The sequence below is a fragment of the Ambystoma mexicanum genome, chromosome 1q (assembly GCF_040938575.1).
Source record: "Ambystoma mexicanum isolate Mex_15411 chromosome 1q, UKY_AmexF1_1, whole genome shotgun sequence".
Classification (NCBI taxonomy): Eukaryota; Metazoa; Chordata; class Amphibia; order Caudata; family Ambystomatidae; genus Ambystoma; species Ambystoma mexicanum.
This window is the reverse complement of record NC_090922.1, coordinates 1,313,393,590-1,313,681,947: the sequence shown is the minus strand read 5'-3', so window position 1 is coordinate 1,313,681,947 and position 288,358 is coordinate 1,313,393,590. Positions and strand designations below refer to the sequence as shown.

Here is a 288,358-nt window from a genome sequence, read left to right as displayed (position 1 = left end):
GCACTGTGAAAAGAATTTATGATGATATAAATATACATGCAGCTAATATGTTAACACTAAATACGTATATATGTTACTGTGTTTTTCTCTCTCTCCTCTCCTCTCCTTCTCCCCCCACCCACTTAACCCATTTTATCTCACTCTATAGGTGCAAACATGGCAGAAATGACAACGCAGCGAATGTAGTTAGCGATAGGGAAAATAGTAGTGCTACTAGAGCTTATGCATATGAGTGCAGCCTCTACTTCACGGTCGTAGTGTTTTCAACTATATTATTATTTTTAGGTCTGTACTGGTCTGTGTCTTTTATAGCTGCTAGTATAAAAGAAGGGGGAGTGGGTAAAACTGGTGCAAAATGGGACACACCTAGTGTGGGATGGGCTAAAACTAATATGGGCCCATAATGTCCCCACAAATCTTACCACCCTGCATAAAAATAAAACGATGCAAGCCCCACAGGTTGAATATTCAATACTAAACACGGATGAAAATGGAACTAATATTTACAATGAAGATGATCTGCATTTTGATGTATTAGCGCTACCCGATGCCAGTCCACAAACGACCTTTGAACTTACCTCAAGTAGCACTCCTATGCACTTTAAGCCTCAGACCTCCGCCCCGCGCACCCATCATATAACACAGTATTGGCAAGCTAACTATGGCCAAAATTATAAAATAGCTTTAGGCATTTTTCCCATTCGTTTTCAGAAACTATTGAAGCTACATAACGACCAAAGGGGGCGGGACAGAAGACGTATGATGTATACCATGGCCTGGGGTTGGATGTAGTAGAAGACCCCCGTCACTCAGATCAGTCAAACAAATGGTACTCTTACATGAGCGCCATGGGTAAACAAGCCACTATCGAAAGTTGCTATGTGTGCTCCCAGATACCTCACGCATCGGGACGCCCAAGGTTTTAATACCCAAGAAAACCCCCATAACGGATGCCCAATGTCTCATTCATCTTGCCCTTTGTAGAATTCAAAGTACCTTCCAGGCACACACTGTAGCATTGCAAATGCTCCAGAACGAGAAAACCTGTCACAGAAAACCTCAAGGAGTATTGTGCATAAAGGAACCATTTTTTGTTGTAAAAGGGACAATGTTCGCAGAAAACAGGAGGCAAGAGGACACTGTAACGTGCAAGGCAGAAGCACTACAACGATTGTCGGAAGAAAAATGTCAATGGGTCGGGGAAACATGCACTCAGGTCTGGACACAGCACATTGCCAAGTTGACGTGGGTAACAGCTCTTGAAAAACCAATCAAGATACAACGTGTAGTGCAATACGAACTTTGTTTCCATGGAGAAGGGAAGGTGCCCATGGGGGCAAACAAACAGTGCAACAATACTCTTATCCTCCCTGACATGAAGAAAGGAATGGCAGCTTTATTCGACACATATTGGGTATGCGGCAAACAGGCGTACTTGCACCTCCCACCATCATGGAGAGGTACTTGTGCCCTGGCCACGCTGCATTCAGCCCTGATGGTGGTTCCAGAGAGCCATGTCCAGGGGGAGAGGCTGCCCGCAAGAATGTCTCCAGAACCCCAGTCCACAACCGAAGAACCCCCACATATGATGTGCTATCAGAAGATAAGCGGCAAGACAGAGTGTCACGCAAAAGACGAGCATCAAACTATATCTCCAATGACTCCTCTGAACCTTTGGCACAGATACCCGACAGGTTCAAGCTCTTCAAGACATTTTTTGCATCACTCATACCAAGTATCTAGGCACGAGCAAATGGCAATTGGTTGCATACAGTTAGGTGGGAGTTGATCCAGTTAGCAATAGACACTGAAGAAGGGTTCAAAGTCACGGTGGAACTCAGAGCGCTGCGACTGATGACCATGCAGAACAGATATGTGCTAGACCTCCTCACGGCAATGGAAGTCAGTGTTTGCCGTTGCACGTTCGTGCCTTCTGCAGACGCTGACAATGGGACACTATCACACGTCATAGCTGCTGTGCACAACCTCGGAGAGAGAATGAAGGAAGGAGGCATAAAGCAAAGTGACTGGTTCAATGGAATTTTTGACTGGATACCATCTTGGTTCAGGACTGGGATGAAGCTGCTCGTACCCATAGTAGTGTTTTTATTGCAAAATGTTTGTGTGTGCCAGGTAGGGGTTAGATGCTGTGCGAAATCAATGCCCAATAGTGCAATGATGATGGTGACAATGGGCAGCCCAGCAAAAGTTCTTAATAATATGAAAGATGCCCAATTTCAAACAGGGTATAACTCAGAGTCCAAATATCGAATGGCAGCCGTGTGTAACACAGGGGATAGGGTGGATAATTTGTACCACACAACTATCAGGGGACCCCGTGAATTCGAATGGTACAACGAGGTATGGGTCGATCTTGATGGGGGTGCATTATATGACCTGTACCCTTGATGAGTATGCCAGAAGGGGTGAAAGCCTAAGATCTGTGTGCAGGGCGTGGATGCCAATAAAGGGGACTCCTGCATGGGATGGAGTGGTAATTGAAGCCGGAGAACGTAGGTGTACTAACAACCAATGTTATTTGTTACTTTAGGAGTAACGGAAGGTGGGAATGTAAGGAAGGAAAAGGCCTTTTGCCCCCCATGCATTCCGCATGAAATAAGTCTATTTGCCCGCCCCATTGTGGAGAGACGTCCTCCTTGTCCTTCCCTCACAAGAGTAGTAGGAAGCCATGGGGCGATACACTAAGACTCCATTGTGTGCCACACCAGACTCCATCTTTGTTTGTTAGGCCCAACACTAATCTTTGTGAATCCTCTCTCCCTTTGTCCAATGCTGCGCACAGCCAGCCCTGAAACCCCCACCACGTCCTCCGTCTGCGCTGCTGCGGCCCTGTTCTCACAGAAGCCCAAGTACGAATTGTTGCAAACAGAAACAGTATTTTTCCTCTTCCTCTGAGCTCACTGCCCTGTGTGTGACAGGGGCGAATCTTGACTTTTGTGTCCATCTGTCTCCACAAACTGCTCCTGCTCCTTCGCCCCCACCTTCAGAAGTACTGAGTGCTTAAACTTTTACTCCTCCATCCTCCTTTCATTTAACAGTTGGCGGGTCCCCTCCACTCAGACCACCCTAGATTGCCCCCCATATAACTAATCCAGTGTTACCCTATATTTACTGTGAACAAACATGTATTAATCCATCCGTTTGAACCACAAGGCACGAGGAAAAACAACCCTCAGACCACAACCCCAAAATAAAGTGCCTGGGAGCAGGGACCACCCCACCTCTGTCCCCTACAAAGGTCTGGGTCAGGAATGTGTACGTTTGCCCACAATTTACAGGCGACCCCACATACTAATATAAGTTTTATGTTGTACATTATTCTCTGCATGGCAAAGATCACTGTGTAGTTTAGATTAGCTAGGACAATTGGATATTGTGGACCAAGCTTGACCTTCAGCCCGAGGAGATGAGTCCAGCTGACCCACGTGCTCACAGGCCGCCCACGTTACAGCAACCAATTGGAGCCAGGCACCATATATTGCAACATACTGAGCCATAGGGGCCCCACCAATGAATGTGGACATTTCATCACTGTATGGCATGACAGGTATTATGTTTATAACCCACTGTTCATGTATCGTTTGGCAGAGCACTCTCGGGCAGCAGAGTCCTCTGCATGCATCTCATACCTTATAAACAAACCTTTATTTGACTTGCAATCTTTCTCCTGGTCTCATTCCCTACTGGGGTTTGTCCATTTATTTTGTGTGCGGGAAATGCATGTTTGGGGGATGACTACCTTCAGTCCGCAGCCTGGCAAAAAAGGCTTTACCAGGCCAGATCGGAATGGTACAGTAGTTTTGGCACCACTACCATTTTCAGCAAGGCTATACGGCCATACACTGAGATCGGTAGTTTGTTCCAGACTTTCAGTTTGGTTTCCAACTGCGAGATGTATGGTTCATAATTGGCTGCGTATAGTGTATCGGTCAGTGGCCACAATAATCCCTAAGTAACGAGAGGAGCATGGGGACCATCGAAAAGGCGTCCGTCTGTTTGGCCCCCTGTGTCAGTGGGATAATTTCGGATTTGGCTGGTTTGACTCTGTACCCAGAATATTTGGACAATTCCTTTATATCCGACATTACCGGGGATAGGTTTCTATCTGGGTCTCTAATATATAATAGGGTGTCGTCGGCATATAGCGATATGAATTTAGGGGGTTCACCTATCCAGATGCCACGACACGTGTGTCTGTGACATATTAATGCTGCCATACCTTCTATAATGAGGGCGAAAATGAGGGGGCTAATGGGCCTCCCTGGCGTGTGCCCCTGTGTAGTGTGAAGTCGGGTGAAAGGGTGTGGTTTGTTTTGACTCTAGCACTTGGGTCCTTGTATAGGAGTTGTATAAAACCCAGGAACTGGGGTCCGAACCCCAGCCGTCCCAGCACAGCGTACATATATTTCATTGATACCGAATCGAACGCTTTCTCAGCGTCGAGGGAGATCGCAATCACTTTGGAATTGGTGTCTAGTTTGAATATTATGGCAAATAGCGTGCGTAGGTATACGGAAGTGGACCTAGTGGGGATGAATCCCGATTGGTCGGGATGGACCAGTTTAGTCATGTGCAGTAATAGCCTGTTTGCAATCGCCTTGGCGAATACGTTAGCGTTTATCAGCGATAAGGGGCGGTAGGCTGTGGCCTCGTGCAGGGATTTGTTTTGTTTGAGTAGGACTGTGATGACTGCTTCCCTCATGGTCAGGGGGTGTCTTTCAGTTGACAATGCCTCCTCCCATACCACCATTAATTTGGGGGCCAGTTCTGACATGTAACATTTGTATAGTTCTACCGGGAGACCATCAGGTCCAGGGGCCTTCCCTGCTGCCAGGTCTTTTATCGCCTGACTGCTCTCCTCCAGTGTTAGGGGGAGTTCCAGTAATTCTCTGGCCTCTTGGTCAAGTTCAGGGAGCGGAATCGATTCCATGTATTGATTTAGCTCGCATGTAGATACCTGGTCTGAGTTTGTGTATAGGGATGAGAAGATGATGTTGATCGCCCAGGCCTCCGTGCGAGTTGCCCCATCCCCTCCAACGATACTGGTAGTGGGTTTGATAGTGTTCTGCTTTAATTAGTTTGGCACGTGTCTTACTAGCCTTATCCCCCTCCCCGTATCTCCTGCCCCTTGTCGGGTGAGTAATATATAATATTTCCCGGTTTGCCAGTCTCCTGAATTACTCTAATTGCGCCTGTAAGGACGCAAGGGTCTCCTCCCCTAGATTATAGCACATGTGGGTTTTCCAGTGAATGCAGATTAAGTTCAGTATGCTGTAGATCCGTTCTGATCGCCCATAGTGTACTTGTGCCAGCGGTAGTAAATGACCCCTCAACCAGATCATGAATGATTCCCACTCTGTGGCCGTGGATCCCACTGAGCCCTTGTTACAGCCAAAGTGCTCTGTAATGTCGACCCTAAGGGGTTCTATTATAGCATTGTCTTGTAGCAGAGCTGATGGCATCCGCCAGAGACGGGGGCCCTGCTCAAGGCGGGCCAGGCCCACCTCCAACAGCACTGGTGAATGATCAGACAGCGTACCCGCGAGGATGACAGTCTTTTATGAGGGGAATATATTCGGGCAAACTCAGTCGGAAGTCTATGCGGGAGCTTCAATTATGCACAGAGGAGTGGAAGGTAAACTCCTCTTCTCAGGGGTGCAACTCCCTCCAGGCATCTGTAAGAGATAAGTAGGACATACCTTGAAGAATCGGGTTTGCAGCTTTAGTGAGTGCCCAGGAGGTCTTAGTAGTCCTGTCCCTATGTGGATTGAGAATGGTGTTGAGATTGCCTCCCCATATAACTTTGGAATCATCCAGCGGCGATATCAGATCAATAATGTGTAGATAGAAATCAGATTCGTCCACATATGGGCCATATGTATTGACAAGTATGACATCATGATTGCCCATTGACCCCCATCTATCACATATCGTCCCAATGTGTCAATCATGGATTTAATAAGTTGAAACCATGTGCTTTGGTGTATAAGGCTCATCACACCCCTTGACTGCGAGGAATAATCAGTGCCCACACGTAATGGGCCCAGTCACGCGCACATTTCCTACAACACCAGAATGTGGATCTTATGTCTTTTTGCGCAGGCCCACATTTTCAGGGCTTTAATAGGATTGGCCAGCCCTCTAATGTTCCATGTAAACAGCCTAATCATACGGTCCAGCCCAGCCATCGACACCGTAAGTCATTATTCGAAGAATAAATCAGCCATAATATAGTTTATTTCCAGCACAACCATCAGTTTTTCTGAATAACCGTTCCACAACTGCCCCTGCCCTTCCTCCCTCACCATCCCCCCAACTGGACAGTGTATACCCATTCCCAAACTTCCATGTCTGTAACAGTGGGTAGCAGCGTGCAGCCACAACTGGTGGCATTAACTCTTTAAACTAATGAGAGCCGCACGTGTCTCAAGCCGACTTGGAGAACCGGGAATATGCCTATATGGACCCAGCAACTGTGAGCGCTGCGCGACTGTAGTTCATAGAGCCAAATGTCAGTCTCTGCCAGGTTGTGCCGGAATGTTTTGCTCGATGTATGCCATGGCCTCCTCTGGGGATTCAAAGAAATGGGAGCTGCCTACGTGCTGCACTCGGAGCTTAGCTGGGAACATCATGGCATAGGGTATCTTCCTATCTCTGAGCTCCTTATTGACATGGTCATAGGCTCGCAGGGCTGCCTGCACTCCATTGGAGAAGTCGGGAAATTTGTGGTCTCTGTCAGAATCGTAGGTCATGGTGCCCTTTTCGCGCAACATCCGAATATCAGATCTCAGTCACGATAGTTCAATAGATGAGCGATGATAGTGCACAGTGGAGCCCCTTGTTTGGGTGTTGGGCCTGAGATCTATGCGCCCTCTCCACGAGAAATTGCAGTAAAAACTGTGACTCTGGGAACATTTTGCGTAGTGCCTCCTCCAGGAACACTTCCATAGGAACATTTATGGACCTCTCGGCCATGCCCACCACCCGAATGTTGTTACGCTGTGACCTAGATTCCAAATCATCACATTTGACATGCACAGCTTTTAAACTCTTCTTTATGTCCTCAATGTCCTTAACATGTGCAGCAAATGCGTCCTCCAGAGCAATCACCCTGGTTTCTGCCTCTGTGACCCTTGTGTTTACCTCTGCAGGTTGGCCCTTATGGAGACAATATTGCTGCCTATATCGTCAAGTTTGCTATTCACAGCTGAAAAATCAGCCTGCAGTGCTGACATGTATGTGTCCATATTCTTTTCTGCGTGAGCCCGACTCGCTGCCGTGGTGTCCTGGTGGCTCAGATCCACTTCCTCCGTGGTATGCGCATTTATAAAGGTGTCCATGGGGCCCTTCTTGTTGTCTTTTGTGCCACGTGTCAACTTCTCCCATGGTAGACAGGCTGCAAATGAGGCCTTATGCTGTACAAGCCAGTATATGGCATTTAACAAATTATGACAAGCAGGATGTATAGGGCTTCAACTGTATGTCACTATTTCCCTTCTCTTTCAGCTGGGACAGTGTTATAGTTACCCGCAGTAATGCTACATTGGCGTTCTATCAGTGTTACAAGTGCCCGCCTCAGTTTGATACAGGGGTCCGCGTGTGTTTGATGCAAGGTTCCGGTATTAGAGGCGTGAAGCTATCCCTCGCCACCGGCTCCTGTCCCGCTGCGTGTCCGTGTGGCTCCCAGCGCTGTGTCCCTCACAAGGTGTTCAGTGTCTGCAGGCAAGCGGGTGCAACCAATTACCTTTCACGGCTGCGACGGCAGCAGCCTTGATGATGCCAGTGGTCCGAATCACAGAGCCAAGGAGTCCACAGGGGGAGCGCAAGTCGTCTTTCCTCATTGGGACTTGGTGCGGCAGTCCGCTGTATTCCTCACGGCGCCCCATAGCCCCTAGATGGGTCCCTCGGGATTTGGTGTGCAGACCGCACCGCGGCCCCGGAGCATGCAGGCTGACCCAGTGTTCGAATCAGACATTCCACCGCAATATTTCACCCCATATACGGCCAGCTGCTGCATGAGCGCTGCGTTGCTTGCAGGGTGTATTTTTGAAAAGAAAGGTCCGGGCAATCCGCAGGATATTTGATTCAGGATTTATTATGTGCGGAGCTCTTCTCTCAAGCGGCCATTTTTGTCGGCGCACAACAGCACCCCATCAAAGTAATGCAAATTAAAATAAGATATTTAGCAAAATTGATACTAATAATAATAAACTATACAAATTAGGACTCACAGGGTGACAGACTAGACATTCAAGTGAAACAATAGGAGAGAGTAAAGTGGATTATTAGCTGAAATAAAATGTCCAGGGTTGCGACAAACATGCTATAAACACCCTCCATTTACTTTTGAATTAAGGCACATTCTTGCAAGAAAAGGCATACATTCTCTCAATTCTATGGAAATAACAAATTGAGTTCCACCAAAGATTATAGGACAACGTCTGAGCTGTTTTCCAGTTGGATGCAATAAGGTGAAAAGCAACAAAGATGAAAGAACAGAATACAGCAGGGGATTGGATAGTGGTCATATATGGGTTCACTAGGAAACCTAACATCAGATTACCAAGTGTAAGAGGTTCATGAAATGAAAGGTATGTTGTATACAATCCCAAATTGTTTCCCAAAAAGAATAGACCATTTTACACTTGAATATGGAATGGTTAAAATCAGCCAGTGAGGATTGACAGGACCATCACAGATTAGAGACACCACAAGACATGTTAAGCTCTCTGTAAAATAAGGTAGTGGGACTGCCTAAGATTAGCAGTAACTGATAAGCTAAAGGATTGATTCCAAATGCTAACCCATTTGCCTGGAGAAGGTTGTATGTTCCAATCTAATTCCCATTGTTCGCACATTTTGGAGTCAAGATGATCTTCTATATGTTGATTGAGAACTGAGTATAGTTTAGATGCTTTGGTGGATGGAGAATTAATTAATAGTTTTATACATTTTGATGGCTCTTTTTTGTTATAATGAGGAGACACATTTAGAATTAGATTTACAAGAGATATGTTTGGTAATCACAGTTATTGAGATTTAATGCATAGCTGAGCAAAATGGAATAGCAGCGTATTTATGAAATAAATGTTTAACAAGACAGACACATGAAGTCTACCATTTTTTGCAATAATGTAAGTTTGGGTTTAAAAGGGAAGGATTTATTATACCATAAGAAGGCGTTGGCGATATCCTGAACAGTATGGGAACAATTTAGCAAGCAGTGGCAGGCATTTTTCAGGGAGTGTGAAAGAGGATTTTTTTAATACCAGGCCACGATGAAGTCTGAAAGAAGCGAACAAGTGAAAGAGGCGCGATTGATCTAGCTTCTATTTTAATCCAAGTAGGGGCTTTTGTCATGTGAGGTTCATTATGTAGAAACACAATAATATGTCGCCATAAGAAGGCCGTCTGATATAAATCTGGAAACTTTACACCACCATTATCTTTATTGGCGTTAAGCTTATTAAGAGCCAATTTGGGAATTTTATTATTCCAAAGAAATTTGGAAAATAATTTGTCAATATTTTTGAAGCATGTAGAGGGTAGGATAATTTGGATCATTGTGAGAATAGGTCCAAGCATAATTTTGATGGAATCAAGGCGGCCCCATCAAGAGAGGAAAAGAGGAGACCATTGATTTATTAAAGTAGTAATTTTATCAAAGATATATTTTGATTACAAATTAAAGTGGAAGGAATATCTTTTGATATGTGGATGCCTAAGTATTTAATAAAGGAGTGCACCATTTCATGCCAAATAGAGGGAAGTCAGCAACAGCGCAAGAATTAGTTAAGGGTAACATTTCAGAATTATCAAAATTTTATTTATAGCCGGAGACTGAGGAGAATGCAATAATGACATTCATCAGTGCTGGGATGGATGTGGATGGCTCAGAAATATATAAAAGAACCTTGTCTGCATAAGCTGAGAATTTTGTAGAAACATTATTTATAGTGATACCTTTGATGTTATCATTTGAATAAATAATTTGTAATAGGGGCTTTAGGGCCAAAATAAACAATAGCGGGGAGAGTGGGCAACCCTGTGTAGTACCACGCAAAATAGGAAAAGGGTGAGAGAAAGTACCATTAATAAAAAGTCTAGTGGAGGGTGTTTTATAAAGAAGCTTAATAAACTTAGCAAAAGTAGAACTGAGTCCATGCCATTTTAAGACCTCAAACATGAACGGCCATAAAACACGATCAAAAGCTTTTTCTGCATCAAGTGAAAGAAAGATAAGAGGTTCAGAGGAATTTTCAGCATAGGAGAGAACGCTAAAGAGAAGTCTAGTGTTAGAGGAAGCAAATCAGCCTTTGATAAAGCCGGATTGGTCCACATTAATACGTTTGGGCATTATTTCTTGTAGTCTATTTGTGATTATTTTGGCAAAAATCTTTCATTCAGAGTTAATAGGAGAAATGGGCCGATAATTTTTAACAGTGGAGGGGTCTTTATCTGGCTTTGGAAATAAAATTCAAAAAGCTACGCCACAGGTACCAGAACTAGAATCTTGAGATAAAAAATGGTAAAACAATTGAATAAGTTTAGGGCAGAGTATATCCGTAAAAGTGCGATAAAAATCCATAGGAAACCCATGCTGATTTTGAGACAGATAATAGCATTTTGAATTTCTTGCAGGGTAATGGGAGAATCTAACATGGATAGGTCAATAGCATTGTCAATAGTTTTAGTTTTCATGAAAAAGATGTATATTATTATTAAGAATGGTGTCATGTTTATAAAGGTCAGACTAAAAATTGGCGAAGGAACTATTGATTTGATTAGTGTTTGTTTTTGTAATGCCTTGTTGATTAACCCTTCAACTGCCCTGGGTATTTCCCCCCCAGTGCCAAGGTGTCATGATCTCTGCTTCCAAAAGGTCAGGACTTACCCAACTCCCTTGGAAGCAGACCCATAAGCCCGGTTCCGAGTGCCAATCAGTCCCAATTGGGACCTTTTGGACCCTGTCCTGGCGCCAGTGGCGCCAGGCTCATAAATATGCCTAGTCCCAGCGCTGCAAGCGCCGGGCTCATAATGCTTGGGTGGACTTACCTGCAGCAGACCATGCTGCTTACTGACCTGCCAGTATGAGCCTCTGATCCTCTTCTGTTTGGGACTACTTTTCCTGTTGGGTGGGGCAGGAGCCACTCCCTAGGTTCAGAACACTGGAACTCTTCTGGAAAGCAGGAACTCTTTTCTTACCTAGGCGAGGCTGTGGAAGAAGACACCTAAGCACTACAGGAGGCTATTTAAACCACACCCGATGGATGAATCTTGCTTTGCGTTATTCTGCATCCTCTGCAGCAGAACGCTCATCGTGTCTTCTGCATCTGATCCTGGGCCTAAAGGAAAAAGGCTTACCATCCTGAATCCAGTCTTCAGCAACATCTATAAAGACAAGAAAGAACAGGTTAGCACTACGGTCTTCAGTGACAGCGCATCTCTTACCTGGTCCATCGGCTGTCACCAACGCCTCGCGCTGCATTCCGGCATCTGAAAGACAAAGGCTTACCTGGTCTTCGCACTGCATTCCGGCATCTGAAAGACAAAAGCTTACCAACTCTTTGCACACTCCGGAGGCCTTCGGCGCTGCATCCCGCATCTGAAAGACAAAAGAAGGTGCGTTTAAAGACATTGGGTAACTTTAATACTCACGTGCCATTACTCCATCCACGCCGAACCCAGTGGGTATTCCGGCATCCTTCAGCAGCTCCGAACTGGTACCTGCAACATAAAAGGACAGTTAGAGTGCATCGTGAAGTAAGCAACAAGCGCTTACTTACGCGCTTCCAGGCGCTTCTATTCCGCATACGGGTCCATCCTCAACTCACTTCAGCCCGTCATCGCCGGAGCCCTGCAAAATAAGAGACATCATTACAAAAGACTTTTAAAGACATTTGAAATACTCGGAACTCACCGTTCGTGCAGTAAACGACGGACAGCAGTCCTCTGAAGTCAAGAGGCCTGCGCACCCTATCCAGTGAAGAAACTGGTTACGGCACCCTGCCCCGAGGCAGATGGAGAGCTCGGCGTTCACTTACCTAAGGTGAGAGCGTTAACCTTTGGGGTTCTACAGGAGAGGAGAAAAGGAAGGAGAGAGGGACACCCAATAACCCCAGTTCATTAATCCCATATTTTCTATCTGCAGACATCTTACTCTTCGAGTCAGGCATACAGTGCACAGAGGTCCAGCCCAAAGAGCCAACCGTGTGTTACACATCACCTTTGAAGATACGGTAGTCGCCCAGTCAAGACCGGCGCCTCTGCGAGAATCAGGTGAGCGTTACAGAACGCAAAGCCTACCGCAAAACTCTCGCCCAGGCGCTATGGAAACCTCGGATACCGACCACCTAGCCCGGTTACTTGGGGAACTAAGAGCAGAAGTGCATGCAGCTCGTCAGGAAACGAATGCTCTAAGAAGGGAACTAATTATTTCCAAGGAGCGAACAGACGATCTCGCTAGACAATTGCTACAGTCACAAGCCGGACAGACCCCATTGCCCGCATCAGGGGCAAATCTTCCTTCAACATCCTCTATGAATCCAGTGCAGATCAACCTACCTGGGAATGTACCTCTGGCTCCGCCCGAACGATTTTCTGGTGACCCAAAGAGGTTTGCAGTATTTATCAATCAGTGCCGGTTGCATTTTTTATGCCGGCCAGCAGCCTTTCCATCTGATCAAGCTAAAGTAGCTTTTGTGCTTTCGTACCTTAGTGGCAATGCGGCAGACTGGTCGATCCCTCTAGTTAATCAAGATGATCCGGTTCTCCATGATTTTCAAGCCTTTCAGCTTAGTATGGAAAAACTGTTTGCAAGACATTCACAGGGGCAGGCCTTGGACAATGAGCTTCTTTCGTTGCGACAGGGTAATCAAGACCTTTTGGCTTATATTGCGTCTTTCAACAGACTAATAGTGGAAACTCAATGGCCTGAGGACAAAAGGATTACGCTGTTTTATAGAGGTCTACGTGGAGAGCTCAAAGACGTTTTAGCCCAAGTAGTGAATCCCCCGCAAGACTGTTCGGACTATATAGACTTAGTCGTTCAAATAGATCACAGACTGCAGAACAGGAAGGCCGATCGTTCCAAGTTTGATGCTCGAGTATTTTCCAAACCACCAACTCCTTCCAAAGGAGTAGACTTCGGGGAACCCATGCAAATAGGGGGGCCTGAAAGGACCACTAACACAAAAGGAGCGGGAAAGGAGAAAACAGTTGCAATTATGCCTCTATTGCGGAAACTCAGGGCACTTTCTTCGAGACTGTCCGGTGAAACCAGCCAAGAAGGCGGTAGGATCTGCAGTTACCAAGGTCACAAACTCTGAGCAGGGAAACGACCTCGCCCGACAAGAATAGAGGTCCTCTTGCCGAGCGTTAAAACCAGTTCCGTGACCTCGCATTTCGTGATACCTATGGTCCTCATTAGCCCTGATCATCCGGATCGATTACATGCGATTGAAGCTTACGTCGACAGCGGTGCCATCGGCAATTATGTGGATCATGAAATGGTTTTGAGGATGAATCTAACTCTTTGTCCCAAGGCTGTAAAGGACGTCATTACTACGGTGGATGGTACGGAGATAGCCTCCGGACCAGTAACGCATACCACTCAAGAAGTGACGCTAGTAAGTCAAGATGGACACCATGAGAAGATCGTGTTCGATGTGATCAAGGCCCCTCGGTTCCAGATTATTCTAGGGATACCTTGGTTAGAGAAACACAATCCTCGGATCGATTGGCGAGCAAGAACGGTTCAGTTCCCAGAATGTGTCTCTACTTGTCACCCTCCACCTGGTGTTGCACTGGCAGCAATTTCTTCGGAGACTCCCCAGTTACCTCCCGAATACCTAGAATTCCAAGATGTTTTCCGGAAGGATCAGGCTAACTCTCTACCTCCTCATAGGTCCTATGACTGCCAGATAGACCTGATACCTGGATCTACTCCTCCTTGTAGTAGAATTTATGCCATAACCGAGCCTGAGAACCTTCACCTCCGACAATACCTGGATCAATACCTAGCGAATGGGTTTATTCGTCCTTCCAAGTCCCCTGCTTCCTCAGCTTTATTCTTCGTTCCAAAAAAAGAAGGGGACCTTAGAACTTGTATAGATTACCGCTCCCTGAACCAGATCACCGTTAAGAATAGATATCCGTTACCTTTAATCCCTGAACTCCTGGACCAAGTCAGAAGAGCATGCATATATACAAAGCTGGATCTTAGAGGAGCCTACCACTTGGTACGAGTAAAAGAGGGCGATGAATGGAAGAGGGCCTTCCGCACCAAGTATGGGCTATTTGAATATCAGGTCATGCCCTTCGGACTTTGCAATGCCCCGGCCGCCTTTCAATATTTTATGAACGATGTCCTCAGAGAGCTCATAGATGTGTGTGTTGTCGTTTACATTGACGACATCCTCGTTTATTCTTCATCGGAATCTGAACATCGGAAACACGTGAAAATGGTCCTCGAGAGGTTGCGTCAACACAAACTTTTCGCTAAGTTGGAAAAATGTGTTTTCAACGTGACTGAAGTTGAATTCTTGGGATTCATATTATCACCTAGCGGAGTGCGTATGGATTCAAGGAAGGTCGATGCAATTCTCAAATGGCCATCACCATCCTCTGTGAAAGGTGTTCAAAGCATGTTAGGCTTCGCTAACTTTTACCGCAGGTTTATCCCCGAATTCTCTCGAATAGTCCAGCCCATCACCGCCTTGTTAAAGAAAAACAAACGTTTTGATTGGTCTACCGAGGCGGAACAAGCTTTCCAGAATTTGAAGACAAAATTTATCTCTGCACCAATTCTAAAACATCCTCTCCCCGAACTCCCCTACATCGGTGAAACTGATGCTTCGAGCCTTGCCATGGGGGCAGTTCTATCACAGAAGGACCCAGTAACCAATCAGTTACATCCCGTGGCATTCTGGTCCCGCAAATTCTCGCCTCCTGAGATCAATTACACTATTACTGATAAGGAACTTCTGGCTATCAAGTCTGCCTTTAAGGCTTGGTGGCATTATCTTCTGGGGGCCCGACACACCGTTACTGTGATTACGGATCACCGAAACCTGCAATATTTGAAAACCGCAAAAGCCCAATCCTCTAGACAACTCCGTTGGGCACTATTCTTTGCCGAGTTTGACTTCATCATTACCTATAGACCTGGTACAAAAAACGGTAAAGCTGATGCCCTTTCTCGGATAGGAGTGGAAGAACACTTGACCAACCCTAAACCTGTACCTATCATTCCCGAACAAAGAATTCTGGGTGTAATAACCACACAATCCATAGAGGAAATTAAAGATAAAGCCAGGCAACTTGTAACTCCAGCAGAAATACAGAATTGGCATCTGCAGGGAAAGGACTTTGCAGTGAAGGACAACTTATTGTATTTCCAAGAACGATTATACCTGCCCAGCACAGATTTACAGAAAAAGGTAATCTCTTGTTATCACGAGTCTTTAATGGAAGGACATCCCGGTATGGCCAAAACCTCAGAAAAGATCAAGTGCTACTTCTGGTGGCCGTCTTGGAAAAAAGATATCAGAGACTTTATAATGTCCTGTGGAGTATGCGCCCAAAACAAGAGTCAAAAGGAAAGACCAGCCGGCCTCTTACGCCCTATTGACATCCCACCTCGCCCTCGGCATACGCTTTCTATGGACTTTATCACCGATCTACCTCCATGCTCCGGATACAATACGATCCTGGTAATCGTGGACTTATTCTCCAAGATGGCGCATTTCATTCCACTCAAAGGCTTGCCAACAGCAACAACTCTGGCCCGAGAATTTCTCGAAAACATCGTCAGACTGCACGGTTTTCCTTCAGTTCTAATTTCGGATCGAGGTAGTCAATTTATTTCTCATTTTTGGCGAAGTTGTTGTCGGTCGGCTCAGATTGATGTGAGATTATCGACCAGTCACCACCCTCAAACCGACGGACAAACCAAGAGGACCAATCAAACTCTGGAACAGTATTTACGCTGCATGCGGCAACAAACTGAAAAAACTTGGAAAGATATCCTTTGGATAGCCGAATATGCCTACAACAACTCTGTCCACTCAGGAACTGGGAAAACCCCGTTTTTTCTTTTATACGGCTGTCACCCTCGAACCTCAGAGTTGGACCCACCCCAAGATCTTGGAACACCAGCAGTAGACTACCTGCATTCTACCATCACCCAAGCTTTTAAGGAAGCCGTTTCTCACCTTCAAAGGGCTAAGGAACAATACAAGAAAAGAGCAGATCAACATCGGGAGGAAGCCCCCAAATATCAAGTAGGAGATCAAGTCTGGTTATCCACCAAATATCTACCTCTAAAAGGACCACGCACATTCAACCCAAGATACCTTGGTCCCTATTCCATCACTACCATAGTAAACCCAGTAGCGGTCAAGTTGGACTTGCCCCCTCACATGAAGATACATCCGGTCTTCCACGTCTCTCTTTTGAAACCCGTGCAACCTCAAACCCGACTAACTAAATCTCCAAAACCTATCCTAGTTGATGGAGAACTCGAGTTTGAAGTCAAAAGCATCCTGGACTCCAAGATCTCCAAATCTAAGATATTTTACCTAATTGACTGGAAAGGCTAGGGCCCCCAAGAAAGATCCTGGGAACCTGCGGAATATGTCCACGCTCCTCGTCTAATCAAAAGATTTCATCGAACATTTCCTGACAAGCCCAAACCCCCGGGGAAGCCCGGTTTGGGAGGGGCCTTGAGGGGGGGTGCTGTCATGATCTCTGCTTCCAAAAGGTCAGGACTTACCCAACTCCCTTGGAAGCAGACCCATAACCCAGGTTCCGAGTGCCAATCAGTCCCAATTGGGACCTTTTGGACCCTGTCCTGGCGCCAGGCTCATAAATATGCCCAGTCCCAGCGCTGCAAGCGCCGGGCTCATAATGCTTGGGTGGACTTACCTGCAGCAGACCATGCTGCTTACTGACCTGCCAGTATGAGCCTCTGATCCTCTTCTGTTTGGGACTACTTTTCCTGTTGGGTGGGGCAGGAGCCACTCCCTAGGTTCAGAACACTGGAACTCTTCTGGAAAGCAGGAACTCTTTTCTTACCTAGGCGAGGCTGTGGAAGAAGACACCTAAGCACTACAGGAGGCTATTTAAACCACACCCGATGGATGAATCTTGCTTTGCGTTATTCTGCATCCTCTGCAGCAGAACGCTCATCGTGTCTTCTGCATCTGATCCTGGGCCTAAAGGAAAAAGGCTTACCATCCTGAATCCAGTCTTCAGCAACATCTATAAAGACAAGAAAGAACAGGTTAGCACTACGGTCTTCAGTGACAGCGCATCTCTTACCTGGTCCATCGGCTGTCACCAACGCCTCGCGCTGCATTCCGGCATCTGAAAGACAAAGGCTTACCTGGTCTTCGCACTGCATTCCGGCATCTGAAAGACAAAAGCTTACCAACTCTTCGCACGCTCCGGAGGCCTTCGGCGCTGCATCCCGCATCTGAAAGACAAAAGAAGGTGCGTTTAAAGACATTGGGTAACTTTAATACTCACGTGCCATTACTCCATCCACGCCGAACCCAGTGGGTATTCCGGCATCCTTCAGCAGCTCCGGACTGGTACCTGCAACATAAAAGGACAGTTAGAGTGCATCGTGAAGTAAGCAACAAGCGCTTACTTACGCGCTTCCAGGCGCTTCTATTCCGCATACGGGTCCATCCTCAACTCACTTCAGCCCGTCATCCGCCATCGCCGGAGCCCTGCAAAATAAGAGACATCATTACAAAAGACTTTTAAAGACATTTGAAATACTCGGAACTCACCGTTCGTGCAGTAAATGATGGACAGCAGTCCTCTGAAGTCAAGAGGCCTGCGCACCCTATCCAGTGAAGAAACTGGTTACGGCACCCTGCCCCGAGGCAGATGGAGAGCTCGGCGTTCACTTACCTAAGGTGAGAGCGTTAACCTTTGGGGTTCTACAGGAGAGGAGAAAAGGAAGGAGAGAGGGACACCCAATAACCCCAGTTCATTAATCCCATATTTTCTATCTGCAGACATCTTACTCTTCGAGTCAGGCATACAGTGCACAGAGGTCCAGCCCAAAGAGCCAACCGTGTGTTACACATCACCTTTGAAGATACGGTAGTCGCCCAGTCAAGACCGGCGCCTCTGTGAGAATCAGGTGAGCGTTACACAAGGCCTTTTTTGGTGATTTCGGTATGTGGCCATTCAATGCCTTGTAACTTTTTTGTTACATGAGATATCTGAGCCAAATTTGGCTCCTTTTTTTCCCACATGTAGGCGGTCGTGACACCAACCAGGAATCCTAGGTTGCTGTAGGGGGGTGAGAGAAAATAAGCAAAAAGGGCGAAAATGTTTTTTTTAAAGAAAATGCCAATCAAATGATATACAAAGAAGCCTGTGGTTTTTTCCTTGTAACGAATAAATGGTTTGCTGTGCTGAATTCCCCAATTTCCTAGCTTTCAAGAACAGGTTGAGTGGAAACGGGAAAAAATTATTTTGATGTGGTTATCAACTGTTTTGTGAGAGGTAGGCGATTTTGACCATTTTTGCCAATTGGACATGCATGCACGGAATGGAAGAAAAGGGTAGGAAAGCCGAATTGGAGGACAGAAAGGCATATATTTCTGAAAAGTAGACAAAATTCCAAGTTTAGGAAGGGGTGATTTGTGTAGGTCAGGCAACAACTAGGTAGGGGAAAATGCCATAGATTGGGGAAAAGTGGTGTGGAATCAGAAAAATACAATATTAAGGCTTTTACACCATCCAATAGGAAAATACACCGACACAGGCTTGTAAAGATTCCCAGAATCTGTATTGCAAAACTGAACAGTTACAAAATAAAGTACACAAATAGCTATTTGGCCGTCAATACATCACAGAGACCACCAGCAGGATTCAATGTGAGCAGGATTTGCTAGCTGGACATCTGCGTATTTATACATTTTCGTTATAACGATGTCCAGCCTCTTTCAAGTTAATCATGTACTGGGCTAGGGTCACGCCAGGTTCGTTCCTAATTTACATATCTCGTGCATGCGGTTTACTTTTTAATACATTTACTAACATTATTATTCTCTAAGTTTAGTTACACTCTTTACACATTACTTTTATACAGATCAAACAAATGTTTCGCATGTCATATTTGGATAGCGTTATTGTTCTTGTATACTTGTAGGTTAACATCGCTGATTCAAGTAATCCCCTGATCCCGAGGTCAACAAAGGACAAGGTCTACATGACCCTAACATGTAGCCTGAAGGCAGGTTGGACATTAACTCTTCTACAGAGGTTGAAGAGGTTAAGGCAAGAACAAGAGCACACGAGACAGCCATTTTAGACCACATGGTGACTTTGTACAATAATCTAAAATGGCGGCTCTAACCTAAAATGGAGGCTTGATTCACTTAAGGTCACGACCTTGTAATACGAATTTCCGCGTAAAGCGACTGGGCATAGGCCAACATATACAATAAGGACAAAACAATATTATATCAGTTCTAACAGTGGAAAATGACAGAAAAAAAGGTATGTGTTGGACATGGTTGGCTTGGTACGGCAATGGCTTCTATGAATTTTGAGAAAAGCAATGCTCCACTACATTACCCCGACTCTTACAGTTAGGAAAGCACACATTTTTTGTAGTGTTTTACAAAACAAGCAATACCACAAGCCAAACACTGAGCCATGGTACACAGGAGGTTTATGCTCACGGCCTGAACAGACGCACTTAGCATGTGTAAATCGGGAATGGCAAGAATCCATTTTTTGAAAGAGCGCAGGCAGACCTATTCAAGGGTAGGTGACTTGTGCAGGTTACAAAAATGTATGGTGCCTAAAGCAGCGACTAAATGTAGGTCACATTTGGGAAATTAAAGGGTTGTGTGACAAAGGGCAGCAGCAAATGGGTCAAAACGTTATGAAAACCACACAAACAACTAATGTTATACCTTCCTGCGTTCCCACAGGTGTCCCGATGAAAACGGTACCTCACATGTGTGGGTGCACCTACCTGGGCGCCAAGGGGAAAGCCTAAAACACAGGTAACCCCAAGTCTGTTTCGACACCTGAATTTGACACTTTCTTCAGACAAGCACAACATACAGATATGGGCCTCGGGTGTCCAAGCCACCAAGGAAAACAGGGAACCCCATGCATTTCTGAAAAGAGGACACCCGTGGGAATCCGCAGAGGTATGATTTACGCAAATCGGCCAGAATTTATTACCCAGACACCCCCGCAAAGTCCGAAATTTGCTGAAAAAACCCACATGTTTTACTTTGTCAGGGGTTCTGGGTAAAACATTCTGGTCCGCTTCACGCAAGTTGGACCTCTGTGGATTCCTACTGGTGCACTCTTTTCAGAAATGCATGGGGTTCCCAGTATTCCTTGGTGGCTTGGACACCCTATGCCCAAATCTGTAGGTTATCTCCCCAAACCCTTTTGTGGTTACCAGTGGGTTAGCGGTTTCCCTTTGCAGCTAGATTGCTGAACCCACACACGTGAGGTACCGTTTTCGTTGGGACACCGTGGGAATGCGGGAAGGTATGACATCTGTTGTTGGCGGCGTGTTTCAGTGGTTGGGCAGAGTGAAATGTCTGGAAATTGTGTTTTTTAACCACCAAATTTGGAATTTGCCAAACGTTCTGGGTAGGAGATTCTGGGCCGATTTGCGCAAGGCAGACCTCTGTGGATTCCCACGGGTGTCCTCTTTTGGGAAATGCATGGGGTTCCCCGTTTTCCTTGCTGACTTTGACACCCTAGGCCCGAATCTGTAGGTTGCCCACATGAACAAAATGGGCTGTGGCGAAAGGCTTGGGGTTACCAGCGGGATACCCTTTTCCTTTTGCGCCCCCAGTAGGTGCACCCACACATGTGAGGTACCTTTTTCGTCGGGCCACCTGTGGGGACGCAGGATGAAGGTAAAACTGAAGGTAATCCAGCTTCCTGGCAGTGAGGGGGGGACCTCCCACTCACATAGCCCAGGGGTTGGATTACAGTTTTGTGTGATCCCTGCAAAGCAGGGATCACACAAAACAAAGTGCCGAAAAGGACGAGCTATCTCGTCCTTGGCAACAGGGAGGGAATCCCAAGGACGAGATAGCTCGTCCTTGGCACTAATGAGGTTAACAATAAAGGTAATAATAGTTCTCTTTTCTTTTTCAGATATGCAGCTAATAATTTGCCAGCTCCATTGGACCCTCTATAATATTTAGCTTTGGTTCTCAATAGGGAGAATTAAGCTTTTTCTGAACTTAATTTATTGAATTCAATGCGTTTGGCTAATAGGGATTTGAAGGTAGTAATGGAAAGTGAGAGAAACCTGAAGGTTTCTGTCATTCAGGGGGCCAGGACACAGCCATCGCTATTGCATCCAGTTCCTGGTGGTGGACCAGTGACGGAGGATCACCTGGATGTGGGGGCCCTCGGGTAGTAGAAGTGGGACACCGACTGGTGAGATGCGTTATCCCCTTCTTATGACACCTTTTCCCAATTTACCATGTAGAATATGCAAACACTCTATTCCCCTTTTTCCAAAGCGAACACTTTTGCATATCACGAAGGACGACGGATTAACACCTGAGCAATTTACCTGACATGTCCCAACACAAGAGCCAGGCAAAGTTAGGCAATTGACCAAAACTTCACACACCTAAGGTCCCTTTCCCCACAGGGATAAAAGGTGTAGCACGAAAGCACAAGATGAGCACGACGAGAGAGCTAACTCATCATGGAAGTTCCAGATGAGGAAAAAGACCACGCACACTGAGGGGGTGACAAGGAGAGAAGTGACCTTGGTCTTTCCAACCAAGGCCTGTGAAAACAATGCGGAAGGAATCGTAAGACCCGAACAATAGCTAACATCTGTTGCAGCAGATGTCAACGGTACGCGAGAGCCTCTTCCGCTGATAACTAAGCCGGGGAGAGACGCTGGCCTCCGTGGTACCAACCTTGACTCCAAAGAGATGGACAGCCAAGCGGTTCATCACAGCCAGTGAGTTGAGGGTAGAGCCGATAAGAAACCGAACTGTGTTGAACGAAAAGTAGCAAACGGCTAATTGAATTGTGAAAGAATACAAAGAACTGTTGATCCTGGAAGGGGGAAAACCAGCAACAGAGGAGTAAGGCACCACATGGGTGCTCACTCCGGGCGATTACCAGATTGTTGAAACTACTGTTACCAGAAGGCATTGGGAAAGGCGAGAAGGGGGGCAAAGTGGTCATACAGGGGTCCAGTAAAATGCTCTGTACAGTCGAAAGTCTTTGACCGATAGAAGATTGTGAAGCTAAGGGAAGTGAATCCCGCATCATAAGCACTGATTGAGAAAATGTGCAATTGACAAAGTTGGCAAGAGTGAACCTGAAGGAGGGATGCCAATAAACAGGGGGCAAAGTCTAAAGTCCCGCTATACAGTGTGTTGACAAGAGTGAACCCGGCAGAGGAATGCCTACAGTGAATTGTTTAGAAAGACATTAAGATTTGGCAATGATACAGAGGACATTGTGTTGAAAGCAGTAGTAAACCCGACGGAGGGAAGATAGCATTACAAACTTTTTGTAGATCTGAGCCCGGCAGAGGGGAATCCAGGGGTGAAAGGTCATCGCCCACCGTGTATACGGAAAATAACGTTTAATTTGAAACCCATCAGGACCTCGGAGTAAAGAGACTTTTTGTGGAAAAGAGACAACCACCAAAGGCCCTGATTTCTGAGAGCGGAACTGTGTTACGCTCACCTGGCTCCCACAGAGGCGTCGATCGGAACTGGACAGCTGCGGTCTCCACCAATGTGACACGTAGGGCCGAGATGACGGACTGGACTGGCCCACCTAGCTTCGTTTGCTTGGCCCGTAGGAATATTCTTCTGCAAATGGAGAAAGGGAATTAACCACCCGTGGAGTTGAGCGTAAATCCTCCCACCCCCGCTGTTCTCCCCACAGATCACCTTTGATGTCCCCTCTTATAGTCTCACCTGATGGTTTGAAAAGATGGGCTCTCCAACCTGCATTGAGCGCAGGGGAGCGTTGATAACCAGTTGCTTCACTGGCTCGAAGGAATTGGTGAGTTCCAGAACAATATTGACTCCGAGATTCCCGGCAAGACGCCGTAAGTATAAAGTTCGTAAGAGTTCAAATGCCTGACTTTCACTCTTGTCCGATTCCTTGCAGGTTGCAGCTTGACCCTAAATGAAGAGTTCCTCGTGGCAACCGGTAGTATTCTGGTAAGGATTTGTATTTTCCAACATATTTCGATAAAATAATGTCAATATGTAACCTGTTGCTTTCTCCCTTATTCAGGCGCTGAGAGAAAGTATGAAATCTCTGGGAATAATACCTCCGGCGGTAAAATCAGGTAAGTCTATTGTGGTGAGGAGGGTTCCCCTTGTTAGTCCCTTTGTTTCACACCTTGCTGTCCTTTTGTTTCCCCTTAGGGGCCGGGGTTCGGCGAAGATGCAGTGGAAGCTGGGCCGACCCGTGAAGAAGAATAGTACCCCCGGTGGTAAAATCAGGTACGTCTATGGGGGGGGGTAACTAATATTCCTCTGTGTATTCCCTTGGCTCACCTTGCTGTTCTTGTCTTCTCCTTAGGTGCCGGAGTGCGGCGGGAACATGCAGGAGGATGCGGTGGAATGTGAAGATGCTGCGAAGGCTGGTGAGTTCAGTGCGGCACTGCAGCAGGCGAGGCGATGCGCATAAATAGCTTCTTTCTTCCAGCTCGAAGGCCCGATGGATCGGGAATTCAGGTAAGGATCAAAGGTATTGCTCTTGTTCTAATCTTTTTTCCTTCTTTCTCCCTTTTTCTAGGAGCTCAAAACTCGAGGCCGGCGTGGCAGAAGGCTGGATGCAGACGTGCAGGCACGGTGAGAGTTACGCTGCTGGATGCAAGATAACGCGAAGCGTGTGCTGCTCTTCGGGCGTGGTTTAAATAGCCAAAGTAGTCCCAGGTAAGTATTCCTACCCAGCCCCACCCGAGTAAAAAATAGTCCCTAAGTAAAGTAGTCCCTTTCAAGCCTCTTTTTGCTTGGAGCTCTTGCAGCATGGTATGCATCAAGTAAGTTTGCAGCATGGTATGCATCAGGTAAGTTTTAATCTATGAGCCTGGCACCTATGGCGCCAGGACTGACTCGCCATAGGCGCCAGGACTGGACCCAAATAGCCCCTAGCAGGGGTTGTTGGGCTTGCTTGGGATAACTTGATGCCTGCTTCTGGGGTTGCTGGACTTGGTCTGGGTCCCCGGGGGTAGGCATGACAAACTGTTGGCTCATGCTGGGAATGCTCAAGCGTGTGCTGTGCTCCAGAATCCTACTTTGTCACATGCTGCAAACATGGGGAAGGGAGACCCCCGACTACCGCATCCTGACTTATTATTTGTGAACACTTCCTTCTTTCTTATGAACATCATCCCACACTTCTTTTTGTATTTAGCTTAAGGATTGGCAATAGGTTTTTTAGTATAGGCACTTTTATTTTGACAAGACGCCCTCAGACTGCCTTATTGTTTGATGGTTGAAGTTTCATCCCATCTTAGATTTAGGTTTATATTAGGCATTTTTCCAACCTACCTATACAGTTTAATAAACACCCTTGAACTGCGATCACTTGTGTCTGTCTTTATTGCTGCCAGCATGAGTTCCTTACATATCGTGTCAGGTATGGGATGGGATGTGACTCAATTGAAACTAATTGGGGAACTCTACAGTTTCAAAAACAGTCAGCTAGACTAACCCTTCCATCACCACCAAGGAATCAATAGGATGTGATATCGCAGTAGGAGGGAAGCTATTATCCCACCTGGGAAAAGAGGAATGATTCCTACAGACTTGGTCCTGATACTCCCTACGGGGTGTTACATATGATTGGCCTCAAAATCTGGCCTATCCTGGAAGTTCGGGATAGACGTCTTAGCAGGCGTTATTGATCCCGACTTCCAGGGAGATGTGAAGGTTCTCTTACAGAATCATGGTGAGATCACTTTTGAAATAAGTTGAGGAGATCAAATTGCCCAGGGAAATTTAGAAAGAGCATTATTCCCTCAGTTTAAAGAAACTGAACCAGATAAAGCAGACAGAGGTAACTTAGGCTTTGGGGAAGCTGATAAATCTCTTAATATCAAACAGAAAAAAAAGAGATGAGCCCACCATCTATCCCAACCTAGCCTTCGCCCAGTGAAATTATCCAGCTCTCTCATAAGCTTTTCTACAAGCAATCCCAGAAGGAGAAGGCTTAGAGAAGGGAAGTCCCTTTTTCTTCTTAAAATAAGGAACGCTTTATAGAAGAGAGGCATCCATGGAAGGTCTAGTAAAAACACAACTGGTAATACCGAAGAGCCACCGAAAGGTTCAACTGGAGATTGCACACTCCTACCTTACCGGGGGGGCATTTAGGACAATCTAAAACCCAAGCGCATATTAGTGGGAAGTTTTACTGGCCAGGTATTCACGCTGATATCAAAACATCCATCTAGACGTGTGAAAATTGTCAAAAGACCAGCACACACATCCCATTACCTGCCCCTCTGAACCCATTACCAATCATAGAAATTCCCATTTCAAGAATCGCAATACATTCTCCATAGGACAGAAGGTACTAGTGCTCTTAATCGGCATGGACATAATTTGTCCTCCAGAGACATCCAGATTAGGTAATAAATATGTCCTTGCGATTGTGGATTAAGCGACTCTATATCCCGATGCGAAATAATACCACACAGCAGATCCTCAAACATCTTCTACCGTATTTCTCCAGAGTCGGTTTCCCCAAGGAACTACTAACAGACCAGGGTTCAAACTTTATGAGTAAGCTTATGGATGAAGTCAAAGCGCTACTCCACATTACCACCCTACAAACTTCTGTGTACCGTCCACAAACCGATGGCTTGGTAGAAAGATTCAATAAGACCCTGAAACTGATTTTACGAAAAATGGTAGACAAGGACGGGAAAGACCGGGATCAAATTATTCCATGGGCACTATTTGCAATGAGGAAACCCCTCCCCCAAGCTTCCACTGGGTTCTCTCCCTTTGAACTGCTCTATATTATAGAGCCCAGAGATGTCCTGGACATGCTCCGGGATACATGGGAGGAACGAGCGGAGACTCCCATTCCCATCTCGCAACCCACCACCAGAATGCAAGAACATATGAAATTAGTCAGAGACTTGGTTTGTACACACATGGAAAAGGCCCAGAGCCAACAAAAATCCACTTATGACAAAAACGTGAATTTAAGATCAATCTCCACATGACAGACAGTACTAGTCCTCTAAGCAGATAGTGATTGAGTAAGTCAACAAAATGTTAAAAGCCAATATTATTGAACCATCTTCAAGCCCATGGTCCGCTCCTATCATGTTGGTCACTAAACTTGACTGTTCCTGGAGATACTGCATAGACTTCCGTCAGGTTAATGCCATCTCAGACTTCGATGCATATCCCATGCCTCGCATCGATGACCTTATTGATAAACTCTGAGCAGCCACATTTCTATCTACCCTAGATTTAGCCAAAGGGTACTGGCAAGTCCCTGTATATGGGCCAGATAATGGAACAAGCGCATTCTCAGCGCCTCAAGGCCTATTTCAATTTAAAGTCCTGCCTTTTGGCTTACACAGTGCGCAAGCCACTTTCCAACATCTCATGGATAAAATTTGACAACCCTTCTCTGATTTCTGTGGAGCTTACTTTGACAATATCATTTATAGTAAGACCTGGGAAGACCATTTTTTCCATCTTTATACCATCATGAAAGTCCTCAGAAAAAACGGGCCTAACTGCAAACCCATCTAAGTGCCAATTGGCCCAATCTGCTAAATAATACCTAGGCTTCTTCATAGGGAGTGGGAATGTACAACTCCAACATGAGAAGGTAAAAGCTGTCTAAGATTCACCAACCCCTAAGACCAAAAGAGATCTTAGAGCTTTTTTCGGGTTAATGGGATATTACCCAACTTTTCGGGTAAAACAGCCCAGCTAACAGATGAATTTAAGAATGCCGAACCCCAGAAACTTCATTGGAATGATGAGGATGAGATATGCTACAACACCCTGAAGCAAACTCTGTGCCAGAATCGATCCTAAAGGTAGTCAACTTTTCTAAAGAGTTCATTTTACAAACAGATGCCACCCTAACAGTGTTAGGAGCAGTCCTATCCCAGGTTTGCGATGGATTGGAACACCCCATTTATTCACCAGCCGCAAACGGTTCCCACGGGAACAAAAATATTCTGTGTTAGGGCTAGAGGCCCTGGCCATCAAATGGGCCATAATCAATCTTAGATACCACCTCTTAGGACGAAAATTCACACTCGTCATAGATCACTCACTCCTAGTTTGGATTGGCCAATGCAAAGACTAACCCTCGGGTCATGCAATGGTTTCTAGACCTACAACCTTGTCTTTTCACTGTGGAACAACGAAATGGAAAAGACCAAGGAAATGTAGATTTTCTTTCCCGGTTCCGCCGTGAAACAAATGTGGCTACATCGCATGAAGAAAGGGTATGTGAGAAACCTGAAGATTCTCCCTGACTAGGCCCAGAGGATCTGTCATCCAGGTGGCCAGGACACAGCCATCGCTATAGGATCCAGTTCCTGGAGGTGGACCAGTGAGGGTGGATCACCTGGATGGGGGGCCCTCGGAAGTGGGACACCGACGAGTAAGACACGGTATCCCCCTTCTTAGGACACCTTTTCCCCAATTTACCACGTAGAATACGCAAACACTCTACCCCCCCTTTTCCGACATGAACACTTTCTCATATCACGAAAGGACGACGGACTAACACCCGAGACATTTACCTCACATGTCCAAACACAAGGGTCAGGCAAAGTCAGGCAATTGACCAAAACCACACACCTGACGGCCCTTCCCTTCCCCAAAGGGATAAAAGGTGGAGCACGAGAGCACAAGACGAGCGAGACAGTCCGCACAATGAGAGAGATAACTCAACAAAGCAGTTCAAGAGTAGAAAGACTGCGCAAACCGAGAGGGTGACAAGGGGAGGAGCGACCTTGCTCTTTCCATCCTAGGCCTGTGAAACCTCAGCGGAAGGAATCGTAATACTGAGAACAATAGCTAGGGTAAGTTGCAGCAGATGTCAATTGTACATGACCCTCCTCCACTGATAACCAAGCCGGGGAGAGACGCTTGTCTCAGTGGTATCAACCTTGACTCCAAAGAGAAGGAAAGCCAAGCGGTTCATCACAGCCGGTGAGTCGAGGGGAGAGTTGATAAGTTTGTGAAGCTAAGGGAAGTGAATCCCGCATCATAAGAACTAATTGAGAAAATGTGCGATTGACAAAGTTGTAAAGAATGAACCTGAAGGAGAGATGCCAATAAACAGGGGGCAAAGTCTAACATCCTGCTGAACAGTGTGTTGTCAAGAGTGAACCCGGCAGAGGAATGTCCACAGTGAACTGTTTAGAAAGACATTAAGATTTGTGAATGATACAGAAGACATTGGCCCTCATTATGAGTTTGGCAGCCGAAATCCGGTGTTACCGTGATGGCGGTAATACTGGTTCCGTGACTGCATGGATGCGGAAACAAGGTTGGATTATGGCTTGTCGGCCGCGCACATCAGCAAAGTGCAGAACCGGTGCCACTGGCAGTACGGTAACACTGACAGACGGATGCAGCGGGCAAATGCCTGCAGTACATGCGTATCCGCCTTGTGCAAGCCGGACATAGCGGAGGAAGAAACACTGGTGCCAGAAATATCGTTATCGCGAAAACTGGAAAGAGAGCGGCGGCCCTTACATAAATCACAATCCAATGCAATCCTCTGGTATCACAAGACCCACAGCTACTGTGACAGCCCAAAAACACAGAGGAAGATGTCATCCAGGATCCCAGTGAGCCGGCAGCGGAAACCCTGCTTCAGTGAGGCAGAACTCACCCTGCTTGTCAAGCACATAGTCGACAATGCAGGGGAGTTGTTCAGCGCAGACCAGAGGTGCTCCATGCTGCCGAGGCGAAAGGCCATATGGCTGAGGCTGCCCAGAAGTTCTCAGCTGTGGGGTGACCTCCCGTTCTGTAAAAGACTGCCCCAAGAGGTGAGATGACCTGCGGCTGAGGAACATGCTGGCAGCCCACAAACAGCAATGCAGTGCCACAAGACGCGGACCACATTCCCCACTGAAGCTGCTACCGTGGGAGAAGAGGTATAGCAGCACGCTGTACCTCGAAGGAATCGAGGGAGTTGGTGGAGCCGAGGCCGGAGCAGTGACACCTGGCAAGGCTGGTAAGTACATAAAGTGCAAAGACAAATGTGAATCAAGGTATACATGCCCCCCCGCCCCCAGCAATGCACAGAGCCACATCTCACTGTCCCCATCAACCCTAGCATACCCAGCTCCGCCATGCCCCCCACAGCAATGCACAGAGAGACACATATCACAGTCCCCATCAACCCTAGCAGACCCAGTACCCCCATGGACCCCCAACAGCAATGCACATAGAGCCACATATATCAGTCCCAATCAACCCTAGCACACACCCAGTACCCCCATGAGCCCCACATCCCGCCCAGCCAGATGGCATGCACCTAAGTAAAACCCCTGACACACACACACATGACAACAGCACACATCAATGCATGCAACCGCATCTAGATGAAGCTTGAGTGTGTTGCATGTGATTGTACCATACACACCCTGTGACACCACTAAAAGCATGCCTTACAATCCCCTACAGAAACCTCATCTGACACCGACAGGGATCATCAAGTGACGTCAAGGAGGACTGGACGTGGCCATTATCAGAGACAACAACTGTCAACCGGTGCAGGCACCTCCGACACCCGTGTATTAACTCCGGTCCTGGTGTACCACACTCAGGAGACCACCATCCCTGCAGCACCATTAAACCAGCAGGCACCCCCAGAAAATCCCCCTGCAGCACCTGCAAACCGGCAGCCACCTCAGGAAATTCCCCCTGCTACCACACCAAGTACAACTAAGTGCAGCAGCACCTCCAGACCTGCCCGAGTCTGATGGCACGGAAAGCACACAAGACCATCATGCCAATGAGACACCAGGGTCAGAAAATGAGGGGTGCACCTCCACGCCGGATCAACTGGGCAGATTCAGCCCAATGGGCATCTACAGTCCAATGCGCTCCCCTGTGCCATCGCTGCAGGGATTGACATCTCGCCTGCAGCGCATAGAACAACGTCAGGACACGCTGACCAGGCTTGTGGAGCAACACATGGAGGAATCAAGGCTCCAACGTGAGGAGTCGTGGTTGCAGCGGGAGAGCAATGGTCAGTCCGTCCGCCGGTTATCACGTGCCATTGGCCGTTGTGCAACATCAAACATGCTGATGTCCTGAAGGGTACGAGAGGGCAACAGCGTGCACTTGCACATCACAGAGACAATGTTGCTGGCCCTGCAGGCCTTTGAGCCGTCTGCCCCCACCGAACCCTGCTTTGCCCTCCACCAGCACCACTCCATGAAGCTCTATGGCCGGCAGCCCCAGGAGGAGGTCTACGTGGCTGTCTGGACGAACTCCAAGGGACATTCATGGGCCCAAGCGTGGAAAAAAATAGGGTGTACACTGAGACACTGAAGTTACACCTGGTACCTGTGGGATGTTCTGACCCACTAGGCTCTGCCCTGCAACATCACGGTGTGCTGCTTTCATCAGAAACAACAGGATGGCTGCCAAAAAGCTCTACGCGCTAAAAATCTCTGAGAAGTGCACACGGAAACCTGAAAAATAGGCAGACAATCCATTTCGCCTGTGTCAGTGGTGGAACCGTAGACCAAACTACCAAAACCTGTCATTGGGCTGCCCACAGAGTGAAATAGAATTAGCTGAAAAGGCAGGGCTGCATTGCCAGGAAAACCCAAAAGTGCTTTAAAATCCGTTTTTCCTTGGCTGTTAAAAGTGCAAAATCATGGTTCCCAAACATCAGAAAAGATCCAACATCCTTGTTGGGTGTTCATCACTTTATTTAAAGAATCCACCTAAGCACAATGTCAGGAGAAGCACATTTCATCACAAGAAAATCCACATTCAAAAAGGTGTTTGCCTGGAAAAATCTGTCAGATATGGGCGCAGTACCGCCGCTCACCTGTGTCAGAGCTGTCATTTACTTATACTGTTAAACTTGTACATTAAGATCAAATTGTGGAAAAGAAGAGACTTGCCATCAAAAGCAATATAGGTTGCAACAATTCAATCTCTATGTTTGAAAAAGACTGGAATTATGAGATCTGTGTGTATATTTGTTGAAAATATAAGTTTATTTAGAAAAGACATTTTTAAACAAGGGGTTTTAAAAGTGAACTAATGTTAGCCACAGTACTTCAAAGGCATATTCCACAGTTTGCCCCAAACAAAGGCATCTTCCCCCTGCTCCCTGCTCAGGAACTGTCATTGAGATGTTAATGGAGGTGGGAGGAGATTTTGGCCTGTTGCTCTGAGGAGAGACAAAAGACTCCCTTGATTGAAAAGATATGCAGATTCAACTGTCAACAGAAAACAACTGCCAGCAGGAAGAGAGTCCTGGTCTGCTTTTGGCCCAGCCAAACCTTGAGGGCGGGACCAGACGGATTTGTGTATCTGAAAATGTAGAAAATATCTTTTTGAAAAAGACTCATAGAAAACTGTGCTAAATTTGTAAAAATCTGTAATTTATAGGTTAAAATGAAAATGCTGCTCACAGTTTGAAACTACTCTGAACCCTGTGCGATGTTCAGAGACCGGATTACCGAAATTTTGATGTTGCATCAATTGTGATAAGGCTAGGAATACGAAATTTCACAGGATTATGCCCAGATGTCATGCGCATGTATGGAGAAAAATGTGGAGAGATCTGACACTGGGTACCCAACCAAAAGCGCGAAAAACTGTAAAATTGGAACTAAAGCTCTCACTGAGATGGAACTCGGATGGATGCGTGCTCTACTAAATCTGTGATGTGAATATATATTATTAGCAAGTTGGTGATATTGTAAATGATTTATGTGAAAAATAGATTTACTGTACAGAAACAAAGGGGAGGTACTCCCTGGATTGTAAAACACAGCATCACTATGACACTAGATTTCCTTCTCAAATCAGGAGAGGGGAAAGACCTTAACCAATAGGATTCCTAGAGGGTGTGCTTAGTATAATTTAGCCTACCCACCCCTTAGGGAAATACATAAATAGGGACAGTTTAGGACCTAGAGACATACAGATTCACCCATCAACTGACCTACTGGCGAAGCGCTCTGCAGGAGAACCCAGATGCAAGACTCCAGAACTTTGAAAGCAGAGAGGCCCAATTCCAAAGCTGAACTCTGCTCAGCTTGGCCTTTAAAATCTTGCAACCTGATTTTACCCGAGACTTCCAAGGGGCACAACAAAAAGAACAGCCTGGCCGTGCTGTTTCTGGTTTCTTGCCATGAACTCTTGCTAGAACCCAGAGATCCAAAACAGCAGAGCAGAGCTGTAACAGGTAGCTGCAACCCAGAACCAACCCATCAGATCCAGTCCAGAGGCCGTACAGAGTCCAGAGTGCCGTGCTGAGGCAGAACCGAGTGCCTGAATCCTGTCCGATGGGCTAGCAGAATTCCAGTCCAAAATCTTTGACCAGATCCCTGACGGGCCTATTCCAAAACAATAGTTGTGAGTATCTATAGCATAGAGTTGTCCATAGCCAACCTCTTATCTTTAAGTAATCCTATCCAACCCATTCTATCATATCCAGAACTGCTTTCTAGAACCCTTCTGGTTTTTCTGAATCTTTCCCTCATCCATATAGTCCTTTGTTAATTGTAGTGATATCATCTTTGCGCTAATGTATTTGCTGAAGAAAGGCAAGCGCCTCGGCAGGTAGAAACAATCTGGGGGCGTCACTGGATCGGTGACTGTGCTGTCGTGTAGCTTGTGGCTTCATAGACTCCCTAGTGTAAAGAAATCCTTGTTTGTAATTTCAAAAGCGCATCCAACTCCTTATAGTTTTCCCGCAATCGTGTTTCTCGTGCGCCAAAAATTTGCTGCGAATTCGCGTTTGGCTCAATTTCAACATGTGTAAAACAGCTATTCTTTGCATCCGACCTGCGGCTCCTACTTGTTTTGAATCCAATTTAGAGAACTAAATTTATTTTTCAGTGTTTTTCCCATTCATTCAAAAGCACATTCAAAAGCATTTGACCTGTTTTGAAATAATTCCTGTTTCTCTCTGCTTGCTGGGGGGGAATTGGGATTGAAACTGTATTGGTTGAGATTGTATATTCCTGAAACCCGTTATCTCTCCTTCCATCTCTATATTGCATATTAGGGGGAATTGAGTAGTATTAGGGGGAAAGAGTGACATCGCATTTGATTGGACCCACATCAAGTATTGTTCCATGCTGCATTATTTTTCTTATCCATACTCATTCGGATTAAAGAGATTGTTGATTGTTGTGATATCATCCAATGCTGATCATTGTATAAATATTAATAGTGTGATATCTAGATATTGTTAAAATTCATAAAAGTGTGACATATATCTTGTTCAAATCCATAAAATAAATCTTAACTTTGCAAAACAACCTTCTTCTTGGTTCAGTGAGACCGGGGAGATTCAAAGAGAGGGGCGTGATATAAGGGTACATCATTCAGAAATAAAAGAACTTATAGACATAAAAATAAATAATTAAGGGTTCCAACAGTGCATCACACGCTAGGCATTGACTTAGGTGGAGTGCCGGGTTGAAATCACTTACATACCATTGTGTCCTGGGAGGTGGGTGGGTGCATTGAGAATGTGGGGGTGGTCCATAGTTGGGATAGCTAGTTTGGGCCTGGCCGGTGGGTACGTTGGGGAGGTGGGGGTGATCCATAGTGGGGATGGCTAGTTGGTGCCTGGGCAGTGGGTGGGTACGTTGGGGAGGTCACGGTGTGGGCATTTCTTTTCTTATTGCACCTGTTCCCATTTGTTCTTTTACTAATACACGAGTTTGCAAATGTGAATTACGAGTGGACAATCTTCTTCCGTGCATTTATCAATCATTTAATTTAAGTGTTTCAAAACAATGTGCACCATGTTCATTTAATGGTGATCAGAAAAAAATATCAATAAGTGCTCCCTGTGCATGTAGTCCATCAATGGCACCCCGGCCTCGCACCCATTCCATCATCATCCTCCTCTTCATCCTCATCTACTAGCTCCATGTCCGGGCAGTGGAACGTTCTTGCTTATGCACATATTGTGCAGCATGGCACATGCCAGCACAATTTTGCCTACCTTCACAGGGCTGTATTGCAATGCCCCGCCGGATCGGCTGAGGCAGCAGGACCTGGCATTCAGCAGTCCAAAGGTCTACTCAATCACGCCCTGTGTCCGTATGTGTTCCCAGTTGTAGGCCTCCCCATGCCTGTTCCATGGCCATCGGATGGGTGTCATGAGCCATGGCGTGAGTGCATATCCGGCATCCCCTGCATGGGAGTGACAATAAGGAGACATTTTAGTGTTTGTGGTTTATTTTTGCAAATGACAGTATGTACATACTCTCTGTATGAGATCAGCACACAACTCAGTACAACCCAATGTGCTATCAGGTCTGACTTTGATGAACATTTCTATTCTGCACACTTGGTTCACACATTCCTACAAAGACTGTTTTGTCGGATGTCTCCATTCGTGATGCGGTCATGGCCACAGGCCCCAGAACACAAAAACCACACCATCTAGTGATGGGGGCAATGGGTCACTTGACTCACTTATGTCGCTTTGGGACCCATAAACACAGGGGCCCTGGCTGGACTCGGTCCTGGCGCTTTGGCGCCAGGCTCGTATAGAGAGGTGAGCAGGAACACTATTTCAGTGCAGGAGTGCTTTTATTTTACAAGAACTTTCCAGGAGCTGAAAGCCTTTATTCCAGAGAACATCCTCATGTGCTGACTCATCGGGTGTGGCAGGCAGGCTGAACCTGGTGGGCGTGGCTTCAGAAGCTCAGCTATATAAGCTGCTCCATCCTTTAGGCCGGTGCTTCTCGTTACTGTGTACTCGCGTGCAACGTGACGCTCACCGGCGCTTGGACCAGTTTACTTACCTTTGAAACCAGGCATTCTCCTGCATACTCACCTCCAGGAAACCGGTGCTTCATCTGCAGACTCATCTCCTGACACCCAGTGATCTTGATCCTGACGCTGCAGCACCGCGCTCCGCATCCACGAACTCGGACCCTGTGAAGAAGAAAGACAAGGTTAGACCACCCATCCTACGGCCACACTGCATTTGAACCCCGCATGCCCCCTAGTTAACAACTTACCAGCTACTGTACCGCTGCAGCTTCGTTCCTCGTTCCCTCCGGCTGCCGCCTCGAGCTCCACAGCTTCTGCCGGGCCAGCAACATCACCTGCAAGGGAAGAAAGCAAAAGAGTATCAAAAGCGGAACGGACAGCAATACAAGACAACAAACTTTACAATACAACAAAAACTGACGAGGAAAGACGAAGGCAAACAGGAACACTTACCTGAAGTATAGTGGCTTAGTCGCAGCAGGACTGGACTACCACGTGCAAGGGACCAGTGAAGGAACTTGGTCCAGATCATACAAGCGCCCCTGCCAGAAGCAGCAGGACGGATTGCTCGCCAAAACTACTCAACAGGTGAGCTTTCCAGGGACAGCGCATCCCACGGGTATCACGGTTTGGGAGAAGGGGATCAGGCGCACAAGCTGGCAAACTCATGCCCCCTATTCTCCACGCAGGAGCAGTTCTGAGCAGCATCACCTATTACCACCAGTCACCACATAAGTGCAGAGGGCGAAGTCAGACCCGAGCAACCTCACCACCGGGAGTGCTGCAACCGTGCCCCAACTCCTCCGCAGAGACCAAGTGAGCGTAACAGATATGCTGCTAGTGTCTCATTAATTACAATTCACAATGTTCAGATGTACTAGGTACCTCATGTATTGTAAGGTGCTAGCAAGATCAAAGTCAGGCAGACGCAGCCCACACCATTGAAGTGACTACTGTGCACAGCACGATGTGTAGCCATCGGGCACATGGGTGTAGCTACTATTTATTCACCAGTGGAGATACTTGCACCTACATGATGGCATTGCATGTTGTGCCACTCCATGGCTAGGGTATTTTTACAATTAGCCAGGGTATGTATTCCCGTGACATGGCATACTGCCATTTGTCTGTTGCAGCAGTAAGCTGGGTGGACTGTGGTGGTTGTCTATTGGCCCCCCCCACCCGCCCAATACACACAGGTCATGCATTGGTAGTTCTACTCACCCAACAGCCAGGTCTTTTCTCCCGCATAACATGCCATGTACCCTGGCAACATGGAGTTCTGCAATACCATGGAGTTGTGTGTGGACCCCAGGAACCATGCACAGCAATGCGTGATGAGTTGTTGTGCATCACAGACCATCTGCACGCTGAGTGAGTGAAATTGTTTCCGATTGCGATACACTGCCTCAATTTCATGCCTGACAGTCAAATCCACATTCGTATAATCTAATGCCCCAATGCAATTGGGCATGCTGGCAAGGGCATGGAAGGCCACTTTGGTGGCATTGACCTGTGCAGGGGTTTGGGGTAGGGCAATGTGGTCTGACACATGGTGCAGCAGGGCATCCAGTACATGGAAGAGTATCCTTGAGGAACAGGGTTGTGACAGCCCGTTCAGCTCCCAACAGTGTGCTGATAGAGTCCAGTGGCAAGAAAGTGCAGTACCGAGACTACCTTCAGCAGGGGTGGCATAGCAGTCCGGATGTTGATGCTGCTGTTGATGTCTTCATAGATGAGGGTGACAATTGACAATATTGTGGCCCTGTCAAGCCGGTATAATGTGTGGATTTGACTTGGGGTCAGGTTGCAGGGTGAGGCCCCGATGTAGGGTATTGCTGGCTACCTGCGGAGTGGTACCTGCTGTAAATTGATGGTTGGGATGGCCACCGTGATCCTCATTGCTTCCTACGTTGCCCCCTCCTCTTGCTTCTAACTCCACTGCTGCCTGCAGGTTTCCCATCACAATTGCTGCTAGGCCGACTGCCAGCATGGTTGTGTTGGAAGGTGTGTTCAGTGTGGGTATGGCCCTTTTGTAGGTTCCCAGTTGCCTATGATGTGCAGCTGGCCTAATTGTGCACACCTGGGGCTTGTTGCACTTCCCCTGGGACTGTTTAACACCTAGTCCGCAGTGCCTGTGTTACAGGCACGGTGTTCACGGTGCTACCACCATTTACTGGCATTGTTTCCGTGGGTTACCAGACATTTGGTCGAAAAAAATTGGTCGACCAGACAAATGGTCGAACCAATTTGGTCGAAAACCAAATGGTCGAATTTTTTTTATTTTTTATATTCACCCCTTTTTTTGGGGGGGGGGGGTCGTCCCCCCTCAACCCCCTTTGTTTTCTCAAAACCCATTTTTGTAAAAAACGAAAACCCGAAAAATAAACATATAATTAAAAAAAAAAAAATCGACCATTTGGTTTGACCAAATTGCGTCGACCAAATGTCATTCGACCAGTTTTAGGTCGACCAAATGTCTGGACACCGTTTCCGTGTACTTGGTACTCGTAATGTGCCCGGTATTACACTATGCCGGTAATTGAGGGAGCTCTGCAGGTGTCCCACTGTTTGTGGTCACGATGCTACCGGGTGCGGTAGTACCCTGGGGGTCGCTTTGTGGTGATGGTGTTTACGCCATCGCGGGTCATAATGTGGCGGTCTGGAGAACTGTGCTGGTATGGTTCTACCGGCACTGTTGATTCCGGACCGGCAAACTTGTAATGAGGCCCATTGTGTTGAAAGCAGTAGTAAATCTGACGGAGGGAAGATATCATTACAAACCTTTTGTAGATCTGAGCCCGGAAGAGGGGAATCCAGGAGTGCAAGGTCACCACCCACCGTGCATACGGAAAAAGAAAGGCCCAGATTGCTGAGAGTGGAACTGTTGGTTCGTGCTGGGAAAGCTTGAGCATGGGATGTGCTCCAGAATCCTACTTTGTCCTGTGCTGAAAAGGTGGGGAGGGGAGACCCGGACTACCACATCCAAACTTATTTATTTGTGAACACTTCCTTCTTTCTTATGAACATTATCCCAAACTTCTTTTTGTATTTAGCGCAAGGACTGGCAATATGTTTTTTAGTAAAGGCAATTTTATTTTGACAAGACGCCACTCTGACTGCCTTATTATTGTTTGATGGTCGAAGCTTGCTACCATCCTAGATTTAGGTTTAGATTAAGCGTTTATCCAACCTACCTATACAGTTTAATAAACACCCTTGAACTGTGATCACTTGTGTTTGTCTTTACTGTTGCCACCATGAGTTCCTTACAAAGGGTAGTTAAAATACGAGGATTGTAATAGCTTAATGGACTTAAGTAATTCATCTGATATTTTCTCATTTTGTTTCTTTTTATAAGCAACATATATTTTGAACCCACGTAGTTTTGCTTTGAACGCATTCCAATTATTCTGAATGGAAGCGTCTTTCCGTTTGTTTATAATACCAAAAATGTTTAACTTGTTGGATAAGAGTGGGGTCATTTAATAGATAAGAATTAAATCTCCATCTGATGAAAGGGTGCTTTGAAGGTCCCATTCTAGGACATTGGAGACAGGGGCATGATCAGAGATGACAATTGGACCGATTTCTGAGTGTAGTGGAAGCATTAATAGAAATGTGATCAATTATTGAAAGTAATTTGTGAGGGGGTGAGTAAAAGGTGAATTCTAATAAGTCTGGGTGACAGTAACACCATGAATCAACTAGGTTCAAGTCATCTTTGAAATTAATACATTGCTTGTGAGATCTAGAATTAATAACCTTGGTGTCCGATTTGCAATCAGAAGAAAATCACATTTGATTGCAATCCCCACAAATTATGATATGCTCATAATTCACTTGGACCACATGTAGTTTCAAGTTCTACCAGAATTGTGGGTCTGGGATATTAGGACCATAAATATTGGCCAAACGAACACTGGGTTTAACGATGGAGCAATGGCCTGCCGGATCCCGCAGTTCTTTGATTAGTTGAAAATCAACTTTTTTGCTAATAGGTATGCTCACTCCTCTTTTCCCCTACAGCTTGTGCATAAAAGGAATACTCAAGCTAAAGGTGTTTTAATGTATTATTTTCTTCACTAGAGTCTAAATGTGTTTCCTGAATATAAGCAATATCGGCCTTACTCTTACCTAAATGACGCAACATTCGTTGCTTCTTAATGGGATGATTTAGACCTTTAACATTCCAAGAAATTATTATTACTCATGTTTAGTACTATTACAATTGAAATGTTGAACCATTCATAGTCAAAACCATAAGTAACCAACATGGTTGTTTGCGAGTGTAAAATATGATGGCTTGGTCAATATTGTGAAGTAATGCAATAGATATATTTCCATATAGCGCAATGCAATGCAACTTGGTAAGGGTAAACACATAGGGGAAAGGTACATTTAAGGAAAAAAAAGGATAAAGGCAAAGGGAAGAAGGTAAAGCAGTAGAAAAGTATCAAAGAGAAGAAAGATTATGAATGAGTAGAATAGAGAGAAAAAGATAGCATAAAGGAATACAAATATCACTGAGGTAGCCAGAGGCTAGAACAAGAAGGTATAAGCGAGCTCAAAAATGCCTGAACAAGCCTTAAAGAATAAGGTTAAGGTATATAAAGGCCTTATGAGGTAGGCAAATAACTATCTTGAGAGGAATATAATAAGCAAAGATAGAGGTTAACTTTATGAGGTTGCTACATCATTGTCCATTTGGACCTGGATTTATCTCCGAGTTTATCAGAAGATTTGTGAAAGTTTGCCGATGGCTTAGAGACTAATCTATTTCTGGAATGGTGGGATTTACTATTCTTGAGTTTATAGTGGTTAGTATAGCTGGATGCATCAATAGGCTGGAGTATATTGGAGCTTGATGATGGAGGAGACGAAGCAGGTGAGGGATCCATCTGCAGAGATTCAAATGATTTGGTCAGGGCAAAATGTTTCTCAGGATCAGAGTATTCTTTGGCCATGCCATGTGTGGGGGGTATTGATCATCCTAACAGGCTCCAGGAGTCTGTAATATCCAATTTCTTCATTGCTGGTCTCAGTTCAAGAAACCTTTTTCTTTTATCCCGAGTTGATTTTGAGAAGTATGGCGAAAAGTAAATTCTATTTCCCTGAAAGTTTAGAGGCGAAAGCTGCTTAGCTGTCTGAAGAATTAAACATTGTTGCTGATGGCATAGGAGACAGGAGATGAAAGGCCTAGGAGAAGCACTGTTAGTGAATCGAAGCCTGATTCTGTGCGCACTTTGGAATTCCAGAGCTGGAGTGAAAGAATTTTAAAAATTAAGGAATCCACTGCCATAGGAACTTAATAGGGTCATTGAGTTCGGAATTTTCTGGATTTCCATAAATTCTAATGTTATCTCTTCTGTTCCTGTCTTCTAGGTTGGTGATTTCTGATTCCATTTGAAGTCATTTGTGCTGCATAGGATATCTTGTATTGCCAAGGACCTGGAGTCTAGCTTAGAAATTGAAGATTGAATAGGGGATAGTTCATTCAATATTATTTCCATTCTAAAAAAATAAATGGAGGATAGTTCTATTGAAGGGGAAGAATAGTTATGTTCACTCATTGTTGGATGAATAAATGCAGCAACAGCATTTATAAGAGCGCAGGAATGCAGATTTAAATAGACAAGGTATAAAGAATAATAGAGAACAATATCAAGCTTGTAGCGTAGGTGTCAGACTTGAGGAGGCCTCAATTTTCACTGGAACCACGCACTTGTGTGCAACTTGCAGCCATATGATTACCTCAGGGTGTGCAAGGACATTTTACTGGCTGCTCTGAAGATTGCATCATTCCATTTCAGCTCCAGAAATGAAAAAGAATGGAAACATTATGGGGCCGTGAATATGTAGTTTTATTAGCCTGTTCAGGAGTGAGACTCACACGACCATCCTGTATGGTCGTTGGCCACGCCCCCTGAACTCTTAGCTTTAACATTACGCATTGATGTTTCCAGTCAGCACGGGGTGTTAAAAGTCCAGCGGTGTTCTAGCGAGAAGCCAGTCAGCGGGTGAACTGATCGACGCACAGAGTTTCCAGCAGCGCGGGTGCCTCTGGTGGTCATCTGGTAACAGGGAAGACTTTTCTGAGCTTTGTTTGTTTGTTTGTTTATTTAATATAGCGCAAAACCAAACCCGCAGGTAGCCGGGCGCAAACATTACAAGAATACTTGAGAACTTGGTTACAGTGACAAACACAGAAGTAAGCGGTAGGAGCAGATTCAGAAACATTATAGATTGCATGTGTTGGACAGTTAATCCCAGATGTTGGAAACAGAAAGAGAATGGAAGGTGGTACAGTTCAGTGAGGTATGCAGTAAGAGAGAACTAGTGCGGTTGATTGTCAAGTGTCGGAAGCAAGAAGGAGCTGAGTGGTGGTCAGCCGCAGTTTGTAGCTGGGTACTGGCAGTGGGGGTAGGGGTACCTAGGGACAAGTTAGCAGGGCATAGTCAAGAGGGTGTGTCTCAGGGCGAATGGAAATGTTGCGGTGGGGGATCACCTTAGATGTCGTTAGATCGTAGCCATAAGAGTGCCTTGCGTCTGAGACTTGGGTAAGGTTGGTCCTTTCTGAGTTCTAGGGGGAGTTTGTTCCAAGTTTGGGCCGCTGTGACTGGAAAGCTGGCGCCGCCAGCTGTGCTTTTTTTATATCTGGGCACCAGCAGGGTGAAGGCGTTAGATATTCTTGTGGGGCGATTAGAGGTTCTTTTGTTGATTCTGTTAACTAGGTAGGGGGGAGCTATATTGTTGAGGCATTTGGATGTGAGTGAGATAGTTTTGAGGGTGATCCTGTCATTAATTTTGAGCCAGTGGATGTTCCTTCTGGCGGTGGAGACATGGGCTCTGTTGGGTAAGTTTAATGCTACTCTAAGAGCGTTATTTTGGAGAGTTTGGAGTTTGTTGAGGATATACTTGTTAGATCCAGCATATAGGGCATTACAATAGTCCAATCTAGATATGATAAGTGCATTAGCTAGGGTAATACAGCTGGCCTCCGTTAGGAATGGTCTACATGCTCGGATCAGTTTACAAGTATAGGCAGTGGAGGAGGCTAGGGAATTAGTTTGTTGCTTGAAGGTGAGTGCTGAGTCCAGATAGACCCCAAGGGTTTTGACTGCGGGCATCACTTTGAGGACTTTGTTGTCAATGTTAAATGAGGCGTAGTTGGGGTCTAGTTTTTTAATCGCTGTCTGTGCCGAGGATCAGAATCTCTGTTTTGTCGTCATTCAGACAGAGGCCGTGGGATGCCATCCATGCCTGAATGAGGAGGTATATCTTATTTACCAAAGCTGAGTCTTCCAAGAAGTTGCCCGAAAGGGGGATGAGGATCTGAGTGTCATCTGCATAGTTAGTGTAGATGACACCCAGTCTATCCAACTTGTCAAACAAGGGTTTGGTAAAGATGTTATACATAGTAGGAGACACACATGATCCCTGGGGGACACCGCAGGAGACTTGTATGGGATCAGCAGCTGCAAGGGGGGAGAAGACTCTCATAGTCCGGTTAGCAAGGAAGGATTGAACCCAGGTTATGGCATCGCTTGAGAAATGGGCAGCAGAGCCGAGGTGATTGCATAAAACTGCATGATCTACCAGGTCGAAGGCTGGCGATAGGTCAAGGAGGAGTAGCATAGCTGATTTTCCATTATCCTTCAACTCGTCAATTTGAGTCTTGAGGTCAATCAGAGCTGTTTCAGTGCCCTGAAGGGGTCGGAAGCCAGATTGTCGTGAGCCAAGTAAGTTATTGGATTCAAGGTAGTCCTGGATTTGCAGGTAGGCTGCCCTGTCGATGATTTTAAGTAGAAATGGGACGGTGGTGATGGGTCTATAGTTTGTCGGGATGGAAGGGTCGAGAGTTTGTTTTTTTAGCAGGGGTAGGACCCAGGACTGTTTAAGGTTATTGGGCACTAGGTTAGTCTTGAAGGAGGCGTTGATCAGTTTTGAGATGAAGGGAGCTAGGTCTCTCGCTGCATCTTTTATAATTTGAGGAGGGCAGTTATCGCCTTTACAATTGGATGGTTTTAGGGAGAGTATGATTTTTTCTGTCTCTAGTATGGTTATTTGTTTGAAGCTGAAGGGGTGTGGAGTGTTAGCGGCCTGGTTAGGGGCGGGCTGTGCCTTGGGGGTGGGCTCAGGTGGCACTAGCAAGGCGGCTTTTTTAATTGCAATTTTAGTTTGGAGAGAGCTGATTTTTCCTGCTAGGGCGTTTTGTATGTTAGTGCACCAGAGTTTATTTTTGGGGATATTGTCTGTTTGTGGTATGGGCGATTCCATTTCCCGCAGGATGGAGAATAATTCCTTAGTATTCGATTTGGCTTTGGTTATCCTGTCGTTGTAAGTGGTTTTTTTTGTACTAATGATTTCCTTTTTATATTGTTTTGCAAGGGTGGCTAATTTGATTTTGTTCTCCTCAGAGGGCGAATGTCGCCATATAGATTGCAGTTTTCTTTTTTGAGTTCTGAGGTCTTTCAGTTGGGGTGTGAACCAGTTATTGAAGCAGTTACAGTAAGGAGATACAAAACGGGGCGCTGCAAGCCTTGTTGGTGAAATAGTTTGCGAGAAGACAAAAGCACAAATACTTAAAGTTGTCAGATGTTGATGCAGATTTCATGGACTATAATCCTGAGAGAATAAAATAACTTAAAAGTAAGAGCAGCAGATTTCCCAGAAAGACTTTCAGCTTTACGCAAAGGTCTTCAGGTATTTATGATAGTTATGGGAATTCATAGAACTTAACATCCAGAACTGGGAAGAAGGCAAGGTGATGTAATATGTGTATTTTCATCTTCAGGTCAGCACAGTCTTCAGGCAGTTATCAAGAGCGCAGAGGCTAGTCAGCAGTGACCTGTTTTTGTATTTAATCCACTTCCCCTTTTCCCCCTGGTGTTGTCAGTCCAGCAATTTCTAAGTAAGATATTGTTGAATTGGCAAGCCTACGGGGTCTGGTGAGTTCATCGTCCACTCCTGCAGGAAAGAGCCTCTCAGTTACGTCCTTCTCACAAGGCAGGTTCTCTCTCCATTTACGATCCTCTGGCCTCTCAATTGGCTTCAGGTGCAAGTCTTTTGCCTGAAAAGTTATACCAATTAATGGGACATGCCTGACCCTTGCAATGGTTTTCCTCCATAATCCTCTTCCTCGTCTCAGTACCACAATGGTGAAATTGACTAGACATGTGCATCATTCTTAGTTGCCTCTCCCTCATCCCAGTCTTAAAGGCATCCGAGTGTGGGACGGTCAATGTATAAGTAAGGGATAAAGACTGACAATACCCTAAGAAGGCAAGGGAGGAGCTTATCCTCTAAGGGAAAGGGGGATACCATGCTTCACCTGTAGACATCCTCTCACCACTCCCCTAAATCACTACACCCAGGTGATCCTCCCTCGCATCTCCACTGCAAGTGTCAGGATCCAATAGCCTTCCCCTGGCCACGTGAGAGGAAGATCTAAGGGGAGTAGATGGGAGGATGCCCTCGGTTCCTCAAGCATTGTATGCCCCATATTTATCCTGCACCTTCACGCACTCATTGTTCTCCTTTGTGAGCGTGTGTACCTTCATTCCACCGCCTCTCGGTGGACTGGGCCTTGGACTGGGTGAGGGAGGCCACAGCACTCTGCACGCCTTAGAAAACTGTCCCATCTTATGACATCATCCACATTCTCTGCTGATCCCGAGGCACCCCTGGATGTGTGACAACACTCTGCCACAGAACTTGCATGGGTGAATGGCTTTCCTCATCCTCTGCTCCTGGCACGACTGTTGTACTGAAGGACTGCTCGCACTGTCTGCGCCTCTTCCACCTTCAGCCCTTTCATTGCATCTTCCATATGCGTGGCCCTTGCTGAAGCCAACTCTTGTGCTCTTCCTCGGTCGAGGATGCGCAGTAGCGGGCTGCCATGCTCCGTGAGGATCTGCTTTCTGAATTAGGGGGAGAAGCATTTCTGGATGATCTGTCCCCGCAGCTCACCCTCCTCCTTTGAGAAGGCACATGTCACTGCCAGATGTTGCACTCAAGTGTAAAAGCCATCTAGAGACTCATTGGGTTCCTCCGTCACCTGGTGCAGCTGAAACCTCACAGTCTATATTTACTATGGGGGTGAAGTAATTTGTGAACGCTTCCCCCATGTCGTGGTATGACCCATTACCTTGCAGAAGCGTCATGGTCAATTTGTGCACATCGCTCCCTGCTTGGAGAGCATCATTGACTTTCTGGTCATCTTCTATGTCCATAGCACTGAAAAACATCTCCAGCCGCTCCTTCCATAGTTCCCACTTGGGGCCCAATGACACAGGAGCACCTGCCATATCATTTCGGGGCTGGACTAGGGCATGTCTCACTGTCCCCCAGCTGTCCCTGGTACGAGCTCCTGAACACCTCTGCCTGCTACCCACATTGGAGGACACCTGATCCTCCATCCTCTCAGTGGCTTGTTCCCACATCGAGCACCCACAGCAAATGTGGCCGTCGCCACCAGACTAAGTGCTTTCACTCCACGGGTCTGCACAGTGACCTTTTAAAGGTGCCCCCCCCACCCTCCCAACCATCAGTGTGGGAAATATACCTCTTCAAGCTTCATCTGGTCTTTGGAATCAGTCCACCGCCCGAGCACCCAAGTGTGGCATGTGCTGCGATACCTGGATCGCTGTCATTCCGGGAATCTGCAACACTGTATTGATCTCCTTCAGCGTGGTGTCGAATCATTAATTTCTTGCATGTGTATCTTTATATAGATTTTTCTTTTAATTATCATTTATTCATTTAAAAATTCACAGCTCCAACACCTTGAGCGGCCCTTTTCAGGCGATTTAAGCCCCTCTGCACTTGCTGGAAAAAAGGCAGCCTCGCCATAATTATGGGCTCATTGTGCCACGTTCACCCTGGGCATCAGAGTGCCACCACTCAGCAGTGTCAAGGCAGGGAGTGGGGTGTGCCCACTGTTGTCAGTTGTTGGAGGGTGGCCGGGGCCCTGTAGAGGAGAGGAGCAGTGTCTCCGGGTCAGCGCACATGCACATAACTAGTGGACTCATATGCAGGCAGAGTGGTAGCATAACCTGGGTGTGACAAACGCCCCATACCTTTTCCCCCCAGGTAGTACGCAAATGTATTGGTGAGTGTTGGCAATAGAAGTCTGAGATTTTATTGCACACTTATGTCATAACAAAAGAATCATAATTACAGTAACCATAATATGCTGTACATTTGGGCATCAGGTCCCGAGGTTGCCCCCTCTGGCCTGTGCCGCCACGACCTGGATGGGTTACCGGCTGTCCAGGTGCCCCCAAAATGTGTTGCTCGTCTCTTCCCCTGGCTGAATTGTCTGTTCCTACTAGTAGGGGCTCGCCCCTTGACCGGGCCTGGTACTGGACCTAGTAAGGGTTGTGTCATTACCTGGTCTTGTCTCCAAACGGGGTGCGTTAATGCTGTAAACATCCCCCTATTTGCCTGCCCTTTGCTGGCTTGTAGTTCTAGTGTGGCCCTACTTCATGTGTTGGGCTTTTATTTCCCCTTGTATGGCTGCCTAAGCCGGTTTCTTTCTAGTAACCAATAATTCCAGTTTAAGAAAGATTAACCCTTGCCTGCCCCTTGGGTAGGGTGGCTCCTGCTCTGACTGCTCCCGGTTTTACTGGTTTGGAGCCCCCTTCGATTTCATCTACTTGCTGCAGTAGATTGCACTGGCTTAGCTTTATTAATTAGCTTCCCGCATTGTGCTAGTGTTTGCGCCTGTTCCTGGGGAGAACCCGTGCTCTCCCCATTTTCCAGTATTACTCATCTCTCAAAGCGTTTTCGTTTATCATGCTATTAGCTGCTTTTTGGCCCCGGCCCTTGCAGCGTTGACCCGTTATCCTGTGCTGCGTGGTGTTTTACCACCAGGGGTAGACTGGGAACCAAACAGGGGTCCTGGAGATAATTGTTCAAAATGGCCCATGGTACCTATTTTCAGCAGGCCCAAACCTTTTTCATGAAAAACTTGTAACCTCCCCCAAGAGACCCAGGGTGCAGAAACCTGTTGGGCAATCTCCCTGATTTCCTATGGAACCGTCCACCCCAGTTTTCTTCTGCTTATTTTTTTAGAACCCGTATTCAGGTTCAGTGCTATTTGCAGCTCTCTGGCCAGGCCCTCGGGCGTTGGCCTGTTATATTGTGCTGTGTGGTTTTTCCCCACTGCTTATTTTGTAGAACCCGTTTACAGGTTCAGTGCTACTTGTAGCTGTTGGCCTTTTGTTTGCTTTATTTCTTACTTGTATTTTCCTCTGAGTATTTTTGCTGCCTTGTGGGCTGTGTCATCCTATTCTCTAGTATCCTCTGTACCATCTGCATGACTTGTGATTTTTCTCATGCACTATGGCCTATCTTTGTGTTTAAAGCATACACCTTATTCATTTTAGTGTTCATTTACCCCTTTTGTTTTCCCCCCTTTTCTGTGCAGTTTGGGAGAGTGGTGATTATGTTTAGAGATATCTCACCCTTTATGTTACTTGGGCTGCCCATTGTGGCAAACCTTGGCTTTTATTCTGCCCCAGTCTATGCTCGTTTGTCCTGCTTTCTTGTGTTGATGCTGCTTCTTACTCAGTGTCGATTTGATATGCTTGTATCTGGGACTCTGTTTTAATCAGCTGCCAGGAAAAGATGGTTCTGTGTCTTCCTTGAGGGGCTCCAACCAGTTCTGCCCTTGCTGCGATGTGTCGCGCTCTGAAAGCTGAAGAGAATTGATCACCATTCCGTGTACTACCTGATGCGCGGAACGCCCACTGTCTGGAACGCTTCTCATTTGGTGACAACCTTGTTTCAGGGTTGTTTTAATCTTTCTGCACTCACTTTGGTATGTGTGCTGTTGGTGCGAGCACCTTGGGGAAATACTGGGTCCTGGTCCTGCTCAACTTTTAATTAACTTATGTGCAAGCGAAAACCGGCCATGCATGCTCTATAGTTGTTTGTATTTTATATATCGCTGTGAAACCTCAGATATCGGAGCGCTGTTTATTATTACCCATGGTGTGTGGCGTTGACTTATTTACCTGGGAACGATGAACGGCTGAGTTTGGCCCTGTCGGGGTTCGAACCTGCGTCAGCAGGCTCTGAGCCGATGTAAAAAATAAAACATTTTTTAAAAAAAGAGCGCTCTGCTCGTTGTGCTAAAGGACCGGCTCTGTATTTCTGTGCAGGTTTTCAACTATGCGATGGATAAATACCTTGATCTTGTAAGGCTGGTGGGCTGTGTTTGGTACTGCACGGACTGGAACCTGGATCCACAGGCTGAGCGGATGTAAAAATAAAACTCTGCTTGTAGTGCTACCTGACTGTTTGGTTGTCTGTCCTTTCCTAGAAGTTTTTTGGGGCTAGCTTTCGTTTTTTGTCTGCCTGAGTGAGTGCTTCTTTGGGCATCTGGCTGGCTGTGGGACCGTCAGTAATTTGGGAAATTGTGTCTTCTGATGTCCCGCCCGTGGGTGCTCGCTTACCTACCTTGTCTTTGGTGCTCTTCGACGCTGCCTCCCTTCTTCGCATGGCTCCTTACTGCTGGCAACCAATGTCGCAACTGGTTCTGTGCTTCTTGGCCGTTTGTGTCGCCCCCCCTTCCGTGCCTGTGGTCCAATTCTGTTGCACTCCTTGAGTAGTTTTGTTGCAACCGGAGTACGGGTTCTCCTTAGTTTTAAGATAGTGTTTCGAACCCCGTTTAAGGAGTTCTGTTTATTCTGCGTACACAGAAATGTTTGGCAAGCTCCTTTCTGATAGCTGCTTGGAGTTGGAGATCCCTTTTTGCGGGTTCTCCCTTCATTAGCCTGCTCTGGCTCCCCTTAATTACAATGTGGAAGCTTTTAAATGTGTACATTGTGGTGGTGCTCATTCGCATTGGCTTGTGCGTTGACTCTGCCGAGCGTAACAACTGCGTCAGGAGGTTCGCCGGATGCACACATGAGTGCTTATTTCAAGCTGAGATGTTTGGTGTTTTGACCGCCAGAACTTTCTCTTTCGTTCTTGGGTTCACCTTTGTTCGTCCATCTTTGTATGAAGGATTTTTAACTTTGCTCATGAGATCCAAAGTATTGCGTTGTATCTCAATCTGTAATCGACTTCTATGCCCGAGAGGAGGCTTGAAACCTGCATGTGAAATTGCAGCGGTTAGCTGGTCCATCTCTGGTTCGTGTTGTCTGTCACTCTAATTTGAGCGTGTAACTGCTCCCTTTCCTCGTTCCACCAAAACGACGTTCCTAGATTCAGCGTGTCAGTCTGATTCCTCTTCTAGTTGTGCCCTATGCAGGGTACTGATTTGTTGGTGAAGCAAATGTCTCACCTTGTGTTTTTCAGAATTGATTTGCAGTTTGTGATGTTTCTACTAGTACTTGAGCGCTGTGTGTGTTGGGTGGCATGTTTTATGTCTTGCTGTGTCCTGTAATATAAACCCATCTCATCTTGGATTTACAATTAATTTGTAGCAGTGAAATTAAACTGCTCATTGAAGAGTTGATTGCATTAAAATTCTCTTTTCTTCACGTTGCCCCCTTTCCCAAGGGGCTGTTGCCCCTGCTTCGAAAGCTGCCCTTCGGTGCGATGTTTCGCCTTTATTGGAGCCTTGCGCTGAAAATCCATGCTGCTGACTGCTTAGCAGAATCATGTGCCTCTGTCCGGAAATTAATTTTTTGGATAAGTGACCATTCTCTGGATGTGCGCGCATGTTTGGGTCTCCCAGACTGCAGCGTGATCGTGCTGTGTCGCCATTTTACCTTGCTCTTCCCGTGTCCTCTGAAAGACTTCTACTTCCACAGTGTGTGGCGTTTAAAACTTGTACTCCCTTCGATAGGCGCTTATTTGCAAAAATGTTTTTAAGCGCGCTCCGCGTCGTCCTGCTTCCAAGTGCGTTTTTTCTGTGTTTGCCAGCACATCGTCTAGCGACCATGCCCGGGGTTTTGAAAAGTTGCTACAATGTTTAAAATTGTGTTGTCTGCATTGGCGCTCGAAATTTGGCCCTGCCCTTTGCCGTGTACACCAGAACTTGCAAGGCTCCCCCTGCTGCATTGTTTTCCTCCAGGTACTTTGCTGCAGACCAGCTTGACCTCATAAGGGCTTTTCCCACCCCTTCGGTACTTGCCCTGAGCAGATTTGGGAAATGTTTCTATCGGGCATTGTTTATCCACTACGTCAGGGGAAACACCCTGTGTTGTTCGGTTTACCCACTACAGAGGGGGGTCTGGGACACACTACCAGCACGAACACAGCCCATTGACTTGTTCTTGGGTGGATGGCCCCTGGGAGAGTCTCAACCAAGTCTTTAGCTCAATGTTCTTTTCACAGAGAAGAAACTTCCCCATATATCAAGGCTGAAACACGTGTTGCTGTTGGTACTCTTGATCAGAGGAGAATTGCCTAGCATTTCGGTGCTGGACTGCCCCTGGGCAGGACAAAAACTGATATGCAGGGATATTTCTTCTCTGTGAAAGGGACAGTGAGCTAAAGACTTGGTTGGGACTCTCCCGGGGGCCATCAACCCAAGAACAGGTCATTGGACCATGTTCGTGCTGGTAGAGAGACTCCCAGTACCCCCTTTGTTTGGCATTTTTAGTAACTTTGGGTCTCACTCCTCGAGGATCGGCACGAGGGTCACGCTAGATACCTGGTTGGTGCACCACAGGATAGCGTCCAAAGTCTTGTGCACATCACCTTCCAGAAGTAACTTTGTAACAGTGCTTAATTAAGAAACAATCCGGCCCTGATAGGTTGGCATAACAAATTAGAAAATCTAGTAATCCTTACTAGGGTTCGTATTGTTTTTGTAGATAGAGTATCATCCAAAATATAATGCTGAAATATCATACCAAACTTTGCATAAAAAAACTCCCAAATTGCTGCGTTGTCCTTCACAGTAATCCGTGGTGAATGAATACACGTTATGGAGGAACTGTGCGTGTCAATATGCAAACCAGAGACACGCGCTGCTGAACGTGTTCCGAAGTTAATGATAGTCAGGGTCAAGGCACGCCGCAGCAAGAAGTAGTCCAAAGGCTGCCGCCTGTTAGAACGACTAGATGCAAGGATAATCGGGTTAAATGCACGCAGAAGCTAGTAGCAGTCCAAGGGCTGCCACCTGTTAGAAGGAATAGATGCAAGGAAGGTTCCCGATATTGGGAACAGCTGCGGGAAGGTAAGCCGGCGGCAGCTAGCAACGAACCAAAGGCTGCTGCGCAGATGCAAGAGTTCTGCTGTTGGAATCGCGGCAGGAAACAGGATCAAGAAGTGGCGGGTGGAAGCAAGCCTTGTTCAGGAATCCTGGACACTGAGCGGAATGGAGAAAGAATCTGCTCATGACGGAAAACAACGCGGGCTGATCCAACACTGGAAAGCAAACAACTTCCACAGAACTCCGGAAATGGAAAAACACGTAATCAGAAGCAATGCACGTACAAAAACACGCCGTTAATAAGTGTAGCTTCTGGCTACACGTGATACTGGTAGGTCACGCGATCCTAACGGCAAACGTAATGTAAACGCCATTTTCCAGGAAGTAAATCAAACAGTCTCCATTTCGTATAGAATGGTCTTGTTTTAATAGCAGAATGTCTCTTTTGATGAGTGTCCTAGAGTCAGGAACCCGGTTGCCCATCGTGACAGGCTTGGACCTTGGACCCCCTCATCCGGGCGCAGATCCCTTTTTTTAATTTGAATTTATTAAGAGTTTCAAAAACATAGAAAAGGGCATTACAAGACAATATAAAAGGTCCAGCAAAAAAAAAAATATATACAGTCAAAACTTTCTGCCTACAAAAATATATCCTAATTGTCCAAACTAGTTTTGCCCCAACCCCTCTCACCCTCCCTGGAACATTCCCTCTTCACAGATATACAAAGACAATTCAATCGGTGTTCATTGCAATGTCCGTATTGTTCGTGTTAAGGTTAGTTGCCTCTTTGTGGAGTCCTCAAAGCTACAGTGCAGGTCTTTTTTCAATACACTAATTCAACATGCCTCTGTCGGGGGAGGATATGTGACTATCTCCTCTGCATCCGCGCTCTGGTGATTAGTGTGCGGCATGTATTTGCTTACAAAGTCTCCCCAAAGTATGTCACATTGAACAGATTTCGCATGCAAGGCTGGTTATTTTTTCCATGACAAAAATATTCAATGCTACATTGACCCATTAACCCCCTTAATCAGAGTAAATTGAGATTTCCACTTAATTACAAGGGCGGCAGGGGCTGCCAGCAAGAGGTGAGCTGCTAGACCCTCAATTCTAGTTCGTTCATCATTGCATTGCTCAAATCTAAAAAGGGTGAGAAAAGGGTCTGCTGTCCTCTGGAATCCCTCTAGATCCTTAATCCACTCCAGGACTTCATCCCAGTACACCCCGATCCTGGGGCAGCTCCATCACATGTGCCAGTAGTCAGCGGTACCACCACAGTTGTGCCAGCACAGCGAGCTTAGCGACTGACACATTCTGGAGAGGCTGAGGGGGTCATACTGCCATCTATGTAACAGCTTTATCGCATGTAGTTTGTATTGGCTGGATATAGAAACCCGGGGGTGGGGGGTGGGGTGGCCCTGCACATCCTTCCCCACATGTCCCGAGCAACCACTTCACCCAGGTCTTTCTCCCATCTACGCCTCAGGGACAGTATGGACCCCTTCCCAGCTTGAATCAGTTCCCTTTACATGGCGGATATTAGACCTTTCATTTCTGTTCTGGAATTCAGTTTCTCAAAAGGGGCAAGGTCTCTACTCGTGTCTTTCCACACATTCCTTGTTAGGACACCCTTGATCTGCAGGAACTGGAAGACAGATAGAGGGACCAACCCCAGGTTCTCACCCAACTCTGAAATCGTAATGAAAGCCATTTTTCTACAACTGACCCACCCTTTCTAGTCCAGCCTCAAACCAGAGTTGGAATCTTTCCAGATTGGGGATGCTTTCTCTGATACCGGGTGCCCATAGGTGGCACAGGGGGGACGGCCATGAAGTCATTTTAGGCATGTCACTTTTCCCTCCCTCCATATTTCCCAAATGGTCCCCAGTATCGGATGGTCCTTCAGTCTTCGTAACAATTTGTCTCTCAGTACCCATAGCCATTCAGAGACAATTTCCGGGTCTAGATCGTGATTATCCATTGCATCCCATTGAGGTTCTTTAAGATTTTGCAGGTAGGGAATCAGAATTTGCAGTCGGGCGGCTGGATAGTATTTTTTCACATCTGGGAGCCCCATCCCACCCGCATCTTTAGGTAGTGTCAAGGTGTCGCAGGCTACCCTTGCCTTTTTTCCCCTGCCAGAGAAACCCTGTGATAGCCCTTTTAAAGAGGAGCTGTGGCATTCAAATGGGAAGCATCTGAAAGGAATACAAAAAACGTGGTAGGCATACCATTTGTATCGCATTGAGTCTGCCCAGTCATGATATTGTCAGTTCACACTTCGCGAGATCGGCATGAAACTGCAGGAGGCGGGACGTGGGGGGAAGTTGGCATCAGAGTTTGTTGATCTCCCTCGTTACCTGTATGCCCAGATATTTAAGATTAGCATTTTCCACTATGAGGCTTAGTGAAAACAGTCTAACCGCATCAGCCTGCGTAGTTTCATACAAGTGAAATAAGATCGATTTGGCCTTGTTGATTTTAAAACCAGAGAGGTTTCCACAGTCTTTAATTAACTGAATTATCCTAGGTATTGAGGTAGTGGGATTTGAGATGTGCAGAAGTAGATGCGTACAGAGCTACCTTATACTTAGTTGCTCCTAGTAAGACCCTCCACCTGATTATCGACCCGTATTATTTTGGCCAGGCGATCTAATGAGAGCGCGAAAAGTATGGCTGAGAAGGGGCATCCCTGTCATAATGTTAAGTATCAGCATGGACAAGGAGAGGCAAGGGTACCATGGCACATTTTGGCCCAAAACTATGTCGAGACTTGGAGTCTGGGGTAGGTATTATTAAACCTGTACTTCCTTCCGCTCCTTTACGGCAGTCGCTTCCACACACTGGTTGAAATGCATCATGAATTTCAAAGTTAGAAGAAGGAAAAATAGAAAAACAAAAATCAAAAAAGGATAGAAATAGATATTTTTTAAAAAAAGAATAGTTTTAGAGTCTTAGAAAATAGAGCACGGCTTTATGCACTATAGCGTGCAGAACTCTGAGCAATAAATGTTTTCAGTGACTATGTACCAGGCTAGTTGAAAAGAACTTTCGGATGTAGGCAGTAAGGGAAAAAGTGGACTTCATGTACAATAAAACGAACATTTTCAGCTTTCCACCTGTGCTTTAACAAAGTGTAGAAACAAGCCTTTGGTTTCACCAGTATTTTAATAAAGGTTTTATTTTGAGTTTGTAAAAAATAAACTTTACGAAACACACATAAAAGTCCTTGGACCAGAACACAAAACAAAATAAAATCCCATCCCCTTGACATAAAATTACAACATTTCCAGAATATTTAGATTGGTTTGATCTTGAAGTGTAAACCAATAAGACTGAAGACGAGACATTTGAGGTCCTGTACCAGGTAGTAGAACACACGCAGGCCTTCTGGATCTCTACAAAAGAAAGACAACAATTAGTTCACAGTATTAGACTGTCTAGATTTAAATTGTGTGCTAAAATATAAACATTCAAAGACTTAAATAGCCAATTTGCCACCTACTTTAAACACCCAATTAGGAATTTATGAGCGAGTCTTACTACTGCTCATAAATGTGTGTATAACAATCTGGACAGGCTTACAAGCAGCTTTAAATTATTCCCCAAAAGGGGTCACCTTATGGTAGGGTGTGCAGCTCATGTCTAATTGTTTGTAGTCCACAGAGCCTTCTACATTACGCATAAAAAAGGTATGTAGCATGCCAAGGGATTATCCAGTATTCATGCAGACATTCCAAATGAATATGTGTCCTGTAGCACTACCTAGTGGCTGATCAAACTTAGTTTATTCCGCAAAAAATACTATGCAAAAAAAATAAAATAAAAAACAGGACAGCAGTGCTTCTGTGAATTTCAATTACAGAGGTCGGACCTTTTGACTGTATTCCTACAAGGATGTGGCTTTTACTGCTCTGCGATACTAAATCTTGGCCAGAGTCATCTAGGAAGGCCAAAACTCACAAGCTCTGGGGGCGTGGATAGAGTGATTGAATAATTTCAAACTAATACTATGCAAATTCATAACACCGATGTCCACATAATACCAGTGCCACTGAATGTGGCCTCTGGAATACACCATTATTAGAGTTACTAATACAGCATATATAAATGTCACTTATTAGTTCTACACTTCGTTCCAGCTGCATCTCATGATAAATAACTGTTCAAGTAAAATGTTTGCCAACAGGTACTAACAAATTCTGGGCTGTGAGCTCCAAGATCAAGTATTTTATCTTTGTGTGTGACCACTAGATAAGAAGGGATTAGTAATGGTGCACTGTAATGAGGAAGAGCGAGGCAGGGCTGGGGGCGGGCTGTGATAAGGAAAAGTAAGGTGTGTTAGTGGGGGGGGGGGGAACTCTGCTGAGGAAGAGACGTGGTGGTAGTGGAGGGCGGTGAAGGGGGAAGAGCAAGGTGGGGCCGGTGGGGGATTGACATAAGAGGGAAGTGGGATAGTTGGGAACGGACTAGGAAGAGTGAGGTAGTGGTGGAGTACTGTGTTGAGGAAGAGTGAGGTGGACTAGTCTGGGAATAACTAGGAAGAGGGAGTTGGGGCAGTTGGGGACTGTGATGAAGAGTGAGGCGAGTTGTGGAGGACTGATCAGAGTGAGGTGGGGTAGATGGGGTCTGAATAGTGACTTGGTGGAGCACTGGGAGGAAGAAGAGTGAGAGATTGACTTTGTGCGGTACAGCCGAGGGGTGTGGGTGTATTTAAGGTAAGATAACTATTCAGAACTTGGACGAGTAAGAGGGATGTCAGAGCTCAGGTAGGATTCCTAATTAGGTACTGTGACGTAGAGGGAGGTACTGTAAAGACTGGAAGGGGGCGGGGGGGTCTGTACTTCTGCTCTCTATATGGTACAGGAGAGGCACAGAGGACCCCAGCCAAGATTCTCTATTACGGTAGCAATGGACGAGCAATCAAGGCCTACCTTCTCAGGAGGGGATGCAGGCTGGTTCTTAAGTACAGTGTAGTCCTCAAGCCCCCACAAAGGAATGTCCACACACTTAGTTAAAACAGTCTTTATATAATATTCAAGGTTATGTACACCATCATAATAACTCACTTTGTGCTCAGAAAATCAACAATGGTAAATATACACAGTTCTATAGTGGTACCACAATTATCAGATCTCATTAAAGTGCATCAACTGTACTCAGGTTAAATGTCACACAAACCAAATAATAAAAGGTAACCAACAATAGACAAAGGAGGAAGAGCAGTTGGTTAGAACAATTGGCAGAATACTGGCCCCTACCAACTAGGCACAATTCTGTGCGGAGATCCCTCCCCCCTCTGCCCCCGACCTGGGCAACCTGTAAATAAAGATATACCACAAGCCCAGTCTATATATTGTTCTAGAAGTCTTATTTCCTTCTAAAATATTTCTACAACCCCAATGTACCTGGAATAGCAGAGTTCGTTGTCAGGTCATCGACGGATCCTTCTTGAGCGGCTCCCTTTAAGGCAGGAGCCACGGAATGTCGAGATCCCACGTGGAAAAGGGTTGGACGACGGTGAGGTGGCAGCTTTGTTCCTAGCAGAACTCGACGACGGAGCATTGGCGTCCTGCAAGGAAGAGGCGTGCGGGGCACCTCAGTGACAATAGTTCAGGACCGCAAAGAGTTCGAAGACCTGTGGCCCAACAAGGGCGTCGAGTCATCGGTGTCTGTGGTCTTTAGGTGGCGGGAAACCCGCCGGCGGATGCTTGTCGGCGGCCTCGGCTTTCTCCGGTGGGACAAATCCGTCGACTGTGCAGGTGAGAGCATCCTTGGATCAAATATTACTTAGGCAAAGGGAGCACGGCTGCTCCGGGCGGCGGTCGAACACAGTGATGGACAAGAGTGTCCGGGCGCTTCTTGTGATTCCGCGGCGGTCCCCGTCTCCGGTCGGCAGCCTGTCATAAGTCTACCAGGGAGCGCTGGCAAAGATTAACAGTGCACGATGGTCCCTCGTAGCTCGGGAAGAGGGCGCCTAACCAGGTCTTCTCTAGGTCAGTCGTTGGAGACAGAGCAGTTTTCAGATTGGTGAAGTAGAGCAGCAGCAAGACTTCTCTTCCAGCAGGGCTTCAAGGTTAAGCTTCAGTTTCAACTCCAGTTTCTCTTCAGCTTCTGAACAATTTCCAGTGGCGAGAGGTCCCCAAATATACTATTCTGTCCCTCATCCACACTGCTGGGTCACACTCAGCAGCCAATCATACAGAAGGGCATTCATGCAGTCAGTCAGCCCACCAGGCATACAGTGCATTCAGGCCATACTCCTCCCTCTCAGACACTACAACAAGGAATGTGTATTGGGACAAGTACACAACCATTCAACACTGCATTCATACCAGTTTCGGGCAGGGCTGTCTCGGTCATTGTGTCAAACACCAGAAACCAGACATCCACAACAGGAAGTGCAGATTGGTCACACACTCCATTCACCCAGGTCCCACCCACAGGGTGTACCCACAACATACAGTCACTGGGAAGGCTCCAGCCAGTCTGGTCTGGTCTTCACAACACCACCATATATGGAACTTCCACCCAACAGCCAGTCAGGAGGAAGGGACAGAGTCAGGGCTTCCCAGGACTTTGGGAAAACAAGGTAACAGGCAATAGAAAGCAAGAGGCCACAGGGGCCATCTTGTTTCCTATCAGGAATCAACTGATTCCAATGGCAGGGCCTGGATATCCCAAAACAGAGGATACCCTGAGCAGCTGTCTAATTCAGCATGGAGCTGCCACCAGCCCATACCCTGCTCTGTGGGCCACACACAGGTGCCCAAAAACATACACTAGGGGCACAGTGTTGCACCCCCACCTATGGGTGCCATAAGGGTATCCCATGGGTCTGTACACCAAACCAAACACAGGAAGAGAGCTGCACTGCCAGGAGTCCCATATGGACTCCTGGGCAGAAAATACAGGAACACAAATGAAAAAGGACTAGAGGACAAGGAGGCCCTGTCACTCCAATGCATTTCCAGCATCACAGTCGCCCCCTCCCCCCAGACTGAGGTTAGAGCGCCTAATTTCTCACCAGATAGACACCCTCATCCAGACGGTCAACATACCTTCTGAAAAGGCCATCTGCATTATCGTGACTCTTCCCTGGTCTATGCTCTATGGTGAAGTCTAGCCCTTGCAGGTTAATGGACCACCCGAGCAGTTTCGGGTTCTCACCCTTCATCTGCATAAGCCACTTCAGGGGCTTATGATCTGTTTGGACCTTGAAGGTAGACCCCCCCCCCCCCGTAAGTTAGGGCCTAAAACGCCTAAGGCTCCAAACTATACTGAAACATTCCTTTTCAACACTAGCCCACCTAAGTTCTCTACCCTTGAGTTGTCTACTGATTAATATGATCGGGTGTTCACTCCCTTTGTAATCTAACTGGGACAAGACCGCTCCAATTCCGGTGTCGCAGGCATCCATCTGGACGATAAAGGGTTTGCTGTAGTCAGGCACACACACACACACACGTGCCCTACACAGACTTTCTTTCAGGCCATCAAAGGCCCTCGACAGTCTTCAGTCCAATTAGCCTTCCTAGGCTGTTTGGGTGAAGTCAGAGCTGTCAGTGGTGCAGCTATGGTTCCATAGTCTGCCATGAAATTGCGATAATACCCAGTGAGGCCCAAAAAGGCTCTCACCTGGGTTGGAGTAGTGCGAGTCTCCCAGTCGATGTACATCCTGTACTTTACTCGGGTGAGGTTGGATTTGACCCCCTCCTACCTCATGACTAAGATACACGACTTTCCACCGAGCTATCTGGCACTTGGTGGCATTGATAGTGAGGTTAGCCCTTTTCAAGGCCTGCAACACCTTATCCAGATGTGTCAAATGCTCTTCCCAGGTGAAACTGTAGATGGTAATGTCGTCCAAGTAGGCCACACAAAAGGCCTGCAGCCCACTGGGTGCATGATTGACCAATCTCTTGAAGAATGCCCCTGCCACCTTCCACCCAAAAGGCATGACCCTAAACTGGTAGAGTCCCTCTGGTGTTGAGAACGCCATCTTTTCCTTGGCATGGTCCGTCAGAGCCATTTGCCAATAGCCTGAGGTAAGGTCAAAGGGGCTCACAAATTTGGCAGCACCTGTGCCCACGTGCTCATCAGCCCTGGGCAATGGGTGCGCGTCAGTTTTGGTGACGGCATAGACTCCTCGGTAGTCCACACAGAACCTCCAATAATTGGTACCTGCCTGGGAACAAGGACCACTGGACTGGACCAGGGACTGGTTGAGGGTTCAATAACACCCAGATCCAACATCTTGGCGACCTCAGCCTGGATGTGGTTCTTAACTGTATCGGACATACAGTAGCACCTGCTTTTGACAGGCACAGTGTTAATTTTGTGCCTACACCAAGGTGTAAGGCCCGGTGTCAGTGAGAACAGAGGCATACTGCCGGAGCAAAGCCCTGCAGCCCTTCTGTTGCTGTCAGATCGGGAGAGTTTTACTCCCTCCACTGAGCCACCCTGAGGGTTGCTATGCAGCAAATCAGGAAGGGATTCACTCTCATCCTCTTCTTGCTCTGAAGCTAGCAAGAGACATGTGACTTCTGCTAGCCTGTGGAAAGGCTTCCGCCTTTTAACATGGAATACCTGAGGGGCTACCCCAGGGGCATCCATGTCAACCAGATAATTGACTTCGCCATCTTGGAGATGATCCTGAAGGGTCCAGTCCACTTGTCTGCCAAAGCTCTAGGCTCGGTAGGCTCCATCACAAGGATTTCCTGTCCTGGAGTCCAATCCACTTGCGAGGCTTTAAGGTCATGCCAGTATTTATTCAGTTCCTGGCTGGCCTTGAGATTTGCTGTCGCCGGACCCATCATCTGAGTCATCCTCCGTCTGAGGCCTAACACATAGTCCCCGACTTGCTTGGCAGGACTGGGAGGGGTGGCCTCCCAACCTTCTCTGATCAAGGCAAGGGCCACCCCCCCCACCGGATTTGTGCAAATAGTAACTCAAAGGGGCGGAAACCAACACCCTCGAGGTACCTCTCTGTAAGCAAACAGCAGGCATGGCAGGAGGAGATCCCATTGCTCTTCCAAAGGGGCTCTTGCAAAGCGCCTAGCATGCCCTTGCGAGTTGTATTAAACCTCTCAACCAGACCATTGGACCAGGGATGGTAAGAGGTGGAGAACTTGTAGGTTACCCCACTCTTTCCACATGGTTTTCATGTAACTAGATATGAAGTTGGATCCTCTGTCAGACAACCTCCTTAGGGAATCCAACACACGTGAAAATGCCCAGGAGAGCCCTGGCAATATCCTTGGCAGTAACAGTCCGAAGGGGTATAGCCTCAGGGTACCTGGTGGCATGATCAACAAAGACCAGGATGAACCGATGTCCACCTTAAGTTGGACAGGTCCTGCAGTGGGACTCCACTTCTACTCCCAAGCGAGGCCAGTAGAAATGGGCAGAGTCTCTCTGCTTAGTCTTCTTGGTACCAAGATGACCAGCCAAGAGCACCTCATGCGCCAACTGCAGCAGGAAGGGCCTGTAAACATGGGGTACCACCAACCTCTTGAGGGCACCAGCTTCAGGCATAGTGGGCTCACTAACAAGGAGCTCACCCTCCCAATAGATCCAGAATGTCCTAGGCACTTCTCCTTGTGCCTGGGACAGGGCCTGTTTCTTCAGACCCTCGAGAGAGTGGCACACTCACTCTGTCCCTTACAGAAGTCTGCCGGGAGGGTCCCCCTTCAGCCAGCAGGCATTGAAGGTCAGGGTGGTTCTCCGGGCTGAGAACCTCTGGTAGTAACACACGCAGGCCTTCTGGATCTCTACAAAAGAAAGACAATTAGTTCACAGTATTAGACGACTGTCTAGATTTAAATTGTGTGCTAAAATATAAACATTCAAAGACTTAAATAGCCAATTTGCCACCTACTTTAAACACCTAATTAGGAATGAGTGAGTCTTACTACTGCTCATAAATGTGTGTATAACAATCTGGACAGGCTTACAAGCAGCTTTAAATTATTCCCCGAAAGGGGTCACCTTATGGTAGGGTGTGCAGCTCATGTCTAATTGTTTATAGTCCACAGAGCCTTCTACATTACGCATAAAAAAGGTATGTAGCATGCCAAGGGATTATCCAGTATTCATTCAGACATTCCAAATGAATGTGTCCTGTAGCACTACCTACTGGCTGATCAAACTTGGTTTATTCCGCAAAAAATACTATGCAAAAAAAAAATAAAATAAAAAACAGGACAGCAGTGCTTCTGTGAATTTCAATTACAATTGAGGGTCCCCCTTCAGCCAGCAGGCATTGAAGGTCAGGGTGGTTCTCCGGGCTGAGAACCTCTGCCACAGGAGAGTCTTCTGTCTCTTCTCCCTCAGGAGTTGAGTTTGGGTTTTCCACTGGACCCAGCCCGTCCTGAGCATGGATCCCAATGGGTGCTGTAGGAAGAGAAGGAGCCCCCTTCTCAGAGGTGGCCTTCTTGCTCTTCCGTCTTCTTGCCTTAGGCCTCGCCTTTGGCTCGGGTACCTGACTCACAGCCAGACCCTGTGTCACCTGTGACATAGTGACTGCAGCAGCAGTCATGGGTAGACCATCCGAGATCAACCCCAAATTTACTAGATCATTACCCAACAGAATGCTAGCAGGGACATTGTCCTGAAACAGGACAGGAAGCTTTGCTGTCTTGTCTCCAAATCATGAGTGTGACTAAGGCTACAGGCGATAATTTGGGAGGCCCACCAGCTAACCTGGTGGTTCTGAGAGGAGCACATAGTCCTCTGGCTTGAGAAGGGTCCTGTCGACCACTGTCATGCTTGCCCTAGTGTCTCTCAAGCCAGTAGAAGTCTGGCCATTCAAGAGGACACTTCTCAAAAACCTACAGGTATTCTGTGGGATAGTCGCCAGTACTTCTGCGTACTGGTCCTAGGCCCCAAGGGACACTTAGGAAATCTCTACAGGAGCACCAAATGTGATTCCTGTAGAGAAGGGGAGGACAGTGGCCTCCACCTCAGACATGGGGTAAGGGTGGATCAGGCTGACAGCCTGTACTCCAAGTGCCTTACCTTTACACTTGGAGTCACCCTTCTTGTGATCCAGAGCCCCACATTCCCAACAAGTGCCAGGAATGCGGGGTATAGTACTGGAACCACTGGGAGCCTGCTTTCCAGCAGGTGGACCACTACTCTTATTCCCACCCACAGATGACTTATCCCCACTAGATTTATGGGTTTTAGGAGAGGAAGGTTTTGGTTTATCCGACTGATTGCTTCTGGGACTCCTCAGCATTCTGAAAGGTCCATTTTTCTTTGTCCTTGTCCTTCCTACTGGAGTCCTTAGGGGACACCCGGTGGGAGATCCACTTGTCAGCCAACCTAGCCAGCTTAAAGGGATCCAAAATGTTCTGGTCAGCAACATACTGACGCAGCTCTGGTGAAAAGGTTTCAGAAAAATGCTAAACAAAAAAGGTGAGAATTCAAATGTTTTCACTTTGTAACAATCAATCCACCACATCATGTTCCTATGCGCAGCACTCACCCAGTCAACTCTAGACACATTCTCTCTTCTTAAAATCCCTGAATCTTTTAAAGGTATTGGGTAGGTGTCTTGCCAAATTTGGCCATCAAAGCAGACTTCATGCACTCATACGGACCCCTTTCTTCCACACTCAGTTTCAGAATACAGTCATATCCAGTCTGAGGCACTCTGCTTAACAAACACTTAGCCCAATCTCTATTATCAACATCATGAATTGCACAAGCCATTTCAAAGGCTTCAACCCATTGGAGGATATCTGAACCCTCCACAAACACACCAACCAAATCTTTCATAAACTTGATGGCTGGGCACCTGCCACTCTACTGGTTTAGTTGAAGTCTCCTCTCTAGCTGGATTCTCTGACATTCAGTGTCCTTGTCTTTGAGTTCAAGATCCCTGTTCTTGAGTTCCACTTGCTGTGCCAGCTCCTCTTTAAGCTCAGCATCCATTTCCAACTTGCGGTATTCAAAGGCCACCTTAACTCAAGCTCCAAGGAATTGCTGGGGTTTGGAACAGAGGCAGCCGGAATGGTGGCATTCCCAATAACAGATTCAGCAACAACCCCACGGGCAGAGTCCTCATTGGTTGCATCCCCCCCCTTCAAGAGTTTCATCATCAGTCTGGTAGTCCATCAGGGCAGCTATCAGCTCAGCAGTAGACTTATCCACAAATTCCAACTCCCTGGCGTCACAAGCACTCCGGAGAGTCTCTAAGCTCATCCTAGTCAATTTACGATGTGCAATAGATTCCATTGCTTGTAATGCAGTTATCGTGTACACAACTAAACCTCAATTTAACAAAGTGCAGATATTTTGTAAGTGGCACGGTTATAGACCGATTCTTAAAACTATAAGCATCCCACCGCTGCCACCAGTGTAAAGACTGGAGGGGGGGGGTGGTATGTGCCTCTCCTCTACCATATAGAGAGCAGAAGTACAGATCCGCCCTCCAGTATTTACAGGTACTGCCTGGTTTTAGGTGCGATTCCAGAACTTTACTATGAAGTAAGTTAAAAACGTGTCCAATCCAAACAATCGATATAGTAAACTAGCATCTGCTTACTCTGCTTACTCCAGTGTTTGATTAGCGGCTTTGTTATTTAACAAATGAAGCAATCATAAGCTTTTTGAAAAGTTAACACGCCACAAAAAATGTGATTTTTGTACACTACGCTTCTTTTGGTTGTTGAGTCTGACAGACATCTTTTACATTGTGTCATACTGCACCGTTAGTGCAGTGACACAAGGAAGTTTCTTAGATTTCCCAAGGTTTAACTACCTTCTCTGGGATGGACTACGGAAAGAAAGAACATGGCTAAAAAAGAAGACCGGGGCCATTTCGATAAAAATGGCATCCTTGGCTGCTTTACTGCAGCTACGAATGCAGCCCGCGTTAAATGCACACCATGGTAGTTAAAACGAAACCACTGCCACCAGCCATTCAGGGAGGAAAGGGTAACATACAAAATGTTACACGAGAAGCTAGACAAAGGGGATACAAGGTAACCCCTCCAGCACCCTATTGTAAGGCAGTGTGTGCTGGGTCTAGAAAGTTACAAATGTAAGTAAAGTCAATTTCACTATACTGCTCTTGGAAAGAAGGTATTGAAACCTTGGGAAATGTAAGACTTCCCTGCGTCACTGCACACCTTTTCTTTCTCATCTCTAGTTTTGTTTTTATGTCATACTTTACGATGAAATATATATTTTCCATTTTCTCATTTAAGAAATGTAATATGAATTATGCATAGTTTTAAAAATGTTATACTGTGAAAGGTTTCCATTTGATGGTCTGTGGATACCAAAACAAAAAAGAAACCAATTTTTTTTCGCATTTGCTGTAGATGGGTTTTACTTTAATATACCAACTGGTCGCAAACAGTTTTCGAAGCTGCATACGTATGAGCATTAGGACACATGCAGATTGCTTTGGTTATGTATGCTTATATAGCACGTATCGCCAAAGCGTTGTACAGTAAATTATGCAATGCTACAAAATGTTGGTGAAATTAAAAAACAAGGGTCGATTAACAAGGAGGGTAGAAGATGAGCTTTTAGCTGTGAATGAAAAGAGTAGGAAGAACGAGCAAAGTGGGGCAAGATGAGAAGCATGCAGACAAATAAGGAAGAATAGTACATGTGTGAAAGAATATTGGAAACTTTAGTTGCACTGAAAGTTAATGGGTGAGCCTTACATAGGTTAAAAAGGTGGAGGCGACAGATGTGGACAGTAGCTGGAATGTAGAGAAGGACAGTGAATAACCCCAAGATTAAAGAGCAGAAGTAGATAGACATGTAGGAGGAAAAGGTATAAAGGAAGGAGAATTTGGGATGAAGGAAATGGGATTTCGGTTTGAGATTAAGAAAGTTAGAGGTCATCCAAGACTGGCCAGGGGAAAGGTAAGCCGGAAGTTTAGAATGCAGAGACTCAGTAAAACATGAAAATGGGAAGAAAACGTGTGTGTCCCCTGCATAAAGAGGATAGGAAAAAGCTTAAGAAATAGTAGCAGAAAGTGGAATTGTATATAGAGAGAAGACAATAGCAAGGCCAGCGAGGAACTGAAAATTTGCAATTAATTAGATGAGAACATAGCCAGTTAGGGGAGTTTTCCTAAAGTCTACCAGTAGGTGAGACTCTTGGTATACAGGCCCCAACAAGTCTGTACTACACCAAGGTTTGTTAGAATAGCAGAGCAGCCAGGCTGAACTTATGAGAAGGATTTAGAACTCAGTAAATATAGGCCCAAAGAAACGCTCACACTTGAAGTCTTAGTAAATATACATTTCTTTGATATGCAAAGGTAAGGAAAAAGTTCCTTACCTGTAACTGTTCTCCAGCATAGGTCTGGCATAGATTCACATGCTCATGAATATTCCCCGTTGTCAGGCTGGGAAACCTCGGTAAAGAAAAAAAAAAATCAGTTTCACTTCTGAACTGTCTTTCTCCTAACAACCAATCACTGGACTCTGGGTCATACTGCCCTCAGCCAATGACTGGCCTCTACCTAAGCCCCTCCTCTGGCAGGCATCTTCAGATTTGGTAGTAAGTAAAGTGGCAGTAGGACCAAGAGAAGAGCCGGAGAGGGGTAGGCGGGAGGGTTCGCATGTGAATCCATGCTAGACCCATGCTGGAGAACAACAGTTACAGGTAACTTGTTCCTTCTCCAGCATGGAGTCTGGCATGGATTCACATGCTCATGCATAAAGAATACATAGCAGTACACACATGCACCCACGTGAGGTGGCAAGGCTCAACATAAGCATCTCTTACCTCCTCACCAGGCTCACCTTCAAGAGAACAGGTTGTGCAGCACTGCCTGGCCGACTCTGGATTCCTCCCTGGAATCCCGGTCGATGCAGTAGAATTTCGTGAAGGGGTGTCGACCTACACATAGCAGCCCTGCAGATGTCCACCAGGGGCACACCAAACAGGAACGCCATAGTTGCAGCGATCGCTCTGGTCGAATGGGCTCTCGGACAGCCAGGCAACAGTCGGTTTACCAAAACGGAACAATGGGCGATGCAGCCAGAGAGCCACCTGGAAATGGAAGCCTTGGAGAGGGCCTTCCCTTGGTTCACAGGGCCAAAGTTCACAAACAGCTGTGATGTCTTCCGAAAACACTTTGTGCGGTCCACGTAGAACTTCAGCGCTCTAGCCACATCCAGCGAATGCAAAGTCCTCTCAGCCGGCGACAAAGGCAATGGGAAGAAAACAGTTAACACCAAGGGCTCGTTGAGATGGAAGTCAGATGGCACCTTGGGCATGAAGGAGGGGTGCTTCCGCAGCATCACCCTCGTCGCGTGGAATGTCAAGTAAGGTGGTTTACAAGAGAGGGCCTGAATCTCCCCACTCGTCATGCAGAGGGGATGGCCACAAGAAACGCTGTTTGCCATGATAAAAACTTCAGCTGTGCCAAAAGCATAGGCTCAAACGGGGGACCCATGCGCCTAGTCAGCACCACATTGAGCTCCCAAGCCAGGGCCGGAGCCTTCACCGGTGGGAACGAATGGAAAAGTCCTTTTATGAATTGCTTGATCAGGTGGTGTGACCATATTGACGACTGCCCCAGAGTTCTGGTGTAGCGGGAGATAGCCGCCAGACGATGGAAGCATGAGCCAACCCTGCCTTGGCCAGCGACAGTAAAAACGGCAGCACCTGCAGAGTCTTAATCCGTAGAGGGTCGAGTTTCTGTGCGTGGCACCAGACGGCGAACCTATTCCACTTATGTCCGTAGCATTTCAGTGTAGACCAAGCCCGGAAGCTTGACTAGAGGGGATGCTGACATGTCCAGAAGGTCCGGTTACCATATCTGCCTCGGCTACACCGGTGAGACGAGGATCATCCTGCACCAGGACCGTCAGAGTTGATTGATGAGTCGCAGAAGCAACAGCAACGGAGGAAACGCGTAGAGGAACAGGCTGTCCCAGGAGAAGGAGAATGCATCCCCATGCTCCCGGTTGGGAAACCTGCTGGCAAATGTCCAGCACTTTGTGTTCGTCGCAAATAAATCGATCTGGGGATTGCCCCATCTTCGGAATAGAAGTTCCACTTGGTCCTGCGGAAGCTCCCACTTGTGCCACAAGCGCAGTTCCCTGCGGAGAGAGTCGGCCACGGTGTTCTTCACTCCTGTCAGATGAAATGGGACAAGGAACATCTCCTGGGCGACGGCCCATCGCCATAGGTTCTGCGCCTCTTTGGAGAGCGCCGGGGATCTGGTGCCCCCCTGCTTTCGGATGTAAAACATTGTGGTGGTGTGGCCTGCCGGAGGACTGAGACCACTGGAGCTTGAGTGCCCACTGCAAAGATCTCATCCGCAGACGAGCCTCTGGCACCAGAAGAAGGCAGGATGCCATGAGGCCGAGCAGTCTCAAGAACTCGGACGCTGGGAGAGTCTGGGCAAACTGAAACTTGTGCACCATCTGCTGAATGTGAAGAGCCCTCACCCGAGGAGGAATACACTGCCCCAGGGACGTGTCGAGCACTGCACCGATGTACTGGAGCCGCTGCGTTGGTGTCAAATGGGACTTCTTTAAATTGAGGGAGAAGCCCAGCCTGTGAAGGGAGTGGCAGGTGACGGACAGATGATCCAGGACTTGCTTGGGAGAGCTCCCACTGACCCGGTTTTGCCTTTTCATATGGCTTTGCAGAGAAGGGTGGCGGCGGCTTGGACTGCTCCGAGAGTCTTCCGGCAGTGGGCAAGTCTTTGTCGCGAAAATACCGTCCAGCCAGTAGCGACCCCTGCTACTTGTCTAGGCACCCCACCCCGGAGAGTTTGGTGGTGCAGGAGGCTACGGCCCCGGCAAAGCAGGCGTATCCTACCATCCCTCTGGATAGGGACGACAAACGTTTTGACGGCTGGGCGAAGAAAGTGTTTTCTTCTGGGGGTATGGTGCTTCAGGCGGCCAACTCCATATGTGCCTTGTCTCGTTTCACGCACACTCTGTGGAACTGTGTTGCATTAGCAGCTGATCATATTCCCGAAGGGGACGAACGGGATGGTTTCCTTGCTATGGTTCAGGATGGCAAGAGCTCCCCCTGATCAACCAATCGTCCGGGTAGGGGTAGACGTGAATCCCCTCTTTCCTGAGATGCGCTGCCGCCACCACCATGAGCTTGGTGAAAACCCTCGGGCGGAGGTCAAACCGAACGGCAGGACCCGAAACTGAAAGTGCGAGTCGCCAACCGTGAACCTCAGGTACTTCTTGATCTTGGGATGGATCGGCACATGGAAGTAAGCATCCTTGAGGTTGAGAGACACCAACCAGTCCTGAAGTTGAAGGGCCTGGAGGACTTGAGAAAGTCACCATCTTCAACTTGTCCTTCCTGAGGAGTTTGTTCAATCCCCAGTCTTTCTTTGAAATAAAAAAAAGGGGAAAACCATCCCTTGTTCATCTCCGCTACAGGCATCAGTTCTATGGCGCCTTTCTCCAGCAGGGCTTGAATTTCCTGCGCAAGGAGCGGATCCGGACTCTTCAAAGAGAGGTTCCCTGGTGGATTGTCGTGAGGCCTCATGACTGAGTGGTAGCGGCTGCGCCGTTGCCTGAGGGCAAAGACGCAACTGCCCGAGCGGCCTTGGCACCTCGAGTACCTTTGTTTCCACCTCTGGCACTCTTACGATGGCCTCTTTGACTGCTAGCTCCTCTCGCTTTACTGAAGGACGAGTAATGGCGAAAGGAACCTCCCCTCCAATATTGTCCCCTAGGACGAAAAGGCGGAGGTTGGCGAACTGCAGCGCCAAACGACTTCGCTGCAGCTTTGGAGGTCTGCAACCTCTCAAGGCTCTCGTCAGCCTTGCTGCCAAAAAGGTGGTCACCGCCATAGGCATGTTGAGGAGCCGGGACTGCACATCAGGAGCGAACCCAGACTTCAACCACCACGTAAACTTGCGCATTACGGTGCTCGCCGCCATGGACCGGCTGACACAATCCGCCAAGTCCAAACCCGACTGAACGGCCTCACACATGGCATCCTTGCCATACTGAACCATAGCAAGGAAACCATCCCGTTCGTCCCCTTCGGGAATAAGATCAGCCGCTAATGCAACACAGTTCCACAGAGTGTGCGTGAAACGAGACAAGGCACATATGGAGTTGGCCGCCTGAAGCACCATACCCCCTAGAAGAAAACACTTTCTTCGCCCAGCCGTCAAAACGTTTGTCGTCCCTATGGTGGGATGGTAGGGCAATGTTGCAACACGCCGGGGCCTGGCTGTGGACATGGTGGTGCCCCCACATCCCCAACCACATGCAAGCCCGCTGCGCATAGGAGGGGAAAGGGCACGGGGTGAGGCAGCCCGTACGCAGCTGGTGGCTAATTACTTCACATAGAAAGCACACCCCTGTTTTCGCGACAAAGACTTGCCCACTGCCGGAAGACTTTCCGGAGCAGTCCAAGCCGCCGCCCTTCTCTGCAAAGCCATATGAAAAGCAGTGGGTGGACCGAGATCAAGGATGTCCGTGAGATCATCCTGAACGAACTCCCCTGGGGGAGCCGACCAACCCAAGTACTCGGCAACCCGAGACATAAGGCGCCGATATGACGAATCGGCATGAGTGCCAGGCTCCGGCCGACAAAACTCCACCTCCGGAGAGGTGTCCAATCCACTGGCATCATGCAGTGACTGCCTCAGGTCATCAAACTGACTATGGCCCGAGATAAGTTCATCCGGAACCGGAACCAGACCGCCAGAGCCTTCATCACCCTCTGAAATGTACTCCAGGCGGGGAGAGGAAGACCTCTGCGGACCAAAGCAGTGCCGGACCTTAGCCATAGCCTTTTTAGGGGCAAACCCCGTGCCATGGGGCCCTTCGACACCACCGCCTTGAAAAGCGTCGAGGGCGCCGAGCGAGTCTGCGTCGACAGAAAAGGCGTTGACATCGAGCGAATCGGCGTCGACGTCAGCTGCAACGCCTCCAGCATTGGCGGCGTCAACACAGTCCTCGAAGCCGGAGCTTTGAGCGTGTCTCTCGACAGCCTGGGCGCCGACGACCCCCTCGAAGTCGGAACCTCGAGAGTAATCGTCGATGACCTCGGCGCCATAGGCGTCGACGTCTTCTTCGAAGACGTCAAAGGATCACGCGGTCTTGAGCACGTCGAGGACGGGGACCTGGAACGGGCGAGAACGGCTACCCTTGTCCGAGCGGGACCTCTCCCGCGAGCCGTGCCGACCACCCGAGCCCGAAGGCGTACGGGCGGTGTCTTTCGACCGGTGCCGACCGACCCCACTCGGAGCCACAGACGGACCGGTGCCCTGCGATTCCAGAATCGCTAGCATCTGCTTCCCAAAGGAAGCCCATTCCTCCGGTGTCGCTTGCATGGAGTGATAAGCGACCCGCCGACCGGCCGAGACCTCGGAAGAGGACGGGGAAGGCGACCTATGCTGGAGCTTCCTGTAATGCCTAGAAGAGGCAGAGGAGTGGCGAGACCGACTCCTGGAAGGAGACCCACCGGACTTCCGATGACGACGCGGAGAGTCACCCCTCGAGTCATCGGTCGAAAGCCCCGCAGACCTTCTGGGGCTTAGACACCCGACCTACCGACAGTTTCTTCTTGCGTTCTCGCAAGGCCTTCGCAGTGAGCGACTGGCAGTCGACAGTCCGTATCGTGGGCCTCCCCGAGGCACCAGAGGCCGGCGTCGTGCGAGTCCGTGACCGACATCTTGGACCCACAGTCCCCGCAGTTCTTGAAGCCCAGATGCGGGGTCGAAGATGAGAAAGACATCGCCACAAACAAACCGAAAAGGTTCAACGAACCGAGAAAGAAACAGTAACTCCGAGTCGAGGCGTACTGAGATTCACAAAGCGAACACGTTCGCGGAAAAAAACTGAACTGAGGCTTTGGGCGTCGTGCGTCCTACTTATCACATCGGGTGACGTCGGCCGTCGGAGGAGGTCCTCGGGGACGGCGCATCGACGTAGGACGCAGACGCCAAAGATTTTCCAAAGCAGCACAGCTGTGGACATTACCTGTCATAGATATGGAATACGTCGGAGGACCCAATCCCCTTGAACCCCAGTTTCGTGAGTAGCCGTATGGTCCCCGCCGTGTGCTAGAAGACGGTCTCTCTAGACTTCGCTCGGATGAGCCAATCGTCCAGGTAGGGGTAGACGCGAACCCCTGCAGGTGCAATATCGCCGCCTCTGGGGCCAGACACTTGGTGAAAACCCTTGGTGCCCACTTCAATCTGAAGGGAAGGGCCTTGAATTAGTAATGCTGCCCTTGGACCACAAAGCGCAGAAACCTGCGGTGTCCCTTGTGAATGGGGATGTGGAAATAGGCCTCCAGCGACGATGAGCAATCCCCTTCTTCCAGTTGTCCCAGCACATGCTGAAGGGTGACCCATCGGGACCAGATGTACTTGTTGAGGCGGCAGAGGTCTAGTATGGGTCTCCAACCACCTGTCTTCTTTCTGACGAGGAAGTACACTCGGAGCCCCAGAGCCTTTTCAGGACAAGTTCTATCGCGCCTTTCTTCAGCATGGCCTGTACCTCCAGCAGAAGTTGAGGGATGTGGTTTTCCTTCCTGGCCACCGGTGGAATGCGCAAGCACTTCGGTTGAAATTCCAGGGTGTGCCCGTGGGCCAGGGCGTCCAGCACCCAACAGTCGGAGATGGACTTCCACATGCTGACGAAGTTCGCTAGCTGGCCTCCCACTGGGATGCACGGGTGGGTGCCCGACGTTGCAGCCGGTTCAATCCTGCATCGCAGTGAGGGCACCACCTTGGCGACGACGGCAACCTGGTTAGTAAAGATTTCATTTTATATGTAATTTTCCCTCCAGTTGTACACCCCCAAGCTTTTTGCTGCCAACACCTTAGTCTGACTTTGCCAGAGAAGCACAGCCTTCAGCTGCACTCCTCTGGGCTTTCGCTCACTTTTTATGGGGAAACTGACATGCCCTTAAAACAGTCAGTACTGGGAGACTTTGTTTCCCTTAGTCCTTTTCCAATGTTCCAACTTTTCTGCAACATGTAACAAGTGCACAATGTACCTTACAATTACAAAGACCCTAGATACTCTCGTAGGACTGTGCAGATGTGTAATGGACAGGCTGGTGGCAGCTTATCTTTTCATACATTTTTAACCCTTTCCTGCCGTTTAAACCACGTTAACTGCGTTTGGCACAAATAGGTGGCCTGGCTCCAAAATGGCCATGCCACAAGGTTTTATCCTATCCTTTGGCCATCTTGCCCCTTTGCCTCGCCCAGGTCGAGCCAACGCGGGTCAGTCCTTATTTGGACATGCAGTTTCTCACGAAACGCCAAGCTTTCGCAGGCTTCTGCATGCCTTGAATGTGTGCCTCCGGGATGGGGGCTGGGGTGTGTGTCCCCAATACACATCCTGGGTGCCAGAGTCTGGAGTGCTGTGAATGACTGGGACCACCGTGGTCCATGATTGGTCCACGTATGGAGTGTGTGTTTGTGAGCAGATCTCCCATTGGGTCCTCTCCATTTTGGCGCAAAGCGAACTTTGGATAAGAGGCGGCTGAAAACACCCATACTATGTCGATCTCTGGAGTTCGCACTGAACGAAGGATAGGATCAAAGTATCCTGAAACTAAGAAGCCGAGTCGAGGAACCGCTAGAAGGTTTGGCACCCTGAGCCCGCTGTGGTCCACCACTCTGCATCTGGTTGTCCTAGAAGGTCTGCGTAGACGCTTCGACCCATTAGAATAGTGGGACCAACTATTCTCGGCACCTTCAAAAAACCTGCAAGTAAGCCTTCTCGGAAGTGTCCCTGGGCCAACCAGTGGGCTCACCAGCTTACGCAAGACCTTGGCTCTGTCTCGGCCGTCGTTTCGAGGAGGCCCTCGAAACTTGGTATACTGCCATCTGTGTCCCCGGCACCGCAGCACCGAATTCCGAACAGTTGGCATTCCCAGGTCTGAAGTGAGACGAGTGCACCAGGACCGGAGTAAACGCGGTTACTGTGTTGCCCAGCCGTGGCAACGATCTTTGCAGGTGCGCTGCATTTGTGTCCCTCTTGCCCCTGAAGCCTGCTGCTGTGAAACTGGCCTGATCCACCCACCAGGAGCAGAGAAAACGCCACGGTCACGTTTTAGAATCCTCACTGTATCTTCGGAACTGAAAGCCGCAGAGCTGTCATATCGCCGCATTAAAACCTGCAACCGAACTGGACTCGACTGGCGAAGTTTGGTCTGGAGTGCACCTGGGGCCGGTGAGTAACCCTAACCCTAACTGGTGGCCCCTAGCACCTCCATCCATTATTATGCACAAGTGGCCCCTGGGGGGTCCCTTTCCTTTCCACTGCTAGTGCGAACTAGCGAACTATTTCGGAACCTTGGAATCACCTCTGCCTTCAAGTGGAGGCCCTCCTCGAATAGTGGGAATCTATTCTTCATCGCCTCACCCACCTTCCTGAGCTGCTAGAGACCCCCTGACGAGACCCCGTTTTGCCCACTGGAACAACTGCGTGCGCCTGCACTACATGTACTATTGAGCATAAGGCTCCTCTCGTCTTAGGGTTTGGACTGCCTCTTAGTTAGGTGTGTGTGTTTGATGTTGAAGGGGACTAAAGACTACATGCACTGCCCATTTTCCTTCCCCTCTAGGTTGTGAACATTCTGTACTTAACCCTTTAGATCCCAATGGTCTTGTATACATCTTGCATTGATTGGGTTGTGTTGGTTTAGTAGGATTGCTGTGATTCTTTTACTGTGTGTTGAGTAACAAAGGTCTTGTAATAAATGTGTTTATATTTTTGATATATACACCTGTCTGGCAGTAATTTGTAAGTGTCCTTGCTCTGTGTGCTCATTGAGTTCTTTCAGTCACCCTCACCCCCCCTGAGACTTAGTCTTGACCGCCTGCCATAGCTAGCTTGATTGGTCTGGCTTGTCCAGAGGTTACGCTGTTCCAAGAACCTAGGCTGGCCTTCTGAACCTCTGCCCACCAGGTCAGAGTTCAGAAATCCGTCTCAGCAGACCTCCTCCGGACTTGCTGCGGCCGCTGTAGGCTTCCTGAGCCGAAGAGCAGGACGGTTGACAATAGAATGAGCCACCATTGAAACCTTTGGAGTACCCCTGGGACTTTCCTCCGGAGGTCCGAAAGGACGGCCGTCGCTGCTGGAGCATGCCCAACGACCAGACCGTCTCAGTATCCGCCTTCACGGCCTGAAGAGACTCGTCCACAGTCTTACTGAATAACTTGTCCCCGAAGGGCATGCCCAACACCCTCGACTGTACATCCTGGCGGAAGCTAGTGGCCCTCAACCAACCCCGCCGACTAAGGCAAACGCTGTTGTCCATCTGACGGAATCCTGTGTCGGCGATGTCTGTGGCCACCGTGATGGCATGGTCAGATGCCACCTCGCCTTCTTGCAGGATCTCCAGCGCTACCGCTCTGGTCGGGAAGGACGAAAGCATTGGCCACCTTGATAGTCGTCGCAGCTGACGAAATGACCCTTCACCCCATGGCGTCCAGCTTCCTTCCCTCGCAGTCCGGAGGGTTGGGGGGGGAGGGGGGCGGGGGGAGATGTGACGGGGGTTAAGAGGACATCGAAGCCGAAGATCAGGAGGACTACTTCGCCACCACTGAGGCCACAGTCCGGGGACGGTTTGGGGTTGAGACACTTGGGTGCAGAGTCTGGCACTCTGTACTTCTCGTACCAGTCCCTCTTCGCCGGGGCCGAGGACGGGTTCTTCGTAAGAGACAACCACTCGTCCCAAATTTCGTCCAAGAGGGCTCGAAAGCACTGTCTTCCTCTTGGCTTCCCGGCGCTGGTACAGGAATCCTTCCTCCTCGGGGGCCAGTTGAAACCTGAGGCCCTAGCGATCATGGCAGGAAAGAACCAATCTTGTCGGGAGGAGAGCCTCTCCGTACCTGTGCCAGTTGTCACGGGATGGCAAGGAGGTGGAGGATGGACTCTCCTCTTGACAAGGGGGGGGGGGGGGTCTGCCTAGGGGCGCGTGATGCCCCGCGGGCGACAGGGGCATCCTAGTCCAGATCTCTGAGCACAAGGTGTGCAGTGCCTGTAGGATGTCCGCCGACACGTCTGCTGGCGGGGATGGAGGTTGCTGTGGTGGCTGCAATGGGAGCGTTGGCAGTGGCGTGATGTCCTCTGCCTCCTCACCACCCTGCTGCTCCTCTGTTTCCTCGCGGCTCTCCAGATCCACTTTGCCGGGGTACTTCCCATTGGACCTGGCCTTGACGAACTTATCCAGTACGGCCTTCAGAAACCTAGAGCTCCTCCTCCTAGATGTCTGAGCTCTGCAGGACTAACCCCCCCCCCCCCCCAACCCCCCTTCTGCTTGACCTCCGGGGATGGTCTAGGGGAGATGATTGGCATAGTCTTCACCGGTGTCTTCTCAATGGGTAGAAAAGACTATTCCCTCCGAGCTGGCAGGGGAAACTCTTCTTAGGGGCCGAATCCTGCAAGTCCACGTCCGCTGCCTTCGCTAGGGACACCACCACTCCTTCCAGGGAAGGCTTTGCCTGGTGAACCTGGGCGCGCTTGATGCCTTCACCATGGGGAAGGGGGGGCAGCACCCCGCTCCCCCTTGGCTTTCTCCGTCGGAGTCGGCTGGGACTTCTCCAGAAGTTTACCTGGATGGACCGACTTCCTCTTCTTCGCTGACCCGGAGCGTTGGCTTGTGGTCGAGTGCGCCAGATATGCTGTTCCCGACGTGGCCGGCGAGGAGTACCGTTGGGACGGGCTCCCGGTGCCAGCGGGTTCACTGTGCTTTGCCTTATGTTGGGTCCCCGTAGCGTCCTCAAAGGTCTTAGAAGACTGCTCAGATTTCCTCTTGCTGGGTGAGGCTTGCTGCCCGAGATCTTCGTCTGGAGCCACTCAGAGCCGCTTCAAAGAATCTTCCGGAATCCTGCAAGAAGGGAACTCCATGATAAATTGCCCTTGAGGGGTGTAGAAAGTTCCGAAAAAATGGGTCCCTTTTAGTCTGATGATGGAGCTTGAGGCTCGATTGACCGTAAAATAGAGTAAACTCTAAGAAAATGGGCAAAACGCAGTAAAAAGCCCAATCGCTAATCACAGGGACTCCCACCACTCTAACGTGGGGTAAACATATGAAGATGGCTGCCAGAGGAGGGTCTTAGGTAGAGGGCAGTCATTGGCTGGGGGCAGTATGACCCAGAGACCAGCAATTGGTTGTTAGGAGAAAGACGGTTCAGAAGTGAAACAAACAGATTTTTGCTTTACTGAGGATTCCCAGCCTGACGACAGGGAATATTCATGAGCATGTGAATCCATGCCATACCCCATGCTGGAGAAATACTATTTAGACTAGCCAACACAAATAGAAAGCAAAAACACTTGTTCAGGTGAATGTTTGAATAGTAGTGGCTTGCACCAGCAATGGACACAGTTCAATGATAAATCAATTAACTTTGTAAAGTCACTCAGACAGTTATTCAGCACTAGCAACAGCAGACTACTACTTTGTAATACTGTCTAATACTTTCAGTCCATTCCCCCAACTAGTAGTACTAAAAAGTCAATTGAGGAGGAGCAGCAGAAAAGGCAAAGTTGATACTTTAGTTTCAAGAAGAATGCTTTTGTGGAATATAAACATTAATTCTTTTTCTCTGACTGGGATTTTTATTTTTACTGTTTATGGAGTCTGGTAAACGCCGTAATACATGCTTTTACGTTTTGCTTTGTGACACCGAGCACTCTCCGTGCAGCATCATTGAGGAGTCCCTTGGACTTCACTATGTTTTATAACATTCTTTGAGAACTAAAGTTCCCAAGAACAGTAAGATAAAAGCTACCTTACGTTCCTTTTATGGGTCCAGCACACACCCCCTTATGTAGGGTGCTGGGGGTTACATTCCTTCTTCCACTCATGTAACATTTCGTTACACTAACTAAATGTAAAAGGATGGTGGCAGTGGTTAATTTTTACTATCTTTTGTGCAGGTTATGTTAGGTAAGAATTTGTTTAGTCCAGTTGGTGAGGACTACACAAGACATATCTGCTTGGTATTAGGTAACTCACTTTTTAATATAGGCCTGTAATACACAAGTTGTTAGTGTGACTGAGCAGCTATCTTAAGAGGGGTAATGTAAGCTGTATAATTGAAATCAGTAAGTACAAGTAACACACAAAGCTATATATATAAACAGACCTTCCAGGATTTTGCGGCATGAAATGGCAAATTTTGCGGCATGAAATGGCAAATTTTGCGGCACAAACCTTTATTTATTGCGGCATTTTTGCGGGACATTTTGTATTAACTGGAGGGTGTAAGATTGCCACATTGCAGGAAATAGGTAGAGTGCAAGGCTAGAAGAGAGCCAGGGTATCATTATTATGTGTCTTTTGTATTAATTTAATAGGAAGAGTCCCAGATGTCTCTGGCTTGGCAGAACAGTGTTTGATTTGGCTACATTTCTGGTTTAATGTTCATGCCTATTTAATAGTATTAACTAAATTGATCATTATCAATTGTAATGCTGAAAATATTCCCCTTCTATGTTCTCCAATCCCCCAAACACCCACAAACATCTCACCAACGCTCCATCATAACTTACATTCCTTAACCTCTCACTCTGTCATACAAATACTCACGTGCTATGTCACACTGTCAAGTCACAATCTGCACTGCCCAGCCCCTGCCACACTCCAAATCATACTCCCAACTCACACCTTACACTCTACAATTCCTCCCTCAATATACAGTCCTTCATTCTTTTGTGCTGCTTCTGCATCTTGCATCTTTTCTCCCATTCTATCACATTCTTCCCTCATCCTTTTTCCCAATCTGCAGCTCACTGCCTCTTTCTGGCCAACCGCTTCCTCTACTTTCTGTACCTCTGCTCGCTCTCAGATTTCTGGCCCACCGCATCACTGCTTCCTCTGCTCTCTTGTGCAGCACTTCCTCCTCTGACCCACTGCTCTTCCTCTGCTTTCTTGCCCATCACTTCACATCTCACCCATCACTCTCCCTCTCTCTCATAGTGTAACCATTTTTATTATTTTTTTTTAAATGTAGATTTTGTCCCAGTTCCTCAAATGAGGGGGCATTTAAAAAAAGAACGGAGGATATGCTATTTTTAGACAACCCATTTTTGGAAATGAGCAGGTCACCTTATTCTCAAAGGTGACCGGCGCATTTCCACAGGCTTGAGCTGTAGCGCAAATTGTGCGCTGGCAGCTGCCTTGAATGGTGTTCTGGGTTGTTTGACCGAAGTGTAATTATTTGCGGCGGAATTGACCGTAGTCAATTTTGCTGCAAATTGATTTGCACTTCAGCCAAACAACCCAAAATGTACCTTTCACCACCACCCGACCCCCTCCCCTACTTAACCGCTTGGTCGCTGCAGCTTCCCCTGCAACCCTGCGGTGCCAGATCCGTCCCTCTAACGCGGGTCGGATCCGTCCCTCTAACGCGGGTCGGATCCGACTCTGCAGGGTCCTTTTTTCGTTATTTTCCTTTTTTTTCTGTCCCCGCCTCCAATTTTGAGGAAAAAGGGGAAAACACTTCTGCAACCACCCTAGACCAAAAATACTAAACAAGGGGAGCGGGTGACACCCCCGCAACACATGTTCAGTATTTATAAAAATCGATCGAATAGTTCTGCACGTAATTGGTCAAATTGTAACATTCGATAGATTTTTGTCATCAAAATGGGGAGTACTTTGAATAGAATCGCTCTCCCGACAGTGTTCTGCAAGCTCCCAGCGCCTTTCACAGGGACAGGCACTCTAGGTGCCTGCCGCTGTAAAATGTGACCCAAAAAATGCATTTTTATCCTGTTTGAGGAACAGAAATGCAAGCGACTCAGCAGCGGTTCATACCTTAAAAGAAATGCATGACAGGGTCAGGAAAGACCCTGTCATGCAGTGGCAGCCCCACATCCCGTGCGCGTAGGGTTGCCTACAATTTCTGCACATTTAAAAGTGCATCTTGCTTGGAAATGAGGGATGTGCTTTTAAATTGACAGAAACGCCACTTTATTTGATCAAGGAGGTGAAAAAGGCCATCTGAATGGGCGCGCATATAAAATGTGCCCATTCATGTGTCCCTTGTGGATTGGGCTGCAATTTTTGGGGCGCAAGTGATTTTCATTTCTTGTGTAAATAAAAACAAAAAAAAAAAGTTGAGCACCTGGCACCCTGAGGATTCTTTTTTTCAAAACAGTAATTTTTGCAGATTACTTAAAAAAAAAAAAAAATTTTTTTTTTAAAAGATGCTGTTTTTGCACAAAACGGCCATTTTTGCGGCATTTTGCGGGATCGCAAAATCGCAATAAGCTGGAGGGTCTGTATAAATATGTATTTATATTATACACAAGGTTTAAATAAGCGCTCTTTAAAAAGCTATATCTACTAGTAACAATCAATGTTCGAATTCAGTTTTTAAAAGACGATAAACGTTGGTAATTACTTTTCTTATGCGAACACATTTTCCAGCACACAGAGTGACTTCAGTAAAGGTCAGTATTGCACTTATTTTCAGTTACCAATTCAGGTATTGAGTTGCTGAAGTTAGGAATGGTTAGAATAAGATTTAGAACATACTTTCAACAGTTTGTAAAACAATTATAACCTCCTAAAGTGAGGCAGGTAAACTTTTATTCCAGCAATAACAGTATCCACAATTATAACCTAAGGGGGGAAGAAGTGCTGCCAAAGTCAGTAGGTTCAGTGGAGTGCTTTTAGGTAACTAGGACAGTCAACATCAATAGTTCTGATGCACTTCTTCTTAATTAAAGTCTTGACAAAGTTAGTAAGTTCAGAAGAAATCACAGTAACAAGTGAGCAAGAGGTGTTAGGCCAGTGCAGGTGAGCTGAGATCAACTTCGCAAGATAGGAAGTACACTTACGGCTAAAAGGTGAACCCACACAGTACATGTGATCGGAGAAAAACGTTCCAGCTGGATTCCTCCTTGCTACTGCTTGGCAGACCCTTGTTCCTGGACCTTAGTCGTGGTGATGAAAGGCAGGACATCTGGTGGGCTCCTGCGGCAGTACAAGAGAGGGACTCTTCAGCAATGGATTTTTGTTTAGTGATTTGCTGCCAAAGAAAAGGCACCAAATGAAGAACGAAAACTCTGGTTGGAAGAAGTTTGCTCCCCCGGTCCTGGAGTCTGGTGAGGGGACTCTGGATCAGGATTTCCTGCTTTTGTAGTATCCTCTGGATACCCACGAAGGATGGACGGATTCAGGCTTCCCAAGATGATGCACTCGTCAATAGTCGCATGACTCCTGGCATTGGGCTTCTGCAGCTCAGGTGAGGCACAGCAAGTCAGGGGGATGCGCCAAATGGAAGCCGGTCTTGAGGCTAGTTGGTCCCACCAGCTTAAGGGAGGAGGAAGTCGTCCCATACTGGTCTTCCCAGTGAATACGAAAACGGGGTCAGCACAGCTGCAGGGCTTCACCGGGCACTTTGCGGTCCAGGAGGGCGCTGCTGGCATCTCATCACGTTTTCTTTGGATGTTCCTCTCCAGTAATCGACTCTGCCTCTAGTCCCAAAAACCTTGCTTTTTATGCGATTACTCAAGGGTGCTGTCCTTTTAGGACAAGCCAGCCATCCAATCAGGACAGGCTTCGCTCAGGCACATCTAGAGACAAAGAACAGGGAGGTTTTGGGACCCTCCCTTATTTTAGGTCTTTGCTGAAGCCTGCCAAAGGCAAAACACATGAAGGACTTAAACCTGCTTCAACAGAGTAAAAGCCCATAAGAAAAACAGAAAATGGCGAAAAAAGAAGACAGGGCAATTTTGGAAAAATTGACACCCATGGGTGCTGTACTGAAGCTGAGGGTACAGCCTGCTGAAAAATGCACACTGGTAGTAAATTAAACCACTGGCCCCAGCCATTTAAATGGAACATGAGAAGTGGGATAAGGAATTACGAAACAACCCCCACAGCACTCCCCATAGGGCGGTGTGCGCTGGTCCCACAAAGAGAAAAGTTAAGTAAGACAGGGATCATCTTACTATTCTTGGGAACGGTAGTGCAAGAAAATGCATTTAAACATTCAGTGACCTAAGGTGCTGTGTGTCACTATACAAAAAGCAGATGCATATGGAGTTTTCCAGACTCCATAAAACAATGAAACACAATAAAACCCGGAGTAAAAATCACAAGGCCCAAGTTCAGCAAAAGAGCTGGGGGTCTCTAAGGTTGAAGGGAATTAGCACATAAATGAAAATTCTCCCTAACAGGTTGCTAGCAGGCTGATACCTCAGCTGCATTACAGCACCCATGGGGGAACATTTTCTCAATGCGCCCAACCCCCCCCGTCTTTTTTTCACCATTTTTAGTTTGTCAGCTCCTTCTGGGCTTTTCTTCTGTCAATCTATGTAGATTTGAGCCCTTTGTGAGTTTTGCCTTTGGCGACTTCAACCCTGAAGCCTGCCCATGCTCTAGTGTGTCTGGGAAGGCAGAAAGTGAGGGAGGGCCTGAAACTTCACTGTCCTTTGTCTTTAGGTGTGCCTGACTGAAACCAATTCTAACTGGGTGGCTGGCTGTCCTGTTGGAAGCCCTGCAGCTGTGCAGACTCAGTTTTCAGCTTGACAGGGAAGGCCCGCCAAGGACTACTTCCTCGCTTAGGCTTTAGGGAGCAACTAGCCTTAAGACCTTTATTCTGGGCCATCGCTCCAAGATCCTGCGACTTTCCTGGGGTGCAACACCATTACCCGGGGTATCTGGACCATATCGAGCGAGTCCTCTTCCGAAGATCGAATCCGGCTGAAACATTGCCGGCATCTGTGTGGACCTCTTCAACAAAATTCCCCTCAGAGTACAGGACCGAGTATTCGGAGAATACAAGCAGCGATATTCGTTTCTTCTTGGCGCTAAGAAAAAAAAAGGCACTAAAACCACAAAGCCGATGGAGTGAGCTAAATCATTCGCTGTCGACCCCTGCTCCAAGGAGCAGGAATTAGGGTCTGCATCGTTGCACCTAGAAAGCGACCGTCTACATTTTCATCTTCACTCTTAAGGAACTGTGGGGTTTGGGTTGTACCTACCTTGGGCCATTTTCGATGCTCTTTCGCTTGGGGAGTGCAGTTTTCTTCAATTTGGAATGGACCTCAACTCCACTGTACATGCCTGTGAAGGCTCCTCTTGAGCTCCTGGTTTTTCTCCAAGAACCACTAAGTGGGTACTTAACTTTTCTCTGAAGATCTTCATCAGAACTGGTGCTGTTCCATTTTACTGTGACTTTGCTGGTTTTGCAAAGGTTCACCTTCTTGATCCTACTGGCTTTGGCAATGCTGGTTCCTCCATGAACTTTAATTGTTAAACACTTTTTTAGATAGGAAGCAGACTGCCCAAATCCCTCTGGGAGAGTTTAAACTGTTACTTACCGTTGCTAGCTGTGTTCTGACTAACCTTCACTTCCCTACCAACGATAATTTAGGATTGCACCAGGCAGACCAAGGTCAGCTACACCTACAGAACACTTTAATGACGGCACACAGCTATTCTAGGCAGGTAAAACCTAGTGTATTATAATATTACAGTTGCTTTTCAGGTCAGTGGGACACAGCCTAAGGAAACAACGTTCTAACTTACTTTAGTATGGCCCAAGGCAGACCAAGTGTACAATCCATATACTTTTTAAAGGGGCTACCAGCAGCTTCAAGGTAGGTATAACCCGAATACTGTTTTAGAATCTGTATAAAAAACAGACCAAGGGAAGCAAAACCCAATGTTACACTTTAAGAATGATCAATGTTATTCCAGGTAGGTAAAAGCCAAGGCAGGCTTAGTTTAGAAAGGCTATACAGCAGGTCAGGGGAAGCAAGACCCAGTTGGTGAATTTGCACACTAATATTCTGGAAGAAAATAGTTGTGAAGCCAACAGCATTACTTTTGGAAAGAGCCACAACCAATTCCCAGGCGAGTAAAATAATAATTAGGTTGGTCATGGGCAGTCCTACGGTGGACAAATAACTAAACACCAACAAGCTTTGTGTCCTGCTTCATATGCCATTCCTCCCCATCTATACTCTATACCAATGTCCCAGATTCGGCAGAACATGTCTCCCAGATCTCAATCAGGCTCCACAATCCTTGCAAACCTATGTGCGCTATACATATATTTTTGAATGATGTGGTGCATTTGTGTTTTAAACTATGTCGGGCAGGGATTTGGACCATGGTCGCTAGGTTCAGAAGTGAGACTTCGTCAAAAGACCACTTGAGGGTCTGAGTAGGAGCCCTGCGACATCCCTTGTTAATGTTGCACTGTACCGGAAATATTGATGTGCATTTTAAGGGGTGCACATTTTGTACTTTGCTGACATAAGAAATTGGTTTATTTTCTAGGTGTTCATGATAAATCTTGAGGGGTTAAGAGATAAATGTTTTATGTGGTGAGTAAAATACCTGTCCTACAAACTCCCGATCAGGGCCCTTCAACCTTTCATATTGCCAGTAAACAGTCTTGTAGCACGGCAATATATTCCTTTTTCTATTTATGTTCTGGGGCTTACAATGTGCTGTGTTTCCTGGAGCCTTTGCGGCCATCACTTCCCACGTGATTTACAGAAGTCTTAGCACCTCATTGCCTCCTAACACTGGTTCCTCCACATCAGCAACTTGCTGAAGAAGAGTTTACAGCTCTTCAGTGGGCTTTCAGTGTTTAAGATCCCTGCTGGCTTGCCATCTAATGATAATAGGCGGCTATTAACCTTATCTTTGTCGCCATGGTAATTTATGCGATATTACAGTTTATGGTCGGGGGCCCGAATTTAAAATTGGTCTCACAATGTTCAATCTGAGGCTTGTCCTTGCTGTCAGTGCCCTGTGGAGGACCTCTTGCATTTTGTGCTGTTTTGCCCAACATATATGGACCTAAGGAGGAAAACACTCTTGCCATTACTGAGGTCCGCTGGAATGTCTCAAGTCAGGCCGGCTCTCTGCCATCTACTTTCAGCTACTACATTGCCCATGGCTTGGGGCTCGGTTGACTATTTGAGAAAGGCCTGGCATCAGAGAACTAAAATCCTCTCTCAAAATTTGACTGACCACTGATAATTTAATGATTATCCAGGCATTCCCTTAAAGGATTTTAATCGGCACAGAGGCACTTTTTAAATCTTGTCATCTTATCCAATGCGTTTTTATTCTTATGGCATGCATTTTGTATTGTATTTTAGATTGCATTTTTGTTTATGGATTTTTTTTCCAAATAAACGTATTGATGGTAATGTATGCACACCATGGGTGCCTCAGACTGATTTCACTCTAGGCATCCTCCCCTCCCTGGATCGGCCCCTATCCCCTGCACTGCACCAGTAAAAAGAAAGTACATTTCCATCCCGGTCTGTACTCCAATGCAATCATTTTGGTTTATTGGTGTCACTTTCCACCTAATAGCACAAACTAAAAAGAATGACATGCCCCCACCACTACATTTAGAGGCCTGCAGTACCACATAAGTTAAAGATGGGGGCTGGCACACCTACAACACTTTTACCCAGCTATTCATCCACCAGTCACAAAACTCCTTGCATTCACGCATACAAAAACAGAATTGATACAAACTCCATCATACACCCGCGCAATAATACACACATACACATTTCATGTAAATACACAAACATTTAATTTAAAATAAAAAAAAAAAACATTCCCGTACCTCCATACACCCTTCAAAAGCGTCCGAGCAGCACTGACACATAGAAACACTGCCTGACAGGAGAGGAATCCTCTTGTCATTCAGCGGGTCTTCTGTCAGCTCAATAATGGGAGGCCGCAGAGCTCACTTCTGAGCCCTGCTGTCTCCAATTATGTTGCCGTTTGCTGCAGAACAAAACTGCTCCTCAAAAGACAGCATTGCAGGGGATGAGATTAGGCAGCACAGTCCTCCGTGTGAATAAAGAATATGGGCGGACTGTGCTGCCTTCTACTTAGGAGAGGGTGCCACAAGGCCTATGGCAGTTCGCCCCTCCTGCAGCCCCCTCGTGACGACCCTGGGGGAAGACTCTTTAGAAAGGGATTAAGATGACTGTTTTTAATATAAAAAAGGATTAACTTGACTGCATTTCATAGAAATATAAGCAGTAGACAATCTGTTCATATTTTAAAGTGCCTGGAGCCCATGGAACAATACTGTGCACCCCATAGGGAGGATGGGTGACTGAGACCCCTAGTTAAGGAGGGGTAGGAAACTTTTTAGAATATTTTTTTACTCAAGGGGGTCGGGGGGCAGGGGATGCAGTATCATGTTTATCACTTTGAGAGCCAGGCCTGGACATTTGGCAGTTGGACTGGAAAGGTGTCCCGTTGTCCTGGCACAGAGCATTACAATATGAGCCATTAGACACTGAGGGGTCCATTAGCAGGGACTTTTGTCCCTTATGAAAAGTGAATGGGGCTGATCAGAAGTCAAAGTGTCCATAATGCTGCATGCTTTATGAACGAAGGACTATGGCTTTAAACCCCAAGGGGGATTTGTTAGGCTCACATTAATCGGCATGATTGTATTGTGACTTTGCATGCTGGATGGGGAGAGTAAAACTAAAGCCGTACTATTATTGCTCAACATATTTCTATGATGGATATAGTGTATAGTTAGATTATTATTAAAGGCTAGATTATGTAATGTGGTTTGCATCAACGGCATTGCTATAAAGAAAGCATGATTCAAGACCATGAACTGCAAAGCAAAACCTTAATAAATATCTACATCAACCAAACCTGAAAAGATGTGTTCAGTTGCTTAAATTGTCCACAACCCGGTTTCACCACTTAACCAAAGTGTGTGATCCTGGGCAAATCATTTAATCGCACTGTGTCTTATCTGCAGCTCTGCAAGTGTTTCACTTTATAGCTGAGGTTAATATATCATGCTGTTATTTAAAAAAAAGCCAAATTACTATAGAGTTGGTCCATATATAATAGTGCAATTTAGGTATTTTGCACCACAAAGTTATTTACGCTTGGCTTACTTATGGCAACATAGTCCAACATCACTTCCATGGTGCCTCCAAGTATCAAAGACTAGTGATTCTCCTTGCAATGTCCTTTTCTGTGAAGTCACTTCTGTTGGTGCAATCCTAATGCAAATTAGGTTTGCATGTATTTTGCCCCTCAGAGCCTGGACAAAGCTCTAATAGATGAGTTTCCTGCATCTGTAATGGTCCTCCAGTTTTCTTTTCTTATGATGTCATAAAATGCCATCCGACAGTAATATTACCGAACAAATTGATTGGGGCGGTGGGGAGGGGGGAGAACGAATTGGACTGTATGGAATCGCGCACACTGCATTTCGTGAGGAAAGTAGCAGCACTTGAAATGCAGGACACTCACCTGCGGTTATGGTGTGCGTTTGTGAGGGGGGCGTGTAACACCACTGCCTTTGCTGCTATCTGTTCTTGGTGTAATCAGTTTGTATTGCAACTGTCTGGGCTGTACCTGCTCTGTATATGGACACCGCTTGTACAACTGCTGCATGCACCTATTCCTTGTGTGAGGCAAGCGTGCACTGATGCCATATATGCTGTATCTGATCTATGTGCGTGAGAGGGACAATTTGACGCTGCTGTCTGGGCGGCTATACCTTTGTGCGTGTGAGGAATGCTGCGCTGCTGCTATCTCAGACAATGGGATAGCAGAGAAAAAGTAGATAGTTAACCGAGGTAGTTTAGGGATTCAGGGGAGGGTGCCCCGCAAGACCCCTCCAAAGCATGAGGCCGGGGCAGTTTGCCACTCCTACACCCCCCTCGTGACGGCCCTGGGGATGGTGCAAAATGCAAGTCTGGAGTATAGTGGTTCTCACCAGGGTCAGGGTCGCTGTTTGAGTCCCCAGGTCGCTTGGAAGGAAGGGCTAAAGCAGCCTCCGGTTACACAGCAGGCCTTCTGGTTTCTGGTTGCTGGAAATCGTCTCGGCCAGATTTTCTTAATCTTCCTCTTTGGATTCAGGTCCAGTGGTCTACCGCTTCAGCTTCCAGGATCAGACTTCTGCAGGAACACAGCCAATCAAACGGACATGCAACATTCAAACTTGGGGGCGGGGGTGGGAGGTTGGCAGACCTTTCAGGATAGTCAGCTTCCCAGTTTGAACTGGATTCTCTCAGGCAGGCTGGAAGACAAAGGGCTGCACCATTTTGGACTCCTCCCGCGCTACCAGCCTTCACAGACACTCTGGAGCCTGGGCGGGTTTGTCCGAAGGTCTCACACTGAAGATAAAAATCACACAAATTAAGGGGAAGACCCAAGAAGAGATAAGAAGCGCAAAAATGGCAAGACAGGTGCCATTTTGGTAAAATGGGCACCCATGGGTGCCTGTAACATAGCTGGGACCTAAAGGTAAATGTGCACCCAATTTGTAAAAAGATTGACCGCCACCAGTCTTTAAGGTAAACTTGTCCCTGTAACAGAATTCATACAGTACTAAAGAGGGGATACATTGCATCTCCCCAGCACTCCAGATAATGTGGGGTGTGCTGGTTTCACCTTACAAAATGTAGAAGGGATAGAAACATCCCTTCTACCCTTGGGAACTGTAGTTCTCAAAAGAGTAGGCAGAAAAAGTAAAAGGGGAGCCCAAAGGGAAACCCTGTAATAATAAAAAAAGGTATATACCAAAAGTTGTCAAAAAGGATCAAATTACAAAAAGGACACTATGGAGAGTCTTAAAAATTACACCCATAAAAAAAAAAAAAAAAAAAAAAAAAAAAAGAGTAAAAGGATCTGCGAGTGTGGAAAAAGGTTGCCACTCATTGAGGTAGAGGGAAAAATAATCTACTAGTTCACCAAAAAGTTCTGAGGTTCTCTCAAGTGAGGTAGATTTAGCTCCAAAGTTAAAATCTTACCTAATTTTGACCTCAACTGAAGTCACTGTGCTGGATAAGAAAAGTATATGCAGAGTTACTCACCTGCATTACTGTTCCTTCTATAATCTTCAATGCAATATTACTGCATTTTATTTTGTATTATTTCTTTTTTTTTTATATTTATATAGCACAGCAAGCCCTTCGGCATCTGGGCGCAAATTTTAGATTTGTGTGCCTCGTGTACATAAATATATTTTAATATAACAAAGTGAGCAAGTGATTTCTTGGGTCCTTATATGAACAGATTTCTTTGTTCTGCTCTAAAGCTCACATTTTCCCTCCTAAGATAAGCCTGGCTGCTCAGTCACACTACCAACTTGCGTAATGCAGGTCTATATTAAGAGTTGGTTCCCCAATATCAAGCGAAATCTTATGAAGTTGAACTCCAGTTGACTTTAGAAAAACATATCAAACACACAGAACAACCAGTGCCTACTACATCAAAAATGCGCCCAATTCCTGAAGTGGGGAGGGAGGGGGGGGCGGCTTTCTGAGGGGGAATGCATTGTACAATAAACTGGCAGTCACCCAGCACAAACAAAAAATCCACAACGACGAACATTCCTGCACTAAGCAACAGATCAAAAAATAAATCAATTTCCTAGAATTTAGTGGACAGGTAACTTACTTTGATTGGTTTACATCTATAAGGGAACCGATTTTGGATGTGGTAAAAGAAATATGCTCATCACCAATCACAATTTCAAGTTCCTGAAAGAAAAGAATAAAAGGCTTAACACAATAGCTAAAAAACAAAAGAAATGTCCTTTGTTAATTTTCACTTTGGTCACAAAGAAATACATACAAAAACAATATGAGCACCCCAACATATCTACATAAATATATAACAGGAACCCTTTATTTGAAATCTATGTACACATTTCTTTCTTCAATATCCATGTACAACACTAAAAAAACATCTTGCATCTATCTAACCTAAGCTGGTCACTTAGGTTCATCATAGAGACCCATTAAGTAAGCTTTACATTTCAGAACGTGTAGTCTGGCAACCATTTTCACCATGACGTCCTTAAAATGATCTCCGGTTCTAGAACTGTAAGCGCAGAAGATGGCAGCATAGAATCTGTGCTCCTGTGCCCTGCTTGAAATATACCCTTTGAAAATGTCAGATCTGAATTCAACTGAGACTTCCCAACCAGCAAAGCACCAGAAGGGGAGAGGAGAAGACACAGACAAAAGATGACAAAATATTGGAATTACTTACCAAAGTGACTTAAGACATTTCAGAGATAAAGGCCAGGATGATGAGGAGAGGTATTCAGCTCTCACTTCTAAGGTTTCTGAGATTGAGGACCATTTAACAGCTTCAGATGGGAAGACAAACTACACGACAAGATCAGGGAGTTGGAAGTGCAAAACGGAAAACTGCTGGATAAACTATCAGAACAAGAACATTTCTCAAGGAGGAACATCGGGGTGGCTGTTTTTCCAGAAAATGTGGAATGTGGAAATCCTATACAGTTTTTGGAGAAGGCTCTCACCTCAATTTTGAAACTGGATTCATCTATTTCTCTGGCGATGTAAAGAGATCATAGGTCTTTGGGCAAGAAACCAGCTGTGGGACAAAGACCAAGGCATTTTGTAGTGAAGTTTCTCAGGTATCCCACTAGGGAACTGATTATGAAAAAAGCACGTGAGTTGGGTGACTTGGCATGAGGCGGGAATAGAATTATGACTTTCAGTGATCTTAGTAAGGATGTTCTAGACAAAAGAAGACTGTTTAAAGCGGCCAGGCGAAAGCTAGAAACAAAAAAGCAGTAATATATGGTCTATCCTGCAATTTTGAGGGTGGTTGTTGATGGCCAGACTCACTCTTTTACAGATCATATTAGTGCTGAAGCCTTTTTAGACAGACTTGGAACAATGGGAAATAGAAGCAGCATAAACATCTGGATCCCAGAAGAATACTTCAACAAAAAAAAGTGACTTTTACCTTAGTGTGCTTTAATTTTTTTACTTTCCATTTTTAATACGTTTTCAATTTTTGGGTTTAATTTCTAATATTTATTACTATTGAATGAAGACCGTTTTATTTGTATCCAAAAATGGATTTGCAATGTGTAGTACAGTTGAATGATACGGAGCATGCAGCAGAGCACAGTGAAGAGAGCAGAGCAAAGCACCTCATGATCCTGCTGGTGACGCATAGTCATGTGATCGTGCACGTTGAGGTCTTTCATTTAGTGATACGCTCGTCACGTACGAGTAGAAGGGAAAGCTGTTGAATACTGGCGTCGCACTGTGGATACAGTGATGTGGATGGCGACAACGGCGGATCAGGGATTACGAGCAAGTACTTATGTTTATGCAAAAGCAGCCTGGTTTTGGAAGAAGCGACGGGCCATGCGTGCCGATGCTCGAGGAAATGAGGCCAAGCAGCTTCTGGTGGAAGATGTGCTGTTCAGCATCCATGTGTTAATGGCGCAACTCCTGTTTCATTTGTTTATGTCCCTTCGAGTCCGACCTTTTCACTAAACAGATGCTTAAGTGGGGAAAAAGCACCTTAATAACAGTTTATGTGACATTTCTAAACTCAGTTTCTGGTATTTAGCCCCCTAATAAATAAGTGTGAATCAATATCGCTCTAGTCTTGGTTGCTGACTTTCGGATGGTTATTGGAATGACTCATGTAGGGGGAAACGTTCTAGTTTTGCAGCATAGGAGTGGATGAAATCCTAGTCTTGGAGGAGCAGAAATCTCCTACCTATGCTCTGATCGTGATCTAACAGCCTCGAGACACCATTCCACAGCTCTGTGCCGGTCCCTGCCTCCGGCTTGAAACGCTGCCTCCCTGTGCTCGAGTGCTACATGCTCCAGGATGTCACCCTAAGGTTCAGTGCTGCAAGCATGGCAATCACTAGCACAGCATACTTTGCCTAACCGTATGGTGAGCACCCGGCCCCCATCTGCATTATTCTCGGCTGCTGAGCGCTACATGGACTGCTGTTAATGCCTTCTACCCTCACTAGCCTATGCCGGCCCAATGCTATGCACTTCATCCGGATGTATTGTCTTCTTACCAGCAACCGCTAGCCCATGCCTAGGCCTACCCTATCAGCCTACCCTACACTGTTCTACTTATAGCACATATCGTTTATACATCTCAGCCATCTCACCATAGCCCATGGTGCTCCATGCATTTTACCCTCATGCTAGATTTGAAATTTAGTTGGTGTTCCATGCATTTTTAATATCTTGCATTTAGAAGGTGCTGCATGCTTTTTAGCCCTCTTGCCTCATTTGAACTTAGATGGTCTTAGTCCCTGTGCAGACTCTTGATTTTAGCCACTGTGCCACCAAGCTAGATCCAGGCCAAATCCATGGCCACACGACCATGCTGGAAACTATGACCACTCAACCCTGACACCATGTAACAAGCCTCATCCACACCATGGCTCTCGCCTCCATTGCCTTATGAACCCCAGAGGATAGAAATAGGAGACTGAGGGCAAGACTATCCCACCTTCACGAACCTTCATCCCATAGAACCTTGAGAGGCTACACCGACTCATCCAATAAACGTACACAATACCCCAACCTTACCCACCACCTGCCTCCCACCAGCCAAACAACCAACCAGACAGCCCTACAAAGAAGAACCCCAACTAAAAACGTCAAACACAATACTACCTCACCTACCAGCAGTTTATTACTAATGGGGTCCCTCATTAATGCTAGGTCTATGGTAGCTCATGCCACAGAGATCTCAATTAACAAGAACCTGGACATGCTGGTCGTGACAGAAACCTGGCTCCACGAGGCTGCAGGCCCTGCGATCATGCTAGCAGTACCAGAGAACTACCAAATACTAAGAGCCGACAGACCCACCTCCAGAGGAGGTGGCCTTGCCATTTTCCACAAATCCAACCTACCAATTAGGCTAACCACCTCCTTGCCATATCAGTCCTGTGAACTGACGGCCAAACTCCAACTATCAAGCAACCGAACCCTTACCATCCACGCGATCTACAGACCACCTGGACCACTAGGATCCTTCAAGGATGACCTAACCAGCATCCTGTCCAACACCACCAAAGACCACGCACAAACCCTCCTATTGCGAGACTTTAACCTCAGCTTCAATGACTGCACCGATAAACACGCCCTTGCTATAACCCCTCTATTAAAAGACCATGGCCTGACACAAAAAGTTGATGCCCCCACACACTCTAAAGGAAGGACTTTAGATTGGATTGCTGGTCTGAATTGCAACATCAGCATCACCACCATAACACCGCAATCTTGGACAGATCACCACCTAATTACATTCTCTACCACACTTGATCTTACCAATCCCAAACCTATACTCATGGCCCCGCCACTCTCCACCAGGTGCAAAAATGATATCACAGCAGAACTTCTTCTACCTCACCTTCTCCCCACCCTTAACAACCTAGACAACAACTCTGACCCCACCTTACTCGTGGAAGTCTACAATAATACGGTATCCAAAGCACTGGATACCACAGCCCCGCTCAAAACCCGAAAAAGCAGACAACTCTCATCTGAACAACTGGTTCACACCTCATCTGAAAGAATTTAGAACTCAGAAAAGAAAGCTGCAGTCAATCTGGCGCCACTCACCAACCGAGCCGAACAAAACTAAGCTTACCAATCACTCCAAACTGTATAAAAAGGAAATTAGCACCAAAAAGAACACCTATAATGACAGAATAGCTAAAGCCAAATCCGACACCAAGGAACTATTCTCTATCCTCCGCGAAATGGAATCACCCATACCTCAGACCGACAATACCCCCAAAGATAAATCATGGTGTACCAATATACAAAACGCCCTCGCAGGTAAAATCAGCTCCCTCCAAACTAAAATTGCAAATAAAAAAGCCTCTCTAACCTCACCACTAGACCCACCCCTGGTGACCGGGGCTTCACAGTCGCCTCTCAACCCACCTAAAAGTACCCCCCCAAGCCTTTCACCTTCAAACAAATCAACTATACCCGAGACTGAAAAAATCATACTCTCGCTAAAACCCTCCAACGGTAAAGGAGACAACTGTCCACCCCAAATTATCAAGGATGCAGCTAGAGATCTTGCCCCCTTTATCTCCAAGCTCATCAATGCCTCCTTCAGGTCAAACCTAGTACCCAACAACCTCAAACAATCCTGGGTACTCCCCTTGCTCAAAAAAACAAACACTTGACCCTGCCATACCGACCAACTACAGACCTATCACCACCGTCCCCTTCCTATTAAAAATCAGAGTAGCCTACTTGCAAATACAGAACTACCTGGAAACCAACCATCTATGAGGCTCACGCCAATCGGGCTGCCGCCCCCTTCATGGCACCGAAACAGCCCTGATAGACCACAAGACCAAAATTGACGAGCTGAAGGACAATGGAAAATCATCTACGATACTCCTCCTTGACCTATCGGCGGCCTTTGACTTGGTAGATCATGCTGTCTTATGCAATCACCTCAGCCGCCCATTTTTCAAGAGATGCCATAGCCTGGGTGCAAGCCTTCCTTGCCAACCATACAATGAGGGTCTTCCCCCCCCCCCCTAGCACCCGCCGATCCCATACAAGTCTCTTGCGGTGTTCCCCAAGGATCCTGTGCATCTCCTACGATGTACAACATCTTTACCAAGCCCTTATTCGACAAGTTGGACAGACTTGGCGTTATCTACACAAATTATGCTGATGACACTCAGATCCTCATCCCCCTTTCGGGCAACTATGCCAAAGATTCGGCCTTGGTAAACAAGATATATCTCCTCATTCAGGCATGGATGGCATGCCATGGCCTCTGCCTGAATGACGACAAAACAGAGCTGCTAATCCTTGGCACAGAGACAGCAATTAAAAAACGTAACCCCAACTATACCTCATTTAACATCGACAACAATGTCATTAAAGTGATGCCTGCAGTCAAAACCCTAGGGGTGTATCTTGACTCAGCACCCACTTTCAAGAAGCAAATCAATACCCTAGCATCCTCCACAGCGTATACCTGTAAATATAATCCGAGCGTGCAGACCTTTCCTATCCGAGACCAGCTGCATCATACTGGCTAATGCACTAATCATATCCAGATTGGACTACTGCAACGCTCTGTATGCAGGATCAAACAAATACATCCTCGATAAACTACAAACTCTCCAAAATAATGCTTTAAGAGCAGCCTTAAAGATCCCATCCAGAGATCATATATCCGCCGCCAGAAGAAACATCCACTGGTTAAAAATTAAGGACAGGATTACCCTAAAATCCCTCTCCCTCACATCCAAATGCCTCAACAACATAGCTCCTCCTTACCTGTCAGAAAGAATCACCAAGAGATTGTCTAACCGTCCCACTAGAAGGGCCAGCGAAGACATCTTAATGGTGCCCAGATACAAAGAAAGTACTGCCGGCGGCTCAAGCTTTCCGGTCATAGCAGCCCAAACCTGGAACAGACTCCACGCCAATCTCAGAACTGACCAACCCTACCGAAGCTTCAGACGTCAGGCCCTCACCTGGCTACGTACTAACGACACATAACCTGACTGAACAACCTGCCCTCCTGACTATGCCATCTATGTTCACCCGCTTGCCGTGTGCTTACCCCATCTTGCCCTAATGTTTTCACCTTACCTACATTTTCTAAATATATATCTCAACTGTTTTTTATTTATGTATGACCCTGTAACCAAGTTCTCAAGTATTTTTGTAATGTCTGCGCCCTTCTACCTTTGTTTATTTGATATAGCGCAAAACCAAACCCAAACAAACTCACTCATCTGAAATACCTGGCTTAACATATATGGTACGGTTAATGTTTGGGCACATGGCATGTCCTGAACCTACATGCTACAACAAGAGCGGAGCGCCTCCACAAGCCAGATGGTATAAAAAGTTCATGCCTCTTAACGTTAGTGGCACTGCAGTTATCCTTGTTTGAAGATCTCCTGACAGTTGCAGCAACCAAGCCCTGGGTAACAGTGGACAGGAAGTGCAACCGACTACATTTGTCCTTGGGAGACATTCAATGATTTTCCGCAGTGGCAATGTTGTCAGAATGTCCAGCCGCAATATACCTTCCGTTTGTGCAGCTGACTTTTGGATGGTTATTCGTCGATGGAATGACTCATGTAGAGGGAAACGTTATGGCACGCTGGGGCCTTGAATTGCCATTTCCAGCTCTGGTGCTGTCTTTGTGTTGCGCAGATTCCAAACGTGGTGGATATTATAATGCTGTTGAACTAGCAGCTCATCTCCTACTTTCGTTTGAAATATTGCATGGGTGAGCAATTGTAAGCTGAGGCACACATACTGTATTATGAATAACGATGGATCAAATATGGTAATGGAGGTTGGAGACGTTTCAGTGCATCTGAGATATGGGGCATTTGTTTGTATTGCATTACTGTTGGCAATCTCAATCGGAAACTTAACAGGGCAGTATCCTTTTTGTATATTCTCATTTTTAAACAATTTGCTCAGGAATGTTATTCGATCAAGACTTCCTTTCTGCCTGTATCTTATCTCAAAGTGGCATACCCTTACAGGAAGCTGGAAATACTTCCATTGATGGAGTTTTTTTCTTTTTTTTCTCAACAATCACCAATCATATGTTAGTGTGGCATGTGTTGGTGTCCGATTGTGACTATCGACAAAGTGATAAGCATAAGGTGTTCAGATGCTCCATTTCTGCTTAGTGTGGTACTGCTCTTTGCTATATGACTTGATTATATCAATAGGTCTCTTGATGAGGACATTATTAGGTTTAGAGTTTGATACGTTTTTTATGTTGTAATGCATTATTATATTGGGGTTATATGTTAGACGGGTTTCTGTTTAAAGTTATGGTCTGTTCTGGGGGTTGGGTGGGCTTTAGTGGCAACTATCTGATAATAACTTGTCAAGATATGCATGTTATTGTCTGACTCTTGGGGCGTGATATTTTTGGGATAAATATTTGTGTTTGAAAAATGTGATATTTTGGAGGATAGATATAATGGCTTGCTGGAAATTTTTGTATTGCGTTAAGGGGGGAATATATTGATTGTATATAGATTGGGCATAGGTTCTGACGGTTGCAGTTTAGCAGCAGTGGCTAGTTTTTATCTTTAGGTCCGGGTTTGGACAATGTTCAATTTGAATTGGTCGAGTTTGTTCTATGTTGTGTTTGTGTGTTTTTTGTGTGAGGGGTTATTTAAGATGATCTATACTAGTTTTATTTTTGCTAATAGATTTGCTTTGATTTATGCGTCTCGGCTTTGGGGGTTTGAAATGTTTATTCAAATTGATTCTTGAACTATATAGTTGATGGGGTCTTTGAACTTTGCAACGTGGAATGTTAAAGGGATGAACGGTCCTAGAAAAGGGAAAAAAATATGGCGAAGTTGAGAAGAGAAAAAGCAGATGTGATCTTTCTGTAGGAAACTCATTTAACGGAACAACCAGAGAATTTTTAATGGTACTTCAAAATATATGAAAGTGCTGTTAAATTGTTATCCCGGAAGATTGAGGGGAGTGGGTCTGTTAATTCGCAAAACTTTAGGTATGACGGTTGAGAATGTTCTTATGGATGGACAATTTATCTTGGTGGATGTTCGATATGAGGGGAAGATTTTGACGATGGGATCTACATATAGTCCATGTACTAATGGCATTACTTTTTTTAAAACACTAACGGATTCCCTCAAAAACATGAATGGTGACAGGACTGTTTTGGGGGGATTTTAATTGTGTTTTGGATACTTCTGTTGACAGGCTATCAGATTGTAGGTTTACGGGTTCTAAGTGGAGTGGTGTTTTTCATGATTTTCTGGATACTTTTGCGTTGGTTGATAGCTGGCGAACACTTCATCCCGGGGTAGTGAATTTTCATTTTATTCACCTGCTCATGATTCTTACTCGAGGTTGGATTCTTTGTTAGTTTCGGATAGATTGGTGGATGACATTATTAGCATTGATATGGGGGAGAGATGTCCGTCTGATCACGCTTTAGTGAAATTGAATATTAATAGGGGAATAGGTAAATTAAGTAGAAATAAATTGAGGCTAAAGACGTTCATTCTAAAGGATGACAAAGTTTGGGAGGCAATAAATGGCTTTATAGAGAACTTGGAGGAAAATATGGATTCTGCAGATAGTTTGGGATGCTTTTAAAGCATCCCTTCGAGGGGAACTGATTAATTGGACTTCTAGGAAAAGGAAAGCTTGTGCAGGAGTGTCGTTGGTGTTGTAGACTCTGGCTGCCGAGACCTAAACTTGCCCATCTGCAAGTTTTACAACTTGCAACTTCCTTGTGTGGAGCAAGTCGCTTTTTCATCTTTAAAAACCCTGCCCCCGTCACGGAGTGTGCAGGAGTGTTGCTTGGGGTGCGCTGGAGCGCCGTGTGGCTTCCCCTAAGCGACATGGCAAGTTGTGGAAAAACAAAAAAGGCTTGTATGACCAGCTGCACAACCGATCTGCATGGACCTGCTGGCGGCATTATGACGGGTCCTGATGAGGCTTTTGCCGACCACGCTGGAGAAGGGGGGAGGTGCCCATCCGCTTACTCCGCAACGACGTTTCGTGGCCACGGGAGCCGGAGAGGTGATGGGACTCCGTGTGCCCCCCCCCCCCCTGGTAAGTAGCTTAGGGTCCTGAAAAAGGACATGCCCTTCTGTTACTTTGCTAACTCTTGACATTCTCCTTGACTGTGCTGCTAGCAGTCCCGTGTTCCCAGCTTTAGCGAACCAACCGGAAATGCTAGATTGTAGTGAGATTCATGAAAATAATCTTTCTCCATGTACGGCCGCTACTGCAACCGAGGAGTTAATCGTGTCGCAACCAAGTTGTTTGACTGCTGGCACGACTGAGAATGCATTTATATTTGCTTCTAAAGAGACTTGTGACCAGCTAACAGTTCTTTCATTGCAGACCTTAGCGTCACGAGTCACACTGCGCTCTAATGAGGTAAACAAAAGGAGCTTGTGCGACACTGACACACCGGACCTAACAAGATACGAGTACACATGCAATAATACAGCTCCCGCCCATAGGAAAACACTAATTGCGGAATGGTCAGGGTAGAGCGATTGCCAGACCATGCGTCATTCAATGCTGATTTTCTAGCCTCATAGTAATAAGCAACTTGTTGATGTAGAACTAGCTGTACAAAACAGCACTAATTGGACCATTCCTAACATGCTACCGGATAGCTCCACTAGTAGCAAGTATAAACAGACGCAGCTCAATTGCTGCGGTAGATAAGGTCCTGAAAGACCTTCTTGCAATAAATACTAAAATTGGAAACCATCAAAGTGTCCGCTAGCGAAGCTTTAAAAGTTGGGAAACCACAAGAGGTTCTATCTTGTGTTTACAGCACTAGCCAAAAAGACGCTCTCATCTCCAATCGTCTATTGATGTGCATGTCTGCAAAACAAATTAGAAGTTGGTATCAAAACCATTGGCAAAAAGGAGTAGATTGGTGTCAACCACCGATGACTAACAGATTCACAAAAAAACACATGCAGACAAAATCCAAACTGAACCTCAGAATGATAGAGGATTCCTACTCAGCTTCTTCATCGGAAAACTCCATTACAGAAGAACTGTCTACAAAGTTCAGAAACACTAGGAGGAATAACTCAGCCATACAACAACGGCTGAAGCGCAAAAGCATTACTCCAACTAAATATTTGGCACAAAATCTCTTCGCTTTGCCTACTAAAAATCTGAATCCGCCGATAATCACTGCCCTTACCATAGCCATGTCTCTATTCACCAAACTATACGAACAATTGAATGAGAATATCAAAGACCAGACAACTTTAATAGCCATGCTCAATACCAAAAATGGTAAATGTGGAGCAGGAACTGGCTATGAGCAAACAAGCACTAACAATTGAAAATTCAAGATCTGAGGCAAATGTGAGAGTAATGTTAGAACACTTAAAAAACAGTGCCACCGATGAGCACTGCCGAAGTTGCACGAGAAGCAATTGCCCTTCTGAAAATGCAAAAAACAGGATCTTGTAATACCGGAGAAGCCCAATTTGTCTGCCGATAGTAATCCTGCCATTTGTGAGCTGGTAGTTGACAAAAACCACATTGACCAAAAAGAACAAATTCCCCTACGGAATAAAAATGGCACTACAGATAGGAGTAAAATCAACGAGAGGATTGATGTTGTACAAATCTACAGACATAATTACAGAAACGTAAGCAGAAAATGAAACATACATGCAGAGATGAAATAACTGAAAAAGACGATCATCCTATTGGTGAAGCATGGGATGACAAGTCAGCACAAGTCGCAAGAGTGGTAGACCAAATGTTATCTGGGAGAAATGAGAGGCTGGATCAACAAACATTGAATCCTGCACTCATAAAAAACTTACAGAACCTACATGCTCAGGGAGACACAACGGAAAGTATACCCTCAACCTCCGCGAATGCAGAAGGACTGGTGGGTAATCCCGAGGGCCAGGGTCCGCCCAAGATAAGTTCTGGAAATCGGGACGTGACAGTCTATCAAGGCCACCTGCATGAAGATGGCTCTCCTACTCATAAAGTATTGTTTTCAATCTTTAATCCAAAAAAAGCAGATGGATAATAAAACAAATTCAACCATGGAGAAGAAATCAAAAACATGCAAAAAGAAAAATGCCACAAAGTTCGAACGTTTGATCCTTTTTGGGGAATATGAAAGCCTTTAGAATTATAACAACTTCTAATAACATCTGTGCGAAAAAACGCAATACCGGATCCAACAGCAATAGGTCCGTAATACCAGGACAAACTAGAAGTCGATGTGTTACTGAGGAATCTAGAAACCGCGATGTCACATCAACTGAGCCTGCAGCTGAGATCCCCCACCCCTTACCCTAGATGCAAGAAGAGCCTTAATTGAAGCTGCCAACTCCTCTGAAGTGCAAAAGATGGAGCCGGAGAAACGAATCACTGACCTAAACAAACTTGAGCAAGAGTGCCATCCAACAACTAAATGTCCATCGCTAGCCTGAAAGATAACCTTTGACCTTTACAAAGCAAGGGAAGCTCAGAGGTATCCAAAAGACAGTGTATTACCCAGTATAAATGCAAGTCGACAAGTCTCAAAAACATCGGGAAATATCTGTTACGGCTGGAGCGAATAGAAAAAGATGGCCTGATCGTAAACAGAAAAAATGCCATCACGCACTTCCACCATATACCACAATTGAGAATGGTGACCTCAGAAGATATTCAAACTGTCGAATTTGAGGACGAAAAGACAAATGACTAATACTTCACATAGCGTCGAAAATTATTTGAGATTCTTTATTGAATACCTGCACCCTCTTAAACTCACTAAGGTTCGACATTACTGAAATCAGTGAAAGAAAGTTGCAGAAGTTGACCAAGAAAGCGTTCCATCGTCAGCTTATAAATCAGTACAAAGCAAAGGTGTTGTCAACACAGTAAAAGAAAGCATGTCGATGCTGAAGCCAGAATCCCTAAATGGCAGTAACAATACCAGAAGATGGGACTCTGAAAAGGATTTGATCAGAGTTACGATTGCCAAGGTGGCTGCTCAAACCCGGAATATCCATTCTGACTCTAATGAGGAGCAAAACTGGACCTGGGTGGCTAAGACTATTAATGGTATGAATGAGTTAACGCTCAGAGTCCGGCCAATTAGAAAACCTTTGTATTGCCTCATGGAATACGAGGGACACATGCACCTTTTTGGAGATAAATCTACGGAATTAAGGGACAGATATTCTATGCCTCCAAGAGACGTGACTTCTTAAGAACCCAATTGCCGATGGATTTAAGACCGCTTTTAACTCGGCAATAAAGGGTTTGAAAGGCCGGCCCATGACTGGTCTCGTAACACTTGTCAAAGTCAAAAGTGGTGCACATATTCTATTTGATAAAAATGTATCGCCTTACTTACAAGTAGTTAGGATTCTACTACCGACACAACTGAGAAATACAGGGAAAATCATCCACGACAATGAGAACAAAGTGAACATATTGATCTGTGGAGATCTCAAATATAAACTGTTTGCAAAAAAAAAAAAGACCACAAATGCCCAAGACAATCAGACGGGAAACGGAGTTTCAGCAGTAGACGCTTGGCTTCATGAAATGAAAGCGTGGAATCTAAAGATGCTGAATGGAGATACTCCTGGAGATATCCCGGCACATTTTACTTGGAACTAAGGTCAACTATTGACTACATGTTTGCAACAGAAAAAGTGAGAACCGAGGTCGATTCGCTACAAGTCATTGAAATGGAGCAAAGTGACCACTGTATGCTAAAAATCCAGTTGAAGTTGCATCAGCAGCCACTTATCACGAGCACTTAGCTGTTACTCCTGGTCGTAAATCGCTTACAGCTCAATGTGTCCAACAGAAGATCTATTTTAAAATCACTTGAGAAAAAGCAAGATGCCGAGAGAACTGAATACACAACTCTAGAAGAGTATCGTGAGACGAATGCGGTGAGGTCCAGGTCCGACTTTAAAAAACACATGCGTGGGATAATGATAGCCACTAAGAAAAAAAGAGCTGAATAAAGCCATAAGAATATGCAAAAAAACTGTGCAAGCTGACCGTGTAACAATGACAAAACAAACTTACAAAAATTGGCTGATCAGTCACATAACTAAAGATGCAACGTGATGCTGAATTTAGGATGGAAACCTTAGCTAAAAGAAATACAAGTGCTTTCTGGGATTATCTGAATGACGTATCTGTGCCACAAGGTGCGCTCATAGAATATGGTGTCTGAGAAAGCATGGGTTGACTATTATTCGGAAACATTTTTCAACAAAGATGTAAACACCACCAAGTTACCAGAGACAGAAATTGAGTGATCAATCATTATTGAAAAGGAGGATATCCTAAGAAACATCTTGAGACTCAGCACGCCAAGAGCCCCAGGGCCAGATGCAATCACAAACCATCTACTAAAACAACCTGAACTTTGGGTTGACTTCTGCTATGTCCTGTTCACATCCATCCTGCGCAAGCGAAAAATTCCAACTTCTTGGCGGAGTGCAATTGTTGTCCCAATTTTTGAAAAAAGGCAATCGAACTGAGCCAAAGAACCATCGACCAATTGTGCTCCTTGACGTGGTGGGCAAAATCTTTGCTACCCAGCTTCAATGTGAACTCTAAAGTGGATTCAAGAAACGGATATATGACCCAAGTCAGGCCAGATTTGTTAAAGGAGTTGGATGTGGTTTAAACTTGACAATCAAACTTTCTAAAGATGGAAGCGATTCGACAAAACAAGAACATCTACATAGCTTTTGGCAATCTGTCCAGTGCATTCGACACTATTGATAGATAACTGCTCTGGGAAAAAATGAGGAAGTGGAAATGACCAGTAAATCTATTACAACCTATTACCGGCACCGAAATTAAGATCAGACTGGACACTGGTGGAACCCTAAGTAAACCAATTTCGACTAACAAGGGTCTAAAATAGGGTTGCCTACTTGCGGTTACCTTGTTTTGCTTATTTCTATCAGACATTGGAGAGTCCCTTGGAGCGATCAATTCTTATCCACCTAAAATTAATGGCAAGGCGGTAAATTGGATGTTCTACGCGGATATTGCCTTGCTGAATCTTACGCCGATTGCCTTGACACGGAAGTTAGCAGCCCATGAAAGCTTCGTCTCAGAATGAATCCTGCAAAGTCAGAAGTGTTAATCCTTCAAGATCTTACCCGTGCAAAAAAATAAAAATGAAGGTCTGAATTGTGTAAAAAAAGTTAAATATAAGGATGTGGATCGACAGTAACAAATGATGCGCCATGGGCCATGGGTTGAAAACCCAAAGCAAAAATGTAAACAACTAGCTTGCCAGGCTGCTATCAAACAAAATAAATATGGAAAGTTCTCCCTGCAGCCGGTCCTTGCTCACTATAATCAGAAGGCTGTGCCAACACTAATCTATGGTGCAGAAAGTGCCTTAGGAGCACCTGCAAATCTGTGGTCACAACTAGAAAACTAGTACTGGAGGCGCGTTCTGCAGGGAATACCAACTGCCTGCTTACGATATGAATTAAATCTGATATCAACGAACGCAAGAGTTCTTTGGAACATGCTGTCTGTGTATAGAAAGACCATTTGTTCTGTTCTACTTTGTTTTGTTTTAATTTTGACGCCGCCCGTGTTCCTTTCTTCCCTGCCTCCCTTCCTGTGACCCTCCTTCCCGCCCGCCTCCCAACCCGCCCACCCCCACTGATTGGCCCCCTTCCCCTTTTCGCTCTCACCCACCCTGGGCAACCTCTGCCCGGCAGCCCCGCGGCTAAGGGCCCCAGGCAAAGGGCGGCTCCTACTTGGTGGCTCCCTGTTAGTGTCTGCAGGTGTCTGCAGAGGATGCCAGCAGCCAGCCACCTTCCTTCCCACCTGCTGGTGTTCCACTCCCGGCTGTTTTTATAGCGTGTCTGCACTGCTGAGTACTATAAAATTTGCACTGTATAAACTAGGCCTTTTGTCTCCCATTCAGGAATCTCAAACTTAGGTGTGCTTTTTCTCCTTTTATTGCTGTAACATGCACTGTACCAGTATTTAAAATGTAATATCTGTGCAGTGAAAACTAGGCCTTCTCCCCCCTTTTAGAAATCTCTAACCTAGGTGTGTCCCACCTGTTTTAGGAATAATGTGCTTTTTGTTAGCTCCTTAATCCAGAGTGTTGTCGTCTTGGCCTTGCCAAACTTGCCTGCCTCTCGCTGCCTTGCCCGCCTACTCTTCATCCTCGCCAGTGTCTCCCCCTCTCACCCCTCCCCTCTCCCACCCACCCTATGGTGCTCTCCGTCTCTATCTTTTCTTTTTTTTTTTTTTTAACTTTGTTTATTTTAAATCAAGGCAGGATGGTAAATCCACATATTACAACATATTACAAGCAATGCTTTTTCAGGCTTTTTGATCCCCAGTCCTTATTCCCCTACCAGGCTTCCTCCCTCCCACCGGCCTCTCCACCACTCAGGTTTGGAGGCGAAATTTTTCCTCCTGGGTTACCCAGTTCGCGCCTTAGCGTCTGTCTTCCTCAGGGTTCTCTTGGTGTTTCAGGATCCATCGGGCCCCGATCGGTTTATAGGTCCGGGCGGGGAAGCGCTGGTCATATTCAAGCACTGGGCCCCAAACATTCTGGAAGCGATGGAGCGTTCCCGCCTGTGCTGCCGTCAACTTCTCCGCAATCAGGATGTCCCAGAGTTTAGACCACCATTGGGCTATGTGAGGGCCTTCTGGGGATTTCCAGGCCCTGGCCAACACCGTTTTCCCCGCCAGTAGGCAGTGTGTCAATAGCTTAGAACTGGTCCCGAAGCACGGGTAGATTGCGGGGATCGGGGCCCCCAGCAAAACTGGTTCAGGTTCCAGAGGAATCCCCGTTCCCGTGATTTGTGTGATGGTCTCCAGAACTGTTGAATCTTTGGGCAAGCCCACCACATATGGAAGAAGGAACCTGGGGGGGCCACATCCTCTCCAGCAGGCATGATCCACTTGTGGGTTCATGTGGTGAAGTCGAAGGGGTGGGTAATACCACCGGAGCAGCACCTTGTATGCGCATTCCCTATTGGTAATGCAGGTGGAAGAGGTGTGTGTTCTGGTCCATATGTCCACCCAGGTTTGGTCCTCAACCGGATGACCTAGGTCCGCCTCCCACTGGGCCATATAGCGGGTCTTTGTGGACAGGAAGTCCCTTAAGAAGCGCCTATATAGGGTGGATACCCTGCCCCGGGTCGGAAGGTCCCCCAGTGTAAGTTCCAGGGCAGTGGGCGGGCGTGTTGCTGCTTGCAGAGTTTGGGGGTGTGAGCACCAGTGGCGTAGCTGGATATAAGTGAATCTGTCCCTTTCCTGGAGTTGGAACTTCTCCTTACATTGGACGAAGGTGAGGGGTGTCCCTCCCATATATAGCTGGTCTATGGTCTCCAGCCCGCCCTTTATCCAGTTCCGAAAATTGCAGGGGTCCGCTCCGGGTGAGAAGGGTGGGTTATGGAAGACCGGGGAGCGTGGGCTCAGTCCTCTTGGCACTCCCTTTTGCTTTAGTGCCCAGTCCCAGGAGCTAAGGGTGTGTTTAGTTGATAGAAGGAGGTCTCCCCAGTGTGTTCTAAGGGGGGGGGGGGCAGGATGTGTGGCAGAAATCGCAAGGGATGGGGTACTTGTGATTGTTCCAGCTCTACCCATCTGGGGCGGTTTGTTATAGTTTGCCATGCCTGAATCTGTGCTAGTTGTGCTGCCACACTATAGGCCCGCAAGTCCGGAACCCCCAGACCTCCTAGCTTGGAGCCCCCCAGCATCGTTTTGAGAGGGATTCTCGCTCTCTTACCTTTCCAGATGAATTTCAGCATTTTCCTTTGGATGTCCCTGAGGGTTGGTGTGGTAATCGCTACTGGGAGGGAGGCGCAGGCGTATAGGAACCTCGGAAGTAGGTTCATCTTGCATGCTGTGATGCGCCCCAGCAATGAGATCTCCTGGGTCTCCCATCGTTTCAAGTCGCCTTCCAGTTCTTTCAGTAGCCGGGGGAAGTTGGCTTTGTATGTGTCTCTTGGGTTAGCCGGGATGTGGACCCCTAAGTAGGGGATGGCCTTCACCCAAGTCATCGGGCACATCGCAGTCAATGGCTCCCGTTCTGCTGGGGTGAGGCCGATGCCCATGGCCGAGGATTTGTCGAAGTTTATGGTGAAGCCTGAGACCTCACCATAGGTGGTAAGTTCTCGTATCGCATGTTTCAATGATGAGTGGGCTTCTGAGATCGTGAGTAGGACATCGTCCGCATATAGGGCGATTTTGTGTTGTGTGGGGCCGTTCTGCAGCCCTTTGATCCTTTGGGCTAAAGGCTCCATGGTGAGTGCGAAGAGTAAAGGCGACAGCGGGCAGCCTTGCCGGGTTCCGCGTGACAGGGGGATCGGAGCTGAGCGGTGTCCGTTAAATCTTAGGCTCGTATTTGGGCTTTTATAGTTGGCTAGGACCATCGTCCTAAAAGTTGACCCGAAGCCAAAGGCCTCTAGGGTGAGTTTCATAAAGGACCAATCTACTCGATCAAATGCCTTGGCTGCGTCCAGAGCCACTAAGACCAGTTTTTGGGAGTTTCGGGAGGCAAGGTCCACCAGGTTCAAGGTTCTCCGTATGTTGTCACCAGCTGACCGATAAAGGATGAAGCCTGCTTGATCGGGGTGGATGATCTTCGGGAGGACGCGGTTCAGGCGGTTTGCCAGGATTTTTGAGTATATATTTGCATCGATGTTTAAGGGTGCAATCGGTCTGTAGGAGGTTAGATTCCTTGGTTCCTTTCCTGGTTTGGGCAGGAGGATGGTAGTTGATTCCTGCATCGATGGGGTGACTGATCCTGTTTCTCTGAAGGAGTTGAACAGGGTCACCAGATGGGGGGTCAGTTGTGGCCTGAACAGTTTATAGAACCTGGTCGAAAAGCCGGCTGGACCTGGGGCTCGTGTTTTAAGCGACTTAATGGCCTCCTCGACCTCCTCCCCTGTAACGGGCTCCTCCAATTCGTCTCTCGTTGTATTGGTGAGACGGGCTACCGCTGTCCTCTGCAGATATTCACCTGTTGCGGTAGGTTCCGAGGGGTTGCCTTCATGATTTGGGTCAGGTAGTCTGTCGCGAGCTGTCGTTTTTCGGGCTCCGAGTACCGTGTGACCCCCTTGGAATCACGCAGACCTGCGATCGTGTTGACGTGTCTCCGTTTGGCTAGTTTGGCCACCAGGAACCTGTTCGCCTTGTTGCCCTTCGCGTAATATGATTGTTTGGCTTTTGCCATCAGTAGGGCGGTTTGTTCCGCGTAGTGGGCTTCTAGCTTTTTCCTCGCTGTTCGCATGATCCGTTGCGTCTTAGGGGGGGACCAGCTTTTTTCCTTGTGGATTGCCTCAGCCTCTCTTAGCTCGTCCTCTAGAGCTATCCGGGTCTGGCGTCTGCACCGGTGGTAGGCCGCTCCTTGAGCAATTAGGGAGCCCCTGATTACTGCCTTCATGGCATCCCAATTATTCGCTAGTGAAGTGTCCGAGGCTGGGTTTTCGTCAAAGAAGTTTCTTATTCCCGTCGCGATCTTGTCTCTCGTACCCATGTCATTGAGAATCGGATCGTATAGGGACCATTTGCGTGGGTTGAGGTTGGGGTCCTGAACCCTGAGTTCCAGGAACACTGGAGCGTGGTCGGACATGGCTCTCGAGCCGATGGAGACCTCTTTGACTGAGGGGAAGGTGTGCGGGGAGATCAGGAACAGGTCTATCCTTGAGAAGGTGCGGTGAACGAACGAGTAGAAGGAGTAGTCTCTTTGAAACACCCGCAATGAGTCTATTATCTCCAAAGACCTGAATAGCCGGAGGAGGCTAAGTGCTTGGGTGAAATTGCTTGGAGTCGGGGGGTGTGACCGGTCTTTAGTGGGGTCGGGAACCCCATTGAAGTCCCCTCTGACAATTGTTTGACCCTCCACAAAACTAGCGAGAGTCGTGCCCAAGAAGTCGAAGTGTGATTGTCCAGTGTTAGGGGCATACACCGAGATGAGGGTGTATAGGTCTCCCAACAGGGGCATTTGACTGCTGTGTATCGGCCTTCCGGGCATATTTTCGTTTCCAGGATCTGCAGGTTCAAGTCTTTCCTAAAGAGGATCGCCGTGCCTCCCTTTCTGCTTGTGCCGGAGGCAAAGAATTGAAGCGGGAATAGTCGAGAGCGAAGCCGGATCACGTCCGCTGGCAGCAAGTGGGTCTCTTGGAGCATAGCTATCGCTGCGTCTTCGTCCTGGAGCTTTAATAGAATTGCCTTTCGTTTGTTAGGGGAATTCAGTCCATTAACATTTAGGGAGAGGATTCGCAGAACTTGGTGGTCCAGTGGTGCCCCATTCTCTGTCTCTTGGGTTGGGGGTTGGGGGGAGGGTGGGGGTTGAGTCGGTGGTTCAGCTGCCATGTTTGTCGTGAGATCTCGTGGTACCATCCTGCACTTGAGGTTTTAACGCGGAGCCCCAACGGGGGGCCGCAACTTTAACTGGTGGGTAGACCGACCTTGTAAGTACGGGCGTACCCTTGGCCAACGGGGCCGATTGTCCATCGCGTATCAAGTACTGTGGGTTTCCAAGGAACGAAAGTTGGAAAGTGTCCTTGGAGGGGGTATGGACCGTGGGTATGGTCCGCCGTCTCCGCCCTCAAGGCACATCAGTCTAAGCGTTATGTGGCGGATCCGAATTCAGATCGGGTCAGAAGAGACCAGGGAAAGATGCTGTTGGAACCTGGGGGCGCCATTGTTCATCTCTTTCTGTTGATCCGCTGGGTTGATGACCATGGCGAACGTTTAGGTTTTGGGGAGGGAAGCGGCCCAGTCCTCAGATCCTTCCGGGTTTGGTGTAGAGAGTTCCTGGGGCGAGATTGGATGCATGATCCTCTCCGCATCCTCCAAGTGACTGATCCGGCGTAGGGTGCCTTTATATGTGAATTGTAGTGCCGTTGGAAACAGCGATCTATAGTGGACTTGCTGCTCCTGGAGGAACAATGCCAGGGGGTCGGAGCGCTCTTCTTTTCTGAAGGGTGAGTGGTGAGAGGTCCTGGTAAATTTGAAGTGCCGTGCTCTGAAAAGTAATTTCCTCCCCTTGGCGGCTAATCGCCGAAATCGCCTCCTTGGTTGTAAAGAAGTGGACCCTAGTAATGACTTCGGGGGGGGGGGGAGGGGGGCCTGAGACTGCCCCCCGGCGCGGGCAGAGTCTGTGGGTCCGGTCTAGCAAGAGCTGAGATTTATCCAGGTCCGGGAGGATGGCCTTGAAGAAGCGTCCCACGTAGTCCGCTAGCTTGTTGTCGGGGACAGAGGTTGGGACCCCCCGAATGCGAAGATTGTTGCGGCGCGCCCTATTTTCAAGGTCCTCATGTTTGAACTCCAGGATCTCGCATTTCTGATGCAGGGTGTCAATGGCTCTTTGCATTTCCCCTAGAGTGGTAGTGTGATCCCGAGAGTGGTCTTCGATTTCTCCGAGCCTCTGTTCGACCTCCGTAACCCTTTGGTCTGTATGTTCGATTTTGGTGGTGAGTTCTGAGAGGCATGAGCGAAACTCCGACTTGATGTCCGCCATGAAGGCTATCAGGGCCCCTTTGGTAGCGAGGGCTCCCCCGTCCTCCTGCTGTTTCTGTGGGGTACGTTTGGGGGGGCTCTTGCTTTTATCTAATGCAGTGAGCATGGTGGAGATATCTGCGCCCTTGCCAACCTTCGTTTGCCTGGACATGATGATAGTGTTTGGCGGCCTTGGCTGGAAGAGTTGCGGCGGAACCAAAGCTGTGGGAGACGGCACTCAGCCCCCTCTAGGTCCGCAGAGTTTAATGCGTTGTAGGGGTGGGAGGTCGAGCGTTTTCGGCGCCAGCCGCCCAGGAAAGTTCAAGAGTGGGAGTGCGAGTGAGAAGCCGGTGGAGTAGCCGTGATCCCGCAGTAGTCTAGGTTGCTAGCTGGATGAGTGGGCCGGGGCGCCCCAGGAAGTACTAGTGCATGGAGGATCTCAGAGGGACCGGGCGGGCCATCGGTGCGTGGAGGGAGGGGGGTGTGTCGCTGCGGTATGGCCCGCGAGGTCAAGGCTTCTCTGGGTAGCTCTCAGGGATTATCTCGTGGCCTCCGTATTCCCCCCCGCCGACCTGACCGTATGCCGATCGTTGAGGTCCGTAATCCCTCTGTGGCCGGAATCGAGCTTCAGAGCGGGGGAGGTCAAGGCCCCACGCAGCAGCCCCCGAGGAAGCTTTCACATGTCCTCTAGGTAACCCTGATATGGTCCGTGTTGGCGGGTCCGTCCGCTACTTCTTCGGCCCCCAGAACCCCGTCACCATCGGGTTCGTAGTATGTTGTTGAGTTCCGGCGCGGCCGCCATCTTGCTTTCTTCGGATGGTGACTGGGGCGAGATTCGGCCGCTAAGTTCTAGGAGTTCTAGGAGAACGCTCCAGCGTTCGGAGGTCATCGTGGGCCAGGTTGTGCCTCATCGGTTCCGATCGCTGTAGGTGGCAATTGCGACTCAGATGCTCGATCCGAACCGCTTGAATTTGACGGCGGCCACGGACATCCCACCGACGGCCTCAAGGGAGCGACCACATCGATGGCGCTCCAAGCCACGCCCCTCTCTCCTATCTTTTCTAACTGTTTCTCTATTGACTATCCTGCTCTCCTCTCTAAATCTGGTAAGAAGAAGTTTAAAAAGGACATCCTGGTCTCCAACCCAGGCCTCCCTATCGCTAACACCTACACCAGTGCCTCCTCCAAGGAAACTCACTGACATCCTCTTTGTCGTGCCTTCGTCGGACCTATGGACCCTTCATATGGTCTCTATGCTCTCACCTTTCGCCTCTTCTCCCATTATTGGTGGCACCTGTTGGGACGCCCTCCTGGCCTCCTTCCTCTCCTCCAAAGTCATTAATGTTTACTCTAATGGTACCGTCCTGGTCCAAGGCCCTCAGGCCAACCTGCACCTTTTGATAGACGCTTCCCGCGCCTCATCAACTTCCTCTCTTCTCCTGCTGTACCCCCTCCCCTTTCCTTGGCTACCTTGCCTTCCCCCTCCCTCTCTGCACCCTCTCGGGCTCCATCTACACCTCTGCAGGGCGTACCTCTGATCTGTACCCCTCCCCGGAAGTCCTTCAAGGAGCGAAACCTTCTCCACACTGCCACTCAACTCTCGTTCCACTGTCAAGCATTCCTCCGACATCTGCCGTCTTCTCGAAGAACATGACCTGTCTTACTGAGACATGGTTCACTGCCAGCTCTAACCAGCTTCGACACGCTCCTACCCGACGGCTACAAGATCCTTTGCACGACCAGGCCCAACCGCTCCGGTGGGGGTGTAGCCCTCATCTTCCCAGATTGGATTCCTGCCTCCGTCACTCCTATGCAGGCCTACTCCTCTTTTGAATGCCTCGTCTGCAGGCTCTCTCTCCCCTAGCCATTCCCTTACTGTGGCTACCATCTATCGGCCACCTGGTCAGATTTCTCCCTTCCTCTCCGAGTGGGCGGACCTCTCCTCCTCGCGCCTTGCCTCTACCACTCAACTCCACCTCCTTGGAGACTTCAACATCTACCTGGATGCCTCCTGTCCCCCCTCTGGACACTTTTGTGACCTCTGCGAGGCTCTCACTCACCATTCTCCCCTCTGGCCCGACTCATTTTGCAGAGCACTCTCAATGCTCTGATCTCCCCCTCTCTCCACTCCTCTCTCCTGGAGTGACCACTTTCTCCCATCCTCCCACTACACCCTCCCTACCCCCAGGCCAAGCCTCCTCCATCACTGCCACCCGCCTTCTCAGTCATCCGACCCATGAAGTGCATGTCAGTTGAGGCTTTCGCCGCCACCTTCTCACCCCTTTCTCTTCCCCCTTTGGCTGACTCTTACCCCGACACAGCCCTCTCCACTCTTCTATATCTGATACTCTTGATATCCTTGCCTCTGTCATGAGAATCCACTTGAAGCCCAAAGCCTAGTGTAATTCCTAGTATGACTCAGACCTAGTCTCCCTAAAACCAAGTGTAGGGTGGCCGAGAGGAAATGGCGTGCTTCAAGTTCATCCGCTGACAAACTGGCCTGTCGCCTGCTGCAAAGACAATACCGGCTCTCCCTCCTCACCAAGAGAGCTCACATCCAAGCCTGCATCTCTGCGGTATCCAACAACCCGGCTGAACTCCAACATCTGCAAGGAACTGGTCAATCCTGCCGCAGTCTCTACCTCTCCTGTCCCTTCCCAGGCCCTCTGCGCAGCACTGGCTTCTCACTTCATTTAAAAAACCCAGGACATCCTGTCTTCACTCTCCTCCTAGGTTCACCCCTGTTCCTCCAAAACTATCAAGGACCACAGACAACCTGGCTCCTGCCCTGGCTGACTTCTGCAATCACTCCACCACTGGAGTCTTCCCACCCCCCCCCTTAAGCACTCCCTTGTGCACCCTCTTCTTAAGAAACCCTCTTCCGACCCCTCCTGCCCGGCTAACTATCGCCCAATCTCCATCACTCCCTTCCTGGGAAAGCTCCTGGAAAACTGGCCATCTCCCAGCTTAAACTCCACACTGAATCGGCAGGTTGTCTTCATGACCTTCAGTCTGGCTTCAGAGCTGCCAGAAGCACGGAAACTGCTCTCCTGAACATCCGCGAAGACCTACTCTCCGACCGTGACTAACACTGTGCGTTCTCATCTTACTTGATGTCTCTTCTGCCTTTGACACATTCAACCATGTCATCCTGCTCAACCGTCTGTGATAACCTGGGTATCACTGGTCAGGCTCTGGCGTGGCTGACTTCTTTCCTCTCCAATCGACCCTCCCAGGTCCAACTTGGGTCCTTGCTCTCTGACATCTTTTTCTGTACCTGTGGTGTCCCCCAGGGATCTAACCCCTCTCCCTGGCTGTTCAACCAATACCTGGCACTGCTTGCCCACGGCATTGCCGCTCTCTACCCCAACTTTCAGTGCTATGCGGACACCCAGCTCATTTTCAGGCTACCCTCGGCCTCCTCCTCTCCTTCCCTCATCTCAGACTGTCTGCTACCCAGGAGTGGTGTGCCGTCAATGACCTCTGCCTTGATACCAGTAAGACTGAGATTCTACTCATCGGCACTCCCTCCTTCCCTGCAGCTCTCTGGCCGGCCTCTCTTGGCCCTCTTCCTGCAAGGCAAAAAACCTCAGGGTCATCTTCGACTCCACAATCTACTTCTCTCCACACATTTCTGATGTCTCTAAGAAGTCACACTACCAGCTGCACCTCCTCAGAGGTATTCTTCCTTTCCTCTCCTTCCCCCAGAAGCTCACCGTCTCCAGAGGCCTGGTTCTCTCTAGGCTGGACTATTGTAACAGCCTCTATCTAAATCTGCCTGCCTCTACTCTCCGCCCTCTGCAACTCATCCAGAACAGGACTGCAAGACTTGGCCTTGGCCTCAAGCCCAGGGACCATATATCTCCAGGGCTGAAATCTCTTCACTGGCTCCCAGTGGCTGCGAGGATTAAGTTCAAAACTCTCTGCATTGTCCACAAGGCCTTCTGGGGCCGAAATACCTTCCACCTCTTTCTTCCTAAATATCTTCCTTCTCGAGTTCTTCGCTAATCCGCCTCCAACTTCCTCAGGGTCAGCCGCTTCTCCAAGCAACAAGTTGGGGCTAGATCTCTCTCCGCAGCAGGGGCCTCCCTCTGGAACAGCCTTCCTGCCTCCCTGAAACTTGAGAACCATCTCCGGTTCCAGCACCTCAAAACCTTCCTCTTTGCTTTTGCTTTCTGTCCCCCTCTCCCCTGCTAAATTCCTGACAAACTGCACCGGGCCACTCTCACCGATCTCAGGCCCAGCCATTTGCCCCCAGCACTGCCTCCCTGGCAACCTCTGCACCTCGGGACTTACTCTTTATCCCTACAGTCCCCCTCCCAGCACTTTGTCTGCACTTACCTTGTACTTGCCACCAGCTGGCCCTTTATCTTATTCTACTATCCCATGTACTGCACTTTCCCTTCTCCCACGCCCCTCGTACTTTGCCTCCCCCCCCCTTCCCATGCACTTGCGCAATCTAAATGCCACCTGGCCTAAGATTGTTGTCGGTCTTCCCTTTGTGCCCCCCCCCCCCCCTTGCCTCGTCGCGCATTGAAACACTTGTGTATAGGCGCATTATAAATGCCATATCAGATCATATTTCAACCTAATGGGAGAAACAGCAAAAGAGGGGAAAAACCATAAAACCCCCAGCAATATTTGGTGAAAGCCACAAATGCGAAATATCGAAAGACTTTTAGACTTGGTCTACTTGACGCAAGAGTAAGTCAGGCACTGAGGTTCAGAAAGACGCCAGTGATGTTGACCTGTCGTTTTTTGTGAGTAACACAGACTTTAAAACACCTCACGCAATATTGTGTAGGGCTGAAATCCATGAGAACTTTGCATTTGGATCTAGTGCTAAAGTTATACCCTTCCTTATGTGGAGAAGCTGTGGCTGAAATTTGCTAACCCAAGAGAAAAAGAAGTCTATGATCTGATAAACTTCTTGCAAAAACTGGAAATAATGCCAACAGCCTGAAACCAGTTGGACGGTGCCAAAGATAGGAAGTAGGATGTGCATTGGAAGCAGAAAAACTGATTAAAACAACAACAAAAACCAGGGAAGGCTATTTATGTGGAGGGATCTAATGGAACTGAATGAAACTGAGGGATCTGGGAGGGACGTGGTCATCCGTGGGGGTTTGTCATATTGTGTTGATCTGCTTGCCTTGTTGCATCCTTCTGTTGGATTTAAACTCTTTTCAAAAAGTTTGCATAAACTAAATAAAATAAAGAGGGTGAGAACAGGATTAAAGATCTTCAATCAGAACTTAAAATTCTGCAGCACAAATCTATACTGTCTAGTAGCAAGCGGGATAGGATGAAAGTGGAAGATACGAAGAGTAAATTGAAGGAAGTTTTAGATGAACAGGTTGAAAGAGGTATGTATTTTATAAAACAAAGATTTTGGGAGGAAGGTGATAAGAGTGGACGTTTATTGGCTAACAAGTAGACTCTATCCGAGAGGTCATTTGTTCATAGGATTTTAGATGAAGCAGGAGATGGGAAGGTAACAAGTAAGGATATCTGTGAATGTTTTAAATCTTTCTATGCTTCCTTGTATTCTGAGAGTTCGCAGAATTAGGAGTTAATGTTGAATGATTTTTTTGCGAAAATTGAAATGTCCCGTTTGATGAGGGGAGGGAGTGTTTGGATGCTCAGATTTTTGAAATTGATGTGAAGGAGATTGCCAACTTAATGTGGGCGAATCCCTAGGGCTAGACGGGTTACTGGTTGAGTTTTACACAACTTTTAGTACAGCTTTAGTCCCAAAATTGTGTTGCCTGTATAATCAATTTCTCGCATTGAAGGACACAACCTCCCAATTATCGGTCTCTTAAATGTAGATATGAAAATTCTCACGAAAATTATGGCTATTAGGTCGCAAAAATACATGGGGGAGTTCATAGATTACTCTCAAGTTGGTTTTATGGACAAGAGATCTAATATGATATTAGAACTTTGTTGAATATAATTGGTCTATCGGATGGTCTATCGGATGCAGAAGTGGATAAAGTTTTACTTGTTCAATGCTGAGAAGGCGTTTGTGTTAGCTGGTCCTTTTTAAATTACACTCAATATTTTTATTTTTAAATTAGTACAATACTTTTAAATTATACCCAAAATGGGTTTTGGTCCACAATTTTTGAATGCGATTGGCGCTTTACAATATGACATCTCAGCTAAAATATGGGTGAATGAGGTGATGTCTTGTTCTTTCAAGCTGTTTAGGGGAACCAGACAAGGCTGTCCACTTTCCCCCTACCTGTTCAATTTGGCTCTTGAGTCGTTGCTGGCATATATTAGGCAGGAACTGAATATTTGTGGGTGGAAATTGAAAGATGGTGAAATAAAAGTATTGGCATATGCGGATGATCTAACAGTGGTTTTGACTAATCCGGCTGAAGGTGGAAAACTACTTCGGGAGATGTTGCAGGAAGTGGGACAGTTATTGGGTTGTGAATTGGGGAAAATCAGTGGCCTTTCCGATGAAATTGAATCCGCTAAGTAGAAGGTTATTGAATTGGGATTGTCAGTGGGCGGATGTCTTGATGAAGTATTTGGGAGTCTATTTGGTGCGGGATATTAGAAAGACAGTGGACTTTAACAGACAAATTGAAATCGATCCTACTGGAGGACATACATAGATGGAATAGATTAAATCTTTGGGCTAAAATCAATGCCATCAAGATGGTGTTGCTTCCGAATGTTTTGTATTACATTCAATCCCTTCCGTTGAAGTTCACAAAGGCGGCATTGAAGCATATTGATAACAGTTTTATGATTTCCTGTGGGGAGTGGGCAAGAGGCCAAGAATTCCACGATTTATTTTGATACGTAGTGTTAGAGATGGGGGTTTTGGTTACCCATTATTGGAACATTATTATAAAGGGTTCCTTTTGAAAAAAGCTTCCTATTATTTTAGGGAGGATGAGGGTCTTGATCCCTTTTGGCTTCAGATGGAAAAAGAGAAGTTGAGTCCATTCCCTGTGGACCGCTTATATTCATATGGAAGGTTACCGAAATCCGGGGTTAAGATAGAGGCATTAGCAGCTACAAAGTCTGCTTTGGTTTCGTTGATTCAAGGGTGTGGACAAAAATGTGTTTTTTTACAATTCTGCTTCTATTTGGTCGAATCCCGGTTTGCAGATTGAGAACAAAATGTTGCACTGGAGGGGATGGGCCAATAGGGGTATTCTGAAAATTTTTGATGCGTGGAAAGATGGTAGAATGGTTACGTTTGGAGGCCTAATGGATCGATATGGATTAGGGAATAGGGAGATTGAAAGCTATAGGTCACTAGAACGCTTGATGTTGGAGATACATCAATTGTTGAGTGAACCATTCGGTGATAAGCCCCAAGTGTGCATATTGTATAATGCTGCTCCAAATGTAGTTTCTACATTTATCAAAATTATGCCTGTACAGGTGTGTTATCAGGACTCCTGGGAGAAATTGTGGAATAAATGGATGGCCGAGTTGGGAAGGGATATACCTGAAGCTGAATGGCATAATGCTTCGAGGATAACGGTGAGAGCCAAAATGGATTTGAACTTGAGATATACTCATCAGCGAATTTTAGGGCAAATTTATTGGACACCGGTGAAAATGAAAGAGCAGGGTTTGATAGACTCGGATTTGTGTTGGGGATGTTCTCATTCAAAGGGAACTTATCTGCATATGCTTTGGGAGTGTGATAGAGTACTGACTTTTTGGAAGGAGGTCATGGATCGGGTAGATCTAGTGATAGGTAGCGCGTTCCGACGAACTTTCGTCTGTGGTCTTTCTCTCCAATGAAGGCAGATCTCTGGAAATCTGTGGTGCATCTGAATGGAGTGACAGGGCGTTGTTAATGGCAATTAAACATGAAAGTGTGGAAGTCATGCAAGAAGCCACATACGGATAGTTGGATGGTGGATATGCGCACACTTTCAAGGTATGAAATGTCTCGAGCATCTCAGCTTCATAGAGAGGCTGAATACTGTGAAAATGGGAATTCCTTAAATTAATTGTTTGAGTAAGGTATAGAATTAATAGGCTTGGTGGAATGAGGATTGGGAAGTGGGGGGGGGGGTTGATGTGCTTTTTTTTGTGTGTAAGTGTTTGTGCTGTCATTGTTTAAATTGGAATGTGTGGGGGGTTTATGAAAGATTACTATTGACTAAGGGTTGTTATTTAACAAAGGAAATGTTCTGTAACTTGTTACTCAACTCATCAATATGTTTTGATGAGGTTTATGGTTTAAAATTAAATAAAGTTGAAGAAAAAAAAAAAATGATCTCCCACTTAGTTTCATCCACTTTATAAAAATTTGCAACTGAGCATCATTAGCCGTCCCATTCATCTTTGGGTCACTCTTCCTATTACATACAAAAACTAAAAATAGTTTATATTTCTCATTTCAAAGGTCTCTCCCCTCTGCCAGGCATCCCTACCAGTGGAAGCCCGAGCCACTGGTTCCTAGGAGTCATTTCTTTTTTCATATCTGGAAACATGGGATGGACATCGATTCCATACTTCTCTATCTGCCACTTGCAAGGCCAGCAGACTCCATTTGATCTCTCCATCCAGTACCAGCAGACTAAACCTACAGTGCTAGAGCAGCTGGGACACATTTCAGAAATACTACAGCGGCCAGTGAATATGATTTTAGGCAAAGACAACAGTTCCTAGATATTGTGCTCACAGGCAGTTAAAGAATATGGTATTTGAGGAGGGCACCAACCAGGCACTCGGATATGTCCGGTTATGGAGGAAGGCAGGTAACTATTTAAGGGGCTTCAACTTACTCTCCAGTTTTGAGCAATTCTTCTGATTCACCAATTGTTCAGCTCGAAATGAAAAACTAGAGTTAAAATCAGAGTTAAAGTCAAACAAGTGGTCATTCTGCTTAAGGTACGAGAACAGTTGCTTCTTACTGGTAGTGCAAAGGGTTGAAACATACAAGGGAGTCCAGATACCGGTCAATAGTTTGCAAAGTAGTCAGCCTGCATTTGTTTCACTCTATGACCAAGATGGTGAATATCATTTTTGAGGCTTAGTGGGATCCCCACTTGGCTAACAGAGGCATGAAACAGCTTGTAAAATAACATGGCAACAACATTATGGTCATGTTTAGCTATTTTGATGTTGCAGACGTCAGAAGATTTAGCAATAGGCTGAAATAATGTAATAGCATTCCCAACTTAATTTGTAACTGGGGCAAAGGTGGATCATTTTGCTAGCAGAGGGGGAGGAGGTGGTGAGGAACGAATCTGGGAGACAAGAGTGTTTATTTTTTGTTTTATTGGCAAAGGTGTCACAGATTCTGTGCGGGAGATACCCAAGCCGTAGTGTGAAGAGAAGCAAACTCTAAATGATGAGTGTTTGAGAATTGTGCTTCAGAAATCGGGTGACTAGAATCATTTTCTGGCTCTTAAGAGGGCAGTTTCGTAGCCTCTTCTGTGATTGAGGTAAGCAATATGGAGGTGCTCACCAAACATTAGGCTAGGGAGAAGAGGTTCAACAAATGTTCATGAGATGCAAGATCAAATTAACCAGGTGTAATGGGGCATTTGGGAAAAGGGGAAATCTGACACGGACACAAAGATTACAGAGTGCATATTACAAGATAATTTGAACTATTTGCATGAACTACAAGAATATCTTTGTACATGTGATTAGGCAGTATTAGAGGGAGGCGGGGGGATCGATAATTGGGTAAAGTCATACAGCCCAATGTGTAGGAGCCACTTCTACTATATAAAACAGGCAAATGCTAGCAAAAGAAATATTACAAATATAATATTCCTTTTTTTGGGAGGGTTTGGAAATCATGAAAACATGGGAGCCAGACGCTTCCTTCCACGGCTCCGTTAAGATGTTTGAATGAGTGGTAAGAGTAGAGTAGTGCCACATGAAGACCACCGCCCAACCCACCTCTCCTGCTCCGCCCCACAGGATATATGACAATGTTGGGAAGGAGAGAGCATCATAGCAATGCTAAATCTTCCTGACCTGTGTCAACCCCACAACCTTTTGCTTTACTGGTGGATATTTTTCCCCTATACCTCAGTGAGTGGGTACCTTTCTCCACACTGTCTCTCTTTTTATGGGTGTCATTTTTAAGACTCTCTATAGTTCCTTTTTAATATTATCCTCTGACAACTTTTGGCACATTCTCCCTATTGTTGCTGTGCTGCCATTGGGTCCTCCCTTTGAACTTTCTCTAGCTATCCTTGTGAACTACAGTTTCAAAGGGTAGAAAGGATCTTTGGATCGCTTTTACATTTTTTTTTTGGCAAGACCAGTATCCCCCACCTTATATGGAGTACTGGGGAGATAACTAACATTTCTGTAACAGGGACAAGCTTACCTTTAATAGCTGGTGGCAGTGAACCTTTTTACTAATTCGGGGCACCTTTAGTGCAGGCTGTTTCTACAGCTCCGGTAAAGTGCTTATTTCACCAAAATGAGCAAACCCACCCCACCAAAAGCATCTTTTTTTAACATGTTAGTTTTCCTTGCCCATTCTTGTTCCTCCAGGGCGGGAAAATCCTTTGTGTCAGTTTTGTCTTCGGCGGGATTCCTGTGGATTTCCTGCCCAGGCTCCATTGTGTCTGGCAAGGAGAATTTTCATTTCTGTGCCAATTCCCTATAACCTTCGAGACCCACAGCATTGTGGGACAACAGAGTGGGTCTCCCGCCCTCCACCCCCCACCCCCTCTTCCTGGACTAGGATTTTGTGTTTCACACGGTTTAATAGAGTCTGGTAAACTCTCCATAGGCATCTGCTTTTGCATTGTGACACACAGCACCTTTTGTGCAGTGCCACTGAGAAGTCCCTTAATGTTTAAATACATTTTCCTGTGTGAACTACTCTGTTTCCAAGAATAGTAAAGTGACTTTTCATCTTACTTACCTTTTCTTTTGTGGGTCCAGCACACACCATCCTATGTGGATACAAAACAAGGTGGACAGTCTGAAACGCAAGTGTTTGAGAAACTCACCAGTGTTTTGGGTGGGGGGGTGGGTTACAGGAGGAGGGACATTGAGGGGAAGAAATAACTGTCATGCTATGTGTTGCATTTGCTGTAAACTTGTTGCCTTGGTTTAACATTAAAAAAAAAATATATATATTTGAGGTCTTGTGTTTATTCTGTTCAACTTTTTTTTTATATACACACTCTGCCTACTGTAGATGTAACAGTTCTATATTAATGACTACAAGTTGCCTAGCTATTTATGTCACCTGAGGGTGTAGGAATGGTCTGTGGGGCATCCCCAATGGGAAGTTACTGAATCTAAGAAACCTAATAGTGTGGATTTTTGAAGTGTATTTGAGCGTCGCTTTATATTGTTCCCTCTGAAGGCGGCTTGTTTAAATGACTGGTAAATAAATGAATAATTGTTTTATCAAGAAGCCTTGAGTATCAGTTTAGTTGTTGCAGTACCCCCCCCACCCCCCCCAAGGGTACTACCCCAAATCTTTACCCAACATCATGCAAGGAGCACAGTGAGCGCACAACAAAATTAGAAACAAAACTAAACATGGTATTCAGTAGTCCGGCATGGAGCACACTGAGCGCGCAACAGGATTTGAATAGCAGGCACATAGGTATGCTAATTCAGAAGTCTGGCACGGAACGCTGTGCGAGCAGGACTCAGGTCGATATGCAGGGCTCAGGAGTATGTATTGTAAGCTTCTCTGTTGTGCTGTCAATGGAGATGTATGGGCACCTTGGGTTTTGTTGCGCAATATGTTGGGTGTGCGTCGAATTAAAAAATTGCCCTTGCCATTATGAAATATGAACTGCGAGTTAGGTAGCATGAAGGTGGGGGAGCAAGCAGCCGTTTGGTGTTGTAGGCTTCTGGATGGATGTTTCTCTGGGCTAAGAGGATTGAATCAGGTTACGTTAGGGTGCTGTGTAGGCGGAAATGCAGCGGGGTTGTGGGGGCTACTGAAGTGAGTGTTTAAGGAGCCATCCTATAAGAGTAGCTGGCAAGGAGAAATGAGTTTTAAATGATGGCCAGCTGGGTATTTGCTGTGTGATGTGGCATCCCAATGTACACAAGAACGTTGAAGGAAGAAAAGGACTGAGAATACAGATTCAGTATTTAAGGTTTAAATAGCTTTTCTTGTGTGGGTGACAATTCCCAAGAATAGTAAAGTGAAATTGACTTTACTTCTCTTTGTAGGTCCAGCACACCCCATTTTACATGGAGTGCTGGGGGGGGGGGGTACTTAGTAGCCCCTTTTCCTACTTATTTTCTATGTTACCCTCACTACTTTAAAAGGCTGGTGGCAGTGGTTTAATTTTCCTACCATTGTGCTTTTCTACCGCAGGCTGAATCCGCAGCTGCAGTATAGCACCAATGGGTGACCATTTTGTCAAAATGGCCACGGTTGTCTTTTTTTCGCCATTTTCTGTTTGTGAGGTCTTTCTTGGATTTCACTCTGCGCGCCAAACCAGGTTTGAGACCTTTGTTCGTTTTGCTTTTGGCTGCCCTGGCTCCCTACAGACTCGTATATTCCATTTGACTGATTCTTACTGTCCCTCACATGAGATACATTGATATAAACGCCATTACTGTCCTAGTAAGTGAAGTCACTCAGGGTGCAGCAAGTGTGTAAGAAGCATCGTTAGAGTTAGCTACTTACTTTGTTACTTTGTGGGAATTCTGAACAAGTAATTTGAAGTGTATTTGAGTGCTACCTATATTGCTCTTTTTAAAAGAATGCTCATTTAAAAACAATAGTTTTTAACTACACACTTTGGGTGGAAGTGTTTGGCTACTTGTATTGGTGGATTTCTTTGCTACAGCTCACATTTACTCCTCTTGAGATATGTCTGGCTGCTCAGTCACATTACCAACTTGTGTAGTACAGACCTATACCAATAGGTGGGTTGCCTAATACCAAGAGGACACGAGTTGCGTAGTCTCCCACAGGTTTACTACATCAATCTTGCCTAACAATCCGCTGAGCGCCTGAGATGGTGAATTAATATGCCAGAAGGAGGAAACAAGCATGATTGCAACTATGTAGGTAATAGGTGCTTCTAGGAGTAGCCACTGAGATTCAATGAAAGCAGGCTGTAGGTGGTTGTATTACTGATGACCTTTGACTAGGAGGGCAGCCCTTTGGAGGATTATTTAAATAGAAGGCATGGTGGACAGAAGGCCAGCAGGGTAGGTGGTTCGTGTGTTCAGGTGACATAGGACCATCATCTGGTTGGTGGATTAGAAGCTGGCGTTTAGTAGGAAGGCCTCCACTTTTCCACATGTTGGATGGTTGGTACCAAGCGGTCAGTGACATCCCAGACTTCGCAAAGTTATCAGCTGTGGAATGAAGCATACGTTATAGGGACGAGCCAGGTCTGGATGTAGAGTTGTTTGGCTTTGTTGGTGGAAAGCAGAATTCTTCTTAGTGGGGGCTGAGTTTGAGGTAGGCGTTTCAACCAGGTCAGGATCAGGGAAATACCAGGTCTACATTTAGCATCATCTGCACTCTAACCTACCCAACCGAAGGATCCTAGGCCCCAGCCTTATTAAGCTAGGTTTTGTTCAATTCTGTTTATGTGCCTTTCAAAAGAACCTACTGTAGCCATAAAACAGCAAATCGTCAAGACCTTTTAAAATCCAGGGTTGCTCCAATTATGGTGCAACAGTACAAAAACATACATTCATGTTCTAGAACTGAACACATGTCATGCTGTATACGAATCCCTCTTGACGGTAGAGGTGACTGAGCGGTAAGCTCTCCCTCAGAGTACCCTGGCTAGCTTTACTAGTACAGTATTGCCTTCCATTTGCTGCAAACCTTTACATATTCGTGGTGTTCAGAATCCTGATGTAACCAGGACAGGAGGATAGCTCAGGGGCAACGTGTGCGTCTTACGCAGAGAAACACAGGCTCGAATCCTGGTCTTGGTTTAGAGACTGGCCTCCGGTATTAAGCGTGCGATACCAAATTAAGTAACTTGCTGGGATTAAAAAAGAAACCGCTCTTCTTGGATGCTATGCTAGGAATCCGAGCACCTGGTATGACAACAAAACCAACAAGTGGCAATTTTGCCAGGTATACCACATTTGTGGTGCATGGTAATCAAGATACTCCAGCGCCAATGGCGTACACTCCCCCCACCCCCTCCAAAAACTCGGCATCATCCAAATGAAACAAATAATTGAGAACACAAAAGAGTAATGGCATGGGGGCACAATTGCAGTCTGTTGGCTAAATTCAGTTCACAGCAAAACATCAACTGAACCGAACCCAAATTGTATTTAGAAAGCTACAGATCTCCCACATTTATGACAAGATATGTGCTCATACACAAGGACAAAAACCTAGGACACTGACCTGTCGTCCTACTCTGTCAGGTGGTGGCCACAGGGCATCATCTTCTTTGGTGATTTCACTGTCATCAATTATTCGTTTTAGTTCTTCCATAACACTTTTGTGAACATATGCCTACAAAACAAGAGTCAATATTCTTGTAATATTATACTTCAGCAAAAATATAAAAAAAGTTTACAAATTAATGTTAATTCACTTCGGGATAAGGTTAGGTCATGTACTGCTCATTAAGATTTGTGGACATTGTAGCATCAGGGGTTGGTCCCAATGCCTAGTTTGAGAATGTCCTATGTTGGTAAATAATGTTGATAGAGGAAGACGTGCTCACATAGCACTGCATCTTATGTGGTTATGTGAAGCAGGTGCAGAAGTATTTATTTCGGTATAAGGTAAAAAACCATTAAGATTTTTTTTAACCGTTTACACCACTCAGAGCGGTCTTACTAAATTGAACAGTCATGCCCTTGCCGCACATGTGCGCGCAGGGGGCAACAGGCATGCATGGGAGAACAGGTATGTGTTGATGCGTGTGTGTTGTGTAAAGAAGGCATGCTATCAACAGTAAGACAGACACAAGTGACCACAGTCCTAGGGTGTCTTTTGGATATTCCCTGGACCCTCAACTAACTCTATAGTAAAGTACTTGTTTGTTCTAATAGTCTTGCTTAGGAACTCTTACTACTTAAGAACCTATCCTGACCTGCCTGTTGGGCACTAGACCCTAGTCACCCCCCTTCTGCCTCTGAGAACAGTCATGCGCCAGGAATAAGGGAAGGATTGGGTGCTCTACCTAAAAAAGAGAATACGTGTTTAAAAGTAAGTTATTTGCAAAAGAAGTGGGTTGGTAACTATAAATGAGTGAACAGTTACAAAAAGTTATTACTTATCTTAGAAATGCTCTACCATTCTGAAAAGTATATACAAGATTGGATTACTTACCTTAGAAATGTTTTGCCATTCTAAAAATTATATGCAACCTCTGTTAGGGAGAATTCTCAGAAATGTGCCAATTCCTCTCTACCTTAGAGATCCCCAGCACCGTTGCTGGATTTTTAGGACTTTAATTTTTAACCTGGAGAGTGAGACCCTTTTCCCCACTACCTCATGTAATTTTCCTGTGATTTGAACTTTGCATTTTTTTTGGTTTTGGAGTCTGACAAACTCCATGGGCATCATCTTTTTATATTGTGACACACAGCACCTTCAGTGCAGTGGCACAGGGAAGTCTTTCAGATTTCCCAAAGGTTTAAATACCTTTCACTTGGATAACTACTGTTTCCAAGGGCAGTAAAGTGAAATTGACTTTACTTACATTTGTAACTTTCTAGACCCAGCACACATCTTACAATAGGGTGCTGGAGGGGTTACTCAGTATTCCCCTTGCCTTGTTTCACATTTTTATGCTACCCTTTCCTCAATGAATGGCTGGTGGCAGGTGTTTACTTTGAACAACTGTGGTGCGTCTTCACTGCGGGCTTCGTTCGCAGCTGTAGTAAAGCACCCTTGGGTGCCATTTTTGTCAAAATAGCCCGTGTCTTTTTTTGCCATTTTTTCGTGGAAAGGTTCTTCTTGAGATTTACTCATCGCACCAAACAAGTTTTGGTCCCTTTGTTAGTTTTGTCTTTGGCGGGATTCACGAGTGAAGCCTGCCTCTTGCTCCAGAGTGTGTGGCAAGGGCAAGAAGTGAGGGAGGTGCCCAAAACTCCCTGCGCTTAATCCCCTTGGTTACAGGAATGCACCCAAAAGGTGGTTGGCCGGCTGGCTGTCCGGCAAGGACAGCCACCCTGCTGTTTGACTGGCAGCTAGGCTGCAATGAATGGTAGAAACTGCATAAAAGGCAAGGCTTTTTGGCTTCGAAGGCAGAGTCGACCACTGGACGAAGGAATCCGACGAAGAACTTGGAAGAGACGCCCAACTCCTGCTGCAACTCCTGGACTGTTGGTTTGCCCGGTGAAGCCCTGCTGCTATGCTGAAGCTCTGAATTCGCCTAGACTAGAAAAGCTCTGCAAGCACGACTTCTCCCGTATAGTTGGTGGGACCAATCAACTCCAAAGTGAACTCGTCTGGACATCCTCTCGGAGCGGTCTATTTCCTTGCTGCTGCAGAAACTGAAGTGCCAGGGAGATGAACACCAGATTGGAGTGCATGGATTTTAAGTTGACCAAGAGCTCCAGGGAGATCTCTGGACTCCCAGGGAGTAGGACTGACTGAGCCTGAGCCACCTCAGAGTGCTGGACCCCAGATGCAAGGAAAGCCCACCTCAACTGACAAGAACCACGGTGGTGCTATTTGCTATAGACAGAAGGGCCACCGATTTGAAGAATGCCGGTTGCGGTCACTGACCGTCCCATTGTAGTGCATGAGTCCACATAAGTCCTCCCTCTTGTCCCCACGATTGAGGCCCAGGAACAACAGGATCTTTAGAGCTGCACAGGAACAGAAGCCAGCTGGAACCATTCCTTCTAACTAAAGGTACTGTACAGTCTAAGAAAATGTACCTCTTGTGTAGCCTTGCTTGTTCTCAGTTGAGACTTGTCTTGTTTGCTTCTGTAGAGTTGCGAATAGCTTCTTTACCTCACAAGCCTAAACAGCTTGTGGCTCTACTTTGATGACAATGCATTACTTACCGTAAAAGCATTTCTGATGGTTGTATCTGCTTAGATTCACATGCTGTGCATAGGTCCGACATCCAGTGGTCACTGCGGAGTATTGCATTTTGTTTTTCGTAGTCGAAAAGGGGACGTCAACAAGGCGTGTCTGTAACACTATCCCTATAGTGACGTGCATTGTACCCACAATCCCTCACGCGTCGAGGTCCCTCTGTTTGTATTTTTCTGCCCTGAGGGAGCCTTCTAGACGTGAGTGAGTACAGAAAAGAGAGAATATATAAAAAAGGTGTCTATGTTCCTTCCATCCGAGCGGGGAGGAAGGGTGGGCGCATGTGAATCTAAGCAGATACAACCATCAGAAATGCTTTTACGGTTAAGTAATGCATTGTCTTCTGATGTTTGTTAATCTGCTTAGAATCACATGCTGTGCATAGACTAGCGAGCAGAACCCGGAGTTGGCGGTGGGTTATGAGAAGGAACAGTAGAGAAAAGATGTCTTAATACTGCCTGTCCCACCTGGGAGTCAGATCTAGAGTGTGTATCTAGACAGTAGTGTTTTGTAAAGGTGTGCACAGAACTCCAGGTAGCCGCTTTGCAGATGGACTCAAGGGGAACATTTGCAATGAATGCTATGGAAGCCCCAGTGCCTCGAGTGGAATGTGCTCTTGGCTTGAAGGGTAGATCTCTCTTAGCAAGAGTGTAACAGAGAGTGATGCATAGAACAATCCATCTAGATATAGTGGACTTTGAAACTGCATCTCCTTCTCTTCCTGCTGCCACAGAGACAAAGAACTGATTAGTCTTTCTCGGTGGTCTGGTTCTTTCCATGTAGAACATGACTGCTCTGCGTACATCTAGTGTATGCAGACTTTTTTCTCCCAAGCTGGAAGGGTTTTGAAAGAACGTTGGTAGTTCTATAGACTGGTTTACATGAAATTTTGAGATGAATTTTGGTGCAAACCTTGGGTGTGTGCGTAGAACCACTTATCTTTGTGAACTGTTACGAAGGGGTCTAGTACAGAAAGAGCCTGTAGTTCACTTACTCTCCTAATGGAGGTGATAGCTATTAGGAAAGCAGTCTTAAGAGTGAGGTCTTTAAGAGTTGCTTTGTCCATGGGTTCAAAAGGGGGGCCCATGAGTCTAGAAAGTACCACATTTAAGTCCCATCCGGGAGATGGGTTAGCTATTGGAGGGTGTATTCTTTTTACCCCTTCCATGAAGGCTTTGATAACTGGTATCTTCCACCACGACACTTTAAGTTGGGAAGTGGTGTATGCAGAAAGTGCCGCTAGGTGGACTTTAATAGAATTGAACACTAGACCTGAATCCAGTAAATGGGTCAAGTATAGGACAATGTCAGTAGGAGAGCAGTCAATTGGGTTGATGCTCCTATTTGTTCACCAGATGACAAATCTTTTCCATTTGCTAGCATAGCAGTGGCGAGTATTTGGTTTTCTGGCTTCCCTGAGGATGTCCATACATCTCTGAGGGAGTTGTAAATGGCCAAATTCTACGATCTCAGGAGCCAGGCTGCTAAGTTCATGGTCTGAGGGCATGGGTGCAGTGTCTTGCCCTTGTCTTGTGACAGCATGTTGTATGGGCAGGGAAGTTTCACTGGGGGAGATAGGGACATCTCCATCAAGTGAGCGAACCAAGGTTGCCGGGCCCACATTGGGGCCACTAGTATCATGGTAACCTGCTCCTGGTGCATCTTGTGCACCACTTTGTTGAGAAGGGGAGTCGGGGGAAAGGCGTAAACAAATTTCCCTGACCATAGAATCGACAGACCGTTCCCCTTGGATTGGTTCTGGGGGTACCTGGAGGCGTAACTTTGGCATTGTGAGTTTTCCATAGTTGCGAACAGGTCTATTTCCGGAAAACCCCATTGCGTGAAGACGTCTAAGACGATGTTTTCGTGCAATTGCCATTCGTACTCTTCGGGCAGTGGGAAGTCTCTGCTGAGCTTGTCTGCTAGCAGATTGAGTTCCCCTGGTACATGTTGCGATAGTAGAAACATGTTGTGTCTGAGAGCCCACTTCCATATATTCTGGGACAGTTTGGACAGTCCTGGAGAGTGAGTGCCCCCTTGTTTGTTGAGGTAGTACATGGCTGTGGTGCTGTCTGTGAGGACCATCACTGTCTTTCCTTGCAGGTGTTTCTGAAAGGCTTTCAGTGCCTTGAACACTGCCAGAAGTTCCAGCAGGTTTATATGTTTGGATGCTAAGCTTGGAGTCCACGCTCCGTGAGCAGTCTGATGGGATAGGTGAGCCCCCCCATCCTGTGAGGGATGCGTCTGTGGTTAGAGTGGCTTCTACCGCGGGTGTGGCAAAAGTCTTCCCTATTAGCAGGTTTTCTTTTGTCCACCACCTCAGCAAAAGAACTAAGGCCTGCGAGACCACCACTAGATCGTCCCATTGACCGCTGGCCTGACACCACTGGCTGTTGAGCCACTCCTGCATTGGGCGCAGACGCGCGTGAGGTACCAAATAAATACATGACGCCATCATCCCTAGCAAGCGCATAGCTTTGCGTACCGTCACCTCCCGACCGGTTACATAATGGGGGATCTGAAACAGCATGTTTTGGACCCTCTCGTTGGAGGGGAAGACGAGGCCGTCCTTTGTTTGAATTAGAGCCCCTAAAAATTGTTTGGTTTGGCTGGGTTCTAAGCTGGACTTCTTTTCGTTGATGGAGAAGCCCAGTTGGTACAAAAGGTTTACGGTCTTTTGGGTATTGGAGAAGCATGTTTCGTAAGAATCCCCGGTTATGAGCCAGTCGTCGAGGTAATGGTATATTGGGATGGATAGCCTTCGCAGGTGGGCCGCTGCTACTGCCAGTACTTTTGTGAATACTCTTGGAGCAGAAGCTATCCCGAAGGGTAGTACTCTGAATTGGTAGTGTTTGTTCTCTATCTTGAACCTGAGGTATTTTCTGTGTGCTGGCAACATTAAAATATGAAAGTATGCATCTTTCATGTCTAGCGTTGTCATGTAATCCCCCTGTGATAACAGTGGGATTACTTCCTGCAAGGTCACCATACGAAACTTCTGTGTTTTGACAAAGTTTTTCGCTGGGCGCAGATCTAATACAGGGCGCATGGTTAAGTCCTTTTTGGGTACAAGGAAGTACACTGAATAAATACCTTCTGTTACCTGAGATAGGGGGACAGGTTCTATTGCTTCTTTTTTCAGCAGTTCTTTTACTTCTTGTAAAAGAATGGTGAGGTGCTCCGGTGATCTGCGTTGGTTTCGTGGGGGTTTGTACTTCGGGTAACCGTTGAATTCTATGCAGTATCCGTGGGTTAAGGTTGATGGTACCCATCGGTCTGACGATATTCCCTCTCATGCTGATAGGAACGATGTTAGCCGGCCCCCGACCGGTGATGCATGGGAGGGGACCCGAATCTTCGGGTCATTTGCTGGTATTGGGCGTGGAACCTCTGGGGCTGGAGCCACGACCTCTTCCTCTGCCACGCCGTTGGCCTCTTTGACTGAACTGGGTGTTACCCTGGTTAGAGGGCCAGTTGGTAGCAGAGTAACATTGTTGTTGGTTTTGCTGCTGTCTTTGGCCACGAAAGGAGCGTCTATTACCATAGCCTCGCCTGTTAGGGGGTCTAGATGTTTGATCAAGAGTCTTGATGGTATCAAACTCTTTCTTAGCATGTTCTAGTGCCTCATCAACTGCCTTCCCAAACAGATGCGTCTGTTCTATGGGTTTATTTATGAGGGAGGCTTGGGTTTAGGGTTTAAAACATGATTGCGTAGCCAAACGTGTCGTTTGAGAAGTATTCCCTGAACCAGGGATCGGCCAGCAGTCTCAGCGGCATTTAGGGAGTTCTTAACGATGCCCTGGTTTACAAGTGTTCCCTCTGATATTACAGTTAGCAGACGTGACCGCAGGGGTTCAGGTGCGTCCTCTGCCTCGCTGCGCAGCTTGCTCCACTGTGCATCTGCGTAGCTAGCTAATAGGGAGTTGTTATTAGCAATTCTAGTAGAGAAGGCGGCGGAGGTCGTGATTCTCTTCCCAAGTGCGTACAGCTTCTTGCCTTCTTTGTCAGGTGGTGCTTCACTAGTGGATAGTGGTACCCCTGCTCTTTTCCTTGTGTTGGTAACTACAAGGGAGTCCGGAATAGAGCGTCCTCTGATGTATAAAGGGTCAGAGGATGAAGGGCTGAAGAGCTTTTCTATTCTAGGGTTGACCCCTCTTACTAAAGCTGGATTAGAAAGGGAAGGAGAAATTCTTCTCTTAATAGAAGCCAGGAGTGGACTAGACTGGCTAACAGGGGCTTTTTCTTTAATAACTCTTTCTACAAAGTCTATGTCTGGAAGAGTTTCCCCTGTGTCAAGCTCAAAACGCGCTGCTGCCTTGCGCAATAGTGCATCGAGGGAAGGTTGGTCATCTATGGGAGAGGAGTTCCCAATATGTGAATCCTTGAGAGGAGAAGGGTGAAAGGCATCAGGGTCTTAGTGCACTGATGGGGATTGCCACGGCTGCACTGACGGGGATTGCCAGGGCTGCGATGTAGCTGTATCCTCTTCGAAATTAGTGTAAGGATCTTCTTCGAACCCCTCTTCCTCAAGTTCTTCTTCTTGCCCACCCAAACACTCCTCATCTTCCTGAAGGTATTGCTCCTCCTCAGTGAGGTCATATACATCTGTGGAAGGGGGAACCAGCCTAGGAATCTTGACTCTAGGGTCATCCTGGGGCCATTGTGAGTGGGTGGGTCTTGGTTTCCTAGAAACCTTTCCATGTTCTCCATGCAAGAATGGAGTCTTTCAAGGGTCTCATGGGGTACCCCTGAATAGTCTAAAGGGGGGAAATCTGTGTTTTCACCTTCGAACCGCTTCGAACGCTCCCACAACGTCGACGAGAGGTTACCGTCTCCTTCTGAAAAGCCCTCCGGTAGTTCAGAAGCGTCCTTAGATGAAAGGGGCAGTTCTTGGCTACCTTTGTGCTTTTTCGTCACAGTATTCGACGTTTGTTTCGTTGTCCGCGCACGTTTGTCTTCGGAGACAATTCTCGCTAGGCTCTCGACAACGAGTTTGTCAGTCGAGGGCTCTGGTGTCGACGTTGTGTGCGTTGCGCGTTGTACCTCGACGGCCGCTCTATGGAGCATTACGTCGGATGTTTTTGGGGTAGCGCCCGTGTTAGATGAAAGCCCAATCGCTGGTCGCGGCTGCGTTTGCGGGTGGGGCTTGAGACCTTTACGGTCTGCGGTAGACGCCGGAGTGCCCTGCGCCCCCTTCGGCGCTGACGGATCCTTCGTTCTCGCCGAAGAAGAGCCGTGGGTTGTATGTTTAGCCTTATGGGGTTTATGTGCGTCCTTGTCGCCGGGGTGTTCATCCCCATAAGCAGGGCGTGAGCCGAGCCCGTCGGGGCCGGGGACGGACGTCGAGGAGCGGGAACGCTCCTTCTGGGGGTTCATGACTTCCGTAACGGACGTCGAGTTATCGCCCTCCTCGTCACTTTCAGTAACAGCGGCAGCGGGTGAGGAAACCGACTTCGACATCGTGTAGTCCGCCCACCTTTTAACCCTTCGTTCTTTAAGGGTTCTAGGTTTCAAGAGCTTGCAGGCTGCGCAGCTGTCCTCTTTGTGATCGAGGGGCAAGCAACGATTACAGAGCTTGTGCTTATCCTTCCAAGTATATTTACCCCTGCAGCGTGGGCAGAACTTAAAAGGTGTCCTCTCCATAGCTGAGGCAATAATAGCTGGCGATAACAACCCCAAGGGAAAGAAAGGGGAGAAAGAAAGACATTCTCAAAGAGAAGATAAAAGTTCGAACCCCCACTCTCCCTACTGCATGTTGGCCGTCGAGGCCAGGCCACGTGTTCGGCAGCACCGAAGGATCTCCTCCGCTCTTCCTCTCCGTCGAAAATCTGTTCGGCGGAGAAACAGCTTCACAGCTAGCGTCGAGGGGAGGGATCGTTAATAATATATTAAGTATAACAAAGGACCGAGGTCCGTGGCAAGTATTAGCAATGTCTCTCTAGGAGCTCCGCGAAAGGCGACCAGAAACTGGGCGGAAAAAAACAATCTGAGGGACCTCGACGCGTGAGGGATTGTGGGTACAATGCACGTCACTATAGGGATAGTGTTACAGACACGCCTTGTCGACGTCCCCTTTTCGACTACGAAAAACAAAATGCAATACTCCGCAGTGACCACTGGATGTCGGACCTATGCACAGCATGTGATTCTAAGCAGATTAACAAACATCAGAATCTTCTTTTCTACAAAGACTTGAAGACTTTCCTGAGTGGATTTCTGCCTCTATCGTTCCCACTCAGACCTACTCCTCTTTTGAATGCCTTGTCTGTGTGTTCTCCCGCCCTCCCTCCCTCCCATCCACCGGCCTCCTCCTGGTCAAATCACCTAATTTCTCTGAGCGGGCGGACCTCTCCTCCCTCGTGGCCTCTACCACTTAACAACTCCTCCTCAGTGACCTCAATATCCATTTAGACTCTCCTTATTCCTCCTCTGTACTCTTCCATGACCTCTGCTACTCCCTCTCCCGGTCTATCCTTCCCCCTGGCCCGACTCACTCTGCAGTGCACACACTCAATTTCTTGATCGTCTCGCACCTCCCCCTCTCCATCCCTGACCACTCCTCTCCTGAAGGAATCACTCCTCTCCTCATCTCTCCCCCCCACCCCCCCCCCCCCAAGCCAAGCCTACCCCAACACTGCCACCTACCTTCTCGGACATCTGGGCCCTAAAGCGTTTGTCAGTTGAGGCTTTCGCCCCCCCCCCATCCCCCCCACCACAACCTCTGGCTGTCTCACATCCTGTCACAGCCCTGTCCCTGCTCCATTCTTCAATTTCTGATACTCTTGATGCTCTTGCCCCTATCATGAGGCTCTGTTTGAAGTCCAAAGCCAAGTGCAATTCTTGGTATGACTCCGACCTAGCTACACTTAAACGCAAGTGTAGGGTGGCTGAGAGGAATTGGAGTACTTCTTGTTCATCCTCTGACAAACTGGCCCGTCGCCTGCTCCAAAAGTCAATACAGACTCCCTCTCCTCACCCAGAAAAGAGTCCACATTCAAGCTTGTGTCTCTGCGGCATCTAACAACTCAGCCGAACATTTTAAATTCTGCAAGGAGCTGGCCAAATCTGCTGCAGTTTACCCCTCCTGTTGCCTCCCAGGCTCCTTGAAATGCCCTTGCCTCTCACTTTATCTCAAAAACCCAGAACATCCTGTCCACCCTCTCTGCCCCTCCCCCTCCTCTGCCCTCCCCATCTGTGCTTGCTGACCCTCCTTGAGCCACCCCCCACAACCTCCTCCTCCTCCTTTCCTCCCCTGTCAAGGTCGCTAGACAAGTCCGATCTATGAAAGCCTTGTCAAGACAGGGTCATCCCTGTTCATCTAAAACCATCAAGGACCACATTGACACACTCGCTCCGGCCCTTGCTGATTTTTGCAACCACTCCTTTGCCTCAGGATCCTTTCCCCTCCCCTCTGATGCACTCCCTTGTGCATCCGCTTCAAGAAACTCACAGCTGATCCTTCTTGTCCGGCTAACTATCGCCCAATTTCCATTACTCCCTTTCTGGCCAAACGCCTGGAAAAGTTGGCCATCTTTCAGCTTAACCTTCATTCCAATTCCGTTGGCTGTCTCCATGACCACCAGTCTGGCTTCAGAGCTGCCAGAAGCAGGGAAACTGAACATGCGTGAAGATCTGCTCTCCAACCTTATTTATTCGGATTTGTGTAGCGCACATCAGCCTGGGGACATCGTGGCGCTTGTTACAGACATATCTTAGTTGCATATATACAAGTAATACATAGATTCACAGGAGCAAGTTAGACATTTGTAGTGAAGTATATTTACATAGGTTTGCGATAGTTACATATTATTGCGCAAGGAAGGAGATCTTAAGTTTCAGATGAAAAATTGGGAGTGAGTTTTCCGCTCTAATGTCTGCAGGTAGTGCGTTACAGGACTTGGCAGCAATGTACGGGAAGCTTAGGATAACCTTAAGCTTAGCTTAACCTCGACTAACATTCCCTATGTCCTCATCCTCCTTGATCTCTCATCTGCCTTTGGCATGGTCAACCATACCATGCTGCTCAACAGTCTGTGATAACCTGGGTATCACTATCAGGAGCTGGCCTTGGTGACCCCTTTCCTCTCTGATCGACCATACAGGTCCAACTTGGGTACCTCCGATCATCCCTTTCCTCTCTGATCGACCATATAGGTCCAACTTGGGTCCTTCCCATCATCCATATTCCTCTCTACCTGTGGTGTTCCCCAGGGGTCCAACCTCTCACCCTGGCTTTTCAACCAATACCTGGCAACTCTCGCCCACTGCACTGCCATTTTCTGCTCAAATTTCCAGTGCTACACTGACAACTCATTTTCAGGCTGCCCTCGACCACCTCCTCTCCCTCATTGCCAAACTGCCATTCAAGATTGGTGTGCCGCCAATGATCTTTGTCTTAATACCAGCAAGATGGAAATCCTCCTGATTTTCACACCTGCACCATCCTTTCCCCTCACCCTGGTCGGCCTCCTTTGGCACCCCACCTGTGAGGCAAAGAACCTCCCTCTAAAGGCAAACCACCTACTGCACCTCCTCACAGTTACTCTGCCTTTCCTCTCATTCCCCCAGAAGCTGTTGGTCTCCCAAGCTCTGGTTCTCTCTAGGTTGGACTATTGTAACAGCCTCTTTCTATATCTACCTGCCTCTACTCTCTGACCTCTGCAACTAATCAACAGGACTGCGAGACTTGTCCTTGGCCTCAAGCCCTGGGATTGTATCTCTCCAGCTTTCTTCTCCATTGGCTCCCAATTGATGCAAGGATTAAATTCAAAACCCTCTGCATTGTCCACAAGGCTTTCTGGGGCCTGGGTCCAAAATAAGATGTCCTCCGCAAATACCTCCCCTCTCCAGCTCTTCGCTCCTCCAACTCCCTCAGGGTCAGTAGTTTCCAAAAAACGAGCTTGGGGGTAGATCTCAGTCTTCGGCTGGAGCCTCCCCGCCACTCTAAAACTGGAGAACCATCTCCGGTTACAGAAGCACCTCAAGACCTTCCCCTTTTCTTCTGCCTTCGCTCCCCCTCTCCCCTGCTGATCTTTTCTCTTGGCACCGTGCACCTGGCCACACGCTGCCTCCGGGCCACCCCTTGCACTGGAGTCTATCTGTACGTATACAGTCCCCCACCCTCCCATTTTCTTCCTGCACTTATCAGACCTACCGTGTCTGCTGCCTTAAACCCAGCACTTGCCAATTGCTGACTGCACTACCACGGTTTGTTGCCTTTATATTTATTTATTTTTTATTTATCTGTTTCTCCTTTGCTCCTCACTTTCCACTTCTCACCCTTCCATACACTTTCCCCATCCCCCTCTCCCATGCACTTGCGTGTTCTCAATGTCACTGGGACTAGTAAGATGGTGGTTTTGTTCTCCCTGCTCCCCTCCCTTGCCTCGTCACGCTCTAAACACTTGTGTACGAGCGCGATTGAAATAGAATATCAATAAGACATTGTGCAAGACTTTTACCTACCTGAAAGAAGTGCTTCAGCTCACCTAGACTTTTGCCCAATTGACTTTGGCTGGCCTGGCTCCCTGAATGACTCTTCTTCCCTCTGTCTGTGTGTTTGTCTTCCTTCCAGGAAGGGCCCAACTTACTTTGCATTAGGGGTTTCAAAAAGTACTTACCTGCTTCAGAATATTTGTGTGATCTCTTGTTTTATTCTAATAACCCTGTTTCTTTGACTCATCTCAGTATTGCTCTAAATGTACCAGTAATCTATTAATGTCTACAGTGTCCTAAGTCACCTGAGGGTGCAGGAAGTGTCTGCGTGTCATCCCCAATGGGTATTTGCTGATTTAGAGAAACTAAGTGTGTATTTTTGGAGTATATTTGTGTGTTACTATTATATTGCCCCTTCTGAAGAAGGCTTATTCTAACTGACTGTTAAATTAATAATTGTTTAATCAAGAAACCATGAGTGTACGAGTAATTGAATAGGTCACTGTGAATCTCTGTGCAACTACCATACTGCTCACATTGACCCTTACTGAGAAGCCTGGCTGCTCAACCACACTACCAACCTGTATAGTACAGACTTATAACAAGCTTGGGCTCCTATTGCCAGGCGGTCAAGGTTGTTGTAGTTGCACCCAAAGGGTAGTGCTCGAAATCTTGCCCAACAACCTCTCTGTCCTTAGAAACTGGTTCACCATTCTAACAGAAAGTAGAACAAGTATAAATTACTCACCTGTGATTTGGTTGTGCCTCTTCCCAAAAGTAATTATGTTGGTTTCTTTTAGGTACAGATTTGGGGTAGTACCCTTAGGGTGCACTACAACAATCTGAGCCTCCTGGCAATAGGACCCAACCTTTGGTATAAGTGAACTACACAGATTGGTAGTGTGGCCGAGCCGCCAGGCTTATCTCAAGAGGGGTAAATGTGAGCTGTAGTGTGGTTACACAAAGATTCACAGTGACAAGTATTCAAACAAACACTTAAACTCAAGGTTTCTTGATAAAACAAATTATTTACCGGTTATTTGTTTAAGCCTTCTTTAGAAGGGAGCAATATAATAGCTACACAAATCCCTTCAAAATACACACTTTGTTCCTAAATCAGCAATCAACCATTTGGGATGCCACACAGACACTTCCTACACCCTCAGGTGACATCAATAGTTAGGACACGGTTGACATTGATTTGTTACCGTTAGCTTCAGGATAACACTGAGATGCGTTAAAGAAAAGGTTATTATAACAAACAAGAGATCACAATTATTCTGAAGCAGGCAAATACTTTTCAAACCTCCCCAAAGTCAGAGGCGAGAAGAGTCTTTCATTGAAACAGGCCAAGCCAAAGTCAATAGGCAAAAGTCTATGTAGCTGAAGCACTTCTTGCAGGTAAGTAAGGAAAGGTTTGCACAATGTAGAAGTCTTTAGTGAAGTATCATCAATTTATGGCCACAAGCCGTTAGGGCTTGTGAAGAGTAGAAGCAAATCTACAACAAGAGGCAAGTTCTCTTTACAGTACCTTTATTTAGAAGAAAATGCAGCAGGTGACTTCTGTTCCTGTGCAGCTCTGCAGATCCTAGTGTTCCTGGGCTTCAGTCGTGGGGACAAGAGGGAGGACTTCTGGGGACTCCTGCACTGCAATGGGACGGTTATCGACAGCAACCAGCAATCTCCAAACTAGTGGCAATTCAGTGTTTCAGCTCCTCGCGTCTACCGCAAATACCACCGCGGATCTTGGCTGTCGAAATGGACTTTCCTTGCATCTGGGGTCCAACACTCTGTTGAGATGGCTCAGGCTCAGTCTGCCCTGCTTTCTGGGAGTCCGGAGGATCTTCCTGTAGCTCTTGGCCAACTTAAAAGCAACGCTCACAAACTGGTTTTCTTCTCCCTGCCATTTCGGTTTCCAGCAGCAACTCTGTGGAACTTCAACCAGCTCCGAGAAGGATGCCCAGGTGACTTATTTTGGAATAGATTGTTCCCACTAACTCAAAAAGGGAGAAGTCGTCCTTGCAGGGGCTTCTCTGCCGATACAAATTTGGAGTTTCAGCACAGCAGCAGGGCTTCGCTGGGCAAACCAACGGTCCAGGAGTTGCAGCAGGCGTCGTCTTCCAGTTCTTCGGATTCCTTCGTCCAGAGGTCAACTCTGCCTTCCAAGCCAAAAAGCCTTGCGCCTTTGTTTCTCCCATTCATTCCAGCCTGGCTATCAATCACCCAGCAGGTGGCTGTCCTTGCCAGACAGCCAGTCGGCCAATCACCTAGGAGTGCATTCCTGTCTCCTAGGAGACTAAGCACAGGGAGTTTCGGGCACCTCCCTCACTTCCTGCCCCCACCAGACACTCGCAGCCAGAGGCGGGCTTCACTTGTGAATCCCACCAAAGACAAAATGAACGAAGGAACCAAACCTGGTTCGGCGTGCAGAGTAAATCTCAAGAAGGACCTTTCCACAAATAAATGGCGAAAATAGAAGACCAGTGCCATTTTGACAAAAATGGCACCCGAGGGTGCTTTACTGCAGCTGCGAACGCAGCCTGCGGTAAAGACACACCACAGTAGTAAAAAGTAAACCACTGCCACCATCCAATCATCGAGGAACGGGTAACAAAAATGTTACATGAGAAGCTAGACAAAGGGGATACTATGCAACCCCCCCTAGCACCCTATTGTAAGATAGTGTGTGCTGGGTCTAGAAATGTAAAAGTGCAAGTAAAGTCAATTTCACTTTACTGCTCTTGGAAACAGTAGTTATCCAAAAGAAAGGTATTTAAACCTTTGGGGAAATCTGGAAGACTTCCCAGTAGCACTACACTGAAGGTGCTGTGTGCTACAATGTAAACAGATGCCTATGGAGTTTGTCAGACCCCAAAAACCCAAAGAACCACAGAAAACATACAATTAAATGTACAACGTCCCAAAGATCATCAAAAGATCTGGAGGGTCTCTAAGGTAGAGGGGAATCAGCATATTTGTGAGAATTCCCCCTAATAGTTTCACTTCACTATTCCCGTTAGGATATACATACGAGTGTCCCCAACTGGGTTTTGCTTCCCGTGACTTGCCGTTAGCCTGTCCAGAATATGTCTGCCTTAGGTTTTACCCTACCCTACCTAGAATAACTGAGTCATTCATAAAGCGTAACATTTGGATTCATAAAGCGTAACATTTGGTATTGCTTTTCCTGGTCTGTTTTAGACAGACAAGAAGAGTCTTACGTTTACTCCTGCCTTTAAGTGGCTGATAGCTCCTGTAAAACGTGCATAGGTTTTACTTACTTTGAGCATAACCGTGTTATCCTAAAATAAGTTAGTTATTGCCTCCCTTAGTCTGAACTGAAAAGCAACTAAATTAATATTGCACCCCAAGGTCCAACTCCCTACAATAACTTATCCTGAATCAGAGTTATATGTGTTTTACTGTTCCTAGGATAAGTGTTTCACTATTCTGAAATATATTGTCCAGTTGGGTTGTTAAGTGAGCGTCACGGTACAACTGCTAGGGTCTACTACCCGTATATTACTGAAAGTCATATAAAAAGTAACTATTGGTTTGACTTTCCTAGAACTCCTGTTCGGTGTTCCAAATTAGGTTATATTCTGTGTACCTTCAAGCAGTGTTGTGTTTTTCTATAATGCGTTTATATGATCTGTGATGGTGCTATTTGACCCCAAGATTTATCTGGGCCTACTTGTATTTAAATAAACAATATTTTTTTACAATACATAGTGTTTCTTTGGACCATGTGTATTACAATTTCTACGTACTGATTCTACAGCCCTCTCACTCCTAAGATAAGCCTGGCTGCTCTGTCATTGCTACAAACTCCAGTGGTACAGTCTTATACTAAGAGTGGAGTCTTGTACTGTCTCAGTTGAATGGTTTAATAAGCCCTTCGTTGGACTTCAGAAAAGAAACTGTCCCAACACTCCCCATCGCAGAAATCCCCATTCCCAAAAACAGCCAATTGTGAGCAACTAGAAGGTAGCTCACCCGCTAGTCCCCCGGGGCTCTGTCATCCAGGTGGCCAGGAAATAGCCATCGCTTCTGGATCCAGTTCCTGGGGGTGGACCAGTGCCAGAGGATCACCTGGATGAGGGGTCTGTGGGAGTGGTACACCGGATGGTGAGACGTGGTATCCACCTTCCCTGTAACACCTTTTCCCCATCCTACCAGGTAGGGTACTTCGGCACTCATTTCCCCTCCCTGCCCCCCCGACCCTCTTTCCCGACACAAACACTTTCTCACGGACAGATCACTGGGCGAAAACGGATTAACATCAGAGCCGTATACCGACATATCCCAATACAATGGTCTGGCAAGGTCAGGCAATTACTGATCATTGCACACACCTGACTTCCATCACACGGATAAAATGTGGAGCACGAAAGCACACTGAACAAGGCAAAGCACACAAGCAAGCAGCAGTTCCAAGATGGCAGTTTAATACGAGGAGAAAGACGGCAAGACCAAAAAGGGTTGCAAGGAGGAAGTGCACTTTACCTTTTCAGACCGTTATCGTGAACCTTGAAAAATAAGAAACCCAAGACCTGGCACTAAAACTGAAGAAACCTGCATTGTGTGTCGGAGGTACCCGGGGCTCTACAGCGTTGATATTCAAGGCCGGGAGGAGCGTTTACCACCATGGTACTGTTTGTGGCTCCTACAACAAAGCAGCGCCAGTAAAGACAGCACAGCTGGTGAGCCGGAGAGACCGATACCAGACAAGCCTGTGTTAAGTGCAAGTTTACAAGCAGCAACAACGTATGAAGAAATCTAAAGAGAACAGTGTGTGAAACATAAGTAATGCAAGTAGAATTGAAAACCAGAGGAGTGACTGAACTTGGATGCCAAGAAAGATACTGTAGACAGTGGTCCGGCGCCACGTGGGTGCTCATTCGAAAGTCTGTTAGGTATGTAACTGCTTGCCAACTATGAAAAGATAATTTTGAGATCTAAGTGGTCCTGCAATGGGGTCAAGCTAAACCCTGTGCACATTCGATAGCTTAATGCTAATTTAATGCTCTAGCCAATAAAATGAAAAAAACTCTCCAAACTAAAATCTCCCTGAATAAAAGCCTCTCTAACAACGAGACACCACTCCTCCCTAGCCCTACAACAACTAACTAATTAGGCCCTGACCTATTTAAATTTGCCAAAATCTCCATTCAGGAAACTGAAAGGATCATTGCATCCCTCAAACCATCCAACTGTAAGGGAGACAGTTGTCCAGCCCAGCTAATTAAGGACGCGGCAAGGGACCTAGCCCACTTCATAACCAAACTGATTAATGCATCCTTCTCCACCAACACCATCCCAAGCAACCTAAGAGTCATGGGTTCTACCTCTCCTCAAGAAGCAAAATATAGACCCCTCTATTCCCACCTACAGGCCTATTACCACGGTACCCTTCCTTCTCAAGATAATAAAGATCTTACCTACAAATCCAGCGATATCTTGAATCTAACCAGCTCCTAGGTGCCCGCCAATCTGGGTTTAGACCGCAGCACGGTACAGAGACATCCTTAATTAATCTCAAAGTACAGATTGATGAGCTCAACGACAAGGGAAACACCGCCATGCTACTCCTTGACTTGTCGGCGGCCTTTGATCTGGTGGCTCACACAGTCCTGTGCGAGCACCTGGCATCGGACGCCCACTTCTCAAGCGAGGCCATAGCCTGGATCCAATCTTTTTTGACAAACGCACTGAGAGTTTTCACCACACTGGTATAAGCAGACCCCATCAAAAAAAAAAAAAATTGCCCGTTGTGTACCCCAAGGTTCTTGCGTCTCGCCAACTCTATACAACATCTATTTAACAAATTGGACAGAATGGGTGTCACCTACACAAATTATGCAGATGACTCAGATCCTCATTCCCCTTTCGGGCAATTTTGACTCGGATACGGCCTTGGTAAACAAAATGTATATCAACATTCAGGCATGGATGGCCACGCACAGCCTCTGCCTGAATGATGAAACTGAAATGCTGCTCCTCGGATCCACGACCAACCTTAAAAAAAAAAAAAAAAAAAAACACTTAGCCCCAACTACTCTGCATTCAACATTGATGGTAACATAATTACAGTCGCAAAGGTAGTGAAAACACTAGGCTTTTACCTTGACTCTGAACACGTGAACTCCCTAACATCCTCTACTGCCTACACTTTCAAGCTCATGAAGGCATGCAGAGCCTTCCTCACCCAAGCTAGCTTATCCTTGCCAACGCCCTAATACTTTCCAAATTCGACTATTATTTGGAGCCAACAAATACATCTTTAACAAAATTCAAACATTGCGAAATAACTCCCCCAGAACTGCTCTCAACTTACCCACCAGAGAACACATAAGAAGAGAACACAAGTAGCTAAAAATCAGCGACAGAATCTCACTTAAAACAGCCCCACTTACCTTCAAATGCCTCAACAATGCAGCCCCCCCCCCCCACCTCCCTACCTGGCAGCAAGAATAGTGAGAAGAACATCGACCCGCCCTACCAGAACTACCAACTCCTGTCTACAGATATCCAAATTTAGACTAAAGAAAAAAAAAAAAAAGAAAAAAAAAAAGAAAAAAACCCCAGGCAGTAGCAGCTTCCCGGTTAAGGCAGCCCAGTAATGGAACGCTCTCCCACTTGACTTTAGCTTTAGAACCGACCAATCCTACTATAGCTTCAGATGGAATATTCTCACATGGCTACACTCCAATGACCCCGAAAATTAACCCGCTTCAACTTACCTGTAGGTCTTTCCCAATCCGACTGTATATATGCACACTCCTCAACAGACTTGCACACTATCTGTAATGTTCCATATGTATCTTGTACAGTATCCTTGTTTTTCTGCTCTCTGTTGCGCCCAGTTACCCTTGGGTTTGGCGCGCCATACAAATCAATAAACAAGGGTGTGCTGTTGCACAGCTAGGAAATTGCCGCCGCCTGAGAGGGCTCAGACGAAGGCTACGATATCCTTCGTAATTATCCCGCTTCATTGCGACCAAGATATGCTGTGACAGATTCAGGTCCCTAAAGGTGCCGCTGTTGATCAGAGCTACTCCGGAACCAGTAGGGACCCCCCCTCTGAGAGCGTTTCGCCAGCGGGCACCTTCTGGACTCCGTGGTCAACGGCCCTTCCGTTCAGGTGTCCGGGCGCTCCCCCTAACCCCCACACCTAGCTCTCATACACTTACCGCCTGACCGACCGAGCCTGGGTCCTTCTTCCTCCCTACAGCCCCACCACACGGCACAGGATGAGGGTCCCTGTGCCGCAACGGTGACATCCGCGGCCAGAGCATACTTGGGGCTCCGCATTGCCGCCCTGCTCTCCGCCTACACCGAAGAACGCAGCCCAAGCGACCTGGACAGTGGTGCTGGGCCCTGGACAGAAGGAGACCACAACACAGGCAATCAGTGATTACAGCGAGGGGAGAGTGCAAATCCTCAGCAGCAAGCAATATCCCCTAAAGTCGCGCGCACCCTCCCCTTACCACTCCATAACATTATTATAATAGAAATCTGCTGGAATCTCACATGGGACACAGGGAGGGGACATTTATATGGTGACGCAACTACAACCACAATCACAATCACCTGAAGATAATATCTCCTGTGCCCCCCTTGTGGCTATGGGGGTATGGAGGAGGGAAGGGGAACACTACATGATACCATACGCTGCAATGAACTATCACAGTCACCTGAAGATAGCATCTCCTGTGGCCCTCCTGCGTCGAGCCCTTGCCAACGAGTAACAGCAAATAATTTGTAGAGTGGCTCTTGGAAATTTGATCGGTCTTAGGAAGCACAAGCAATGCATCTGCACGCCATCCCAATATGGTAAACCCTAAAAGGCAGGCCGAAATAGACCAGTTGGCCAAGCCGGACCAGATCTCCCTGCCCCCCCCCCCCCCCCCAACCACCACCAGCACCACCAGCACCACCAGCACCACCAGCACCAGCGATGCCAAGCCCATTGCAATTAGACGTTCTGCTTTGAACCAGACTGCTAACCCTCAAGAAGAGTACAGACGATCTCAGGGCCTACAGATGCCTTAACATGCAAGGTGGACATATCTGCAGTCCAGATCGATAAGCTCTGTGGCCGTATGACTGAGGCGGAGCAGAGGATTGGCGACAAGGACAAGGGGGCAGCCCTGCAGCAGGAGGTTGCCACTCTAAAACAAACTGTTAAGAAAGTGGTAGCTAAAAACGATCTCGAAGGAAGGTCCAGGTGGAATAACCTCTGCATCACGGGAGTGGCGGAGTCCACGCCTGTGGATAACATGGAGTAATTTGTCGAGAAGCTCCTCAAGTCTTTCATGGTAGAACGTGCACATAGATCTCTGGTGTCCAGACCCCCACGGCCCCAAAGAGTCATCATAGCACAGATTTTCAGTTATTGGGACAGACATCCTGCTCTGCGCTGCCAGAGAAAAGAACTATGATGGGGATCAGCGACCATCCACCTCTTCCCTGACTTCAGTCCACAAGTACAGGACCAGAGAAAAAAAACTTCAGACAGTGAAAAATATCCTGAGAAGAAAGGAGGTTCGCTATTCCCGGCCAAGCTCAGGGTGGTGCACAATGGCAGGGTCTCTCCTTTACCTCCCCAGAGGCTGCTTAAAGCTTCGCTAAGGATATCCCGGATCCAAGGGGTTCCCCCGCAGATCACCTAAGGTTTTCTTCTCTCAATGTAACCACCCTGTTATGATTTTGATGTGATGACACTCCACAGGAAGTTCCTATGTTCCCTCAATCGATGGGACCAAACACGTGGATCCTATTAGCTAAGGGTAATGAAGCAACAGATACAGTAATTAAGCCTTCAGTCACATGGAGTTAATCCAGCCGCCGATAGCGCCCCCCCCCTCCCGTGCCCGGTGGCAAGGTGGTGTTTGGGGTGACTTGTTGGGGATGATTAGGGTGGGAAAAGGGACTAAGGGGCCGGTATGTTTCCGTTTCGGAGTGGGCTTCAAGGGGAATGTTCAAGGTTGTGTCAAGTTGTTATTTAGTCTTGCAGCGTTGTGTCAAACAGCAGTATGGATGAACGCTCAAAGTTCTGGTAGGGGACAAAGCTCCTCTTCCTGGAAGATAGATGTCAGTGGGGTACATGGTTACTGTATGAATATCTGTTGGAAATATAAGTTAAACCACGATATGGGCCCCCCTAGAGCCGATAAAAGATCCAATGCAGATCTCTCCATTGACCTGGAACATACAGGGTTTCACCAACTCCCGAGAAAAGTGCGCCTAATCGCGAATTATGCAAAGAACCATAAGGTGAATGTCTTCAAGAAACACACTTCGCACGGGACAATCGGCTCCCCAATCTCATCCGGTAGAGGGTGCATAGATACTACTCTTTCACTACACACTCCCATGGGGTATCTACATACATCCACCGCTCTCTACAGTTCAAACTCCACAATCAAATTAGGGATGATGATGAATGTCGGTTTCTGCTGTTGGCGGGAGAGATAGCTGGGCGGCGGGTCCTTATTGTGAATATATACGCTCCAAACAACAACTCAGATTTCTTTCAACGATGTGTCAACCATTTGCGTGCTTTCCCGAAATATGAAGTCATCTGGGTGGGTGACTTTAATGTTGCTTTCTCACTGGATAGCTCCTCCTCCACCCAACTCCTACTCCCAAGAGCAGCACAGAAGTGGGCTGCCATAGCGGAATATCACACACTCCATGAATCATGGCTTCTACTACACCCTACATTAAGGGAATATTCCGATTACTCCGGAGTGCATGGTAGCTCCTCTAGAAAATTTCATGGTGTCAACTAACCTAACTCACAACCTTGAAAGAGCTCAGATACTCCCAAGAACTGTATCCGGTCACTCTCCAGTGCTGGTATGCTTTCAGAGCCCAAGTCGTCCCCCTAAGCATTTGCGCTTTAGAGCTAGCGCACTAGTAGATGTGGTATTCTGAGAGTAAATTAGACCGGACATTCAAACCTTCTTTCAGGCTAACAAGGGCTCGGTTCCAGATCAAAGAGCTGTATGGGAAACTAGGTGTACATAAAGGGATGCTGCATGTCGAAGGAGGGTGGAATTTTGAGAGCCATACGTAGGTCTATGTCCACCCTGGAACACGAGATCAAGGACCTAGAATTACAACAAGGCCTCCAGGATTCCTCAAAGGTACAGGCACAGCTTCAGAGGAAAAGGGTAGAAATAAGTCTCCTTGTGGACAGAGAACAATATCTGGGGCTCTCATAGCAGCGACAACAGAGAGCGCCCGCCCAAACAGGACACTAGCGTGGGTTATTAAACAGGACCACCAGCGAGACGCTATAGTGGAGGTCGAGGACACAGAAGGGAACCGGACTGGGGATTGTGATAAAAATCAATGGTGTCTTCCGTGACTTCTATGAACGATTGTACACCACCCAAACGACCTATGGACATGATCATATAGGGCGGTATTCGCCCTTGGGTGGCTGGACCCTGCAAAAGAGTGCTCCTTGAATGCCCCCTCCTCCCCCACACAACACCACCCTGACAAGGAGTTCCACAGGGTGATCATCTCTCTTTCCCCCCAACGGTAAGGCACCAGGTCTGGACGGCATCACAGCAGAACTATACAAAGCATATCCTGCTCTCCTAATCCCACACTTGCATGACATGTATGAGGCTGCTATGGTGCCAGACGGGCTCCCTGAATCCACCAGGACCGCACTTGTAACGGTGCAGTTGAAACCCAATAAGGACCCACATACATGTTACTCATACAGGCCATTGTCCTTAGTCAATACAGGCAAGATCCTGGCTAAGATTCTGGCCGACAGGCTCTTCTATATGCCTGCACTGGTCCTTCCCGACCAAGCTGGCTTCATAGCTGGCCGCTCCACACAGAATAATCTTCACCGGCTGTTTGCATTGATGCATAACGTGAACCCAGAGATCCCAATTGTGGTGGCGGCCTTGGATGCTGAGAAGGCCTTTTATTCGGTAGAATGGCCATTCCCGTTTGAGGTTCTTAGTCGATCTGGTATTGGAACTTCCTACCTTCAGTGGGTAAGGCTGCAGTAAACCACTCCCAGGGCAATGGCGTACACTAACCAAATGCTGTGCAACTATATACACCCAACGCGAGGGACCAGACAGGGATGTCCACTATCTCCCATCCTATTTGCCGTAGCCATTGAGCCTTTGGCCTGCGCTTTACGAAAATACCACAGAGGGGTAAGGATCCACTCCCACCTATCTATAATCTCCCTCTATGCGGGCAATGACATGCATTACTTAGCGTAGTGTTACAGGCACGCCCATGTCGAAGATGCAATACTCTGCTGTTACCACTAGATGCAGACTATATGCGCAGCATGGGATTCTAAGCAGATTCAAAAGCATCAGAAATATTATATGGGAAACATCCTAAAATAAATCTACAGCCACTCAGAGGAAATCTCTCGGTTTGTAGACTACTCTGGATTAAGGATCAACTGGGCTAAATCTGAGGTTCTATCACTGACTGCCAGCGTTGACCGCTCCGACATTGGCGAGTCCTTTGGTTGGTGCCCACATGGTATTCGATACCTGGGTATCCTTGTATCACTGTCCCCACCTGAATTATACAGGGAAAACTATGTGGTTAACGCTTGAGAAATTTGAACACAAAGTGGATGCGTGGATCCTCTTCCCATCTCCCAAGCAGCTCGGATTTCACTGGCAAAAATGGTGATCCTCCCGAAGCGTATACATTTTCAACAATGTCCCGACTGGCCCCACTGTATTTTTGTTCCCGGATTAGAAGCTTGATGATCCGGCTGGTGGGAAAACTAGGATATCGTACAATACGTTAACTCTACCATATGAGCAGGGGGGCCTAGAATACCTGGATCTATACTTCTATTTTCTAGCAGCCCAGATACAATACTCCGTTTTGTGGTGGTCCTCCTCGGCAGAGCCAAATATCCTACTTGAAAAAGTGACCACATATCCGAATCGACATAAGAGGGCTGCTCTGGGGTTCCCCAGAGCGAGAAGCGAGAAGGGAGATTCAACCACATGTTCAGAGCCTGGGGTAAGATTAAACATATGGTCGGACAGGGGGAGTGGTATTCGCCAATGTTTCCAGTATGTTGCGTTTGGGGAATCCCGCTTACCCATGAGAAACTTTTACAATGCCACTTCGAGAGGCTGGGGGTTCACACGTTAGGGGATCTCATAGTGGAGACGTTGATTACTTGTGAGGCACTAAAAGGATAGAGGCGAGTGGAGGGCAGTCACCATGCTGTTGTACTTCTGGCTCCGTGAGATGCTTCGAGCCAAGTTCCCACACGCACCTGCAACCCCCGCCCCGATACTACAGTATGTCACAGCCCCACCAACCACTGAGAAGCTGGTATCCTCCATTTATAAAATAATTTGATCACTGAGGGTCACACACCTTTAAGAATAAGCTTAAATGGGAAACCGCTTTGGGTAAGGAGAGGTCAGCTGAACAATACAAGATAAGCTATACTTGAATAATTGATTGATACACTTTACATTTTTGCACCAAGTGTACTATTCCCCAGTACGCTCTACCCGGACAGATCCTCCCCTGCGTGCGTAGGCTCTGGTGGCTCAGCTGATTTTCTTCATGTCTCCTGGAACTGCCCTCAAACACACTGCCTCTTCCATTTGTCCCAGATGTAAAGTACGCAAATGCAATTCCCTCCGGAGCTGTGGTTGTTGGCCCTGGTGGAGGAAGGGTCCTGTGCAGAGAAAAGGCTTGTGGGGGTGGCATCTGTAGTTGAAAGATCCATAACAGCCAAAGCCTGGGGGAGACAGAGGGCACTTTGCTTTCAGGAATGGCTGAACAATATGGCAATGTGCAAGAAGCTGGAAACTCAATATGCGCTGACTCTCCCAGACCGTGGGGCAGAGAGGCCAATGGCCTGAACATACGGACATATTTTGTGAACTGCTTCCAGCCTGCTCCCATCTGTAGATTTACATTAGATAAGCGTTTATTACACCCTTGTTGAATGAAGGGCACCACCATAAAGCCCAAACTAGTGCTACAGATAAGATGTGTGCTGGGCAGCAGAATTATCTGGTTAGAATGGGAACTGGCAATGCATGTGGCACGATATGGCCCAAGTACTGTTTACTACTGTTCTGTGCTATACTGCAATATCAACCAATCAGGGTTTGTTAAACATGTGGGCCAATCGGGAGTTAGCGGGTCCGGCTCCGACTTCTACAGGGTGCTTGACATTCAGGCTGTTTCACACAGTACCCCACCAAACGTAGTCAATCAGTGGGCTGGTTTATGTCAATATTCTAGATAAGCCGCAGTGAAATATCCCTTGAGGTGACCATACACCAAAGTGTCCGGTGCCAGGACCTGCAGCAGAGCAGCCCATTTCTGCACTGACTGCTGTGATGACATTGTGCCCATCAAACCAGCCTTCTTGTCTTCCGAGCAGGTCAGTGGGCAAATGCTATCACAACTCGGAACTTCCACCAGAAATCCCCTTTAGGGTGCAGCAATGTCTGAGCTCCACCGTACCAGACTGCACACAAACAGCTGCTGCATTGTCATGGAGGCAAGTGTGTACTGGAGGATGAAGTAGTGCAAGGCTAGCCACATCGGCAACTGTGCTTTTTTGCCCGTAGCGGGTAACTGTAGTAGACAGTGAGAGGTTTCTTGGTAAACAAGGACTGCCTGTCCCCGGCCCCACACGTGTTCCTCTCCAACTCCGACTCTAGCAGGAGTTCCTTACCGAGACTCCAGACTAGAGAGGAGACTTTGAGGAAAGCGCATAGAGTGGAAAGATACGCTTTTATTTAAAACATGCCCGAGTGCACGCGTGTTGCGAGTGTTAGAAATGTGTGTGTGCACGTGCACACGAGGAAGTTGAAATGAGTATGAGGGTGTGCAAGTACATGAGTTTGTCAATAAAGGGTGGGACGGACGTACAGGTGGGGGAGTGGGGTGGGAACCACACAAATCTAGTACACAGAGGATTGCAAAACACTTGGCTCTCCAAGCAATTAAGAGCAGAACTGAAAACCAGGGATAGGGGGTAGGTTAATGGGCATTAACCATGGACACCTGCTAAATAGGCAGATGTTTACCAAATGACTATTGCTTATTTAATACTGAAGCAGTCGATATAAAATAGCAAACTATCCACTATAGAGGATCAGACATTTGTCCTCATTTCATTAGGCTTATTTATTGGCATGTATGCATCTGCGCAAGCTCTTCAAACACAAGATTCAAATACACATGGGCACACAAAACGCACAACTTCTTTTTGATGGTCAGAGCGGTCGTTTCTGACATCTGGGCGTAGCCTGCCGATGCAGGTTCGAATCCCGGCCAGGCCAATTCAGCCTTTCATCCTGGAGTATCACATGGTGGGTAACGATATCAACTGTTATTGCAGCCCCATTGATGCCTTTGGGCGAGCTAGGGCTTTATCAAAACTGGCATTATTATTCTAAGAGCATTGTCCGTGCAATGTTGCTGCGGTGCACAACACAAAATTAAACAATGCCATGTTCGGTTACTTGGTCTAGCCATAGTGAAATAGTGAATCTTGGCACTGGCACAGCACCTTTGTGTCACGCAAAAAAATAAAAAAAAATAAAAACATGAATTGGAAGTGTGTGTGCGTTTTTAACAGGGATAATTGGTGGGGAATACCGTCTCCACCCCTGTGTTCAGACTAATGGAGGTCTACATCACTTTACACCTTGGCACTTCCCTGTGTGCAGCAACCATCGCCTCAACAGGCCCCTTAAGGAGGGTGTACGTCTTCCCCGCGCCATTGAGCACCCTGGTCTATCTTTTCAGTCTATCTTTCCCTTTCATTCTAATGCCCTCCATATGTCGTTCAGTTAGGTCAGAGACATCTTCGCTGTGGTCCGATTTGTGTTTTTTTGTTTAAACAAAAAAAAAAAAAACACGAACGCCCATGGCATGGAAATCTTAGTATTAGAAAATGTGGAAAACGTATGCATCCGTATTGAGAGCAAACATACTACATTTTATGCAACGAGAGCAAGCACACTGCATTGTATAGCATGGACGATTTATGCAGTATTAATGAATTCTCGCCATTTATATAGTGCCTTCCACCATAATTATGGTCCCCTACGCGCTGGAATCATCTGCATCACCCAGACAATTAGAAAACCTATACTTGGCTATAATGTCATATTGGTGTGCACGTTTCATGGCAATCAGACAGGTTTTCTTGTGGATATGTGGCATAGAGAATGCAGGTGTGAAATAGAAATGCGCAACAGAGGATACTGGTGATACACATTGAGAACACTTCTAATCAAATTGCAATTGGAGGTTGATGTACATGAATAGATGCACCAAACCAATTGAATTACTTGGTAAAAGTAAAAAGTTCACTCTTCCTATTTTATCTAAAGAAAAATAGGACTCCCCGGTTTTTCCACCACAGAAAAACTCTGAATAGGGAATTGCACTCATGGTGGATTGAGGGTTAATTAAAACAAAAGCCTTGCTGGGCATTCCACATGAGATAAGACTTGTGTGAGCGAAGTGTATGTAACAGGGTGGAATGCTGTAGGCTAGCGGCTGCAAGCAAAAAAAAATACATAGATTATTTGTGTAAGTGCCCATACATACCCTCTGCTTTTTCAATACCCGTTACCAGACACATTCCAAGTTTTACATTTCATCGGATGAATGTTGAGTCTTTGGACTAGGAGCAACTTTAATTCTTTTGGTTGATTCACAGTTTTCATCAGGTATTCACTGCTCCTGCCCCAACGGAGCCAAATCTCACTGCACAGCAACAGTAAATCAGCAGGCTTTGATCACACTTCATTGGTTTGCCAGTACTCTGGTAGTGCCCAATGCTGGACTGTGCAGTAGTGCCCAATGCTGGACTGTGCAGGTTTGCATAGGCATCCCCATGCACCTGCTGCCCTCGGTGGCATGAATGCACCCTACCACATGCCCGTCATGTGATCTTAAACAAACTACTAGATACATTGTCAAGGAGTTGAAATATAACACGTCAAACATGTTTCTGATTTAATTTCATTCACTTAGAAGAAACTAACCACCACACACACAAAAGATATTCCGTACTAAACAGCAACATATAGCTACATTGAGGCGATAAAAGCTAAAAATGTAAATGCGCCCTACCTCTTTTCTGATCATTACGTCATTTTTGTAATTGCTGTTGTTGGCGTATCTTAACTTTCCTGTTTAATAAAACAAAGAAAAACAATTAAACTGTTTAGGTCTGACAAAACGCAAATGTAAATTCTGAAAACAAACAAAAACAGTTTTGGATTTCCCATTTATTTCACTAGATATTTCACTAGATATTAGTATTGGTTAGCTAGGTTTCCAAAAAACACAAATACACTAGCACACAAATCGCAACCGTCTTAGAATGACAAGTTATAGGAAATGTTGACCGTAGCTCCTCCGATCCCAGACTTGGGTCCTTTTGGTGGTGCTGAAAGTGTCACCAATAGGAAAGCAAACATTGCTAACTCTAGAATATTGTGTGTCATATGCAGCAGGCAACATCCAGCTCTTTCAGCAGTTTCGAACACTAGAGACAAGCTTGTAGATGACCTTTGTTTCCATTTTAGGGAAACGGAAGGCAGCAAGCCTCTCCACCGTAAGGCAGTGATGCCTGCAGAGAGTTTTCTTCGGCGGCCCACAACCTAATGTGATGTGGCAACAGGCTAAAGGACCACACTGCGTATGGCAGGGAGAGCAGTGAGGGATCTGAAAAGTGGACTGCAGCAATGAGAACACTCCCACTTGGACCAACATCTTCACAGTGCATGACAATGGTTGCGACAAGGGAAGAGCACAGCTCTAAACCCACACTCGCTCTTCAATAGAATTGTCCAGGAGAACAGCTCAGCTGGACCTGCTCAGAAGTTGTCTGGGAGTGCATGTTGGGAGGGGAGGAAGCAGCGTTAGTGAGTAGTTGATGGAAATGGAGGGTTTTTCAGAACCTACTCTTGGTGAAGGGCTCCGAGAAGCCAACTTAAAAAGGTAATCAGTAAAATCACACTACTTGTAAGTAAAGTCACTATAAAACATTTACAAACCAAAATTGGTTACCTACCACTTTACAACGGTTAGACCCTCCAGATTATTATGGACCCCCACTATTGCCAATTCTTCTACCTCAGCAGCTTTATGTATTGATGTACCTGCCACTGTTACCATGCCCGTGACCCCTGAAAATGGGACCCCCACTATTACCAATTCTTCTACCTCACCAGCTTTATGTATTGATGTACCTGCCACTGTTACCATGCCTGTGACCCCTGAAAATGGGACACCCACTATTGCCAATTCTTCTACCTCACCAGGTTTATGTATTGATGTACCTGCCACTGTTACCATGCCTGTGACGCTGGACACCAGTGCCCCCCCACCAGATTCCACCCCCCCCTAATTCCCCATCTCAAATGTGCCTTTATTAACGCCCGATCCATCATCGCCCATGTCCTGGACATCCACGACCTCATCACCACGAACAACCTACACATACTCTTGGTCACCGAAACGTGGCTGCATGAAGCCTCAGGCCCTGCGTTCTCCCTTGCACTCCCACCTGGCTACACCGTCATTAGGCAAGACCGCCTCACCAAAGGTGGAGTAGCAATCATAGCCAAAGACTCAATCAACATCAGAAAAAATGATAAAACTACGAACGACACCAGTGACTACCTCCAACTTAAACTCTCCACCTCCCACCACTGCACCATTACAATCCATCTGGTCTACCGGTCACCCGGCCCCATAGGAGACTTCCAACCCACCATCACTCACCTCTTGGCAGAGAACTTAAGAAATCTACCAAAGCGATCCTCATTGGTGATGTCAACCTTGGTCTTAATGACCCCAAGGACCCTGCTTCCAAAGCACTCAACTCAGCCCTTGAAACTCTGGGCTTCTCCAACACTGTCACAACCCACTCATTGGGCAGGACACTTGACTGGATTGCTCAGCACAACTGCCCTCTAACAATCACAGACAACACCCCCACCCCATGGTCTGACCACCACATCATTACCTTTAACATCCCCACTTCCTGCCCTCCTCCCCTCCGCCGCACCCTCCCCATCCCCTGCCACCCGCCCTCACCAGAAGCGCTCGCCTCCTCACCAAAGAAAGACTCCTTCCATTCCTCCAGGGTCCTGCCTTCAGACCTCCCTTCTCCAATGACCCAGAAACCCTGGCGCAAAATTACAACAAGGCTATATCGGCAGCAATCAATTCCATTGCTCCTCTCAAACCTCGGAAGTCCAAACCCACAAGCCACATTAACATCTGGTTCACCCCAGACCTACTCAAACTCCGGACGGACAAACGCTCTGCCCTTGCGCGCTGGCAAACCGCCCAAGATGACGATGACAAACTGGACTTCAAAACCCGCTCAAAGGAATATAAAAAAGCCATCATCCAAGCCAAAGCCAAATCATTCGAAGCCAGAATCTCCGAAGCCAATTTTAATACCAAGGAAATGTTCACCATATTCAGGGAACTCGAAACACCTACCCCCCCACACCCCAAAACTTCACTAAAGACTAAGACTGGTGCGACGGCATCCAAACTGCCATGTGCAACAAACTAGACCTTCAAGCCAAAATCTTGCACTCCAGACTCTCCTTCCCCCCTGCCCCCATCTCCCCCATGTCACGCCCCCCCCCTCTGCAGATGCCTCCCCTCACCTTCAAAACCATCCAGGAGAAAGACATTAACCTAATGAAAGGCATCAAACCCTCAAACTGCAAAGGAGACCCCTGCCCCGCCACCATCATCATCATCAAGGACTGTGCCGACTCCCTCGCCCCATTTTTCACAGCCTTTGTCAATGCATCCTTCACCACAGGGATAGTACCCTCCTCCCTCAAGAAATTCTGGACAAAGCAGCCTACCTGCAAGTCCAACACTTCATCGAAGAGAACCAACTCCTAGGCTTGAGACAATCTGGGTTCCGCCCGAAACACGGAACTGAGACCGCCTTACTGGATTTAAAAAAAACAGATGGATGATGCCAGAGACCTGGGCAAACCTGTCCTGCTCCTCCTCCTCGATCTCTCTGCTGCGTTTGACCTTGTGGATCACAACGTCTTATGCCACCACCTAACCTCCACTGCAAATTTCTCAGCCCATGCTAGTGCTTGGATCACTTATTTCCTACATGGAAGGACCATGCAGGTCTTCTCTGATCTAGCTACTGCATCCCCAACCATTATGCTGTGTGGGGTCCCACAAGGCTCTTGCCTCTCTCCCACCCTCTACAATATATTCACTCGCCCCCTCTTCCTCATCCTTGACGCCATGGGGATCTCATACACTAATTACGCGGACAACACGCAGATCGTCGTGACCCTGACAAGCGACTATGAGACTGACTCCAAGACCCTCAACACCATCCATAACACAATCCAAACCTGGATGGCTGCCAACAGCCTCTGTCTCAACTCTGACAAAACCGAACTCCTACTTGTATGCTCCCCTGACACACAGTTCACCCACTTCACCATTGACTATCACAATTCCAGTATCTGAGTCAGTGAAAACCCTAGGCGTCTACCTGGACTCTAGTCTGTCCATGACCAGACAGGTGAACGCCATTGCCTCCTCAGCTGCCTACCAGGCCAAACTCCTCAATGCAGTTAGACCCTACCTCTCCAGTGACACCTGCACAAACATAGCGAGGGCTATCACTGGATCACAGCTGGACTATTGCAATGTTCTCTTCCTAGGGACCTCCACAAAAAACCTTGAGAAACTGCAAGTTACTCAAAACAATGCCCTACGCGCAGCACAAGGCATCTCCAAAAGAGAGCATATATCTACTGCCAGAAGAGCCTCCCACTGGCTACATATAAAAGAGGATCATCTTCAAAACCCTGACCCTCACTCACAAATGCATCCACTCCGCAGCACCAGCCTACCTGGCACAAAGGATCCACCCGACCATGTCCTCAAACCAACCAGGACCACCTATACCAACCTACTCACCGTACCAATGGTAAAAAGAGCAAGAGCAGGGGGTACCAGCTTCCCCTATCTTGCGGCTCTACACTGGAATGTCCTCCCCACTGCCCTGCGAGCTGAACCTTCTCTGACCACCTTCCGCAAAACCTTGAAAACCACCCAGTTTGCTTGATTCTCTACCGTTCCTCATGTACACCCGCCATATGTATATTTGACTTGTGTACGCCTCCATGCATAATATGTGTTACACCCATGTACCCAATGCTGTAACTTATGAATAATGTAACTAAGCTTGCTGCAAGTAACAGTGCCACAATGCCCTTGGGCTGCCTGCGCGCTATAAAAATGCAAAAAATAAATTAATAAAAAGTTACAGAAGCGATGAAAGGGCTACAAGGTATCCCCTCAGCACTAAAGGTGGGGTGTGCTGATATCACAAAGAAGAGTGTAGTTGGGATAACAGTAATCACCTAATCTTGGGAACAGTTCTTAAAAGTAAAAATAATAAAACCAAAAAGGAAAGCTCAAGGAGCTTCCAGAAGCACTACACTTAAGGTGCTGTGTGCTTCAATAGGAAATTACAGATTGAGAACAATTAGGTTCACTGTAGGCTTTGCTGTTTGAGCCTTAAATGCCTGGGGGTTAGAGACTTCTAGTGACAGATCAGAGGACAGAGGGAAGGAAGCTCAATTTAAGTTCTATAAGCACAGGGACCCACGTTCAGGAGCAGCAAACTGCAGTGAATGTTGGTGACACCCCAGGGCAGGGTCATCAGATACTCAGGAGCAGCACAGTCAGACTTCCAGTAGACCCTTCCTCATTTATGCATTTATAGCAGCATACCAAACCCTCTGGTATCAGGGTGCTAGTTACAGTAAGTGTGAAATGGTAATCCTAACAGTGCAGTCACATGCAGACATTCCATGTGCAGGTGGTAAGCCACCTCATGGTACGAGGGTCTACATCTCATGTTGAGAGATGGGAGTAGCAGGTTGGTGAGGTCCCAGCAGAGCTCTGAGGATGCCAGCAAAGTTTGCAGTGATGAGGCAGGAAAGTTCCAGGCACAATTTAAAAAAACAGTTCTGCAGTCAGGTGCTGGCCAAAAACAGACCAGGCAATGACTGCGACCTAACAATGATGGATGCAGAGCAAGGCTTCAGACTGGTTGGTGCCAACAGTCCAGGGGAGGATGGTACACAGTTCTGGTCTTGCCAGTCGATTTGAAGTCAGAAGTCATAGAATGTAGTGGATGGTTTGGATAATCATGGTTACAGAAGTCTGCCAGCAGTCGTCCCATTTCAGATGCTTGAAACTTGTCTGTCTCAAATGGCCACAGGTTCTCTCCTTTTAGCTAGTTCAGGCTGGGTGCCTCCCCAGTCCACTTATGGACCTGCACCGTTCATCAACAAGGGATGGCTGTATAATTAGGGATCGACTGCCACTGCACAGTCTGCCCACCAAAAGGGCCTACCCCAGCTGAATTCCAGAGCTGGATTGCCAGCCAAGTGCATACTCTTATTTGGCATTTTCTGTCGCGTGTAGGCAGAAATCTGGCCCACAAAGAATGACAGAAAGGACATGTCATGCAAGACAAATCAGCCATTTTGTGTATTTGGTACTTGAAAAGGCATTACTGAAATAGAAAAAAGGGCAAAGAACATCCGTTCACTGAGATGCGACAAGAAAGTAAAAGGGCATGTGAATGGGTATTTCATGCCAATCCGTGGCATTGGGACAAGCCTCTGGACATTTGATGTCAATTAAGGGCAGTGCACATGCATCCGACAAAACTTTGGCTCCAAGGCATCCAATGCAAATAAATGACAATGGGGAATGCACCGAGTCATTTGATGACAAATATCGTCAGTGACAGTACCTACACTGTGGCGGTTCAGAAGGACACGGACTCTTAGAGGACCCGTTTCACACTCCCTCGGTGAGGTCCCACTTGCCTCGACCCCTAGGGAGGTCGTTATGGAGCTCTCCTCCCTAGCCTCACAGGGTGGGACTCACCGTTGGGGAGAAGGAACAAATTCCCTCAATTTGTTATACTACGCAGCAGCTGACAGAAAATAATGCCATGAGTCTGCCCTTCTTAAGTCATGCTGTCCACCTCACTTGGCCAGTTGCATGGGAAGTAGTAACAGTACAACAGAAATGGATCATTTCTTTACAAGAACCACACAGAACCTCACTGGGTATGCACAACACCCACCAATACGGAGAGAACATGCAGCTCTACCTAAAGGTATCCTCCATTGAAGACCCCAACAAGCTAGAGCCCAGCCTCACATTGATCCAGTCATGTATGTCCAGTGCTCACCTGAAGCTCAATCCCTCAAAGACCAAATTCCTACTGCTGACATGCATAAACAAAAAACCACAAGTAGCATACTCGTGTACTGGGAATGCCATGTAATTTTACTATGCACATTTCATCAAGGATACCCCCCTTTCCACACCTACCAATAGATGCCATGTGATTTGTGACACTGTCAAACAATCTTGTTTTTACAGAAACCACTTTGCATACTGGGATGTATAGTACAATTTGCCTCATCATACAACCGATATAATTAACCATATGTAACGTGCAATGCTAAGTGCAGCTGTAAATTCCTCAATAACTCCCCATATCATATCTCTGGTAAGTCACCATATGCAAGACATTGCTTCCTAGGTGCTGCCATCGTATATCATTTTGTATCCATATTTTAACCCAGATGTTCTCATCCTCTCATCAGGTTTGCTACTATCTTAGTACTTCGGAATAATAAATGTCTGCATAAGAACAAAAATTAGGATAATTGAGTTGATTATCTTGATAAAAGAACAGTGATATAACGTTGTCACAGATGACCCCAATAATTCAACAAGTTGCTTAGAAAAGCTAATCATTTAGCAATTTTGGGTTGCATGCATGCGGTGGAGCTAGCGCCCAAGCTAAGTCCAATATGAAGGAATTATTTTCCATTCTTAAAGAAATAGAGACTTTCATAGAAATACCAGACACATGTACCAAAGATTTTTTAAAAAATGGTGCTCAGACATCCAACATGCTCTAGCCAATACAATATCCACCTTACAAAATAAAATATCTAATAGAAAAATCTTCTTTAAATGACCTACCCCCATATAAAATAATTGGGAATACCAACGAAGTCCAACCTACCCGATTTAACTTCTCCAAAGTATCTACTCTTGAAGTGGAAAGAATTATTCTGTCCCTCAAACCATCCAACTGTCAAGTTGATCTCTGCCCTGCGCAGTTTATCAAGGATGCTCACTGTTCAGAACTAAGCTTATTAATGCGTCCTTTTCCACTGGTATCATCTCTACCAACCTTAAACAATCTTTGGTGCTCCCACTCCTAATATAAATGACTCTAGATCCATCTACACCTACTAACTATAGGTGAATTACCACAGTGCCCTTTCTCCTAAACATTTTGGACAAGGTGGCCCTATATGCAAATACAAAAATATCTGGAATTACACCACTTATTAGGAGCCAGACAATCAGGTTTCCGTCCTCAACATGGGACGGAGACAGCCCTCATTGTTCTTAAGACTCAAGTTGATGAGCTTAGCGATAATGGTAAATCAGCTCTGCTGCTCCTCCTAGACCTTCGGCTGCGTTCGACTTGGTCGACCATACAATCCTATGCAACCACCTAGACACAGCAGCACACTTCAACAACACTATCACATGGATCAGATCCTTCCTAAGTGGCAGAACAATGAGGATCGTCTTGCCTCTAGCAGCAGCTGACCCCATACCCATCACCTGTGGTGTGCCTCAGGGATCTTGTGTCTTGCCCACACTGTACATCTTTACCAAGCCCCTTTTCGATGATCTGGATCATCTCGGTATCATCTACACCAACTATGCAGATGACACCCAGATCCACCTCCCACTTCATGACAAGGATTTGGCCTTGGTGAACAGAGTGTACATCATCATCCAGGCATGGATGGCCACGCATGGTCTATGCCTGAATGATGATAAAACAGAACTACTCATCCTGGGCACCCCCTCTAACCTAGAAAAACTAGGATCTGACTATTCACCATTCATAATTGACGGCAATAGCATTAAGGTAGAACATGAGGTAAAAACACTAGGTTTTTATCTCGCCTCAATTCTCTTTTTTGCCAAACAGGTTAATTCACTAGCATCCTCTATGGCTTATACGTGTAAGTTTATCCAAACCAGTAAGCCTTTTCTCGCCAACAGTAGTTGCACCATCCTGGCCAGAGCCCTCATCCTGTCCAGCCTGGATTGCTGCAACACCCTCTACCTAGGCTCGACTAAATCCACCATCAGAAGAATACAAACCCTACAAAATAATGCCCTTAGAGAGGCATTAGGCAACTCCAGAAGAGATCACATTTCCGAGAGCAGTCGTCAGAATAACTGGCTCCGAACTAACGACAAAATTCTTCTAAAAACCCTGTCGCTCACCCACAAATCTCTTAACAAGGCTGCCCCCATCTACCTTGCTGACAGATTCCACAAACAGACCTCCCTGAGACCATCCAGAACAGTAAACAGATCGCCTGTCCATCCCCAGTTTCAAACTTTTCACAATTGGTGGCCACAGCTTCCCTGTGAAAGCTGTCAGATTATGGAACTCACTGCCTCCTACACTGAGAATAGACCAATCTTACCAAAACTTTGGAACGAACATCATCTGGTGGCTGAAATCCAATGACCACTAAATGTACGATATTGAATCCTGTATAGCAACTAGCAATGACATTCTGCTAACGGTAAACAATCGACATTTATGCCTTGTGTGTAATGCATCCTTCCTCGCGTCTCACAACTGGCTACCCCCACGGTGGTAACCACAACTCTTTTACACATTGTCTTTAATATTTGTAAATATCTACGCCTACCCTGTATTATCTGTAAATATTTGTTTATACCTTTTCTGTAAGCTGTCTGTAACACTTGTATATACCCTTCTGTAATTAATGTATCTTATACCATACTCCTTGTAACTAAGATTTGCATATACTTGTAACTGCTGCGCCCCGATACCCCCGGGTTCGATGCGCATTATAAATAAAACAAACTATGTGGCAAAGCATTGTTAAAGAAAGATTTATGGGTGTCCAATAGCAGGATATGCTACGGTAAGTTGTCTTATATTGTGCACCGTTACCATTAACATTAGCGTAGCCTCCAGGCGCTCACCGGGCTAAAAAAAAAATAAGAAAAAAAAAAAAAAAGAAGAGGGCAGGGTGGGTTAGTGAGGAAAGCGGGATAGAAGCTATGCTCTTCTGTTGATGCTTGAGGAACCAGGAGTAACTGGCATCCTGTGCGAGTCTGTTTTCTAAGTGAGTTTTGATTGTGTGCACTGGCTTGTTGTATCCAGAGGGGCGAGGTCCAGTGTCCGGGATCGTTTGTTATTTGCGAGTGTTACTTGTGTTGGATGTGTGTTTTGCATGTAATTTGGCTGGCCCGTAGGGCGGGTGTGCTACTTGAAACGTGTGCAGGAGAGGAGCAGTAGCAGGGTTGGTTAGTACATTGGCTACTCTGAAATGTTTCTAAAGTGTAAAACCTTGGTTACCATCACAATACTACCGAGTTGTTATACCTAGGCTAACCGTCATGAGTGCAACACATTGGCTAATCTTCACAGCTCTAATTGAAATACCATGGCTATTCTTGAGAGTTCTCTTAGATGCAATACATAGGCTAATTTAACAACTTTTCTAGGTGCTACAGATTGACTACCCTCACCCGAGTGCAAAACAATTGGTTATCTTCATATTACATCTAAGTGCAGTATATATGCTTTCCTCAAATCTATTGTGTGCGACACATGGGCTGGTTTTCACCATACTTCTAGGTGCAACACATTGGCTACCCTCAATAACGTCTAAGTGCAATACATGTGATTGCATTTCCAGTTGCCATGTCAACCACATTTAATCAGATAATGTTATTAATCCTACCCCATGGCATGGGTGTTTTATAATGATTCTCTCAATCAGGAGTCTTGTTGGAAAGCATGTGCTTTCATCCTGTACTGGCGCAGTAATCCTTCATTTGCCTCCTCACCCCTCGCCTGTGTGCCTATGTAGCGCTTGAGATGGTTGCCAGTTGGAACAGAGCAACAGGACAGTCACCAGCACAAGTATGACTATCCATTTTATATCCATTTTTCTGCATATTATCCACAGCAGCTCGATTTACGTTTACCAAAGTAACGTTTGTTTGTGTGTCTTGGTAAAAAAGCAGAGGTGCTTTTTTGCCCATTTTCACTGACATTTTTGTTTTTTGTGGTGACTTTGCTTGGCCTTTAAAAATATCACCTGGTTTAAGTTTATACTTTGGAAAAAATTGTTAGCCACAATGCACACCTTATTCACATTTGTATTCAAGTATATCAGATTTAGGTTCGAGACAATTAATTTAAGGGTGATTGTAATTAGAGGTGCAGGGGAGAAGTGCTCAGCCTTGGTATCTAGGCTGGTCAAATATACAAAGGAACACTAAGAAAGAAACTAAGAACCTAATACATACATTAAAATACTCAAGTCAGAGTTTTCAAGTAAAGCGGATAATCCATAGAAATTGGGACCTCATAAGATAACACCTTAAAAGAACTCTTTCCAGACCCCCCCCCCCCATGATGGCATACAAACGGGGAAGAAACATCAGAGACCAACTTATTAGAGCAGAAAAAACAAAAACATCACCTCAAACTACTCTATGCAAACAGAAAATAGGCACATTTGCCTGCCTACACTGCAATAACATCATAAAAGGTGACCATGTGAGACATCCCAACACAAGCAAAAAAATAACATCGAGACAATTTGCTACATGTGATACAAAAAATGTCATTTATGCTATCTGCTGTCCCTGTGGGATGTACTATGTGGGAAACACCAACCGGAAAGCACAAGAAAGATTGACAGACACGTTAAATATAAGAACAAAGAACGTAAAATCATCAGTCTAGAGACACTACCAAGATCAAAAACACGACATCTCACAAAAGAGAATGGTGATCTTAGAAGTAGTCCATCCATTATCAAGAGGTGGGGACCTACCGAAACTCCTGGCACAGAGAAGTTTACTGGATTCAAAAACTTGATGCAATGTTCCCACTTGGGATGAATGAGGAGTATTACAGGTCCATTCTTGTAGACATACCTCTGAGCATAGTCCATGTAACCCCTTTTCCAAAACAAGACAACTTTTATCTAATCTATATTCCTACTGAATCACATTTTCCTTCCAATGACAATTACCCACCCAAAACATCTCTTGTATTCAAAACGTAAGAAGGTATACATAAGCTACAGCAACATTAAGATTACCTGATGATCAGAATGTACACCCCTTAGTGGGTCAGCTAAGGGTGAAAACGATATGCTTTTTATACAGTTGGTATATATAGTACCTCTTATATCCTAAATATGTACAGGTACCTTATGGCATAATGACAAACATTTTTATAACCAATTTGACTTATGGCTTCCGATGGCATTATGACATACACCTATTTAACCAATTTGACCTATGCTTCCTAAGTGAAATTTTCTTGTATTAAAAAAAACTACTTTCCTCCCAGGGAATTATGGCAATTTTGTGTACACAGTTAACACATCCTTTTTATTTTTTTATTTTTCAGCCTCTATATTTTAACCACTCCCGTCTAGTATCACTCTTATTATTTGTAGCCATGTACAACACATCCTTTATGCCTTCCCAAACAAACTATACCTATTTTCCAGATTCAGACCTTTTCATGATCAGAAGCATTACATCCATTCTTACTTTGAGTAATATTAGAATCTCGTGACATGCAGATGCATTTTCGGCATGTGCGAATGACGTAGCATATACAAAATGGCCGCGGTGTGACGTCATCACACGCATGATGTCACCCGCGACTATTTATACTCGATCCACTTCCGTTCTTTAAGCGGAAGCAGAGAGTCTCCTGCTACAGCCAGGCCCCAGACTCGCTGGAAGATCATATCTATCCTGTACGTAAGTGCACCTAGACTCCTAACTGCTACTCACGAGCGCTGGTCTCTTATTTTTTGAGCTAATGACCATATTAAAACCCCTTTTCCTCTGTCCATTATTTCTCTTCTCTCTATAGGGCTGGACATCCAACCATTAAGACTTGGGGTGTATCCTTTTTTGACCTAAGGACTCAGCTGCAAATAGAGGCTTGATTATATCAATTCTAATAACAGATACAAGTAAGTGTACTACTTTTGAGTAGTTTTTGACCATTTATGTCACCATATTGCACCATCTTATCCGGATAATTTGTTTTAGGCTAGGATGACCTAGGATTCCCCACCATCCTGGCAACCAGTTTATGGTGGGGCTGCCCACAGTCAGGAAGGACGCCCTTGGAAAACACAGCTCACACCTTCTAAAAATTCTTTATATGCAAGTAAACATACAGGATGCTTATACAGGCACCACAGCAGTATTTTTTTTTTCACAATAGGAACCTTTGAGCTAGTCATTTATCAGTGGACACAATACTGATTTATTCAACACTATAAATTGCCTTAAACTAGGAAATGTTCATTGGGTTGTCATTGACCCATTAAGGTAAATGGCATTAGTACATGGTTACTATGCCTTTTTCTTTGTTAAATTATGATCTTGAGTCTAAAGGATGAAGAGTGAAAGCAATACTCGAAACGCGTTGGGCCAGATCAAAACTGAAAAATTATATTTGTCAAATTTTGAATAAATCTGTTTTAGATAAACAAATGAATTGTCAAATATTAATTGGGTTATCTCAGAGAAATTTTCCTGCGACTGCAAGGAAAATAAAATCATTGAATTCATAAAACCAAGCACTACCAAGAAAACTAAAAGGATCTCTCTGTATTTGTTTAGTAACAAATATGTCCTAAAAAACTACATACAGGCTTTGGCCATTTTGATAGTGTGCAGGGGGCGCAGGTTTCCTAAATTAGGAAACCATTTGTCCTTTGTTACGTTTATACTTTACCGGCTTTATTTCAGAGTCCTGGAATCCTGCACTGTATATTTACTTGTTTACATCCTTCACCCCATATGTTCAGAACGGGATGGGATAGTTGGGGATGTTCAATAGCCAATAACTGCATGGAGGATGTGTGCAGCTGGATATTTGGGATGGGAGCACAGGGATATTGTCGGCAATCCATGATTTACTTTTACTGAACTTTTCAGAAGGGGCTGCCTTCACTGTTTAACAAGGTTTCAACCCCCGTCGGGATCTAAAGTTTTGGATGCATAATATCCTGACATGGATGGAATGGTTGTGTAGCGTTAGAGCGGCGTCATCCGCCTCTGATGATTTTCTGGTTTTGAGGAGAAGCTTTTTTACTTTCCTTTGCATGCTTTGGGGTAATGGCTGGCACGTAACACAGATAGGGGAGATGCATGGGGGAGGTGGGGGGTGTAGCCACCTCCTCTGTCCATCTCTACCACAACCTGATGCACCCACCTGCTGCCCGCGTGGCCGGGTTAGAGAAGATGAGGGTGCGTTTCGATTATTCTCTAGTCAGATGTAGGACTTTAGCAAGGACATTTTTCTGCATCATTCGAATTGTCATCACATTTATTCTGAAGTGAGACCGCTTCCTACCACATCCCATAGGTCTCTGTCTGCACCAACACTCCCGTGACAATCTGTTGCTTCTTTTTTCCCCACGGAACCATGATGTTAAAAGCCTTCTTTAGCCCCACCTCCCCCCCCCTTTTAGTACGGTTGCTGTGGCCCGTTTCTGGTCATTTGCATCACCTTCCTGCAGTTCCATGGAGTCGGTAATCCAGAGATCAAAAGGAGAGACCTGCGTTTGGCATTGGTGACGTTAATTGAGTGCCCCTGCTGGGGACAAACTGCATTCTGGAGCCTGCGGTTGAGTGCACAGACTTATCAGGAACTAGGGCCCTCTTAACACGCACATCCCTGCTTCTGGGGAAGGATTGGCTCTTGCATACACCCTGGAAGGACGCTTCCCCATGTTGTGAGGGGTCCCTTCCTCTCCCCCGCCCACCTATAGGGTTATGCCCCCGACCCCGTCACACCAACTTAGTTGCTGAATCAAGGAAAATATCCAATATGGAAATGTTCTCAATATCCGCTGTATATATGGTCTCTCGAACTCTCAATTAAAACAAACTATATAAGCTAAATTATTTAATCTAAATGTTTGATGAAACATTTGTGCATTCAGGTGCCAGAGTATTTTGCACCGTCCAAACTAGAACACCAAAAGCTCTAAGACAAATAATTCACAATTGCCTCATTATTTGAAGACCAAAAGTTGAAAATGACGAATCTACGCGTGTATTTGAAGTGAAGCATGTAAACCCACTTATGACATCATGCACAATCAACTCAGTGAAGAGAAAAGAAAACTCGTCCATGTAGCACCTGTTCAGTTAATTTTCAACAGTGACCAGACGCACAAAGTACAAGCCAGATTCCACCAATGAATATGCAAACAATCCAACCTCAAGAAAAGGCTGCACCATCATTATTCATAAATACTTCAGTGTGGGGGACAAACCACTAAAGGCTGGTAAGTCGAAAAGGCACTAACAAAAACATTTAAACAGCAAATGATCCCACATTTTTAATCATGGGCTAGATGCTGCAACTGTTTTTTCATTTAGCGATTGACGACGACACAGAGCAATTCAGCCTGCCTTATGCCAGTCCCAAAAGGTATGGATTGATTGTTTGCATTCACTATTAAGCTGAAAACCGAAGACTAAGAATCTTCTCAAGGTACCACAAATGTACCGGCTATGCCTGTAATTCCAGGCACTACCACCCTTACCCAATTACTGCCTAAAACTAGGTGTTGCCAATTTGACACATCCACTATTGCAAAGGGAGCAACAGAATGAAGTCGCCGATACAGATCAAGGGGCTTAACAGAGAAGCAGAGGCGAGATTATTTGAAACTCAAATATAGCCAGGAACAGCTTATTTTTAGGTTTATTAAAGGATTCCTGGTTGAGATGCAAATTCTAATAAACGGGCTACATTTTTCAGCATAACATCAATTAAGAAATTGCTTTAAATATAGTAAGCGCCAGGGCCCAAGATTTGCACCTGCCACTAGCTCGTTACAGTTGACTCAGCAATTAAGAAATGCATTTGTAGAATGAGGTGCGAGTGAATTGTTCTGGCTGGCTAGCAGTTTGCAACTTGAGGTTTTGAACCCCTGGTAAGCGCTACTTTCGTTGGTGGATATTTCCACCCATTTATAGCCAACTAAAATATAAGGAGGAAATAGAAATACATGAATATAATTAGAAGTGCAGAATCATGGTGAGAAAAGAAATATTAGAAATCCAGGGTTCCTTCTCTAAAGCCAGACAAATGTGTGAAAATTGGAGAGCACCTGCTGAATGATGTTGCACCATAGGATCTTATATAAGGTAGAATCAGAATTCTATTAAATGGCACAGGCGAAAGTAAACCACACAGAGAAAGATATTGAACATCAATGAGTTGAGAAAAATATCTTGCAATAATCTTCCAACTGCCTCTGTTTTAAAGTGGTTTACAAGGTCACCACAAAGTCATGCACCAAACAAGTCATCTACTATATGCCCAAGGACATAAGCATCAGTAAAACCAGCGACCCAACCCCAGAGGCATCCACAATACTAAAACTACTTCACATCGATCAACAGAAGGCTTCACTAAAGTAGTGAAGACAAGCAACAAAGCCGGCTTGCCAGTAGACTTTGCCCAACAGACATCAACAAGAACATCCTCAGCCAAGAGATGCCTGCATAATACTTCCACAACCTCATGATCCAGTCGCTGGAAACAGGAAACGTACATAGGATCGTCAAAGCTGCCTACGTTAAACCTCTTCTCAAAGATAACTCCACCAACCGTGGGCAGATATCAGTTACCGGGCCAAATTGCTAAAAACCTATGTATATGGACAGATACACGCACATGTAAACCAACCACCTAACTGGACCAGGGACAAGTCATCTTCAGGCCTATGAGAGGAACTGATTCAGCATGACTACTGACTATTAATCAGGGAAGACCTTAAAATGAACTCCAACGGGCAGCATTAATAAATGCCATATCGCCATAAAAAAAATTAACAGCTGAATGATCTTATCACTTCGTCAAAACTTGACTTTTTATAACCGAAACTTGGTTCACCACTACTTCACTGCACACTTGTCCCCAGGAACTTCCAAATAAAACGGCACAATAGTCATCAGAAAGAGGGCGGGGGAGGGTGAGGGGAGTTTGCCATTATTTCCAAGTCAGTTTTAAAATGGTCTAACTTTCACTCTGAATTGGAACGACATCGCCCAAATTTATGCTTCCACTCTATTTCTTTCTCTCCTAATGATTCTTACCATCTAGTACTCTGTTCCCGACCACCCAGTGCCACTTTTTTTAGATAATTGTGAGCTTTTTATAGGAATTAGAAGCTCTTCACTATTCCAATGTATTAATCCTTGGCAATTTTAATATATGGTGTGACACTCATGATAAAGAGAAGCTCACCAATACCCTCCAAACCCAGGGTCTTTCGCTACTTACAGCGACTGCTACCCACACCTTGGCCACCGTCTAGATTTAGTCATGTGTAGAGGGAACAACTTATCTCATCAGGAGAATAAACCAGTTACAGGGTCGGACCATTTTGTTGATACCTTTCTTATCACGATAGAACATGTAGGTCTATCATGGGATAAGCACCTTATCAAGCAGCAAAAAAGATGTGAACACCATCACAGACCTACAATCAACCTCTGGATAGTGCCCTTTTTCTCCTGATCTCCACTGTAGTGATACTATCCGACTAATATGTCGGATCTTATATGGGAGGTGTGTGATTTGAACACCAGTCAAAGCTATAAAAAAAATCTAAGCACCAAAATAATGCATGGTATTCTGACCAAGTTTGAAGAAAGACTACCACAATAAAGAGAAAACCTGGCATAAATCTAGAGACTTTAAATACCTCCAGGTTGCCACGTTAGGATTCCTGTTTTATAAATTTGAGAGCCATCATCCAAGTGCCAATTTCTTCAAAACCAGATTGAGTTCAGATCAAAGGAACTTTTTACCACAATGACTTTTTTACTTCCCCTGTGTGCACCTCACTTACTGCGGTCTTGCCGCCTAAATTGGCTAACAAATTTAATGAATTCTTCATGACAAAAGTCAATCTCATATGACAGAATATTGACAATTTACAAATCCACAAAACCCTTCATCTAAAATGGCAGGGGTTGAAAATGAGATTTGATCAGCAGGTTCTAAATGCAGCTCCTGGGTATTGGGCATCCACTTGTATGCAGGCGCTACCTCGCCAATACACAGTGCACCGCAAATTTGTGTATGATATGCAACCACTTCATATCTGTCCATGATGTACGTTCGTCAGCTTTAAGCGTCCCAGTTTGTCCGTGAGTCACCTTTATTCATATTATGAAACATACATAGTTAATATCACATCTGTATATTTGTTTAGTGTCAGTTGGCCTGGGGAGTTAAAAGTAGCCCTGATAAATTACGTTTCAAGTTACCAGGCTCTTCTTAGTTAGAAGCAGGAGCTAAATAGCTCCCAGCTCACTGCAATTTCAAACCCCGAGATTGGAGAAGCAGAAGCTAAAAGCAGCTCCTGGCTATCCAATACTAAACAGTAACCAGAAGCTACTACTAGGGAACTAGGAGCCAGTACGTAGCATACTGGCAACTTCCACATAGGATGCAAACTTAGAATGTTGTCAATTTTGTATTTCACCTTATGCTTTTAATGTCTTATGGATGTCCTAATCTTTATTTATAGATTGTCCCAAACGCAAAGAGTTCACTAATTCTCATAGGTGCATTAGTTCAGTATCTGTTGGCGGGGGGAGCGAAAAGTGCTCTGGTAGCTGTTGCCATCAAGCTAACCAGGCTCTTCTAGGGTACAAGCGGGAGCTAAAGAGCTCCCCTCAACTCTGAGCCCTGCTATCGAAGCTGTGCTCCCTTCTTCATCAGAAGTTCTCATTTACCACAGCCAATGGTGATGAAATTCTACCTTGCCAAGCAACGTTCCTTCACCTTCAGAGTTTTTATCACTGATTTTGTTAATGCCTCACTTGTCTAAGGCTGTGCGCTTCATCCTACTTGGCCCGTCTTACAAAAAACCCATATTGGACCACAATGTCCTTGCCAATGTTGAGGTTTCTGAGGAATCGGCGAGGTGGTTCTCGTCATCGGACTCAAGTACGAAAGATAGGAACTCAATTACTCCAATTCCCTACACGTTCTCTGCAGTGTAACACAGGAGTCCTATCGCCCCCTTTATGGTTTACATTCAGCCATAGTTGAATATTTTTCGTGAGTTTAATCTTAACAATCATTCATACGCCAGTAACACGCAAATTTACGCCAGGCTCGAGAATCCCTGGGAAGCCATTAACCAGGTGTTAGCCTGCGAAAAAAAAATGTTGGATACTCGAAAACAAGCTTCAACTTAATCCCTCTAAAACCAAGGTCATTTTTTTTTTTTGGACAAAATACAAACGACTTCCTTTTAGTCAGAGACTCATCACCCAGCTCTTTCTGATGTACCCACCATCTTTTCTACCAAGGTCAAAAATCTCGGTTGTATTTGGCAGGCAACCTGAAGTTGCAATTCACATGTCAGCGAAGTTGTGAAAACTATTTACGTCCAACCTAAACTGCTGAAACCGGTGCTGCCCCTTATCACAGTATCAGACCTTCCCGCAGTCGTAGGCACTCTGGTTAACTCCAGATTGGATTACTGCAATGTAATTTTATTGGTTCCATGTGTTAATATCCCCATGCAGAAATATCGCCATATTTTTGGCGGCAATATTAAGGCATGGAACCTGCAGGGGACACCCCCACAACACCTGCATTATTTTTAAAGGAGCGGGGGGGTCACCCCCACTCCCAAAACTCCCCAAAATTATCCCCCGCCCCAAAATATCGCATATGGCCGTTCCAGACGACCATATATACACAGCAATATTTTTGGAGGGGATAATATGTAGTGAAACCCTTTTATTGGGTGTTCCAACTGCCCAGATCCATTGCCTTGAAAGGTTGCTCAGAATGCTGCAGATAGATTCCTTTTCAGTCTCCCCAGGTTTGCTTTGGTTTCTCCATTTCGTAGGACCCTAGACTGGCTGCCTGTTCAGCAGAGGATTCGCTTTAAGACCATGTGTCTGATTTTTACATGCATCCACAACACCTCCCCCTCGCCCACAGCTATCTTGCCTCCAAAATGTCTGTTGCCCACAGCGTCCGCTTAGATCTTCTGGGCTAAACCGTCTTAACATTCCCCTTTCCAGGTTTGTTCATCTTGGAGATAGATGCTTTTCGTTTTTCAGATGCTTGTCCATCGTATCTGCTTTTCGGACGCTTGTCCGTCGTATCTGGAATTCGCTGCCCACTGACGTCCAGAATACTGACTTGTTAACCCTATTCTAGAAGAAGTTGAAATCTGACTTATTTGAATGACTTGTTCTTCCGATTCTTTTTATTCCTTTATTTCCAGCGTTATTAAATCTGTGCTCAGATGCAATTTCTGGGCGATTCCTTATCGATATGAGCATTAGAAATTCAAACAAATGTATACTCAAACTTCACTTCCGCCCGATACCATCAGGCCTTTCAGTAGCTTTTGACACAGTTTATCCTGCAGCCCTCATCAAAAGGATTCAAGAAGCAGGGATAAGCAACTCTGCAGCACAGTGGATGAAATCTTTCCCGAAAGAACAAAAATCACTTGACTACCACCCTTCAGCTCAACATCATGCACGCTCACCTGTGGAGTTTCACAAGTCTCGTCCCCGCCCCACCATTGCTCTTCAACATTTACATGACATGGGTTCGAAATTGCTGGGAGCCATTTCGCTCCTGCTTTTCCAACTGGTGCCATAAAAACCTACCTATGTGACTTTTTCGTATTTGGGCATGTGTATTAAGCAGCATTTAAAGCATCAATGGTTGTATGTAATGGACAAAAAGCTACATTTTGCATAAAACAGATTTGCTAGGGGCCTACTAGGCGATATCAGATACCCACAAACTAGTTTTAGCTCCTACTCATGAAACCTGAATTTCGACCCCTGCATGACTCCACTCGTGAAACTCCTCAAGGGACACAGATCGACACGCTACACCTAAGCAGGTGATCCGCAAATACACAAGCAAAACCAGCGAGGACAGATACCAAACCCTCGCCAACTGCCTCAAACACATCGACGCCTGGATGAGCAACAACAACCTTAAACTCAACCCGGACAAAACTAAAAAACCAACACTTTGACCTCGAGTCAATGTGGTAAAGTAAAGAAATGCTTCTTCCACCTGCTTTATATCAAGCAGCTATTACCCATTTTCACCTTCCCACACAGAACAACTGCCATCATCTCTCTCTCATCATGTCAAGACTAGACTACATCAACAGTATCTACCCTGGAATACTAGACTACCTCACCAAAAATAGCAAAATGTTCCAGAACGCAGCAGCAAGACTCCTCCGACGACTCAGCAAGAGGAACAAATCACACCAGAAATAAGATTACGACAATGGTTTCAAGAACAGGATCCATTTCAAACCATGTTGCATTGTTCACAGAGCAATTCATGGCCAAGGAGCAACATTCCTGCAAGAACAAATATTTATCTATAGACCAAAAAGAACCGAGGTCTAGCACCGGCAGATCTCAAAACACCACAAGATTTCAAAATTAAATAGGGTGAATCAGCCTTTTCCTACATCTCAATACAACTCTGAAACTCCTTCCCAAAGGGAATACACACAAAGGAAAACCTGACCTTCAAGAAAGCACTAAAAACAGTCTCTGATTTGCCAACCTGACTCACCACAGCATAGCCTATATTCAAAGACAAGCATGCAGCTTTAATGCAAAGAGGACCAACAGGAGGTACAGAGTCTTGGCTTGGGATCCACGGGTCGAGCAGATTGGCCTACCAGTGAAAGAGAGCCAATTGTTAATCACTCCACAACAGTGATACAACCCTATAATCTGGTACAAGGATAAACCCCCACATCACATACAATTTGCTACGCCCCCTGCATACATCAACTAACAACCCACATGCACTTAAAGCAAAACTTCACCCCCCCTTACCCCCAAGAACTCACAATATAGTCAACACACAAGGCCTCCCATGGACCTCAGCAACTACACGCCACTCACTGACCCACATCACCCAGAAGCAAACTCCTGCAGTGGCCGGTTTTTCCAAACTGAAAATACCAACACTGGGGCCTCCCTGTGGAACAGCCTCCCTGAAACTTGAGGAGAACCATCTCCGGTCACGGAAGCACCTCAAAATCTTTCTCTTTGCTTCTGCTTTCTCTCCTCTGCTAAATTTCATGGCTGAAATTGAAACTGCACTGGTTACCTGACCACCCTCTGATCTTGGGGCCACATCCCCTCCCCCACCAGTCGCACACCTGGACGGCCTTCCTGGCAAACCCCGCACTTGGGGACTGTTTTCTGTATCCCTACAGTCCCCCTATCAGCACTTGACACCTGATGTCTGCACTTACCCTTGCCACCAGCTGGCCGTACTTTGATTTATTGTTATTTATTCAATGTATAGCACTGTACCCTGCCCCAACGGACGCCTCAAAGACATTGCCAACTGTAGCGCCACTTGGTCTAACATGAGACTGTGGTACAATGCAGAAGGACATGTACCATGTCCTAGCAACCGATAGAGCCAATTTTACACCACAAAACCACAGCCAAGCATCAGAGGAATGATGCACCATGGTGCCAAGAACAAGAGGAGAGAAACCCACAAGTTATCCAAGGATAGGGCTACCAGACGTCACGGATTTGCCGGTGCAGTCCAGGAAATGGGACTTCTGTCCCCCTACTTGAAGAGTTAATCCTGGGTTTAGGTAAAGGGAGTGTCGGCAACAATTATAAACATGAAACTACTTTACATCGCAGGATGGGCGAACCGCCACACTCGGCGATCGAAATTAAGATTAGATGAGCAGGAGTTAGAAGCAGTTCCTGCGTATCCGGAATTAACCAGTGTCTAGGAGCTACCACTGGAGAACCAGATACGCAGGGTTCGAAGTTGCTGGGAGCTATTTAGCTTCTGGATAGGGCATTTAACAGCCTGGTTAGCTTGACACCAACAGTTAGCAGGAGCTACTTTTGGCTCCCAAAGCCAACTAGTGGCACACAAATATACCCATCTAAATGTTAACTCTGTGTCTTGGAATTTGCATAAAAGGGTGCATTAGTAAACTTCAAGACGACATGTAAACATCATTGGTTATATGTACAAATTCTAGCTTTATCTCCTTGGAAAGTTAGGCAGCTCTGGTTCATAATGAGTAACTCCTGGTCAGAGGAAAATCCTGATACCCAGGAGCTACTTCCAGCTCCTGCTCCATGAATTCCAATGTCAACCCCTGCAGTACACAGTGTTCCATAAATCTAACTTCCACATAAGATACAAACTTAACAATTGACTTGTTTTTTATGACTAAGAATTAGTGACAGGTCGCGCACTCTGTGCCAGTCCCTTTTGCTTCAAAATGTCATAGATGTGAATATTTATAAATGGTCCCAAATGCAGAGTTAACGTCGCACAGGTGTGTTTGTTTGGCATCCATTGGTCTGGGGAACCAAAAAGGTAGCTCCTGGTAGATGTTGGTGCCAAGCTAACCAGGCTCTTCTAGCGTACAAGCATGAGCTAAATAGCTCCGAGCTCACCTCAATTTCGAACCCTGCACCCTTGCAGATAGTAGCCGAAAGCATGAACTGACTGTGCCAAAGAGACTGGTTGGGAAATAAACAGAAAGGCCTTTAATATCAGAGCAAAAGCTCCGTTTATGTAACTAGCAGTAAGCACAGTGAAGCAAAGCTGAAATACTGGGGGAAGTTTGAGGGAGGGGGCAGTCTTTATATGTTGTTGGCCGTCACTGTTTTAACACTTGAAAATGTGGTCATGCTAGCCAAGGACCAGATGGGTCGACGAACAAGAGGAGCAACCCAATAGAGCATAGCTGTCAGGTTGGGCCAGCTCATGCACGACACCATAAACGAGTCAGCGCTTTTCACTTGGCATGCAGAGATTTGTAGGTCCATACCTATATTGAGAAGAACGAAAGTCTCAGCATGCAATGGGAAACGCATGGACTGGCACACAATCATTACAAGGTGCTACTTAACTATACGTGGGGGAAAGATTAGGAGTGTGACTCACCAAGAAGGTGTGGGGCAATGGGCTAGAGAAGCCAAGGACCAAAAGAGCAAAGGGAACGTGGTTATAAATCCCATACATAAAAGAACTGATTAGAAGATGTGTTCGTTTTAAAGTGCTTTCGCCAAAGTACTTTACATATAACATTTATACGCAATATCACCCAACCGAATTTGCTACTCATTTATTCACCTCAGAAGGATGAAAGGCTGAGTTGGCCTTGCCAAGATGCGAACCTGTAGATTAACCCGCTGTGCTATCTTAGCGGCATACAACAAGAGACAACAAATGTCCGAAAAATATAATTAGAAAAAAAGCTTTGTGTTCTAACATTATGTCTGTTCTCCCCATGAAAGGCTTACGCTATTTTTTTATGTTTCTTCTGAGACCCCTCTGCAGTGTTCTTGTTTTTATCATCTTATTTGTATGGGAGTCTGTTGTAATTGGGTTTGTTAATTATGCAATACTATATTGTTGTAGAGACTATGTTTGTGTTTGACTTATCTGTATTCCATTGCAGGCCGTGGCCTTCTGGAACTGGAATCCTGGGATGTCAGTTGGTGGAGGAAATGGGTGACCTGGGAACACTTGAATAAAGCGCTATTTTATATTGACCCGCGCCTAATCATTTCAGAAACCACTTAGTTTAAGGAGCCATTGTGCGTATTGTTTTCCTCCAACCTGGCAACGCTGTCCGGGTACGCGCTATTATGGCGTGGTAAAGAAACACCCACCGCGAAACGATAAATTACAGAATATGCAGGCTGAGAGGGGCTACTCTCTGGGGAAAGGCCAATGACTTTTGCTGTAGGACAGTTTACGGTGTTCCTTGGCAATGCCATAACCAATTACCAGCATATTAGAAGCAAACGACTACTCACAGCAGATGTGAATACATACATCTTATTAGTGGCCCTGGCGAATCTATAGGCGTTCCCAATATTTACGGTATCCGCAATTTGGGAAGATAACATTTCAACCGATCAACACACAATTTAAGGTGGTAAAAGTCTTGATTCGAACGACACGTGATAAAGTATTCAAAAGTAGCCTTTAATAAGGAAATGGGCGAGCTACAAAGTAGGGTTACACAACAGGAGACAATATTGGAAAGCACAGACGAGTTTAATGTAATCGCATACGTTCGCCCACAGTCAAGAGCCCTGACTCCAGAAATACCAGCGATGAGTGAAAGTGAATTCCTGCACTGGGTCAGCAAACTCCTGGGCTTCACCTACTCACCATCGGGCCGGAACTCGAACTCCAGAAACTCGTGCCCGAATTTGCCCTTGTGTCCCACGTAGTAGCGCAGATAGAAGTCGCTGCCCATGGCCACCGTTGAGAATCAGACCCACGACTGCAGCAATTCGGCGTGGCCGCCTAGGGAGTCAGATACAGACAGCACAAGAAGAGGAAGAAAGGGACGCAGGATAATGACGTGCCAGCGCCGCCAGACCTGGAAACTCTAAGAAGCACCACCGCCTGCAGAGAGAAGTCAGAAACTAACCTCACAAAAAAAGACCGAGATAGGAAACACAATCCACCGTTCAGAAAGTAAACAGTCTCAGTAGTAAAAAAAATAAGTGGGTTAAACAAAGTTCTGTATTCCTATAACAATGACATCACAGGAAAATACAAAACATCATTGTTGGCACCGTCGAAGCATTCTAAAATACACAGCACAATATGGAAAGATGTTCAAATGTTAAAAATGTATAATTCTGAATGGTAATATAAAATTCAATTACCTAACTGTTGTGGCATATAAGGACGCCAGGACGGCAGGGTAATTGTAACTGCCTTTATTGGTTAACAAAACGCGGGGTTGCAATAGTCCATGCGTGGGACGGGGCAGGTACTCACAGCATACATGCCAAACTTCCCGGATTAGGCGGGAGACACCCGATTTATGCGTGAAAAATATTGTTATTTTTCACGTTCGCATAGCTCTCAACTCACACGCTTTTGGCGGGTGTCACCCGCCTTGTAAACACCTGACTCACCCGCCAAGCCTCCTGCACGCCCATTCATTTCAATGGGCCTCTCACCCGCCAAAAATAAAATCGGGTGTTTTCACCCGCCTTTGCGACACAAATAGTTGAGAGCTATGCGTTCTCCCGCCGAGAATGTATATTTGCCCATTGCATTTCCTATGGCAAAAATGTTGTCTCCCGATTTTTCAGACGGAATCTCCCTCTCAGGTGGGTCAGAATGTTGGCATGTATGTCACAGTCTTGGCTAGGCCTTCCAGTTATCTGCACTGGAGGCAGGGTGTGCATTTGCGCTGCACGCTGTATACTTCCAGGGCCCCCAGGCATACATGCCAACCTTCAGACACACCTTGGAGGGAGATTTCCACAGGGAAATCGGGAGTCGAACATTTCCCCATAGGAATGCATTGGGGCTACAGTTATTTCAGGCGGGAGACAGTGAAAAATAGCAATATTTGTCACTGAAAAATCAGGAGTCTCTTGCCTAAATCGGGAGGGTTGGCATGTATGCTCAGGAGGCCTCCCTTGGCATTGGACTTACGCCCTGGAAGTGAGCTGGTACATACATGCCAACATTCAGATGCACCCGGGAGGGAGATTTCCACAGGGAAATCGGGAGACGCATATTTCCCCATAGGAATGCATTGGGGCTACAGTTATTTTAGGTGGGAGACCGTGAAAAATAGCAATATTTTTCACTTAAAAATCGGGAGTCTCCCGCCTAAATCGGGAGGGTTGGCATGTATGCTGGTACTGGCTTGGGCCTTCAGTCACGTTGGCTCCTCACTTGGAGCAGCGCTGTCCAGACCGACTTGTCTGGCGCTCACACAGCCTCACACTGGCGCCAAAGGCCCCGCTTGCGGAGCGCGGGTCCGCGAGATCACGTTCGGTACGAGATATCGCAAGACCGTGCTCCCGCGATCACATGATGTCCCCACACACCTCCTTTACTGGGAAAAGGACAGAGGGTCATCCCATGACAAAGTCTGCAAACCTGCTGGGATTCCTTTTCTCCCTCTGCGGTCTGCCTTGGTCTAGACATGGAGCAGGGTTGCGGGAGTACTCCTGGGGGGGTGCGGGTGATTCAGATCCTCCTTGTTTTGCTTTCCGCTGCAGCTCTCTGAGTGGAGCGGGAGAGTTGCTGCCTCAGAACTCACTGTCGTAGGATGACTCCGAGGCGTCCCTTTCTGTCTGGCAAAGGCTTTCAGGTGGCTCTGGAGGGTCTTGGTCTTCTCCGGTTTCCCAGCGTGGCTGTTCGAAAGGTTCTTTCCTGCGGTACATGGCCACCCTTTCTAGGTTCCATTTCCTTCCGTCGCTGGTGCAGATGTGGTTTGGCCCTTTGGCAGCGACTTCTATGGGACTGCTGTACCTGGAGCCTGTCACAGTGTCCTTGTGGGGAAGCCGTATCTTGACCAGGTCGCCTTTGTTAACTGATGTGCGGTGGGCAGCCCGCCGCATGTCTCCTCAAGTCTTCATGGCCTCCTTGCTCCGCTGCATATGAAAGACTACATCTTCCATGTCCACTTCTTTGTCAGCTCTCACTTGCTGGAGCCACGTTGGTACCAATGTGGATTCTGCCCTTCTCCCCCTTAGCAGATGGAAAGGTGACACGCCGGTGACAGCGTTGGGAGTGATGCGGTGGGCTGCGACGGCCACTTTGACTGTCTTGTATGGGTCTAGGCTCGAGGCATGCGCTAGTTGTAGCGCCTGTTTGATGAAGCGCTCGACCAGGCCATTGGCCTGTGGATGGTAGAGACTTGCTCTTCGCTTATGGATGTTGTTGAGTTAGAGGAATTTCTCCATTTCACGAGAGGTCAGCTGGACCCCATTGTCCATCACAATTTCCTCCGGTAGGCCCTTGCACTGGAATATGGTGGTGAGTGCTTCAATGACTGTTTTGGTGGTGATATCCGAAGAAAAGTCAACTTCGACCCATTTTGAGAAATAGTCAACTGTGACTATCCCGTATTTATGTTCTGGGGGCATGCTGTCCAGCGGCCCGATGAAGTCCAAACCTAGTTTTCACCACACCCCTTTGGGGACCTCATTGGGCAGCATGGGGGCTTGTCTTACGGACAGGCGCTTGTTGCTGTTGGTGCACTCGAGGCAATTTTCAACCATTTGTCGTATGTCCTGATCCATGCCTGGCCACCAGTAGGCATAGCGTATCCTGCACTTGGTCATGTTGCACCCCAAATGGCCTGAGTGCGCTCTCTATAGTATCACTTTGCGAATCCCGCTGGACGGGATCACTCAGTCGCCTCTCAAAATGAGACCGTTCATGGCAGTGATTTCGTCGTTCACCTTCCAGTAAGGGCGTAGGCCTTCGGGAATCGCCCTTTCATCAGGCCACCCTCCGCGGACCAAGGCTGTTACGCGCCTGAGGGCATCGTCCTGCTCGAACTCCTCCTGCCAGTGGCGCTCACTCATGTCCATATACTCGCCGTTCCTTAAGTCGCCTATGGAGGCTACAACGCATTCGTCTTCTAGGAATGTGGTCCCAGGGGCGTCTTGGTTCAGGAGCCTGGACATGCAGTCCGCTTATGTGTCTTTCCAGCCGGCAATGTGGGCTATTTCGTACGTGTACTCTTGGAGTTTTGCGGCGATCCTGGCCAGTCTCGGGGTGGCAGACTTGGTACCACCTGGGCTCAACATGTGGATGAGGGGCTTGTGGTCGGTGACCAACCGAAATTTCGTGCCCCAAACGTAAGACCTGAAGTAGTCGACGGCCCAGGCACAAGCCAACATTTCTTTCTCCACGGTGGAGTAATTCTTCTCCGCTGGCGATAGTGCTTTGGATGCAAATGCCACGATGTTCTCAGTGTCACCCTTCTTCTGGATCAGGGTGGCCCCCAGTCCGTATGCTCTTGAATCCGTAGTGATGCAGGTGTCCCATTCGGGGTTTAAGGGCTTTAAGCAAGGTGCGTGCAGAATTCTGCGTTTGATTTCAGTGAAGGCCCCGTCTTGCTCTGGGCCCCAAGAGTAGGTTGCCCCTTTCTTCAGAAGATCCCTCATGGGGGACGTGGTTTCGGAGAACCTTGGGACGAACTTCGCGTAGTACTCCGCTAGGCCCAGGAATGAGGGGAGTTCCTCTCTGGACCTCAGAGCCGGGGCATCCGCTATGGCCTCCATCAGGTTTTTCTTGGGGCTCACACCTTCGCTCGAGATGCAGTACCCAAGGTATTCTATTTTTCTCACTCGGAAGACACATTTCTCGTGGCGAAGATGAACTCCTGCTTCCTGAAGTTTGCTCAGGACTGCCTTGAGGGCCTTGTCATGAGTCTCGTTGTCCTTGGCATACACGAGGATGTCATCCTGAAAGAATGAGACATTTGTGACGGCCTTGAGGAGGGCATTCATCATTCTCTGGAATGCTGACGCTGCCGAGGACAGCCCAAACGGCAAGCGGGTGTATTGAAAGGTGCCGAATGGAGTGATGAACGCCGTAAGGGGGCGCGAAGACTTGTGCAAAGGAATCTGATGATAGGCGTCACGCATGTCAAGCTTAAAAAAAATAGCTGCCCCCTTCATCATCAAGATAATTTCGCTGATAATGGGGAGCAGGAAGCTATCGGTAACGACCTCTAGGTTTAGACTCCGCAAGTCGATGCATATTCTGAGGTTGTTGCTGGATTTCTTCTTGACTAGAACCACCGGACTCAGCCACTCTGAGGATTCCACGGTCTCAATGGTCCCTTTTTCGACCATCTTCCAGAGGTGGGCCTCTAACGCTGGTCTTTCCGTGGCCGGCACCGGTCTAACTTTGTGTTTCACAGGCACAGCATTGGGGTACAAACGAATCTTGTGAACAAAGTCTCTCACTTTCCCCAGTTTCTCGGAAAACAGGCTTGGGAACATCTCCTTGAAGTTTAGCGCTGCTGCTGAGGAGACCATGAGTACCTGTTCCGGAGTGCTGGGGTCTAGTTTGATGCTGAGTCTGTGTTGATCATCCCACCCGAGCACGGCCGGCCCTCTGGTTGAGAAGTACACTTTGGAGTTGGTAGACCTCCCTTTGAATTCAATTTGGGCTCTGATGTAACCCAGTAGGTCGACGGTTGCACCAGCGAAAACCGTCGGTTTTTGCCGGGTCGATCTGATCTCCACTTTAGCCTTTCCCATCATCTCCTTGTATGTGTCTATAGGAAGGATAGTGAGGTCCGATCCAGAGTCCGCCATGACACGTGTTTCCATGCCGTCGACTTTAATGGTGCAGTGGGGCTTTTCCCTCCTGGCGTGAAGAGCATTGACCATGACTACCATCGGTCTGTACTGTGGTTCGTCCTTGTCGCTTGAAGCACGGTCGCCATCGACGCGGGAAACGGTCTTTTCCCGCCACGTGCATGCAGGAGCCACGTGACCAATGCGGCCACACTTCGAGCATTCCTTGTTTCTGGTGGGGCAGTCGCGATCATTCGCCATGTGTTTGGTGCTGGCACACCTGTAGCATTTAGGAACATCCCTTTGCTTGGGGCCCTTTTCACTGGGGCTGTCGCGGGACTGCTTGTCTCTGCGCCCTCTCCATTGTAGTGCCATCAGCTCAGGTACGGGTGTATGACTTCCCGCCTCTTTGCGCCTGCTGGAGGTTTCTTCTTCCGTCCTGGCGATTTGGATGGCCTTGTCGAGGGTCACTTCCTTTTCTTGTATGAGCTTGTCTTGTACTTTCCTGGAGTTGGTGTGGACGACTAGCATGTCGCAGATGACCTGTTCCGTGCTTTCGCCGAAGGCGCATAAGGACGCCAGCTCCCTCATCCGGGTGATGTAGTCGTTCACAGGTACACTCCCTTCTTGTTTGCGGGTGTAGAACCTCAGCCTGTGTAGGACTATGTTCTCCTTATTGGTGAACCGCTTTACAATGTGACGGATCGCCTCTTTGTAGACGTTTTCATCGTCGTCATCCACTGGTATAGCTGTCAAACTGGCAAAAATGCGCTGTCCTTCGACTCCCATTGCATTCAGCAGCATCGCCTTCTTCCTGGCGGGGGCGTATCCTGTGCCGCCTACGGCCTCAAGGTACGTGGAGAAGAGTGGCTCCCACTGCATCCACAGAATTGCCGGGGTCCTAGGTGAGGGGAGAAACGCCGGGGGCGGTGTGGGGCCTTGCATGGTGGTTCCGTGGGTATTCAGATATCCTCGTCGCCAGTTATGTTGTGGCCTCTAAGGACGACAGGAAGCCAGGGAAATTGTAACTGCCTTTATTGGTTAACAAAACACAGGGTTGCAATAGTCCATGCGTGGGACGGGGCAGGTACTCACAGTCTTGGCTAAGCCTTCTAGTTATCTGCACTGGAGGCAGGGTGTGCATTTGCGCTGCACGCTGTATACTTCCAGGGCCCCCAGGAGGCCTCCCTTGGCATTGGACTTACGCCCTGGAAGTGAGCTGGTACTGGCTTGGGCCTTCAGTCACGTTGGCTCCTCACATGGAGCAACGCTGTCCAGACCGACTTGTCTGGCGCTCGGCCAGCCTCACACTGGCGCCAGAGTCCCTGCTTGCGGAGCGCGAGTCCGCGAGAACACGTTGGGCCGAGATCTTGCGAGACCACGCTCCCGCGATCACATGATGTCCCCACACTAACTTCACAGAAGGTAATTACAAAGAGCTGGTAGGCAACGTTTGCCACTGATCTGTAGCAGCAGCCCAGGCAGTACATATTTATTGCAAATTGAATACTAAATGACATGGTTACTGATACCCCTCCACCCCCCAGTCTGATAGGGCGATGCTGTGTGATGGTATTACGGTCTGCCACTTGCCTTCACTGTTGGTTCACCTAAGGGTTGTCCCAGCAAGAGTGCAGGACAGAGTCAAGTAGATGTCAGGTCAGTGGATTGGTCTGAGTCTAATCAAAGTAATCACCCACCAGTCCACTGTACAGACATACTAATTAATGTTTACATGCTTTGTCCTGGAGCTTGCCTTGGAGTCACATAAATTACTTGCCACGGTAAAAAGCAGTAGGATCTGTCACTGAAATCTGTAGGTAGTAGGACTGCTTAAAAAGCAGTAGTCTACTGCCATACATGCCAACATTCCGACACACCTGGTAGGGAGATTTCGTCAGAGAAATCGGGAGATGTAAATTTCCCCATAGGAAGACATTGGGGCTGTAACGATTACAGGCGGGAGAACCTGAAAAATAGATACATTGTTTACTTAAAAGTCAGGAGTCTCCCGCCTAAATCGGGAGGGTTGGCATGTAAGTACTGCCTATATCTGTAGGGTTGGCAAGTAGGAAATAGCACAGAAGCGAAGGAGATCACTGGATTTTGTTGTTGATAGTATTGTGAATATTAGCCTGCTCCACACTGTGCATATATGCCAACCCAAAACATTGCCATTTTTTACTTTCTCCCACCTAAAATATTTAATTTCCCAATACAGTCCTATGGCAAAATTCCTCTCTCCCGATTTCTGTGGCAAGATCTCCCTCCCAGCTGCAGGAGAATGTTGGCATGCATGACCGTGATAGCATTGTGAATATTAGCATGCTCCACACCTTATAGTATTGTGAATGTTAGCCTGCTCCATACCTTCATAGCATTGTGAATATTAGCCTGCTCCACACCTTGATAGCATTGTGAATATTCGCCTGCTCCACACCTTGATAGCACTGTGACTTTAGCCTGCTCCACACTGTGATAGTATTGTGAATATTAGCCTGCTCCACACCGTGATGGTACTGTGAATGGTAGCCTGCTCCACACTGTGATAGTATTGTGAATATTAGCCTGCTCCACACTGTTATAGTAGTGTGAATATCAGCCTGGCCCACACTGTGATAATATTGTGACTGCTAGCCTGTGTCGTACCCTAGAGAAGTGTTCATATCTAGAAAGCCCCACACTGTGACCCCACTGTGAATGCTAGTTTGCACCACACCGTGATAGTATTGTGATTGCCAACCCGCGTCGTACCTCAGACAATTGTTCATACTGACCTGATTCATATCTAGAAAGCTCCACACGGTGACACTACTGTGAATGCTAGCTTGCACCACATTGCGATAGTATTGTGAAAGTTGGCCTGCACCACACTATGATAGTCTCGTGATTACTTACTTGCGTTGCATCCCAGTGAATTGCTCGTACTGACTCGATTCATATCTAGAATGTACCACACTTTGATCACACTGCGAAGGTTAGCCTGCACCACACTGTGATAGTACTGTAATTGCTAGACTGCGTTGCATCCCAGTGAATTGTTCGTACTGACTCGAATAATATCTAGAAAGCTCCACACTGTGATACTACTGTGAATGCTACTGTTATACTTGTATGCCCGGCGTAACATGCTTGAGCCCTTTAATCATAAATGTTGCCAGAAAAGAAGTTAGATTCCTTGAAGATCACAATACAAGCAATAATAATAGTATCATCAGTGTCTTTATTCCACAGGATATCAGCCGATACGTGTTTCGACATGCATAGTTTTCAAGGCAGTCGTCCTTTGTCCAATGCCCAATTGTAAAATTAGGGTTGTTTGGGTATTATCGCCTCGAGACGACGTATGTCAAGCTTGTATTGTAATCTTCAAGGAATCAAACTTCTTTTCTGTAAACTATTATGATTAAAGGGCACAAGCGCGATACGCCGGGCATACAAGTATATCAGTAGTATAACCTGTAGGTGCTGATGGGTGCACTCACCACATGACTTTGGGGACGCAGTTTGGTCCCCACTAAAAAATTAAGGAGAGTGGACGTAGCACACAACATTTGGTCCCTCACTCACCCAAAAATCAACACAACCATCTCTCACCCAGCAAACCGCACACACTTCACCACACCGCAACAACAACAAGCAAATAACACATAAACCGCACCAACAGCACACGTGGTCTTGCATCGGTCCGATACTCACATCAAATCTCAGCGCATAGTGAAAACAAAACTCAAGCCGCCAACAGCACACCACTTCTCTCACTTTCCTACTCCTTCACCCGACTAACCTAACCCGCCCGCCTCTTGTTTTACAGATCTGCCTGAGTGCCTGGGGACCAATTCCGTTGGTGACGGTACGTGGTATAAATACCTTTAACATTTAACATTTGACATAATCCTGGACACTCCCACACCGCAGCCCCAAGTGGCTTTCCTCGTCTGACCGCAACACCCCCTTTCCTCCGACCTGCCCAAATGCTTTCTTTAGCTTTTTATATTTGACATTTTTAGATGGGTTGTTTTAGGTTAGCAAGGACAGGGCTTAACCAGTAGCAAAGCGTGGGTAGGAATGAGGATGGGTGAGCAGGAGGGTGTGACCCCACAAGAAGTGGTTGCGAGTAGGACTTGCATTTGTAGATAAATATAGATGCCAACTTTTCACAGTGAGCTCGAGGGTCACTTGTGTATTGACCACACTTGCATTCCAAACATTTGCATAATTTGATAATCTCCACTCCACCCAGCTCACTAAAAGGACAAAATTCACTGTCAACCTTGACATTGAGGAAAATTGTGTTAGAATTAGAAAAAAGCACATATTTTTATTTACCTTTTTGTAAAAGTGTTTACTAGTGTAGATAAGTATATTTGTCCCACTAGAGGTGACAGTTCCTAAGTGGACTGCGATTTGTGATTAGTTTGACAGACAAGCACTTCATCCTTATTTTCATCACACAGTTGAGTGTGTACTGGATTGTACTGGTGGTAAGGTTGTAAGTGATTTCAATCCAGCACTCCATCTAAATCAATGCCTAGTATGGGATGCCCAATGGAAACCCTTATTTACATATTTCTATGTCAAAAGTGTGTTTAATTCTGGATGATGTACCCTTATATAATGCCCCTCTCTTTGAATTCCCCTGGTCTCACTGAACCAAGAAATAGGTCTGTTTTGCAAATTAAAAGATTTATTTGAAGAATTGAACAATATATAGATTACACTTTTATGAATATGAATAATATCTGAATATCACACTTATGAATATGAACAATGATCAGCAATGGGTAATATTACGATATCAACAATCTCTTTAATCAATTAGGTGTAGGAATAGGAAGAACAATTTAGCAGAGAATACTTTGTATGGGTTCAAGAGATTGCAATGATAGGAAGAAATGCAACACAGAAATAAAATTTGATAGGACTTCAATCAAAAGACAATATGATCACTCTTTCCTCTGTTACTACTCACTCCCCCCACTATGCAATATGAAGGGATGAATGAGGGCAGACAGGTATCAGGAATAACAATCAGCAATTGCAGTTTCAATCCCACTTCCCCCAGCAAGCTTAGAGCGAACAGGTATGATTTTAAACAGGTTAATTGCTTTTGAACATGATTTAGTAATGTATGGAAAAATGCTAAAAATGACTTTAATTCACTAAATGGATTCAGAACTAGTGAGAGTTGCTTTGGATTGGTTCAGGTCAACACTAGCAATGATTGTAGGATGATTAGCAGATGGAAAAGAAATTCAGAAGTTGAAATCAAGAAATAGCTATTTTTACATGTGGTGAAACTGAGCCAAATGCGAAATCATGGCAACTTTTCCGCATGCAGGAAACGTGAATATGGAGAAACTATATATATTTTGGGTTTGTTTGAAATCTCAGGATGTTGGCTTCAGAATGACATTTGAATTTTGTCTCTAGGACGTACGGTTCAAAAGTTAGAGGTTTTTGTGAAGGTAGATTTTTCAGAAACAGAGTCAAGATTCAAAATGAAAGATGCGCTTTAAAGATTAGGAACCAAGATGGACTTATACCAAGGAGCTATGAAAGTACAAGATACCCAACGGGACAACCACCAGAACAGGGCGCCTTCCGCTCTGACTGCTGTGCACCAGGACACTTGACTTTCTTCAGAAAATATCAGCGCACAGATGATTATCGCTACAAATATCACAGACTATATAATAAGAAGAATTCAGGATGGACAGAAGATTCTATAATGCAGTTCTGGATAGGTTAAAATGGATTGAATAGGATTACTTTAAACTAAGAGATGACTATGTACAGTTCTAGAATAAACACTCACTCCTGTGGCTTTGGAATGGAATGGGCCCGTCAAAGATCTGGCCATGGGTTTGGACTTCACTCGCAACCGGACAGGACCAGGGCACCTGGACTCTGCTCTCAGCAAGGCACTCTGGTCTGCGCGGCCTCTTGGACTGGACCTGACAGGTTCTGGGTTACAGCTGTGCTGGACTGGTCAGATTTTGGGTTCTAGCATGGGTTCTTGGCCAGAAGCAAAACAGCTCAGCCAGGCTGTTGAATGGATTAGGTTAGGCCCCGTGGAAGCTAGGGGTTAAATCAGGTTTGCAAGGTTTTTAAAGGCCTGCTGAAAAGGGTTCAGCTTTTTGGATTAGGCCTCTGCTTTAGGGTTCTAGAGTCTGGTTCTAGAGTCTGGATCTGGAGTCTGGTTCTGGAGTCTGGATCTTCCTGCAGGGTACTTCGCCAGATCAGTTGATGAGTGAGAAAGTGTGTGTGTATGTCCTCAACAGTCCCTATTTATACATTTTCCGAAGTGGGTGGGGTGGCTGATTGTCTATGCCCAACCCTCTAAGGATCTGATAGGTCAGAGAATTCCCTGTCCCCTGATTTGAGAAGGGAACTGTGTGTCATCACGTGTCAGAGTGATGCTGCCATTTACAATCTAGGGACGAACCTCCCCTTTGCTTTTACTTAGAAAATCTATTGTTCCCAAAAAACATATTTCCCATATGCACAACTTGTTCATAAGACATATTTACATGATAGATAAATTATGGCGCGTCTCTGTTCAAGTCCCAGGTTCCTATGAGTTTCGGTTCACAAATGACAGTTTTTTCGCGCTTTTGGTTGGTTACACATTTTCGGATCTGTACCATTTTTTTACATATACATGCACATACCATCTGGTCATACTTCTGTAATTTTTCATGTTCCTAACTCAACCACAATAGCCACAATATTAAAAACATTTGTGGTTCAGTCTCAGAACATCGCACAGATTCCAGATTAGTTTTAAACTGTGAGTGAATTTTTCATTTTAATAACTCTAAGTTTCATATTTTTGTCAGTACCGTACAATTTGTTATGTCTTTTCCTTAAACATATATTTAGTCCAGTTTTAAACCACATTTTCAGTCTGGTCCGCCTCCAAGGTCTTGGCTGAGTCAAAGAGTCACATGGCCTTTTTCCTGCCAGGGCATTTTCTATTGATGCCCTAAATTAGCATTTCCATTCAGCTCAAGGGAGCCCTTTGTCTGCACTCAGAGCAACAGGCCAGGGTGCCCCTCCCAGTTCCTTTTCACACCAGCCTGCCAGTTTCTTAGCAGAGCACAGGAGAACAGATTCATTTGTTAGGGAGGAGGTGTGGAATGTGTTTGAAGCACAGTGTGGGGAACCTTAACTTTTAAACACAATGGGCCTCATTACGAGTGGGCCGGAAAATACGGCACAATTACCGGCATGGCGGGAAGTGCGTGTCCGTGCCCTCGAGAACCCGCTACCAGCGGCCGATCACGAGTGCGCGAGCACGCGCGTCCCCCCCATGCCGGTAGTGGAAAAACCGCCATCCTGGTAATGTCCCACCAACCCCCCTATACCGGCATTGTGGCTTGCGTCCACTCCGTAACCGCCTTCAATGAACCCCTAAACACCGGCACGGTAACTCCGGCACGGAATAACCGTGTTTGCAAAACCGGACCCGGAAATTACGTCATCGCGCTGGAACGGGAAATGGGCCGGCGGCCATCTTTAAAAACACAATCCATTGCAATCCTCCACAACCAACACTCCTCCCGTGTTGTAGTGTGTCAGAGGAGCATCATCATGTCCAAGGCCAGCAGGAAATCCACACAGAGGAAGAGGAAGCAGCGTTTCTCGGATGCTGAGCTCACCATGCTCGCCAACACCCTGGAAGAGCATGCGGATGTAATACGCAGCACAGACCTAAAGCATGCGGCCCAAACCCGCAAAAAATAGATCTGGCTTGAGGTAGCTCAGAGGGTGACAGCAGTGGGGTGCGCCCCAAGGAGTGTGCGCGACTGCCGGAAGCGGTGGGACGACCTCCGCCTCCGTGTCCGGAGGATCATGTCTGAGAACCGGAGAGCTGCAATGGTGACAGGCGGTGGCCCACGCTCCCCAGTCCAATTGATGCCATGGGAGGAGACGGCAAGTGGCTTCATTGACCCCAAAACCATTGAGGGCATCGGAGATCAGGAGGTCGGCGCAGCAATCACCACAGAGGAAGGTGAGTGTACCATCACAACCACGTATCACGACACATGACGTGGCCCAACTGGGGAAGTTAGAGTGGGCAAGGTGATGCATCAACATATCCATAGAATAATCATTGTCACTCCCTGCACCACATGGACGCTGAGTGACGACCCCAATCCCAACAGAGGTTCCACATGACCCAACCATGCCCATGCACCCACCACACATAGACCAAACTAATGCTACCCCACCAGCCATGCATTGATTCCCCACATACCCCCTTAGTACACCTAAAGCAACAAACCTGAAATGAAATGATGGCTGAATGCATGAACATATCCCACCGCAATTCAACATAGCTGCCATTTGACAACATCACTGATGACCTGCATCTCTTCTATCCCCCAGGCACCGATGATGAAGGTGGACCACTGGACAGGGGTGCGAGCACGTCCAGTGCACGCAAGGGGACCAGGGACACCCCAACACAAACCGGCCAAGGAAAAGACACCTGCCAAAGCCAGTGTGCCACGCAAGGCACCAACCCTGCAGGGGACACCTGCACCCACTGCCCAACAACAAAGAACCACAACAGTGGTAGCCCTGCCGCCAGCCAACAGGGACGTTGTGTCCACATAGGTGGAAGAAGAATCAGACATGATGCCTGGCACACCCACCCCAAGCCACATTGCCAGCTCCCAACCTCTAGCGGAGTCTGAGTGCCTCGATGATCCGTGTCTACATGATTCCGACCTCGGGGAATCAGACAATGCGCTGTTTGAGGACAGTGCCCCGGAGGATGGCTCCGCACAGGCCCCTTCCTCCACTCTGCCTTCCTCCACTCTGTCTTCCTCCACCCTGCCAGCAACCTGCAGACCTGCGGACGACACCTCATTTGATGCCCGCCTGACAAGGGTCGAGGCCCGGCAGGAGTACATGCTCCAGATCATGCGCCAGCAGGTGGAAGCAGGCAATGAGGCCATGATTGCCATCGAAAGGGCAATAGCAGCCAATACTGCAGCAGTGGAGGCATCCACGCGTGCCTTCCGGGAGTGCATGGGGACACTCACGGACGCCATCCTTGCAGGTAACGCTCCGATACAGCGGCCACACCTTTACACAGACAGTCGATTGACAATAGACTCCTCCGCAACTACTAGCCCTACTACCTCGGCGCAATCCAGTCCGGTGCGTCACATAAGGAGGAGCGCACGACAGTCGGCCATGGCACCACCCGACACTAAAGTCCAAAAGAAATTAATGCACGGACAATGACATTGTGGCAAAACACATTGTGGAAAGGAGCACTGTCCGTTGCACACATGGGGACACTTTGCATCTGTGGGGTGGGAGAGGGAGTTAACAGGGGTGTTTTGAGGGTTTGTGGAGTGGGAGAGGGAGTTAACAGGGGTGTTTTGAGGGTTTGTGGGGTGGGAGAGGGAGTTTGTTGGGGGATTGTGGGAGGGGGGAGTAGGCACAGTTTTGCACTTTCATATAATACACAAGTTTTCTGGAGAACAATCCATGGCTGGACATTGTTATTTTTGGTGTGCATCCATTTAATGTGTTACAGTGTTCAATGTCCAAACATTCCCTTTGTGCAAGTTCACATTGGCCCAATGTCTGACTGACAAAAGTCATTCATGGTCCCTGTATCTTAAAAGTATTAGTCAATTAGTGCTTGGCGTACAGCATGGCCGTCCCGTGCATTACGTACTGGCAGGGGGGCTCCTTCACCTCTGTCTCCATCCCCTTCATCCTCACCCGGGCCATGCATGTCAATGTTAGGTGGCAGTGGTACATTCCTTCGGACGCACATGTTGTGCAGCATGACACAGGCCATGGTGATCTTTGTCACCTTCTCAGGCCTATATAGGAGTGCCCCACCAGACCTGCTTAGGCAGCGGAACCGCGCCTTCAACAGGCCAAAGGTCTGCTCAATCACAACACGGGTACGAGTGTGCACACGATTGTACTCCTCTTCATGGCTGTTCTGTGGGATCCGCACAGGGGTAAGTAGCCATGGCCTCAAGGGATATCCTCCATCACCTGCAAGCAGATACAAATAGGTGTGTGTCACTCTGAACTGACACCTTCAGGGAGCACAGTCATGGCAGCAGCTATTAGGTGTGAGCATGCACATGTCCCTGTACGTGTACCAAATAGTCACCAATATGGAATGTATACTGTAAAGAGGTGTGGAACACTGGATGGGGTTGAATAGATGATGCAGGGTGTAATCATGCATGCTGAGGCAGATGTGCTGTGGCAGTGTGACAATGTTTAGCCTCCAATTCATGCTGTATACTCTTTACTATGCATGGTCACACAGGCCGCATTGGCACAGTTGCCATCCTATTCAGTCATGCATTGCTTGCCATCACCATGGTGCCCCGGTTGTGCCTCTTACTTGTTGTCTTCCATTTGCATTATTTGTGATATGTGGCCCAGTGATGTGTCATTTTCCGTTTGGCTGTGTCAGGTGAGGAGTGTTTAGCTCTGCATTCATTCTCCACTCACTGGCTATTGCCACCCAGGTAAACTATCCCCCCCCTTTCCCACCCAGGTGTACTATCCCCCCCCTTCTGCATCCGCACACATGAGTACCCCACAGCATGGCCATGGGCCTGTTGTGCAACTCGCCGAGCAGCCAGGCACGTGGTCCAGCATGTCGCTCCATGTGACGGGGTAGCGTGGAGTTGCGCAGTACCATGGCATCATGTGTGGATCCAGGAAATCGGGCGCAGCAATGGGTGATGATCTTGCTGGAGTCACATACCATTTGCACATTGATGGAGTGGTATTGCTTGCGATTGCGGTACACCGCCTCTATGGCATGGGGGGACTACCAATTCCACATGAGTGCAGTCGATGGCACCGACACAATTGGGCATGCCTGCCAGTGCATGGAAGCCTACTTTGGTTTCGGCTATCTCCTGGGCAGTCCGTGGTAGGGATATGTGGGTGCTTGCGTGATTCAGGAGGGCATCCAGCACTTGGTTCAGCATGCGTGAGAATAGTGGTTGTGAAATGCCATGCAGCTGGCACACTGTGTTTGTTGAGGGATTGTGGGAGGGTAGGTGCCTGTGGCCAGGAAGTGTAGCACAGACACCACCTTCAGTAGTGGGGGGATGGCAGTGCGTATTTGTATGTGGCTGGCACTGTCGTTGTGTATCATGTCCATTATGGTGGTGATGGTGTCACAGTCCAACCGGTACAGGGTGTGCATCTGCTCAGGGGTTAGGTTGAATGGGCTGGGTCTGGTGCGAGGGATTGGTGGCTGCCTACGAGGCGCTGGTGGCTGGGCTGGTGGTAATTGCTGGGCCTGTCTCACCCTCCTTCTCCTCCTGCATCTCCTCTGTGCTGCCTGTTCTTGCAGCTGTAGTTGTTGTTGCTGTTGTTGCTGTAGTTGTAGCAGTACAGGCATGTCCTCCAGCGCCATGATTGCAAATGCTAGTGGTAGCATTTTGGTGGAGGGAAGGGGTGTGGTGTGTGGGTGTGCTCCTTTTGTACTGGGCCACTCTGCATTGCCTACACGTGTGGGGGGGTGTGGTGTGTGGGTGTGCTTCTTTTGTACTGGGCCTCTCTGCATTGCCTACACCTGTGGGGGGGTGTGGTGTGTGGGTGTGCTCCTTTTGTACTGGCACAGCCTCCTTTGACTCCACCTGTGGGGATTGTGTGCACCTGTGGCAGCTGCCTTGTATCTTGGCTGCTGTTTGCGGGTGGTCCGCGATGCCTGTTTTTCTGGCATCATGCAGCCCGTTATTTCCGTGTTCGCGATGCTGGTATTTGCATGTTTGCGTGGGTTGTGATTGCCCCCTATTACCGGCATGCTGGTATTTACTACCCGAAGAGGCGCGTGTACGCGCCTATGCCGCTATTAACGGGTTTGTGGGTCAGAATGCTATGGGACGTTAAATGATGCCGGTATTTACATACCGGCATAATTTTTCCCTTACTATGACTCGTAATGAGGCCCAATGTCTGAAATGGTCTTGTCCTAAAATATAACTTACATTTTTAACAAATACATCAACCAATTTCTTACTTCAAGCCTATTTAGAATATAGTTTTGAATTGTATCCACCTCTTAGGCTTCTGATAGCAAGTCTTTCTTTGGCATAGTTTGAGTTCAATGTACAACTTTACACATGACAGGTTTTAAATCGCCAGCTTCTGACAGAGGTGAGTAACGGTACTAAACCCATTTTTGACAGATTTCTTTCAGCACCCATCTTCAAAAGTGGACTTTGTTCAGATAACATATACTTCTGCTGACATTATATTTATGTGGATTCTTGAAGTAGAATGATGTTCACCACCCAACAAGGAGGTTGGATCTTTTTGGGTGGTTTGTGAGCCATGATTTTTGCAAATTTGACAGCCAGGGAAAAACGGATTTTTAAAACAGCTCTGTGTTTCTTTTGCAATGATTTTGCTCTTTGGGCAGCCAAATGATGGGTTTTGGCAGTGGTCTTCTGTGTTACCACTGACATAGGCAAACGTGGATGGCCGCCTATTTTTCAGATTTTTACTCCACACTTCCTGGTGATTTTTAGTGAGCAGCATGCTTTCCGGCGGCCATTCTGATGTTTCTGCTGCAAGCAATGCACAGTAATGTTGGAGGGCCTGGACTACGGGGTTGAAATATCCCACAAGGTATTGTACTGGAGTGCCTTGTGATCCTGAAAAAAAACTGTTCCGAGGGTGTGTTTACTATCAGTGGCCTTGTATTTGTATTTTATTTGTCTTTTATTAAGCGCCTTAAGCCAAAGAGTTGAACATAAAAATGAGAAACAGTAAAATAAAAGTGAATAAGCAATAAGATCCAGGAAACGATCACTCAGGAATATTGAAGTAGATGAGATTTTAAAGACCGACAGAAGAGAGAGTAGACAGAGATAGAACGAAGAGAAAGTGGAAGAGCATTCCAGTGAAGGGAGCAAGAAGTTAAACAAATCTAAAACGAGGCTGAGCACAGGGAGGACGAGGAACCAACAGTCAGGACTGAGAAGAATACCGAAAAGAGTGAGAGGGAATGCAAAAGGATATTAGTGCAGCAAGGTAGCTAGGGGCAAGACCATGGAGAGACTTGAAAAGAAGACAGAGAAAATTAAATTGAATTTGAGAATGAAAGGGCAGCCAGCCGAGTGTTGCAAGAGGAGAAGAAATAGAATCCCGATAAGTGAGAATACACAGTGGACAAATAGAAGAATTAAATACTGATCTAAGAGGGGCAAGACGAGAATTAGTATCAAGCATCTTCAATATTCAATCAGATTTCAATGTATACAACAAATAGAAACTCTGTCACAGAATCACTAACCTGGTCAGGAGATACCTTTGTGATGAAAGTAAGAATTCCCGCCGGGTCTCTACCACCCCCGGCCTTTGAACAGAGGAACTGGGTACTGTAGAAATCCCAGGGAAACCCTCTGGGGTAGAAAACCCTGATGCTGCACGTCTGGTGTCGGGTGGAATGTCGTCACTGGAATGGCGTGCATAGATGGATCAACTCAGGTGAGGTAAGCAGGTAAGGATATCTTCCCGCGAGTGAAGGCTGGTGTCTAAGAGGTGAATATGAGATAAGGTAAGTGGGTGAAAAATGAGAGAAAAACAACAGTTCAGATTGGTCAGGAGCGAAGGAAAAGTTACCTGGGGATGAGTGAATGTATTAGGTGGGAGAGACCAGATTCTTCTTCCACAGCTCCTGAGAGGGGCCTGATTTCTTGGAAAACAACAGATATGATTGAAGAATCAGGATTTAAGATGTATGTTTTCCTACTGCTGGTCGGCTCGCAATTTAAGTCTAAGAGAAATAGAGGAAGGGGTTAATCTTGCATAGTTAGTAAAGGTAACTAGAACCCTCGAATATGTTTCCTACCGCTTCGGAACAGGAGGAATTCTCAGGCAGGAGACGCGCTGCTGCAGAGAGAAAGGACCGGCGTCCGATGAATGTCAGTGGGAGGAGCCCGGGTACGCGAGCCGAGAAGGGAAGCGAATTCAAGGGGGAGGTCTCTGTGAAGATACAAAGGATTAATAGTAGACGGAGGTAAGGAGTAGACAGATATAATGAGTCTTCCAAAGAGGAGTCCTAGATACAAACTTATGGAGCGTCTGGCCAAAGAGTAGCGACGCATGGAAGTGTTTGTGTTCCCAATTGAAATACGGTCACCTGACCATCCGAGGGTGGAGACTCCTCTTTCAGAGAAACTGTAGAAGGCTGGAGAGGTATAGGTCTGTGAATCACAGCCAACTTGGGAGGACTCTGAGTATTTCGAGTCCCAGGAAGAATGCTTCGGGCACAGACATAGCGCCAGCGGTTTATCCGCCACCAGGACCATCTGGAGAATGGAGACATGACAGTATGCCCCCTCTGCAGAGGCGGACATCCCGGCTTGCCCGGATGAAGTCGATAGAAACGGCAAACCAACTGGGAGGCATGAAACCCAGAGGCAGGTTCCTCGGACCGGTCGGCGGGAGAATAACCATTCCAGTCGACCAAAAATTGTAATCTACCCCTACAGTAGTGAGAATCACAGATCCCCGAAACTCCAAACTCTGGACCTGTAGACGTGGCCACCGGGGGAGGGCGAGGCACAGCCGACCTCGAGAACCGGTCAGAGATATGCCATTTTATCTGGGAGAGATGGAACACTGGATGAATACGGGACCAGGAGAGAGGTAAGTGAAGTCTCACTGCAGCTTCACCCACAAGATGAGAGATTCGGAATGGACCAAAATACTTCGGAGATAACTTAAAAGGCACCAGATGCCGACGTAGAAATGTAGAAGATAACCAAACAGGATCCCCTATGGCAAGGGCAGGTGCTGCTCTTCGCCTTTGGTCTGCATAGTGTTTTACACGTTCCAGGGCATCCAATAAGGCTGTCCGTGCCAACTTCTGACTTCTGTGAATGTTTGCAATCAATGCATCTACCCCGGGAATCGTGAAGAGGATGGTAGTGCAATGGGTAGGAATGAAGGGTAAAATCCATACGAGCAGTAGAAAGGGCTAGAGTTTAGAGCCGTATGGGCGGAATTATTGTACGCAAACTCCGCCAAGGGTGATAATTCCACCCAATCATCTTGTGCGGCAGACACAAAACATTGCAAATAACATTCCAGTGTTTGGTTAAGGCGCTCAGTCTGACCATTCGTTTGTGGATGAAACCCGGAGCTCAATGCCCTTTGGATCTGTAGTACAGAACACAGCTTTTTCCAAAATTGCGAAACATATTGTGTTCCCCTATCGGAAATTATTTTTTCAGGAAGTCCATGACAGGAGAATACTTCAGAAATAAAAATGAGGGCCATCTGAGATGCTGAGGGGATTCCCGGAAGAGCAGAAAAATGTGCTAGTTTAGTGAAGTAGTCTATAGTGACCATGATGGCTGTATTCTCTTTTGATGGTGGTAGATCAACAATAAAGTCAGTTGATGTAATTTTCCAAGGTTTTGTAGGGATGGGCATCCACGAAAGAAGACCCATAGGAAATTGATGTGAAGATTTTGATTGCAGACAGGTTGTACAAGCGGTCAGATAATCTCGAACATCTAGAGACACAGAAGGCAACCAAAATTACCTTTGTCTGAGATCAAATGTATTCCGTACTCCCCGGTGTCCTGCTGCCTTAGAATCATGACATATGTAAAGCACTTTCTTTTGAAGATCTGCAGAAGGGACTAGGACTTTTTCCTCTTTGAAGTAATAACCCTGTTCCTTAACCAAGTGATGGGTACTCACTAAACTTTGACAATATTCTCGATTGTCGATGGTGGATTGTCGGATCTCCTGTAGAAAGTCTGTAACAACCTGTACAAAAACTGTCTTGAACCGAACTACTGGGAAATCCCTTCGAGATAATGCATCAGCTCGGAGATTTTGTTGTCCTGGTAAAAATGTGAAAAGGATTCTATAGGGAGAGAAGAAATAAGCCCAGCGGGCTTGACGACTATTGACCGTTTGGGCATACTGTAACACTTTAAGGTTTTGATGGTCTGTGCAAACCTCAATGAGGTGAGGTGATCCAAGCAATAGATGACTCCATTCTTCAAAGGACCATTTGATGGCCAATAGCTCCTTTTCCAAGACGGAATAGTTTATCTCCGATGGCCCAAAGGTTTTGGAAAGAAATGCTACAGGTCTTTCAGTACCCTGTGAGTCTTTCTGGAGAAGTACAGATCCCAATGTATAATGAAAGGCCTCAGTCTCCAAAATGAATCTCTTTGATTGATCCGGTGTCAATAGGATGGGAGCTGTGGTAAAACATTTTTTTAACAAGTCAAAAGATTCTTGAGCTTGAGAATTCCAGTTGAATACTACATCCTTTCATAAAAGTTTGGTAAATGGAAGGACAATCTCTGAAAAGCAGGGAATGAACTTTCGGTAAAAGTTTGCAAAGCCCAAAAACCTCTGATTTCTTTAACAGTAACGGGAGAAGGCCAATCTATCACTGCTGTCACTTTTTGTGGGTCCATCGATATTCCATTGGCGGAAAGCACAAAGTGTCATGATGCCTACCCCTGGGGATCCAGATCAAGTCCAGCAGCCCCGGAAGCAGGTATCAAGTTATTCCAAGCAAGCCCAACAACCCCTGCTAGGGGCCATTTGGGTGCAGTCCTGGCGTCTATGGCGCCAGGCTCACATGGAGAGTTAGTCCTGGTGCCATAGGAACCAGGCTCATAGATTAAAACTTACCTGATGCAGACCATGCTGCAAACTTACCTGATGCAGACCATGCTGCAGAGCTCCAAGCCAAAAGATGCTTGGAAGGGACCACTTTACCTAGGGACTATTTTTTACTCGGGTGGGGTCGGGGAGGAATACTTACCTGGGACTACTTTGGAGGCTATTTAAACCATGCCCGAAGAGCAGCACATGCTTTGCGTTATTCTGCATCCAGCAGCGTAACGCTCACCGTGCCTGCAAGTCTGCATCCAGTCTTCTGCCACGCCCGCCTTGAGTCTGGAGCTCCTAGAAAAAGGGAGAAAGAAGGAGAAAAGGTTAGAACAAGAGCAATACCTTTGATCCTTACCTGAATTACCGATCCACCGCGCCTTCGAGCTGGAAGAAAGAAGTTATTTTATGCGCGTCGCCTCGCCTGCTGCAGCGCAGCGCTGAACTCACCGGCCTTCGCAGTATCTTCACTATTCACAGCATCCTTCTGCATGTTCCCGCCGCACTCTGACACCTAAGGGGAACACAAGAACAGCAAGGTGAACCAAGGGAATAAACAGAAGCAATATTAGTTACCCCCCATAGACTTACCTGATTTTACCGCCGGGGGTACTATTCCTCTTCACGGGTCGGCGCAGCCTCCACCGCATCTTTGCCGTACCCCGGCCCCTAAGGGTAAACAAAAGGAAAGCAAGGTGAAACAAAGGGACAAACAAGGGGAATCCTCCTCACCACAATAGACTTACCTAATTTTACCGCTGGGGGCATTATTCCACGAGACTTCATAATTTCACCCAGCACCTGAATAAGGGAGAAAGCAACAGGTTACATACTGACATTATTTTATCGAACTGTGTTGGATAATACAAATCCTTACCTGAATGTTACCCGTTGCCATGAGGAACTCTTTGCTAGGGTCAAGCTGCAACCTGCAAGGAATCGGACAAGAGTGAAATACAGACATTTGAACTCTTACGAACTATATACCTACGGCGTCTTGCCGGAAATCTCAGAGTCAATATTGTTCTGGAACTCACCTATTCCTTCGAACCAGTGAAGCAACTGGTTATCTACGCGCCCCTGCGCTCAATGCAGGATGGAGAGTTCATCTTTCAAACCATCAGGTGAGACTATACGAGGGGACATTAAAGGTGATCAGTGGGGAGAACAACGGGGGTGGGGGTTAGAGCTCAACTCCACGGGTGGTTAATTCCCTTTCTCCATATGCAGAAGAATACTCCTTCAGGCCAAGCAAACGAAGCTAGGTGGGCCAGTCCAGTCTGTCATCTCGGCACTACGCATCACATTGGTGGAGACCGCAGCTGTCCAGTACAGATCGACGCCCCTGTGGGATCCAGGTGAGCGTAACAGAACATGAAGCCTACCCACAAATTCCCATCCGGGTGTTATGGATACCTCAGAAACTGACCAATTGGCCCAATTACTAGGGTAACTGAGGGCTGAAGTGCATTCCGCCCGTCAAGAAACCAATGCTCTTAGGAGAGAACTGATTTTGTCAAAGGAGCGAACTGATGACCTTGCTAGGCAACTACTGCAAAGCCAGGCTGGACAAACACCCCTAGCAGGACTCGGGGGAAATCCAGCTCCTGTGTCATCGAGTAACCCTGTGCAAATAAACCGACTAGGAACTATTCCATTAGCTCCGCCCGAATGCTTTGCCGGGGACCCCAAAAGGTTTGCTGTGTTTATGAACCAATGCCGCTTGCATGTTTTATGCAGACCTGGAGCCTTCCCAAACGATCAAGCCAAGGTAGCCTTTGTATTGTCATATCTCAGCGGCAGTGCAGCTGATTGGTCAATTCCACTAGTTACTCAGGATGACCCAATTCTTCGGGATTTTCAGGGCTTTCAAATGAGCATGGAAAGACTATTTGCAAGGCACTCCCAAGGACAGGCCTTGGATAACAAACTTTTGTCCCTACGACAGGGTAACCAGGACCTCCTATTCTACATCGCAACCTTTAATAGGTTGATAGTGGAAACTGATGCATCCAGTTTAGCCATTGGAGCTGTCCTGTCCCAAAAGGACCCTGAAACTGGCCAGCTTCACCCAGTAGCATTTTGGTCCAGAAAATTCTCGGCACCCGAGTTAAACTATGCTGTTACCGACAAGGAGTTATTAGCCATTAAATCCGCCTTCAAGGCTTGGCGGCACTATCTTCTCGGTGCCAAGCATACCATTACTGTGATCACCGATCACCGGAACTTGCAGTATTTAAAGACAGCTAAGGCCCAATCGTCACGCCAACTCCGATGGGCATTATTTTTTGCCGAGTTCGATTTCGTGATAACCTATCGACCAGGTTGCAAGAACGGTAAAGCAGACGCCTTATCCCAAATAGGGATGGGAGAGGCAGAAGTGAACCCAGAACCAGTACCTATAATTTCCGAACAAAGGATTCTTGGCATGACTACTCTACAGACACTAGAGGACATTCAGGTAAAGATCCAGCAACTCTTTGATTCCACAGCCCTGCAGGACTGGGTAAAGAAAGGCCCGGACTACTCTGTCACCAATGATCTGCCTTATTACCAAGGGCGGCTATTTCTGCCACACAAAGAACTACAAGAGCTAGTAATTTCCCGTTATCATGATATCCTAATGGAGGGGCACCCAGGTATTGCAAAAACTGAAGCTAAAATTAAAAGACAATTCTGGTGGCCCACCTGGCGAAAGGATATTAAATCATTTGTAATGTCTTGTGGCTTTTGCGCCCAAAACAAAAGTCAGAAGAGAAAAACAGCTGGACTCTTACAACCTTTGGACATTCCGCCTACGCCATGGCACACCTCATCGTTAGACTTTATTACTGATCTACTTCCATGCAATGGTTTTAACACCATTCTAGTTATTGTGGATCTTTTTTCCAATATGGCCCACTTTATTCCTTTAAAGGGGTAACATTCAGCTTCAACGCTGGCCAAGGAGTTCCTCGAAAACATTGTTCGCATACATGGATTTCCGTCCGTATTGGTCTCTGACCGGGGCAGTCAATTCATTTCACATTTTTGGAGGAAATGTTGTCAATTGGCGCAAATTGATGTGAGGTTATCGACCAGTCAACACCCCCAAACCGATGATCAAACGGAGAGGACCAGACTCTTGAACAATACCTGCGTTGTATGTTACATCAGACAGAGTAATTGGAAAGACATTCTTTGGATCGCCGAATATGCATACAATAATTCAGTACACTCTGGAACTGGACATAGCCCCTTTTATACCTTATATGGGCACCATCATCGAACCTCAGACCTTGACTCACCCCAACACTTAGAAATGCCCGCAGTGGACCATCTGCACGCTACGATTACACAAGCCTTTAAGGAAGCAACTGCACATTTAAAACACGCAAAAGAAAAATACAAGGAAAATGCTGATCGGCATAGAAGTGATACTCCACAATACCAGATAGGGGACCAAGTATGGTTGGCCACAAAACACATACCTTTAAAGGGAACACGGACCTTTAACCCCAGATATTTGGGACCTTACTCTATTAAGGCCATTATCAACCCAGTGGCCGTCAAGTTGGACTTACCTGCTAATATGCGAATTCACCCCGTCTTTCATGTGTCACTTTTGAAACCAGTGCACCCGGGGACAAGACTAACCAAGCCACCAGACCCCATCCTTATAGACGGGGAACCCGAATTTGAGGTTAAGAACATCATGATGCCTACCCCCGGGGATCCAGATCAAGTCCAGCAGCCCCGGAAGCAGGCATCAAGTTATTCCAAGCAAGCCCAACAACCCCTGCTAGGGGCCATTTGGGTGCAGTCCTGGCGTCTATGGCGCCAGGCTCATATGGAGAGTCAGTGCTGGCGCCATAGGCGCCAGGCTCATAGATTAAAACTTACCTGATGCAGACCATGCTGCAAACTTACCTGATGAAGACCGTGCTGCAGAGCTCCAAGCCAAAAGAGGCTTGGAAGGGACTACTTTACCTAGGGACTATTTTTTACTCGGGTGGGGTCGGGGAGGAATACTTACCTGGGACTACTTTGGAGGCTCTTTAAACCATGCCCGAAGAGCAGCACACGCTTCGCGTTATTCTGTATCCAGCAGCGTAACGCTCACCGTGCCTGCAAGTCTGCATCCAGTCTTCTGCCACGCCCGCCTTGAGTCTGGAGCTCCTAGAAAAAGGGAGAAAGAAGGAGAAAAGGTTAGAACAAGAGCAATACCTTTGATCCTTACCTAAATTCCCGATGCACCGCGCCTTCGAGGTGGAAGAAAGAAGTTATTTTATGCGCGTCGCCTCGCCTGCTGCAGTGCCGCGCTGAACTCACCGGCCTTCGCAGTATCTTCACTATTCACTGCATCCTTCTGCATGTTCCCGCCGCACTCCGACACCTAAGGGGAATACAAGAACAGCAAGGTGAGCCAATGGAATAAACAGAGGCAATATTAGTTACCCCCCCATAGACTTACCTGATTTTACCGCCGGGGGTACTATTCCTCTTCACGGGTCTGCGCAGCATCCACCGCATCTTCGCCGCACCCTGGCCCCTAAGGGGAAACAAAAGGACAGCAAGGTGAAACAAAGGGACAAACAAGGGGAATCCTCCTCACCACAATAGACTTACCTAATTTTACCACCGGGGGCATTATTCCCAGAGACTTCATAATTTATCTCAGCACCTGAATAAGGGAGAAAGCAACAGGTTACATACTGACATTATTTTACCGAACTGTGTTGGATAATATAAATCCTTACCTGAATGTTACCGGTTGCCACAAGCAACTCTTCGCTAGAGTGAAGCTGCAACCTGCAAGGAATTGGACAAGAGTGAAAGTCAGACATTTGAACTCTTACGAATTATATACCTACGGCGTCTTGCCGGAAATCTCAGAGTCAATATTGTTCTGGAACTCACCTATTCCTTCGAACCAGTGAAGCAACTGGTTATCTACGCGCCCCTGAGTTCCTCTTTCCAAACCATCAGGTGAGACTATACGAGGGGACATTAAAGGTGATCAGTGGGGAGAACAACCGGGGTGGGGGTTAGCACTCAACTCCACGGGTGGTTAATTCCCTTTCTCCATTTGCAGAAGAATACTCCTTTGGGCTAAGCAAACGAAGCTAGGTGGGCCAGTCCAGTCTGTCATCTCAGCACTACGCATCACATTGGTGGAGACCGCAGCTGTCCAGTCTAGATCGACGCCCCTGTGGGAGCCAGGTGAGCGTAACACAAAGCCTAGGTATGTATCTTGAGGCTGGTGAAATACACACTTTTCTGCTTTGCAATATAAATGATTGGCTTGTAATCTCTCTAAGACTAAATTGACATGCTGAATATGCTGATCCCTGTCTGAGGAATATATCAATATATCGTCTAGGTAGATAACAATGAAATGTAACAATACATCAGCGAATAAATGGTCCATGAATCGCTGGAATATTGCAGGGGCATTGGACAGGCTGAAGGTCATAACATGGTATTCGTAATGTTCGAATGGAGTTCGGAAAGCGGTCTTCCACTCGTCACCTGGAGCGATTAGAATGAGAGGGTAAGCACCTTGAAGATCCAACTTCGTGCATGTTTTAGCCCCCGTGACTGCTTCCAGAATGTCGGGAATGAGTGGCATTGGATATTTATCCGGAATGTTAATCTTATTTAATCCTCTATAATCGATGCAAGGACGAAGCTCGTCCAATTCTTTTTTTGGGATGAAAAACAACGATGCTCCTGCAGGAGATTTTGATTCAGTTATAAGTCCATTTTCTAGGTTAGTTCGTAGATATTCTTTCAAATGGTCCATGAATCGCTGGAATATTGCAGGGGCATTGGACAGGCTGAAGGTCATAACATGGTATTCGTAATGTTCGAATGGAGTTCGGAAAGCGGTCTTCCACTCGTCACCTGGAGCGATTAGAATGAGAGGGTAAGCACCTTGAAGATCCAACTTCGTGCATGTTTTAGCCCCCGTGACTGCTTCCAGAATGTCGGGAATGAGTGGCATTGGATATTTATCCGGAATGGTAATCTTATTTAATCCTCTATAATCGATGCAAGGACGAAGCTCGTCCAAGTCTTTTTTTGGGATGAAAAACAACGATGCTCCTGCAGGAGATTTTGATTCAGTTATAAGTCCATTTTCTAGGTTAGTTTGTAGATATTCTTTCAAAACTGTCTTTTCTCTTTGGGGCAGCATTTACATGCGGCCGAAGGGAATGGGTTGATTGGGCAACAATTCAATATGACAATCGTCCCTTCGATGAGGTGGAAGAGAAGAATACTGGGGATGATCAAACCTGAGAGGTGTTTTCTGTGGCACTCTGGGATATGGCATAGATTGCCTATAGTAGTGAGAGAGTCGGCCTCTGGCTCTTGTGAATAGACCTGAACCGGAACCGTCTTTTGTGGAAAACAGTGGGTTACACAATATTCTGAACCCATAAATAGGGTACCAGCTGTCCAGTTAATGTACGGGTTGTGGGTCTGCAACCATGGCAATCCTAGGATAACGTGGAAATGAGCCGCCTTAATCAGATTGAAGCTCAGTGTTTCTTGATGGGAGGAAATATGACAGAGTATCGGTTGAGTTTGTTCCTTTATAGGGCCGGAGCTGAGAGTACTTCCATCGACACCTTGGACGGGAACTGCTAGGGCCTTGGTAATTCGTCCGATACCCTTATCCTTGGCCCATTGATCATCAATGGAGTTGCCCGCTGCTCCACTGTCAATCAACACTGGTACCTCGTAAACTTGGTGATCCTCAAGAAACTACTGTAACAATTATCATAGACAAATGTGAATGGCTGGTATTTTGAAGCAGAGGTAAATTCTGGGAACCATTTTGTATCGTGAGGTATTGATTTATACATATTCCCTTTGCTATTGGCAACTTTGTGCCTCGTTTCTCTGTGAGCTGTTAGTGAGCAGTTATTCTTCATTAAATTAAATGTTTGTATTCTTACCAGACTAGCTTTGATAAGAAGATCGAGCTACACTAGTGTTGCTAAGCCATTGGAGTACAAGTCACCAGATTAATCCAAGCAGGGTTTGCAGGTATAAAGAGTATTTTATGACAGTGAGTCCCGACATTTTTGGAGCATGTGTGAGTGTAAAGTGTGAAATATGGCACTAAACGTAAAGAAATTGGTGTTTTTTGTGCCACATACCATTAACTTTAAATTTCAAAAGGGTTTAAATGGTTTGTTGAAAGGTTGTCTACTTCTGTTGAGGCACTTGTTCAGCCCTGTGCTGTATTCAGGTATGCAGCAAACATTGGGATCTAAGTTGTGGGTAAATAGAGGAGCCCGAGGGGTAGTGAGATAGATTGATCCCCCCGATGGCCCAATACTATTGTGAGTACTACTGTATGATGGGAGACAATGAGCTAGTTTAACTATTTTTAACAAGATGTTTGTTTGTTTTTAGAAATTGTTAATGTTCATCCCATCCTGATGAAGACTTACATATTTTTCTAAGTCGAAACTATTTGCCAACTGGAATGCCCCTGTTCCAAAGAATGAACTATTACTAATTGTATATTGGAAATGAATTATATATTCTTTTTGAATATCTTTAAATAAATTGAGAGGCCGATTCATGGAATAATTAGCGCGGCGCAAGTGGGCAAAAACGTGCGATTCGCAGTGGAATAGCGAAAATCGCAGTGCAATTGCGAAAATCGCACGAAAAGCAGCGCACGTCGATTCATGGAAGGCCGTGCGCGAGAAAACCAGCGGATGTGCGATAAAAAAGTGCGCGGCGCACGTTGGCGCACAGGCCATCTAACAGCGTGCGCCAGGTCACAGCGAAAATCGCACAGGCCACAGCGAAATTCGCACATAGCGCGGCGCACGCAACAAAAGTAGGCGGAACACGGGCGTAACACTCGGAATGGGGAACAACTTGCCAAAACGTGGGCGTCACGGGGGAAGTACAGGGCACGAGTGCGCGGAACGCCCACACGCTCGCCTACAACACGTATTCATGGAATAGAATAGGGGAAAAAAGCGCACGCTCAAACCAGCGCACAGGCACAAACACGACCGCCACAAGAAAGCAGGCGGTAGCGTCTCTGCGGCTGTAAGAAATGTGCGCCAAAAGGTGCGCCAACAAATCGCACCTATATACTGCCATGATGAATGTCCCATACTGTGGCCCTCCAGGAAAAATGACGTGCAAAGGGGTACCCACAAACACGGACACCCGCTGACAAAAAATACGTGTGCGTGTATACCGGGGTGCGCGGGAAGTCTAACACGCGATTTCAGCAGGGTACGTGCATCACAGGGGTTCGCGTGAAGTTTCACACGCGATCGGGCCTGGGGGAGCGGGCTACGTGTATATCAGGGGTTCGTGTGAAGTTCCTCACGCGATCGGGCCTGGGGGAGCGGGCTACGTGTATTACAGGGGTTCGCGTGATGGGGGAGCGGGCTACGTGTATTACAGGGGTTCGCGTGAAGTTCCTCACGCGATCGGGCCTGGGGGAGCGGGCTATGTGTATTACAGGGGTGCGCGGGAAGATCCAGGGGTGCGCGGGAAGTTCCACACGCGAATAGCCTGTGCGCGTGTATTTCAGGGGTGCGCGGGAAGTTCCACACGCGAATAGCCTGGGCGCGTGTATTTCAGGGTTGCGCGGGAAGTTCCACACGCGAATAGCCTGGGCGCGTGTATTTCAGGGGTGCGCGGGAAGTTCCACACGCGAATAGCCTGGGCGCGTGTATTTCAGGGGTGCGCGGGAAGTTCCACACGCGAACAGCCTGGGCGCGTGTATTTCAGGGGTGCGCGGGAAGTTCCACACGCGAACAGCCTGGGCGCGTGTATTTCAGGGGTGCGCGGGAAGTTCCACACGCGAACAGCCTGGGCGCGTGTATTTCAGGGGTGCGCGGGAAGTTCCACACGCGAACAGCCTGGGCGCGTGTATTTCAGGGGTGCGCGGGAAGTTCCACACGCGAACAGCCTGGGCGCGTGTATTTCAGGGGTGCGCGGGAAGTTCCACACGCGAACAGCCTGGGCGCGTGTATTTCAGGGTTGCGCGGGAAGTTCCACACGCGAATAGCCTGGGCGCGTGTATTTCAGGGGTGCGCGAGAAGTTCCACACGCGAATAGCCTGGGCGCGTGTATTTCAGGGGTGCGCGGGAAGTTCCTCACGCGATCGGGCCTGGGGGAGCGGGCTATGTGTATTACAGGGGTGCGCGGGAAGTTCCTCACGCAATCGGGCCTGGGGGAGCGGGCTATGTGTATTACAGGGGTGCGCGGGAAGATCCAGGGGTGCGCGGGAAGTTCCACACGCGAATAGCCTGTGCGCGTGTATTTCAGGGGTGCGCGGGAAGTTCCACACGCGATTAGCCTGGGCGCGTGTATTTCAGGGGTGCGCGGGAAGTTCCACACGCGAATAGCCTGGGCGCGTGTATTTCAGGGGTGCGCGGGAAGTTCCACACGCGAATAGCCTGGGCGCGTGTATTTCAGGGGTGCGCGGGAAGTTCCACACGCGAACAGCCTGGGCGCGTGTATTTCAGGGGTGCGCGGGAAGTTCCACACGCGAACAGCCTGGGCGCGTGTATTTCAGGGGTGCGCGGGAAGTTCCACACGCGAACAGCCTGGGCGCGTGTATTTCAGGGGTGCGCGGGAAGTTCCACACGCGAACAGCCTGGGCGCGTGTATTTCAGGGTTGCGCGGGAAGTTCCACACGCGAATAGCCTGGGCGCGTGTATTTCAGGGGTGCGCGGGAAGTTCCACACGCGAATAGCCTGGGCGCGTGTATTTCAGGGGTGCGCGGGAAGTTCCACACGCGAACAGCCTGGGCGCGTGTATTTCAGGGGTGCGCGGGAAGTTCCACACGCGAACAGCCTGGGCGCGTGTATTTCAGGGGTGCGCGGGAAGTTCCACACGCGAACAGCCTGGGCGCGTGTATTTCAGGGGTGCGCGGGAAGTTCCACACGCGAATAGCCTGGGCGCGTGTATTTCAGGGGTGCGCGGGAAGTTCCACACGCGAATAGCCTGGGCGCGTGTATTTCAGGGGTGCGCGGGAAGTTCCACACGCGAATAGCCTGGGCGCGTGTATTTCAGGGGTGCGCGGGAAGTTCCACACGCGAATAGCCTGGGCGCGTGTATTCCAGGGGTGCGGGCGAAGTTCCACACGCGAATAGCCTGGGCGCGTGTATATCAGGGGTGCGCGGGAAGTTCCACATGTGATTTGACAGTGTGGGTCCTCCCAGGTGTACCCTGTACACCCTCCACGGCCCCTGCAGGCAGCCCACACCACAGGGGACTACCCTGCATCCCTGGTCATGTCCCGCAGGCAGCCCACCCACCATGGGCATGCCCCCCAGCAAAGGCACATGTCTCCTTGAACTAATGAACACCAACTCATGTCCCCCACCACCCCCACCCCCCAGCAGTGCAGGGTCACCCTCCACCAGGCCCCCACTCATGTCACCCACCACCCCCACACCCCAGCAGTGCAGGGTCACCCTCCACCAGGCCCCCACATGTCTCCCACCACCCCCACCCCCCAGCCACCAGGGGCACCCTCCACCAGGCCCCCACTCATGTCTACCACCACCCCCACCCCCCAGCCACCAGGGTCAGCCTCCACCAGGCCCCCACTCATGTCTCCCACCACCCCCACACCCCAGCAGTGCAGGGTCACCCTCCACCAGGCCCCCACTCATGTCTCCCACCACCCCCACCCCCCAGCCACCAGGGGCACCCTCCACCAGGCCCCCACTCATGTCACCCACCACCCCCACACCCCAGCAGTGCAGGGTCACCCTCCACCAGGCCCCCACTCATGTCTCCCACCACCCCCACCCCCCAGCCACCAGGGGCACCCTCCACCAGGCCTCCACTCATGTCTACCACCACCCCCACCCCCCAGCCACCAGGGTCAGCCTCCACCAGGCCCCCACTCATGTCTCCCACCACCCCCACCCCCCAGCCACCAGGGGCACCCTCCACCAGGCCCCCACTCATGTCTACCACCACCCCCACCCCCCAGCCACCAGGGTCAGCCTCCACCAGGCCCCCACTCATGTCTCCCACCACCCCCACCCCCCAGCCACCAGGGGCACCCTCCACCAGGCCCCCACTCATGTCTACCACCACCCCCACCCCCCAGCCACCAGGGTCAGCCTCCACCAGGCCCCCACTCATGTCTCCCACCACCCCCACCCCCCAGCCACCAGGGGCACCCTCCACCAGGCCCCCACTCATGTCTACCACCACCCCCACCCCCCAGCCACCAGGGTCAGCCTCCACCAGGCCCCCACTCATGTCTACCACCACCCCCACACCCCAGCAGTGCAGGGTCACCCTCCACCAGGCCCCCACTCATGTCTACCACCACCCCCACCCCCCAGCCACCAGGGTCAGCCTCCACCAGGCCCCCACTCATGTCTACCACCACCCCCACACCCCAGCAGTGCAGGGTCACCCTCCACCAGGCCCCCACTCATGTCACCCACCACCCCCACACCCCAGCAGTGCAGGGTCACCCTCCACCAGGCCCCCACTCATGTCTACCACCACCCCCACCCCCCAGCCACCAGGGTCAGCCTCCACCAGGCCCCCACTCATGTCTACCACCACCCCCACCCCCCAGCCACCAGGGTCAGCCTCCACCAGGCCCCCACTCATGTCTACCACCACCCCCACCCCCCCAGCACTGTGGGGCACCTGCCAGCAGGCCCCCACCCATGTCCAATCCATGCCCCCCTGCACCTGGGTCCCAACATTCCCCAATCATGTCCGTAATGCCCATCCTCCCCTGCCAAAAGGCCCAACCAACTATCACACCCACCCACATATCAAAGGCAATTACATGTTACACCCCCAATTCAAATAATGCAATTTAACACATGTCTGTCTCACACAATGGCTGCAAGTGAATGACAAAACACCCAACATGACATGCCTGAAAGCAATGAGATGATACGACACATTGAAGATTAAAAAAATAATATGTATTTAACAGCAAGTAGAATGGAAATGAAATAAGAAAAAACACAAAGCAAATCAAACAAAACAAGATGAATGTCCAAGAAAATAATCTGAAAAATTAAAATAAGCCAATGAAGAAGATCATCCTGGGTCCATGAGCCCTACCAAATTAAACCTAACTGACTACTAACTAAAAAGTGAACTATATACAAAAAAGTGGTGCATTGTCCAATCGCAACCAAAAAAAAATCAAAAAAACAAAGGAAACCTAACCCTAACTATACAACTATATACAAAGGCAGCGGGCTATTCGGACGGCTCACTGGTTGTTGTCATGGGCCAGGGCATCATCGAACTCCTGGTCAATGGCTTGGAGGCGGGCATGTTCCCTGGCCCCGAGGTCCCGCAGGGATAACGCAGTGTCAAGCTCAAACTCCCTGCGAAGACCCTCGAGGCACTCAGCCCGCCTCAGCGCCCTCCGCATGGAGTCCTCCGCCCTGACCATCGTGAGCCGTTCCTCCTCTGCCCGCTGCCGCTCCGCACCTATCCGCTGGCACAACCTCTCCCACACGGAAGCCACTCCCATTCCAGGGTTCTCCTGCCCTCCGGCCGATGCCTGCACCCCTGATTTGTTGATGGCCCCGAGCCATGATGCCTCCCACGTTGAGCCTGCTGCTGCCTCCGACGCAACTGCCTGTGCCAGCACGACGGCATCCAGGCTGATGGAAACCACCGACGCCGTCGTGCACGTGCCCTGCCCGATGATGCCGTCACATCCTCCATCTGCTGGGGTCCAGTTGCTCTGGTGTCCACCCCTGCTGGATCTCTGACTCCCGACTGTGGCAGGGATGGGATCCCCACCGAGCTGGCTGCATTGGTCGGGGCAGGTCCACAGGGGGCCCTGGTGGCATCTGGGCTGGAAGACGGCAAGGAGAACGACTGGTGGATAGCCTGCACAGAGGAGGAGAGGGCCGCCACATTGGCCAACACATGCAGGAAACCCCCGAACATGGCCGATCCCAATTGGGCCACGTCGGCACGGTGCACTTCGTGATGACGTGCGTGCTCCTCCCGGGAAGCACGCACGGCATCACGAATCACAGCCGTGCGCATCGCGACCCCAATCAGGACCTTCTCCACACGGCCAGGGGTTCCCACGTCCGCAGGTGGAGGGGAGTCAGGTGACATGGACATCCCCTCTACCTGCGGACAGGCCTGGGACGGGGCATCCCTGCTGGTGCATGGTGGTGCACTCACAGGGTCAGGGACAGCGACATGCACAGGCCCCTCCACGGTGACCTGTGCTGCCTCCTGCCCCTGGCCCTGGACTGCACCACTTGCACCAGCAGGGATGCCCCCACCAGGCCCCATGTGTGCCCCAGTGGCGGCCTCCTCCTCCTCTGTGCAAACCACCAACCTGGATGGCTCCTCACCGTCTCCCACCGTAGCAGGCCCCTGTGGGGGCTCACCCACCCCTTCCGCTGCAGCCGTGGGGGCATCCCCGCCGCCTTGCTCCACAGCGCCGTCTCCGCCCTCTTCTTCACTAGCCGCTGCGTAGAGGGAGACAAAGAACACAAGCATCAGGGCACTGTACAATGGTCCCCTAGACAGGAAGCAATAGCAGATGAGCACCACTGTCAAAGTACACTTCCATCATGTCCCTCCACAACACATGGGTCAGTCCAGGCAAAACACACACAGTAACAGGCATGGTGCATGCCATGGACATTTCCATGCATGTCCAATGGACTCTTGAAACATTCAATGATATGTAACTCACATGCATCATGGCTCATGCCCATCACATGCACACACTTCACCTCAGTCACATCCATCTGGCCCCAAACACACCAAACACAGCGGATACAAGGGTAATTTGGCTGCTTTACTGAATCTCTGCATTGTCACACACATGTGTCATGCATCCATGGCATGCACAAGTCACAGACACGCAGGTCAGGCACACAGACATGGCTACCATATATGTACCTGGCATCAGCACCCATCCCTCACCCCCACCCATGTCCAGGTACAGAGACTGGCATGCTCTCATGTTCAAAATCTGAATAGGGCTCCCCATGCGGCATTTCAACACATGCAACAACCATGTGCATCACACATCACTGGTCGCACATGCATTACCATGATGTCCCTGCACACATACATGCATACATGGCCTATGGCACACATACAGGCAAGTATCATAGAACCAGCACACCGCAACATGCCCTGTCTCACACAGTAATGCATGGACACTTACCGCTCAACTCCAGACGGGCCTCCCTCTCAAGGATCTGGGCGTGGAGCGCTGGGCGTACGCGTTCCAGGACCCTCATCTGGATGGAACTCATGCGGCCCCGGCCCCCCTCCACGAGGCGCCGGGCCTTCACAAGGTTCCTGGACCTCAAGTCCTCCCAGCGCTTCTTGATCTTCAGGACGTCGCGGGTTGCCACCCCCTCCGCGTTGATGGCAACCACACAGTCGGCCCAGATCCTCTGCCGTCCTTCCTTGCTGGCGCGGGACGATCCAAAGAGGGCATCATACTGCCCCAGGACATGCTCCACCAGGACACCAACTTTGGTGACAGTGAAGCTGGTGCCCCTCTGCCCCTCTGGCCTGGGGTTGCCACTGGTGCCAGATGTGGAAGTGCCCGACATGGCAACCCCAGAGGCAGGTGTGGGTGGGCAACTGGGTCCTGGGGCTGGGCTGTGGAGCGATGTAATCCCAGTCGGGAGTCTTCAGTTCCAGCAGGGGTGGACACAGCAACTGGACCCCTGCAGATGGCTGATGTGCAGGCACCAAATGGCAGGGCACGGTGGCGGCAGGCAGGCAGGCAGCAGCAGATGGCACGTGGGAGGCTGCTCGGGGCACTGGGGGGCAGTAACTCGGCCTTCTGGGCAGGAGCGTGGGCTTCCGTGTGTTTTCGCGTGGCCAGCTTGATACGGAGTGATTTGGCACGTGAATATCCTGCACGTCAGCGTGAAATCCGAGGAAAGGCCCTTAGCGCGTAAGCGCGTCAGCACGCATACGCGATTCTATTGGACCAGAGTCCCTCAGCGCGTAAGCGCGTCTGTGACGTGACCCGCACGGGTGTTCCCCACTCAGCACGTGATGACGGGGCACACGTGGAGATACTGCACGTCAGAGTGTCATCGCGTGTAATTGGACAAAAGTGCGCGTACACGCGATTGGCCTATGTACGTGTATTTAATGGGTGCGCGGCCACTTACACACGCAAGTACGTCAGCGAACCTGTATCCCGTGGTGCGTGTGAATTTCCACACGCTATTGGACTGGGAACTGGATTCCAGGGGTGCGCGGGTCACACGCTGTATCCCGTGGTGCGTGTGAATTTCCACACGCTATTGGACTGGGAACTGGATTCCAGGGGTGCGCGGGTCACACGCTGTATCCCGTGGTGCGTGTGAATTTCCACACGCTATTGGACTGGGAACTGGATTCCAGGGGTGCGCGGGTCACACGCTCGCCTAGAACACGCGCAAAGCATAAAATTGCGGACTTTAACAAAAACAAGCTCAGACGCCAGGATGAACATACCGTTCCTAGCAGCAGTGGCAGTGGGCTACCAAAGGAGGAGGAGGAGGATAGTCAGGGCCAGAATATTCACACCCAGAACCAGCCTTTTCGGGATGCCTGATGACCAGGTGTATGGGAGGTACAGGTTTCCACCACACATCATACTGGACCTGGTGAGTGAGTGGGAGGATGACCTCACATCACCCACCCTGTGCTCCCAAGCACTCAGCCCCCTGGAGAAGGTCCTCAATGTACTGCACTTCTTAGCCACTGGATCATTTCAGCGGACAAGTGCCATAGTGGGTGGGGTGTCACAGGCCACCCAGTCACGCTGCCTACACCAGGTCTTGAACATCATGACTGCACGCCCATCAGTCCGCAGGCACATATACCTGCCCAGAACACCTGCAGAAAGGCATGCTGCCGCCCTGGATTTTTACGCAGTGGCACGATTCCCCAAAGTGCTAGGTGCCATCGACTGCACCCATGTGGCTCTACGTCCCCCCAGGGCATCTGAGCACATCTATAGGAACCGCAAGCACTGGCATTCCATCAACGTGCAGGTAGCATGTAATGCCAAGGGAATCATCACCTCACTATATGCCAACTATCCCGGCTCCACCCACGACAGCTTCATTTACCGAATGTCCACCCTAAGCCGGGACCTAGAAGCTGGGCGGCATGGTGATACATGGCTGCTTGGTGAGTATGTATGCCACTGCACATGCATGCATGTTGGATACTGAGCAAGGTCACAACCTCACCAATGATACCAATCCCCACCTCCACAGGGGACAGTGCCTACCCTCTCAGCCCCCACATGATGACGCCAATTCGGAACCCCACCACGCCACCCCAGGTAAGATATAACACAGCCCACATTACAACCAGGGGCATAGTGGAGCGCACATTCGGAGTGCTAAAGTCACGCTTTCGCTCCCTTGACCGTTCTGGCGGGCAGCTGTTATACGCTCCCCCAGTAGTGTGCAGGATCATAGTGGCAGCATGTGTCCTGCACAACGTTGCAACACGCCGGGGCCTGGCCGTGGACATGGTGGTGGCCCCACATCCCCAACCACATGCACAGCCGCTGCGCATGGGAGGGGAAAGGGCACGGGGGGAGGCAGCCCGTACACAGCTAGTGGCTAATTACTTCACATAGAAATCACACCCCTGTGGAGTGCACACTGCCCTGGCACATTCCATCTGACAATCAATGATGACTCAACCTGACACTGATCCTGAATGTCTGGAGAATGAACCGGGAATACCATGTCAGCCTGAGATTGTTCACCTGGAAGTGTCACAATGTGTGCATCCCTACCCACACAGACACCACCAATGCAGTTTTGTGAAGTTACACATTGAAGCAGCTAAAATGAATACCCACTTGCAAAATGCAACAAGAGGACAGTGCCATGTCAGCCAACCCAACCCCAGCACTGCCACACGACACACCGTGCCATGTCATGCTAATTGCAGGTAAACAAAGTAATCCCCACAACATGACATCACTCTCACTATGTACAGTGGCACTATTAGAAACCTGCAACACCTGAAATGCTCACAGCAATGCCGGACCAACAACATACTTGAGCACGTAGTACCATTAACATGACATCACAAATGTTACATATTAGTAGTCTCACCACCTGGAAATGCCTGCACTCCCACCACTACCAACTGTGCAGTGTTGGCGCCATGTAGAGTTGTAGGTGCACTGCTGCCAACATGGTCCCCATCTCCAGACTAGAATTCCTTGTGTGGACTTGAGGAAGGGACCTGCAAATTGGGAGGTAGACACAGAAGAAGAGTTACACATCAATGCAACATGCAGTGTACAACACAACAGCAATATGCACTATGAATGTATACACAGTATTGACTACAGACTGGCCACACAGCTCATGGGAGTCCAACGTCACTGTGTAATTCACTGTCACTTGGGCACACCCTTTGCAAGCCCATGGAAACGGGAAGCAGGAGGGGTGTGTGTGACTCAAACCCAAGCATCTGAACCAAATACATTACAAGCCTGCATGTGCCCAGCCACAATGCAGCGTATGCCCACAGGAACCACGGAAGCCAACAGATCGAAGCCAACAGATCGAAGCCAACACATCGAAGCCAACAGATCGAAGCCAACACATCGAAGCCAACACATCGAAGCCAACAGATCGAAGCCAACACATCGAAGCCAACAGATCGAAGCCAACAGATTGAAGCCAACAGATCGTCCCAAAAAAATTGGGAATAAAAGAAATCAAAATAAAAATAAAAATAAGAAACAATCAAAAATTGCCATTGATGGGCCCGGGGGGGTTGGGGAGGCCACCCAGGAGGTCCGAGGACAGGATGCACACCAGAACCCACCTGCGTGGATCCTGGGAAGATAAAACACCTCCATGGGCTCATGGCCCACACGGCTACCCTATTGTGGGAGTATCACTGCTGTCGCTATTATCACCCTGTGCAGCTGCATCCGGAGGTGGTTGCACTATGGGAGGCAGCCCACGCAAGGCCCTAGTCTGCTCCTCCATGGCTGCAAGCATGCGGGTGTGGTAGGTCTGGTTCTGGAGGATGAGTGTGCGGAGGTCCCCATGCAACAACTCACGGGATGCCCGGACCTCCGCCCTCGTTGCCTGCATCTCAGCTGAGAGCGTACGGGTGAGACGCTCCAGCTGCTGTTCTGTCCTTTGGTGTGTTGAAGCCTCAAGCTCAACAAGAGTCGTCCTGAGGTGTAGGAGCTCCTGCCTCAGGGCTTCCCTGTGGCCCTGGGACTCAATGGAGATGGCCTCCTGCAGAGTCGCCAGTGCCGCCCGCCTGTCCCTGTTGGACCCCAACATGTCCTCCCTGTGTGACTGGCAGATGGAGTCGGTTGCCTGCTCTAGTCGCTCCATCAGCCTTTCTGGTGGGACAATGGAAGTGGCCACCCAATCCATGGCCTGAGCCATCATCTCGGATGATGCAGCCTGTTGGGTAGCCATACCGTAAATGGATTGCTCCCATGCGGTATTGCCGGGTGGCGTACGGCCACCACGTCGGCGGGCACCACACCTGTCTGGGGCAAGGCGAACTGCGCCTTGCTGTGCCGGCACTGCCTGAGGCTGCAGGACTGCATTCCCCCTCTGATCTGCTGGCCCAGGAACAGGATCAGATGTCGCGGAGTGTGACCCTGCATCCGTAACCACCGAAGGCGTAGCTGCCAACACTGACATCCCCATGGAGGGTACTGACCCTGGTGCAGGTGGGTGAGACAGAACAGAATCCCTCCCTGGAACAGTCACCTGCGACGGCACGTAGGTCTCATCCGAATCAACACCTGAGTACAGCTCGGGGGAGGTGCAGCCAGAGACACCCCTTGAGAGCACGACCTGCAGCACTTGTGGGTTCTCCCCCACCACCACACCACGTCCCTCACTGGTGGTTGGTCGGCCCTGGGACACCTCCTGGGTCTGCACCATCTCCACAACCCCAGCAGTATCAGGTGCGTCTTCCCCTGCAAAGACATGAAAACAAAGAAATGGAAACAGGCATTAGCACCATGGCACACATTGAGGGCTGAGAAGCAAGAGAACCAGTACTTGATTGACACATGTCCCACATGACTAAAACCCTCCCATGCATGCACCCTCACTGCGTATGAAGTGCAGGCAAATGGCACACACTGATGACACCAAGATGGAAGATGAACAAATTTTCTGCATGCTGCCTGGCAGTGGCATCACACATTGGCCTGTGATTGGCAGGTGAAACACACATGCCATCACACAGATGGCATGTACCATTGCTATTGAGTGAAGATGGAGAGGAGGGCAGCACCTATTCATTCAGTCCAGTTCCCGCATGTAATAGCTTTTCTAATTCTAACAGGTCAGATTTTTCACCTGGAGCTGCCAGTCTGAAATGGTCAAATTGCACAGGGACATGTGTGTACAAATGATATCCAGGTAACAAAGTCACTCCACTTTACCATACCCATGTCAGACATGTGACTAGTGGACAGCGACATGCCTAGTGAAAGTGGTGGAATGCAAACAAACAGACTGAATGAACAGTGAAAAAGAAGCAAATATGTTGTGTCAAGGTGACACTTCAAGGGCAACTGGCGTGCAGTTGTGCTAGATGTCTACTGTTGGCAGAAGGGATCCTGCTATGGCCAAATGCAGCTGCGCAGGAAGGATTGCATGAAGCACATGGCTGACCCATACGACTCAGGCGCACACACTCTCACCTGGCACCCGAACAGAAGCCCTCACACACACACCATGCACATGGATGACACACACATGCATGTGCACTCACCGGACAATGCCTCGTAATCAGCCAGATCTCCCACGCCTTGGATCTGTTCCTCCGTGACGTAGGTCCCAGCGACTGACTCATGTGGAGTGAGTTCCATGTCTACTACTGGAGACCCACCTCCAGTCACTAGAGTTGCGGCATGACTTGAGGCCAGCTTACTCTTTGCCCTGCGCTTTAGGTCATTCCAGCGCTTATAGCAATCATTGGCTGTGCGCCTCACGATTCCAAGGGCACTTACGATGTCCGCAACGGTCTGCCAGTGTGCCTGGCGTTGTGCAGGTGTGGTCTTGGATCCTGCAACAATGACCATCTCGTTGTCATGTCCGGACACATACTCGACAAGTGCATTCAGTTCGTCATCCGTGAAGCTGGGCTTCCTGGACGGGCCGGACTGTGTAGCCGTGTCTGGGGCATCAGCCTGTGCCGGACGAGCACTCTTCCTCTTCCGCTTGGAAGGTGGTGGTGATCCTGAGTGTCCTGCGCCGCTCTGGACACTAGGGGCAGGAGCCCTGGTGGACTCTGTATCAGGAGTGTGGGATTGCACACTCAGCATGGGAGTTGGTGCAGGCATTGGCTCTAGTGTGATGGTGTCAGGGGGAATGTCAGCAGCATGGACTAGGACCGACACTGTCCTGGCTGGGTGTGTGAGGGCTGGGGTGGATGGAGCCGCAGCTGCCCCTGCAGCCTCTCCGCCCTGCCTCCTTGGTGCAGCAGATGACCTTGCTGCCCCAGATCCACGTGGCATGATGGCATCAACGTGCACCAGCGCACGTGTCGTAGCCCTGCTGACCTGGAAGTCAGCCATGGAGTCAGCCAGGTCTGGTGCCACAATGGGCTGGTCCAACAAGGGCTGAGCATGGATGGTGTCAGCCACTTCAGCCTCAACGGGAGGGGGGGGGGGATGATGGGTGCCCTTGACTGGTCCTCCACACATGGGGGGACAGGCTCACCCTGCAAGTTACGACCACGTCCCCTACCGGATCCACCACGGCCACCACTTGTGGCTCTTCCACCTTTGCCACCCTTACGGAATCCTCGCCTCCCAGCCATGGCACTGATATTAATGTGCGTATGGGAGTGGCTGTAGACAATTGTCCTGGGCAATTGGGGGTCAAAGGGGTTGGGTACCAGATGGTAATTGTACCCTAGTGCTCTAGCACGGCTGATTGTAACCCCTGGGGAAAGATGACGGGTCACGCAACGCACAGGAGGCCCAAAAAAGGGAGATGACGTGCACGCAACCCCTCCTAGACCACGTGTGCAGAAAGAAAAACCTGCACTACGCTGTGGCACCCAGTAACACAAGAATGAACGTATGCGTGTCACACGCAGCCTAGAATGACCTCTGAAGGGGTAGGCTACACACGGGGCAAGCACAGAAGTTGGATACGTGCGTGACTCACCGTCTGCCAGGTAAAAGAGCGTGAAAAATGAGCGCGTTTGGCTGGCTAAACCCCCGCCAAAAGATGTGTACGCTGTCTGAGAAGACAGGACAACAGTAGAAGGGGACACTGTTTGAGGGAACAGGCCCAGGTAAACCAGTAAAAGAGAAAAAAGAGAAAAAGCTGTCAGAGGTAACAGGGAATACGAACTGGAAACGCTGTGAAGTAAATCGCGTGTGAAACGACAAGAAGTACAGAATTCACCCACTCGCTCTCCACGAAAAGCACGTACAAGGAAATGGTGTTCTACATGTACCTTATATACAGGCCCACACGTACAGCGTCACTTACGCGGCGTGTACGTTCACCAATCACACGCTTTGTCACTCCTGCGTGTAGATCCATTTTCACCAATCACACGCTTTGTCACTTCTGCGTGTAGATCCATTTTCACCAATCACACGCTTTGTCACTTCTACGTGTAGATCCATTTTCACCAATCACACGCTTTGACACTGGGACGTGTCACGCAACAATTTCCTGCACGTGCAGGTGACTATAGGCGCGCATATGCTGTTGACGGGTTTACGCGCTAAGGGCCTTTGCTGACGTGTGGGATTTCACTCCCTATCAGGCTGTCCACGCGTTCACACACGAGAGACCACGCTCCTGGCCAGGAGGGCAAATTACTGCCCCCCAGAGCCCTGAGCACGCTCCCACCTGCCATCTGCTGCTGCCTGACTGCCTGCTGGCCACGTGCCCCACAGTGCTGGTGGGTGGGGGGGTTGGGAGACATGGGTGGGGGCCTGGTGGAGGGTGCCCCTGCACTGGTGGGGGTGGTGGGAGACATGGGTGGGGGCCTGGTGGAGGCTGCCCCTGCACTGCTGGGGGTTGGGGGTGGTGGGAGGCATGGGTGGGGGCCTGGTGGAGGCTGCCCCTGCACTGCTGGGGGTTGGGGGTGGTGGGAGGCATGGGTGGGGGCCTGGTGGAGGCTGCCCCTGGTGGCGGGGGGGTGGGGGTGGTGGGAGACATGGGTGGGGGCCTGGTGGAGGCTGCCCCTGCACTGCTGGGGGTTGGGGGTGGTGGGAGACATGGGTGGGGGCCTGGTGGAGGGTGCCCCTGGTGGCGGGGGGGTGGGGGTGGTGGGAGACATGGGTGGGGGCCTGGTGGAGGCTGCCCCTGCACTGCTGGGGGTTGGGGGTGGTGGGAGGCATGGGTGGGGGCCTGGTGGAGGCTGCCCCTGCACTGCTGGGGGTTGGGGGTGGTGGGAGGCATGGGTGGGGGCCTGGTGGAGGCTGCCCCTGGTGGCGGGGGGTTGGGGGTGGTGGGAGGCATGGGTGGGGGCCTGGTGGAGGCTGCCCCTGCACTGCTGGGGGTTGGGGGTGGTGGGAGGCATGGGTGGGGGCCTGGTGGAGGCTGCCCCTGGTGGCGGGGGGGTGGGGGTGGTGGGAGACATGGGTGGGGGCCTGGTGGAGGCTGCCCCTGCACTGCTGGGGGTTGGGGGTGGTGGGAGGCATGGGTGGGGGCCTGGTGGAGGCTGCCCCTGCACTGCTGGGGGTTGGGGGTGGTGGGAGGCATGGGTGGGGGCCTGGTGGAGGCTGCCCCTGGTGGCGGGGGGGTGGGGGTGGTGGGAGACATGGGTGGGGGCCTGGTGGAGGCTGCCCCTGCACTGCTGGGGGTTGGGGGTGGTGGGAGGCATGGGTGGGGGCCTGGTGGAGGCTGCCCCTGCACTGCTGGGGGTTGGGTGGGCTGCCCCTGGTGGCGGGGGGGTGGGGGTGGTGGGAGACATGGGTGGGGGCCTGGTGGAGGCTGCCCCTGCACTGCTGGGGGTTGGGGGTGGTGGGAGGCATGGGTGGGGGCCTGGTGGAGGCTGCCCCTGCACTGCTGGGGGTTGGGGGTGGTGGGAGGCATGGGTGGGGGCCTGGTGGAGGCTGCCCCTGGTGGCGGGAGGGTGGGGGTGGTGGGAGACATGGGTGGGGGCCTGGTGGAGGCTGCCCCTGGTGGCGGGAGGGTGGGGGTGGTGGGAGACATGAGTGGGGGCCTGGTGGAGGCTGCCCCTGCACTGCTGGGGGGTGGGGGTGCAGGGGGACATGAGCAGGTGTGCAGGGTAGTCCCCTGTTTTGTAGGCTGCCTGCAGGGGCCGTGGAGGGTGTACAGGGAACACCTGTGAGGACCCACCCAGCCTAATCGCGTGTGACTTCCCACGCACCCCTGTAATACACGTACCCAGCCAAATCGCGTGTGATGATTCCCACGCACCCCTGTAATACACGTACCCAGCCAAATCGCGTGTGATAATTCCTGCGCACCCCTGTAATACACGTACCTGGCCAAATCGCATCCCTGTAATACACGTACCCAGCCGAATCGCGTGTAAAACTTCCCGTGTACCCCTGTAATACACGTACCCTGGCTAATCGCATGTTAAACTTCCCGCATACCCCTGTAATACACGTACCCTGGCCAATCGCGTGTTAAACTTCCCGCGTACCCCTGTAATACACGTACCCTGGCTAATCGCGTGTTAAACTTCCCACATACCCCTGTAATACACGTACCCTGGCCAATCGCGTGTTAAACTTCCCGCGTACCCCTGTAATACACGTACCCTGGCTAATCGCGTGTTAAACTTCCCGCGTACCCCTGTAATACACGTACCCTGGCCAATCGCGTGTTAAACTTCCCGCGTACCCCTGTAATACACGTACCCTGGCTAATCGCGTGTTAAACTTCCCGCGTACCCCTGTAATACACGTACCCTGGCTAATCGCGTGTTAAACTTCCCGCGTACCCCTGTAATACACGTACCCTGGCCAATCGCGTGTTAAACTTCCCGCGTACCCCTGTAATACACGTACCCTGGCTAATCGCGTGTATAACTTCACGCGTACCCCTGATATGCACGTTACCCGCTTTGCGTTCCTTGTTTGGCAGCCCTGTAAACTGGTCCAGGGTTAGCGCAGCCCTTTGCGATGATTTAGCGATTTTGATGGCTTTTCCTTGCGCGAGGGCGTTCTTGGGGGCGTTACTGGCGCTGCTGCAGGGTCGCTGCGATACTCTGCGCTACGGCTGGTTTGGGAGCCTAAAATCCATGAATACGCTGTGCGCGGAAATCGGTTTTAGCGCACGTGCCTGGCGCAGTCAATCGCACGCGGACACTCTGCGCCAGCCGCTTGCGACACTTTTCTGCGAAATTCTGTGAATTACCCTGTGAATGTTTTAGGAAATTTTTTAGATTGAATGAATGTATGGATGTGTGACATATAGGATGTTTTTTTATAAATGTAAGTGATTAAAATGTTTAATGATTTTTTATATATTCAAGTCAAAATAAAATGAAATAATGATTTGATTTCTCTAGCTTCTTGCCTTCCTTCCTCCGAATAGTGTTCCTCTCCTGGCATCACCTTTTGTCTCATTGCATGTTCTCACCACAAGGTGCCAGTGAATGTTGAGGTTCCCCACCTTGGGTTTTGTATGTGAAGATGAAAATGACAAGAGGGAGAGGTTAGAGAACTTTGATGAGAGAAAGAGAGATTTGAGTCAAAGTAGAGACTAAGATTATGAGCTGTAGATGAGATTGGGAGTTTAGAAGGAGGAAAAGAAATGAAACAAGGCGGAAAATGGGGAGAAAGCGTGTTCGCGGGACTACTTCAGTCTTCCCTGCATTAAAAGTAAGAAAGTGGGAAGACATCCAAGATGTAATAGCAACTAAGCAAGCCGAACGAGTGTGATACATTTCAGGAAAAAAGGAACAAAAGCATAACAGTTGAGTGTCATCAGCGTAAAAGTGGTGAGATAAACCAAAAGAGGAAATAATAGCTGTGAGATGCGATGTGTACAAAGAGAAGAGAAAGGGGCGTATGACCTACCCTTGAGGTGCCCCATGGGCAATCAAGAGAGACGTAGAGGACTTCTCCCCACCCAGGAACAGAAAATGTTCGATTAGACAAATAGGACTGAAACCAATACAAAACAGAACATGTAAGACCGAAAGAAGAAAGTAGCGCCAGAAGTAAAGAGTGATCTCAAGATGGCCTTCTTGATAAATTGCAACATCACTAATTAATATATCTAGATGAAGCAAATAATCCTTTGCCTCTGTGTCTTTAATAGAATCTTGACTTTCAATAATGTTAGTTTGGAAAATCTATACTATCTGGCCTTACAATGAAACACATTGCAAACACATGCATATCAGGCTCCCAAGTGCATTATTTTCAACCCAGCCCCACCAATAACTTTTGTGCCTGAAATCGCTTGGTTGTTGTTGAAATGAGGCAGCGAGGCTGTACACATCACGGCTGTGAAATCTGAATACTTAAAGAGGCCAAAGTTCTTCCTATTGGGCAAAAGCAGACCTCTATAAAGTGATTGTACCCAGATGAAAGGCTCATGGGCGGCGCCAGGCATAGGTTTGGGAGGGATGATGCTCTCCCACTTTCATGCAGAAGTCATCAATATGCTGTGTGACCCAGCCTGGGCTCGGACGGCAAAAAGCAGTCACATATGTCACCTCTGAGAGTGGTGTATTTACTTACTTTTAAACATACTTTAAAACTTCAAAAGCAAGTAAATACACCACTCTCCAATGTGAGAAAATAGTTTTTTACCATGACTGCGGCCTCAGCAAACGTGCCGAGGACAAAAGCCTGCCCAGGGGATGATGGCAATAGACCCTCTATGTGTAAGCTAAAGGCTTAACTGCGGGGCCCCACTTTTAGTTGGCCCGTGTCCCCAGGTGTAATGTCGTGAGTTGAAGTTCATTCGGGAGGGTGGGACCAGGGCCTGGGGAGGGAAGTGACGTGGGGGAACAGGAAGAGGGCTATGCTTATGGTCTCGGCCTACTAATTTAATGCGCGGCAATGCGCGCACCACAGCAACCTGTCACCGGGGGCCCCGGTTTGGACCAGGGGTCGCCGATACCCCACCAATGATTAGCGTGTCTTTGTTTAAGTAAATAGCCTGTGAGACACAGAGGTGTAGACCGGGAAGGGCCTGAGAGGGTCCAGAGGGAAAAAGGTAAGAAAAAAAAGTGTTTTGTTTGTGTGTATGTGTGAATTGTATGCATGTATATGTGTATGCATGCATGTAAAGGTGTGTGTAAGTGCGTGTATGTATGTTTGTATAAAATGCAGTGTGAATGGTGTACATGGGTGTGAATGTGAATGTAAATTAGAATGCAGTGTGAATGTTCTGGGTGCTCTTGTTTATGACAGAAGCTGTACGGGTGTGTATGTGTGTACGCGCGTGCCAGGCTCGGACTGGGGTTTAAAATTGTCTCGGGCACCTATGAAAAAGTGGCCCACAGTTGCAAATGACAATTCATTCCTTTTGAGACTGACTGTTTGAATAGTACCTAAGGGGGAGTTTTTTAATAAAATGTGATGCAAATTGTGCTTTTTAAAGAATATTTATCCAGCTACACTTGTCAAAACTACTAGACGCTTAGTGATGTAACTCAAACTAGCTTTCTTTGACCCAAAAACCTGCACACACTAACATTTTGCGTTTTTTGGTTCGGGCATTGCGCTATTGCCCTATAGGCCAGTCTGAATCTGGCGCGCGCATTGGAGAGTGAACATTTATTGCCAGGAGCATGGCATGTTTTACTAGCATTTTTAGGCAAAGCAAAGCCAGTGTTATCATGTGAAGGCATGGTTGCAGTAGGTGAAGGGTACTGCAATGGGGCTGGCTGGGTCCTACTGTGGCATTGAATTTTGTACTTGCATTAAGGATAAAGCCAGCTTTCTGAGTGTTTCCTTACTGTGGCATGGCATTGTTTTATTGGTATTAAACTCAAAGTCAACATGATAAGTGTTCTTGCATAGGCCGGGGGCCGCGGGAAGACGTTGTGCAACCCGTAAAGCAATTCTTTCTTACTGTTTTCTTACTGTAGCATGACATTTTCTATTGGCATTAGGGGCAAATACAACATGAGTGTTCTTATATGGGAAATTTGTGTAATGATAATGAGTTGTTATTTTTTATAGCGTTTTCACCAAAGCAGCACTGTACAGAGAACATACTTATATAAAACGATCAGCCAACTGAAGTTGGTGCTCAACCTTGAATTTAAAAATACGTTTTATCCTTGTTTTAAACTTAGAATTGTTTTCAGATTAGTACTGTTGCTTTTAACCTGCGTAGTTTCAGTTTGCAAATAGTGTGTGCACGTATAGTAACGAGCTTTGAAAGTGCTAGAATTGTTGTGCTTTATTTGTAATTAGTGGGGGAGAAGCCTGCAGTGACTTCCTTCGGGTCACAAGCACGCTGCTTTGCACGAACGCTACTTCTGTATTTTGATTGAAGTAAAGAACTACAATCCCCAGTAGGATTGTAGTTCCTAACCCCAATTTCCCTTCAAACCCGGCGCGAACGCGCAGGCGCGCACGGGCTGGCTCAGTCTGTTCCAGTCTGTGCAAGGAGGTGCACGGGGTGCCTTAATCGTAAGTCCCACCTTTGCCTGTTTCAGTGTGATTCTTCTCCCTTTCGCATATTACAGCCTTTTGGTGGGATATAGGAACGGGGGTTTAAACTTCCAGCCTCATAGGTACAGGTGGGGAGAGATAGAAAAGTAGGAACCCATGGCAGAGACCCATAGAGACCAAAATGGTAAGGCGGCAGTCAGCAGGAACCAATTTCAGACTAAGAAGCCCCCCATAACACACACAGAGAGCAGGAGCGCCGAAACCAGACAATATTGGCAACATAGCAAAGTTGCAAGTGGGACTGCTCAACACCCGATCCCTAAAATAAACATGCCCATAATGTTCATGACCTCATCAAAGAGAAGGACCTTGATTTCCTTTGTGTAACGGAAACCTGGCTGAAAGATCCTATCGGTCCAGTGTGTGAAAATGCGGTGCCAGAGGGTTACATAATATATAACAAAAACAGAGAAAACGGTATAGGCGGAGGAGTTGCCATCATTGCCAGAGACACTTTGAAGCTATACAAGGCTGATTTTGTATGCTCGGGCTGTGAGGTAATCCAACTAAAATTTACATTTTCACCGAACGATAGTCTTAATATCATTACCCTCTATAGACCACCTTCTCTAATCTCTGATTTTGAAAACAAAGTCACTTCTCAAGCTGCTAAGCTTATCTCGACCAACACTTCCACACTGCTGGTAGGAGATATGAATAGATGGAGAGGGAACATCGAAGATAAGGAAGCAACACAGCTGGAGAAGTCCATGAAGAGTCTGGGCTTCCCGGTAGTAAATAAAGAACCAACCACCCCCCAAGGGAATCAGTTAGATTGGATTTTTACCAATAACTTGAAGTGCCATAACGTTGTTACCGAACCATGTATATGGTCGGATCATCATTTGGTCACTCTGGAAATAGAACTAAACACACCTTCCGCACGGATCAAAAATCCCCACATTAAAGTTTGGAGCAGAAATTTTAAAAATATAGGCCCTGAAATATTAAAACCACGTCTACAGAAGGTTGCTGAGTCCTTTCTGGAAAATGAGGACTGTGAGAGCATGCTTAAGAAGTATAATACCCATATGCAAGCTCTGGTGGAGGAATATGCCCCTCTGAAACAGAAATTGGTGAGGGAAAACAACAACCACCGTACATGGTACAGCGGAGAGTTTAATAATCTTAAACAGGAGAAACAAACTAAGGAAAGGATATGGAGGCAAAATCCCAACCAAACTAATAAAGGAAATTGGAAAAGGGCTGATCACTGTTAAAGGAAGGGGATTAAGGAGGCAAAAAAAAGCTATTACAATAAAGAAATTGAAGCAGCATCCAACACCAATAGTAACATTTTTGACATACTTAAGGGGATGGAAAAACCCAGGGTGTTAACACCACCACATACACCTACCAGAGAAGATTGTGATAAGGTGCAAGAAGCTTTTGCTAATAAGATCCAAAAGGCTAGAAACAATATTATTACAGCCAGAACCGATAGTGACAGACCTGTCACCCAAGCCGCAGCTACTAATGCGGAAGCAAATGGGCGTTTTAAGTTCCTACCCATATCAGAGGACGATTTATGTAAGGTCCTAGCCAAGATGAAACCGACATTGTGTGCAGAGAATACTCTGCCTACAAAAATTATTTTGGAGCACAAAGAACTCTTCCTACCGGTTTTAACGAAGATAGTAAATGCATCTCTCAGTGAAGGGGTGGTGCCTAAGGACATCAAGGAGGTAACTATTACCCCACTAGTTAAAAAAGCAGGATTGGACCCCAAAGATCCTGGGAACATACGGACCATCACTAACTCAAACTTTATTTTGAAGGTGCTAGATAAAGTTGCCACAAACCAACTGCAAAAACATGTGGAAGACCTGAAGCTGTTGCACAATCAAAAATCAGGTTTTAGGGCCTCCCATAGCACTGAATCTGCTATGCTGGACCTCCAGTCGCATATGTTGGGCCTGAGAGATAAAGGCAAAACAGGGGTTCTCATGCTTCTCGATCTAAGCGCGGCCTTTGATTTGGTGGATCAGCAGCTCCTTCAGGAGGCACTGGCCAACATTGTTGGTTGTTCCCCTAAGGCTTTGGCTTGGTTATCATCCTTTCTCAAAGATCGGAGTGCTTGAATACATTGGGGTGATAATTTTTCCAAGGCCGCTCCCATCCATTACGGAGTCCCGCAGGGAGCTAGCCTGTCACCTCTCTTGTTTAATCTATATCTGAGAAGCCTCTGCGAAAACTCCTGGAACACATCAGCGTTTTCTTTACAAATTACGCTGATGATACGCAGCTCATCTTTGAACTCACTGGTGATTACACCACTGATAGTGCTAAAATCTCAGAAGTTTATAACATCATAGACCACTGGATGCAACATCATTGGATGTGTTTAAATAATACCAAAACAGAGCTGCTGATTTTCGGCACGCGACAGGCCAGATGCAAACTAGGGAATGAATATAAGTCCTTTACCATCAAGGACGCTAACATCCCGGTGTTGCCACATGTTAAAACTCTCGGGATGATGGTAGAGGACTTAGTGGGCGCAGAGGTACAGGTAAGATACCTGCAGAAAAACAACACCTACTATCTACGACTTATGAGAGCAATAAGACCCTTCATTAATGAAGTCAATGCTGCAACAATCGCTAGGGCCATCATCCTGTCGCGACTTGACTATGGCAACGCTCTCCTGCTGGGAGCCACAAAAAGGGAGATTCAAAAGTGCCAAGTCATACAAAACGACGCAGTTCGCATAGTTAAAAACATAAATAATAGAGAACATGTGTCAACAGGGAGAAGAGCACTACACTGGCTAAGAGTGGAGGAGAGAGTCAGGTTCAAGGCTATGACTATAATTCACAGATGCCTATATGGAGAGGCCCCTAGCTACTTCAAAAAACATTTCTCTTTCTATGCTCCTGGAAGATGTCTAAGATCAGCCGACAGGGGCACGCTGAACAGACCCGGGGCTAAGTTCGCACTTAGGCAAGGCAAATCTTTCCCGGCGAAAGCAGTAGACTTCTGGAACAAGTTGCCGATGGCATTACGGCTTGAAGCTAATTACCAGAGTTTTAGGAAATCGCTAAAAACCTAATTGTTTCAATGAGTATTAGAGCTTCGTTTCCCTAGGCTTTCTACCTGTCTTAATGAGGTGTTTCGTGTTTCTGATCTTCTTGGTTTCCCGCACCCTGATGCCTGCGGGCTACCGGCGCGTAATAAGCACACACATAACATAACATAACATTGACCTCAGAAGGATGAAAGGCTGAGTGGGTGTGGCTGGGATTTGAACCTGTGACCTACAGATCACCAGATTGCAGCAGCAAGGGCTCAACCCGCTGAGCTAGTGTACCAGCTAACCAGCAAAGGCATGTTTTCTTAGCGTGGCATGGCTTTTATTTTTACTGCCATTAAGGCAAAGCCAACAAAAGCATGTTCGTACTTGGGGATACAGCATATATTTGCAGAGCCAGCGTGACAATGTTTTGTTATAGTATCATTACTGGCATCATGGGCAACGCAAACATGAGTATTTTATGATGTGGGAATACTGGCATGTATAGGAGCACGAGAATGGATGTGTTTGGGCAGAATCAGTATGAACATGTTTTTACACTCGCAGGGTTCTGGCATGCAGAGGGCAAAGGCATTATGAACATGTGTTTGAAAAAACTCCTGTGCATTGTTGATAACTTGGCATTCAATGGACCTTTTTCATGCCTTACTCTACAAAACCGATTGTAAACTGTAACTTTTTACTCAATGTATCACAGAAAGTGTACTGTAAAATTCACCATTTCAACCCCTTATTCAAACATATTTCTCTGGAAGAGAACCCCTCTGAATCCACCTCGGTTGGTTCACTCTCCCTCACTGTTTTGGTTGGGGGCAGAACAAGCCCAGTGCCCTCTTCGGGCTCCCCTTAGGGTTAGCCCTAGTACATTACCTCAAGGCCACACTTGTTACACAATCCTGGCTACGTCTCTGGTGAGTTGGGGGTGAAAGATGCATCTAGTAGGCCAAAGGAAGGCGCAATATCTACTCAGCCCACTGGGCTCCAGTTGGGGATCAACAGCGAAATAGGTTTAATTACCCCACTCACTACCAGCTTTCAAAAAAGCACCCCAGCCCCCAAAGTGTTGTGGCTATCTCCGCCCCTGGAAAGGCTCGCTTTGCATCTAAAAGGGTCTTTAGTAAAGTTATGAGCCGTGTTACGAGCGTGCCCTCCTTGTAGGTTTCCAGACACTGCTGCCTCAATGGTTTGCCGTTTTATTGTGGCCCAAACCCTCGAATGGCGAGTACGTTGACTGCTATGGAGAACGGCTCCTCCTCAGCTGAAGCAGCCGCAGAAGGCTCTCCTTGTAGTTGGAGGCCTTCTGTAGCCCTTTCCGTTGTCCACAGCCATTCTAAGATGAGCAACTCTATGTGCAGGAAAACACAATGGAGTTCGATTTCAGCTGTCAGCAGGCATAGTGAGCTTTGGCCAGGTCTGTGTGGCAGTTGACACTGACCTCGATTTGTGTGAGACTTGAGTTTTCTGATGTTTCTCATGCCCAGGCGTGAGAAGGCCACTCATTCCTGCTTTTGCTTGGAATTGTAGTTTTCCTAAATTTCAAATGAATAGAAAAAAGGACAAGTTCCAGAATCCTAAGGGAAAAAACAGGACTGGGTGGCCTTCTCACGCATGACCACAGGAAACTTGAGAATTCTGTCAATTGTTACATATTTTGCCCGACTGTGTCGATTTAATGGGGTTTGCCCCTCGTCCTACACACAGCCTATCCAGAACGGGGACAAGCCCCTTCCTTCTGTGTAGCAGATTCAGATGTTCAAAGCCATCCCATCACACAAACCTGAAAACCCATTGGATATAAAGAAATAAGTTGTGTACATGGTCAAACGGAAAGACATCCCTTGAACATACTTAATGTAACAAATTTAGGAAATAATTTTTCGGTATTAGTGACTGTGATACCTGAATTTCCTACATCTCTAGTCTTGGGTAGTGAAATTCCCTGTTTTTATCAATGGATTTTTTAAGTTGCCCAGACAAAATTTAGAACTAAGGAAAATCTCAATAATCAAGTAAGGGAGAAATATTCTTTTTACCATTCATGGTCTCACAAAGAGTTCTTTCCCAATAATCCAGTCTAGGACTGGAAAACTGGTGGACCAACTAGGAATGCAGGGAGGGCAGGTGAAGGAAAGGAACAGGATCGTGGACCGGGAGGTCAGGTCTTCAGGGGAAGGGTATGTGATGAATCCTACAGATCCCTCAGTAAACCCCTGCCTAAAGTCTCCTCCCATGTGGCCAGGGAAAGGCAGACGCTTCATGAGACTGACCTTGGGGTGGTGTACTGTGGGAGAATCACCTGGGAGGCGACAAGGCGGTGAGGAAATCCTGTGGGATGAGACACAGTATTTGTTTTTTAAAAGGGAGAACCTTTTTAAGCAACCAAAACAGGTATTGTCATTATGATGTATCTGAACCACATATAAGATCTGTGGCTATGGGCGCAAATGACATGGAACCTGAACAAACCCTATGAATCGTAAGATCCTTCAAAGCACTTCAAGATAAAAATCATCCTTACTCCCAAAGGTATGATGGAAGGGAATATAAAAATGTTGCCTTAAATAAACTGTCTTCCTCTGTAACAACAACTTCTAATGGTTCATCTCTAAATAACTTGGAGGGAAATAAATCTACCCTTAATAATAAAAAGATTTTAAAAAAAAATGATTTTGTTGTTGGAGAGTACAAGTCCCATAATCCCATTAGTAGTGGGACGAGGAAGAGGGCTGAAGAGTCATGTAGCAGTAGCAGTCAGGCAATTAAGCCTGATAACCCACACCTGTAGGAAGCTGAGAGGCTTAAACAACCCCCTAAGGTGTAGGCAATTAGAATGAGCGGTAGTATTTCTCGACTGTATGCAGTAGTAGCAGAAGCAGAAGGAAGAAGACACAGTGTTGGAAATCAAGGCAGAAGTGGGAGAACCAAAGGGATGCCACGACTCTGATAGAGCAGATTTCACCTGCTTGTCCTTTGAGGGACCTGTTTCCCCCAAACTCTGATGTGCTGAGTCTGTGCAGCGGGAGGCGTGAAGGAAGGTTCTGTGAGAAACCTAAAGGTGTCTCCCTGACTAGTCCCCGGGGATCTGTCATTCAGGTGGCGAGGACACAGCCTTCGATATAGGAGCCTAAAGTCCCAATGAACAGTGTGTTGACAAAAGTGAACCCGACAGATGACTGTCCACAGTGAACTGTTTAAAAAGACATTAAGAGATTTGTGAATGCCATAAGTGGAATTGATTTGGAAAGGTCTTGTGAACCCGACAGATGGAAGCTATCATTCGAGAAGGGTCTGAGCCCGGAAGAGGGGGATCCAGGGGTAAAAAGGCATCACCCAACGTAAAAGCAGAAAGGAACTTTTGTTTATTATTTTGAACCCATCAGGTCCTCGGAGGCAAGAGACTTTTTGTAGAAAAGAAACGTAACCACCGACGGTCCTGATATCTGAGAGTGGAATTGTAGTCTTGTGCTGGAAAAGCTCGAGGATGTGCTGAGTCTCGTCTTGTCCTGTGCTCAAAATGTGGGGAAGGGGCACCACGGCTACCACATCCTGACTTATCATTTGTGAACACTTCTTTCTTTCCTTTGATTCCCATCCCACGCCCTTTTGTATTTAGTTGTAAGGATTGGCAATAGGTTTTTCTTAGTATAGGCCCCTTTATCTGACAATACGCCACTAGGACTGCCTTATTATTATTTGATGGTCATAGCTTGCTCCCATCGTAGATTTAGGTTTAGATCAGGCGTTCTTCTTTTCCAACCCGCATATACAGTTTAATAAACATCCTTGAACTGTGATCACTTGTGTCTGTGTTTACTGTTGCCACCATGAGTTCCTTACATATGGTGTCAAAAGTGGGATGTGACTCAATTAAAACTAATTTCATAAACCTAGTCTCTATCCCTTCCATCACCACCAAGGAATCAATAAGGTTTGATAGCTGCAGTAGTAGGGAAGCTATTATCCCCCCGTGGGAAAAGAGGAACGATTCCTATGGACTTGGTTTTGATACACCCTCCGGGGTGTTACATACGATTGGCCCCAAAGGGTGGAATTTCGGGATAGACGTCTTAGCAGGTGTTATTGATCCAGACTTCCGAGGGAGATGTGAAGGTTCTCTTACAGAATCATCGTGAGATCCCTTTTGATAGCAGAACAAAAGAGTTGATGGCTGGAAGGTTTAGAATAAATCTTGACCTCTGGCATTGTTCTGGGCAACCCTCCAGACCATTGTTCTTCGCCTGCCAAGCCATTACAAAAGGGGAAAGACCATATGCAAATCAGGCTTGGTCCCACCCCCAAAGGGGTAGTCCAGCCCGAACTGCTAGGTCACATCCCTTTTGCACGAGACCACAAGCATCCCCAGACATGTTTCAGCCTTGTTGGGCGTCATCAGTGAGGAGTAGCTTGGGTCTCTAGGCCCAGCAGGCAAGGGACCCACGTCTGGGCATACCCTTCCCACTCAGAGTGACAATAGCAAAACAAAAGAGTTCCCACCATGAAAGAAATTACTCTGTGTTGGAACTAGAGGCCCTGGCATCAAATGGGCCGTTATCCATCTTTGATGCTACCTATTAGGACAAAGATGTACACTCGTTACCGATCACTCACCCCTAGTTTGGATTAGCCAATGCAAAGACTCCAACCTTCGGGACATGCAATGGTTTCTAAACTTACAACTCTATTGTTTCACTGTGGAACACCGAAAAGGAAAAGAACAGGGACATGTAGATTGTCTTTCGCAGTTTCCCTGTGAAACAAATGTGACTACATGAATTGAGGAAGGATATGTGAGAAACCTGAAGGTGTCTCCCTGACTATTCCCTGAGGATCTGTCACCCAGGTGGCCAGGACACGGCCATCGCTATTGGATCCAGTTCCTGGGGGTGGACCAGTGTAGGGGTATGGTGAGCTGACAAGGCCAGTGATCGAGTTGAGGACAGAACGAGGACTTGATTTATGTGATGCATGTTGTGCGAAAACAGGAATGTAAGCGGAGAGTGCTATTGCAGAGTTGCAAGTGTGCCCGTTTGTGTAGGGGCGAGAGACAGAGTCAAGCCACAGATTACACTAGCGTATCCTTTGCATATAACATGGGTCAGAGACATTGCACGAATTATCAGTGTAGGGTCAGTTCTGGTGAACTTTAGTATCAGAATTCCTCTTCACTGTCTTGTTCACGTAGTGTAGAAGAAGAATTCTCCCCACTAATGTATCCCTCTGGATGTACAAAAGGGCATTCAGAGGAATCAATTAATTGAAAGACAGGATCCAACGAGACACCAATTGGCTGCAAGGAAAACAAGTCACTGGTTATTACTTTAACAATGAATGGACAATCAAATAGAGGTCAACGTAACCAAAACTGACCTGTGCTAATCAATGTATAGGTATACCATGAACCGGGTTTCAAGATGCACAGGAATGCAGGTACCAGATGACCTACAATGTACATAGAAATCTTGAGTTTTAACACTAATGAGAACAAGGAAAATGGCAATAATGGGGGGACAGTCTTACCATATGAATCCTGGCTAGTCTTGAAGTGTCGTGAAGCCAAAGCAGCAGGAAGTGTCCCAAGTCTGACCCAACGGCACGAGGTCGCCTAATGTCCAGAAAAGCCTCTGCCGACGAAACGAGGACACCTACAAGTTTAGGGCACAAAATGGCAGTCTGTAGTCCGTGTGCCGTGATGAATTGTGGAAGTCCGAGTGGGAGAGTCGGGAAGGAAAGGCAATCCAACAGATGGTCCAGGTAGTTGGAGCAAGATGCACGATCACCAGGCAGTCCAGTAAACAATCCGCGTCGGTGAGTAACAGGAGACAAACAATACCAAGAGATGAGACATAGAAATCCAAGAGACAATCTGGGTCAAGGCAGTACTTAGTATGTAAGCAAGTCAGAACCAAAGCAGGTAAAAAAAAAAAATGAAGCAGGGTCAATGCGATAAATCAAGGTCGGAGTTTCACCAATACAGATAAGGAAGGGACAAAGGCAGGTCAAACTAGTAAGCATAAGGCTGGCAACTGGAATACGAAAAGAATACAAAACACAACTTTTACGATTTTCAGAAGCAGCAATGTTTGTGAAGGCGGGCCTTATAAGGGCTAGATCATGTGACCATACGACGCCTTCACGGAAGCGCCGCTCACCCCAGGTGTAAAGGACGCCATTGTTTCCATGGAACGGAGTTTTCTGAATACGTGTTATTTTAACGGAATTTGAGCATGGAAAAAACCGACCTGCATAATTTACGCCGGCGATTCTTTAAGCAAGACTTAAGTGTCCTAAGCACGCGTACTCTCCTTGATACTGAGGCGGGGTGGTCATTCCCCCTAATCGTGACAGTTAGCTACCGAAGGCCACAGCAATTGCAGGTGTCAAGTGTTTCAGATGTTCAGCTAATCAGTGCCATGCTCGTAGAGCTGTTGAGATGTGGCTGGCATGGCCCATGCACGAATAATCTAAAGTAAACAAGCATTGGGCAATCCACTTGTTTTGGAGCATACTGTTGCTTATTGCATTTTACAATAACAACAATAATGCAGTAAACACTTGAGCCCCACATACCCATTAATTCCACACATCTCTGTGTAAGTGTGTTTGCAGACACATAACACTACTAATAGACATACGATGCACAGAAGTGCTTGTGCAATCTCTAGTAATAATGTTATGTGTCTGCATGCACTTATAGACATGTTTGGAACGTTGAAGCTCTGTTACAGTGGGGTGGCAGGTGGACGCATGCACGGATGACTTGTTTAGTAGTAGGCAGGAATATTCTCCATAACAACACTTCCCTTGTGCTCCACTTCTCTGTAACGTTCTTTTCAACCACAAGGTGCCGCTAAAGCATCATTGCATGAGATGAAACATAAAATGGGTTAGATTCCAATGCAGCCTATTTGGCCATGGCCGTTTCGGTGCCATCGGGGCAGCGCCCATTCAGGAGTGCCCTGTTGGCCGTCAGCAGGGAGCAGGGAGCTGCTTGTGCTGGGATATTACTATACAATCCCTGCCTGGAAAGGTCTCTGCGCCGGGATATTACTAATTGTAGTGCAATCCCAGCACAGACAGCTCCCTGCACCTTGTTGGCCGCGGCCACCCTGAAAGGAAGCTGTGCCAAAGCTTGACAGTGTAGTAGAGAAAAACTGCTGTCCTTCTTTGAAGCATTGCTTTCAGCCACTAGATGTCGCTAAGTACCACAGCATGCTCTGAAATCTAAGTAAAGGACAGTTTGACAGTCTAGAGAATGAGACATGGGACAGTTCGAGTGCAGAAAAAGAGGTATATGACAGAATGACAGATAAGAGAAATAGCATGTGTGTGCATGCAGAGAAACAGGCACAGGGCAGGCTTGAGTATGCAAATAGACCTAGACGGAGTGCATCTAGAGCTATAGATGGGGAAGGATCATTACCCAACCGATAATCACCTCTTCCCGAATGTCTAAAAGGCTATGATATGATAAGTCATTTATATAACGCACCTGTACACACGTGTATCTAGGTACAACAAGACAACGGAGGGAAGACATAGGGAGGACAAGACAAAAGATCTTACTAGGCCTTGTGTCGTTCAGAGCGTGCTAGAATGAGAAGTGCAAGGGGAAGGGGGGGGAAGTGCAAGGGAGAGGGGAGGGGAAAACAGGGCAGCAATGCTCTGAGTGAGTGCAGCCAGAACAGCGCGTCTCTGGGTAGTGCAAGGAGGACAAAGGACTGTAGGGTTACAGTAACAGCTCCTCAGTGCGTGGTAGGCCCGTAGGTAGTGCAAGGGTGACTGATCAAGAAAGAGCCTGCACTCAGTGAGACTCTGAGGGTAGCCAAGCAACTAGTCGGTACAGCAGACAGATCAGCAGGGGAGGGAGAGAGGAAGCAGAGGAGAAGAAGAAGTCTTGAGCTGCTTCCGGAACTTCAGGTGGTCCGGCTCAAGTTTGAGAAGGGCAGGGAAGCCATTCCAAAGGGAGGCAGCTGCAGAGGAGAGACATCTACCCCACTCTCTGCCTGGAGAAGCGTCTAACCCATAAAGAGTTGGAGGTAGCTGAGCGAAGGGTTCGAGAAGGAAGGGATTTTGGAAGGGAGCGTTGGATATAGTGCCTTGTGGACAATGCAAAGGGATTTTGGATTTTAACTTGATCCTTGCAGCCACCGGGAGCCAGTGGAGAGATTTCAAGGCTGGAGAGATACAGTCCCTGGGCATGAGGCCGAGGATAAGTCTTGCAGTCCTGTTCTGGATGAGTTGGAGAGGGTGGAGAGTAGCAGGAGGCAGATTGAGAAAGAGGCTGTTGAAGTAGTCCAGCCTACAGAGAACCAGGGTTCTGGAGACAGTGAGCTTCTGGGGGAAAGTGAGAAAGGGAAGAGTCCCTTTGAGGAGGTGCAGCTGGTAGTGGGACTTATTGGTGATGTCCAAGATGTGAGGAGAGAAAGATAGAGTGGAGTCGAAGATGATGCCAAGGTTTTTTGCCTCGCAGGAAGGCGAAGGAAGTGGGCCCAAGGCAGGCGGCCAGAGTGATAGAGGCAAAGCAAGGGAAGGGGTCCCAATGAGAAGGATCTCAGTCTTACTGGCATTAGGGCAGAGATCGTTGGAGGCACACCAATCCTGAATCGCGGATAGACAGTCAGGAATGAGCAAGAGAGGAGAGGAGGCTGAGGAGAGCCTGAAGGAAAGCTGAGTGTCATCCGCATAACACTGAAAGTTAGAGGAGAAGGTAGAGATCAGGAGGGCCAAAGGGGCCAAGTTGAGGTTGAAAAACCAGGGCGAGAGGATAGAGCCCTGGGGAATGCCACAGGTAGAGAGAGAGGTGCCGGAGAGAAAGGGGCCAAGTTGTACCTGGGGGTGGCAGCCTAAGAGGAAGGAGTTCAGCCACTCCAGTGCCTGATCTGTGATGCCCAGGTTCTCATGGAGTCCATTGATCAGTGTCAGGAAACCACATATAGCCACGCCCCCATCTGCACCCAACTGCAAGTTATGACACCCACGGACCTCTCCCAACACAATTCTTTCTGTTTCCTCACCACCACGTTTCTGTTCATGGAACACAGCATCATCGTTTGCCCACAAGACTTTGTTTTGTTCTCGCTGCCAGTTACCATGGACACATTGGTACACTGTTCCTAGCTTGCTACGCCGGGGGAACCACACGCAGCGTGGTCATGTGATCTCCCTATAAGCTCCACCCTGGCAGGGTATTGGGGCCTCTGATTGCTTGTCCAGTAGTTACATTGTATCTTGGTCTTCTTTTGTACCTCGCTATCCATTGCTTTGAACTTGTGCCTATTTATTGGACTTGCCTTATCCCTTGTTCTACACGACTCCACGGTATTACGACCTTTCCTGTTGCACTGATATTCTTTGTTCAACGTTTTGTGCCACGTCTCCAGCAACCTATCGACCCGGATTATAATACAGACCTTCTTCATCTACACTCCTTGCCCTGGGGTCCTTGCCCCAGTCTAACCTCTGTTTTTCTCTGGACTATCTGGTTTGCGGTCCTTCATTTCACCACCCTTTCACCACCACACGGAGGTAGTGCATGGACTAGAGACTGCCTTGATTGCATTACTTACAGTGTTTAGGCGTCCTCGTGCCGTCGTGTACAGGTGGACCCTGGGACATTGAGTATTCCACTGTAGGCATCCACGTGCCGGCGAGTTAGTCATTTTGGACACATTGGACATCATAGAGAATTGCTCTTCATCCCCCTTCATTACACACCCGTTGGTGAAACGAAGAACATCATTGGGTTATTTTTCTACTTCTACTATTAGGTACTGTTCCTGCTCCCTCTCACTTACATGGGTTTGTTGTTGCAGGGGGACACTCCGTTTCCAAGGAAACAGCTTATTGTTATTCAAGTTCTTTGTTACCTCACAGGTTAGAACCATTGCCATTGTCTGTTTATGCTGTCCTGATTTATGCTCATATTGATCCAGTGTTCTTGCTTTGCAGCCAGGGGATTCCAATCTGTGTCCTCCACAACTTTGGAATAATTGATCCCTCTGGTGTTACTTTTGGCACATCAGAGGGGTACATTGGTAAGAAGAATTCTTCTCCCACACATCCTGGTCAACTACCGCTTCCAGGACACCAAATTGCATCTTGCTATAGTAGGGGCTAAATCTGACAGAATCAGAAGCCCGAAAACAGGGACGCAAATGAAACCCTGGCTAATCTGGTTCAAATGGTTGCTGAGTTACAAGCTAAAATGACAGCTGCCAATGACACCACGCAACAACGTATCAATGAGATACAGGCTGGCATCAGGCTGTCGGGGGTAGAGGCCTCCGCTCAGGCTCATGGGGCAGGTCCTGGCTCTGGACTACCCAGGCAGGATATTGTTCCTGTATACATGGCTGCTCAGTTTCCTTTGGCTCCACATGAACTTTTCAATGGTGACCCAAAAAAATATTAGACATTTATTAATCAATGTAGGTTGCATTTCCTGTGCAGACCTACGTCTTTTCCTGACTCCATGATTAAGGCCACCTTTGTTCTTTCGTATTTGGGTGGTATAGCTGCTGTTTGGGCTAATCCTCTCTTGGAACAAGGCAGTCACATGTTATATGACTGCAATGCCTTGATAATCGCATTAGGTCCTGTCTTTGATGCACGCTACAAGACACAGGCCACTGATCTTAATTTATTGGGTTTACAACAGGGTGAGACTTCCTTGTTGTCTTACCTGGCAAAGTTTAATCAGTTGGTGGCTGAGACAGGGTGGCCAGAGGACAAAAAAGTAGCCCTCTTCTACACGAGACTTACGAACACCTTGAAGGACACACTGGCCACTGTACTAGTTGTCCCAACGGCTTTCCCAGAACTATTAGAATTTGTTCTACAAATCGATGCCCGTAAGGAAGAAAGGAGAGGAGAAAAGAGGGGCATACTTCCTGTTCTACCTGTTACACAGGCACAATCTAAGGGGAATGGTGAGCCCATGCAGATTGGGGCGTTACACGGTCCATTGTCCTCTGATGAAAGGGAAAAGCAAAAGAAAAACAATTTATGTTTTACTGCGCTTTTGTCCCAGAAAGCATACCAAGAAGCAGGGAAACGCCAAAGCTCGTCAATAGAGGGAGTCCAGTTGTCGAGTGGTTACTTCCCAGACTCCATGTCCTTGGGTCCCTTTTCTGTTTCGCTTCTTTTACCGCTCCTTCTGGTGTATCTTGTTCGGTAGGTGCCATCTTTGATTCCGGTACCACTGATAACTATGCCAATATCCAGTTTGCCCTAGAAAAGAAAATACCAACTATACCCAAATCCTGCCTTGAGTTAGTCAATGCTGTTGATGGCACTACATTGCTTTCTGGCCTAGTCACAGAGCGGACGGTCGATTTGGTAATGTCCACTGAGTGCGGACATACAGAGACCATAGCTGTTGATGTTATTGCTGCAACCAAGTTTAGGCTCATACTAGGGTTGCCCTGGCTCAAGCTTCATAACCCTGTTGTAGATTGGCAGTCTGGAATGGTTGGGTTCCATTCCGACTACTGTGTGTCACATTGTCTGGGTCTGGATTCCAAGGAACAAAACCCGTGCCATGCCCTCCTGGATACGGCTTCTGCGGTTAGGGCACTTGTGGCTGCACCATTACCAAAGGAGTATGAGGGGTTCTCGGATGTCTTTGACAAGGGCAGGGCTGAAACTCTACCTCTACATCGTCCGTATGGCTGCCCCATTGATCTGGTGCAGGCGGCCAAAATACCATCAGGATGTGTGTACTCGCTTACCCTTAAGGAGGATCAAGTTTTGAAAGAGTACATCGATAAATCTTTGGAGACAAGTTTCATCCGTCCTTCACGTTCTCCAGCGGCATCCCCCTTATTTTTTGTACCGTAGAAAGATGGGGATTTACAGCCCTGTATTGATTATCGGACCCTCAACGCAGCCACAGTGTGTAATCAATACCAGATACCCTTGATCTCGGTGCTTCTTGACCAAATGGTGACCTCAGTGGTGTTCACTAAATTAGACTTATGTGGTGCCTGTAACCTGGTCAGAATACGCAGGGGGGATGAATGGAAAACTGCACTCAAGACTAAATACAGATTGTATGAATACTGTGCTATGCCCTTTGGGTTATGCAATGCCCCAGCAACATTTCAAAGTTTCATGAATGATGTGTTCCGGGACATACTTGACCAATTCGTCATTGTATATTTAGATGACATCTTGATTTATTCCCCATCCTATGAAGCTCATGTACAACATGTCTCAGCGGTTCTACAACACTTACGAGAGAATCACCTGTATGCCAAAGCAGAGAAATGTATATTCCACACCCAGAAGTAGAATTTCTTGGTTACAATATCACCAGCCAGGGAGTGAAAATGCGACAAACCAAAGTCAAGTAAGTTTTGGATTGGTCTGTTCCCAATTGTCGTAAAGACATGCAGTAATTTCTTGGCTTTGCCAATTTTTACAGGCATTTTGTCCAAGATTTTTCAGCCATTGTATCTCCTTTGACAACCCTCACAAGCAACAAAAAGGAGTACTGCTGGAATGACAAGGTACAACAGGCTTTCGAGGCATTGAAGTCAGTATTCACAACGGCTCCAGTGTTGCAACACCAAGAGCCGGCATTTCCCTTTTTTGTTCAGGCCGATGCATTGGACGTGGCGGTGGGTGCCGTTTTGTCACAACAATGTGGGGACTCGGGTCTTTTGCGCCCAGTGGCATGCCACTCTCGAAAACTAACTCAGTACGAGAGAAACTATATGATCACCGAGTGTGAATTACTCGCCGTGCATGATGCATTCTTGGTTTGGAGACATCACCTTTTAGGAACCACTCACCCGGTTCAAGTGTTTACCAATCACTGTAACTTATTGGCCTTACAGTCTGTCAAGTGCACCAGGGCCCGTCATGCCCGATGGCATGAATTCTTTTCCATGTTGAATTTTGTTCTCACTTATAGTCCTGGTCCGTTACACTCCAAAGCAGATGCTTTATAACATATCCATGGCATTCCTTTCAACGTCCTTTGGTAGGTGATCTCCTTCTCCCGCATCAAGTGATCTGTGCATACACCCTGAAACTGTCCATGAAGACTATGATCCAAGAATGGGTGCTCAGCAAACTCCAGGAAATTATGAATTACCAGATGGATATCATGTAGGCCTTGCCTTATGTTCAAGGTAGAGTGTTCCTCCCGAATACTCAAATACGTAATATCGCCTTACAATGGTGTCATGACTCCATGTTAGCTGCCCACCCAGGTCAGAGAAAAACCATTGATCTCCTCAGCCGTTGGTGTTGGTGGCCGTCTATGCACACATATGTGGCATTTTACATCACTTCCTGTGCCGTTTGTGCCCATAGCAAAACCATGACTGCCAAACCAATGGGCCTTCTGCAACCTATGCCTATTCCGGAGTGCCCCTGGTCCATGCTTTCAATAGATTTTATAGTGGAACTGCCGGCTGTGGGGGTTTTTGAAACTATTTGGGTAGTCATTGACTATTTTTCTAAAATGGTGTTATTCATCCCGTGTCAGGGACTTCCATCTGCACCTCACCTTGCCGATCTGTTTCTAAAGAATGTTTTCAGGTTCTTTGGGCTCCCTGATATTATCACTTCGGATCGGGGATTGCAGTTGACATCTCGTTTTTAGAGAGCTCTAATGTCCGCATTGGGGATCGATGAGAGGTATTCCAGTACCTACCACCTGCAAACGGACGGACAGACAGATGGCCTCATCACGACTTGGGCGGTAAATGTGGCGGATTATCCGCCAGACCTAAATAGCGCTAACGCCAAGGCACCCGGCGGATAATCCGCCAGATCACGAGTCATCGTGCACGCGCCCCGGTCCAAGGCGTTAGCGTGAACCCTTAAAACCGGCGCACCGTGCGCTACCTCCACCTCGCGCTTATAGCGCGCAGGAAACGTGTCACTGCTGGAACGGGAAATAAAGGGGGCGGCCATCTTGGAAATCACAGCCACTGGAAGCCATCCACGCGATCTGAACCCTGAAAATGAGTCAAGAGCGCACTAGGGGCAAGTCTGCACTGGACTGCATAATGAGCTGCAGCAGCGTAAAACCAGCGCCCAGCGCAGAGGCCAAATATGGAGATCCGTCACACAAAGGGTGAGTGCAGTGGGGCACGTGCCCCGGGATGGGGAGGACTGCCGCAAGCAGCTGAATGACCTGCGCGTGCGAGTGCGAGGCATCCTGTCCCAGCACAGGAGTGCAAGCAGGGGCACAGGAGGAGGGCCACCACCCCCCCCACCCGACCTCACACCATGGGAGGAGAAATTGATGGGCCTCATCGACGTCGGAACCATTGAGGGCATTGGTGGAGCGGAGGCAGGGACTGGCATAAATCCAACGGCAGGTGAGTCCCATCCCCAAATACATGCATCTGAATGAGAGTGAAGACATGTGTCTGAGGCACTGCATACACCCGTAAGTGAGGGCCACATCCCTATAACGGTAGTGCTGCCTAGACAACCCTGTACGTGCAGTGCATGAATGACAGGGGCAGGGATAGACTCCCATACCCATAGGACAGCTACATAGAGTGGTACTGTGCATCAATACAACCACAAAAGCCTGAGCGCAGTCCACCCTAACCACGCGTTCCCATGCAGTGTACCTCCATGCACATCCACAACAAGCACCACATGGTGACTGACGGAATGCAAGTTGACTGCGTCATTGTCACTGTCTTCATTCACACTTGTTTGCATGACCTGCATCACACAAATGTATGTAGCATTGTACTCAAACCACCCCCTATGTACTCCACAGGCACACGTCGATCCCAACAGCCTGGTGATGATGGCGATGAGGCCACACCAACAATGCGCCCACAACACCGTGCCTCCACCAGCACCCCCCAAAGACGCCACACCCATGGGAGACAACACAGGAACACCCACCTCACCCCAACGCAGCCCCGCCAGACAGCAGCGGCAACCACATGGCAGCAGGGAGGCGACCGGCAGCTCACCAGAAGCCACCATCCACAGCCCTGATGCCGAGGGATAGAGGCCTGAACTGGAGCCTGACGTGGAAGCAACACTTCCACGTGGGCATCATGCTGCCGCACTACACACGCAAAGCAGTAGTGATGGAGAAGGGGTGTCAACACCCCATGGAAGCCCAAGCCCAGGCAGACACCAGGCAGGGAGTCGCCATGTGCCTGTGCCTCGCTGCAGCACACCGCAGCCCGATGTGGACACTCCGTCCTATGGGAGTCCAGAGGGCCAGCGATCTGAGCCAGGCAGCCCAGTCCAGTCCGGTGGCATGTCGCCATGCAGCCCCCCCCCCACAGCGCCCAATTCGCGGTCCACCACCTGACGCACCAGGAGAGGCCTTTGTCACTGGGGCAGCAGTCATGGGCCGACTGGATATCATTGAGGCAAAACTGGCCCGGGTGGAAGGAATGGCAAGGGTCCAGAGCCGGCACATGAAGGCCGTGAGTAAATCCATCCAGCATGGGTGCAGGTACATTGCGCGGGACAATGCGCACACACGGCAAGTTGTGCAACCATGCACCGCTGCCCTGACAGGCTTTGGGCAATGAGTCCGCAAATTCACAGAGGCAGTGTCTGCACTGGCAGAACAGCAACGCAAGGCCAATAACCTCATGCGCCAGCACATGATGGCCAGCGCTTCCATACCCTCTACTTCCACAACACCCACAGAGGGTTCACTAGACCCATCTCCGAGGCGCCGGTCCATGCGCCACCTGAGGGCACACACACCGGAGGGTCCTGGGAGAGGGAAGCGCCCGCGCCCATCCTAGTGGTGCATGGCAACATTGTTGTTGTCCTGATGAGGCAACTGCACAGTTGGGGGTTGTACACTGGGGGGATGGGGGATTGTTGGGTGTTCACTGGGGGGAGGGGGGATTGTTGGGTGTTCACTGGGGGAGTGGGGATTGTTGGAGGGAAAATAAATCACGTTACAAAAAACACAATGCATGGACAGTAGTGATTGTAACAAATGCAATTTAATGTTGAAGTGACATGTTCACAATTTACCTATTACCCATTTCTAATGGAATCCATCAATCAATCCCTGTCTGGCCAACCTCCCTTCTCTTTGCCCAACCCTTTCTGCATGTGCAACACCTTCTGGCACTTCATCGCCCTCACTACCATCATCAGGTGGCTGCACATGAGCATCAGGGGGCAGTGGCAAATTTCTGCGACAACAGATGTTGTGCAGCATGGCACATGTCAGTACAATTTTTCCAGCTTTTTCTGGTGCATACATCATTGCCCCTTCCGTGCGGTCGAGGCACCTGAAGTGTGCCTTCAGCAGTCCAAATGCCCTCTCCACGCAGATCCGTGTACGGGCATGGCCAAGGTTGGATGCCCACTCCGCCGCCGTGTGTGGGTGACGCACAGGGGTCATGAGCCACGTGTACTGGGGATATTCAGAATCACCTGCAGGGGAGAGGAAGCCGGTATGGGGACAAGGTAAGTCCAGTGGGTGTACAGAGCCCTGTCATCAGTGTGATTTTGCTATATTTGGCATTTGGCCTATAACATTGTGGAGTGTGCTGTACTACGGGCACGATCGAATCAATGGTTTACTCTCCACTTGGTACGCCTATGTTTCTGTATGTAACAGTACTCATTCACTTGTCGCAGGATGCAGGGGGCCCTTCCATCTACTTCTGCTTGACAGAAGTGGCTGCCTCATGTGTCATTGCAAATCCATTTGGCTGCAGTTGCATTTGCTGCTCTTCACTATTCTGTACTGTTCTCCATGCATTTCCATGGCCAATTTGGGGACAGTGTCTGTGGGATGTGCATTGTCATTACTCGGACTACTTATGTGTGGAGCATTCGTGGATGTGCCAGCTCATGGTTTGGAATTACATTACTGTCGGATGCCCAGGGTGGGATATCTTGACTGTGTCAGTGTTGTGAGCCATGGAGGCTTTGTTGTGGTGGCGATTCCATATTTCACTGTGCCGCCACATGTCTTACATCCTGCATGGGTGTGTTCTGCTGTGTAGGACATGTCCAAGGTTCATCGTGCAAGGTGCTTGAATGTGTATGCTGCTGTGATGCTGCTGACTATTGGGAATGATGGATTCTGTGACAGGCACCATCAGTTGTGGATTGACATGCTTTGTGGGATACATTTGTACTCACCCAATGGCCATGTGTTTTGGCCTTGGTGCCTTTCCATGTACGCTGGCAGGGTACTGTTGCGTAGGACCATGGAGTCATGGGTGGATCCTGGGTAGCGGGCACAGCAGTGGCTGAAGGTGAGGTCAGGGCCACATGTCATCTGCACGTTGAGGGAATGGTACTGTTTACGGTTTCTGTAGGCAGCCTCATGTGTCTGTGGTGGTACAAGTGCCACATGTGTGCATTCCAGGGCTGCTATTACCTTCGGGACTTGGGCAATGGCATAGCAATGACCCTTAAGCTGGTGCACCTGTGCCTGTGTGGCTGGCAATGCAATGTGTTCGTTCACATGATTCAACAGTGCATCAGGCACCTGTCCCAGCATGGCACTGAATGTGGACTGGGCCATTCCATGCATCATGGCAACGGTATGTTGGTAGCTGCCAGTCCCAAGTAATTGAAGCACAGACACGAGCTTCACTAGGGGAGGTACTGCCGTGCTGGTGGCTATGCGGCTGCATATGTCACCCTGGATTGTGTCCAGCAACTGGGTGATGGTTGCCCTGTCCAGCCGATATTCTGTCACCAACTGACCATCAGTTAGGGCCCAGGGTGTTGGCCTGACCCTTGGGATGGCTGGCCGCCTTGCTGGTGCTGCTCTCCTCCTCTTTCTCCTCATCCCCACTGCCCCCTGCACTCCCAGGGACCTGGCCTGGTTGACTGGCCTCTGTAGCTCCAGACGCAGCTGGTAGAAGTCGACATCAAGGCTCCCGGCTCCAAATGGCAGCATGGTGTTGAGGAGGGTGTGTTGTGCATGGGTGGGTCCTTTGTAGGCCTCTGATTTGCATTGCTTCCACCTGGGCCCTCATTGCTGTCTCCTCCCTGCTCCTGCTGGTGTAATGGGGTTGGGGAGGGTGTGTTGTGCATGGGGGGGTCCTTTGTAGGCCTCTGATTTGCATTGCTTCCACCTGGGCCCTCATTGCTGTCTACTCCCTGCGCCTGCTGGTGTAATGGGGTTGGGGAGGGTGTGTTGTGCATGGGTGGGTCCTTTGTAGGCCTCTGATTTGCATTGCTTCCACCTGGGCCCTCATTGTTGTCTCCTCCCTGCTCCTGCTGGTGTAATGGGGTTGGGGAGGGTGTGTTGTGCATGGGTGGGTCCTTTGTAGGGCTCTGATTTGCATTGCTTCCACCTGGGCCCTTATTGCTGTGGCCTGTGCTCTGTTACCTCCAGCTTTTTGCTGGAGGTATTTTCGGCGGATCATCCGCTGCTTTTCTGGCGCTAATAGTGCTTACGCCGGACTCGTGATTGATGATGTTTTAGCGCGAATGGTTCCTGGCGCTGTTATGGCCGGCGCTTGTACAGCTGGCTGTCCTTGCGCCGGCTGTTATTGCGCCGGCGGTATTTGGAGTCGTGATCCGATGGACCCTTAAAATCGGCGCTAAGAGCATTACCGCCAATTTTAAGGGTTACCGCCCAAGTCGTGATGAGGCCCAGAGTGTTTAAATGCCACTTTGGAACAATACCTGAGATGCCTAACTCTCCAACATCAAAAGTCATGGTTTTCTGTTTAAATCATGGCTCTGTTTGCATACAACAATTCATTACATACTTCCACTTGTTCATCTCCATTTTTTGCCCTTCGTGGCCAACATCCACATGCTTTTCGGATGGACCCAGTGATCACATCTAACAGCCCAGCAGCTCAAGCTAGCAATCATGACCTGGTCAGCCTACATCAGACTATCACAAGTAATTTGCAACCTATTAGCAATCTGAAATCGAGCTAAACTATTGTTAGCTTTTAGTAGTTTGTGGTAGAGTATCTGTGGCTGCACGATAATATGGTCATTGAGGTTGCCCAATGTAAGATAATGAAAAGAGGTGAGTATTATTTTCAACGAGTTTGTCAGTAGTTGAGCACCAAGTTTGGGTCCTGAGTGCTGCTTTACATGAAAGTCCTCAAATAATAAATAAACTCCTTGAAAATAATATCAAGAAAACTCCTCCCCTTCTGTGAATTAACAGTAGGGACTTGGTAAAATTAGCAACTAACGTGCAACGAAAATACATTCAAAATAAGAGTGGATGACAATAAAAGTCAACTGATACACACCTTGTGTCTCTGCATGTTATTCCTAAAGAATCTCCATTTGAAATCTGTAGGCGCAACTCCAAAGGTAATATACTCACCTCTTTACATCAGACTATTAAACTTCACTTGCAGGAGGCCCAGGAACATGCCAAAGAATTTGCAGACAGACATTGAAAACCTGCTCCTGTGTACCAGGCGGGAATGAAGGTGTGGCTGTCCACCAAGAACCTCTGTATGCCAGGTCGCCGTACTATACTGCCTAAGTTTGTTGGTCCATATCCAATAACTGAGACTATCGGTCCTTTGGCGGTACGTTTGGCTATCCCTTCCTCATGGAGAATCCATCCATATTCCATGTCTCTTTGGTGAAACCATGTGGTCCCGATACCAGGCTCCCTTTTAGTCATAGTCCAGTACCGGTACCAGTTTCAGATACTGATGAATACGAGGTCAATGCTATCCTTGCTTCAAGAATCTTTAGGGGTGTTCGTCAGTACCTTGTAGACTGGAAGGGTTATTGTCCAGAGGATCGCACATGGGAACCCGAGGACAACATCCACGCTCCTGATCTCTTGGCCCGATTCCATGCTTCACAGGGGGTGGGAGGTTCTTTAGGGGAGGATGCTGCCAGGAACCCATATATAGCGACGCCCCCATCTCAACCCACATGGGCTTCACAACTGCAAGTTATGACACCCCGGACCTCGGCCATCACAATTTGTTCTGTTTCCTCACCACCACGTTTCCATTCATGGAACGCAGCATCATCGTTTGCCCACAAAGCTTCATTTCGTTCTCGCTGGAAGTTACCATGGAACCATTGGTACACTGGTCCTAGCTTACGACGCACACTGCGCCAAGGGAAAACCATGGGCAGCGTGGTCTGTGCTCTCCTTATGAGCTCCGACCTGGCAGGGGATCGGGGATTCTGATTGTTTTTCCAGGAGCTACATTGTATCTTGGTCTTCTTTTGTACCTCGCTATCCATTGCTTTGACCTTGTGCCTGTTTATTGGACTTGCCTTGCCTTATCCCATGTTCTACGTGACTCCAAGGTATTACTACTTTGCCTATTTCATGGATATTCTTTGTTCAACATTTTGTACAACGTCTCCAGCAACCTATCAGCCCGGATTGTAATACGGACCTTCTTCATCTACACTCCTTGTCCTGGGGTCCTTTCCCCGGTGTAACCTCTGTTTTTCTCTGGACTATCTGTTTTGCGGTCCTTCATTTCACCACCCTTTAGCCACCACACAGAGGTAGTGCATGGGCTAGAGACTGCCTTGAATGCATTACTTACTGTGTTCAGGCGTCCTTGTGCCGTCGTGTACAGGTGGACTCTGGGACATTGAGGATTCAATTTTAGGCATCTGCATGCCGGCGAGTTAGTCATTTTGGACACAATAGAGGATTGCTCTTCAGCGCCCTTCATTGCACACCTTTTGGTAAATCAAAGAACATCATTGGGTTATTTTTCTACTTCTACTATTAGTTACTGCTCCCTCTCACTTACCTGGGTTTGTTGTTGCAGGGGGACACTCCGTTTCCAAGGAAACAGCTTACAGTTATTCAATTTCTTTGTTACCCCACAGGTTAGAACCATTGCCATTGTCTGTTTATGTTGTCCTGATTTATGCTCATATTGATCCAGTGTTCTTGCTTTGCAGCCAGGGGTTTCCAATCTGTGTCCTCCACATCTTCGATTAATTGATCCCTCTGGTGTTTCTTTTGGCACATCAGAGGGGTACATTGGTAGGACGAATTCTTCTCCTACACAACGTGGTCAACTACCGCTTCCAGGACACCAAATTGCATCTTGCTATAGTAGGGGCTAAATCTGACAGAATCAGAAGCCGAAAACAGGGACACAAATGAAACCCTGGCTAATCTGGTTCAAATGGTTGCTGAGTTACAAGCTAAAATGACAGCTGCCAATGACACCACGCAACAACGTATCAATGAGATACAGGCTGGCATCAGGCTGTCGGGGGTAGAGGCCTCCGCTCAGGCTCATGGGGCAGGTCCTGGCTCTGGACTACCCAGGCAGGATATTGTTCCTGTATACGTGGCTGCTCAGTTTCCTTTGGCTCCACATGAACTTTTCAATGGTGACCCAAAAAAATATTAGACATTTATTAATCAATGTAGGTTGCATTTCCTGTGCAGACCTACGTGTTTTCCTGACTCCATGATTAAGGCCGCCTTTGTTCTTTCGTATTTGGGTGGTATAGCTGCTGTTTGGGCTAATCCTCTCTTGGAACAAGGCAGTCACATGTTATATGACTGCAATGCCTTGATAACCGCATTAGGTCCTGTCTTTGATGCACGCTACAAGACACAGGCTACTGATCTTAATTTATTGGGATTACAACAGGGTGAGACTTCCTTGTTGTTTTACCTGGCAAAGTTTAATCAGTTGGTGGCTGAGACAGGGTGGCCAGAGGACAAAAAAGTAGCCCTCTTCTACACAAGACTTACGGACACCTTGAAGGACACACTGGCCACTGTACTAGTTGTCCCAACGGCTTTCCCAGAACTATTAGAACCTGTTCTACAAATCGATGCCCGTAAGGAATAAAGGAGAGGAGAAAAGAGGGGCATACTTCCTGTTCTACCTGTTACACAGGCACAATATAAGGGGAATGGTGAGCCCATGCAGATTGGGGCGTTACACGATCCATTGTCCTCTGATGAAAGGGAAAAGCAAAAGAAAAACAATTTATGTTTTCCTGCGCTTATGTCCCAGAAAGCCTACCAAGAAGCAGGGAAACGCCAAAGCTCGTCAATAGAGGGAGTCCAGTTGTCGAGTGGTTACTTCCCAGACTCCATGTCCTTGGGTCCCTTTTCTGTTTCGCTTCTTTTACCGCTCCTTCTGGTGTATCTTGTTCGGTAGGTGCCATCTTTGATTCCGGTGCCACTGACAACTATGTCAATATCCAGTTTGCCCTAGAAAAGAAAATACCAACTATACCCAAATCCTGCCTTGAGTTAGTCAATGCTGTTGATGGCACTACATTGCTTTCTGGCCTAGTCACAGAGCGGACGGTCGATTTGGTAATGTCCACTGAGTGCGGACATACAGAGACCATAGCTGTTGATGTTATTGCTGCACCCAAGTTTAGGCTCATAGTAGGGTTGCCCTGGCTCAAGCTTCATAACCCTGTTGTAGATTGGCAGTCTGGAATGGTTGGGTTCCATTCCGACTACTGTGAGTCACATTGTCTGGGTCTGGATTCCAAGGAACAAAACCCGTGCCATGCCCTCCTGGATACGGCTTCTGCGGTTAGGGCACTTGTGGCTGCACGATTACCAAACGAGTATGAGGGGTTCTCGGATGTCTTTGACAAGGGCAGGGCTGAAACTCTACCTCTACATCGTCCGTATGGCTGCCCCATTGATCTGGTGCAGGCGGCCAAAATACCATCAGGATGTGTGTACTCGCTTACCCTTAAGGAGGATCAAGTTTTGAAAGAGTACATCGATAAATCTTTGGAGACAAGTTTCATCCGTCCTTCACGTTCTCCAGCGGCATCCCCCTTATTTTTTGTACCGTAGAAAGATGGGGATTTACAGCCCTGTATTGATTATCGGACCCTCAACGCAGCCACAGTGTGTAATCAATACCAGATACCCTTGATCTCGGTGCTTCTTGACCAAATGGTGACCTCGGTGGTGTTCACTAAATTAGACTTATGTGGTGCCTATAACCTGGTCAGAATACGCAGGGGGGATGAATGGAAAACTGCACTCAAGACTAAATACAGATTGTATGAATACTGTGCTATGCCCTTTGGGTTATGCAATGCCCCAGCAACATTTCAAAGTTTCATGAATGATGTGTTCCGGGACATACTTGACCAATTCGTCATTGTATATTTAGATGACATCTTGATTTATTCCCCATCCTATGAAGCTCATGTACAACATGTCTCAGCGGTTCTACAACACTTACGAGAGAATCACCTGTATGCCAAAGCAGAGAAATGTATATTCCACACCCAGAAGTAGAATTTCTTGGTTACAATATCACCAGCCAGGGAGTGAAAATGCGACAAACCAAAGTCAAGTAAGTTTTGGATTGGTCTGTTCCCAATTGTCGTAAAGACATGCAGTAATTTCTTGGCTTTGCCAATTTTTACAGGCATTTTGTCCAAGATTTTTCAGCCATTGTATCTCCTTTGACAACCCTCACAAGCAACAAAAAGGAGTACTGCTGGAATGACAAGGTACAACAGGCTTTCGAGGCATTGAAGTCAGTATTCACAACGGCTCCAGTGTTGCAACACCAAGAGCCGGCATTTCCCTTTTTTGTTCAGGCCGATGCATTGGACGTGGCGGTGGGTGCCGTTTTGTCACAACAATGTGGGGACTCGGGTCTTTTGCGCCCAGTGGCATGCCACTCTCGAAAACTAACTCAGTACGAGAGAAACTATATGATCACCGAGTGTGAATTACTCGCCGTGCATGATGCATTCTTGGTTTGGAGACATCACCTTTTAGGAACCACTCACCCGGTTCAAGTGTTTACCAATCACTGTAACTTATTGGCCTTACAGTCTGTCAAGTGCACCAGGGCCCGTCATGCCCGATGGCATGAATTCTTTTCCATGTTGAATTTTGTTCTCACTTATAGTCCTGGTCCGTTACACTCCAAAGCAGATGCTTTATAACATATCCATGGCATTCCTTTCAACGTCCTTTGGTAGGTGATCTCCTTCTCCCGCATCAAGTGATCTGTGCATACACCCTGAAACTGTCCATGAAGACTATGATCCAAGAATGGGTGCTCAGCAAACTCCAGGAAATTATGAATTACCAGATGGATATCATGTAGGCCTTGCCTTATGTTCAAGGTAGAGTGTTCCTCCCGAATACTCAAATACGTAATATCGCCTTACAATGGTGTCATGACTCCATGTTAGCTGCCCACCCAGGTCAGAGAAAAACCATTGATCTCCTCAGCCGTTGGTGTTGGTGGCCGTCTATGCACACATATGTGGCATTTTACATCACTTCCTGTGCCGTTTGTGCCCATAGCAAAACCATGACTGCCAAACCAATGGGCCTTCTGCAACCTATGCCTATTCCGGAGTGCCCCTGGTCCATGCTTTCAATAGATTTTATAGTGGAACTGCCGGCTGTGGGGGTTTTTGAAACTATTTGGGTAGTCATTGACTATTTTTCTAAAATGGTGTTATTCATCCCGTGTCAGGGACTTCCATCTGCACCTCACCTTGCCGATCTGTTTCTAAAGAATGTTTTCAGGTTCTTTGGGCTCCCTGATATTATCACTTCGGATCGGGGATTGCAGTTGACATCTCGTTTTTAGAGAGCTCTAATGTCCGCATTGGGGATCGATGAGAGGTATTCCAGTACCTACCACCTGCAAACGGACGGACAGACAGATGGCCTCATCACGACTTGGGCGGTAAATGTGGCGGATTATCCGCCAGACCTAAATAGCGCTAACGCCAAGGCACCCGGCGGATAATCCGCCAGATCACGAGTCATCGTGCACGCGCCCCGGTCCAAGGCGTTAGCGTGAACCCTTAAAACCGGCGCACCGTGCGCTACCTCCACCTTGCGCTTATAGCGCGCAGGAAACGTGTCACTGCTGGAACGGGAAATAAAGGGGGCGGCCATCTTGGAAATCACAGCCACTGGAAGCCATCCACGCGATCTGAACCCTGAAAATGAGTCAAGAGCGCACTAGGGGCAAGTCTGCACTGGACTGCATAATGAGCTGCAGCAGCGTAAAACCAGCGCCCAGCGCAGAGGCCAAATATGGAGATCCGTCACACAAAGGGTGAGTGCAGTGGGGCACGTGCCCCGGGATGGGGAGGACTGCCGCAAGCAGCTGAATGACCTGCGCGTGCGAGTGCGAGGCATCCTGTCCCAGCACAGGAGTGCAAGCAGGGGCACAGGAGGAGGGCCACCACCCCCCCCCACCCGACCTCACACCATGGGAGGAGAAATTGATGGGCCTCATCGACGTCGGAACCATTGAGGGCATTGGTGGAGCGGAGGCAGGGACTGGCATAAATCCAACGGCAGGTGAGTCCCATCCCCAAATACATGCATCTGAATGAGAGTGAAGACATGTGTCTGAGGCACTGCATACACCCGTAAGTGAGGGCCACATCCCTATAACGGTAGTGCTGCCTAGACAACCCTGTACGTGCAGTGCATGAATGACAGGGGCAGGGATAGACTCCCATACCCATAGGACAGCTACATAGAGTGGTACTGTGCATCAATACAACCACAAAAGCCTGAGCGCAGTCCACCCTAACCACGTGTTCCCATGCAGTGTACCTCCATGCACATCCACAACAAGCACCACATGGTGACTGACGGAATGCAAGTTGACTGCGTCATTGTCACTGTCTTCATTCACACTTGTTTGCATGACCTGCATCACACAAATGTATGTAGCATTGTACTCAAACCACCCCCTATGTACTCCACAGGCACACGTCGATCCCAACAGCCTGGTGATGATGGCGATGAGGCCACACCAACAATGCGCCCACAACACCGTGCCTCCACCAGCACCCCCCAAAGACGCCACACCCATGGGAGACAACACAGGGGAACACCCACCTCACCCCAACGCAGCCCCGCCAGACAGCAGCGGCAACCACATGGCAGCAGGGAGGCGACCGGCAGCTCACCAGAAGCCACCATCCACAGCCCTGATGCCGAGGGATAGAGGCCTGAACTGGAGCCTGACGTGGAAGTAACACTTCCACGTGGGCATCATGCTGCCGCACTACACACGCAAAGCAGTAGTGATGGAGAAGGGGTGTCAACACCCCATGGAAGCCCAAGCCCAGGCAGACACCAGGCAGGGAGTCGCCATGTGCCTGTGCCTCGCTGCAGCACACCGCAGCCCGATGTGGACACTCCGTCCTATGGGAGTCCAGAGGGCCAGCGATCTGAGCCAGGAAGCCCAGTCCAGTCCGGTGGCATGTCGCCATGCAGCCCCCACCCCCACAGCGCCCAATTCGCGGTCCACCACCTGACGCACCAGGAGAGGCCTTTGTCACTGGGGCAGCAGTCATGGGCCGACTGGATATCATTGAGGCAAAACTGGCCCGGGTGGAAGGAATGGCAAGGGTCCAGAGCCGGCACATGAAGGCCGTGAGTAAATCCATCCAGCATGGGTGCAGGTACATTGCGCGGGACAATGCGCACACACGGCAAGTTGTGCAACCATGCACCGCTGCCCTGACAGGCTTTGGGCAATGAGTCCGCAAATTCACAGAGGCAGTGTCTGCACTGGCAGAACAGCAACGCAAGGCCAATAACCTCATGCGCCAGCACATGATGGCCAGCGCTTCCATACCCTCTACTTCCACAACACCCACAGAGGGTTCACTAGACCCATCTCCGAGGCGCCGGTCCATGCGCCACCTGAGGGCACACACACCGGAGGGTCCTGGGAGAGGGAAGCGCCCGCGCCCATCCTAGTGGTGCATGGCAACATTGTTGTTGTCCTGATGAGGCAACTGCACAGTTGGGGGTTGTACACTGGGGGGATGGGGGATTGTTGGGTGTTCACTGGGGGGAGGGGGGATTGTTGGGTGTTCACTGGGGGAGTGGGGATTGTTGGAGGGAAAATAAATCACGTTACAAAAAACACAATGCATGGACAGTAGTGATTGTAACAAATGCAATTTAATGTTGAAGTGACATGTTCACAATTTACCTATTACCCATTTCTAATGGAATCCATCAATCAATCCCTGTCTGGACAACCTCCCTTCTCTTTGCCCAACCCTTTCTGCATGTGCAACACCTTCTGGCACTTCATCGCCCTCACTACCATCATCAGGTGGCTGCACATGAGCATCAGGGGGCAGTGGCAAATTTCTGCGACAACAGATGTTGTGCAGCATGGCACATGTCAGTACAATTTTTCCAGCTTTTTCTGGTGCATACATCATTGCCCCTTCCGTGCGGTCGAGGCACCTGAAGTGTGCCTTCAGCAGTCCAAATGCCCTCTCCACGCAGATCCGTGTACGGGCATGGCCAAGGTTGGATGCCCACTCCGCCGCCGTGTGTGGGTGACGCACAGGGGTCATGAGCCACGTGTACTGGGGATATTCAGAATCACCTGCAGGGGAGAGGAAGCCGGTATGGGGACAAGGTAAGTCCAGTGGGTGTACAGAGCCCTGTCATCAGTGTGATTTTGCTATATTTGGCATTTGGCCTATAACATTGTGGAGTGTGCTGTACTACGGGCACGATCGAATCAATGGTTTACTCTCCACTTGGTACGCCTATGTTTCTGTATGTAACAGTACTCATTCACTTGTCGCAGGATGCAGGGGGCCCTTCCATCTACTTCTGCTTGACAGAAGTGGCTGCCTCATGTGTCATTGCAAATCCATTTGGCTGCAGTTGCATTTGCTGCTCTTCACTATTCTGTACTGTTCTCCATGCATTTCCATGGCCATTTTGGGGACAGTGTCTGTGGGATGTGCATTGTCATTACTCGGACTACTTATGTGTGGAGCATTCGTGGATGTGCCAGCTCATGGTTTGGAATTACATTACTGTCGGATGCCCAGGGTGGGATATCTGGACTGTGTCAGTGTTGTGAGCCATGGAGGCTTTGTTGTGGTGGCGATTCCATATTTCACTGTGCCGCCACATGTCTTACATCCTGCATGGGTGTGTTCTGCTGTGTAGGACATGTCCAAGGTTCATCGTGCAAGGTGCTTGAATGTGTATGCTGCTGTGATGCTGCTGACTATTGGGAATGATGGATTCTGTGACAGGCACCATCAGTTGTGGATTGACATGCTTTGTGGGATACATTTGTACTCACCCAATGGCCATGTGTTTTGGCCTTGGTGCCTTTCCATGCACGCTGGCAGGGTACTGTTGCGTAGGACCATGGAGTCATGGGTGGATCCTGGGTAGCGGGCACAGCAGTGGCTGAAGGTGAGGTCAGGGCCACATGTCATCTGCACGTTGAGGGAATGGTACTGTTTACGGTTTCTGTAGGCAGCCTCATGTGCCTGTGGTGGTACAAGTGCCACATGTGTGCATTCCAGGGCTGCTATTACCTTCGGGACTTGGGCAATGGCATAGAAATGACCCTTAAGCTGGTGCACCTGTGCCTGTGTGGCTGGCAATGCAATGTGTTCGTTCACATGATTCAACAGTGCATCAGGCACCTGTCCCAGCATGGCACTGAATGTGGACTGGGCCATTCCATGCATCATGGCAACGGTATGTTGGTAGCTGCCAGTCCCAAGTAATTGAAGCACAGACACGAGCTTCACTAGGGGAGGTACTGCCGTGCTGGTGGCTATGCGGCTGCATATGTCACCCTGGATTGTGTCCAGCAACTGGGTGATGGTTGCCCTGTCCAGCCGATATTCTGTCACCAACTGACCATCAGTTAGGGCCCAGGGTGTTGGCCTGACCCTTGGGATGGCTGGCCGCCTTGCTGGTGCTGCTCTCCTCCTCTTTCTCCTCATCCCCACTGCCCCCTGCACTCCCAGGGACCTGGCCTGGTTGACTGGCCTCTGTAGCTCCAGACGCAGCTGGTAGAAGTCGACATCAAGGCTCCCGGCTCCAAATGGCAGCATGGTGTTGAGGAGGGTGTGTTGTGCATGGGTGGGTCCTTTGTAGGCCTCTGATTTGCATTGCCTCCACCTGGGCCCTCATTGCTGTCTCCTCCCTGCTCCTGCTGGTGTAATGGGGTTGGGGAGGGTGTGTTGTGCATGGGGGGGGTCCTTTGTAGGCCTCTGATTTGCATTGCTTCCACCTGGGCCCTCATTGCTGTCTCCTCCCTGCGCCTGCTGGTGTAATGGGGTTGGGGAGGGTGTGTTGTGCATGGGTGGGTCCTTTGTAGGCCTCTGATTTGCATTGCTTCCACCTGGGCCCTCATTGTTGTCTCCTCCCTGCTCCTGCTGGTGTAATGGGGTTGGGGAGGGTGTGTTGTGCATGGGTGGGTCCTTTGTAGGGCTCTGATTTGCATTGCTTCCACCTGGGCCCTTATTGCTGTGGCCTGTGCTCTGTTACCTCCAGCTTTTTGCTGGAGGTATTTTCGGCGGATCATCCGCTGCTTTTCTGGCGCTAATAGTGCTTACGCCGGACTCGTGATTGATGATGTTTTAGCGCGATTGGTTCCTGGCGCTGTTATGGCCGGCGCTTGTACAGCTGGCTGTCCTTGCGCCGGCTGTTATTGCGCCGGCGGTATTTGGAGTCGTGATCCGATGGACCCTTAAAATCGGTGCTAAGAGCATTACCGCCAATTTTAAAGGTTACCGCCCAAGTCGTGATGAGGCCCAGAGTGTTTAAATGCCACTTTGGAACAATACCTGAGATGCCTAACTCTCCAACATCAAAAGTCATGGTTTTCTGTTTAAATCATGGCTCTGTTTGCATACAACAATTCATTACATACTTCCACTTGTTCATCTCCATTTTTTGCCCTTCGTGGCCAACATCCACATGCTTTTCGGATGGACCCAGTGATCACATCTAACAGCCCAGCAGCTCAAGCTAGCAATCATGACCTGGTCAGCCTACATCAGACTATCACAAGTAATTTGCAACCTATTAGCAATCTGAAATCGAGCTAAACTATTGTTAGCTTTTAGTAGTTTGTGGTAGAGTATCTGTGGCTGCACGATAATATGGTCATTGAGGTTGCCCAATGTAAGATAATGAAAAGAGGTGAGTATTATTTTCAACGAGTTTGTCAGTAGTTGAGCACCAAGTTTGGGTCCTGAGTGCTGCTTTACATGAAAGTCCTCAAATAATAAATAAACTCCTTGAAAATAATATCAAGAAAACTCCTCCCCTTCTGTGAATTAACAGTAGGGACTTGGTAAAATTAGCAACTAACGTGCAACGAAAATACATTCAAAATAAGAGTGGATGACAATAAAAGTCAACTGATACACACCTTGTGTCTCTGCATGTTATTCCTAAAGAATCTCCATTTGAAATCTGTAGGCGCAACTCCAAAGGTAATATACTCACCTCTTTACATCAGACTATTAAACTTCACTTGCAGGAGGCCCAGGAACATGCCAAAGAATTTGCAGACAGACATTGAAAACCTGCTCCTGTGTACCAGGCGGGAATGAAGGTGTGGCTGTCCACCAAGAACCTCTGTATGCCAGGTCGCCGTACTATACTGCCTAAGTTTGTTGGTCCATATCCAATAACTGAGACTATCGGTCCTTTGGCGGTACGTTTGGCTATCCCTTCCTCATGGAGAATCCATCCATATTCCATGTCTCTTTGGTGAAACCATGTGGTCCCGATACCAGGCTCCCTTTTAGTCATAGTCCAGTACCGGTACCAGTTTCAGATACTGATGAATACGAGGTCAATGCTATCCTTGCTTCAAGAATCTTTAGGGGTGTTCGTCAGTACCTTGTAGACTGGAAGGGTTATTGTCCAGAGGATCGCACATGGGAACCCGAGGACAACATCCACGCTCCTGATCTCTTGGCCCGATTCCATGCTTCACAGGGGGTGGGAGGTTCTTTAGGGGAGGATGCTGCCAGGAACCCATATATAGCGACGCCCCCATCTCAACCCACATGGGCTTCACAACTGCAAGTTATGACACCCCGGACCTCGGCCATCACAATTTGTTCTGTTTCCTCACCACCACGTTTCCATTCATGGAACGCAGCATCATCGTTTGCCCACAAAACTTCATTTAGTTCTCGCTGGAAGTTACCATGGAAACATTGGTACACTGGTCCTAGCTTACGACGCACACTGCGCCAAGGGAAAACCATGGGCAGCGTGGTCTGTGCTCTCCTTATGAGCTCCGACCTGGCAGGGGATCGGGGATTCTGATTGTTTTTCCAGGAGCTACATTGTATCTTGGTCTTCTTTTGTACCTCGCTATCCATTGCTTTGACCTTGTGCCTGTTTATTGGACTTGCCTTGCCTTATCCCATGTTCTACGTGACTCCAAGGTATTACTACTTTGCCTATTTCATGGATATTCTTTGTTCAACATTTTGTACCACGTCTCCAGCAACCTATCAGCCCGGATTGTAATACGGACCTTCTTCATCTACACTTCTTGTCCTGGGGTCCTTTCCCCGGTGTAACCTCTGTTTTTCTCTGGACTATCTGTTTTGCGGTCCTTCATTTCACCACCCTTTAGCCACCACACAGAGGTAGTGCATGGGCTAGAGACTGCCTTGAATGCATTACTTACTGTGTTCAGGCGTCCTTGTGCCGTCGTGTACAGGTGGACTCTGGGACATTGAGGATTCAATTTTAGGCATCTGCATGCCGGCGAGTTAGTCATTTTGGACACAATAGAGGATTGCTCTTCAGCGCCCTTCATTGCACACCTTTTGGTAAATCAAAGAACATCATTGGGTTATTTTTCTACTTCTACTATTAGTTACTGCTCCCTCTCACTTACCTGGGTTTGTTGTTGCAGGGGGACACTCCGTTTCCAAGGAAACAGCTTACAGTTATTCAATTTCTTTGTTACCCCACAGGTTAGAACCATTGCCATTGTCTGTTTATGTTGTCCTGATTTATGCTCATATTGATCCAGTGTTCTTGCTTTGCAGCCAGGGGTTTCCAATCTGTGTCCTCCACATCTTCGATTAATTGATCCCTCTGGTGTTACTTTTGGCACATCAGAGGGGTACATTGGTAGGACGAATTCTTCTCCTACACAACGTGGTCAACTACCGCTTCCAGGACACCAAATTGCATCTTGCTATAGTAGGGGCTAAATCTGACAGAATCAGAAGCCGAAAACAGGGACACAAATGAAACCCTGGCTAATCTGGTTCAAATGGTTGCTGAGTTACAAGCTAAAATGACAGCTGCCAATGACACCACGCAACAACGTATCAATGAGATACAGGCTGGCATCAGGCTGTCGGGGGTAGAGGCCTCCGCTCAGGCTCATGGGGCAGGTCCTGGCTCTGGACTACCCAGGCAGGATATTGTTCCTGTATACGTGGCTGCTCAGTTTCCTTTGGCTCCACATGAACTTTTCAATGGTGACCCAAAAAAATATTAGACATTTATTAATCAATGTAGGTTGCATTTCCTGTGCAGACCTACGTCTTTTCCTGACTCCATGATTAAGGCCGCCTTTGTTCTTTCATATTTGGGTGGTATAGCTGCTGTTTGGGCTAATCCTCTCTTGGAACAAGGCAGTCACATGTTATATGACTGCAATGCCTTGATAACCGCATTAGGTCCTGTCTTTGATGCACGCTACAAGACACAGGCTACTGATCTTAATTTATTGGGATTACAACAGGGTGAGACTTCCTTGTTGTTTTACCTGGCAAAGTTTAATCAGTTGGTGGCTGAGACAGGGTGGCCAGAGGACAAAAAAGTAGCCCTCTTCTACACAAGACTTACGGACACCTTGAAGGACACACTGGCCACTGTACTAGTTGTCCCAACGGCTTTCCCAGAACTATTAGAACCTGTTCTACAAATCGATGCCCGTAAGGAATAAAGGAGAGGAGAAAAGAGGGGCATACTTCCTGTTCTACCTGTTACACAGGCACAATATAAGGGGAATGGTGAGCCCATGCAGATTGGGGCGTTACACGATCCATTGTCCTCTGATGAAAGGGAAAAGCAAAAGAAAAACAATTTATGTTTTCCTGCGCTTATGTCCCAGAAAGCCTACCAAGAAGCAGGGAAACGCCAAAGCTCGTCAATAGAGGGAGTCCAGTTGTCGAGTGGTTACTTCCCAGACTCCATGTCCTTGGGTCCCTTTTCTGTTTCGCTTCTTTTACCGCTCCTTCTGGTGTATCTTGTTCGGTAGGTGCCATCTTTGATTCCGGTGCCACTGATAACTATGTCAATATCCAGTTTGCCCTAGAAAAGAAAATACCAACTATACCCAAATCCTGCCTTGAGTTAGTCAATGCTGTTGATGGCACTACATTGCTTTCTGGCCTAGTCACAGAGCGGACGGTCGATTTGGTAATGTCCACTGAGTGCGGACATACAGAGACCATAGCTGTTGATGTTATTGCTGCACCCAAGTTTAGGCTCATAGTAGGGTTGCCCTGGCTCAAGCTTCATAACCCTGTTGTAGATTGGCAGTCTGGAATGGTTGGGTTCCATTCCGACTACTGTGAGTCACATTGTCTGGGTCTGGATTCCAAGGAACAAAACCCGTGCCATGCCCTCCTGGATACGGCTTCTGCGGTTAGGGCACTTGTGGCTGCACCATTACCAAACGAGTATGAGGGGTTCTCGGATGTCTTTGACAAGGGCAGGGCTGAAACTCTACCTCTACATCGTCCGTATGGCTGCCCCATTGATCTGGTGCAGGCGGCCAAAATACCATCAGGATGTGTGTACTCGCTTACCCTTAAGGAGGATCAAGTTTTGAAAGAGTACATCGATAAATCTTTGGAGACAAGTTTCATCCGTCCTTCACGTTCTCCAGCGGCATCCCCCTTATTTTTTGTACCGAAGAAAGATGGGGATTTACTGCCCTGTATTGATTATCGGGCCCTCAACGCAGCCACAGTGTGTAATCGATACCAGATACCCTTGATCTCGGTGCTTCTTGACCAAATGGTGACCTCAGTGGTGTTCACTAAATTAGATTTATGTGGTGCCTATAACCTGGTCAGAATACGCAGGGGGGATGAATGGAAAACTGCACTCAAGACTAAATACGGATTGTATGAATACTGTGCTATGCCCTTTGGGTTATGCAATGCCCCAGCAACATTTCAAAGTTTCATGAATGATGTGTTCCGGGACATACTTGACCAATTCGTCATTGTATATTTAGATGACATCTTGATTTATTCCCCATCCTATGAAGCTCATGTACAACATGTCTCAGCGGTTCTACAACACTTACGAGAGAATCACCTGTATACCAAAGCAGAGAAATGTATATTCCACACCCAGGAAGTAGAATTTCTTGGTTACAATATCACCAGCCAGGGAGTGAAAATGCGACAAACCAAAGTCAAGTAAGTTTTGGATTGGTCTGTTCCCAATTGTCGTAAAGACATGCAGTAATTTCTTGGCTTTGCCAATTTTTACAGGCATTTTGTCCAAGATTTTTCAGCCATTGTATCTCCTTTGACAACCCTCACAAGCAACAAAAAGGTGTACTGCTGGAATGACGAGGTACAACAGGCTTTCGAGGCATTGAAGTCAGTATTCACAACGGCTCCGGTGTTGCAACACCAAGAGCCGGCATTTCCCTTTTTTGTTGAGGCCGATGCATTGGACGTGGGGGTGGGTGCCGTTTTGTCACAACAATGTGGGGACTCGGGTCTTTTGCGCCCAGTGGCATACCACTCTAACTCAGTACGAGAGAAACTATATGATCACCGAGTGTGAATTACTCGCCGTGCATGATGCATTCTTGGTTTGGAGACATCACCTATTAGGAACCAATCACCCGGTTCAAGTGTTTACCAATCACTGTAACTTATTGGCCTTACAGTCTGTCAAGTGCACCACAGCCCGTCATGCCCGATGGCATGAATTCTTTTCCATGTTCAATTTTGTTCTCACTTATAGTCCTGGTCCGTTACACTCCAAAGCAGATGCTTTATAACATATCCATGGCATTCCTTTCAACGTCCTTTGGTAGGTGATCTCCTTTTCCCGCATCAAGTGATCTGTGCATACACCTTGAAACTGTACATGAAGACTATGATCCAAGTATGGGTGCTCAGCAAACTCCAGGAAATTATGAATTACCAGATGGATATCATGTAGGCCTTGCCTTATGTTCAAGGTAGAGTGTTCCTCCCGAATACTCAAATACGTAATATCGCCTTACAATGGTGTCATGACTCCATGTTAGCAGCCCACCCAGGTCAGAGAAAAAACATTGATCTCCTCAGCCGTTGGTGTTGGTGGCCGTCTATGCACAAATATGTGGCATTTTACATCACTTCCTGTGCCGTTTGTGCCCATAGCAAAACCATGACTGCCAAACCAATGGGCCTTCTGCAACCTATGCCTATTCCGGAGTGCCCCTGGTCCATGCTTTCAATAGATTTTATAGTGGAACTGCCGGCTGTGGGGGGTTTTGAAACTATTTGGGTAGTCATTGACTATTTTGCTAAAATGGTGTTATTCATCCCGTGTCAGGGACTTCCATCTGCACCTCACCTTGCCGATCTGTTTCTAAAGAATGTTTTCAGGTTCTTTGGGCTCCCTGATATTATCACTTCGGATCGGGGATTGCAGTTTACATCTCGTTTTTAGAGAGCTCTAATGTCCGCATTGGGGATCGATGAGAGGTATTGCAGTACCTACCACTAGCAAACGGATGGACAGACAGAGGGCCAGATCACGACTTGGGCGGTAAATGTGGCGGATTATCCGCCGGACCTAAATAGCGCTAAAGTCAAGGCACCCGGCGGATAATCCGCCAGATCACGAGTCATCGTGCACGCGCCCCGGTCCAAGGCGTTAGCGTGAACCCTTAAAACCGGCGCACCGTGCGCTACCTCCACCTCGCGCTTATAGCGCGCAGGAAACACGTCACAGCCGGAACGGGAAATAAAGGGGGCGGCCATCTTGGAAATCACAGCCACTGGAAGCCTTCCACGCGATCTGAACCCTGAAAATGAGTCAAGAGCGCACTAGGGGCAAGTCTGCACTGGACTGCATAATGAGCTGCAGCAGCGTAAAACCAGCGCCCAGCGCAGAGGCCAAATATGGAGATCCGTCACACAAAGGGTCAGTGCAGTGGGGCGCGTGCCCCGGGATGGGGAGGACTGCCGCAAGCGGCTGAATGACCTGCGCATGCGAGTGCGAGGCATCCTGTCCCAGCACAGGAGTGCAAGCAGGGGCACAGGAGGAGGGTCACCACCCCCCCACCCGACCTCACACCATGGGAGGAGAAATTGACGGGCCTCATCGACGTCGGAACCATTGAGGGCATTGGTGGAGCGGAGGCAGGGACTGGCATAAATCCAACGGCAGGTGAGTCCCATCCCCAAATACATGCATCTGAATGAGAGTGAAGACATGTGTCTGAGGCACTGCATACACCCGTAAGTGAGGGCCACATCCCTATAACGGTAGTGCTGCCTAGACAACCCTGTACGTGCAGTGCATGAATGACAGGGGCAGGGATAGACTCCCATACCCATAGGACAGCTAAGTAGAGTGGTACTGTGCATCAACACAACCACAAAAGCCTGAGCGCAGTCCACCCTAACCACGCGTTCCCATGCAGTGTACCTCCATGCACATCCACAACAAGCACCACATGGTGACTGACGGAATGCAAGTTGACTGCGTCATTGTCACTGTCTTCATTCACACTTGTTTGCATGACCTGCATCACACAAATGTATGTAGCATTGTACTCAAACCACCCCCTATGTACTCCACAGGCACACGTCGATCCCAACAGCCTGGTGATGATGGCGATGAGGCCACACCAACAATGTGCCCACAACACCGTACCTCCACCAGCACCAGCACCCCCCAAAGACGCCACACCCATGGGAGACAACAAAGGGGAACATCCACCTCACCCCAGCGCAGCCCCGCCAGACAGCAGCGGCAACCACATGGCAGCAGGGAGGCGACCGGCAGCTCACCAGAAGCCACCATCCACAGCCCTGATGCCGAGGGATAGAGGCCTGAACTGGAGCCTGACGTGGAAGCAACACTTCCACGTGGGCATCATGCTGCCGCACTACACACGCAAAGCAGTAGTGATGGAGAAGGGGTGTCAACACCCCATGGAAGCCCAAGCACAGGCAGACACCAGGCAGGGAGATGTTGAGGCTGATGCATTGGACGTGGCGGTGGGTGCCGTTTTGTCACAACAATGTGGGGACTCGGGTCTTTTGCGCCCAGTGGCATACCACTCTAACTCAGTACGAGAGAAACTATATGATCACCGAGTGTGAATTACTTGCCGTGCATGATGCATTCTTGGTTTGGAGACATCACCTATTAGGAACCTCTCACCCGGTTCAAGTGGCACGATCGAATCAATGGTTTACTCTCCACTTGGTACACCTATGTTTCTGTATGTAACAGTACTCATTCACTTGTCGCAGGATGTGGGGGGTCCTTCCATCTACTTCTGCTTAACAGAAGTGGCTGCCTCATGTGTCATTGCAAATCCATTTGGCTGCAGTTGCATTTGCTGCTCTTCACTATTCTGTACTGTTCTCCATGCATTTCCATGGCCATTTTGGGGACAGTGTCTGTGGGATGTGCATTGTCATTACTCGGACTACTAGGGGTGTTCGTCAGTACCTTGTAGACTGGAAGGGTTATTGTCCAGAGGATCGCACATGGGAACCCGAGGACAACATCCACGCTCCTGATCTCTTGGCCCGATTCCATGCTTCACAGGGGGTGGGTGGTTCTTTAGGGGAGGATGCTGCCAGGAACCCATATATAGCGACGCCCCCATCTCAACCCACATGGGCTTCACAACTGCAAGTTATGACACCCCGGACCTCGGCCATCACAATTTGTTCTGTTTCCTCACCACCACGTTTCCATTCATGGAACGCAGCATCATCGTTTGCCCACAAAACTTCATTTCGTTCTCGCTGGAAGTTACCATGGAAACATTGGTACACTGGTCCTAGCTTACGACGCACACTGCGCCAAGGGAAAACCATGGGCAGCGTGGTCTGTGCTCTCCTTATGAGCTCCGACCTGGCAGGGGATCGGGGATTCTGATTGTTTTTCCAGGAGCTACATTGTATCTTGGTCTTCTTTTGTACCTCGCTATCCATTGCTTTGACCTTGTGCCTGTTTATTGGACTTGCCTTGCCTTATCCCATGTTCTACGTGACTCCAAGGTATTACTACTTTGCCTATTTCATGGATATTCTTTGTTCAACATTTTGTACCACGTCTCCAGCAACCTATCAGCCCGGATTGTAATACGGACCTTCTTCATCTACACTCCTTGTCCTGGGGTCCTTTCCCCGGTGTAACCTCTGTTTTTCTCTGGACTATCTGTTTTGCGGTCCTTCATTTCACCACCCTTTAGCCACCACACAGAGGTAGTGCATGGACTAGAGACTGCCTTAAATGCATTACTTACTGTGTTCAGGCGTCCTTGTGCCGTCGTGTACAGGTGGACTCTGGGACATTGAGGATTCAATTTTAGGCATCTGCATGCCGGCGAGTTAGTCATTTTGGACACATTGGACATCATAGAGGATTGCTCTTCAGCGCCCTTCATTGCACACCTTTTGGTAAATCAAAGAACATCATTGGGTTATTTTTCTACTTCTACTATTAGTTAATGCTCCCTCTCACTTACCTGGGTTTGTTGTTGCAGGGGGACACTCCGTTTCCAAGGAAACAGTTTACAGTTATTCAATTTCTTTGTTACCCCACAGGTTAGAACCATTGCCATTGTCTGTTTATGCTGTCCTGATTTATGCTCATATTGATCCAGTGTTCTTGCTTTGCAGCCAGGGGTTTCCAATCTGTGTCCTCCACATCTTCGATTAATTGATCCCTCTGGTGTTACTTTTGGCACATCAGAGGGGTACATTGGTAGGACGAATTATTCTCCTACACAACGTGGTCAACTACCGCTTCCAGGACACCAAATTGCATCTTGGTACGGCAGGGGCTAAATCTGACAATCAGGATGGCGTGTTTGACTGTGTCGAAAGCAGATGTAAGATCCAGGGGGATGAGGACAGATGGAACGCTAGAATCCAAATTAGTGAGCAGATCTTCACATTCAGAAGTAAAGTTTCCGTGCCTCTGGCAGCTCTGAAGCCAGACTAATGGTCATGGAGACAACCAACAGATTCAGTGTGGAGAGTAAGCTGGGAGATGGGCAGCTTTTCCAAGAGTTTGCCCAGGAAAGGGGTGATGGAGATTGGGCAAAAGTTTGCTGGACCGGTATTAGCGCATACTTTTTAAAAACATTTTTCTTATTGTGATTTAGTTTAATAAAAAACTTTTTACACATTGGAGTTTTACAGCATTTTGCATTCATTACTCATTTAATGTCTCTTAGATTTGTATTATGTCAGTCTCTTTCCAGGAAGAGATCAGGCTACTCCTTCATATCAGTCTTATGTTCCCTTTGATTCCTTAAGATCTCATATCTAGCGCATACTAATAAAATAGCAATCTAGGTTTTGGAGTTGTAAAGTAGAAAACGCTTAATGATGTAAATACTCAAACTATCTTACTAAATTAAATGTGCTTTTATTTTGTAATATTGTAAACACAAGACTGAATCAACTGCGAAGGTTTTAACATCAGCATGCATTGGGCATAATGTGAAAGTTGTCTATAAGAAAGTGACAGCATTTCCATATGTTCTAGCTTTCTCTTTGGTGCGTTAAATTGGATGTTGCAGCAACAACAAAAAAGATCCTCTCAGAGAGGGAGTGCCTCGTTAAACGAAATGTTGCCTGTACATTGGACTGTTTTCCTGTCTGTTCTTGAAGTGAGAATATTCAGAATGCAGTCGATGCCAGCAGTTATTCACAGCACTCTGAACAGTCTGGCTGAGTGGTGCTCAATAATGTCCCCTGTGTGCTACTAAAAATGAAACTGCAAACAAGGAACTGCTTGCAGGCTTGCTTTGAAGCTATTGTATGTTAGGGGATTCATAGGTTAGACTGTCTCCTGTCTGACTCACATGTCATGATGGGTGTGATGAGTGAAAGGCTTGTTTGTGGACGGATTTGGTTTCATCCTTATGCATAATTTATGCAATACAAGAAATAGTTATGCTTTCATTAAATATGTGAGTTCGAATACTCAAAATCAAATTGTGCCCCACTTCAGCAGTAAGGCCAGACTAGAGATCCTGTAATCAGGGTGTCATCCAAGCAAAGTGACTTTTCGGATCTTTCAACATCAGTGTAGAACTAAAACACAGGAAAACAATAAGCTACCCACCACAGAGAAATACATGGACATGGTTCTATTAATAGGTGTTTTATGCCTGCATTCACCCATTTGTATAAATATGTATAACTAATGTACTGACATAGAAAAAAAACAAAAAATTGTGGGAATATAAAAAGCTTCAGTATCGATACACATGTGACGTCTTGAAGAGGAACTGATCATGCATGTTAATGTATCTGACGTGGCTATGTTTATGTGGTGCCTTTGCATGCGCCTACCAGAAGCACCGGAGAAAGGTACGTGGGTGTGGGTGGTGGGGTGGATCTGTGCATGCCATTGAACCCCAAAATGAAACATAACATATGTTTACACAGCGTTATAATGCAATACCCCAATAGTCCTCCTGTAATCCCTCTGGTGTGGACCAAGCAAGAAAGAAAAGGGTGAACAATTAAGGTCCACCGGCAAGTGTGGTGATGCCTAGTGGGGGGACAAGAGCAGTTCGAAACATATGCTTGTAAGAACCAGGGGGATTCCTGCATGAACAACAGTTGCCATCTGCTTACATTTTTTAAAGGGGTGATGAAGTCTCTGTGCACAAAGGTGGAGACATAGCTGATCCGAGTCCATAGCTGAATATATGTACAGTCATCGAAGACAAGGCCACAATCTGTTTCCCATTGGGATTGTACAAGTCACTTGATGGTAGTTGGGCCAGCAGTAGTCAACACTTTGTATATTTTGGTGGCTCTGATGTCAGAGGTCGTGGCCAAAAGATGTAGCATAGCGTATCCATTGACATAATTTTGTTGGCGTTTGCCTGAAGACCATCCAGACATGTGATGACCCATTAGGGAAAACAAGTTCTTGAGGTCCGGGAATGATGTCATGGTATGATTTTTGCACAATCTTTTGGATAGACCTAATACCTTTGGTGAGCCATGACCTACCACATAATACTCTATTGTTAATCATGATAGACTTGTTATGCCATAAATACGGGGAGAGTTCCTGGGATGGGGATTTGTTAAATGAGAAAAGGAGGGTTCTTAGGGCAGATCTGGAGGCTTTAATAGGGTCGGTGAAAGTAGTGGAAGAGCGGTTAGAGAAATATAATGTGTCAACGAAATTATGAGGGGAAACTAGCTGTTTTTCTAGTTTGCGGGGGTCGCTAATATCCGGTGGGGCATACCAAAAGGTTGTCTGTTTAAGAAGGAAAGCGTAGTGATATAATTTGAAATACCGAAATCTGAGACAACCTTTTTCATGGGGAGATTAAAGCTTGTTAAGTGCAATCCTTTTACTTTTACCCTTTCCCCACAAGAAGTAATTGCGAGTGCTACAGGAAGCATTTGTAGATAGTGTAGCACAATAGGGGAAAACATCATTTTAATAGTGTGAAGGCATCCCTACCAGGATAAATAGAAAGGGGACCAGTTGGAGGATAAATCTTTAAGTCTGTTGAGTAAGATATCTAAATGTATTGTGATAGTGCTACTTACAGAGGGGGCATATCGTAAACCTAAATATTTGAAGGAGTTATCGCACCATTTGAAGCCAAAGACATCTTATTCGTGCTTGAGGCAGAATGAATTGAGAGGTAATAGCTCTGATTTGTATTTATTGAGCGTATACCCAGTTACAGATGAAAAATCGTTGGTCTGCCCAGCAAATGGGGGAGGTGTTGTTTAGGATTCTTTATAAGAATATCGTCCGCGTAAGTGGCAATCTTAGTTTCATGAATGCTGTAACTGCAGGTTTTTTTTTGTCAAATCAGATGAGTTCCAGAAGGGGTTTGAGGGATAGCACATATAGATTGGGGGACAAGGGGCATCTCTGCCTGGCGCATCCCAGCAAGGAGAAAAAAGATGAGGACTCTCCATTAATGCATATAAAAGATTTAGGATCAGAATACAGAAGTTGAACTAGGGAAATCTAGCCCTCTTTGCAGCCGTGCCACGGCAGATCTTGGAACATAAAGTCCCAATTGACCCGGTCAAAGGCTTTTTTGGCATCTAAGGCTATAGCTGCATAGCCCGATTTATCGTTTTTCTCTTGTGAGATAATGTTCAAGGAATTAAGTAGTAGTTTCACATTGGCCAAGACATTCCTACCTTTGACATAACCTACTTGGTTGGGTTTGATTCATTTGGGAAGGTAAGATTTGATTCTGTTGGTGATTAGTTTGGCGAAGATCTTGCTTTCTACATTAATAAGAGATATGGGTCTGTAATTTTTAGGGAGATCATGAGCTTTTTCAGCTTTTGGAAATAGGCTGAGAAGGGCCTCAGTGAAGGCCCCTGATGAAGAACCTTTAGAGATAAAAGTAGAGTAGAGGATTTTAAGTCTGAGGTTTAAGGATCTAGAAAATCGATTACAAAATTTAATGGACAAACCATCAAGGACCAGAGCTTTGCTCCTTCCCAACCCCCTGATGGCTTGAATGATTTCCTGTGTACTGAAGTTACCTTCTAGGCTGCTAAGAACGATTGCTGGTTAAGATCATCTATTAATGTTCTCAAAGAAAGATTTGAGATTGGCATCTGAGACCAATGTCTCTGGGGAATACAGGTTGGTATAAATTCCTTGAAGGTCTCAATAATATCGGAAGGGTTCGTAATGATAGAGCCTGAGGGATTTTTGATGTGGGAGATTAGTGTTTTCTCTTTCCTTGCTTTGAGATATGAGGCCAGGGCTTTGCATGCTTTGTTGGAGTTTTGGTATATTTTGGAAGTATCTTAAAATGGCCCCTGCAGCTTGTTCAGTAAGTTTTCTGTTGATTTGAAAACAAAGAGACAAAATGGTACAAAGGTCTATATTTGAGGATGAATGATAATATTGCTTCTCAGCACTAGCAAGCTGAAGGTATAGAGTATCAAGAATTTTTATATAGCTTCTTTTTCATACTAAAGAAGGTGATTATGTGACCTCTTAAGGTAGCCTTAAAGGCATCCCAGTTAGTGGTGATGGAGGTGTCATCAAAATTTTCATTAAAAAAGTTCCAGGACCTGGTGTACTTCACTGCATACAATTATGTTGGTGAAATTTGAATTTAGTATAGTTTGTTTGATGGAATCCCAAAAATCAAGTTCAGGTAGAGTAGGGCCATAAAAACACATTAAGGTAATAATATCAGATCCAACCAGCAATTTGACCCAAGCCCACCTCCCATTGGTATCAACATCTTGACTTAAGATCTTATATGAGAACCTCTTATTAATAAGTATGACCACTCAATTTATCTTCCCAACCACTGTACTAGCGATAACATAATTGACACACAGAGCTTTGAGTTTCATGGCCTCTATGACAGAGAGATGCATTTCCTGCATAGAAGCAACATAGGGGTTTATTGTTTTGAGATATGAGATCGTTTTGTACTTCTTGATTGGGTTATTACAGCCCTTAATTTCCTAGGTAATATCTAAAAACCATTGTATAGAGGCGGCAGGGTTAGAAAAATGAGTAAAACTGCACATGGGTCACACTCACCATTGGCTGCACACCCCTGCTACACAGTCAACATGGGGATGGCAACAGAATTCTCACTGCAGGAGAATGCCAGTGGGTGCTGTTACAGTTAACATGACGCAAGGCCACAGAATTGGGCTAAAAACTGAAAATGCCTTTTAAAATGCAGCTTTTGCAACCTTCACGGTGCTGTTGTGGCACTAGATCCATTCATTTTTCAGTGAATCATTGAGAGTAAAAGAATTTCAGGTCATCCAGTGTGGCCAGAGAAGCCGGGCCTCATTGACTGACAGCAGCTAAGAAATGTATCTTATGAAAAACCAGCTAAATAACATTTGGTTCCATTTCCACAGGAAAAATGTGGCTAAAAATGGCAAAATATGTAGCAATTTCAGCTGTGCAGAGGAAAGGATTCAGTTTAAATGTGCTTTTTGCCATGAAGAAGTGCAAAATCGCCTATTTAAAAGCATGTTTTTGTGAAAGCCCTAATTCTTTAAATGTCCAAAGCCCTTATAAACTGTGTTCATTGTTATATGTTTTAAATGAAATATCTTAAAGTGAATCTTAAAGTCAAAACGCAGTTTTGAGTTAACTATTTAATTCTGACTTGACAGTGCCCAGCCTGGGAAAGATGACACTTCAGGTTGACTCTCCCCTGCTACAGGAAGGCTTAATTGATGCTGGAGGTTTTCGCATATTGACAACAATAAACTCATCAGACTTTCGTCTCTGGCCCAGCCAAGGACAATGGCAGGCTGAGCACTGATCCCTTTAGGGGAGGGACAGGAAACTTCCCTCTGGACCCCCACCCTGATCAAAGGAATGTGACAGCTGTTGCCTGTTGAAAGGAGAGAAAAATACTGCTAAAACATATTTGTTGTTTAAAAAGCCTATTTGTGATTAAATTTTGAAAACCTTTACCTTTGCCCCATGAAGGAGGACAAATCTACAAATTGGGACCTGTAAATCTAATTTTATGCTTTTTCTGTAAAGACGTGAGTGAACCCTGTACTACATAAAAAACCAAAGTCACACAAAAAGAATAATTGTGGCAAAGCTATAGATGCTCAAAATATAATATTGTATAGCCATGTTCTAGGAGTAATTGCTCAGATATGTACTGAATTAGGAGTTGTTAGGCCAAACCGTTATTATTAAAATGGACAAAATTCCATAGAACGACAAAGGGCCTCATTACGACCCTGGCGGTAAGTTACCGCCAGGGCCGTGACTTTACCGCCATGGTGCTAACTACGTTAACGCCATGGCGGTAAGGGGATTTACCGCCCCATTCCGACCTTGGCGGGGCGGTAAATCCCCAATCCCCATTTACCCTTCCCCATTCCCATTTTTGCCCCATAGGGCATAATGGGAGTGGGGAAGGCGTTAATTACGCCACCGTAAATTACGGTGGCGTAATTAACACCAAGTTCCCTTACCGCCATGGTTTTTTACACCCGCTAAAAGCAGGTGTAAAAACCGCCATGGCGGAAAGGGAACTCGTAATTGGCGGTAAGGGGTCGGCGCAGCTAACGCTGGCGCTAACCCCTTACCGCCAGGGTCGTAATGAGGCCCAAAGACAGCTCTTATTGATATGGGAGTTAGATGTCAGGATAACACATAAAATATGTAACGTATGTGTCCGATTTTATTAGAGGGCATAATTATAGGAATGTGCATTTGTGGGAAAGTTAAATTGTGGTTCAAATCAATGTGGGAGTTCCCAAATCACATCCAAAAAAATGACAGCTCTTTCTGACTTCCAACCAGAACAAGGCAAGTGCCTTTGACCTATCAAAGCCGTGGGGGTGTGGTTTGAAATTCTGCCCCTACCATAAACTTTGTGATTTCACTTGGCATGATAAATATAGGAACTTCACGGCATACAGACACACTGATTACTGACTCCATCCTGATTGCCGTGTGACGCCCTGATTCCAGACTTCTTTGCAAAACCCAGGCCTCAGTAATTGCTGAACTCTTTTCAGATAGTCCCAAATCCAACCATTCCAAACTTCAGGGAAATAATTCTCATACAGTTTGGCCTGCTACCATTAAAGCTTGCCTGCTGAAACTCGCCATGCCGCTAATCTACTGTGTCCAGTGACCTAATCCAATGTGCGGTGCAGTCCAATTGACCAGAACCGCCCAGCTGACCATTCCATCAGAATTGCCGTGCTGCCGGTAGACCTGACCCGTGATGACCAGAACCCTGACGGTCCAATCTTAATTTACAGTGGACTGTAAGTATAAACAGGAATCATAGGGACCCATAGTGTATTTACACTGTCCTGTCCAAATCTCAATCTCAACCTATCCCATCTTTAATTTAAGAACCTTTAACCTTGTCAGAACCATTCTTGAAACCCTGTTTGTAATCCATAGTGTAGCGCTGATTTTCTCCTTTGTTTTATTAGACCATAAGTCATTAATTAATTGGATTAGATAAAGTAATTCCCACAAAGAAAATGTAGTATCCGCCACGTGAAGAGTTACAAGCGGCCGTGCGTAACTGTGGAGATTCCCGGGCGGCAATTTTCTTTTTCTTAGTCATTAATATAGTTTAAATCAAACCAATCTGTCATTTTAAAACCGAATTTCTGCTTTTCTCTGCTCTATTTTTTCCAAAATCACCTCTCATTAAAACTTACATAACTTCTTCAATTTTATAGCTGGAGACCTAATTTCAACTCTCAGTTAAACCTAACACCTGTAGCTACATCCACAACCATTGCGAAACAGTGTACAGTGTATTTTATTAAAAATCGCATAGTGAAATTTAGGCGCGAATTCACATTTTTGCAAAGTTTTACAGGTGCCTTTTCCCATTCAAAGTGTTTCCTAACTTCCATTCTGATCTAAAGTGTGTACTGTTGATCATATTGCAACTTATGTTGGTTAGAACCTGTTCAGTGTTGCTCCCCTAGGAATTTCTATCAATTTAAGGATTTTTGCACACTTTTCCTTGTTTCACAAAGCCATTTTCAACTGTCATTTTAAAAAGTGTAAATTTCCCAAAAATGCTTTTCCCACTTGTTTGGGGAGGGAAGATTATATTCAAACCCTGTATACTGTTCTTCATTCCTAAATACCTGCTGCTTACTTACATCTGTGTAGAATTGCTCATTTGTGAATTGAGAACTTTGCAGGGGGAAACGTTAACCTAAGCACTATCTTTTCACAAGCCAAAACTGTTCTTTTTCCTGCATTTTCTAATCTGCATTACTATGAGTGAATTCAATTACTTTACTTAATTTCTGAATTGTTTTGTCACCACATTGGTGATTGCTGCCCCATATATATATATATATATATATATATATATGTATATATATATATATATATATATATATATATATGTGTGTTTGATTTGAATTTTAAATAAATAAATAAATATTTACCTTTATCAACCAACCGATTCCTAGTCCACTGTGACCTGGGGGGTATTTTGAGACGGGTGCGATATGAGTGGTACATCACTCAGAATATTGAACCTGTATTTCATCTGTGCTTTACATGCTAGACGAGACCCGGTTGTATTGCCTGATTGAAATCCAAAAAAGTTATGAACAAAAAGCATTGCATGCAGGCAGAAGGATGGGATAGCATGAGAGGGGGTAAAAGACAATATAGTACAGAACTGAGAAATTGCATGCCAACCCACAGGAACTGAGAATATTACCAAAGGAGGTGGGAAAGAATACAGAATAATATACAGAAAATGGTACCAGGAGGTGAGGAAACACTATAGAAGGAGGGCAAGTGGATGCATAAATCAAATTATCATTTTCATTTTATTTAGAATTATATAAAACACAATATTAGAAAACATTTAGTTCATTGTAAAAAACATTTTGCTACTCAGACATTCAAAAACATTCATTCAAATTATTTGCACATCTAAAAGTTATATATATGTACTAAAGTGCCATAGGAAGTGTCATTTATTTCATTGGTACATTTCTTTTCATTATGAACATAATAATTCAGAAAACGTAAATAACAAAATTATTAATCATAGTTCATTCCAGAAAAATATATCGACTATTGGTGCCTTAACAAATCGTTCTTCTTTACGAAAAAGCTTCCCAGTTGGTAAATAGTTTCGACTTGACAGATTGTGTGTGTCTTCATCAGGATTGGATGAACATTTAACAGATATTTCTAAAAACAAACAAACATACAGTTGATAAATATATTTTGTTTAAAATTGCATACCATAATCACCCCTCTCTCAGTGTTTCCTCTCAAAAACATTATATACAACATCGGAATATAAAGCATCCATATGGCTTTAACTCCAAGGTAGACATCTCTTTTATCCACCATTTTGTTAACATAATGGAATAAATCTAACCAATTATGACAGAAACTCTTTACTGACCTTATCAGTCTGGTTTCATTTTGAACCTCTACAATCTTAGTTTCATAAAAGATTCTAAGATTCAGAAAAACTTGAAAAGAAACAAAACATTCCTATAATCTTCATAGTCTACACTTTCTAGTTAGTGCTGAAACAACCCACTCCCGTCACACCAAACGGCCCTCCTACAGTCAACATCAGATCGCAGTTTCTAAATTAGCAAAGTCCTTCCTACCTGCAAACCCCATTTGGTTCGCCCAGTGGCTTGTATCTGGTAAAGGTCTGATACTAGACTTCATAAAGAAATAGGAGACAATATGTAACATGTAAGAAACAATTATTGCTATATTGGAAATATAAAAGCGTTCAATGAACAATTTTCTAAAACAGGGCGGGCACGTGTTCAATACCTTCTTTCAAGTTGTAGCTATTAAGAGCTACGCCCTCTAATCCGTGTTAGCCGGTGGTTTTGAGTTTAAGAAGAGAAACGGCATTCACGGTTCATGTTCTTACATCGTGGGCAAATTGACATTGTTAAGAAAGGGGAACGGCACAACAATGGACTGACTGTAGCGTGGAAGACACTCTTCTTGAAAGAAGGTATTGAACACGTGCCCGCCCTGTTTTAGAAAATTGTTCACATGTTACATATTGTCTCCTATTTCTTTAGGAAGTCTAGTATCAGACCTTTACCAGAAACTGCGATCTGATGTTGACTGTAGGAGGGCCGTTTGGTGTGACGGGAGTGGGTTGTTTCAGCACTAACTAGAAAGTGTAGACTATGAAGATTATAGGAACGTTTTGTTTCTTTTCAAGTTTTTCTGAATCTTAGAATCTTTTATGAAACTAAGATTGTAGAGGTTCAAAATGAAACCAGACTGATTAGGTCAGTAAAGAGTTTCTGTCATAATTGGTTAGATTTATTCCATTATGTTAACAAAATGGTGGATAAAAGAGATGTCTACCTTGGAGTTAAAGCCATATGGATGCTTTATATTCCGATGTTGTATATAATGTTTTTGAGAGGAAACACTGAGAGAGGGGTGATTATGGTATGCAATTTTAAACAAAATATATTTATCAACTGTATGTTTGTTTGTTTTTAGAAATATCTGTTAAATGTTCATCCAATCCTGATGAAGACACACACAATCTGTCAAGTCGAAACTATTTACCAACTGGGAAGCTTTTTCGTAAAGAAGAACGATTTGTCAAGGCACCAATAGTCGATATATTTTTCTGGAATGAACTATGATTAATAATTTTGTTATTTACGTTTTCTGAATTATTATGTTCATAATGAAAAGAAATGTACCAATGAAATAAATGACACTTCCTATGGCACTTTAGTACATATATATAACTTTTAGATGTGCAAATAATTTGAATGTATGTTTTTGAATGTCTGAGTAGCAAAATGTTTTTTACAATGAACTAAATGTTTTCTAATATTGTGTTTTATATAATTCTAAATAAAATGAAAATGATAATTTGATTTATGCATCCACTTGCCCTCCTTCTATAGTGTTTCCTCACCTCATGGTACCATTTTCTGTATATTATTATATGTTTCTACCTCAAGGTACCAGTGATTGTTGAGGTTCCCACTTTTTTTGGGTTTTGGGAAAGAATACAGAGACTTTGGGCAAAACTGAAGTATGAACTGTACAATATGGTAGACTGTCTGGGAAAAGATATAACGATATTTGGGTGGGGGCCAGGATCAAGCACCACCATGGGAAGAGGAAGACTCGATAGACATTCTGAACTGTATAATCAGCCACGTGGCCTGAGAGAGATCCGAGATCTATTTGGGTGGCGGTCAGAAACCAGTCATCAGTGAGTAGGGAGAGAATTCCTTGAACACCCTTCTGGTCGAGGTTATTCTATTTGTGTGTGTCACTGGTAGCATAGATTAGGTGTGAATGGAGGACTGGAATTAATTGTGAGGATTCCTGATGAACACCCTTTTATTATTTTCATTAGACAGGGCAAATAATCATCGTACAAGTAGGGACAGACCAGGCCTTGTTTCCTTTAATAAAACCTAAAGTTTCAACCATAACCTCCTGTCCGTCTCCCGGGTCTGATTCTTTCACTTAGATAGTACCTTACTTGGGAGGTGTGGGGGGCTAACAAGTGGGGCACGAAACCGACCACTGCTGCTGCGGGCCTGGCCCATTCTTTATCATGTTTTTGTCCTCGTCAACCAAGGGGAATATGACTGTTTTAGGCAGGAGCAGGCGTGAAGTTGAAAGGGGATGGGGAATGCTACCACCCTCTGCCCCTCCTACGAAATTCATGACAAAAAAGAAGGCCAGGAAACATCGCAATCACCCATTCTATTTCGGACAAATCCCAAATGGACCGATGGTTGACAAGTATGTCGCGAGGTAACCCCCCCTCAGCTAACACTACAGACCAGGTGCAGTACAGAGTGGACAAGGAACCCCAGGCTACGACTAAAGATACCTCAATTGACAGTCTTGATTAAAGCGCCAAGATGCCATGTTGCTGACATAATTAGAGACACCAGGACTTAGCAGAGTTAGACATGAAGCACATGTGCCATCCGCACACCGGGACATACACACACACTCAAATACATGAAGAACATAAGCGTGCAGTTCTATAGTTAGAGGACAGACACATATACATACTGTCATTGCTTTTATTATTTTTATAATTAGCCAAACGCAGCAGCACAGAAACCGCAAGAAGCAAGAGATCCTGAGCAAAGCTTGCAGATGCTTACATGCAAATACCTTTATGGAATTGCAGGACGACTTATGGGATCTGACAGAACCAATTGAGACTAACCTATGGAGTATATAGTATAGCACGAACACTGTAGACACTGCATTCAACTGGTTTAGGAAAATTACAGCAGGCACACAGGCCTCTCAGCAAGAGCTGAGCTGAGCGGAATTCAGGCTGGACAAAGAACAAAACATGTGAGACGGGACCCGCTGCCAAGGCCACAAGATACATATGGCATTCCATTCCCTGAATGACAAATGCACCAGCGGCAGTAAATATGAATAATTTCTCATAATTCAGAGCTGCAAAGCTCCAAACCATGGTCTCCGTACACGTGACCCGGCTGACACAGACAATGGACAGCGACTAGTGCTGGGAAAGGGAGCCGATCTCCAGCTACCAGACAGAGGACTGCAACAAACAACAAAGATGCTACAATGTGAGACAAGTATTGCACCAAGGAAAAAAGTGAACTCTCATAGACTAAGGTGGTACACACAAGTTACAATGCAGACACATAGTCATTCTTATTACCTTGAAAAGGTACACCAAGAGCTGAGAACCTTTGCAGATCCCAGGTGTTGGGGAAGAGCTAGCACCTTTGGCTAGCGCCTTCATGCACCCCTCAAGTGCTTTACAATTAGTCAAGACTTCTAAGCACTATAGCACTGGGAAAGCTTTTTTTATGCAAAAATAATCACACAGAGATGTGGCCAGTCACTAAATAAAGATAGTTATTTGAATCTTATATTTCAATCCCAACTATTAGCTGAATTAATTTGTAAAACATATTACATTGTAGTTAGCTTGCTCAAAGCACACAGTGATTTCAGGCTGTGCTAAATATAGACTACATGCAGGCTTGAAGAGAGAACGAAGTGGCTGACCAACTGGTCCTGTCAATCACAGGCCATTGGAGACTATGATTCAACACGCCAAAGTATTAGAAAAGTGTTTTTCTGTAGAAGTTATTGGACCACATCAAATATAATTTTATGGAGTTAATGTTGAGAGAATGGCGGGAAGATGTGTTTATGTATGAATGCTTATAACATAGTAAATTACGCTAAAGAAGAGCGACAAAGTATTTCTGCTAATACAGCATTAATGTTAAGTAGGGAACATGACCATGCAATACTGGAGCCTCTGCAGCATCCCTTGTATGGCAAGAGGGATACGTTTGGAGGAGCTCTGCGGGTATCCAGTGACCAACTGAAGAGTATTTAAGCTGCAGTGCTCAGGAGCAGTCTTCAGGATCTTGGAGTCAGCGAAGGATGACGACAGGATGCTGGCCTCAAATAGCAGAGTCCTCTGCCATTTCCCCAATCCTCATGATCTGTAAAGATAAAAGTATTGTCATCACCTGCAAGAAGAAACTCATGGCTTTTGATTCCCTAGAGGGGTGCATTTTCTCTGGTTTGAGGGTTATGAGGGGGTACCCCAAAAATATATATTTAAGGGGCGCACCTGCAAATTGGGGTTCGCTTTCACAGGCCTGGGGACGTCAGATCTAGCCAACCACAGTTCATTATCCTAGGGGTGGGTAGCAACGGGCAAGAACCAATGGCAAGACCCTCACACTGCAACAATGTTATAGATAGTGACTTGGGGATGGAACATGCCAGCCACCTGACATGGGAGAACCAATAGAATAACACATAGGTGACCATATAGGTTATTAGGCTCCTGATGGCCAATCCAAAACATCGATAGCTTTTTGGAGAGAGGCCTAAGTAGTGACAGAGCAGTGATGTAATTGTGTATCAAAACTACTGGCCTCCAAGCCAGGAGAAGTTGAGACATCCACAGATTTCGTCTGTCCCGATGATGATCCATTTTGGTCTTGTCTGTAATAAACTGCAGTTTGAATTTGCCGTTGACTGAGTCATCCGTTTGTCCTGTGGAAAGTGTTGGGCCTTCTGAGATTCTGCAAACTCCTAGTGGCCCTCTGGCATACCTGGGAGTTTGTCCCAACAGGGTGGTGTCAAGACAATTAGGGGTAGGGTCCCTTTACTGATCATCAGTGACAAGGAATGTGGGAACGAGGACACAAGATGGTTTGGAGGAGAAGCATGGGAGGCAAGGGAGTGTTAAAACAGGTATGGCATGTGCGGAACAAGCACTTAAAAAAAATAAAGTGGAGGGCAATGCACTCTCTAATTATTTTACTGTACCTGCCGAAATGGCTGGCATTTGTGCGCACATTATTTTCCATGTGCGCAAGTGACTTACGAGCTATCATTCCCAAATCGTTTGCAAGGGAGTTTCTCATTGCCGGCCTTTGCAACTCTACAAATCAGTGTAAAAGGTGTCATTTACATACTTTTTCCAAAGATAGACCAAAAATATGGGATAATAAAGAGACCAACCAGTCTAAGAATTAAGGATCTGCCACAATAACTAGGAAAAGTACTGCTTCTCAGGCAATTCAGAAAGTGTTTTATTCCACTTGAAATAAACTCCTTAATTACAAAAAAAATATCACTTATCACAATTTATGTGGCTGGTAAAATATTCCGACAGGATACAATATTTGGAGCTGGATTAATGGCAACAAAAAGGAACCTCCACTATAATGAAGTAATTTAAAGAACCAGAAGAATATAGTTTGTATGAGGATGAAAATTACATCAGAATAACTGCACCACAGAATACTAATTCCTGCGCCTCTGCTTACCATCGGGAGGATAGCTCAGCGGCAACGTGCTCAGACGACACGAATCACCACAGGTTCGATCCCTGGGTCCACGCTTAGAAACCTCAGGGTATAAAGCGTGTTATAAATAACCTATTATATCATATCCACATTACATTGTCCTGGGAACAGAGCAGTGACAACACTTACTCAAAACCAGTCTTGCAGCTAAGAGGCATACCAACACCCATTTTAATTCCCTAAAAACAAGAAAATGTGCCCATCAGGACAATAAACATAGAAGCCTACCCCCTGTATTGTCCCTCAAAGCCTAATTAAAAGATGTTCTTTCCCCTTAAAATACAACACGTAGCCACGTTGGAAAGAAATACACTGAATGAGAAAGGAGTGGCTTTGCGGGCTATAGACACCAGACAGCCGTGTGTTTAGTAGCAGGGCATAGATTAAATTACATGCCAGTCATTGTCTTTCATTTTTGAATAATAATTGTTTGATTTTAAAAATTGAAATATCTTTTGGTTTTTCTGTGTTTGTGTGTTGTGTACCTTTGCAGTAGTTTGCACAGTTATCATTGCACTTCATGCGCTTGCACTTTGTACACATTTCTCTGTAGTAACTGTGAATGTAATTCATGTTGGCAGTTTGAATGGTATCGAACCAGAGGTCATTTGAAGTCTGGACTGTAATGGGGAAAGTATGTGGCCATATCAATTGGGCCCAACAATTGAATGTGTTTTTTTTTACATTTTTGTCTTGATGTAATAAAATAGCATGTATTGCATTGTTGTGTTTGACTGTCAGAATTGTTTGGCTATGACAATGTTCAGGAATCAGTGATGCAATATGTGCATGTCGGGAGCCCTTCTGTTATATAGGATAGCTCAGAGCAACACACTTGTCTTGCAAGCAAACAATGCAGAGCAGCACATGTTGATCCTGCGCTTAGAGGCTGGACGCCGGCCGGAAGCGCGAAATAAGAAACAATTTGATTTCTTGTTTATTTTATCATCGGAGGTCTTACATTTTGGGCACTTTTCTGCAACAGGTTTAATAATTCCAGAGCTAAATTGTCAGATTTCCCCATTGTCTAATCAGGACAATGGACAGAGGAAAATCTGCAGTTTAGGTAAACAATTGTCATTTCAATTTGGGAGATGTTTCAAAATGGAGTAGGACCTGTTTATAGATGTTCATGGAACATATTGGTGAAGGTGACAGAGTTTGTCATTACAGGATACCAAGATGCATGGGTTCCAAGCATCAACATATTGTTATGTTATGTTAAGTGAATTTGTTAAGCGCAGCAAAGACCCGGGGGACAAAGTTAACCAGAAGGTGGTCAAAAGGTAGAGGGAAAAGCAACCGAATCGGCATTACTGATAAAAAAGAAAAGTCGCTTTGAAATAGAAAGCAGTCAAATGGTTACTAAACTGGTCTACACATGTACGCTTTCTGGACCATCAGGAGAAGTGGCCTGCAGTGACCCAAATGGAAGCCGCTGGTGCGCATGCGAACGATTAGCCTGTCCCTCGTGCCAGCTCAAAGGATCTGGGAGAACCTTTCCCAAAGCCATCTCTCTGCCGCCGCCCAGAAACATGCCCTCAATTATTTTCATTATTTGAACTATTCTGCAGCCGCCATCACTCAGGCTGTAAAAGATCCGGTGTGTTTTATAACATCAGTCAATGCCATGGCACAAAGGCACTGAACCATGCAAGCCAATCCACTGAGCCTTCTCTCTATAAATCATTCTGCGGCCACTGGGCTTGTAATGGAGAACATCACGCCATTTCCAAGATGACGAAGTATGGCTTCAAAAATGAGAAATGCAAGAGAAATTAAGCAATGATTTTGTTTATAGGCGTCACTTACATCACCTTGGTGATATAGGATACATTGCCTAATTTGCCTCTGCTTCGTTAGATGGAGCTGGATATGATACAGAAGCAGCCATTTATTGCAAATAGTTTAAATCCCTCCATGACCTCCTGTCCTCCCTTACTCGTCACAGTTCTTGCTTATTGTTTATTTATTTAATTTTTTACACTTATATAGCGCACATACAGCCCATGGGCATTGCAGCGCTGTTACTTGTGGCTAGCTTAGTTACAAAGGATACGTATGCATGTGAGTCATATATTCATATGTCAGCCAGATTAGTACAGCATCGAATACATACATTAGGACATTTCTGATCATGCGGTGATGGATCACAGGTTAGCTGGGATTGGTCAGTGCTTTATGTAAAGAGCAGAGTTTTCTCGGCTTTGCGGAATGCTAGACGAGAGACCTCTCGTAGGGGTGGTGGTAGGTCGTTCCATTGCACAGCTGCTATGTATGGGAAGCTAGCGCCTCCTGCTCGGGCTCTCTTAACTTTGGGGACTGAGAGCATGTTTGTATAGGGTGTTGAAGGATGCCTGCCTTCAGTACAGAAACCACCGAAGTTGCCCAACAAATCCAGAATGTTATCCTACGGCCTAAATGGAGTTTAAACCCCTGCCCCTCCTAGTCCTCTGCCTGTGCTTTATCTGTATTGTCAGAGACCAACAGAGAGGATGAGACCAGGCTGTTGCCAGTTATGCTATGCGGTAAGTTGGGAGGTGGTGGGGGTCATTCGCTTTTCCTCCTATGATGGCCACGCTGCTGCCGGCTTAACATGGATCAAACTATTGCCACAATCATGTGTGGTCATAGGATGGTGATCCTCGGAGAGAAAGTCGTGCTGTTGCAGATGCTGTTGAAGAAGTCCTCTGGGCAGGTAACACTGTTGTGACTACCAGCCACAAGCAGCTTACCAGGTGGGCTGTATTGCTTGTACTGGCCTTGCCAACGGTGGGTGTTGTGTTAAGCCACGCAGTCCCTTTGAGTCCTGCAATTGAGGATTAGAATGGTACTGGGCACATCTATATTAGCTAAAACGTCCCTGGGCTGCTTTTGCCTACAAACATCAAACATGGCACCCTTTAGGCAAACCTATTCCCTTCGGGGCTGCTACATTAATTGCCTCTCTCCCCCGCAGGGGCTGGGGTTGTAGATTTTTCAAGTCCACGACTTGCTCTTCTCAGCTGCAGGTGTTGAAGCCACCATGAAACGCAGCTGTAGAGTTGCGGCCTACCTTTCAATGCTGGATTGCACTTGCTCCTTTTCAGTTGTAAAGTAAGGAGTCGTTTGGGAAGACACTCCAGGCTATGACTGAAGGTCCCTGGGTGGGTTTCCCAGCCTTGTCCTGCACCCATGTTTCGCCAGTCAATGCCTGGGAACGGTTCCGGTCTGGTAGATTCCTCTTCTGAGCAGAACATTGGGCTTGTAGGCTCAGGGGCTGGAAATGTGCTTGAACCGGGTTCAACGTTTAAAAGAGCGCCTGCTCCTGGTGAAACCCAATGGCTCTGGGATTAGAGTTAAGGCTTTTCATTATCGGGGTAGTGGGTTCAAGCCCTCCTGAAGGCACACAGATATTCAGAAAATGAAGATAAATGTGCCGTGTGAGGAATAAGGGTCCCTTCTATACCTTGATTGGTGGCTCGATTATCGGCGGGTGGTCTCGCGCCGGGTTTGGGTATTCCAGGGTGTCTGTTGTTTGTCCCCTCAGCTGTGTAGCACTTCTTGTGGTGCTATTCTTGATTGGACTCAAGTCCCTTTCTGATCGCTGACAGTGGGTACTGCAATTGCATGCCCGCTGTGTACCATAGGCTGGGTCCTGTTTATAGTGTCCTTAGAGTAGGACTACTTCCACACAGCCATTTTTGTTCCATGATATATGGGCCGGGCTGGGATTTCAGATGTTTCCTTGGTGATCTCGCTTGCCCCCTTCATCCGCTCTCCCTTCATTCCTCTATTGGAGGCGTTCCCTACATTGATGCTAGTGACCTGGTCTGGGGTTTGTTCCTGTAGGATGGCATTTGCAGGAATGTCGTAGGCAAAGGTAGTCCAGCTCCCTTTTTGCCTCTGTCTCTTCTTGTTGCCTTCTCTAGCTGGTTAGATATGTTGCCCAAAGCAGGGGTGTTGCTAGGTCTGGAAAAGATCCGGGGCTATGCTAATATCAGGACTGCCAGGACTCTGGGCTAGCTAGCCTTTTGAGCTAGCCTGAGCTTCTATCCAGGGCTAAAACCAAAAGCCCCGGGGCTATAGCCCCCTCAGCCTCCCAGCCCCCCAGAAACACCTCTGTGCCCGAGTGTGCCAAGGCAGGACGAGCAAGTTGCTGAGTTCTGGTGTCTGCCTAGAAGGTTCCTCCTGATCTTTGCAGATCCTTGTGGCGCAGGATAGGACCGGGACCAGCCATTCCCTTTGTCTGTGCAAGGACTTTGAAAGGGGCTGGTATGCAAGTGTTCATTTTGTACTACCGCCTCTGGAGGGGGGAGTGGTTAGCGCTATTCCACAGTTCTCCTGTGGAGGCAGGGTGTCTCCTCCGTGATATTGAACACTGTCAGTGGGAGTGAAAAGTGCCCCTTGTCTGTGTTGTCACCAGAGGCCCCTCGTTGCTATTGGTGGACCATAGCCCCGCATCCTTGGATAGGGCCTGCTTTTCTGGCAGGCACATGCCTCACTGGATTGTGCAACTGCAGTCCAGCTGACCGGCAGGTGGCGCTCCTTCCAGGGTCAGCATTATTTTTTTTTTATTTTATTTTTTATTGGGTTATATTACAACCCTTTAAAAAGAAGAGACGAGACAAAACCAGCCAAGCCAGAGTTTCTACAATCATATCAAAACAGTAGCATCCCTCATCTCAACATCTATTCCCCATGACATGGCCTCTGGTATGCACATCCGGACGTCCCAGCGATCAGATCCACCGTGACGTCGTGTAAATGCTCTTTTATGACACGGAGGAAAGAGACCAGGGCATATAGCACCACTCTGTTTGACCCATCAAACAGGGCTTTCCACCAGTCGTCACGGGTGAGGAACTGATAATTCATTGTTATTGGGCTAAAGATGTTGACTCTTTTGGTCTCAAACTCGGGGCACATTAGGATTAGATGTTTAAGCGTTTCCTTCGAGGTGGAACAGAAACGACAAATAAGGTCCAGGTCCGGAGATTGTGTCCAGTAGCAGAGGCGTTCTTTAGTTGTCATAACATTCAACCTAAAGTGAAGGTAAAGGGCCCGAGCCCACTGGTCCGGAAAACAAGCTAAGTATGATGGTACACATCCATATGCTCTTGCCTCGGCCGGCACTTCAAGCATGGACCTAGAGTTGGCTCGTTTATCGCAGGTCTGGATCCAATCATTTCTCCAAATCTTTAGTTTCGCGGCATCTGGATTTTCGAGCAGCAGTTGCATCGTGATATCATACGTGCTAAGCACATCATGGCATAGCTTGTTCCATTGAAAAGCTATTGTAGGGGCCTTGGCAGACTGTAGGTTGTGGAAAATGTCCAACTGGGGCAATGTGGTATTTGCGTTTAATTTTCTGAAGACGCTTAGAAGATTCCAAGCAACTCTCGCTTGCATAGATATGTATCCAAGTTCATATCTGATACACACTGTAGCGGTGCCTTTGGGAAGATGGAGAACCCTAGACCAGAAGATGTTTTCTAAGGAATTCCACACTTCATGCCCACACCCGAAAGCGTTTTCGCCAGCATATATGAGAGACGGTACCACCTTCTGCTGGAAAAAAGTTAGCGTCGGTCTTAAACTAAATTTGCCAAATTTTTTATTAATTAAGACTGCTTGGCATGCCAATTGGCGGCATTTTTTCTTGGCTGAATCAACCCAGGGGGCGTCGTTTCTGCTAGCACTTAGCTGCATTCCTAGGTATCTAGTGTCAAACACTCGCCCAATGGGTTCCTTGTTCACATACCATTTGAATTTCTGTCGAATCAAATTAGATCCTTGAAGTCTTTCAAGGACCATGACCTTGCATTTCCCCCTATTGATAACCAGCCCATTATCTGTTAAGTATTTTTCCACGGCATTCAGTTTGCGCTGTAGACCTATAGGAGTTGAGTCTATCAAAATGATGTCATCTGCATAGACTAAATAGTCCACATGGGAGCCATGGAGTTTTGGTGGGAAAGTGCGAAGACCATGGAATACATCCTTGATATCGGATATGAACAAGTTGAATATGATTGCCGCAAGCGGGCACCCTTGCTTAACACCTCGAAAGGTGTCAATAGGTGAAGAAAGGTTACCTTTTTGATCTAGACGAACTCTGATGGTCGTATTCGTGTGGAGTTCATAAATGGCGGCCAGCAGACTTGCAGGGCAGTTCCATTTGGTCAATTTAGACCAAAGCAGTTCTCTATTAATACTGTCGAACGCTTGGGACAAGTCCACGAAAGCAAGATAGATCTTGGAGTTAGATCGTAAAGCTTCCATTTTCAATAGGTTTAGTATTAAAAGGTTAATACCGCAACCCAAACCTTTTACAAAACCAGTTTGTCTAGAGTCCATCTGGTTGCAGTTTGTTGACCATTCCATCAGTTTTTGTTGGAGGAGAGTAGCATAGACCTTGCCCAGTACATCAAGTAGAGCAATTGGTCTATAATTCTTTGGATCGCGACGGTCGCCTTTTTTGAAAATGGGTATAATCACTGCTGATTTCCAAGTCTTGCAGTTGTTGACAATCCTTTTGAACAATAGCTCACAAAAGGTGGTCCATATTTCAGGTTGAAGCTTGAGCGTAAAGTTCGTTAGGCCATCAGGACCAGGGGCTCTTGAGTTGTGCAAGTTCTTAATGACTCTCAGTATATCCTCATGGTCGAAGACCAAGTCCCAATGTGACAGTGCAGGAGGCCTCCAAGCAGCGGCCTCATTGTTGTTGCAAAAGAGGTTTGCATAGAAGGATACCCACTCGGCCTCAGAGACCAAGTTAGCCTGGAGGGCATGTTGAGGAGCAAGATTGTCATTTATCAGTCTCCAGTATTCAGCGGCATTTGAACTCTTCATTTTTGAAAACATTAGCTCTGCATCGTTCTGTAACATGATAAATTTGTGAGACTTGAGCCAGTTCTTATAGCCTTGTTTAAATTTTCTGACAAGTCCGTAGGCAACACTAGATATTTGTTTGCGGGCCGATCTTATCTGCCAGCGTAA

The 288,358-nt window shown here is 47.2% G+C and overlaps 1 protein-coding gene across 1 annotated transcript; it reads right to left on the bottom strand.

Moving 5' to 3' along the window:
- Positions 1-54,282: 54,282 nt before the first annotated feature.
- On the bottom strand, positions 54,283-176,119 carry MAGOH (mago homolog, exon junction complex subunit). The gene is made up of 5 exons (XM_069642169.1): positions 175,798-176,119; positions 151,461-151,519; positions 123,225-123,335; positions 88,524-88,606; positions 54,283-54,531 (listed from the first exon to the last, which is right to left on the bottom strand). Exons 1-5 carry the CDS (start codon positions 175,883-175,885, stop codon positions 54,432-54,434), a joined length of 441 nt encoding a protein of 146 aa, XP_069498270.1. The 5' UTR covers positions 175,886-176,119; the 3' UTR covers positions 54,283-54,431.
- Between the last annotated feature and the right edge of the window lie 112,239 nt (positions 176,120-288,358).

Excerpts from the sequence above, each read along its gene's own strand:
- MAGOH (XM_069642169.1), bottom strand. The coding sequence starts at position 175,885 with ATGGGCAGCGACTTCTATCTGCGCTACTACGTGGGACACAAGGGCAAA. Across the intron at positions 151,520-175,797 it reads GTTCGAGTTCCGGCCCGATG|GAAAGTTAAGATACGCCAAC; the intron begins GTGAGTAGGTGA and ends TTTATTAAACAG. Across the intron at positions 88,607-123,224 it reads CTGACAGAGTAGGACGACAG|GAACTTGAAATTGTGATTGG; the intron begins GTCAGTGTCCTA and ends CTTTTCTTTCAG.